This window comes from Pogona vitticeps, chromosome 4 (assembly GCF_051106095.1).
Source record: "Pogona vitticeps strain Pit_001003342236 chromosome 4, PviZW2.1, whole genome shotgun sequence".
Lineage (NCBI taxonomy): Eukaryota > Metazoa > Chordata > Lepidosauria > Squamata > Agamidae > Pogona > Pogona vitticeps.
In genome coordinates this window covers 14,681,999-14,957,956 of record NC_135786.1, presented here as the reverse complement: position 1 = coordinate 14,957,956, position 275,958 = coordinate 14,681,999, and the positions used below count along the sequence as shown (strand labels likewise).

General features: G+C 41.8%; 2 protein-coding genes and 2 long non-coding RNA genes across 4 annotated transcripts; 3 read left to right on the top strand and 1 right to left on the bottom strand.

Moving 5' to 3' along the window:
* Positions 1-7,713: 7,713 nt before the first annotated feature.
* Positions 7,714-14,609, top strand: LOC140707059 (uncharacterized). The gene is made up of 3 exons (XR_012087047.2): positions 7,714-7,795; positions 8,832-8,898; positions 14,519-14,609. It is a non-coding gene; the product is annotated as an uncharacterized LOC140707059 (long non-coding RNA).
* Positions 14,610-91,918: 77,309 nt separating this feature from the next.
* LOC144588685 (uncharacterized) lies at positions 91,919-98,644 on the top strand. Its single transcript, XR_013544341.1, has 3 exons — positions 91,919-92,009; positions 93,780-93,926; positions 94,691-98,644. It is a non-coding gene; the product is annotated as an uncharacterized LOC144588685 (long non-coding RNA).
* A 66,391-nt stretch (positions 98,645-165,035) lies between these two features.
* NPEPL1 (aminopeptidase like 1) lies at positions 165,036-195,111 on the top strand. The gene is made up of 12 exons (XM_072996811.2): positions 165,036-165,265; positions 169,803-169,988; positions 171,602-171,772; positions 171,959-172,048; positions 174,268-174,349; positions 177,263-177,405; positions 177,898-177,975; positions 180,340-180,440; positions 181,313-181,436; positions 184,769-184,945; positions 187,887-187,997; positions 189,500-195,111. The coding sequence occupies exons 1-12, from the start codon at positions 165,116-165,118 to the stop codon at positions 189,656-189,658; spliced, it is 1,572 nt and encodes a 523-aa protein (XP_072852912.2). The 5' UTR covers positions 165,036-165,115; the 3' UTR covers positions 189,659-195,111.
* Positions 194,280-275,641, bottom strand: LOC110084736 (piezo-type mechanosensitive ion channel component 2). The gene is made up of 42 exons (XM_078391744.1): positions 275,593-275,641; positions 273,559-273,695; positions 271,961-272,224; positions 271,065-271,176; positions 270,333-270,514; positions 269,742-269,890; positions 267,578-267,751; positions 264,102-264,193; positions 262,110-262,273; positions 260,764-260,940; positions 260,099-260,242; positions 259,664-259,864; positions 257,339-257,543; positions 257,004-257,105; positions 256,163-256,328; positions 255,035-255,278; positions 253,575-253,671; positions 252,031-252,193; positions 249,725-249,814; positions 248,305-248,408; positions 245,940-246,032; positions 245,414-245,526; positions 243,914-244,028; positions 243,582-243,683; positions 242,102-242,271; positions 240,402-240,568; positions 238,423-238,665; positions 237,324-237,582; positions 236,405-236,593; positions 233,610-233,793; positions 226,531-226,657; positions 225,039-225,186; positions 223,020-223,234; positions 220,003-220,161; positions 219,024-219,171; positions 217,094-217,282; positions 214,514-214,606; positions 212,915-213,084; positions 211,199-211,315; positions 208,350-208,429; positions 206,616-206,844; positions 194,280-197,336 (listed from the first exon to the last, which is right to left on the bottom strand). Exons 1-42 carry the CDS (start codon positions 275,639-275,641, stop codon positions 197,081-197,083), a joined length of 6,582 nt encoding a protein of 2,193 aa, XP_078247870.1. The 3' UTR covers positions 194,280-197,080.
* Between the last annotated feature and the right edge of the window lie 317 nt (positions 275,642-275,958).

Here is a 275,958-nt window from a genome sequence, read left to right as displayed (position 1 = left end):
AACATTTAGAATAATAGCAATAATGTGCCGTCGAGTCAGTTCTGACTAATGGCAACCCTTTCCAGGATTTTTGAGGTAGGAAATACAGTACACAAAATCGGTTTACCCTTTCCTTTCTTCGGGGGCACCCTGGGACTGGGCAGCTTGCCCAAGGCCACACAGGCTGGCTTTACTCACAGGAGGCACCATGGGGAATCGAACTCCCAACCACGGGCTTCGCAGCCCGATACCTCACTCACTTAGCTATCCTGTCAGCGAGATATAATATTGATTTAAAGGTGATAAAATTTAAACAATTAGGTCAGTAGTGCCCAAAGCAAAACAAATTATGTTATGGGGCATTCTTATCTATCTATCTATCTATCTATCTATCTATCTATCTATCTATCTATCTATCTATCTATCTATCTATCTATCTATCTGTCTGTCTGTCTGTCTGTCTGTCTGTCTGTCTGTCTGTCTGTCTGTCTGTCTGTCTGTCCACCCCACCCTGTTCGCCACCACTCTGGGCGGCTAACGAAACAAAATAGAATAGACATAAACACACCAATACAAATACAAATAAGGTACCACATATAATACAATAACTTTCAAAAAACAATAAAATTACAAAAGAATAGTAGGCGGCTGGCAGAGAGAAGTTCATGAATGCAAAACAGAAATAATCAAAATATAATATTAATTCATTATACCCCCTCCTTTCTTCCAGTGACCTGCAAGGGGCATACATGGCTGTCAAAGCCAGCCAGTGTGTGTTCCATGGGCAGGTGGGAGTTTTAAGGCAGGTCTCTTCCACCGCCCTGACCATTATACCACCCAAGGCATTTGAGATAAGATCTTTGCCATCTTTCTCTCTGGCAGAAAAATATTAGTAACAGTAACAAAACAAAATTAACAAGCAAAATCACTAACAATTCACTGCTGCCTGAGGCACATGCCTTACTCTGCCTTATGGTAAAGCTGGCTGAGCACATACATGTTAGATAAGATGGCCCTTGCTGAAAAATAACATCCTGTGGGCAAATATACATGCAAAAGAGCAGGTAAGGGATGGTGGGGGGAGTTGACAAAGATCAGTGACATGGGGTGACCTACACACAGCTCTAAATTCCCAGGAAAGTCCCCTTGTTATTTTGCAGCATCAAAAACGGTAGGTTTTGTTTTTGCTTTTTTTTTGTTCTTGTTTTGTAACCTCGCATGCTGTCTGTGGTTTGACAGTGGGGAACTTTTTCTGGTCTGGGGTGATGGTCTGTCTAACCCTAATCAATAATTCCTTCCAGACTTTGAATTCAAAGAGAGCCCCACCTCTCTGTCGAGTGCTCCTTTCCCTTTTTTCTTGGTTGGTGGCAGTTGTTCTGTTTGCTCTTGTTCAGTTGGTTGCCAAGCATGTGTGCAGTAAAGAAAGCAGCATACATAAGTGTGTCATTTTGAGCAATTGTAAGTAGAGATGGGGGTATGAAGGCAGAAGGTGGGATGATGAGCCTGTGCCAGGTGTGACATCATGAGCTCCAGAGCGATAGGAAGGGAGCCTGTGGCAGCAGCAGAAAGGTGAGTGGACGGTCTGGTCCCAAGGGGGCAGACCCTCATTATCTGCACTTGTGGGAGGATATTCGTATTTGTATACGAATACCCCCACCTCCAATTGTAAGTAAAGGCATGTTTTTATTCTTTCTCCTGCAAATGTCTCAGATGAGTTATTGAGACTTTAAATAATAATAAATAAACCACAGAACTGCAGAGCTGAAAGGGACCCTATCAAGTCCCTATCAAGGAGGCACAGCGGGGAATTGAACTCCCAGCTTTTGGCTCCACAGCCAGATACCTAAACTATTGAGCTATCCAACAGTTCTACCAGTTTTTTTAAAAAGAGGTGGACTTTAGCGAACTTGTAGCTATTCTCATCTGTGAGTCTCTGTATTTTCTACTGTGTAGCAAAGGGATTTTTTTAAAACCAGAAATTCAAAACTCTACAACAAAAACAACAGTATTTGGGCACCTGGAAGACTAGCATGTTTTCTTGGGCACAGGGTTTGTTGACTGCAGTCCACATCTTCAGCAAATTACCCTGTTCACAAAATATTATCAGCTTTCTCTGACCTGGTAGACCTCCAGATGTGCTGGCACTACAAGTCTGACAAATCTTTCGTATTGGGTTGTTTGTTAAAAGCCTTCAAATGAGAGCCAAATGAAAGCTTGGGCTTTCAAGCTAAGTGAAACATTTAAGTGGTTTTACCAGTTCCAAACATCCCAGTGAATTTTCATGGCCAGCTAAAGTTCAGACTAAACCCACGTCTCTTGAGTCTATCACTGTATCCAAGACAACATAGCTATAATGCAGCTAAAGTAATGTGGAAGGGATAGTATATATACATGTGTGTGTTAAAAAAGATCACCCTGTCTAGAAACACCTGCAGAGACCAATACCTGCAAAAAAGCAGAGGTGAGTGAATGAAGACACAAATCAGAGATCTGATATTCATTGGTTTGGGATTATGAGAGAGGTAGTTCAACACATTGGGAGGGTATTAGGCTGAAGAAAGCAAAGTTCTAGCAACTGCAGAAGAACAGGGGGGAGCTTAAATTCTCAGATTAGTGGGAGTTATAGACAAACCAGGACAACTCTTTTTATTATTTTACTGGGTTAATTTTTCAAATCTTGGCTCACAATAGTAAGCCACAGTCGGAGGTACCTTAGGAGAAATGTATTAAGCAGGCTTATGTGTTTATTATACTCAGCCATGCTTTGTTCAAGGCAGCATCTTTGGATCTCTGCACATACTTCTCAAAACACCCCAGCAAGGTAGGTGAGGCAGAGGGAAACATCTCCCAAAGGTGGATTTCATGGCTCGTGACAACATGGTAAAGGGCCCTTCCTGTGAGAGGCACACCACTTTGTGGCTCATGTGGGTCAGTCTGTATGGCACGGATGTAAGTGGTGTTGGGGACTTGCTGGAGAGCAGCCTTTTACATTGAGCATCACCTGGTCTAGTCTAGGACTTGGAAATGGACCAGCAAGGCAGCCAACATTCCTCTTCCTGCCTCTTGTCTCCCCTTCGCTTGCACAACATTCCCACCAAAGCTCCTTCAAGAGGTGATGCGGCTGTTGAAAAGTTCGGTGTCTCCCAGAAAGAGGGCCGGGGGAGATGCAGTACAGACAGTATATTTTTTAATAGATTCATTAGCATTTCAGAGGGTCTCTCTCTCTCTCTCTCTCTCTCTCTCTCTCTCTCTCTCTCTCTCTCTCTCTCTCTCTGTGTGTGTGTGTGTGTGTGTGTGTGTGTGTGTTTCCAGGGAATAAATGCATGGCAGAGTCTGGTCAGTGCCAATTCCATCTCCCCCCTCCTTTATTGAAAAGGCTACAGCTGGCTTCCCGAAAATATAGGACGCTGGAAGGCTTCTTGGCAAATGTGCCCAGCATTACTCAAACAGCATAACAACATCTTAAGCAAGAGGCTGTAGTTTTTCTAAAGCCAGGCAGAGGAGGAAGAAAAATTCTGATTTTCTTTTCCCTTTGTGCTTGAAGAGTGACTTAGCACAAAAAAGGCAGGGATTTGGCATTCATCCCTTTATTTCCAACAACTAATACATTTTTTAAAATATTCAGTCCTTCCATCGGGGCAGATTTTCACTCTTCCATGCCTAGTTGCATAATCTTGCAGTAATCGTTCCAGTAAAAAAAAAAAAAAAAAACACTCTATATTGAGCTCGGTTTGGCTCACTTTGATGGGAGTTTTTCGGATTTAATGCCATTCTGTTATCAGCTGGAAGGCTAAATGCCAAGAGAAGTTGTCATTGGTCAGTCTTTTACATCTTTATAAAAATATCTAAGGTGCATTGTCAGAACTAGTCCCTAGAGGGAACCAGAAAGTATTTTCCTATAATATTCTGACTAACGGGGAAAGGCATTTCAGCAACAAATCATCTGCACAAATGGAGCAAAGATAATAAGGACAATGGCAACCTAGCTGCTGAAAAATAATAAGTAAAGTTTTCAAAAGTCCTTGTAGAATATCACATTTCAAGTAGAGACTTTACAGTCCAGTGCACTAACCAGGTTCACTGCAGCTTTGGCAAGAACAAAGGCAGCCAAAATACCTTGATATCTAGTATATCTTCAGAATTTTCCAATTAAATATTCTAAACTTAGACCAATTGCAGCTGGATTTGAGCATTTCTATTCATCTTACCTCCGATATGCAGATTATACCACTCTGATGGCAGAAAGTGAGGAGGAATTAAAGAACCTCTTAATGAGGGTGAAAGAGGAGAGCACAAAAAAGAAGGTTCAAAGCTCAACATCAAAAAAACTAAGATCATGGCCTCTGGTCCCATCACCTCCTGGCAAATAGAAGGGGAAGATATGGAGGCAGTGACAGATTTTACTTTCCTGGGCTCCATGATCACTGCAGATGGTGACAGCAGCCATGAAATTAAAAGATGCCTTGACAATGACAAACCTAGACAGCATCATATAAAGCAGAGACATCACCTTGCTGACAAAGGTCCGCATATGGTTTTTCCAGTAGTGATGTATGGAAGGGAGAGCTGGACCATAAAGAAAGCTGACCGACGAAGAATTGATGCTTTTGAATTGTGGTGCTGGAGGAGACTCTTGAGAGTTCCTGGGACTGCAAGAAGAACAAACCTATCCATTTTGAAGGAAATCAATCCTGTGTGCTCACTGGAAGGACAAAACATGAAGCTGACACTTCAGTACTGTACTTTGGCCATCTCATGAGAAGAGAAGACTCTCTGGAAAAGACACTGATGTTGGGAAAGTGTGAAGGCAAGAGGAGAAGGGGACAACAGAGGATGAGATGGTTGGACAGTGTCATCAAAGCGACCAACGTGAATTTGACCCAACTCTGGGAGGCAGTGGAAGACAGGAGGACCTGGTGTGCTCTGGTCCATGGGGTCACAAAACAACAATTCATCCTATGGATCTTCTTCTTTGAATCTTAATTGCTTGCAGGTCTCAAATAATGATCAATAAATGCAGCAAGAGGCAGAGAACACTGTTGGTAAACCACACAAGGCTGGAAGGTTGAAAATACGCACAGCATTGAAAGAAGCCAATGCATTCCAGTGGCACTTGGCACTCTTCTTTTCCATGCCCGTCACCAAGACTCTTCCAGCTGGTTTGTTCTGAAGCTGGTAATAGCTTGGCAACATTTGTCTAACCTATTCTGCCAATAAATTGCTACAGAGCTGAACTGAGTCTGACGCTTGAATAAAGGAGATGTGGAAACTCCAAGATCCTTCATTAAGTTTCGTTCTGCCCGACACCACATTTGACGGGCTAGCCATTTCCTTTTCATTCTTCACTCCCCCCCCCCACAAATTAGCCCCATTTAAAAAGATAAATTATTGATAATTCCACTGTCACCAGTTGTAGACAGGACACTAAACGGGTCTTTTTTGCAACCTGGAAAAAAAATGAAATAAAATAAACCTAGGCAAAGCGAAATCAATGTGTGCCCTCATTTATATTGCATACCGGCAGTGAGCAAGAAATGAAATGTTGAGTAAAGGTACTCAACTCAATGTTGGGCAATTTCCCATGGTTCAAATAAAGAAAAACACCGAGCATCATAAGTCATGTCTTGAGTTTTCTGCTGGAGAGATGCGAGGCAGGAGCCAAGCTATAATGACTCTGATACTTTAATACTCATTCTATTCTCTCACTTAGGGCCTAAGGTTCAGAGTACCTCTGAAACTGAAAAAGAGACAAGACTCCTCTATGTGAAAAAATAGATGCAGACATGCTACAAAAGGAAGCATTTTGCGGGAAATTATCCCTCTCTTTATGGATGGCGCCAGACTGGCGGCCGTTCTCGGTACCCCTGTCTGAGTAGGGCCCTTGATAGTGGCGCCCTCTCCTTACCTGACTGAGATGGACACAGTAGCAGCAATAAGTAAATAAATAAATTTAATTTTTTCTAAAAAGGCCAGACTACACAGTCAACACTCCTGCTGGCACTAAGGATGGACAGATTTGTCAAGCTTTTTTCAAATTTTCATCACTCTTCTGTCCTAGGTCTACATCAGGCAATACATATTTCCCTTCTACTCGGATGTTATGCATATGTATGTGTACATGTCTTCGTAACATTTTTGTATGTGCCTTTTAAACTTCTGATTACAAATTACTTTCTGGTCTATATTTATTTCCAAGAGTTGCAACAGAGGTAACGAAAATGTGAATCCCAAAAATTCCCCCCACTGCCCTCCAATGGCATCCGCCATTTGAATTCATCCGCAGCATCGCTGGGATCTCAACACAGCCTCACTTGAGAGCAGCAATGGCTATACCAACTGGAATTCTGGGATCTGTAGTTCCAAAACAGTAACATTCCCCAGGGTTTATACTAACTACATGGAATTTACTCCCAGGAGTTCCCCCCAGTAAAATGGAAGGGTAAACCACTTTTGAATATTCTCTACCTGGAAAACCCTGAAAATGGTTGCCATAAGTCAGAATTGACTTGATGGTACATGATGATGATGATGATGATGATGATGATGATGATGATGATGATGATGATGATGATGATGATGATGGAGGAAAAGAATAGTAAACAGTGCATGGAAAAGTGAATGTGTACTTGGTCTTCAATGATGGGGCTCATCATATAGCAAGAACATTGTATGATAAACCCCACCAAACAGATCTATAGTAATGTCAGTGGAGCTCTATTGGATCAGGCCTAAAGTGTTATCTAGTCTACCACCCTGTTTCCCACAGAGACCCACTCTTTTCCTACAAAGGATCCTGAGAACTATAATTCACTGACGCTGCTGAGAATGACTGGCTGCAGATCCCTATTCTGAGAAACAAGGAAATTACAAGGAAACTCCTTGCCCTACTACTTTTTCAGGGAAATTGCTGAGGTTAAAAGAACAATATAACTGTATTACCCTGTTTTGCTTCAAAGAAGAAAAGCATTTGATGCTTATGAGGTTTTGTGGGTGAGATACTTTCCTTTTTAAATATAGAGTCCCCCCTTCGAAGGGAAAGTGGTCTTTGAGTTCAAGAAGAATGGCATCTGCTGGGATTCGTCCAAGTTTCTCAACCCATGATTTAGCTCAGCCACAATCTGGCTGGGCAATACTGAATAGTTCCCCTGTTCCCCTTCTCTACTGGAATAAGGAGGGGGAGGAGAATATGGTTTACCACCCAGCTATAAAATGGTCTCCTCCAACAAATTAGGGGTAGGGGAGAGTAATGGGTGAAAGTGGCAAAGCAGTGGGCAGGTAGCTTCAGGAATCCTGTTCCTTTTACCAGCATGGCTGCCTTCTCAGAGTATTACCAGTGGCGCAGTGGATGCTGGGAAGTGTTCTGCAACGTTCACACAGCCAGTAAGGATATTTGATAGTGTTTACTCGTTGCATGTAATGAGCTATTGTTGTGAGATGGGAGTGAGATCACTGGAAATCTGTATTTGGGTAAAACAGAAAGCTCCCATTTATTGCCTTGGGATATTTTTTTCAAAGGGAGGAAGGGGGATTAACTATAGTAGCTTCTACAGCTAGGTTTTATGGATATGGGTATGCTGATAGCCATCATGCAAAAGATCTCATGTATGACCACTATTGGAGTTTTTACAAGCTCGTATGCTGCCTGTTGTTTAAGTGTCTGGGAAGGACCTTTCTGGACTGTCAATCTATCCAGCACTAACCAATCGTTCCTTGACAACTCTGAATTCAAAGAAAGAAAGTAGGAGTGCTTCTTCCTTCTCTTTAGTCAGTTGGAAATTGGCCTGTTTGTTAATCTGCTGTTGATCTGCTCACAACTGTAAGTAATGAACTGTTTTTATTATTTCTCAGAGTGAGTTATTGAGACTTTAAGTGTCAGTTAATAAGGGGTGGACAATGTGGAGAACCTGTAGCTACAGTATTCTCCCCTGTGAGCCTCTGTACTCTGTACAGTGAAAGGAATTTTAACCAGAAATTCAAAATCTTGGAACATATCGAACCTCCTTCTAACAATGGGAAACAATTGCTAGCTGGCTTCCTTAAAGAAGTACAAAAAATTTGGCATAACAAGTTAGTCATGTAGAGCAGACAAGAATGAGAAGATAGCAAAACTGAGACTATCTGTCTGGCTATCCCCAACCCGTTTACTTGTTATATGTTTTGGCAGTATTTGCTTCCAATATGATTCACATTGCCAGATGACAACATTAGAGTTCTCAGGGTGCTGGTTGATATTTTCCCTGCACCCCTGGATAGAGAAACAAATATCAGCTCAAGCAGTGCTGGAGAAGGAGAACATTTTATTTTTATTGTGTAGCATTGCCCTCCTATGCAAACAAGGTAGAGGCAGCAAGGACAAGGCAGAGCCCCTCAAACCCATCATCAGTGAAGAAATTCTGCGGACTGGTGGCTTTCATAGATCCAGGGGAGGGGCAATCCTCAGATGACTGGGTCTCTGTGCCCAATCCAGGGCCCTTGGAAGGCCAGAAGCCTGAAACCCTAGAGGCAGGGGGCTCGAGGACCAAGCCAGAGGAGGCCCAATCTCACACATAAACTTTGAAGCTACCTAATAGAGGTTGCTAGACAAGGTGATTGGCTGCAGGGAGGGACTCCTCAGGAGGAAAGGCCCAGGTATGATATGTCTCCTTGAGAGAATTCCTTTGAGGGAAACCAGCAAAATCTTAGCAATGAGCTCCTCCAGCAGTCCAGCTAAATAAATATAAACCTCCATATTGAAATTTGCTTCTTACTGGTTTCATCGCTTGCCTTATCCTGATTCTTGTTGCTGGATTTTTAGCTTTGTATGACTCTTTGGATTGGACTGAGTATGCAGTTCAGATTCTTTCTGTTTGCAGTGACTGCTGACATGGCATGCCTTTGGACTGTTCCTGAGGAAGGACGGCACCCCATCTGACAAGAAATGTAGGCAAGATTCCACTGTTCAAAAATAAATTAATCATCATGAGCAAGAGTGCCTAAGTCAGAGCTAGACCTTAGCATTTGCCAGTATTAGGATCCCATCAAATCCTCTGAAGCAAAGCACCATTGAAACAGCAGCAGCTCACAAGATCTTGTTGATGGTGTCGTTTCCTCACTAACTCAGGCAGAGCAGCAGTTTGCCGTAGAGAATTAATGCAAATAATGCTCAGAAATCTAGTAGCTTCAGCCCTTCAGCTACATCCTGATTTTTAGCTACTTGTTCTGTGTCCCTAAAAACACCCGTTTTAAATAGTGATACAAAATGGAGTCATATTTAGAAGAGAACAAAACATGATCCTCTTGGAGCACTCCCAGGTTTTAATGGGATCCATGAAGCATAAAATTAGCCCAGCAGCTTTGAAACATTACAAAGTTAATGATTTTATAATAATGACAATCTTAAGTTCTGCATCTGATCGTTCCCATGCAATGCTTTCAATTTGATATGTGAGCTGACATTCATCAGCCTCATTGCATTCACATTTCTTTGGAATGCTTCTGCAGCTACTTCTCCCCTTTCACATTTTTTTATTAATAACCAATGCATTCAATTTAAAAATTGCTTTTCACATAGGGGTGTTTGAAAGATGGTCACAACCACATCCAAGATCATCTCTTTGTACGAAACCTGCCCATGGAGGAATATTTGCACGAGTCCATTTCACCTCATGGATTCTCCCAGAGGACTTGGCAAATGGAACAAAAAACTCCCCACAAATTATAGTGTGTGTGTGTCTGTGTATATACTATACATATTCTCCCAATAGTGATCAGTCCGGCTGGAGAATGGCAGCTGTTTTCACAAGAGCAGGGTGAGAAGAAGACCATGTCCAATTAAAACTGGAGCAAGGATTTAAGTGGGGGGAAATATAGTTTTCCCAAGTTGGACCTCTGCCAGGACCCAAAGCTGTGGGGTCCCTTCCGTGGAGATAGTCACTGGATCTATAATTGCTGTATACTGTGTCTTTTATAAGGCAGCACTGAGAGCTGAACACATGCAAATAATGGAGAAAAGCAGTCTTTCTTATTTGAGAAACCAAATTTAAAGGATACCAACAGACCAAACAAACAAACAAAAAAAAAAAACAACGAGCTAATTTGCAAACTCCAGGAGGTGAGACGAGTTCTTGTGGTGATATTCATACACAATCAGTCATTAAGGATTTCCTGTCCTAATGATGAGCAGTCTATGATTTCTGTTTCTCCTCCTAACAACAGTAGTATAGGAAACTGAGTGCCACCACCTGCACCCCAAGGATTTTGATCCTATCATAGTCACAACGCATGGAGGATTTCAAGTGGTGCCACTTCCACTTTGCTGGTACCCACATGGACCAATGTACACTATGAAATATTTCAAATCTGGCTTCCTATTTTGGGTGATTCCCCTAATTTGGACCCATACTCTGACAGACAAGGATTTTAATACATGTTCTTTTTCCAGTTTGGTCCACAAATTTGTATTGGGGCAAGCTGGAAATTTGCTTTCCATTTCTGCTAGGACAGGAGGGAGCAATGAGCTAATACTGATACCTTCCTGGAGCAAGAACTACAGGAAACCTGGATAACATGTGTACACCTAATATCAAAGGTACATCCCCACACAACTGCAAGAAGTTAGACAGTGAGGTTGAAGCACAGAGATAGCTTACTTGGGGGAAAAACACAATCTCATCTCATTTCTCATAAAAATATCTTGTGTTCACTACACCTTTCCTTCAAGTCTGGTTCATGTCCATTATATTTTTATGACACTACTGGGAGATAGACGAGGCTGAAAGAAGTCCTAGTGACCGGCCGAAGTCAAACCAATTATGCCTTGACTGTGCTCCTCAACAGCTGAATGGGCACAATTACTGGGCCAAATTTCCCCTGCAGAACTTTGTCCACCGTCCTCTTCAGTTCTGCCATAGAGTGCTGAGGACGGCTCTGGAAGAAACTGAAGACCATGTAGAAGTCTGTGGGTAGAAGGAGAAAGGAAAATCCAACTGTAGACACCCATATGCCTACCATCAAATATAGCCTCTATGAAACTTCACAGCTGAGTAAGGATTCAAACTTGTGTCACCCTAGGCCTACTCTAGCACTTGCACAGCACATTTTAGCAGCCCTGTCCAGGCATTAGAAAGCCTGTAGGCTTCTTACATGTATAAAGGAATGCTCTAAAAACTTGTCTTTCATCCCCGTTTCATCATTCTCCTAGACATGGAGGGTGGTAAATCTTTCAAGGTAGAAGTCCACTGTCGGGGGGGGAGGGATTCTCCCTGTGAATCCAGGTCCTGATTCTCCCAGTATCTCAACTCACATAGAGAGTTGCCAAGACAATGGAGGCTGACCCTGTCCTTCCATATGTAGATAAGAAAGGGAAGCCATGATAAAATGGGTGGGGCTGACAACTGAATAGATCAACAGGCTCCTTTGTAGATCCTTTCATGTGACTATTTATTGCTTTGCGCATGGGATGAAGGAACAGCATAAAACACAAAACCCAGTGAAAACTCAATCTCTTGATTTCCTATCCCATAGGTGTAGCCTTCAGGATGTTAGAGTGCCATTCATATAACACCATAGCCAACGGCAATGGGAGATGGCAGATGCAGCCCATCAACATCCAGAGAGCCAAACATTTCCCATCTTGTCCTTGTGGACTCCAAACAGGAAGGGTTCAGGAAGAAGCCACTTGGGGGCTAGGCAAGAACATTTAAACAGAACAAGGACAGGGAAGGATCCTGAGACAGTATTGTCTGTATTTCTTCTGTGAAAGCAGCCACCTATTTTTTTTAAAAGAACAACTCCCCCCAAAATACTTTGTGTTCTGAGCATGCATGCAAGTCCGCTACAGAACAACAGTCCTGAAATGCGCATGGGGCTTTAAGGACACCTGGCTTGTCGGATATGTGTTCATAAGGTTAAAAGGACCCAAAATCTTATTTACCAGCTTAGCTGGAGTGTACCCACCTTAGACAAGTCTGGACGGCTACCTGTTATCCTTGGCTCCTCGTGGTTTCAATAAGAATTTATAGACCTGGAGCCATCTGCAGAATGTCCCAGCTCTTCAAGGCCAATGTAAATGCAATGAGGGGGAACGAAACCACACAAAGGAAAGATTAACAACACTCCTCCCCCTCTCCCCTCATGCTGGCACATTTTATAATTACAAGGAAAAGGCCTCGCACCCAGTGGAGTTCATCACTCATGTGCATCTCCAGGGATAATGGCAAAGCTGACTTAGCACATAAAAAAGAGTGGCTTCCTCCCCACACTTTTCTTAGCATGCTTCTTTTGCTAAAAAAAAAAACTGCTGCACAAGTGGAGCTGCCTGTTTTGTTTGAAATCACAGCTTTCATCTGGAGGGTGCAGAAATTCTAAATATTTTGCTGGGGAAGGAGGGGAATCATGCTTAACAAAAGAACCGTAGCCTTGTACATTTTGTGAAAGGCAAAATGTAAATGCTCATGTTCCTGGTCTGGAACCATCCAGCAGAAATCCTCTCTCTCTCTCTCTCTCTCTCTCTCTCTCTCTCTCTCTCTCTCTCTCTCTCACACACACACACACACACACACACACACACACACACACACACACACAACACAGAGATTGAGAGAGTCCTATGGCAAGCAATGCACAAGGCTTTCTTTTGTTTCCAATCAATATTAAGAAAGCAATTTGAAATTAAAATAGATTTGGTAATCCTAGCCTGGCTTTTCTTCTGAATGACAGATCCTTCCTGCCCTTAGCTCACCACATCTCTCCAAGCCTGAAAACCGAGGCGTCCTTCTTTACAGCTGAGCGTGGAAAAGATATTTGTGGTCTGATGCTAGAGAAGTGGAGGGAACGTCAGTTCAGATGTTGGGCTAAGAGCCATGCTCACACTGGACGAAGTATCCTGCAAGGTGCTCAGGGTTTTTTTAGATACTGCTGTTAATCGTACATTATCAGCAGAATCAGGGCAAGGTAGAAGGGACCTTCCATAAACAATGGGCAGCAGGGCACCCTTATTTCCTTGACAGAAAACAAATATAAATAAACCAAAACACTCCTTTTGCTGAAAATACCTAACAAACTCAAATCATAGGACATTCTAAGTTAGTTTAGTTTCATGCTTTCTTTAGAACTGGAACTGTATCAGAATCCAACTTAATTAACACACTAAGGAAATGAATAACCAATCTTCCTTCAAAGGTTGGGTACTCTTAATTGTGTGCAGGAAGTGGCAGTGGCAAACCAAATAAAAGTACGGTGTGACTTACACACAAGCCTCTTCTTCACCTTCCAGGAGGCATAAAGCTCTTTCTTCTGTATGGTTTTCAAAATATGAAGTAGAACTTTCTAGTCCTTGCCTGGAAGGAAAAAACAGGCAGGGGCCCAGACTTTCTTCCCTGCTCCTAATGACCCAGTGATGTTGCCAATTCAGAATCCTGTGGTAATAATAGAAACCACAACTGGCAGAAAAACCTGTTCTGTACTCTTACTCATAATCTTCATCTGAGAACTTTAGAGCTGGAAGGGATCCTACGGATCATCGAGTCCAGCCTCCATCAGGGAGGAACAGCAGAGAATTGAACTTCCAACTTCTGTCTCAGATCTAAACCACTGAACTATCCAACAGTTTAGTTCTAACAAGGGCAGGCAAATGTAGACCCTTAAGATGTTGATGGACTGTGACTCTCATCAGCCTCAGCCAGTGTAGCCAATGGTGAGGAATGCTGGCAGCTTCAGTTCAACTGTATTTGGGCAGGTTACGTTGTGTGTACACCCAACTTTAAAGCTATCCTGTCAGGTCCTCAGAAGTCAGGAGCCATTTGTTATCGTTTTGGATTCATAGCAGGCCAATGTGTGGGCACTGAGCTTGTTAGCCCTGCCACCAACTAAAAATGAATGGAGATGAATATTCAGGCTCCTAAGCCATCTTACAATGAAACTCAAAACACTTCATCCTTCTTCTGGATGGCTTGTCCATCTCTGTGTTGCAGACTAAGGGCCTTGACTTCTTCTAGTTTCAAATCGGACAGCCCATTGTGACTTTGCCCTCTTGGTTCAGTTTTCAAGACTTGGCTCTCCCTGGCCTTTTGCTTTCATACTTCTTGAATCCCCTCCCTCAGCCTCATCCTGCCCCACAAAAAGTACTCCAGTCCTTAGGGTCCTATTTAAGGTTCAACCTCAGCCCCAGTGTGGCAGAAAGGAAATCCTTAAGTCACAGAACAGAGAGCTGGAATGTTGAACAAAATCAATCAACAAGAGTGCTACATTAAATGTGCTATATTAAAATAGAATGGCCAGAATCCTGTTGATGATTTACATGGGCATAAATTAAATCACATAACTTACCACAGCAAACTGACACTAACATGTTACGTTAGTTAACAGCAATTTACCACAACCGTACCAGATGCACCAGCGTAAACCAAGAAGTAGCTTCCAGCTTCCAAGCTTCTATGCGAATATAGAATCACTACTGAAAGTTATTTAAGTCTGCACGATGGATGCATCCTCTAAAAAATCAAGTTGCAGTAACAGATTTAATACAGTCTCTCTCCCTCCTGTTTCTAATTTCACCCTACAGTGCTGAAGCAGCCATGAGGAAAGTTGCCATCTGGATGGGCCTAAATAGACATGGTGGGAAGACATCTCGTCCCAGTACATTGAGAAACTGCACGGGTTATACAGTCCCCCTGTTTGGTCAATAAAGAAAGAGTGGGTCATGTTTTTGTTGTTGGCTTCTTTGGTTTCCCCTGTTCCCATCCAGTTAGTCAGCTACAGTATGTTCACAAATATTTTTTCAAGAACTACAATTATATATATATATACCCCAGTGCTTGAATGGAAATCAGAAGTACTTTGCTGTGTCTTATAAGAAACTGGGATATATATAAGACACAGCAAAGTAGTTCTGATTTCCATTCAAGCACTGGGCTGGGTTTTTGACATCAACAACAGCTTCATTTGTCTTTGGTTCCAGTCCACTCCCTGTTCTTGGAGAAGAATAACAATTGCCAGTTGGTTTATTTGAGAGGTACACCCAAGACCACCTCTATTTCCCACTAGTGGGAGCAGCAGGAAAAACTAGCTCCAAGTAATACATTTCTCATGAGCTACATTCCCACAGTTTAACAGGGATGTGGCCTTAAGAATTTGTGGAATTGGATTTGGAGGAATTGGCCAGGTCTTTGCTCACACAGCTTGACTGCTGCAAAATTGATTATCCTTGGAGATCACTGTTGGAGGCCACTTTAAGCGCATTAACTGGTTCATTCCAACTCCGCCGTTCTATGATGATGATCTGTTTATGGCCAGGGAAGTAGCCATGTCTCCCAGGGAAGTTTTTCTTGCCCTCTCTTGTTCCATTTGTTTCAGCTAGGGGTATAGTGCAAAGGAGTGAGCCGCAACTCCCCCCTCCCCAATAAGAGGGTTGATGTCGTCTGCAGAATCTGAGAATAAATGATGGGATCGCCTAGTTCTGGAAAGTGAAGGAAGCGAGAAGGACACTTGCCAGTTCTGTTGCTGCGTGGGCCAGGTGAGCATAGAGGAAGCTAGAGAATGAGTCTTGTAATTGAATTTTAATGGTTTTAGTCTTTTAATAGCGATGCTTGGATATTTTTTTCCAAGGAAAGGCAGAATATAAATCCTTTAGAGAAATAAAACTGCCATTAAGGTCTATACCCTACCAGTTCTTTGCTTGTTTCCTATAGCACCGGTTGCTTATTCTAGGAAATACTGTAGCATAGGAAGTGATGTGACAAGAAATAGTGACAAGATGCACCCCCAAAAAAGGGATTCACCAGCATGCACAATGGTGATGTCATAGCAAATAAGAAAACATTCCTAGTGAATTTTAATGATTTGATGTATATTTCATAAATGGTGTGGATGGCCATCCTTTGGCTACTCTACATCTTCTGGGTTCAAATTTTAATTGTGGAAACAAAAAGCCTCCAGGAGAGACATATTTTGAAGCAATTCTGCTAGCTACAGAATGGTCCAGGGCTGCAAAGTGTTCACAGGTATTGCTACGGCCAATCTGCCTAAAGAAAAGCATTCAATGGTAATCCAGTCATCGATAATGAAACAGTAAAATAACATTTCGTAGTTGTTCACTGGCCATGTTAACCATAAAGCAGCTGTCAAAACAGATCCAAAAGTATTAAAGAATCTAAAGTTTTCTGTGGTCCTGGATCTAAGGCTGTGCTGTTATTTGAAAGAAAAAGAATTGTTCCTCACCCTTGCTCAGGGGGTAAAAATGCAGTCTCTTGTCCTTCTGCATGTTATAGGAAAAATCTCAGTGCTATGATGTTAAGAATTGTGCACTGCAACATCAATTCAATTCTCCCTTATGATAACCCACCCAGGTTTTTCCAGTTATCAAGGACTCAGAAGTGGTTTACCAGTCTCTTCTTCTTGTGGCACCCTGAGAGGGGCCAGGGTGACAGGGCATGCCACCCCACGTTCCAGGCGATCTTGTCTGGTCCCTCTTCCAGAAGGCAGAGTGAGAATCTGAACTCCCAGCCTCTGGTTCCATGGCCTATTGGTCTCCATTAGATAAAAACACAGCATTTGCAAGCCGAGAAGATAGATATTAATTGTAAACACTTCATTAAGAGATAGCTGTTGCCTGTTCACAGTCAGGTGTCTGGTTTGCAAATTTGGCAGTGATATGAATTGGATTAGGATTTAGTGTTGTTCTCTACCAGGTTCCTTGTTTGGCCAGCAATAAAATATCTCAAAACTTTTTATATCAAATTAGATGTAGCTTTATATTTCAGATCAATTGCTAAGAATTGGCTGGGAAGGGTAGATGTTTAATCAATCAGAAGCTTCCTTATTACTGTGCCAAACATCTGTGCCATCTAGACCAGTGATTCCAAACCTTGGGTCCCCAGATGTTCTTAGACTAAAAATCCCAGAAGCCTTTGCCACTAACTGTGCTGGCCAGGATTTCTGGGAGTTCAAGAACATCTGGGGATCCATGATTGGGAACCACGGATCTAGCCCAGTATTGTCAGCATTGAGTCCCAGCAGAAGTCAAGATATTCAGGCAGAATTCTTTCCTATCTTTACCTGCTGGTATAAGTAGGACACGGCATATATTCAAGTGCAAATTTCCAAATGGTTTCTGTCCCTGGAACTCAGCATGTCTGACCTTGCTTAGTTTCCAAAATTGGATAGATTTAGGTGCATTTAGGGCAATGTTGTGACAGATGTTTTAACCATGTATAGCTTTTCTCCTTGACCATTTTCTGTCTCCCTGTCCAGCACTTTCTGATGCTAGAGATATCATCTTTTTCCTAACAACATAAGAAAAGCCTACAAATCTACCTAGTTCACTAACTTCCCTTGTTCCCATAGTGGTTAACCAGATATCTCCCAGCAATTGTATAATGGAGCTGGTTTATATTTACAAGTTGAGCTTATTGCTACCTTCAATTTTCATGTGTTTTTTCAAAGCTGAAGAATAAGGTTAATTGCCTTTTATATTTATTTAAGGTTTTCTGCTTGAAAATCTTGAATGAAAGCCTTGTACCTGTCTGGGTGGTATACAAATTGGATGGACACACACACACACACTTTATATCTTGTTATTTTACTTGTAAACTACCTTGAGGAGGGCTGCTGGACTTTGACTAGTACTTCAATAGGACTTGAATTTCTTCAAAAGGATACATAAACAGGAAGGAAGGAAGGAATCAGTAGCAATCAGGTCTGTTTCTAAAAAAAACATTTTTCACAAAATGCTGCCCACATTCAGGTTTACCTGCCAATACTGTAGCTGCAGTTCTCACAGAAGCTTGAAGAAATGGGGGGGGGGACAATTTCCAAGAAATAAAATATTTTGGATCTATTATCCCTTTTGCAAGAAAAAGAATTTAAGGTGGCTTGGTCTTGAATGAGAAATTAAGACCCATTAGTTTTACAAAAGGCCTCCTCCTGGTAGAGATGTAAAACTACTGTCACTGTTTTCTTGAGAGAAAACAATACAAAAGCCCTTTTGGACTATGGTGGCCACATAAAAAAGAAGATGGGTCTTCTGTAGCTTTAACAACTGCTGAAAGAATGAATTTCAGCAGGTAGTCGCACAAGCTACACATATGTACAATTGCTTTTTCCCATAAAACTGTCAAGGGTGTAGGAGTTCTGTCCTCTTTTTCCTGCAGCCACCCTATTTTGTACTTCTGTCGGTGGCACAGCTGTTAGATCTGCCATGATAAGTGCCTATATACCGAAATCTCTCATAACAGTCCTTGTGAAACCTTTAGCATAGGTTAGATGAATTCATGGAGCACACCTGGTCAAATTTTGGAGCATCTAAATCTTATTTTTCACACAAACTCTAGCCCAATGATGGATTCTGGGAATCCTGAAAGTCTGCAAGTTTTGTACATTTGGTGTCAATCCGACTACCTTGCCTTGCCTGTGGATTTTGGATTGTGTTTCATAGAAGACAGATAAATAAATCTTGATGAACCATGATCAACAATAGGAGGTTCAAGACTACTTCTGAATGCCATCTGGAGTATGTTTGGAGGGATGCTGGTGTCAACTGAGGGCCATTGCCTTCAAGGAACTTCCTGAAATATATCTCATTGGCCTAGATGGAACTTAGGATGGTCTCATGCAGTAAAGTTGTTCCTGTGTAATAAATACAACAGAACTGGACCTACATAGCATTTAATCATGGCACAGAACCTGAACTATTTGAGGCACCTCTTGTTTTGTTCTGTATTCCTTGCCGGTTTTCCTTCCATTAGCTGTTTGCTCCAAGTTGACTTGGTTAATACTGCAAAATTAATAATTTTCTAGTCTGGGGGTTACGAGTGTGTTTTTATTTTTCATTTGAGGATAGATGAAATCAGAGAAGTGATACCTTGCATCATCTATTTCCCTTCTCCTCCTCTCGGTTCATGCCACCAGTGGGATCTGAAATGTGATCATTTGTATAAACAGAATTGTGAATTGTTCACATCCTCTTCCGTTCAGCTTGGCTGCTTAGGGCTTTCAAAGGTCATCACTATAATTGAACAGACACTTGGAAGGAAAGGACTCTGCTCTTCCTATCCTTATTTATGGACACACTCGGTCCCACCTAATAGGTGTAACAGTAATGTCTGGTAATGATTAGCAATACATATTTGTAAACTGATTAATAGTGGCTGAAATCCAGTAGTAAGCCACAATTAGTGGCTGAAATCCAGTAGTAAGCCACAATTGAATCAATGGGGCTTACAGATGGGTTGATGTACTGGTTTAGTGAGCCTACTCTAATTGCAACTTACCACTGGGTTTCAGGCAATGCGATCTTGTTAATGTCTGCTAAGAAGCAAACCCCATCAAACCCAAGGGGCTTGTTCTCAGGTGGATGGGTACAGGATTGTAACCTAAAGTCAGTGAAATGACTAAGAATAGAATGTCTACACTGTTATTTCTTTTCTTATTTAAGAAGCACTACTCATCAGTCATAAGATCGAATCCATGCGACGGAGTGAGCTCCCGTCGCTTGCCCCAGCTCCTGCCAACCTAGCAGTTCGAAAGCATGTAAAAATGCAAGTATATAAATAGGTACCACCTCACTGGGAAGATAACGGCATTCTGTGTCTAGTCATGCTGGCCATATGACCACGGGAAACTGTTTTCAGACAAATGCTGGCTCTATGGCTTGGAAACGGGGATGAGCACCACCTGCTAGAGTCGGACACAACTGACTAAATGTCAAGGGGATTCTTTACCTTTACCTTACTCATATTAAGTCCAAAAACATGGATGGATTTGGATGGACCATATTTCTCAAAAAGATACAGCCTTCCGATTCAAAAACATCAAAAGAGCCATGCAGGATTAGACCTAAGGTCTCAACTACTTTTTGACTACAGCTTGGAAAAGTTACTTTTCGGACTACAACTGGTTAAAAAAAAGTTTCCAAGTTCCTTGTTAACCACTGCCACAAACACAGCTTTGCCATTAGATGCTATGGAGAGTCTTCCAGAGTGTAAACATGCCTCTTCTAGTCTCCTTCCAAGAAAACTGGGGCCATGTTCTTCTGGTTTCAAGGTAACACAAAGAATTCACAGGGGCCCTTTGTCTTGTCTAACTGAGAGAATTCAGCTGCATCATCTCCATCCATAACCTCTTTGTGCTGCTTTAGCTGAGGTTCATCGGAGGCCCATCATCTGAGAGTTGCAAATTAACTACCCACCTTTCTTAAGTCTTTAAAACACTCACCCACACACCCCACACAGGTAATTGATAGCTTCATGCACAGAGAAAAAGGAACAGCAACTTGTGGTAATTCCAAGGGCCAGTTTTCTTCCTCAAGGGGTCCGGAAGTTATGGCAGCTGGACTTCGTCAAGGGCTCTTTGGAGGCTGTGCAGCCAACAGAAATATGGGCAGGAGGGGAATCCCAAAGTGACTAGACATTCACTTGTTATGAAAACTGTGTATTTGGGTCATGAAGCAGTGCAAAGGGTTACTTAGGACATACCCAAAAGGTGAATTGCTAAGGCCTCTTTTGTCATGAAAATGAAAAAGGAAATGACTTTTAAAAGCTGATTACAGGTGACATTGGCTAATAGGAGCAATTTACAAAATTGTTGTTTTGTTTGTCATAAAATAATCCTGCAGACTAGGAAGGGGACCTTGTGGATCATCCAGTCCAGCCCAGCCCCTGCCAAGGAAGCACAAAGTATGGAAACAAACTCTGACCCATACCTAAACCACTAGCCAGCAGTTCATTGAAATGTCTGACTAAGGAGCGAATCAAACCTGAAGTGAAATGCTTATCTCCTGTCATTACATTTTCTGCCCGCACACAAAAATGCATATAACATTGAATCAGATTATCAAATTTGATTGAACTTGGTTTATTTCCAAAATTATGATGTTGAACCGCCAAACAAAGGCAAACACATCTGCAATGTGGGAAATGAGGCAAGCTTGAGTTCTGCTTTCAATGATGCACTAACTGCCCAGACTAATCTCTGAATGATGCGGTGGAGCTGAATTGCAGGTAAGAGACAGCAGTCTTTCCTATATGCAACTTTTTTGATCAAGTATGGCAGCACCAAATACAGTGGTGCCTCGCAAGATGAATTTGATTCGTTCCGCGGTTAATGTTGTCTTGCAAAAAATTCATCTCGCGAAACGCGTTTTTTCATAGGAATGCATTGAAATCTAATTAATGCATTCCTATGGGGAAAAAGTCAGAACAAAGTCAAATTTGGTTTACAAAGGTTTTATTAAATGCTCTTTAAAGCCATACATAGTATGCAGATGATTTAAAAAAATTCAATAAAAAAACTTAAACTTTTTAAACATTTAAAAATCAGCAAACGTGAGGCAGAAACAAAAAAACGGAAAATATTCGTCTTGCAAAGCATGGCCATAAGAGCATTTGTCTTGCGAGTCATCAACCTCATTGCCAAAACCATTTGTCTTGCGAGTTTTTTGTCCTGCGAGGCATTTGTCTTGTGAGGCACTACTGTAATGCATGTCAATGTTCTCTCTCTCTCTCTCTCTCTCCTCGAGGCACAATAATGTCTTCATCCACAAAGCATGCTTCCCAGCAGAGTGATACGCATCCCACTTGGGCTGGCATCTGCATTTTCCCGGCTCTCCTCACACAAACACCCACACAGGTATCAGCCCTCGCTGCAGAAGAGAAGCTGCTTTTTCTTCTGGCACTGGCAGGCCTCTTGAGCTCTCTCCTTTTCAACCCCCCCGCCCCGCTTTTGCTGAACTGACCCACAGAGCTGGGACTGAGCCAGAAGCAGTATGGAGCCAAATTAATAAGGCCTCCAGCAGGACAAATAGAAAAAAAGGGGGGGCACTCCCAAAGTCTCCACTAGAAATAAAAAAACATTGTGGTCAGTTACAGAGCATGAAAAGCTACTTGCAATTTATTCCTTTTTTGCTATAACCAATATATAGCTAAGTGGCATTATGGTTGCAATATAACAAAGAATAACTTTTGCAATGCAACAGTTAATGTTTTAACTTGTTTTGTAATTACAAGGGGGCACATGTGCTCCCTTTTTATGTGTTTTTTTAACCATAGGTCACCTGCTTGTTTTACTATGATGCTTGTTTTAAAAATGACTAATGTTGTGCATTTTAAAATGATGAGAAAGTAAAGAATTCTTTTTAATTCTGTAACCATGATTGTAGCTAACTACTGAGGGCTTGTAATTGTAACAAATTACTTTTCTAAAGTAACTTTTCAGATTTTCTGTTATTTCAGTCCTTGCCAGCTGTTTTACTTATGAATTCTTTTGTTTGAATTTACTGTTTCAAGATCCATTTGTCTATTCCAGAGAGACCCCTGCATCCCCTACCATTTTTTTTAAAAAGCCACATTATACAGAGGTAGGTTAGGCTGGCCCAGGTTTTGCATTGAGCTTAACAAATGGGAAGCTGAACCCAGTTCTCTAATTCTTCTAGTCTGGAACTGCAACCATTATATCGCATTGGTTTTTCCAGTGTGAAATCCCCAGGTTTTTTTTTTTTTTTGCTCCAGGAAATCACAGTAGCTTAACTTACTATAGCCATAAGACATGGGGAGCCTGACCTGAGTTTATGCTTTTGGGTGTGACAGAGAAAGGAGGGCCCCCAGTGTTTATAAAAATCACACCTCTTCGTCCAGTTTTGCTGGATACTTTACATCTCCTTATTCCTTTACAGAAAGACATTCTCATCATAAATACACCCTTGACAGGCAGGGAACATTGATTTTCAAGGAAGAGGCTCAAGATGACATTCAGCGAAGAGTGAATTATCTTGCCAAGAAATGAGCTGGGCAAGTTAATGTTAGATCTGCAGGCAACAACATGGAATTGATTTTTCCCACTCAGCAGCCATGACTGGTATGGCATTTCTTAAGCAGGGCCAGGGTGGTCCAGAAGCCCATGTCTGATTCTTGTGTGTTTCTCTTCTCCTTGCTTTTCTTTCTTTCTTTCTTTCTTTCTTTCTTTCTTTCTTTCTTTCTTTCTTTCTTTCTTTCTTTCTTTCTTTCTTTCTTTCTTTCTTTCTTTCTTTCTTTCTTTCTTTCTTTCTTTCTTTCTTTCTTTCTTTCTTTCTTAATATATAGGTGTCTCCCCTCCCCTCCCTTTCCTTTCCTTTCCAGCAACCTTCCAAACATTTGATTTTGTTGGAATCATTGTAAGAGGATGCAGGAGAGAGGGAGGGGGAGAAGAAACAATCAAGATGGTCAATGGATTTTGCAAAGATGGTTAATGGGCAAGATGAGAGTCCTAAGCAGCTTGTCATTGCCTCCTTTAGAAGATGGTGGAGTCACACGCTTCCCCTGAACACAGGCTGCTCATTTCTACTGACTGCCCTATAAGGGGTCTTCCTCAGCCTGGTACATTCCAAATATGTTGGATTATTACTCCCATGGTCCTTAGGCATTAAGCTGGTTGGGGACAATGGAAGCCATAGTCCAGGACATTCTTCATCACATGATTCAGTGGGTGCTTTTACACATCACAAGCCATGGCTTGTGTCAACCACAGTCTCTTGCTTAACCTACATTTGTACAATGGACAACCAAACCATAGCCTGCCTTCTGCATTTCTGGTTTGTTGCTTGTTCTTTTCTTCTCCCTGTTGTCAACACCTGTTTCTGTGTGGACAAGAAACAAGGCAGAGACAAGTCACAAAAGCCACAGTAATGGAATTGGAGATTAGGGCCTGTAAGTCAGAGCCTGTAAACTAAGAAAAAACATGGGTTCAGGTATTGGTTTCTAGTTAGTACCCAAAACATGGTTTGCTAATAAAGGCAGGTTCATATGTCACGATAAGCTGGAATTCAAAAGAAATCAACATGTGAATAAAAACAGTGTGAAAAAGGATTTCTGAAGGAAATTTTAAAAGCCACCTACCTCTGTGGAACATAAAATATTTTGCTCCTTCATTAGTTGCAAGAACATAAAGCATCTGTGTTTTTCATTAGTTCCTGTTATCTATACTATAATCAGATGCAGACTCTGATGAGCCAGGAGTTAATAAATGTAATTGCTGCAAACTGAATGGTTAAATATAAAGAAATGATTTTCATCTGAGTAGTCAGATGCTAAAAATATTTTTTAATGTCCTGCTGGGCTGGGGAAGTGGGTAGCGAGCAACGTTTAAACAAAACAATCTTTTATGGTATATGAAAATTTGAGGAAAATTAACAGTACATCCAGTTTTGAGGTTTCTTGCTCCGTTTTTATTTCAGTGGGAGGCTTTCCTGTGTAAAGACTAAGTAAAACCAATTGGATAATACTTGGGGATTTGAGCCAGTTGTGTGTATTAGATATGCTGCTGAGATTATGCTGATACATCTAGAAACTCTTTGCTTGTTCTTTTCCAGAGCACTGAATTTTTACGTTTTTATTGTGGAACTACATTGGAAGACTTGATGTTAGCTGCCTCATATGCTCTTGATGTTGCCCATTATTGGGCAAAAACTATCTGATCTGCAGAAGATTTACTTTTTCAGATGACAGCACTCAGAATATAGCTCACTACTGGGCACACTGGTTGCAGGAGTATTGAGTTTGAAGTCCAAAATGTAACTTTTTCAAGTTCTGTTTTATTCATACTGTTTTCCCATGTTCTTTCCTTGTATTTTCACAAGGGGAGCTTGCGGTTATTGAATTCAAATGAGCTTTCAGTGTCACCAGTGTTGAAATATGCTTTGACCACCTGTCTGCTCAGCATGTTAAGTGGGAAGGGGCCCCATCTTGCTCTTTACCTCAGACAGTAAATTGCCTTGTGTTGAGTCTAGTGTTTCTGAGTTAAGGTTTTCAACATATATGTTCCAAGTTAGTTGGTTAAGGCACTTAAAATCACTCAATCAAGGATAGAGCCCTACGACCAGTTAACTGGGATTAAAACTGAATGAATTTATAGAATTATAGAATAATTGATTGGGAAGGGGTCTATAAGGCCATTGTGTCCAACCCCCTGCTCAATGGAGAAATCCAAATCAAAGCAGATCTGACAGATGGTTGACTAATTTTCTCTCGAATGCCTCCAGCACTGGAGCATTCACCACCTCCTGAGGTAATTGGTTCCACTGTTGCACTGCTCTAATAGTTAAGAAGTTTTATTTGTGACATTAGTTAACTGATACCCCTTAATTTGATGACCCATTTTTTTTAGTTAGTAACTAGTTTAGTAATTAGTTAGCTGATACCCCTTAATTTGAAGACCTTTTTTGGGTAGAATTTATTTAATTTTTTTACTCTGCCCATCTAGTGACCAGGCCACTACTTTCCACAGCTATGACATGAGGTACCACATGAGGTTCTGTGTAGTTCTCTGCACCCTGTGGTAAAACAGAACTGCATAGATGACCCACCTCCATAATGTTCCTCTCATATTTAACAGTTTCCATTGGAGAAGTAATTACAGCTGACCTGTAGTGGAAACACCCTCAAAATGTTACTTTAGAGTTGACCGTCTGGAGAAGGCTTTTCACAAGCCAGTGATTATTTATGGACATGAGCAGTGCATCAAAACCTGGAAGATATTTTCTGTGTACCGGAAGGATGCAATTACAAGAACCATATTTATCACTGAAGTGGCAAAGGGCACAAAGTTAAGCACTTTAAGGCCTGGCCTCTGTGTACAGTCACAGAATGAAGAGATAAAATCTTGAGTGCATCAAACTAGAGGTTCTGAATCCTTTCCAACTCTGTGACTCTTAATCTTAAAACCCAAGACAGGCAATGCATTCATGTCATTAGAAATGGTCATTCCGTAAGTGCTGAAAAAGGTCAAGTTCTCACAGCACATGTCTGCTCAATTCCATGTTTTGGATTGCTTAGCAATTGGTTACTGGAAGGTAAAGACAGGATTTACTTGCAATTCTGACTGCCCAGGCACTTAAACATGGTCAGACTGTATGGATGGGGAAAGAATTTGCTAAATTAATGGAATCAGCATTTGGTTGATCCTAAGATTTCCAGTCCCTTCATGGATTGCTGCCTTGTCGTGGCGAAGGGGCTTGAGTAACTCAGAGAAACTATGGGCTATGCCGTGCAGGGACACCCAAGACGGACAGGACATAGTGGAGAGTTCCGACTAAACACAATCCACCTGGAGTAGGAAATGGCAAGCCACTCCAGTATCTTTGCCAAGAACGCCCCATGATCAGAAACAAAAGGCTAAAAGATATGACGCTGGAAGATGGGCCCCTCAGGTCGGAAGGCGTCCAACATGCTACTGAGGAAGAGCGGAGGACAAGTACAAGTAGCTCCAGAGCTAATGAAGTGGTTGGGCCAAAGCCGAAAGGACGCTCAGCTGTGGACGTGCCTGGAAGTGAAAGGAAAATCCAATGCTGCAAAGAAAAATACTGCATAGGAACCTGGAATGTAAGATCTATGAACATTGGGAAGCTGGAGGTGGTCAAACAGGAGATGGCAAGAATAAACATCGACATCCTGGGCATCAGTGAACTAAAATGGACAGGAATGGGCGAATTCAGCTCAGATGATTATCATATCTACTATTGTGGACAAGAATCCCGTAGAAGGAATGGAGTAGCCTTCATAGTCAACAAAAGAGTGGGAAAAGCTGTAATGGGATACAATCTCAAAAATGATAGAATGATGTCAATACGAATCCAAGGCAGACCATTCAACATCACAATAATCCAAGTTTATGCACCAACCAGCATTGCTGAGGAGACTGAAATTGAACAATTCTATGAAGATTTACAACACCTTCTAGAACTGACACCAAAGAAAGATGTTCTTCTCATTCTAGGGGACTGGAATGCTAAAGTAGGGAGCCAAGAGATAAAAGGAACAACAGGGAAGTTTGGCCTTGGAGTTCAGAACGAAGCAGGACAAAGGCTAATAGAGTTTTGTCAAGAGAATAAGCTGGTCATCACAAACACTCTTTTCCAACAACACAAGAGGCGACTCTATACATGGAAATCACCAGATGGGCAATATCGAAATCAGATTGATTATATTCTCTGCAGCCAAAGATGGAGAAGCTCTATACAGTCAGCAAAAACAAGACCTGGAGCTGACTGCGGTTCTGATCATCAGCTTCTCATAGCAAAATTCAAGCTTAGACTGAAGAGATTAGGAAAAACCACTGGGCCACTCAGGTATAATCTAAACCAAATCCCTTATGAATACACAGTGGAGGTAAAGAACAGATTTAAGGAACTAGATTTGGTGGACAGAGTGCCTGAAGAACTTTGGATAGAGGCTCGTAACATTGTCCAGGAGGCAGCAACGAAAACCATCCCAAAGAAAAGGAAATGCAAGAAAGCAAAGTGGCTGTCCAACGAGGCCTTAGAAATAGCAGAGAGGAGAAGGGAAGCAAAATGCAAGGGAGATAGGGAAAGTTACAGAAACTTGAACTCAGACTTCCAAAGAATAGCAAGGAGAGACAAGAGGGCCTTCTTAAATGAACAATGCAAAGAAATAGAGGAAGATAACAGAAAAGGAAAGACCAGAGATCTGTTCAGGAAAATTGGACATATTAGAGGAACATTTTGTGCAAAGATGAACATGATAAAAGACAAAAATGGGAGGGACCTAACAGAAGCAGAATATGTCAAGAAGAGGTGGCAAGAATACACAGAGGAATTATATCAGAAAGATTTGGATATCCCGGACAACCCAGACAATGTAGTTGCTGACCTTGAGCCAGACATCCTGGAGAGCGAAGTCAAGTGGGCCTTAGAAAGCCTGGCTAACAACAAGGCCAGTGGAGGTGATGGCATTCCAGTTGAACTATTTAAAATCTTGAAAGATGATGCTGTTAAGGTGCTACATTCAATATGCCAGCAAGTTTGGAAAACTCAACAGTGGCCAGAGGATTGGAAAAGATCAGTCTACATCCCAATCCCAAAGAAAGGCAGTGCCAAAGAATGCTCCAACTACCGTACAATTGCACTCATTTCGCACGCTAGCAAGGTTATGCTCAAAATCCTGCAAGGTAGGCTTCAGCAGTATGTGGACCGAGAACTCCCAGAAGTACAAGCTGGATTCCGAAGAGGCAGAGGAACTCGAGACCAAATTGCTAACTTGCGCTGGATTATGGAGAAAGCCAGAGAGTTCCAGAAAAATATCTACTTCTGCTTCATTGACTATGCGAAAGCCTTTGACTGTGTGGACCACAGCAAACTATGGCAAGTTCTTAAAGAAATGGGAGTGCCTGACCACTTTATCTGTCTCCTGAGAAACCTATATGTGGGACAGGAAGCAACAGTTAGAACTGGTCATGGAACAACTGAGTGGTTCAAAATTGGGAAAGGAGTACGGCAAGGCTGTATATTGTCCCCCAGCTTATTTAACTTATATGCAGAATACATCATGCGGAAGGCTGGACTGGAAGAAACCCAAGCCGGAATTAAGATTGCCGGAAGAAATATCAACAACCTCCGATATGCAGATGATACCACTCTGATGGCAGAAAGTGAGGAGGAATTAAAGAACCTTGTAATGAGAGTGAAAGAGGAGAGTGCAAAAAACGGTCTGAAACTCAACATCAAAAAAACTAAGATCATGGCCACTGGTCCCATCACCTCCTGGGAAATAGAAGGGGAAGATATGGAGGCAGTGTCAAATTTTATCTTCCTGGGCTCCATGATCACTGCAGATGGAGACAGCAGCCCTGAAATTAAAAGGCGCCTTCTTCTTGGGAGGAAAGCGATGACAAATCTGGACAGCATCTTGAAAAGCAGAGACATCACCTTGCCAACAAAAGTCCGAATAGTCAAAGCTATGGTTTTTCCTGTCGTGATGTATGGAAGTGAGAGCTGGACCATAAAGAAAGCAGACTGCCAAAGAATTGATGCCTTTGAATTGTGGTGCTGGAGGAGGCTCTTGAGAATCCCCTGGACTGCAAGGAGAACAAACCTATCAGTTCTAAAGGAAATCAACCCTGAGTGCTCACTGGAAGGACAGATCCTGAAGCTGAGGCTCCAGTACTTTGGCCATCTCATGAGAAGAAAAGACTCCCTGGAAAAGACCCTGATGTTGGGAAAGTGTGATGGCAAGAGGAGAAGGGGACGGCAGAGGATGAGATGGCTGGACAGTGTCTGCGAAGCAACCAACATGAACCTAACACAACTCCGGGAGGCAGTAGAAGACAGGAGGGCCTGGCGTGCTCTGGTCCATGGGGTCACGAAGAGTCGGACACGACTAAACGACTAAACACACACACAAGATTTCCAGAAGAGAGCTATCAGTGTATATACCTGAGTATAATACTTATGACAAAAGGTGATTGCTGGTAGCATTTTAATTGAGAGCCAGAATAGACCCCCCCCCAAAAAAAACCCACAGGTAATATGACTTGGCTTTTTGAAATGTGCTCATTGAATCTGGGTGTAAGAACAGAGGAATCAAGCTAGCCTTGTCATTTCAGGACAGGCTGTGCTAAAACTGGGTCTAAAAGAAATAGACAGTGGACTTGGTCTCTGCAGGAAAACCTTCAGGAATATAAGTAATAATATTTACAGGTTCTCAAGTTGATCCTGATTTATGGAGATCTTTCCAGGCTTTTTTTAGGTACAGAGTACTAAGATGTGGTTTACCATTCCCTTCTTCTGAAACAGTAGAATACATTTGTTCCACAAAATGTAGCTGATCAGTCCCCCAACTTCCTGTGTTTTCCCTCTGGCAGAGAGCAGATGTCTCAACATGAAGAGGAATTAAGGACCTGTTCAGATTGATATCTGGATCACTGTTAGTTTGGTTTGAACCAAATTATGGCATCCACACATGTTTCTCCTTAGATTGGTCCATCCTGCCCCTTTAACTGTCCTGCTCCCTTCTGCACATGACTAAGGCTTCTGGCTTGTTGTTGTTGTTGTTGTTGTTGTTGTTGTTGTTGTTGTTGTTGTTGTTGTTGTTGTTGTTGTTGTTGTTGTTGTTGTTGTTGTTGTTGTTGTTGTATGATTCAGCAGATGGTTGTATAACCTGTGCAGGAGGTTAGTTTGTACTCAGATGGAAGGGGGGTGGCTTTAACTGAAATGACAACCCTGTGACATATTAATATGTCTCTTCTATTTCCATCTTTTTAAAAAAATCGCCTAGTAAACCTCCACATGAGTAAACTGGGTTCAGTGTGGGCCCTCCTCACAGAAGAATAAACACCTCAAAGGATGCTCAAGTGACAGATAAAATAGATTGCGCAGCAGATGAGAACCTTTTAATCATGAAGTCCACTGCTTCAAATTATCCTGATGGATAGGCCATAAGCAGAGGTTTTGGCCATTTTCACACAACTTTTTGTCCCTTCTCAACTCCTGGTTTGTTGTTGTGGGGTGGTGGTGTTGTTATTTTTCCTTGTATTGTTCCATTTCGTTGGGCTTCCTTTCCCAGCCTGCAATTTACCTTCGTCATTTTTCTCCCTTCTAAAATGACCCAGCACCTATATGGCAATCTTGGGTGGCAGTGCTAGCGGTGGCAGGACTGATATTGTGAAATGGCATTTCTTCTAATTAAAAGACAAAGAAAATGTTGGAAGTGGCATGTCAAGAGGCAACAGCCGGGCAGAAAGGCCAGGAACATACAACATGGGCCTTGTAGTAGAAAGGAAAGCAGCAGACGGGGAAAGAAGGTGTTAGAAGTTCCAACATAAACCACCACCCTCCAGGGAAAAGTCCGAGGTATCAGTCTGGACAGGAGTGTCCTGCAGAGTGAGATGTTAAAATGCAGCAGTACAAGAAACACAGCATTCACTTCTCAGAAATTACTGGTATAAAGGAAGTAGAAATTGCCAGTAATTGTGAGAACCAATTGCACTTTCTGGAGGATCCTTACAAGGCTGGATTTCCTTTTATGAAGGTAGACCTTTCTCAGCCCTTCAGAAGGGAGGTAAAAAAAAATAATAATTTAACTCCTCGGGAGGATGACCAAAGGATTGCAGTCTAAACATTTAAGTCCCTCACTTGGGAGTGTCTACAAAATACATTTCTATACTATACTTTAAAATATCTCATGAGCTCCAGTGCAAATAGGTCCAGAGAGACAGCTGTAATAGCCAAAATAATTTGGCTAGGATCTTCTTACTTCAATAGGATCATTAAAAAAAGAGATGGGTCTGGCTAGAGCAGGAAAAAATAAAAAGAAACTGTATCTGTTCACATTAACAGGTGGAAAAAAAAATAGCAGCATCCTCTATATTTTGACACACATACAAAATGGGTGCTTTGGGGCCAAGCAGGTTTATTTGGGTTTGTTTAATATGAAAAGTTGCCAGTATTCTGTCTTGGAAAGGGACACCAATGGAAAACTGGAAGAACAAGCATTAAACATTAATTCACTTGTATGGAGGAGGCAGCTGAGCTTGTGGCAACCTCTGTAAATATTAATAAAAAGTATGCAATCCCCTATACAGCTCTACTCATTGACTTTTCCAGTGGTGTCTATCAGAAGCAGAACAGAGGATAACTCCAGTGGACAGATGCCCCTTTTCTACCATAAACCCAATTTACTCCAGAGAGTCTGAAGTACTCTTAACTTTCTTTGAATCACAAAAACATGGATAAATCTCTACTGTAGAAACCCCTGATACATCTGGCCTGCAAAATATATTTATTACATTTTTACTTCCACCCTACTTCTAAGAGTAATGTGTGTGTGTGTGTGTATTTGTCTACGCACTAACATCATTTTATCCCCAGAGTAACTCTGTAAGGTAGGTTTGGGAAACAAAGAATGACTGTCCCAAAGTCTCCTAGTGAGATTAAGTGCCTGAATGATCTTTCTTTCTTTATTCATATCAGAGCATCTCACTATTTAAAATTATGGACGTATATGAAATATAGGTAATAGTAAAAACTAATTAAAATGTAAAGATAATTATGTTTTTGAGCAGAAGTCATCCATTTGTTAGATTTTTTGTAGGGCATAAATTGCATGCACGCAAGTGATTGGATTTCTCCACAGTCACAGAAAATTTGTCCTATATCCAAGCTGTTCCATTTTACTTGATTGTTCTTTGATCTTCCTACTTTGCTTCAAAGTCTATCAAGTGACTTGCAGATGGTTCAGCCGGAGTCTTGTCCAGTGGGGAGACACTCCTCAGGAATCATCCATTCAGTTTAGCCTCTTCTGGTACAACATTTAGAGCTTGAAATGTGTGCAGAAAACCTTTCCTTGGTTTTAGCCATCGTCTAGGGCAGTGGTTCTCAAGCCCTACCCCAGATGTTTTGAACTGCAACTCCCAGTAATCCTGGTTAGCACAGCAAGTGGTGAAGGCTTCTGGGAATTGTAATTCAAAAATATCTGGGGACCCCAGTTTGAGAACCACTCGTCTAGGGTTTGCTGTCCACGAAATGGATGGGTTTGGGGTAGGGCTTGCTCAAAAGACCTGGCTGCCAGAGCCCAAACAAACAATTTCCCCCACCTATCATCCAATTTAAGGTGCATAGTACATATCACCAATCTAGTTATTTTGGCACAGCAATTCAACTACACCCCAACCCTATCACAAGCAGAGAGAATCATGACGAATGAACAAATAAATAGCCTATTTGCTGCCCTGTCATGTTATCCAAAAATTGCTACCAAAAACCATTTGCTTGCTTTGTCTTATGATAGGATTGACACAGCTTAGTGAAGATGCAAAGTTCAGATAATCCCAGTTGTGTTCTAACATGTCTATTTGTTTTAACCCACCAGCTCTCATACCCGTCATGCTTCAACGTGAGAATCCTAAAAGAATCATGTGTCATTTTTGAAGACATTTAGCACCGGTTCGACTTCTGTGCAAGAGCTGGATAAGCAGCCAGTGATTCCCTCTCTTACTTTGTCTTTTTGCGAGACAGAACACAGCCTATCATTCTGGACATTTTTATTGCAACCCATGGTAATGACTCATGGGTTGCTAGCACAGTTAACCGCTCTGAAGTGGCTGCAGCGCCAGACCTACAATCCGGTGCTTTGGAAGTTGAACGTTTTAAGATCTGATTCAGTTCCATTGCTTATTCCATCTCCACATCTCCACATTGGCAGCCACACGAATGACCTTCAGCACAACTTTAATAAAAAGCACACGTTTCTGGAAGAGCTGTGACTTCCTCCTAGGAGCATATAAACCAAGATTCAGCCATCAGCATGATCAGGCTATCTATAGGCTCGCCGTACCCCACGTTTCCTTGTTGTTTGCACTGATGAAAGCCAATTCAAGCTGGGCCTCCTTATGACTGGAACTGTGGGAAGCTCAGACAACTTCATTTACAGAGGACTCATGGAGGTACTTTGCAAGCTTTGTTTTCACTTGGCTTCTCTCTGAGTCCTCTAAAATTTTCTAACAGCCACTTCCTGCCCTCTTTTTATCCCCATTGAATTCATATAGTGCCTCTCAAAGTAGCTCACTTAATCCTCATGCATCGGGACAGGGCACGGAGAATCTCATAGAGGCAGGAAAGGAGAGTGTGTAGCATGCACAGAACACCATCTCTGCTTTGGACCAGTAAAAGCATGGGCATTCCTTTTCGATTGAAATTTCAAGAAATCCCAACTCAATGTATTCTTGAAGCACACAACTGGCAGGTGACAAGAGATCACAGGTGGCAATGTGGTAACTAATGGCAATTCGTCACTGCAATTTATGGCATAGCGCTTACACCAACTCATTTGGAACTGGAATCCCTAAGGAATAAAATTTCCAGGATCTAAGATGGGTCACTACTATCCACTCAGCTACTTCACAGAGAAATCGTGATGATAAAACAGAAAGAGGACTGAGTATATTAGCTTGAATTCCTTGAAGGAAAGATGGGATATACAGTAAATGTGGTAAATAAACATGAAAAAGATAGAGAGATGTAGTACAGAGTTATTTATATCAGAGGTCCCCAACCCCCAGTCCGTGGCCTGATCCAGACCGGGCCGTGGAGACAGACCTCTCCCCCACCCCCACATGCACTTCCCCCATACAGCCCGTTTGCACCTGTGTGTGCACCCCTGTGCCCACAGGAGCGCTTCCCCACCCATTTGTGCATGCACACAATTGCTTCCTGAGCGCTGCACTGCCCTTTGTGCATCCACACAAGTGTGTGCGCGCCTGCACGAGCGCTGTGCCACCCTTTGTGCATGCGCGCGAGCATGCACACGCCTGCACGAGCACCCCACTCCTATGTGCATGAGTGTGTGTGCACCTGCACTCTGGAAGGCACACTCTTTCATGCATGCGCACCAGTACAAGGGGGTGCCCCACCTTTCCCAGCCAGTCTACGGGGCTAAAAATGTTGGGGACCACTGCTTTATATGATATTCAAGGCCCGGGTGAAATCATAGGCCTGAAAACGTGGCATGATACACAGAGAGAGTATGCACACAGAACTTGTTCCATTTGAAACAGCCATCAGTTAGATTGCCATAAGCATATAGGGTGAGATGTTCTACCTCATCTGTATTGCTAAGCCCTACATGTCTGGCATTGGTGGCTCTTCCAATGGTCATGTCTAACATTTTATTTATGTATTAATTATTTATTTATTTCATTTTTATACCACTCATCTAGCCAAAAGGCACTCTGGGTGGCTGACAACATAGAGAACCACACGACTAAAATATAATCAACAGAACAAGAAACAAAAATAATAAAATGTGAATCAATAGTACCATTAAAACATTAAAAAATACATTAGCCTGAAACATTGCCACCTGGTGTCTCTTTTTGCACACCAACGCACACAACTGGCAGGTGACAAGAGATCACAGGTGGCAATGTGGTAACTAATGGCGATTAGTCACTTCAATTTATGGCATGGCACTTACACCAATGTAATTAGTCAATAGTATTCTAGCTAGTGTCAACCAGATTGTGCTCGGCTCATTTATGCTCAAATATTAAAGTGTTCCAAAGGGGTGGCTTGCTCCAAGCACGTTAATCTGGAGGGTCCACATCATTAAGTGCTTCCTGTGTAGCAGGCCGGAGAGGCATCCTCCATACAAAGAGCTGCACGTTGTATACATGACTGAGTGACTGCATCACAAGACCTGCACATGCCTCTGAATTTATACTGTTACCATTCTGATCCTACAGTAGCTTGGACTTCCAGTGACTGTTAAGTGCTGCAGTCCCACTGAAGGGAGGGGGAAACCCAACCAACCTGAAACTACTGCAACACAAAAACCAGACAAGATATTCTTAAAAGCCATTGGCATTAAGTGAGGAAATAAGAATGAATCCCATCTGGTATGAATACAACTAATCACACAATACATTAGAACCAGCTGGGGGTGATCTTGTTTTTTGGTTGTTGTTTTACTGCATCTTATAGGACAGATGAATTTAATGTTGAGCAGGGATGATTTCCCAAATCTTGACCAAAAACAGCTGGTTCAAAATTTCTGCATGCAAGGAAGCCAGCCTATAAAGAGTATGCCATCTGCGTCATTTGCTTTCCGTCCCAATCATGCACCCACCACATATGGATGTTTTCTTATAACGGTAGTTTTATACTACACAGTGTACCTTTCAATGCCTGTTCCCAGCATGGGCAAAAGTAAATGACTGCCATGTTGTTGTTGTTGTTGTTGTTGTTGTTGTTGTTGCTGCTGCTGCTGCTGCTGCTGCTGTTGTTTCAGTATATATACCACTCCACCAGTGCTAGAGCACTCTCTGGGTGGTTTGCAACACAATAATGCAAAGAACACTGTGCCCCCCACCAGCAATTTGGGTACTCATTTTACCAGTCTCGGAAGGATGGAAGGCTGAGTCAACCTTGAGCTGGCTACCTGACCCCTCAGGATCAAACCCAAGGTTGCCAGGTGAGACTTGACTGCAGTACTGCAGTTCAACTACTGCACTGCGGGGCTTCCATGTCATATCAAGATCCTAATACGGTCGCTCAAAAATAAAACTCCCTTTATCAATGAGTCTCACTTCTATCTATCCAATGTTGAAGGTTTTTTTTAGAAGAATAATTGAATGTGCAGTATCATGTACCAACGGACATAAAGAGAAGTTTCATGGGGGGAAAATACAGTCAGTTTTTAGCTAGATTTAAAAGCAACAACCGTAAGGGAGGGGTATTTGTTTATGTGCATGTATGTGCATGCATGCATGTGTAGACAGATTTAATGTATTTTATCTTGATTGCAATAATGTTTTATAGAATTGTTCGTACATTACAGGTGTTAGGCTGCAGAGTAGGAGGTGGCTAATGGTGATGCTGGTAACCTTAAACAAATCTTTTCTTTGGTTTGCATATGCCATGTGAGGGCACAGCCGTAAACAAAATGACTGCCAGTCCCTGAGAGATCCTGTATGCCGGGGTTCTGGATTCGTTAGTTTCATTTTTGTTACATTTGAATGTCTTTAAGCTCACATGCTTTCTACTGAATATATGAACAAATCTGGAAATTATGCAAAGGTCTTCTCAAAAATAAACCAAACTAAATGTTCAGCCTTCTGCACTGGTTCAAGTTCAGTTACTAGAGAAGTTCCCAGTATGTAAAGCAGACCTGGGCAAAGTGCCTACTCCCACCAAGGTCTACCCGGATTACCCACGCGAGCCAGGAGGTGAGGCTGAGGAGCCTGATGCCGAGAGAGGCCCAGATGGAGAAGACACGAAACTGGGCCTTCTCGGCGGTGGCTCCTCGCCTTTGGAACAATCTCCCTCCATAGATTCGCGGGACCCTTAGCTGGGCATTTTTAAAACCCAACTAAAAACATGGTTCCTTACTCAGGCCTTCCCTCCAGCCAACTCTTGATTTTCTTCTTCTTATTTTTCCTATTTTAATTTTTATTATAGCTGTTTTGTATTTTATGTATTTGCTGTGTTTATTGTTTACATTTTATGTTGGAAGCCGCCTAGAGTGGTCCATTGGTCCAGATAGGCGGGGTACAAATCAAATCAAATCAAATCAAATATCAAATCAAATCAAATCAAATCAAATCAAATCAAATCAAATCAAATCAAATCAAATCAAATCAAATCAATCAATCAATCAATCAATCAATCAATCAATCAATCAATCAATCAATCAATAAACCAAACTAAATGTTCAGCCTTCTGCATTGGTTCAAGTTCAGTTACTAGAGAAGTTTCGAGTATGTAAAGCAGACCTGGGAAAAGTGCAGTCTGGGGGTCACATACGGCCCGTGAGCCATTCCTGTCTGGCCCGCCGGACATCAAAACCATTTATCATTTTTTGTCTAAAGTTGATCTGTTGCTTATCTTTAACATACCGCAAAAAAACCCTTCAGTTTTTGTGAAGATTAACAAGTTTAAAATAAAAACAATCATAACATCACTGTTTCATTTTATTTAAAGTAAAGTTGGTCCAGCCCCCGTACACAGTTCAGATTTTTCATGTGGCCCCCCCTATAGAAATTAATTGCCCACCTCTGATGTAAAGAGAAAGCAAGCAGAACGTGTCTATTGTGTAGCTGTTAAAAATGAGAAGCCTATGAGGAAAAAAAAGAGGTGACAGTCCGAGGTGATGATATGGTTGAATATAGAGAAATTCAAAGCTAGATTATTGACACCCACGTTCATATGCCTGAATGAGTGAATTTGTCAGTTCCACTTTCTCTCACATTTAATTGTTTTGAATCTTAATATAGTTTATGATGTAATTTGTGAATTTTGGAAGGTTTGTATTAAAAAAACCCCCACTCCATCCCTAGTTAGAATCCGGGGGGGGGGGGCGGGGGAGAGTAACAAAAGTTCCTGCTCTGTTGTCTTCCTCCTGGATTGGAATCAGGCTAGGTTTTCTCTATGCAAACATTCCCTAATGGGTGCCTCTTTTCTTTGGATGGAAAATGGATTTTGCTGGGCCAATTGTATGTCTTTTTTTTCTACAATACAATTAGATCCATCCAGCGCTTCAGTTTTCAAACTCATAAGGCATGTATGCTCAAGAATAGCTAGGCATTCCATTTGAAAATCCAGAGATATAACATTAAAGCATGGCTTCTGTGTGCCTCTTAGAACTTGAAAAACAACATTAAGTTTTCTTGATGAGTTAAATGGTGGACAAAGGTGTTTTTTCTTTACCACACCTTAATTTGTAGTCGTGCTACCCTGGCTGGGCCAGATGAAACTGCTTCAGGGGCTGGATTCAGTCCATGGGCTTCTAGTTGGCCTCCTTGCCATAAACCACAGAATGTTTTCTTTTTCCTAATAAATCATAAACATTCAGAGGATCTCTCTATTTTAGAAGGGATTTTTTTTTCTGCCTCAGGGCAGGATGGTGTAACCTCAAGATAGCTGGCAATCCTTCAGACCAGGAAAACAAGCTTATAAAAGTCATCTTAAAAACGAAGTAAATATAAAGCTCATACAAATAAAACAAGAACCGATGAGAGAGCGTGCAGTGTTTTTCCAGGACCTCAGTGCATCAAAGTCCCAGTTGATCTGCCCTACTTAGGGCCCTTACTCTCGTAGGTTCTTCATCAGATTAAACATTTTTTTTCCCTAGGAGCCAAGAGGCAATAAAGTAATGTTTAGATTTGCAGGATCTCAAGCTAGCTGCTTTTAAAGCTTCAAATCTATTCATGCTTAACTCCTATGTAAATGATGTAAAATGCCAAGAAGCTTACTTCCAGGTGAATAGGCTATGAATATATATATGTGCTGTTTCCTATATTATTGTAGGAAATGATACAGAAGAATAAATGTATCACGATTTCACCAAGGCACTGGATATCCAGTATAGTGTAGTGGATACAGTGATGGACTAGGACTCAGGAGGCCTGGGTTAGAATCCCCACTCAGCCATGGAAGCTCATTGGGAGTGAAAGACTGATGAAACCACTCCTTAAATATCTCAAGTACCTTGAAAGCCCTATTAGGATTGCTGCAAGTCAGTTCTGATTTGACGGCACATAACATTGCCATTTCGCCAAGGCAATGTGGAGTCCAGGAAAATATGATTGAGGCAAAGATGTCCAGAGGAAAATAAATCAGCCGCTTAAGTCAACAAAATATAGCCAAGTTTCAATATTTGCAAGACAGCCAATGCCATGGAATATGAAGTTTAAATTAGAAGCTGGAAATATTTTTTTTTAAATGAAGTATTAAATAAATTATGTCTGCCCATACCTAGACACCCAGCTCGTTTCAAAATGAAAGCTGTTTCAACTGAGAGGCAAACAGCAAACATGGGTTTACATGGAGGTTAAAATAAGTAGAATTGAACAGGAATGGGTTCAGTACACTTGTCCTCAGCTGATGCAACCATTAATCCCAAACGATGCATCTTTGATGGTTCAATGTGGATCTCTTGCCTATTGACTATTTAAAAAATAAAATAAATTCCTGAAGCTAAGGTCTAGCTATATAACAAACACCACATTACATTGGCCCTAAAGATACATGATATTATTGGGCTAAAGCCAGTTATTAGTCCCAGCTGCAGCAGACCTATCAAATCAATGAGGTTTATGTAAGTCAACACCTACATAAATCCATTCATTCAATGATTCAAAAGTTTAATCTTTTGATTCTATTTCTTTTCTCTACCAGCGAAAAGTCCCCCAAATAGAGTTCCTACCATATCGTTTTGCATATAGGACATCAGCTTTTTCCAAAGTATCTCTGTCCTAGGTGTTTGCATAAAGGACGAACAAATAACAAGAAGTCACCTCGCTCCATCTGGCTTTAGTTGGCTGTGTTTCCAAGTGAGAAGAACAAAGTTTGGTAAACACTCCTTTTGCCTATTCCAAATGCTCTACCAGTAAATAAATATGTCCAGCTCCCCCCACTCCACTAGTTTGATAATGGCTTTCACATGAAGGACTGTATCAACAGAGTTGTTGAACCATGCCTGCATGTTATCGCTTTGGATAAGCTTTTCCTGTTTAAACACAATAAAATGATATGCTGCATGTATGACAAATAGATGCTCATTCAATTCTGCCTCCCCCAGACCTTAACACAAACGTTTGGAAGACCCACTAAAAATTTTGACTCTTCCTTGCCATTGATCATTTTAACAGGGTGCCTCCTAAATGTTTGCTTTTCAAGGAACACAGATTTTACTGGCATCCGCTAAGCCTTGTCAAAGATGAGGGAGCACTTTTCCTGGCATAATATATAATGTCTGGGCCAAGCTAGGTATTACAGATCATGCCTCATTAGAAATTGGAACCCACTAGTATTCCAGAGATGTGATTTAGGCAGATATTCATGTCTCAGTGAGGGATGTGGTTGGCGCTGTGGCTTAAACCGCGAAAGCCTCTTTGCTGCAAGGTCAGAAGAACAGGCGTAAGATCGAATCCACGTGACGGAGTGAGCTCCCGTTGCTTGTTCCAGCTCCTGCCAACCTAGCAGTTCAAAAGCATGTAAATGCAAGTAGATAAATAGGTACCACCATGGTGGGAAGGTAGCGGTGTTCCATGTCTAGTTGTGCTGGCCACATGACCTCTGAAATTGTCTACGGACAAAACACTGGCTCTACGGCTTGGAAACGGGGATGAGCACTGCGCCCTAGAGTCGGACACGACTGGACTAAATGTCAAGGGGAACCTTTACCTTTTACCTTCATGTATCAGTAATTATACTTGCAAATAAAGCCCTCCCAGTGTCCAATCACATAAAGCAGAGCAAGCTAATGTGCAAACCGCCTCAGGTGTGAGAAGCTCCTGCTGGAATCATGGTATGTTTTGCGCATTTAAGAAATTCCCTGTTCTAATGATGGGCACTCTCTGTAATGTGTAGTTTAAGCTATGGACCAATAAGTCATGGCCTCCTTGTATCTGGGAAAGTCATGTTTCCTAGAACCAAGGTTTAAAAAGGAGGTATGTGTGAGCATGACTTGGGAACAACCCATTTTGCTGTGTGCACCTTTAAAGGTGAGTTCACTGCCCAGCCACACTTTTTTTAAAAAAACAACAACCCTAAATAGAACTCTAACAAAAATAGCTGTTGACCAATTAACTCTCCATCTCCCTGCATGGACTAAGGCTGGTTCTAGTTTTAGCGTGGACACATTCCTATTTTACTGAGAATACCGTAGTGTTTTTTTTAATGTCTGCCAAGTCCAAATGTAGATAAAAGATGAAGATGTGCAAAAAAGGGAAAGCATGGGCTTTTAAGTTACCCATGTGCAGCTACCACATGGACAGCAGGCCACGGATTAGCTTTCCTCATGATCACGTACTATATTTAAAGGGTGACAATCATTCCTATATTTGCATTTGCACCAGTGAATTGACACTTGCAAATGTTCTTCTCTAAGAAGTATGAATAGCAACAGTAGGGCTAAGGTAACAGTCGGATGGATTTTTTAAAAAATGTGTCTTGATTGTAAAAATGTGATCTTGAGGAGTAGCTTCAAATAGCACCCATGTCTGTGCCTCCTGCAAGTAGAGCCAGCCTGTATGGCCTTGGGCAAGTTGCACAGTCCCCGGAGTGCTCCAGAAGAAGGGAATGGTAAACCACTTCCAAGTATTCTCTGTTTAGAAAACCCTGAAAAAGGTCACCATAAGCCAGAATTTCTGCCCCTTTCCTTTTCTCTATGAATTCCCTTTCATCCTAGCTCTCTCCACCTCTGGCTTATACATGCCTCCTCCAAAATGCTTCATTCTCATTTCTTTGGGGAGGCTTAGCTGCATTCATTGCATTGCCTTTTCCTCCACTAAAAGTCAAAAGTCGATGACCTTGGAGAACATTGATTTCTCGCCTGACACCTCCAACTCCTGCAAGCCGAGGCGAAATTAATTCCCACCAGAGGTCACAGTCGAGGCCTACAGTCCAGGGAGCTGCCTGAGATAAACATAACCATTTATCATCCAGATGACTTTGCCAGAAACTAAATTCACTTTCAGACCAATCGTCCCTCTTGATATAACCTAATGGCTGGCTAGCAGCTTCAGAAATCTCCTGTGTGTGCTCAGCTTATCTCTGGAGCTGTTCCTCCATACCCCTTTTCCCAACATCATCACATCGATGAGCTAACAAAGAAGAGGGCTCTGTGTACAACTAGAATGCGAGGTGTGTTGGATGAGTTTCTGTTCACTTCACCAAAGAGCTGTGATAACCTAGGTAGATAATCAAGGCTGACACCTTGTTTAGGTCTGCTTTGTTATCAGCTGTTGGGAGGGCAAGAAATTGATGGGAACAGAAGAACTGAGGGGAGGGGAACGGAGGGAAAACTGAGTCTTGTTGACTTTATCAATGAGGAGAGGCGAGTGCAAATTCTCTTGGGTGGCCTCATTAAATCATAGGACAGATCAAATTCTTTCTTTTTCTGGGGGTTCTTCAGATAAGGGAAACAACAGGCACAAACAAGGCTGGAGACCATGGGAAAACATTATAACTTATTATAACTTTATAATAGAGATAATACTACCTTGAATCTATATAGCACATTTCAAGTTATGAGTGCCATTTCAGCAGGCAAAAAAATGTGCACTCTCTGTAAAGTGTAGTTTAAGTCTCTTACCTCACATTTCATAACCCACATCACATTTTGCATGGAGAACCTATATGCTAGTGCTTACTTCATTGACAACGTAGTATTTATTTTATTTATTTTATTTTATTTACTATTGCATTTCTATCCCGCCCTTCTAGACAGAAATTTAGTAAGTTGCACTAGAGTAGGCCCACTGAATCACTGGGGATTTGGTGAGTAAATTCCTCCATAAGTTTCATGGATTGAAACTTACTCCATAAGTTTCATGGATTCACCCCTTCATGGATTGCTGCCTTGTCGTGGCGAAGGGGCTTGAGTAACTCAGAGAAGCTATGGGCTATGCCGTGCAGGGACACCCAAGACGGACAGGACATAGTGGAGAGTTCCGACTAAACGCAATCCACCTGGAGTAGGAAATGGCAAGCCACTCCAGTATCTTTGCCAAGAACGCCCCATGATCAGAAACAAAAGGCTAAAAGATATGACGCTGGAAGATGGGCCCCTCAGGTCGCAAGGCGTCCAACATGCTACTGGGGAAGAGCGGAGAACAAGTACAAGTAGCTCCAGAGCTAATGAAGTGGTTGGGCCAAAGCCGAAAGGACGCTCAGCTGTGGACGTGCCTGGAAGTGAAAGGAAAATCCAATGCTGCAAAGAAAAATACTGCATAGGAACCTGGAATGTAAGATCTATGAACATTGGGAACCTGGAGGTGGTCAAACAGGAGATGGCAAGAATAAACATCGACATCCTGGGCATCAGTGAACTAAAATGGACAGGAATGGGCGAATTCAGCTCAGATGATTATCATATCTACTATTGTGGACAAGAATCCCGTAGAAGGAATGGAGTAGCCGTCATAGTCAACAAAAGAGTGGGAAAAGCTGTAATGGGATACAATCTCAAAAATGATAGAATGATGTCAATACGAATCCAAGACAGACCATTCAACATCACAATAATCCAAGTTTATGCACCAACCAGCATTGCTGAGGAGACTGAAATTGAACAATTCTATGAAGATTTACAACACCTTCTAGAACTGACACCAAAGAAAGATGTTCTTCTCATTCTAGGGGACTGGAATGCTAAAGTAGGGAGCCAAGAGATAAAAGGAACAACAGGGAAGTTTGGCCTTGGAGTTCAGAACGAAGCAGGACAAAGGCTAATAGAGTTTTGTCAAGAGAATAAGCTGGTCATCACAAACACTCTTTTCCAACAACACAAGAGGCGACTCTATACATGGAAATCACCAGATGGGCAATATCGAAATCAGATTGATTATGATCTCTGCAGCCAAACATGGAGACGCTCTATACAGTCAGCAAAAACAAGACCTGGAGCTGACTGCGGTTCTGATCATCAGCTTCTCATAGCAAAATTCAAGCTTAGACTGAAGAGATTAGGAAAAACCACTGGGCCACTCAGGTATAATCTAAACCAAATCCCTTATGAATACACAGTGGAAGTAAAGAACAGATTTAAGGAACTAGATTTGGTGGACAGAGTGCCTGAAGAACTTTGGATAGAGGCTCGTAACATTGTCCAGGAGGCAGCAACGAAAACCATCCCAAAGAAAAGGAAATGCAAGAAAGCAAAGTGGCTGTCCAACGAGGCCTTAGAAACAGCAGAGAGGAGAAGGGAAGCAAAATGCAATGGAGATAGGGAAAGTTACAGAAAATTGAATGCAGACTTCCAAAGAATAGCAAGGAGAGACAAGAGGGCCTTCTTAAATGAACAATGCAACGAAATAGAGGAAGATAACAGAAAAGGAAAGACCAGAGATCTGTTCAGGAAAATTGGAGATATTAGAGGAACATTTTGCGCAAAGATGAACATGATAAAAGACAAAAATGGGAGGGACCTAACAGAAGCAGAAGACGTCAAGAAGAGGTGGCAAGAATACACAGAGGAATTATATCAGAAAGATTTGGATATCCCGGACAACCCAGACAATGTAGTTGCTGGCCTTGAGCCAGACATCCTGGAGAGCGAAGTCAAGTGGGCCTTAGAAAGCCTGGCTAACAACAAGGCCAGTGGAGGTGATGGCATTCCAATTGAACTATTTAAAATTTTGAAAGATGATGCTGTTAAGGTGCTACATTCAATATGCCAGCAAGTTTGGAAAACTCAACAGTGGCCAGAGGATTGGAAAAGATCAGTCTACATCCCAATCCCAAAGAAAGGCAGTGCCAAAGAATGCTCCAACTACCGCACAATTGCACTCATTTCACACACTAGCAAGGTTATGCTCAAAATCCTACAAGGTAGGCTTCAGCAGTATGTGGACCGAGAACTCCCAGAAGTACAAGCTGGATTCCGAAGAGGCAGAGGAACTCGAGACCAAATTGCTAACTTGCGCTGGATTATGGAGAAAGCCAGAGAGTTCCAGAAAAATATCTACTTCTGCTTCATTGACTATGCGAAAGCCTTTGACTGTGTGGACCACAGCAAACTATGGCAAGTTCTTAAAGAAATGGGAGTACCTGACCACTTTATCTGTCTCCTGAGAAACCTATATGTGGGACAGGAAGCAACAGTCAGAACTGGTCATGGAACAACTGAGTGGTTCAAAATTGGGAAAGGAGTACGGCAAGGCTGTATACTGTCCCCCAGCTTATTTAACTTATATGCAGAATACATCATGCGGAAGGCCGGACTGGAGGAATCCCAAGCCGGAATTAAGATTGCCGGAAGAAATATCAACAACCTCCGATATGCAGATGATACCACTCTGATGGCAGAAAGTGAGGAGGAATTGAAGAACCTTGTAATGAGAGTGAAAGAGGAGAGTGCAAAAAACGGTCTGAAACTCAACATCAAAAAAACTAAGATCATGGCCACTGGTCCCATCACCTCCTGGGAAATAGAAGGGGAAGATATGGAGGCAGTGTCAAATTTTATTTTCCTGGGCTCCATGCTCACTGCAGCTGGAGACAGCAGCCCCGAAATTAAAAGACGCCTTCTTCTTGGGAGGAAAGCGATGACAAATCTTGACAGCATCTTGAAAAGCAGAGACATCACCTTGCCAACAAAAGTCCGAATAGTCAAAGCTATGGTTTTTCCTGTTGTGATGTATGGAAGTGAGAGCTGGACCATAAAGAAAGCAGACCGCTGAAGAATTGATGCCTTTGAATTGTGGTGCTGGAGGAGGCTCTTGAGAATCCCCTGGACTGCAAGGAGAACAAACCTATCAGTTCTAAAGGAAATCAACCCTGAGTGCTCACTGGAAGGACAGATCCTGAAGCTGAGGCTCCAGTACTTTGGCCATCTCATGAGAAGAAAAGAGTCCTTGGAAAAAACCCTGATGTTAGGAAGGTGTGACGGCAAGAGGAGAAGGGGACGACCGAGGATGAGATGGCTGGACAGTGTCTGCGAAGCAACCAACATGAACCTGACACAACTCCGGGAGGCAGTAGAAGACAGGAGGACCTGGCGTGCTCTGGTCCATGGGGTCACGAAGAGTCGGACACGACTAAACGACTAAACACACACACACAAGTTTCATGATTCAAAACTTGTAACTTACTTTCACAGAATAATCGAATTGGAGGGGGACCATAAGGCCATCAAGTCCAACCCCTTGCTCAATGCAGAAATCCAAGTCAAAGCAGATCTGACAGATGGTTGTCCAATTTTCTCTTGAGTGCCTCCAGCATTGGAGCCCTCACCACCTCCCAAGGCCATTGGTTCCATTGTTATACTGCTCTAACAGCTAAGAAGTTTCTGCTGATATTCAGCTGAAATCTGGCTTCCTGTAGTTTGAGCCCATTATTATGTGTCCTGCACTCTGAGATGATTGATATCAAATCCTGCCTCGCCTCTGAATAACTACCTTTCAAGTATTTGAAAAGTGCTATCATCTCTCCCCTCAATCTTCTTTTCTCAAGGCTAAACATGTCCAGTTCCTTCAGTCTTTCCTCATAGGGCTTGGTTTCCAGTCCCTTGATCATCCTTGTTGCCCTCCTCTGAACCTGCCCCAGTTTGTTGGCATCCTTCTTAAAGTGCAATGTGCAGAACTGGACACTGTACTCTAGATGAGGCCTTGCAAGTGCTTAATAGAGAAGGACAAGTACCTCATGGAATTTGGAGACAATACTTCTGTCAATGCATCCTAAAATTGCATTTTTGAAGCCACAATGCACGGTTGGCTCATATTCAACTTTTGATCTACAACAATTCCTAGATCCTTCTCACACGGAGATTTACTGTGCCAAGTATCCCCTTTCTTGTAACTTTAATATAGTAATCCACAACTAGAGTAGGCCCATGTGAATAAATGAAACCTATGGAGGAGTTGACTCACCTAGTCCCCACATATTCAATAGTCAACTAAGACTTATTACCCTAAGTGACAGGATTTCAGCCTAACTCATTTCCTTTTTGGAACTGTATTTGCTTAAGCTGACCAATGTTTGGTCAAGTGACTTCGTATCCATCTTCCAGGACAACAAATTAATGGCGCTTACTGAGATGTCAGAACATCCCTTTCCAAATGTCATTAAGTGGCAACTTAACAGACTGAAATGTCTTGAGTATTGCTTGCTAATAAAATACTTAAAAAAACAACTCTGACACATTCTCTCTCTGTTACATTAGGCTTCATCAAATGTTTCCAGCTTCCTTTTGAAATTTCTTCCAACTTCACAGGCCACGCTGAACATGATTTAACAAACATGAAAAAAAGTGAAAAAAGTGCACTCTGGCTCACATACTCCCTTCTCTTCTTCTTCTCTACAGTGGAGAAATGATATTCAGACATTTTTGCTTCTTTTCTTAATCAGCCTCAGTTTGCATTTTCGATTGGGCACAGAATTGTGGTTAACCCTAACTATGTTTAAGTTTAATAAACCCGTTTCTTAATCCTGGTTTCGAAGCTTTACAGTGTCTAGGGAGGAGTCCAGTGCACCATCTAGTCAGGTTTTTGGGGATCCATTTCAGTTGTTGTGGCCTGAAACTGTAGACAAGACGCTTGAATTGGCCCATTGTACCATCTGTGCTTAACCGTTGCCCAGCAGGGTTGACAAGATCTAACAAGGGTGGGTCCAGGAGGTGATAAGTGCCTTGTTTAAGGGTGGGGATGGTGCCTTCTGCCTTGAAAGAGGCAATGGTGTACCTTCTCTTGAAGAGGACCTCTCTGGATTCAGAGGTATGGGACAACCAACTCCCCATTGCAAATCTTCCTTTTTTGGGCTTTAAAACTATTTTAGACGGTTTTGTAACCTACCCTGAAGGTTACAGGTTACAAACCCAAGAGCAAGCCTGTGTGGCCTTGGGTAAGCTGCACAGCGAGAAGAAAGGAATGGTATTCTGAGTATTCTCTACCTGGAAAACCCTGGAAAAGGTCACCATGAGTCAGAATTAATGTGATGACACACTATTATTATTATTATTATTATTATTATTATTATTATTATTATTATTATTATTATTATTATTATTATTATTATTATTATTATTATTATTATTATTATCCTCCCCTGAGATCCTATGACATAGGGCAGGTTATATAGGGTTATTTTTAAAAAACAAATTGTGGGAAGAAGAGGTGGAGGAAATACACTGTTCCCAGCCTAATTGTGCCTTTTTAAACTAGAATCCAGTCCATATGTTGTCTCTTCCATTTTTGCATATTATTATTATTATTATTATTATTATTATTATTATTATTATTATTATTATTATTATTATTATTATTATTATTGTTGTTGTTGTTGTTGTTGTTGTTGTTGTTGTTGTTGTTGTTGTTGTTCTTCTTCTTCTTCTTCTTCTTCTTCTTCTTCTTCTTCTTCTTCTTCATCATCATCATCATCATCATCATCATCATCATCATCATTATTATTATTATTATTGTTGTTGTTGTTGTTGTTGTTGTTCTTCTTCTTCTTCTTCTTCTTCTTCTTCTTCTTCATCATCATCATCATCATCATCATCATCATCATCATCATCATCATTATTATTATTATTATTATTATTATTATTATTATTATTATTATTATTATTCCACATTTCTCCCAACATTTCTCCCAATACTATCCTATAGCATGTGAATATGTAGAAAACACATATGTAGAAAATACAACAGAAAAACACAATTAAATGTGGGAAACAGAATTAAGCCATAACATATATAGTAGTCTAGAAGGTGTTTAAAGAACATCACTCTTCAGCTAACTCTTATAGAAGACTAAGGCAGTATATCACTTTTATATGTGTATACTGGAAAAAGTGGATAAAGAAAGGGAATAATGTAGTAGATAAAAGTATATTTGGCTTCAAGTATCAATATGCCTTGCTCATCTCAATACCAGTTGCCTGGGAAGGTGATGCGGAAGGTGCAGTTGCATTCCTGCCCTTCCGATGGGCTCCCCAAAGGGATGTGCTTGGACAGTGAGGGATGTTTGGTTCGATCCATCAGAGCCCTTACATTCTTAGTCTCCACAGCATACTTCAGCTATCTTGCACTTAACACCATTCAGATTGGGATGGCTGAAAAAGAACACCTGTCATAGAAATATATCAAATGGAGTGTGAGAAGCTGATATTGCCACCATCTCAAGTAGCCTAGGCAGCCCCATCCACCCCCCACAGCAGCCCCAGATGTAGACTTGATCTCTCTCGCACTTGCTTGCTCACTCTCGCTCTCTCTTTTTCCAAAAGACAGCAGATGTTCCACTGATGCTAGCAGCAGAAGCAAACCACAACGGAGCTGGTCTGTCCAACAGGACCCCAGCAGGATGGAGAAGACGGAGGCCAAAAATAACATTTCAGTGCAGCGTGGCGAGCTTGTTTTCCACAAGATTCCCCCAGCTTTAATGGGTTGGGTGTATGACTCAAAATTAATGGAATGCAGTAATTAATTTCACTTGTCAAGTTTGCGTTACCACATCTTCCGTGCTGGAAGTAGCATCGCATCATGCTGTGCCTTAGCCTGTAGAATAATCTTGAAATATGTTCAGCACGGAAAAGAAGATCTAAGTAATTCCAGGTTGCTGCCTTAGAACTGATGCATACAATGTGGCCGGCAAAGTTAAAATAAATAGAAGCTAATGCATTGTCTGAGAGGGGCCTCACAGTCTGTTGAGGCGGTGATGGCACTCAAAAAATTAAAACAATTTATTCAGAAGAAACAAACCCTGTATCAACAGCAGCACACAATCTGGAATCATAGTCATAACAAGCTGAAGTTCATTTATGCAAGTCATCGCAATAATTTATACAATTACAGGTGCAGTCCTATTCTTACTTGTTGTCAAGTGACTTTCAACTTACCACAACCCTAACATGGTTTTGGAGGCATGAGATATTCAAAGAGCAGCCTACTATTGGCCCTTCCCTTGTGAATTTCCATGGCTCAGTGAGGACTTGAACGCAGACCTCCTGAATCCTAGTTTGCCAGTGGATTTTATTTACTTATGTTTAAAATTTCACTGTGTAGGTCTCAAGTCAAGTCATTTAGCTTCAGAATGTCGGTTCAATTTGCTGCTGAATTCTGGAGCAGGAGGCATAGAGTTGTTTCCTAGGGAAAGTCTGAATCGAAATTTTGTCTCACCACGATCTTACTAAATGATTGTAGAACAGGGATTGAAAAGTTACTTTTCTGGACTGTATCCAATTATACAGATATGACAATAGTGAAGCACTTCACAGACTCCTTGAAAATATTACCAAAGTTATCTATTCGATATCAGCAATTTAAAACATTTACACTTTCTTTTTAAGAAGGAAGAAATGGGAACAAGCCATTGGAAGCAGAAGAATAGAACTAGTTGATTGACTGATTAATTAATTTTAAAACATGTATGCCTAAACAAATCTTCAGGAAGAATGCCTACAAGAAGCCAATTATTTCCCAGTAAGAAGCATCCTTGCAATTAGAAGTAACAATAGATTTATTTAAGTATTTGATTTATTTTAAATATTTTTGCTGCGCCTTTCTCCTTTAAAAGACCCAAGGCAGCTTATTAAAAGTACAACATTTAAAAGCTGAAAACAGTAAGCATACAAATATTTAAAAATAAATTTAAAACTATTATATTAAAAGCAGAAAATAAAAACAATACTATTTAGGATTATTTATTTTATTAATCACAATAAGATTTTTTATTATTTATTAAGCATTTTTATCTCACTCCTCAGACAAAAATCACTCTCACAGAGGCTTACAAAGTAATGAGATTTCCCTGCCCACAGATTTACTGTCTAAAAGATGAGACAAACAGTGGCCAATGTCCAGTAAATTGCATTAAAGTAGGCCCATTGACTCAATAGGGAATTAGTAAGTCAACTTCTCCATAAGTTCAATTAATTCAAATGTTCTGTTCTAGTACTATTTACTATGCTAAGTGCCAGGATTTGGGCCAGTGGAAGGCTTACCTTATTATTGTGTATAATAATTTACATTACATTACACTATAGGAAAAATATATAGTAATATGCATTACTTCTGTAACAGAGTACTGTTATGAGATGCTATCCCATAACAGAATTCATTCCAGAGCCTAAAAATTACTACGTGCAGCTCTGAATCTGATTTATTGACTGGAATTCTGTTTGATAAGGTATAATGTGATGTTACTCCATCTTCAATGTGCAAGGCATTCCACATCCTGCAACAATGTTTTGACCAACTATGCAATGTGCCAGTGGAAATGCTTCATGGGTAGCTCTTCTGCCTTAGTGTGATTGTACCTACCACAGGCATAATGTCAGGTTACACTCACATAGTTGCTCAACAGGATTTCAACTAGTATAAGCTAGTTCCTTGTGCAATCAGCTAGTTCAACGAAGCTATGCATCTTGAGCTCCAGATAAAAATGTACATCCAGATGTGTGTCTGCCAGAAGCTGGACTATTTTTCTTAAAAACGTATGGTTTTATTGCTAGTTATAACTATTATTAATAAATGTGTAGCCCATCAGCATTAATCATACTCATTGGCTGAAATCCTGCAGATCGGCTATGCGTAGAAGGGGATGTTATACTCAGGGTAGCTACAATTGTGTCAAGGCAGAGGTGCTATCCACAAAGCACTTCCTCTGGTGTGTTGCACAATCAGTCAAAACAGGAACAGCACCACCAGCTGCACAATTGACTTGCACAGTCCTTGTTGCCAGGATTGAACACCCAGCACATTTACAATATTATGTTAACTCAACAAATAGGAATCTGGCTTTTATTCATTAAAAGCACATTGAGAGAGAAAGAGAGATGTAAAGCAATAAATGGTTAGTCTTCTTGACATATATAGAAAAAGGAGTTTTTCTTAGAGAAGTTGATCCAAAAAAGTAACATTTTATCTGCACATTGTTAATAATAACTATGTGCCATCAAGTTGATTCCAACTTATGGTGAACCTTAAATTGGAAAAAGTTGTGGTATTTTAGGAAAAGAATACACAGAAGTAGTTTGCCAATCCCTTCTTCTGTGGAAGCTCTGATACTGTGCAGATTGCCCAGGGCCACCTAGGCTGGCTTTTCTCTCAAGAGGCACAGTGGGAAATTTAACTCTCAGCCTCTGGTTTCACAGTCAGATAAACCACTGAGCTATCCAGCCAGATCTGCACACTACTAGTGAATCAATAATTTACCAATAATTTACTATTTAAAATTCATTCTATTATTTTTAAACGTTAATTTTTTAAAAAAAATACACCAAGGTTAAAATCATGCCTCTGGAAAGTAAAATAGGAGCTACAACTAAACAAAAGCAATAAAACCATATACAATTATATAAAATAAAGATAAAATAAGATGAAATCACTGCTGTTTAGCCACGAGCGTGCTGCCTGGCTGAGCCGGAAGCGGAATCTTGGTCTACTAGCTACACCAAAGATGTCACCAAATGATGTTAAAATGACCTTAAATAATTATTTGTCAAACACACAAAAATATTTTGGATGAAATTCTTTCGGTGATTTATGCTTGTGTAAGGAAAATCACGTAAAACCACAGCAGCAAATTGCTGCTAACTAATGAAATGTTGGTTGCGTTCCTGACCGTGTGATTGGACACATGCCCAGGAATACAACCAGCAGCAATTTGCACACTTAGTTACTCAATCTTCCTCATGTAAGCATAAATGCCAACAGGATGCTGGCCATTAGCTTTAATGTTTAAATGTGTGGAAAAGATGTTACTGCCCTGTCTTTCAGTGTGTTTGTCTCTCTTCTGTCTGTCAGTCTCAAGTCTAATAGTTCACTGAAGCTTGTGACCTTGAATTTTTCATCTAGATACCGTACAACCCTTTCTCACACTAATGAGATGTAATACAGCTGTTCTGGATACGGGCTACATAATGTTTTTCCCTGAGCATTATCCTAGCTCTTCTACCCATTCAGCAACTTCTAGAGAAGCTGCAGGGTATTTTTTTTTCCTTAAGTTTTCTTCATCTCCCAGGAAAATTTTGGCAGAAAAATATTAGGAACTGAGCGTCCTGATGATCGAGGGCTGAAATAGCTTCCCCCTGCTTGGGGATCCCAGGACTGAAATTCCCATCATCCCCAGGTAGCATAGTATGCTGGTTAAGAAGCATGGGAATTGTAGTCCCACCCATCTGGAAAGCACCTGGTAGGGGGATATATGGGCTGAAGTGTTGGAGAGCTTTCAAGCCGTATCCTTTTATTTCCACATGTATTTCATTTCAAAAGGCAGAAACACCCGTAACGGCTGCTGTGCAGTCGCTGCTACAGGAGTTAACATTTCAGTGCAAAATGTCAAGAAATATATGTTGATGGCTGCTTCAATCCAGTCCTTTGATCACCAATAGATGGTTCCAGGCAACCCTTATTTCATTTGTGGGTAAACGTCTTTCTCTAAACTTTCCCCAGTGAGTTGCGCTAATGGGCCAAGCAGAGCATGTGAAATACAGCACACATTTTCTCTCATGCTCCTCTGTGCCCTAAAAATATCTCACCTGCCGCTTTCATGGCTCGTTATTAATGGATTTTAATACATTCCACTTTTATGTATCTCTGATTTCCTAATTCCTTTACCCTACAACATATCCCGAATCCATATCTGGTTTCCTGCTGTCTCCGTGAAGCACTTTGAAAAGCAGAAAATCAAATTCAACCATTTCCTCAAGCTGATGAAAGATTGCATTCAGGTGCTCTGGGGGGGTTTAGTCTCGTGGATGACTATAAATCAAGACATCATCCAATTGCATACTCCACATTTTTGCGCAGCAGTGAACTGGCCATATTTGCGAGAACATTAAAGAGCACCCTGTAATTCACACCAGCCACAGCCCACTAATAAATAAGCCCAGTCACTCGCAGATTGTGCTTAGATTTTGGGAGAGTCCGTGTTATGCATCTGCCAATACTTTCCAATAAATCTAGCGCATTAAAACACAGGCACAAAAACACATATGTATTACTGAGCCTTGACATCAGCTGGTACCTCATTAATTTACACAGCTTGTTGAAATAATTTGTTACCATGGGGATCTTTAGCTTGTAAAGCATGGAATGGGTTAGTCCCCAATCAACTGTTTGTCCATCTTGCTAGAAACCCCTTCTCTCTTTCTTTCACTCTCTGTTTGTATGTCTTATTATATCTGGGAAATTAATATTCATATTCTTTGTTACATTTATAGAGTTACGGAGAAGTTCCTGTTTTATATACATATATACGTATATAATTGAAAACATGGTGCCTTGTTAATTTCTGCTCTGAGTGCTTTTGTAGAGGCATAAGCTAAACAAAGCTGAAATATCAATGGCAAATCTCTAAAATATGTGTGTAGTCGGGTGGAATCACATACTGACTATATATATATGCACTAAGCCTCTAAATCTTAGTCTAGGAGCAACTCCTTGATGATATGAGAAATACATGGTCATATTTTTTTTTAGTCTTGTTTGTCAGCAATAAATACTAGGACTGGGACCTATTCCCTGACAGCACTCTCCTAATAAAATTAATTAAGTTTTGTATTACATATTAATTCAGGAAGTGTGAACTACGCTGGTTCATACTCAAGTGTGAACCAAATGATTTTCATGTTGTCTCATTAGTGTTTAGCACGATTTTTTTCTAGGAACCAAAAAATATTTCAGATGAACAACCATACCAAGAAGAAACAGCAACAAGTCTGGCTTTTCACTATTCATGTTGCCATCTCTTTTCTAAAAAAAATACAGAATATTTCTTTGCACCAGACATGTTTCCGCATGTTTAAAAATCGTAAGTGATACAGTGGGTATAACCTATGGACCCAAGTTTCCTGATGGTTTTCTGCAGTTCCTTTTAATATTATGTAAAGTCGAAATTTAACTACAGGCAAATGCCAAAAATATCTCTCTTTCCAGCTGTATTAATTTGCTGCCACCCAGGTGGTAGAGTCGCCCATTTTGGAGGAAAACACCTATAATTTTATTTGTATCCAAAAAAGAAAATGAAAAATTGGCTCCATGCCCCAGGTGAATGTAGGATATATTTATTTGTGGTTTATTGCCCTTAGGAAAACATACTTTACTTATGAAGTATTCCCCCTTTGAAAACTTATTTGACGTTTTGTTGAGAAAACAGTCATATTTTATAGTAGCTGGCCCAATTGCCATTACTACCGCTAAAAGGGGAATGTTTTAAAATGCGACTTTTAGATGAATATTTGATTGCCACTGCTTATCTCTTCAAATATCTGTTTATAGGACTCATCCAAAAGACAAAGAATTCTGTGGGTGATATAGTTTTATGTTGAATTGGAAATTAGATAAAACTAAATTGGCTTGACTCTCTTCAATAAGTATACATCCAGAGGGCTCCATGTTAGGCTTGCTGTGTCAATTCTTCAAGTCTCAGCAATTCAAATATGTAAGGCGATTCTGTGAGGATTGTGTGAAAAACATGTTGGGAGAATTATAGTTTACACTCTAAATTCCCGTGCCCAAAGAACTGCCTACATTTCCAGCTAAAATCCAACTAAACAGTTGAATTGTCACGAGTTTTCCAGGCTCTTTGGCCATGTTCTTAAGGTTTTTCTTCCTAACATTTTGCAGTCTCTGTGGCCGGCATCTTCAGAGGACAGGAGTCAGAACTCTGTCTGTGCTCTGGCCTTCGAGAATACATTTGAATTTTCCTTAATTCTATCAGCCTTTCTTGTCCTTCCCTGTTAATATTAACGAACAATCCTGTGTGTTTGAATGTACAGAAATTTGCATTCCATTTTTAGAGAAAAGGCAGTACTGTATACTAAATAAAATAAGCAAAAGTGCACTGTCAAATGGGTTTTGTTGTTTCTCCTGAGTTTATTCAGCTACTTCAACAATCCTCACCTAACAAAAATAACTTTTTTCAAAACCAAGCTTGTAAGATTATAATGAGCTTACTGAACAATTGTTGGTGGAAGCAAAAATATTGTTTTCAAAACACTGAAACTTCAAGAGAAGTTTTTGGAGAACTTCTAAATGACTCATTTATTGTGAAATATGCCTGTCATAGGGTTAAATTATATGTGAATAGAATATAAAGTAAAATCCAAAGAAACAAAACAAAAAGGAAAACATGTGGCACCTGAAAGACAATCATATTTTAATGTAAGCTTTCATAGACACACCCATTTCATCAGACATATGGAAACAGAGTGAAATGTTGAATGAAACACAAGTTTCACAAGTAGAACATTATAAATATTAATTGGCTCTTGGGTGTATGATACATATACATGCAGTAATTTGTTGTTTTAGGGTACTGTTGTAAACTTTTCCTCCGGGAGAGAGAAAACAATCACCAGGGCTGAGCAAAGATGAGAGAGAGAGAGAGAGAGAGAGAGAGAGAGAGAGACTGGGGATTCAGTTAAAACTTGAGAGGGGGGAAAAGAATATATAAAAGTAAATATAAAAGTGAAAGAAGATAGCGGGGGAATTACATGCTTTAATGTAGGGAATATTGTCAGTTTTTACCTTGGAGCCTTGTGATGAGAGAAGAGCTTGGTAGTTGTGAAGAAAAGAAGAGTGGCAGAAGGTAACAGCAGAAGTATTACGTTTGGTAATGACTTAAGAAACCTAGTCTTGTATTCAATCCGTTTATATGGGTGTCTATCATGCGTATACATTTTATCTCAGCTATTTCCCTTTGTATTCTTGATATGTAATGATTATGTTCTAAAGCAGTGACTTTCAAATCTTCTACAGAGTGTCCTGTTGGACTGAAATCACTCCAGACAGATTTCTCTGTGTTGTGGATTTTGATGTCAGTTTTGGGAACATTGACCCATTTCCGTAGAGATTGTCTTGTTTGTCATATATAGAGTGCGGAGGGGCATTGTTGGCAAAAAATGGTATAGATATCATTAGTTGAGGACCAAGTGAAGGTTCCTTTGATACTGCATATGGCATTGTTAGGTCCCATAATCCTGTTGCTAGAATAGATTTGTGGGCAGAGTTGGCATCTGGGTCCATGGCAGAGTGTAAAGAAATACGTATTTTTGTTATAATGTTGGTTTCTCTTATTGAAGTGAGTCAAAACTTCATGCTAGATCAATCATAGTTCCAAATGAAGCCTACATTCATCTCATTCTGACCAGTCAATATATAAAAGCAAGTTAATTTATAAAATGGAAAAGTTAGAATAGTTCATGCTAGGACAAAGAGCTCCATTCTTTTTATGTACTAATTTATACCATTTATCTCTTTTGAACCTCATTCACCTAATTTTCTACAGGGTCCCTCCGGAATACTATGATGATCTCATACTTTTCCCTGTGCTGCATCTACCTTTATCCTAAGCAGTGCAGGCCCTCCCTTACAGAGGACTGAGATAAGTGGCTCAGATGATAGATGCTTGAGGGTATGTGCCTGTGGGAGCGTCCGGGCTATTAGTCCTGGAATTCACAGCTGTTGAAGACCATATTTATGTCCAAAAGACCAATCAGAAAACAAAGCAGTTAGCAAACTCCTGGAGGTACGATGGCCCAGCAGTGAAAAATCAGGCATTTACAGCACTGGTTCTTAACTTTGGGTTACTCAGGAGTTTTGGACTGCAACTCCCAGAAGCCTTCACCACCAGCTGTCCTGACTGGGGTTTCTGGGAGTTGCAGTTCAAAAGCATCAGAGTAACAAAGGTTAAGAACCACCGATTTACAGCACTGAATAAATACTCTTTTCAAATGGTGTGTTCTCTTAATGTGTAGTTTGATCCATGATGCTGTAAAGAGAAGGGTGTTCTTTCAGATAACCTGGTCCCAGGTTGCTGAGAACTTTTATACATTAATGGTAAATCCTTGAAGATGATAGCTAACAGGTAGCCAGGACAGTTTTTTCTTGATGTAATTTGCATCCTGCACAGTGTCCCATTCAGCATGCTTTGCTGAAGCATTTAGCACTAGCTTCATGCAGCGTTTGGACCAATCTGAAAAGCAACCTCACATAAAATATACAGTATTTCAGTAACCCAAATTTGAGTTTCCCAATCTGTTGCCAATATTCTGTTGCCTACCTCTACCTGGATGACTGGAGTGACGTCACCAATCACAGCAGACTGCTACAAATTAAGCAGATCCTCCTCGCCCCCATTTTGGGGTGTATGTGACTCACATGCAATGACACAAATTCACATGCACCCCAAAATAAAAAGGGAACTCTCTCATTCACACCAATCTGCTGTAACTGGTGATGTCACTCCCATTGTTCAGGTGGTGCTATCCTAAAGGAGACCTGCCCATGACTGCCAAATTACAAATTAGAAGACATGAAATTTTTAAATTCATGGACTACACCCCCGAGAGGTCTGCAGGAATTCCCCCAGCTAGGCCTCTAGGTGCTTTGACAGGAAGAAAAGAAAACCCAGTCCTTTCAAGTGTCTGTAATTACTTTCTGCTGAGAAATAACCGCTTCTCAGGGACCTAATGAAGACAGAGGAAGTGGCTGATTGGGGCTAAGTTCTCTGAGTGCTGCAAGACCTTATGGGCCTGGTAGTCTCCCTGCATATTATGCTATACACAGCATACTTCTCAGGAAGCTATCCAATCGGACACATAATGCCTTGGAATTCCAAGAGACCTTAGCCCTGCCAAACCATTTTCTCTGTCTTCAGCAGATCTGAGGGAAGCCATTATATCTCAGCTGAAAGTGATTAGACACCTGAAAGAATTGGGTTGTTGTGAGTTTTTCTTTTTGTTTTTTGGTGGGGGCTAAAACCCACAGAAGTCTGACTGGGGGGAATTCCTGCTGCCTTCTGGGGACCATAATCTAAAAAATATGAAAATCATATGGCTACAAATTAAAGCACAGAGTTAAACCATATAAAGCATGGCAAGAGAAAAAGAAAATGAGTAACAACTTTGAAACTATGAGTTAGCAGCCAACACCTGTTTGAACAAAAAATACTTTCGTCTTCCAGTAGAAGGAGAACAGAGAGGGGGTAGGCTAACCCCTTGTTGAAAGGAATTCCATGGTCTTGATAACAGCTATCTAGATGACCCTCTTTCATGTTCCCACCAAAATGTGCTAAGAAACGTTGTGGGACCTCAAAATCTTGAGACCTAGGCATACTTATATCTCTTGAAACAAACCAAGTTACCAACAAACCAAACTACAGGAGGTGTGAAAATCTTCTGCTGTGATGATCAGAGACTTTGAGCAATTAAGGAATTCAGCCCTTTAATGATGATATCTGTCTTATATTACTTCACTGTCATTCACCATGGCCAAATTGCTCTGATCTAGGGAAGCATGTAATTGTTGTATCAATTGAAGATGCTCAGAAAGTTACTGGAACATATATTAGAAAAGATGGATCCAGGAGAAGCACTTCAAAACTATCATCTATGCGTAGGGAAGGCCCTAAAACCAACCTGGTGTAAACATATTCACAACAAATTCGCGAACTCTGATCTTGGGAATCTGTTTTGAGTACCAAAAATGAACTAAGCTCAAGGTTCTGTCCTTCAAGAATCTACTCTGAGTTGCTTTATCCAGGACCTCCTGCTTTCTTTATCCTGGCAGTGAGACTTTTGTTATCATATAAAATTAAGAGTGAAACATCCTTGACAGTCTGCTGGAAATTATTCAGTCTATACCACCGGGTCTTATTCTAGCTTCTCTTCACCTCTGCTCTGAGGTACGCTGCCCTATGCTTGTCTGGTTATCCTAGTGTCATGACCCGTCCTCTTTCAACAACTGCTACTTGAATGACTGCCAAAAGATAATTCTTTTTTTCCCCAAAAGTGTCTCCAAGTGAAGGGCTGTTTGGTCCCAGTTTGATTTAAAGATAAAGAAAAGTTGTTCTCCAATATCATCTGGTCACAGTGAGCCCCACTCAAGTGAGGGTAATGTAATTCCATTTGAACTATGAAAAGCATTTCTAATCCTTGCATCTGCAATTTTGCATACAGTGGTGCCTCACTTAACGATGTTAATTCATTCCAGCAAAATCGCTATAGAGCGAAAACGTTGTAAAGCGAAATAAAAAAGCCCATTGAAACGCATTGAAAACCGTTCAATGTGTTCCAATGGGCTGAAAAACTCACCGGCAAGCAAAGATCCTCCATAGGGGCGGCCATTTTTGGTGCCTGTAGAGCGAGGAATCCGTCCAAAAACACATCAGGGAGCCATTTTGAGCACCTGGTGGCCATTTTGAAAACCCGACGATTAGCTGTTTTGATCGTCGTAATGCAAAGAATCGGTTCCCGAAGCAGGGAACCGATCTTCGCAAAGCGAAAAAAACCCATTTAAAACATCATTTTGCGGTCGCAATTGCGATTGCAAAAACATCGTGAAGTAGATTCATCATTATACGGGGTAATCGTTAAGCAGGGCACGACTGTATTTAACACATGCAATTTTATGGACATGGGAGTCTTCTTTTGTACTGTCTCTTTGTGTGTGTGATTGTTTTGGTGATACATAGATGGACATCTTTGTTACCCTTGTTCTCAAAGCTGATGTTAGGTGTATCACTGAAAAAAACTGGGGCCTTCTCTATCAGGTAGGGTCCTTTCGACAAGGCAACATTCTGAGAACGGCTTCTCCTACTGAGAGGTTTGCAAGCTGTGGACTACATTTGACCCAGTCTTGTGCAACAATAGACGTTTACAGCTGGTTCTTGTCTTCAGGGTTTTGAACTCTTTAGACATTTGGCATCACACTGGGAGCTGAACTTCTTCTGGCTTCGCCCCATTGCTAAGTTCCCAGTAAACTATCTCAGAATCCAATATTGGATTTTAGGGCAACTTTGTAACAGGCCTGTAATGAGATATGATGTAATATGCAATAATAATAATAATACAGAGCAGCTGTCAAATAAACCTATTGCTGTGTTTATCCCCAAAGAATCCATTGACTCAGCTGCAGCTCCCTATTTTGAAAGAGGAGAGAATATTAAGTACATTGACATGGTTTTATAACACATGCTTTACAGTGGGCCAGGAAACTAGGCAGGGTGGATGTCAAGAGATCGCGCTGCTGTGCTATCGCTTAGCTTAGACTCCTCGTTGGGTTTTTCCACCCGCAAATGACTCAAGAGAATCCCAGATACTTACCAACTGTGAAAGGGACGGAAAGTGATGTCCTTCAAATACATGTGTGGTCTCACGACTAGGAAGTTATTCAAGCCAATATCCTGTAGTGTGTACATTTGGGATCTAAAAACTGTACTCAGGAATGGATTAAGTAAGACACTAGATTTGCTACTGGAAAGGGAGAGCCATTTTCCTTCCAAAGATGAAGTTCTTCAAAGCTGCAAATGAAGCCAATGCTTATTTTATTTTATTTATTTATATCAGAGGGTTGCACAATTTAAAATTATGAATGCATATGAAATTAAAATTTAAAATAATAAAAATGTTAGGATCATTAGACTGTTTTTGACCAGAAGGGGGCTACTTCAATAGCATTATCTATGCCCTTTGCTAGATCTTTTGTACATAGGGTGGGGCATAAATTGCCTGCATGTAAGTGCTGCATTGATTGAATTTCTCCACAGTCACAGAAAAGGTGTTCTGTATCCAACTAGTTATTATTATTTTTTTACTTGATTGTTTCTTTGACCTTCCTGCTTTGCTTCAAAGTCTATTAAGTAACTTCTAGATGGCCCAGCTAGAGTCTTGTCCTGGTGGGAGACACTCTTCAGCATTCATGCATTTGGCTAGGTGTTCTATTTTTTGTTCTCCATAGATTTAGTCCAGCTCTTATTTTCCAATGATCAGTCAGGAAACATAACTGGGATAATTTGCAATTTGTGGTGCTAAGAAACGTTACACTAAGATAAGGATGAAATTCCTTTTTGCTCTCCTAATGATAGATTCACTTTAATTGTTGTTTGTCAAACAAGGCAAAGGTAGGTTTGGTTGTATTCCATTGTTTTTGTTTGTTTATTTGCTAAGAAGGTACCAACATTTCAGGAGCTAGAAATATTAACTTTATGGCTGAAATCCTATTGCTTAGTGTAGTAAGTCACAACTACAGTAAATCCATTGAATCAGTGGGATTTGACATGTCAACTTTTCCATAAATTCCATTGATTCAAATAGGCCTACGCTAGTCGTGACTTAGTATGCTGTGCAACAGAAATTCAACCTTTGGATGACAACTTCCAGAAAACTCTGGAAGATTCTTGGAGTTGTAGGGAGGAAAAGAGACAGATTCTCTCCCAAGCTACACAAAATCCATACTTTTGTTGAAAAATATAAGAGAAAGGGATTGAGTTTTTTGAAAGTTTGTGTATGTATGTATGTATGTATGTATGTATGTATGTATGTATGTATGTATGTATGTATGTATGTATGTATGTATGTATGTATGTATTTATTTATTTATTTATTTATTTATTTATTTATTTATTTATTTATTTATTTATTTATTGAATTTTTACCCCACCCCTCTAGACCATGTCTACTTGGGGCGGCTTACATAGATAAAAACAGAACAATATAAAATATATAAAATCATAAAATTACAGTTGGCACAAGGAATCAAAAACAGGAGGTACAAAAAGGGGCTGCTTGGGTCAGGCACAGAGACTGGGCAACACCTTAATTTGATCACTGAGAAGTTATAAGTAAGATGAGCTTTTGAGTTCTGCAGAACTATTCAGCAAGTTAAGATGGCAGAAAAGTAGTTCAAAAATGGTGCTCATGCAACCAAACTACTTACAAAGCAAAATGGTAGATTCCCCACAAGACAGATGTGACAAAGGTAATGTTTGCTAGTCTCTCTCCCCGAAAACAAATTTCAGGTTCATTTACTCAAGCAGAGGACTTTGAACACTTAGCCAATAAACTGGAATACTCCTTGATTCTGGCCTATACAGTGGTGCCTCGCTTAACGAGCGCACCGTTTAACGAAGAATCCGTATAGCGATCCCTTTTTGGAGATCGCTATATGGATCTGCCCCAATCGCCGCACTCGCTTTGCGACGATTGAGGCGTCTGGCGGCCATTTTGGAGCCACCGAACAGCTGATCGGCGGCTCCAAAATGGCCACCGGATGACCCGAAATGGCCCCCTATCAGTGTTTTCGCGCCCTCCCCTTGCTTACCGAGGTCACGAAAACACTGCAGGGGGGCATTTCGGGTCATCCGCGGCCATTAAAATGGCCGCTGGACGCGAAAACATCGCTGGAGGGGTAAGTTTGGACGCTTATTGGAATGCATTAAACTAAGTTTAATGCATTCCAATAGGCTTTCCTTGCCCGTACAGCGATGTTTTCGCATAGCGAAGGTTAATCCGGAACGGATTAACCTCGCTATACGGGGCACCACTTGTACTTGTATTTCTAGGAGGCAGCAGTGTGAAAGTGTGCCTTTGCACATGTCTCCTCAATGTGCTTCATTTCCTAACTCAACAGTGGTCATCCATGCTTAGTTATCTTGTGTCTTGATTACTGCAATGCATTGTATGTGGGATTAACCCTCGGAGAGGACCCAAGACATTTAACTTGTACAATACGTGGCAGCTAGCCTGTTAATTGGTGCAAAGTGTCAAGAGAATTTTTGTTGTTGTTTAGTTGTTAAGCTGTGTCCGACTCTTCGCGACCCCATGGACCAGAGCATGCCAGGCCTCCTGTCTTCCACTGCCTCCTGGAGTTGGGTCAAATTCATGTTGGTTGCTTCGGTGACACTGTCCAACCCTCTTGTCTTCTGTCGTCCCCTTCTCCTTCTGCCTTCACACTTTCCTAACATCAGGGTCTTTTCCAGGGAGTGTTCTCTCCTCATGAGATGGCCAAAGTATTGGGGCCTCAGCTTCAGGATCTATCCTTCCAATGAGCACTCCAGTGAGCACTCGAAGTTGATTTCTTTCAAAATTGATAAGTTTGTTCTCTTTGCAGTCCAGGGGACTCTCCAGATGATATGGCCCCAAGACTGAAAGACCACTTGCTTATGAGGGGCATGGTTCAAAGTGTTGGTTTTAACCTTCAAAACTCTAAACAGCTTGGGGCCTGGCCATCTAAGGGGTCAGCTATGTCATGTTTGAACTTGTCTGGAGGCTAAAATCTTCAAGTGCAGCCCTCCTGGGCATACCAACAGCTGCAGAGTTCTGCGTGACAGGCATGCAGGAGAGGGCTTTCTTTAGTGTGAGTCTCAGACCGTGGAATGCATTCCCTTCAGAGTTGCAACCAGTTCCCACTCGTACTGCTTTCTCGAAGTGTGTGAGGATGCGTCTTTTTTAAATAGGCATATAATATTGTTTAATACAGTGAGATAATTTCTTAAATTTCAGATAAACAAGTTGAGATTTAAAAGGGGCCTTAATATGTCTTTCCATTTGGCCCATTATTTAGTTTTATGCTGCTGCAACAGGGGTCTTGTTTATCAGGTGTCATTCATCCAGAATATTCATTGTTGCAGTGATGAGGCACATCCAGACATGTAATTGGCAAACTCTACAAATGAAAGCCACATATCTACAATGTTGCCCTGCTTGATTCCTCCTTGCATAACTTGCTTGTCAGCTTTTCAGATACTGCTATGGACCAGATGCTGTCTCTCCATGCTCTTACAAAGAGGATTTTCAAATCCTTCCATTCCATTTGTGTGCTGTTTTCATAACGTGTTTCCTCAACAGTGAAATTAAATATTTATGCTGTAGGTTTGCGTTATCATTTTGAAATAACGATAAGAAAAACAGTCCATCATGGAATTTTATTGTAGATCCAGTGATCAGATTTAAAAGCGGTACCAATTTTCCCCAGAAGATTTTAATTGCTAGGCAATTTATCCATGTATGCTTTAACATCCCCCCGCTTTCCACATTATTATGCCATATTTCTTCTTAATGAGTTCCCTGTAAATACCTGGTGTATGTAAATATTCTTTGTAGCATACTAGTCAGGTAGACATTTATCTTCAGTTTTTTTTGTTAGCAAAATGTGATTTTGTTTTTGTTCTAATATTTTAATGAATGATTGTATTTGTGCAATTTGTAGCCATGTTGTCTGTATCCTGAAAGGTTTTGTTGTTTTTTTTTAAAAAAAATTATACCCTGTATTTGGCTGGATAACTCAGTGGTTTAGGTATCTGGCTGCACAGCTGGAATTTTTAGCATGTATACATTACTGAAACAGTGGCATCTATATTGTCTTGTGCATGTCGTGAGAAAGGCTGATGGTCAGATTCCAAAAGATCTCCTGTACGGAGAATTAGTGCAGGGAAAGCGCTCCAAAGGGAGACCATAGCTGCGATAAAAGGATATCTGCAAGCGGGATATGAAGGCCTTAGGAATGGACCTCGACAGATGGGGAAACTTGACATCTGAGTGTTCAGCCTGGAGGCAAGCGGTGCATCATGGCATCTCCCAATTTGAAGAGACCCTTGTCCAGCAGGCCGAGGCAAAGAGGCAGTCCCGAAACCAGCAAAATCAGGGAGTTGGACAGGGGCCAGACTGTATTTGTCTTCTGTGTGGAAGGAATGGTCACTCTCGTATTGGCCTTCTCAGACACACTAGATGCTGCTCCAAGACCTCTATTCAGAGCACGTTACCATAGCCTCTCGAGACTGAAGGATGCCTACAACAAGCTATATGCAGAGCCAGTAGTTGGGAATTTCTTTCCCCAGTGTGCCTCCAGGGAGAAAAGCCAGCCTGTGTGGCCTTGGGCAAGCTGCCCAGTCCCAGAATGCCCCCAGAAGAAGGGAATGGTCAACCACTGCTGAGCATTTTCTACCTAGAAAACCCAGAAAAGGATAACCAAAGGTCAGAATTGACAGCACGTGATTATTTTTTTCTCCTGGAAAGGCCCCAAGGTGGCTTGCCATTTATCCTGAATGTCTTCCAGAAAGCAAGGCACTGGGAGTAAATAATGTATTCTATACATTCCTTTCTCTATGAAATCTTTATACTGGGATGGTTTCTCTGCATCCTGGAAGAGTGGATTTTCAAAAACTGGGAATAGTATTGATGAACTTCAGTCTGACACTAATGCTCAGGGTTGCCAAACCTTTGTTGTGTCTCTTAGGAAAGATCTTCTATTTGCCTGTTATTCATCATTATTCATAGAATATTATTCATGATGGTGCTGGCGTAGCTCTGTCAGTTTAAATCTCAGTGTTGAATTGCCACAAGTTAAGAAGTCAATGCAGGCGTCTGCTGTTGATGCTGTGCTGACATGCAACAACAGATATCTACCTTGACTTACCTCCCACCAATTTTCAGCTGAAGTGGATTCCTGGTCAGTATGATTTAAAACAAGCAAGGAAATGCATCTTAATGCATTCCCCATCGGACAAGGTTATCTATGCACCGGCAGCAATGCCTTCGCAGCACCGTCTTTAATTACTGGAATTAATTGTTTCGGTTGAAAGGACAAATAGTATATATTAAGATCTGATATCTTTAGTCCCCCATTACATTTTGACCTTATCGCGACTTTTGATTTTCTTCTGTTTGCAATAATAATTTCCAGGGACTTCTGCCATTTCTAAAGTTTTATGCTATTTGGTTTAAGTTGAATGGCTTGAGATGCCAATAAAATTCCTGGCAGTATATGTCAACTATTGCTATATGACTCTTAGAATCGTAGAACTGCAGAACTGGAAGGGACCCTGTGGATCCTCATGCCCAACCCTTGTCAAAGAGACATAATGGGGAATCAAACTCCCAAGCTCTGGCTCTGCAGCCAGAGACGTAACCATTGAGCTAGCCAGTACATAATTTTAAAGAAAGGTATTATTGTACTTTTTTGTTTCCCCCAGTTGTTTGAGATTTGTAATTTCTATATGTCCATTGATTTGTGTCTTTTGTGATTAATACTCCTAGATTTGTAAAGAGGATCAGAGTGTTATTTTGTTGTGCTAAGTCAATGTTGTATGAGATACTGGGTCTGGGTGTTGCTGACAAAAATAGAAGAGGTAAATGTGATCTGTATTTCCTTTATCAGATCTTCTATGTAGTTTGTAAGAAAGACTGCCACATCTGCCCCTGTAGTGAGGTAGACATGCTGTTTCTCTCTGTAGAGTAGGGACATCTCCTCACATAAAGGATTATGGAAGACCTAATTAAAAAGTTATGGAGAAGGGTAAACAAGGAAGGGTATGCCAAAGCTGGCATGTGTTTCTTGAATTTGCAGAACTTGCTTCTTGTGGCGTTCCTTCCAACATCTCCTAAAGAAGCAACTGATCAGAACAAAACTGCTTGGCTGTGCCTCGTGAACATGCTTATAAATAATCAAAAATTACTGCAGAGTCTAAGAGGGTTCACATGTCCAATGTGCTGTGGCTTCTCATAAGGAGCCTATTTAATTTGTAAGGAGGTTATTGAATTTTTTTTCTTGAAAATCAAATTCTCTTTTTTTATTATTTGGGTATACGGCATAGATTGGAATTTTCTTTTGTAAACACATGTCCTAATTCTTAGAAAACCTTGTGATGAAATTATATGTGTGTGTCTCTAAGCAATGTCACATTATAACATGGCTTACTGAAAAATACCTATGTCTTGTAATAGCTGTTTGTATACTTATTTCAGATTTCCTTTCGGAAATGGCAGTTGTAACTGAAAAAGTTCAAAGCATATTCAAACAGTATTTTGTTGTGTATCCAATTGTTGTTGCCACTGTCCTTGTTGTTCAGTCTCTTGGCATTCTGTTAGAGGGGCTCATTTTGTCGAATTTCATCCTTCCCAGCCTTAATATTTAAACTGAATGGTGGAAGAGAATGGTTTGCTCTTCATTGTATTCTTTTTCATGATTTTTTGCTACAATCTGGAAGCCAGATTTAGGCTGAATATCAGGAGAAAGGTCTAAACTATTAGAACACTATGACAATGGAACCAGTGAGCTTGGGAGGTGATGAGCATTCCAACCCCGGAGGCATTCAAGAGAAAATGGGACAACCGTCTGTCAGACCTGCTTTGATTTGCATTCCTGCATTGAGCAGAGGGTTGGACTCAATGGCCTTATAGGCCCCTTCCAACTCAATAATTCTATGATTTTATGATTCTATGAATCAACAATCCATCCGACGCAGGACTGATTTCACTGTTTTCAGTAATTGTTAAGGTTTAGGAAATGCCACTTACTCCATCTAAACCCCTTCTAAACTAGTTGGCGAAGCACAACTCGTTTAATGTGTAACTGTTCACTGGATAATTAATTCTTTGCCTTTGTTCTGTTTTCAGCTTCTGTATGCTTTCTGGGAGGTGACTAAGAGTTTTGTGAGAGTTTGTGTGTGTAAGTGTTTAACTGCCATCAAAGGTATTAAGTCATTTTCTGTGTCATGTTATATTAGCCTTTTTGTGGGGGATAAAACAGGTATCATTAAGTGAGTGGGTGAATCCCAAAGGGTTTTTTTTACAATATCCTACCTCAAACAAAGAGGCCTAGATGTTTTAATGATGAGATTGCTATCTGGCAAGCCTACATATAAAACGCACATTTTACAATCCACTGGTCAAATCATTTTTAAAAAGGAGCACAAGCCTCCAAAGAGAAATTAAGGTTAATGGGTCAGAAATAAACCCAAGAATTTTTATGGTTCAGGAATTAGTAAAAAATTTATTTGCCTTCAGATGCCTAGGCAGGCAAAGCACTCAGAGGTCATGGCATCATGACTTGGCTTCCTTGTGATTTCTTTTCAACATTTAAAGGAGAGAGGGAGGGAAACATTTCTAGGAGTTCCTCTCCTGTAGCTGCGTAAAAAAATCGGCACCTGCAGCTTCTAAAGACAACTGATCACCAGCCTAGCAATGTAGATCCCACCAGCATCTGTCTGTCTTTCTGAATCTCTGTCTAGGATGCTTGTCAATTATGCAGTCCAGAAAAAAAAAACAGGAAGAGGTCTCATGGTCCCCAAGATTACACAAATGTAAGAGTGAGTGATACTTTTTATTGGACAACTAAAAATCAAACAAACTGCAAGCTTTTGTGGAGAAGATTTCACTTCATCAGGCTGAGCAGTTACCCCTTCATGAACAGTGCAGAAAAAAATTCAGACAAGAGTCCAAAAATAGATGGCACATTTCTGTGAGAGGCGATTTCCTCTCGAGACTTAAGCATCCTTGCAGCATGGTTTGGAATGTTTACATCCACTCTTAAGTCCAAAGGGTGCCAATTACTCTGTGATAGCCCCCCTCCCCATACACAAACTTAGATCAACACAAAGCTATGCAAAAGACTACAGAGGCTGGGTCTCAGAAGCAGCAGGGCTATAGCATCCCATGGGATGAGATACAGGTCCCTGATTCAGACAGCTTTGGTGTAGGGGAAAATGAGAAATACCAGGATACACATCAAGATCACAATGAGAATAATCATGGGTTTTAAGAAACAGATAGACAGACAGTGCAATTGAGGGTCTGCATCTAACATGTAATCTACTTCGGCAAAGGCTGAAAAAAGCACAGGAATGAGAGGGACTATAAGGAATTGTGAGCTGAAGAAAATTCACTTCTTCAAATAACCTCCGATTTATGAATGTGGGATACTGTGCTTCTGTACCCATGATTCAAAGAAAATCGCCCCATATTGCTGCACAGTGTCATGCCCGCATTGCCAGCAGGAAAGAAGATGCCCAACTTTACATAGCAAAGGGCAGCCTGAATGTGTGTGTATTCTGAGTTGTCAAGTTGGAACCGATTTACAGCAACCCTAATAGGAAGTGTCAAGGTAAGTGAGATATTTAAAGAGTGGTTTTTACCAGTTCCACACCCCCAGTGAGCTTCCGTGGCCAAGCAGAGATTCAAACCCTGCTCTCCAGAATCCTAGTCCATCATGCTATCCACTATACCACACTGGTAATCCAAAGTGCTCTTCCATGCAGCTATAACATTCTCTCAGTCAAGCTTGCCTGAGCATTGGCTTCTGTAAGAGGAGCTTTTCTGTCATTCCCACCACCTTCCAACATCTGTTCAGTGAGGACTTGAGATAGGGCTTTGGACCTCTCTGCTCAGGAAAGATGACTCTTCCCTTTTGTCCTTCTGCTGGCAGGCAAATACTTCTTCATTAACTCAGGCAGGCCTTCAGCAACTGACAGCCTGCTGAAGACAGGGGGCTTAGCTGGATGTGCCCCAAATCCTTAGTATCTCTAAGTATGTTGAGTGGCAGGGCTTTGAAATGTCTTCACTTGAGCTCTTAGAAATCTGCTGGCTGTCAGAAGGACAGTGTGATGTCTTAATTAAATGCTAGAATAGGACTTGGGCAAATTGCGTTCAAATTCTGACTAAATACAGGTGTTGCAGGGGGTGACCTGCAAGAATTCCAGGCACTAGTAAATTGGAGGGTAGGCATAGTGTCTGTAGGGTGTACTGAGAGAAGATTACCTATATAGGGCAGTATCTAGTATATTTTATTTTGGTAGGGAAAGGCCCATAGCTGAATGGCACACCACACACATTGCATGGAGAGAGTTTCACATTCTGTCTTGGCCAACCCCAAACAGGGCTTCTTTCAAAGCATGGAGAACTGCTGCCAGACAATGTATTTATTTTATTGGGTTATTTTCACCCCACTTTTCTCCTTAAAAAGGACTCAAGGCAGCTTACATCATTAAAAGACATTATTTAAAGTTTAAAACAGTAACTATTTTCTATAGGCATCCTTCAGTCTTGAGAGACTATGGTAATGTGCTCTGTATGGAAGACTTGGAACAGTGTCTATTCGATACAAATGCTAAAAAGGACCTAACAAATACCACACTAAAAATGATAAACAAAACCAACACCAAAAACACCTTCAAAGCAGTAAGGGCACAATTGTCCATTTAAAAAACCCCACTCAGGAAGTCCGTCACTGAGAGAAAGTTTGCCTGAAGAGAAAGATCTTTAACTGCTTGCGGAAGGACAGCAAAGATGGGCCAGCCTGGCCTCCTGTGGGAGGGAGTTCCAGAGCCTGGGAACAGTGACAGAGAAGGACCTGTGGTGGGGCTGAGAGAAAGGCCTTTCCTGATTAACTTAACACCCAAAAAAGATCATAACTTGGACCCAAGCCATTTAGAGTTTTATAGGTTAGAACCAGCACTTTGAATTGTGCCTAGAAATGGATGGGCAGTCAGTGGAGCTGCTGTAATGGTGGAGGAGGTGATATGTGATATTGTCATCAGCCCTAGTTAGCAATCTTACTGCTTCATTTTGGACTTGCTAACATTTCTGGACAGTTTCCAGAGGCAGCCCCACATAATGCATGTTACGCTAATCCATCAACTAAGGCAGGTGTCACCGTGGCCAATCAGACCAGGAACTTCAAGCAGTGCGATGGCAAAACTAGATGATAAGAAAGGTGGACCAAATGCTTTGACCCTGTACTAAGGCAGCACCCAATGTCCATAATAAACATTAATTTGGAGCACTAGAATAGGGGTGGATAATTTGTGGCCCCTAGCTTAAATTTATGTACCCCCTCTCCCACTTAACATCAAATGCCCGCTGCTAGTGATCAGTTCAGATTTCTCATTGCTGGAAAGAACCATCTATTACTTCCCCAGCAGCTGAAGCTTGGGACCTGCAAATGCTCTTTGTGACCTCAGTGCCAGGAGAAGGTCTATGAAGATTTCCTGTGGGTACATATGTATTGGGGGATTGACCCCATTACAGCTTGCAGTGTGGTTATTCCAAAAATCCTGGTTCTGTAGTGGTTAAAGAATTGGTTGAGGAATTGGGAGGGCCAGTTTTTCTGCTTCTTGAATGTGCCATGAAACTCATTGAATGATTTTGGTCTGGTCCTTCTCAGGCTGATTTCCCCAGGGTTTTTGGTTGTGAGGATAGCAGGTTGGAAAAAAAAAGGCATCCACTCTGCCTTTACCTCACTGGAAGAAAAGTTACTGTACAAGTGCAGTGAAATGAACAAACCTGAACGGTAAATCATATGAACACGACAGTTATCTATGCCCCTTCTTGGTCAAGCGCATTAAAACCTCGGATGCTGACAAGATTTTCCGTAGGTTTAGCCTCTAGCAAGAAACACTGTGATGTTTTTACAGTGTGCGCTTAGATCTTTTCTCATGGTTCCCTCTTTTCCTTTCACCATTGGAGCATTTCTGGAAAATGCTCCATTCCTGGTCCCCCAAACAAGGCTTCTGTTCTGAATGCTTTCCATGAAGTCATTTCTCCAATGGCATCACCAGAGAACTGCACACAATAATCCTAATGTGGCCTGAACGGGGGAAACTGAGTTGAAACCAGCTCTCATTCCCCTGTATTTCCCATTTCACCATTTTTTAATTTCTGCAGCCAGTGTTAACGGCAGGTCTGCTCTTTGGGTAGAATTCCATCCAAGTGTATTTTGCTATTTTTATTGTTTCTTCACAGATGTGTGACTTTTCATTTATTGGTGCTGAATCCATATGCCAATCTCATCAGCTTCTGAAGACTGCAAGCGCTGAATTTCTTCCCCGGCTTGCATGTTCTCATTCTGCATCCAGAGCGATCATGGCAAATGATATGGAGTACTTTAATTGTTAGAACAATTGTCCAAATTCAAACCTATCAGTCTATCACAGATAGTTTGGACAACCTCCAGGAGACAGTGGTGTAGACTAGCAGCCATGTAACCAGTAACTGATTCAAGAATTTAGTATCCTTCCTTGTTTGCTTATGAAATGTCTAGAATATAGACTGCTTTTTGCTCATGCTTCCCAAGCATTTAACATCGAACCACCACCCCCCCAAAAAAAACACAAAAGCCAGCATTATAAAGACAATGCCGTGGACAGAATGCAGGGCAAGGACAAAGGTAGAGGTTTGAGTTTGAGTTTAAGTCACTACACAGAAATATCACAGGTCAGACATGATTTCTTAGGATAATCTACCTTATAGGCTTTCTGTGAAGATAAAATGGGGGTAAAACTAGGGGAAAGAATGGTATATACTGCTTAGAGCTAGAAGGTTAGGTACCCACCCATGTGGTGTAGTGGATAGAGTGATGGACTAGGGTCAGGAGATCTAAGCTTGAATCCCTCTAATAAAAACTCACTGAGATGATGGAACTGGTCAAACCACTCTTTAAATATCTCACTTACCATGGAAGCCCTATTAGAGTCACCATAAGTTCATTCCAGCTTGACAGCACATCGTGCAACAAGTGGCCTAAGGGGGGGAAATAATTAATACAAAAATTCATTATATTATTCATTATATTATTATTCATCATATTACCTACAACAAAGGGAGGATACATGTGCACTTCAACAACACTCTTTGTTGTTGTTTAGTTGTTAAGTCGTGCCTGACTCTTCGTGACCCCATGGACCAGAGCACGCTAGGCCCTCCTGTCTTCCATTACCTCCTGGAGTGTGGTCAAATTCATGTTGGTTGCTTCAATGACACTGTCCAACCATCTCATCCTCTGTTGTCCCCTTCTCCTCTTGCCTTCATACTTTCCTAACATCAGGGTCTTTTCCAGGGAGTCTTCTCTTCTCATGAGATGGCCAAAGTATTGGATCCTCAGCTTCAGGATCTGTCCTTCCAGTGAGCATTCAGGGTTGATTTCCTTCAAAATGGATGGTTTTCTCTCTCTTTTTTATTTGCCAGTCCACTGGCAAATAAAAGAATTAAAGAATGGCTCAGAAATCCCCCTTGAGCTCTCTAGGTGGCATGGGGCAATAGTGGTATATTTTCAGGGGGCAGCACCCTGGAGCCATTCGTGAGAATGGCTGATGGTCAGATTCCAAAAGATCTCCTTTATGGAGAATTAGTGCAGGGAAATCACCTCAGAGGGAAACCACAGCTGTGATACAAAGATATCTGCAAGTGGGATCTGAAGGCCTTAGGAATGGACCTCAACAGATTGGAAACCTTGACATCTGAGCGTTCAGCCTGGAGGCAGGCGGTGCATCATAGCCTTTCCCAATTTGAAGAGACCCTTGTCCAGCAGGCCGAGGCAAAGAGGCAGACCCGAAAGCAGCAAAATCAGGGAGCTGGACAGGGGACAGGTCATATATGTCTTCAGTGTGGAAGGGATTGTCACTCTTGAATTGGCCTTCTCAGCCACACTAAATGCTGTTCCAAGTCCTCCATACAGAGCACATTACCATAGTCTCTTGAGACTGAAGGATGCCTAATCTAACCTAAAGCACCCTAGATGGCAGAAAGGGAGCTTTTGGAGGAAATTTTTTTTAAAAAAACCCAGTTTTAGTAGGGAAAAAAATTGGGGGGAGTGGATGCAGGAGTGGGTGCAACCTTCCAGGATTGAGTGTGTGCAGCCACCAGTCATCTGGTGACTGGCTACCACTGCCTTACATATTAAATTCCTATGACAGAACCAGGTGATAAGCAAAGGGAATGAGGTGAAGGAAGTCTTGCATCAGCACTTTTGACTGGGAGCCTCCTGAAAGGACCCACTGGTGCCAACAGATTTCCTGGTTGCTCCAGACAAAAGCTGTCGGATCTAGAATGGCACTGTTTTTAATTTCTCAACAACCAATGTGGATTCATTCCAGGGTATTTGGGGAAATGAAAATTAGTGGTTTTCCTAAAGAAAATCTAGCCACCCTCCCCAGTCTGTAGATATAGGGAGCTACCACTCCTCACTGGTGTTGCCCAAAATGCCAATGGCTGAGGGGTGGCATTTTTAAAAAAAAAATCCACACAGGCTCCTAAGCTGTGCTAGTTTTCTGCTTGTGAGAAAACTGTTGTTTTACAATAAAAGTACTCTATACTCTGAGGTAATACCACCGATTTATTACCTCAGAAGTCAACAATCTCATTCTCATTCATTCCGTGACATTTCTGTGCCTGATTTGAGACTGACCTGCAGCATCTAAACTGCAGAGTCAACTTATGGGGTCACCTTTTGTCAAACTAGAAGCGCCTCAGAAGACAAGAGTACAAAACGTATCAGAAAGTCTTCACTTCATTTCTGCCCCCACTTCTCTCTCCTCTTAAAAATCTTATCCAGCTGCTTGAATCAGTTTATTCAAGATGTCTTGAGGAATTGGAAGGATGAAGGCAGAAGTCTACTGGTGGCATTCTTCCCAATTCAAAACATATGGTGTAAAAGCAAAGACACACAACATCAGCCACATAAATAAAGCAAAGGCAGGGGTCAGCAGAGTGTCCCATTTATTAAACAGTAAATTTAATATGTTGTATTTAGAGAACAAGCTCTCTGCCAAGGGTTCTGAAAACACATGCCTTGAACACCAACACTTTCCATATTGGCTTAGGTTCTCTTGGGACGACAGTTTTTTCAGGGCATTTCTATGGAACCACTGGCAAGAAAAGGGAACCGAAGGGACTTTCCAGACAAGAGAAAGAACAACTCCCCCTGCCACCTCCCTTCTTTAAATTAAATGCAGAACAGACCTAATGCCATTCCCTTTCCACTGCCAGGGGTGCAGTATCATAGGAGAACAAGTAGACCTGTTACACGAAGTTTGTTTTTCTGGCCAGAATCCTGTTGGATTGAGGAGGGGGTTGAACTCAATGGTCTTATGGGCCCCTTCCAACTCCATCATTCTCTAATTCTGTGAAAAGGGATGACACACATCATCAAAGAGGAAAATGAACCAAGCAGCCTCAAGGTTCCTGATCTTCGATCTTTTGACTAGACTGAGACTATTGTAGTTTAGACAACAAAGAAATAATTTAATATTTATAAAAAAGGTTCAGGTGCAATCTAACATAAGATTTCTTGGTTCTCAGTAGCCATTAAAGCAAGACACATACTGAACCCAGTTTCTCTGACTGAGTAATCCACTTATTTTGTAGCAAAACCATAAGCTTTGAACACTGGTTCCTACTTTGCAGGTCCAGATCATGTATTAAGCAAATGTGTCTTTCCTCCTTTTGTAATGTTATCCCTTCAGACGTACAAATCTTTTGGCAGTACATGCTTGAGTTACTAGGCATACTATTAAAGCAATGCTATCTCCCAAATGACCGGAAGCGAACCAAAAACAGGCTAATTTGTCAAATGTGCATTCGGAGAAGCTTGTCTTAAAATGAATAGACAGCTTTTTCCTCTTAAGAGTGCACCATTTCTATCTGCGGAATGGGCTCCTTATTCAGTGAGCGCCTAAGCCATACAGTGTTCTGCCAGGTATTAGGAAGATTTTGGAAACAAGAGATTTCTGCATGATTTTCTTTCTTTTGTTTCAATGCATGAAAAAGAATATTCTTACAAGGAATTAGGCCTAATTTTCCTGTTCTTGATTACATGCCCAATCTCCCAGTTGTCCTCAAAGCCAATTGTAATGGTATATGTGCAAAGGTAAACTGGTCCCAGTGGGAGTGTACAGGTGAAACTGAGAACCTGGCTTGGCAGAGCGTTCTCTCATGAAGACTTGATGGTTTTCCTCTCACAATAGTTTTCCATGAACATGACAAGAAAGGCATAGAAGCAAGGTGCTGCTTGCCTTTGAAGAAACTAAGGAGACTATTACAGTTTCCTTCTGCCACAATATTTTCCTTCAGGGAGATGTACACCCCTTGGCGTACAGAATTACAAGTCTTGGATTCTGCTCTTCCTTCTATTTTTTACAATACATGGATTCCCTGCCACCTCATTTCAGGCCAACAGGGGAAGTGGGGGGGGGGGAGGCAAATACACGGAGTATTTTCAAACCGATGACACATTTATGCCAGAATTGCAACATTATAATGTTATTGTATCATTTAACTTACATGTATACTTTGGAATGTTTATAACTACTGTAAATCATGGGCAAGCTCTGCCAAACGCATGCCACGTCACATTCCGAAGTGTGACTTGTAAAAAAATACAACAGTTGCAGAGGGACAGCATTCCACGAAGCAAAAACAGAAAACCTTTGGATGCAGGAAAATGTCTTTACCAAAGGCTTAATGAAAATCTTGTGCATGCTCATGGATTCCTACCGTAAGTGCTCATATAGTTACTGATATGCATTCCCTTCTTTGCCATTTTTTGCAGTGCCTTTGACCTCTTTAAAAATAATATCTTTTAAAACTAATAAATATATTTTAAAATACAGTGTCTTTGAAAATCTTTTAAAACTGTATTCCTTATAGAAATCAGGAAAAATCCCCTAGTCCCCGAAAATCTGAGTCATGATTTGAATTCCACAGGTACGTATTGCTGTTACTACTTTCTCCGCAAGCAAGGGAGATTAAAATGGGGGTGTTCTGAAATCTAACCCTGCCCAAACAAATAACAGAGAAATCTCATTTTTAGAAGCCGTCTCTGTAATAATTCGATAGTAAACTAAAGACACATTTGCTAATCTTGGCTTAAAGATGTGTTTTACCTACTTATGGAAGTTGGTCTTTAATGGCTAGATGGGATGGGAGGAAAAAAAAAACCTCGTGACATTGCAAAGACACACAAGTGCTTTTTGAATTATTTTAATTCAACTGGCCAGTTTTATGACATGACCTAGAGCAGAGCTTTTCTAACTAAAATGGGATATTTAACCCTCTCATAGCTACCTGTTGGTTCTCCACAGTCATCCAGTTCCATGTCCATTTTCCTACCTGCCACTAGTATATTTATTTATATCCCACTTTATCTCTAGAGGAACCCAAGCTGACTTACAAAGAATTATAAAACATGTAATTATAAGCTCTCACTATCCCTAGGCTAGCTGTGAAATGATCACTAAGCAAAAGTGCAGTGAGGCTATTCAGCAGCAGAGTCAAACAACATTCTATGAGGCAATTCTAAAAATGGGGGGCAGGCCAAGCAAAAAACAATGACTTTGGGAGCTGGATTTTGGATCAGCATCCAAATTCACCACCAGTGTAGCAGACAGTCAGCTTTTGCTCTGCTCTGTTCCAAATCGGGAGAAGTTTGTGCAAAGGGCCTTTTAGTTATAATTTTTTTGTATATAAAAACAGAACTCGGTTGTTAAGTGAAGATTGCTTCTCTCTGTCTCTCTCTCTTATTGTGCTTCTGTATCCATGATTCAAGACACCAGGAAATGGCTCAATCCTGCTGCACAATACACAATATTGCACCTGTGCTGCTTGCCATAAAAAGAATGCCAAACTTTACACACTCTGAATGTTGACAATATCCATGGCAGCAGTCCGGATGGTCTATAGGTTACCCTCTTGTGTTCACTACTATTCACAAAGTGACACCAAGGAAGGGAAAAATCCCCGGAGCGGTCTCCTTTCTTCATTAGTTAACCATTTTTCACCCAAGCACAAAGCAATTGTCAGGGCTGTTTTTGAACAAGTGTGAATGGCAATGAGCACAATAGGGTATCCTGCAGGCCATCTTGACTGCTGCCATTGAATATATCAACATTCAGGAATAGATTGCCTGGACCCAAGTCATATGGGACTTTATAGGTGACAACCAGCACTTTGCACTGGGCCCAGAAATGGACAAGAAGCCAGAGAAGCTGTTGCAAGAAAGGAGTTTTGTGTTCTCTATAAAGGTTCTGTATCTGTTTCAGCAACAGGGTCTCTCCCCAGTCTTTTGCAAAATTCAGTTCCAGAGGAAAAAGATTTTGTGATGTGTTGGAAAGAATGTGGTTGAGGTTAGTGCTGGGGAGAGAATAATGGAATCCATTTAGGACCATATCTTGCAGTCCAGCATTCCTTGGGTGAGAAAGTATAATTTACATGGATTAAGTATTCCCTGTGCTCCCCTTGGAGGATCTCTCTCATCATTTGTCTCATCTCTGGCATTTGCACCACGGTGGTTTTTGCGGAAGAACTGCACTTTTTCTTTATTCTCCCATCAGCAACAAGTGGGGTCACAGATAGGAAATGCCAAAAGCAATCACTCATCAGCTTATTTTCTTAATATGAAAAATTGATTGTACTTTCTTTACACAAGTGGGGAGGACAAAGAAAAATGACCATGTCTGAAAGCGAAATTACATACAAGACTGAACTTTTATGGTGCGGGCATGGAAGCCATATGGAGTTTGGCTTTATAATGTCATGTATTTTTCTAAGATGATATAAACAGCACACCATGTGAGTATAATGTTTGAGACTAATTTTTCGGTAGTTTATATTAGCTTAACCTTGCATTTCTTTGTAACTCCCCCCCCCAACCCTGAATTTTGTTCTTTTGTTAAATTAGCCCTTTACGGAAAAAAGGTGGAGAAAGTTTGGTTCTTTCCTCTAATCATCCTGTTTGCCATGTTCACACTTTCTGGTTGGTTGGTTGGTTGGTTGGTTGGTTGGTTGGTTGGTAGGTAGGTAGGTAGGTAGGTAGGTAGGTAGGTAGGTAGGTAGGTAGGTAGGTAGGTAGGTAGGTAGGTAGGTAGGTAGGTAGGTAGGTAGGTAGGTAGGTAGGTAGGTAGGTGAATGGATGGACACTATTTATTCTGGTGTTCTTCCGAAATATTCAACAAACAGGAGTGTGGAGAGTAATGGCAAGTGCACTGGTCGGACTCATACATATTCCACGTACCTATCCTTGGCTTCACCAAGACAACTGGTCTCCAAGAAGAGTCAAAATGGGTATCAACAGTGTTAGTTTATTTCAGCATATATGGCCAAAATAAAAACAAAAGAACTGTGGCACCTTAAAGACTAGTGGATTTATTTCAGCTTGAGCTTTTGTGTATTAAAATCTACTACCATAGAATATTATGCAGAACATAATTGTCCACTCATAGGTTTATATACATATAGTACATTGTGGAAGGACAGGGAACATAAGGGATGGGGAAAAGAGGGTGACATAAAACAAGGCAATCTTTTTATTTCTCTCCCCCCCCCCCCATACATTGAAAATCTTTGGTACCATTCTTCTTTCGGCAACAAATTCATCACCTCTTTAATCCACCCCTGAGCCATAGGTAATTTCGGCCTGTCTCTTAAATATGGACAATACACGCCCCATCTCTGTGCTGTATAATATACAAATCACCCTGAAGCTTCCAGAAATACTGCTGGTCAGTTCTTATAATACTTAGATAGATTAATCTTTGGCCCAATTCCCTGTTGAGCAGGTCCCTAAATCCATACCACAGATCACACTGTCAGAATTAGGACAATATGTGGAAGCCTGTGAAACAGAGATAATAAGGCCCACATTTTCTCCATCTTTCCTATTTAGTCTTGAAGCAAAAAGTATACTCCCCCAGCCAGCTATTTGAGGGAAAGAGGGTCCAGACAACGGAAGGCATCATTCTTTCCTTAGCAAACGTGAGCGATTTGTTCAGTTGTGCACTCAAAGTTCTGCAACAAGGGGTCGGGATGAGAAGATGGAAAAAGTTACAAAAAAGTAAAATTGCTTCCCAGTTGTTATCTAAGCTACTGACAGCTTCTACATTAGCACACTGTGAAACTGTTGGAAGACTGATGGTGCAAAAGAAATATATCTCAAAGGATCACATAATGTGGGGGATTTCCCTGCCAGCTTGTAAACACAAGTTTCAAGCCTACATTACATTTACTGAAGCAGGAATATGTCTCACTGAACTCAGTTGGTCTGATTTATGGGTAGATGTGTAAAACTAAACTGTTAATGTTGTACAAGACAGGATGGTTATTTTCAAGGGTATCTTGAAGGAGATGTTCTGCAATAGGAAAAAAAATTCATTTTGATTCTAGTTACCTACATTATATTTTTAGGTAACTACATTGAATGTAGTTACCTGAAAGTACAATGTGTTACTTATTATTTTGTCCATTGTGTGTCAATTCAAACGTGACATATCTTTACATTTAGTAAATCTATTTTATCCGTCACTTGAGCCATCAACACCGATCAACATTTCTCCTCCTCCTCCAATTTCTCCTCCTCCTCCAATTTGTCGCCCTTCCATTTATGGCCCTCTTCTTCATATCCCTTCCTTCCCTTTTCCCACAGCCATCATTCAGAGACCATGGCAACTTTTCATTTTTCATTGTTATTCAATGAAGTAAGTGACACAGCGCAACAGCAACACATCTACCTAGCATGGTATACATACCACCAATGAGCCTCATTTAATCACCTTCTTTTTTAATGGGGGGGGGGAGGAGACAGAAAGGGATGCAATTCATCAAGACCCTGAGTTCAGGAAAAGAGAAGTAGGCAAACCCCACTCTTCTCTATCAGGCGACAAGGAGACCAACAATGGAGAGCTATGCCAGAAGAAATTCAAAACACATAAGAAAATAATTCATAGAGATACATAGATCTAATAGACCCACCAATTCCAGTTCCTAACCATGATGCAAAAGCAAGACACTATGCTGTGAATTCCTGAACTGAAAGATCTGGAACTGGACTTAAGCTAAAAAAAAAAAATCTATAATGCTAATAATTTGAAACCATGTGTGAGCAGAGATAAAGTGCATTACTTGAAAGTAAGGGAAAAGAGTAATGGATGGGGGGGTTGAATATGGTGATCTTCAAATGGAATCAATCTGATGTGTGAATTTATTTATTTATTTATTTATTTATTTGTTTGTTTGTTTGTTTGTTTGTTTGTTTGTTTATTTAACTTATATGGCGTCCACTTTACTCAAAGGTCTCTAGGAGGCTCACAATCAAAAACAATTAAAATACAATAAAGGATGTATTTTGCAGAATTACTGTTCAAATTCTTTATGTTCTGTACTCTTAGGCTGCTGGATTGCACTGTCTTCAACGAGTTTTCAAATGTGTTTTCATATGTGTTAGAGCCAGGGTAGCTTTCTTTATAACACAGAAAGGATTGGTTCTGGAACGTTTCACAATGGAGCATGAGAGGAAGGGGAGAGTGTTTAGGGCTTGTTCAGTTTTGCTGTAACACTAAACCATGAATTTGGCCAAACAGTATCACGGGAAATCTGGCTGGTTTTTTGGTAGTTTGTCAAAGACACTTGGATAATCTTCCACAATATATCTCAAAAGATCTATTCCCTCATGTAACCAACAGCCCGCAGATTGCGAAGCTGATATTTGTAACCATTACTAGAAGTAAAATTCTTCAGATAGCTCAAAGCTATGCCAGCAACTCAAATATATTTTTCCTCAAGATCTGATATTTATTCTACTGGAAACGTATGAAGTCTGAGAGGTTCTTTTTTGGGGGGGGGAATGAGAGAAGAGTAAGTGAATCTCATATATATTCATGGGGATGTCTGGGTATCCAGCAGGTATGTCTGCATCTTGACCTAAATACTAAGATACAGAATTTTAGAATTGGCTATATAAAGGTAAAGGTTCCCCTTGACATTTTGTCAAGTTGTGTCTGACTCTAGGGGGCGGTGCTCATCCCCGTTTCCAAGCCATAGAGCCGGCGTTTGTCCTTAGACATTTTCCATGGTCATGTGGCCAGCGCGACTAGACACAGAACGCTATGACTTTCCAACCGAGGTGGTACCTATTTATCTACTCACATTTTGCATGCTTTTGAACTGCTAGGTTGGCAGGAGCTGGGACAAGCGATGGGAGCTTACTCCGTCACGTGGATTCGATCTTAGACTGCTGGTCTTCCAACCTTGCAGCACAGAGGCTTCTCCGGTTTAACCCACAGCGCCACCACATCCCTTATTGGCTATATAAAGCTCTGTCAAAAGAACTTCAAAATTTCAACCAAGGTTCTTAGCTTTGCCCATCCTCTCAGTTATTGTGAATCACATGGAGTAAAATAAATAAGTAAAAAAAATGACTTCAGCAAAGACTAAGAATGGCTTTAGATCATTGATGACCTCAGACAGGCAGCTGTACCTACATGCTTGCCCAGCATTAATCTCTATACGTATTCAAGTTCTTTCACACCTTAATAACCTGTCTCCTACAACCAACTGCCTAAATGACTGCTCATGGACAGGGGTTAGGGACTGTGTTTTCAATGCTTCCTGGTCAGCATGGCCTTGCAGACTAGGAGATTCTAGGAATTGTTGTCCAAAACAAACAAATATCATCTACCAAGATGCAGAACGGGTTTTGTGAAAACTAGTACCTGGACCTCCCAGAGCCCAGAGGTCTTGGTTGTACAACTGGGCACATAACAAGGCACACAGCTGAGACATGCCCCTTGCCAATTATTTGCAATTAGACACAGCAAATTTTTGCAAACTTTGTATGAATGCTAATAGGATTCTGACCAATGAGAAAGGAAACTTAATGGGAATCCTAGTTCTGCTAATGCAGCTGGAGCCCTGGTTGCTCTCTCGCCTCTCAAGAACAAATGTAAGATGTCTCTTCTGTCTTCTCCCAGGGAGAGTCAATAAGGCAATAGGAGAAGGAATGAAGTACATCAGGAATGAAGGACTCACACAAATATTGCTCCAATTCTGGCTTGCCTGCATTGGTTGCCTGTTTCTTTCTGAGCCAGGTTCAAGGTTTTAGTTTTAACATATAAAGTGCCGGAGAGTTTGGGACTTCATTACTTATCAGAGCATCTCTCTTAAAGAGCTGCTGCCCATTTTCACCCTGTCTTCCATGGCCTTGTTATTGCGTGTGACTAAGGAGTACTTTTATTATTTATTTATTTTATTTATTTATTTAATTTATATGCCGCCCACTCTACCCAAAGGTCCCTGGGCGGCTCACAACAATTAAAATTCAATGCAATAAAATAAAATAATTAAAATACAGTTAAAATACAATTAAAATACAATTAAAAATACTAGGAATATTAGGAGCTGGGCCTTCTCAGCAGTGGCCCCGATATTTCGGCATGGTCTCCCTTCAGAGATATGGCAGGCCTCCTCCCTCCAGACCTTTAAGAAACTACTCACCAAACTTTTCAAAGAAGCCTTTAAGGACATCCTGCCATGTCCCAGGTAGCCACATGATCCATGTTCTTACCTTTGCTGCTGATGATTATTGCCACCATTTAGTTTCTTAATGTAACTTTGGGGAATTTTATTAGTTGGTTGGTTGGCTGGCTTTTTTCATTATGTGTTGATCTTTATGGTTTGAGAGTAGAGAGGGTTGAGAAGGATTTAGGTTGTATTGTACAACTTCCCAGAGTAGTAGATTTCCACTAAATGGAGTGCTATAAAAATGCCATGAATAAATGAATAATAAATAACAGTCTAGGTTGAAGAAAGATCAGCACAGAGCACAGCAGGTGAAAGACAGTCTAGGAAACCCAAGGAGGACTTTTCTCTGTCTCGTCCTCCTCCTTCTCCCCATACAAAGGCATGTATCTTTGTCAGTGTAAGTGGAGTGGAACCCAGCTGCCCCCAACAGAAGAAAAAAATTATTTTAAGGGGAAGGTCATATTTATTTATTTATTTATTTATTTATTTATTTATTTATTTATTTATTTATTTGTTTGTTTGTTTATTTATTTATTTATTTATTTATTTATTTATTTATATCCCGCCTATCTGGTCGGGTTAGGACCACTCTAGGTGGCTAGATTTCTTCTCATATCCAGGAAGGATAAATACCAGAAAGTGCAGGTTCAACATTAGACAAGGGAGCTTCATATTTGTATCATAGAGGATACGAATATGAAGCTCAGCACCACAGGTGCCACACCGGTCCATTCCCACCCCCCAGAACCAGCCTGGTCACTGGGCTCCTCACAGTGCGCATGTCTCTTGGTGGCAAGTGGGAGACTCGCCTTCTTGCCTCCTCGCTGGAGCAGTCAGATGTGGGGAGAGATTGGGAAGTATTGGTGGGATTACGTCCGTGATTGGCGCAATGTCGCCACCATCAGACACATGCACTGCGAGGAACCCAGTGAGTGGACCAGGCTGGTTCTGGGGGGGGGGGAATGGATCGTTGAAGCACCTGTGGTGCCAAGCTTTGTATTTATATCCCCTGAGATATGAATGCAAAGCTCCTATGACTACACAGCATTTTCCCTCATTTGACATAGTTGTCACTTCATTAGAAACGGAACTCTCTTAAGAGGCAAAGACATCTCTTTGTCCTAAAATGAACCTGCCTCAATCTGCATGTTGCAAATTAGCTTCTTTTTGTTTCATGATTGGTTATTGGGAGATAAACACATTTGCAAGTCTCATTACTTAGGGGGTCTTGAGAAAGAAGGGTGAGCTTACAGGATAAATGGTTTAATAACAGGGATAAAGGCATTTCCATTAGCATGTGATTTTGCCCTGAGAATCTGTCACACAGCAGTGAGTGCCTGAAAGCACAAAGCAATAGAGCTACACTGAATCAACCTGAGTTGGCTGACTCAGCAAGAATAATCCATGTTTTAGTTACATTGGGTCTTGACTACTGCAATGTACTGTACGGAGAGTTGGTATTGAGATCACACAACTTTAATACAGTACTAATATATTTGCAATTCCTAGCCAGGCCCAATTCAAGATGCTGGTTTTAATCTTCAGATCTGGAACAGCTTGGGGCTTGGCTACCTAACAGTCAGCTCACCTCATGAACTTGGCCAGATGTTAAGATCTTCAGGAGAGATCCTCTGGAGAATATGAATGGCTGCAGAGGCCCAGTTGACAATCATACTGGAAAGGGCTTGCTCCTGCATCACTCCCACTTCATGGAATGCATTCCCCTAAGAGTTGCAATCAGTATCCACTCTAATTGCTTTTAGGAAGGGTGGGAAGACACAGCTTTTAAAGCTGGCTTATTATATTGTTTAATGTGTTTTGATTGCTTTAAATAACTGTAGATTTTAAGGGGTGGTGGTGCTTATTTTTATTTTATAGATTGTACGTCGAAATGGGTATGAATTTAAAAAATGGCAATTCTTCGACAAATCACAAATTTACAATTTTTTTTGATGAATCCATTTGTTGATTCATCTTCACTTCAAAACCCTGTAAATGCCCCTCCAAGAAACCTAGAGACAGCAAAATCACAGAGGAAACTTCCCCCTGACTCTACGAACTCTACAAGTTTGGTGAAGATTGGGTTTTGGACATTTGAGTTATATACTGTACCCACAAAGTGGGTCTCCCCAGGAAAGTGCCCTTTAGCAGCTGGTTTGGGGAAAACCCAAGCTTCCCTCTGATTTTGCTGTCTCTAGGTCCCTGGGAAAAACTTTCCTGAGCTGGAATCTTTGTGGGTATATAACTCGGACATCTGAAACACAAAATTCACCAAACTTGCAAAGCTTGTAGAGGAGAGTCAAGGAAAACTTCTATGCAATATTGGTGTCTCTAAATTCCCATGGGAAGCATTTTATAGCCTGATGAATCAACAAATCAAAACTAGCAAAAATTTACCAAATTCCGGGAGGCAGTGGAAGACAGGAGGGCCTGACGTGCTCCAGTCGATGGGGTCACGAAGAGGCGGACATGACTTAATGACTAAACAACAAGAACAATTTATCAGGGGCATTGTTTCTGACAAATACAAATCCATTAATTAGTGATTTTTGATGAATTTTGCAATTCATTTTTAAATTCATGCCCATATCTGTTTGAGAGTCACATTTTCTTAACAGTCCTATGACTTTGAGAGATAGAGTTATTCCAAATAATTCATGGTGAGAAGAGGAAGACACCACACTGGGGCCCCGTGGGTGGTGCTGGACCATCGCCTCTTTCCCCTGAGCCCAGAGAATTTGAGACCACCCGTTCCCCAGTCAGGTTCCCACTGGGGTGAGACTGGGGTAGTGGGCTTTGGGCTAAGTGGATACCTGAGAAACCTAGAGAGAGTCCAAGGCCCAGGAATTTAGGACCACCACTGACATAGTTGGGGAGGTGACACCAGAAGAAGACCAAGGTGAAGGGAACTGCCCCTTAGAGAAGAAAGGAGCAGATAGTTTCTGGGACCTTAAGGATATGCTGGATAGCTCAGTGGCTTAGGTCTATGGCTGCAGAGCCTGAAGTTGGGAGTTCAATTCCTCACTGTGCCTCCTTGACAGGAGCTAGACTCAATGATCCACAGGGTCCCCTCCAGTTCTAATGCAGTTGTTTTTATAAAATACCAGGCAAAATCAATGAAAATCATAAAAACATTGACTGGTATTATTTTAACAGATAAAAGTTTTAACCAAAAACCTAAGTATCTGTTAAATATCAGTGCAATATGTATGCTGTTCTTAATATAGCTGTTTTTTTGTGTAGCTCTGATGGTATTATTTCTGAAATCCGCAACTGCTACTAATACTGTATGAAATTCCACGGGGGTCACTGAAGTGTGTTTCATCCACAAACAAGATGTTTCAACTGCCAGATCTCTGTATTTTGTTAATTTTTCTTCTTCTTTACTACTACTACCACCACCACCACCACCACCACCACCACCACCACCACCACCACCACCACCACCACCACTACTACTACTACTACTACTACTACTACTACTACTACTACTACTACTACTACTACTACTACTACTACTACTACTACTACTACTACACAGGCTCTGGAGGTGGGAAGGGGAAATCAGGAGAAGGAGGGGGACAGAGAGCAAGCCCGGGCACACAAGAGAGCACACTGCAGATGTGATAGTGGAGGAGGTTGAAGAAGAGAGAGACCTCAGGCAGAGAGAACGCAGAAGAACCAGATGCTCCAATTGACTGGGAGTATGTATACAAAGAAAGCCCCTGAACTAGGCTTTTTGTACAACTGCAAATGCCTCAGTATAAAGCTGAGAGGCAACAGAAGCCTAAGCCTCTTTCCAAGCCCAGTGACTGGAGGAAAGGGACCACCAGGATGGGAAATATTGGCATGGGAATCCTAGACCGGCGAATCATTTACAACACTGCCAGGATGCTGGGGGGGAAAGAAAAGAGCCATCAGGACTTGATCTATCAAGAAGAAAGGGGAAAGAGACTGAACTGATGTTGGTCACTAGATGGTCGAGGGGAGAGGGTTTTTTGTCTCTAATGGGAAGTGAAGGGAACTATCCTTGAAAGGAGTTCCTGCATATGTTTCTCTTGTTCCCAATAAATCCCATTGTTGAAAACTCTATGGTAACTTCCATGGAATCAGGCGTGGAGGAAGGACCTCCCACCGAAGCTGCCATGGCTGGTGGGACACAGACATGGCTGAGCAGAGATGTAACCCCAGGTCTCTGTTGTCCAAGTTTGACTGCCTAATTACTGTAACCTCCAAACTCCTAGGAATACAAATCTCAAACATGGCAACCAGCAACCATTACAAAGAATAGCCAAACAGGTATTATAGTATGATTTCTACATAGGCACAAAGAGGGAAAGGGGAACTGGCAGGGGGAGGGACTATAGCTGGGCACTGAACGTTGGTTTGGATGTTGTAATGAAAGCATCCGTTTGTTGCTTATCAAAACAACATTTGTTTTTGCTGTAAATGAATTCTCCCCACTCAGCCAGCAGCCAAAGACTTTTCTGTGGAAGCAACAAAACCTATCACCACAGTGCACATAATACACAAAGCTTCCAGATGGATTAAGTGTACCCCACAGTTGAAAAATAGGCTTTTCAAAGATATATATGCACATAAACATAGTAAGTTAATAGCATTCTCTTAATGAACTCCAAGTTTCCACCCTCTATCTAATCCTGCTGCCTCAGCTCATGATCTCTAGCTTTACCAAATGTTGTGATAAACACACATCATTTCTCTACTAAAATGGCATTCCGTCTTCATAGATTAAGGGGTGGAATGATTTTACATAACTGGGCTGAGAGAGCAATTCTATACATGTCTACTAAGATGTTAGCCCCCCCCCCCGAGTGCCATGCAGCTTACTCTTGGGGATAACACCACAACCTAAAACCAACCGGTCCATGTGGGAAGGAGCACAGACAAACCAAGCATTGTTATAACTGCACAGAAAAGAAGAAACTCAGAAAGCTGAAAAGCAAATAAGTCAGAGATACTTCCACCAAGTAGCTTAAGTTTCTGCAAGTTATTGCAATTCATGAAGTGAACTCATGCTCAGATTATAAACTTTGTCCCTTCTGTATGGACTCCATCAGAGTTTTGGCTCTGAAACAGCTATTTCATGGTGAGTCTTTAAAAAAAATTGCCATACCTGTGACAACCCAACATAAATTATGTACCAAGAAAGCCAAATTCTGTGAGCAAGATAAATTAGACAACTGAGCAGACTTGTTTATTTGCTTGTTTGTTTAGACGAATTTCTATACAATTCTTCAATAGATGTAAAATGCTAGAGTGGTATACAAGGCATTTAGTACAACAATATATCAGTTAAAGCCACCAGTTCTTTAAAACGCATGTAAAAATGTTGGGGGAAATAAGATAATTTATACCATACCAACTAGTAAGGTAAAGGTAAAGGTTCCCCTTGACAATTTTTGTCCAGTCATGTTCTACTCTAGGGGGCGGTGCTCATTCCCATTTTCAAGCCATAGAGCCAACGTTTTTGTCCGAAGACAATCTTCCGTGGTCACGTGGCCAGTGCAACTTAGACACGGAACGCTGTTACCTTCCCACCGAAGTGGTCCCTATTTATCTACTTGCATTTGCATGCTTTCAAACCGCTAGGTTGGCAGGAGCTGGGACAAGCGACGGGAGTTCACTCCGTCGCATGGATTCGATCTTACGACTGCTTGGTCTTCTGACCCTACAGCATAGGCTTCTGCGGTTTAGCCCGCAGCGCCACCACGTACCAGCTAGTACTGTACTGTAAATTGAACCAACTAGCCCTACTTCTCATAGACAGACCTTACTGAAAGCCAGATTGCCACGTTCTAGATATTATCAAGAGCAGTCCTATACACAATAAACATTTCTTACACAGAAAAAAAATAAGAATGATAATTGTCAAAGGAAGACATCATTCGCACCCTACCCAAATAATGTATTACAGGTAACATCTTTACTTCTAATGCAGTCCTTGAAAACCCCAGCAGCAAGATCTTTTAAATAAGAAAGCAATCTGAGGTCTTAAATCTTGATGTCTAGTGTGCCAGGTTAGATATTAGACTTGGATGTTCTACATTCACCGAAGAGAATTATCGTTGGATGGCAAGCTGCAAGTTAATTCTCGCTCTTTTTAATTCCTTCTGATAACGTGTGTTCTCTGGGAAGGGGGAGAGAAAAACATCAGTGAATCAGAAAGAGACAAAGGGAAGAGCCAAAGAGCTGTCATATCAAAAGGGCTTTTTTGAAAACACACCCCCAAAGTGTTTAATTTCTTTTAAATGGATGGGAGAAGATTGCCAAGTTTCAAGAGCAATTAAATCTATTGTAAGATAAGACCGCAAGGATGAAGTATAATTATATGCTTTAGAATGGCTTAGGCTCTTCTAAAACCGAGCGGCCGTAGGGAGATTTTTCCAGCAGAGTTTGGAATCAACCTTTCAGTGTGCAGACAGTTGCCAGCAGTTACTTTCCAGTGTGTGTACGCGAGACAAGCCTTTTGCAAAAATTCTCTGCCAATCCTGTGGAAAGAGGTCATCAAACATAGACAAATCATTAGGTTTTCATGTCACTGTTTTGAGATAGGTTTTACATAATCTCTTAATAGGGTGTGTGAGAGATGTTTAATAGAGTATGTACACTGATGGGGATGAAACAAAGAGGGGGCAGCTACACCGGGGGGGGGGGAGAGAATACTGTTTGCCGTGCTATGTATTTGCAGTTTATCAAGTTGGGTTTCTCCACACAAATCCCTGTGCCCATCCTGATGACAGTTTGCAGAAGTCAGGACAGAGAGCTCGGTTTGTATGGAGTTCCAACCGTTGAAGCTGCCTCAAGGTGCTAATTGGCAATTTCCACCTCTGTCTTCTTCTTTAAAAAAAAAAACAAAAAAAAAACACCTAATTCTCCTAAATGTGCCTTAGCGATAGGGTGTTCCAGCACTGATCTGCACACTTCCAAAGAAAAAACCCTGGAGACTATGACTGTTTGGATGAGGGAATTGACACCTCTGTGGTTGCCCCTTTGCCTCAGATCAGGCATTCACATTGGGTAGAATGTGGACAAAAGAGGAGTCAGCCTGATTGGGATATATTTAAACCACCCCTGCTGGCTGAACAACATCAACAAAAAGATTATTCTCCATTCATAACTTTTAGTCTGTTTCTAACTGGCAAATAAAAAGTTCTCATTGCAATGCTCAGGGGCAGGCAGGTGTACGTCAAGGAAACCCTCAGCTAGCAGTGGGGTAACTTCCTTTCTGCACAGGAAGTGAGGGCAGAGCTAAGCTTATGCCAGGTATCGAAGACTTCCCTTTTCTCCATGGGAGCCACCGTTAGGTGTCTGCAGGTAGATGTCTGTCAATGAAACTCCAAGAATTTTATTTATTTATTCTAGTGCTTATATACTGCTCCAATTAGTGCACAACATTATTCTGGAATGGAGAATTATGGGTTTTGTAGTCCCAAATACACACACACACACACACATACACACACACACATAAAGGTAAAGGTCCCCTTGACAATTTGTCCAGTCGTGTCCAACTCTAGGGCGCGGTGCTCATCTCTGTTTCCAACCCATAGAGCTAGCATTTGTCCAAAGACAATCTTCCGTGGTCACATGGCCAGCGCGACTAGACACAGAATGCCGTTACCTTCTCACCGTGGTGGTACCTATTTATCTACTTGCATTTTTGCATTTTGCATGCTTTTGAACCGCTAGGTTGGCAGGAGCTGGGACAAGCGACGGGGGCTCACTCCGTCGCATGGATTCAATCATACAACTGCAGGTCTTCTGACCTTGCAGCACAGAGGCTTCTGTGGTTTAACCCGCAGCACCACCACGTCCCTTACATACATACATACATACATACATACATACATACATACATACATACATACATACATACATACATACATACATACATACATACATACATACATACCATGCCTACCGCTCCTTTCCTTTGAGAATGTAGGCCGATGACTTCGTTGTCGGGTCTGTGAGCCACTCAGTTATTTGTGAAATGGGTAACTCTCTGACATGAAAGCTTGCTTCTAGCATTTAAAAAAAACATATAGGCAGATTCACGTTCCTTTTCTGAGCCTATAATTGCACCTGTGATTATGTCTGTTATAACAGTTTGTAATTATTGCATGTATTATATGCAATCAGTTTGTAGATATGACTAACGCCGATGCAGCAATAAAATCTTGTAAACACACCTTTAGAACTGAAATCACTTTGATCTCATGCCATCAAGTTAAAAATTGGGGGGGAAACCCAGCCTAATGATCGGTTCCAACTTAATTATCTCCATCCCACTCCCTCAATTGTATTCTGTAATTTCCTCACCAAGTTGATGCCGACATATTTACTCAATGCAAATATCTCTAATTAGTTATGCTTCTGCAGGGCTTTTAAGTTTCCTCCTTGCTGGGATTTAATTATTCTGTTTTCAGTCAAATGGGGTACAAAAATGACGAGAAGCCTGTTTGATCCTGAAAAAGCTTGTTCCTGCTCTAAAGCAAACGGCACAAAAAACTTGTTGTGATACGACTGCATTTTTAACAAGAGTTGTAATAATCGTTGCTTCTGGCTAGAAAAGGAGAGGATGCAATTTATGGATGATTGCAATGTTAATATCAGACAAACGTCTAAAGAGAGAGAGAGAGAGAGAGAGAGAGAAAGCTGCATTCTCTCAGCTTCATCCCATTCCAGCAATAGTGCTCATCATCACGACAACAGGTAAGGTTCTTACCTGTACTTTCTTACCCATGAACAGGTAACAGGAAAAAGCATAGGCCTGCGACATCATGATATCTGAAAGACTGGGAGCAGTTCAGTGGTTCGTGCTAGTTGGTCCTGTGGACGGACAGGTGTTCACCACTTCCCTGCTCCACTTCTCCCACAGGTACCCACTCAGAGACAGCGCATGGAGGAGGCAGAGCAGGAAAGCTAAGGCATTGCCTCTGAGTGGGTGCCAGATAGAGGAGAGGGGGCTGGGAAACAATGAACACTTGTTCACCTAAAGGACCACCACAATCCAGCAGTTCATGCCCACCTGTAAAATCGCCTAGAATAAGGTGATGGTTACTCTTTCCTCCTTTTGATGGGTCACTGAAAGATAAACATGGATGTCATGGCCCAGTCTGCTCCTTTCTCAGACACTGAGATTTGAAGGAATTCCATGTCTGGAGGAAAGACCGTAGCAGTAGGAAATATGCATCTTGAGACCTGTGTAATTTGACCCTCACTTCACAAAGAGTAGGTGAACAGGCAATGAGACCAAAGAATTAGCTGAGTCTAGGAGTTCCAGGGACTGGTGGTAGATCGCCTTCTTCAGCCATGGATTTTAGCAATGCCCTGGTGGTACCAACCCAGGATTTTACGGGGAGGCCCTTCACTTGGTCCTGCTACCTTCAGAGGCACATCTGTTGCAGATACGAGAGAGGTCAAGTTGTGAAATGTCCTTCAGGCAGCAAACAAAAACCTCCCTTTTAAGGCAGGCTTCGAACAACTAAACACAATCAAGTTTCACTGTTAGATGCTGTCTGTTTTTTTGCTTCCCGTGTGACTCTGTTTTCTCCAAGCAGTTTTAAATTCATTTTATTAGCAGTTTTAAAATATTGTTTTATGTTTAACTGTTCTTTAAAGTTACAACTGACTGTGTGATTAACTGTCGCTTTTAGCTATCTGTGAGCTGCCTTGAATCCTAATAGCAGGAGACAGGTGGTATAGAAATAATGTAATAAAAACAAAACAAAACAATTAAAATAGAGTAATTACACTTTGCAAAATTATGAGACAGCCACTCATAGTGATACTCAGCCTGTGGAATACCTACCCAGAATGTGATTATCATTACAGTGGTGCCTCGCTAGATGATGACAATCCGTTCCACTGAAATCGCTGTTTAGCGAAATCACTGTCTAGCGAAAACCATTTCCCCATTGGAATGCATTGAAACCTGTTTAATGTGTTCCAATGGGGAAGAATCGTTGTTGTCTAGTGAAGATCGGCCATAGGAAAGCCGCTTTGTGAACCACCAATCAGCTGTTTAGATCGCTGTCTTGAGAAGCTTAGGTCCCGAAAACACCCATTTTGCGAGCACGGAGGGAGCTGTCAGAATCGTTGTCTAGCAAAAATTGGTTTGTGAAGCAGAGACCAAATATTGTCCAGCAAAATTCCCCCATAGAAATCACTGTTTTGCAAATCGCTATAGCGATCGCAAAAAGTCAATGTCTAGCGAAAAACTGTCATGCGGGGTATCTGTCTAGCGAGGCACCACGTGTATATCATGTGCTTTGTGTGTGCACTGACATATCACAAATTACTTTCATACTATGCAAATCCAGATCAAACCATAGAAACTTTACTATTACTATTATTATTTTAGGAAATAGCCCACCTTGTAGCCATGCTGCCTGGAGGATTCTGGGGATTGTAGTCCAAAATTTTTTAAAATCCAATTCATGAGCCCAGACAGGCCTGAAAATAGCCTCTTTGTTCACACAGGGAAATGGATCTGCAAACAAATGGTGGAATATTGTGTAACGACCTCCTGGCGAATCCTGTCTGTGTTTTTGGAGCTATGAAAACAAACCCGGAGACTGCTCTCATTCCAACCTCAGTGGGAACCTGACAGGTGCCATTAGCAATAAGGTCAACTATGATAAAAAGCTATGGTTTGGATGCACTAGAAATAAAATTAATTTAAAAAAAACCCCCTACAACATTGTCCATACTGAACAAAATATAGGGACACTCAGCAGTCTGTTGCAGGGAAGTTATGAAATACCATAAAAGGACAGAACTGAAGGAGTTGGTGTGAAGCCTTGGGGAGAATTTCTGAGGCAAAAGCAGAATGAGTTTTCTCACACAGAGTTCAGGAACGTGGGCAGACATTTTAAGTACTCTGGGCAGACAAATGCTATTTTTTTGGTCTCTCATGCTGGCTGAGGGATTCTGGGAGAAGTCAACCAAAAAGAGTAATGTTTTCCAAGCTTTGCTTTAATCTAACCTACACCTGCCCCTTAATGAATTTAATTAACTGTGCAATCAAATATATATACATCTCAGATCAATAACATGTATTGCATCTGTCCATACAGGATAAAACCATCCAAGCACAATAGGATTAAAACTTTGAAGAGATGCAGAAAAGTTTTGTTGCAATTGCAACCCCTATAAAGTATTTGTTCAGCCTAAAGGGCTGGGACGAAGAAAGAGCAGGGCTGAGAGTAACAGAGTTTTGAATCAGAAAGAGCAGGATAACTGAAGCGGCCAGAGCTGCTGTTGCCTCTTGGACTGCAGAAGTCCTTGCCAACTTGGTTTTGGTATAATTCCTATATGTTTGTGTTGGAGGGGTGAATCCACATTGTGAATTCATGAATTGCCTATAATTGAATTGATATTTTATTTTGAAGATTCTCCTTTGTGATGGATACCCAACTCAGTTGAGGAAGATACCTTGTAGTTTCATCTGGCTTTGAAATCAAAGGGATCCTTGAACTTTAGAAATCCTACAAGCAACTCCTGTATTAGCGCTGTTGCCAACATTTTGGGTGCATGAATTGTAGCATATTGTTGTTGTTATAATTGCTCATGTTGTCTATTATACAAATGCAAATAAGGAGAGATTCATTTTGTGAGATTGTGTTTGCAAAATTCATCAATAGTAAGCAGAACATGAAAGTGTTACATAATCAGAACAGAGAGAGAGAAAGAGAAAGAGAAAGAGAGAGAGAGAGAGAGAGAAAGAGAGAGAGAGAGATCTATCATCTTACAAAAATTATTGTAGATTTCCTTGTGCAATAGATCTGCATTTCTGAAGACAGGCTAGAATTTGGCTGATGGCCTTAATAGGATTTGTCAGACAACAGTCACACTCTTATGCCTTCAAGTCTCCAATACTGTTTGCCAAATGGACTCTAAAAACAACCTTCTCTATGCATCTAGCAGCTTTTATTACAAGTCAAGCAAACTCCTGCTCATGTATCAGTTTGCCCCATAAAGCAGAAAATCCAGTTTCTTCTGTGCTTCCCAATGTTCCATTTTCTTTGACAGCACTTCTAGAAGATCTCTGGCATCAGTGTATACTCGTAGCAGGCATCTGAGAACGTTACGCATCAAATCTTCCACAAGTGAATATCCACAGACAAACAACATACCTTGGGTTGCTATACTAGAAAACCTTCCCCATTGCATTGTTTATTCCATTTCTATTGGTGTGAAGTTTCATGAACAAAAATCTACTTTCCCAGGTACAAGGATTTGATTCTGAGAAATGTTCTTATTACACAGAAAGTATAAACTAGTAAGAACTTTCTGATGTTTCATGGCTATGGGGTATGGCAGGCATTTTAAATATTGGTACTGGTATTTCTTGCCCATTCTGTACTTGAGGTTGTAAGGACAATTATATCATTGTATGCTCTGAACTTCTTTATCTGAATACCTTCTTCATATCATTATTCCATGGATTCAGTGATTTTACAGAGAATCCAAAGTTTGTGACTAGATTTGAAAAGAACTGTAATCAAAATTGTTCTTGGCTCCCCCCCCCAAACAAATCTTACTTAGCCTGTCTCCCTTCATGTGGGTTACTATGTACCAAAAATGGCCATCCTAATGCTTACTGAAATTGAAATCACTTCTGCGCTCTCCTCTAAGTAAGAGGTGTAGATAATGTAACTTAAAAACTTATGTGTAAAAGTGGGTTTGAACTCTTCCAATTTTGTTAGGAACAACAAAAACCCAAGTTTCTGCACTAAAAATTAGAACTGAACATAAGAACATAAGAAGAGCCCTGCTGGATCAGGCCAAGGGCCCATCTAGTCCAGCTTCCTGTATCTCACGGTGGCCCCACCAGATGCCTCTGGGAGCACACGAGAGACCTAGGAATCAGCTTTGCTTTAAAAAATACTTAAAGTTGGGTGTATTGGCCTGGGCAGGTAAAACCCAGCAGTCTTTCAAGGAGTGTATACAAGCAATTAGGTTCTGTTCACTCCTCTTTATGTATATATATATTTATAAAGCTCAGAATCTTGAAGTTATGAACGTTATGCTAAGATAGCAAAAGCATAAATAGCTATACCAAGACAGCAATAAGATTTTACCTTTCTGTCATTGTTGAATTTATGTGCCATCTATATGGCTTTTTCCTTGTGCCAAAGACTATAACTTTGGATTTAGTGTTGTTGATGACTAAATCATTTGCTCAGCTGTAAGAACTAAATTGTCTTAGTGATCTTTTCAGGCCCACTTGGATAAGTTCATACTTCGTAAGATCAATCATCTACACAAAGCAATGTGTACATATAAATCTATTTAAAATTTGGGGCATGTCATAATTTTGGTTATGCAAGGCTGCAACACTATCATTTATAAAGAAGTTAAAAAAGAAAAGAAAAACAGAATCACCTTGGCAAACACATTTACATGGTGGGGTCAGAAAGCATAACTTGAACCTGTTTTAATCTTCAAATCAGTTTCTGGATCAAGATCTTTCACTAGGAACAAAAGCCTCAATCCTATGTTTGCGTTCAGCTTTTTGTTCTATAGACATTGCCTATTTATAGGACCAAAAGCTGTGCTTAAATCTATAAAGGCAGGAAAAAGCAGTCCACCCTCTCTAATGTATTTACCTATCAGATGGAGTAAGGAACACACCTTTGTCCTAAGTATGTCCCCAAGACTATGTTAATTTGAACACAAGTCTAGGCAGCACATTGCTAATTCTTTCGTCCATAAGACACATAGCACTGTTTGCAGATGGTGCAGATAACTGTAGAAATTACTGCCTACGATGAGAGCTTGGAGAACAAAACAGGAGAACAAAATATAACACAATTAAATACACTATAATTTTAAAACATAATTGATATAAAAGCAATTAAAAACACAGCAACAAGTATAGCATCCATCTCTTAAAATGTAAAGTATCCTTGTAAAAGCTTCTTGAATAAACAGACCATTATTTAATGACCACAACACAACAAACTTGGGGCCAACTGCAGACAAAGAGAAAGCCCTGCTCTTCACCAAACATAACTCCAAGGGTAGCCAGGTCAAGAGAATATCTGGAACATTTCTGGCCATCCACTGTCTACTGCCAGATCTTCAAGAAATTTGCCCGCAGCTATGCCAGACACGGCGCATACCATGCATGCAGAACAGCCCAGATTTATTGCAAGAGTGGGTCTGGCATGGACTGTGTTTTTGCAACCCATTTTGCAGCAAAATAAATGACCTTAGGAGGGCTACAACCTGACCACCCTGATCTAGATTCAATGGGTCCATGACTGAATAAGCAGAATCCTTACAACCCAAGCTGAAAGTGTTCGTAAGGCTGACTCTCCAGCCTTGTCTGAGGCTGAAAGTTCCCTACTGCCACATCACTATCAGAACTGATTTTTATAGCTTTTCTGATGACAGGAAAGGAGCGAAGTCTTGGGAAGGTCACTACCTTTCTTTGAAGCCAACACCTCAGTAAATACTTAGGGTGAATAACCAGGAGCCAAGGGAACAATGGAAACATTATAGTTAGGAAACTTTAGAAGTTACAAGGTCACGATTTATGTTCTGTGGAGTAAATAAATATTCAGTTCCCATTAATGCAAACAGGAGTTAAGAGGCTAATTCTCTTGCCACACTGCTGAGGATTTACCTTCCTGTGTTTTATAGAATGAATTAATTTATAGCCTCCTTAGGCCACAGTCTAAGAGAGGGAAAGAACTCAGACCTAGACTATTTACTGCATTTTAAAAATGAGACCTTTAAAAATAATAAAAGACATTGTCCCTGAAAGGAAAGAAATCAGAGTTGAGCTTCAAACTGAATTAATATCTCTGAAATTTAGATTTCCCTCTTGTTGGGATCCTGAGTTGTGATCCTTTTATATAAAGGACAGATTATATGAGTCCTTACACATGTGACAGGAGGTGTTTTATTCTGTATTTTTAAAAGACAAGCCAAAGGAAAAATTCAAGATAGGGAAGGAGGTCTTTATCAGATGAAACAAAAGTTCCACCCTTTTTCTATTGTTTGTTTCTTGGTCATTGAAATAAAATGGGATTTACCAGGACTCATGTCCACGTTTCTTCAAAAGCTTCGTCTGTATAAGAAAGCCACTTTAGGAAATCTGCTTTTTAAAAATTCTGAAAAATGTTTAAGAAATTCACTTCCCTAATGCAGTTTCTCACTGCTAGAAGTTTGATTTTGTATGGTCCTAACAGAAAGATTCTCACTAGGAGGTTCTGACCATAAACTTCAAGGGAAAGTCAAGTACCACATCACAAGACTTGGGAACAATGAGAGGCTTAAAGCATTGTTCAGTAAACAGCCACAAGAGAGAGAAAAAATCATTGTAATTAGCAAAACAAGAGAATTGCTGCAGGGAAAATATTTATAAAATCAGTGTAAGGTTATTAAGGATAACAACTGTTCCATCTCAGAGCATGGAAACTTTATTTAAAAAAACCAAACACCCTGCAGTTCCCAGAACCCAATGGGCAGCTAGGGCTCACTGTTGATTTCTGGGAATTGTCATCCATAAAGTAATATGGCCAAGCTGTGTCCTACCTGGAAGGGCTCTAGCTGATATGGAACTAATGGCTTCATTTTGGGGGCAGAAATCTGAAATGAAAAGCTTACACCATCTCTTCAGAGATCACAGTAACCCTAGGCCACACTAACCCAGGGCAACTTTCTGTTAAATTATGCTTCTTTTATTCAAGCAGCAAAATCAAGGAGCTGGACAGGGGACAGTTTGTATTTGTCTTCAGTGTGGAAAGGATGGTCACTCTCGAATTGGCTTTCTCAGCCACACTAGATGCTGTTCCAAGTCCTCCATATGGAGCGTGTTACCATAGTCTTTCGAGACCGAAGGACGCCTAATGATATTCCCAAGTTTTCCAGCTCTGAGTTTTCCCAATGAGCTGCAATAACAAATACTCAAATTTTGGGAGAGGTCTGGTACATGAGGCTCTTCTCCCATGCACCCTATGGGGATCCCTGAACGCACTGGAAAAAAGATCCCATTAGCCATCACAGCCACAGATTCCAGCCAGTTGCCAAAGTTTAAGTGCTCATGACACTTTTTAAATGCATTCCCAAAAAGCAGCCTGGAAGAGGTGATGAAGGAAAAAGCCAATTGTGATCCTCTTTGGCAAAAGATTACACAAAGATTAAATTGAAACTTAGTCAGAACATGGAGACAGGAAATGGGCAACCCTCATATTTCCACTTATAGTCAAGAGGACTGGAGAACTGTCATTTATTTTTGTTTTATCAGAAGGGGATGACGTTTTTTATTGGACCTGATCTTAAATAACAGCTAGAACAGTAGGACTATAACAAATTAAAACCTTCCCCTCCTTTTTTAAAAACTAGCTGTCTACACCCACTCAGGTAGTAAAAATGCCTTTAGCTCAAAGGCTGCAGTTACACCTTTACAGGTGCACATTTCCCCCACCTTTTTAAACCATTCTATATTGGTTATTTCGAAGCATTATAATAAGAACAGCAAATTTAAACATTCAGAGTTTGGAATTGTAACATTTCCAAACTATTGAGCTATTCCAGTGGCTGTGTTGCCTGAAGGGATAGTCCATAAAACAGCCGTACCTTTTTCTTTTTAAAAAAGAGTCATTTTTTTCATGAGCTCTCATGCAATGACCATGAGCAGAATTGCATTGCAGGGAGGCTGGGAGAACCACCTGTCTAGAGCTATATAGAGAGCAGTCTTGGTAACTGGGAGGATCAGCTCTTTCTCCCACCTACCCCATCTTGGTGCATGGCGTGAGCCCCCTTCAAGAAAGAGGAAGAGGAGAATGTGGTGTCCCCAAAAGAAACTGTAAGCATTTTTTTAAAAGCCACAGAAATTAAACAGGACCAGAAGGTGTTGTTGTTCATTTGCCCAAGTAGCTCCACCTCTAGATTTCAGTGCCATTTAAATGTTGGTGCCCTGGGGCAAAGACAGAGGCATACCACCCTACAAATGGCCCATGTCTGCCTCATTCATGCTACTTGTGTAATTGTCGGTTTCCTGTTCTTGTGATGGTCTGCACACATACTAGATACAAGGAATGTTTTGCTGGCATATCGGTCTGATGTTATGTCCCCTATCCAACTCCTATGTGGCATGGGTGGGGGGCTTTTCTGTCACCACCTGCAGACCACAGGCATGGCTCCCCCCACCTGTATCGAGTGAAAGCATCAGATTTTCTTCACATGCCCTTCTTTGAAGAATTCCCCAATGCCCAGCATAGTGGTTGGCTACTATGGACAGGGCCTTTTCGATAATGGCCCCTCATAGTTACGGACTGCCCTTTCCAGAGTGGCTCATGTACTGCCTCATATGTTGCCAATTCAACACACTTTACTTTTATTTTCCTAGTGTTTTAAAATGTGTCAGGTTAGCAGAGGCCTGGATGCATCAAAAACGCCGCCATTAGATCTGTCAAATCTGCTCAGTCCATTTTTATTCATTGCTTTTTGGGTTTCATGCTGCTTTATAGTATATTGTTGAGTTGTTTTTACCATTATTTAATTTTTTTACCATGTTTTCTTTTGCATCCTCAGTCACTTTGGTAACTCTTTACCATAGGAAGACTCATAAATACTGTACATAAAATAAGTCAAAAATATAATAAAAATGTTAAAGGAATTATAATGATCGGTTCCTTCGTTATTAGGGGCAGCCTCATAACGTGGTGAAGTTATTTATCTTTTTAAATAGGAACGAGAGACTAGAATTTAAGGGAGTGGGGTTCTTACTGATCAAACTCTCACTAACATAAATAATATTTTATTGCACTGTAATACAAATGTGCCCCAGAGTACCTAGTAAAGGGATCTGGGATAATTCTGCTCTTATAATATTTTTTTATTGGATGATTACATTTTTATTTTACACACCAATGCTAAACTGAACAAAATAGCCAGTCTAATCACAAAGGGAAAAATGAATTTCTATAATTTTTATCTCTTTAAAACAATGAACACAGGCAACCCTGCATTTGTGAATCATCTCGGTCCTCTCCAGGTGCAGTTTCAAACATGCTTTATGCAGTCTAATTCTACGCTGTTTCACATACTTGAGGGTATGTTTTTGTAGGGCTATAGCCTTAGGCACCTTCAAGGAGGGAACTGGCCACTACGCCTGCTTCAGAGGATTGTTGCAGAATTGCTGGATATCTGGAGAGAGCCCGAAGGGGATTATACATTGGTAAGAGATGCACGTGGTGGCGCTGCAGGCTAAACCGCAGAAGCCTGTGCTGCAGGGTCAGAAGTTCAAGCAGTCGTAAGATCGAATCCACGCGACGGAGTGAGCGCCCGTCGCTTGTCCCAGCTCCTGCCAACCTAGCGGTTCGAAAGCATGCAAATGCAAGTAGATAAATAGGGACCACCTCGGTGGGAAGGTAACAGTGTTCCGTGTCTAAGTTGCACTGGCCATGTGACCACGGAAGATTGTCTTCGGACAAAAAACGCTGGCTCTATGGCTTGGAAACGGGGATGAGCACCGCCCCCTAGAGTCGAACACGACTGGACAAAAATTGTCAAGGGGAACCTTTACCTTTACCTTAAGAGATGCAGCCGGTACACTTGACACAAATGAGAAGGGTACCTCTAACATTAACCTGCATGTTACAGCTTGGATACTATACAGTATTGTCATTAGAAGCTGAAAGGGAGTTAGCATTCCATGGACAAGGCAGACTTTTTCTGGAAAATCATACCTACAGACAAAGCCTGTGTTTCCTTGCCCTGTGACCAATCAGGAAAAAATCCAATCAGGCAAATTTGCAAACTATGGAAGGTGTGAAAAGCCTCTGCTATGACAGTCAGAGATGATCAGCACTTAAGGAATTCACTTTTGTAACAACCTGTAACATGTGGTTTGACTCTCCTACTGGTTGCCCAATCCCCCCACCCCCACCTAAGAATCCGACAACATCTGAACCGTTACCACCCCAACTATGTTTTCATGAAAGCTGAAAGACTGCAGAGAGTCATTGAAAGATATAGTCACTTGCCCATACAATTTTTTCTACTTCCTTATGGAGGGTGCATGACAGAAATAGCTTTCAATAAAGTCCATCCTCATCTGAGTGGAAAGATAATCCAGTGACTCCAGTGTGTAGCCTAACAGGCAACAGCATAGTGAAGCCAGAGTTTACAGGGTTGAAACTGTAGGATTTTCTGAGTAGCTAGGGTTACTACTGGCATCATCTGCCAGCTGCCCCCCCCCGCACTTGCAGATGTCAGAAGGTGTGGATATGGAAACTCTCTCTCTAGTCTCTGGTTCCCTCTAGTGGCCAGCGCTCGTAATACACCACGGAAACACATATTTCTTTTATTTATTATTTTTAGGAAGCAGATAAGTGAAAAGACATGTACTGATCTCATGGATGCGGTGGTTCCTCTTTTTTATTTATTTATTTATTATTTATTTATTTATTTATTTATTTATTATTTATTATTACTATTACTATTACTATTACTATTACTATTACTATTACTATTATTATTACCACCATCATCATCATCATCTAGTGGTAGTAGTAGTAGTAGTGGTAGTAGTAGTCGTTGTCGTCATTGTCATCATCGTCGTCAGTGGATGGCTTTGTCTTAAATGGGCTTTTTAGTGTCATTAGCTTAAAAAAACCTTGCTCCTGATAGAAACCAGAGCTGCTAAACGTGCTGATACAGACTGATCTGGCTACCTGAGTCTTTAGACCCTCCTTGCAGGAAACTGACTATAGGCACTGTCACAATGAGCATACGGACTTCCAGACTTGCCAGTTCCCCATGGTGACCTTCATAGGTGCATGACAGAAGCATGTTTGGAAGAGGAATGCTCCTCGATTTCAGAATCCTACGTCTGTGTCCTGAATTTCTTTCTCATAGAAAGGCACCAAAGTCACTTTTGACCCTGGAGTTGGAACTTACATCAACGGAGGGTTCACGACACTAGCTCCACTCCTTGATTTGTTGAGTTTTGATTGGTGTAGAAGGAAGGTTTTCTTGGCAATAGGAGAAGGAAGAAAAAGAAAAGGGAACGTCTGAATATGCTCTCATTGCCTATCTGAGAAGTTATTTACTGTCTAGTAAACCCATTTTATAGCCATTTGACTTCGAAACACTCTGAGTGACACACATGCTGTATATCAGTCATTATCTGATACTGGAAACTGTTGCTGTGTTTCCCAGGCGCCTTTTGGGAGCTGCCAAGGATTTTAGTACAACATGGCTTGAAGCTTTACGGCTTTCTCCTGCCTTCCCCCGCTGTCTTTCCACAGCTTGTGCTTAAAATGAAGAGAGGAAAAATGTGTGTGTGGGGGGGGACTTGTCCCAACTGATAGGCCCCTAGCCATTAAAGAAATGTTTTTTAACCACACCTTTATTCCACATAAATAACCTGCGCTTTGAATAAAACAACACCTTTCTGGAGATACTGTTTTTTTATTAAACACTTGAAAGAAAATCACTTAGAGGGAAAAATATGGTTTACTGTATATGCCTGCTGGTTTCTCTAAAATGCAGCTCATTCCTGCTTCTGTTCCCCCTTCAAAGCCAGGAACTCAGAAGCATTTAGAATCCTAGTTCATCCTATGGCAGAAGTACTTATAGACTGCAGATGGGAAGAACAGTATGACTGAATGTTCCAGGAAGAAAGGGAGGGAGAGAGGTGGACACAGTGGACAAAATCCTATTAGTTGGGACAAGTCAAAAGGCTTATATCAACAGTGAATTGTCAAAGTGTAAGAAGTCAGTGTAGGCATTTGCTGTTGTGCACCGAGCAATGTGACAAAGCTCACAATCGCAAATGTGTCACTGACTTCTTAACTTGCAGCAGCTTGCTGCTACGATTTACACTCATTCTGACATCTACTGATAGGACTTTTCTCTCCAGACAGAAAAAGAAGTGAAGGGAGAAAGATTTTATCTGTCTATTTCCCTAACATGCTTGTGTATAATAATGGAATTTGTTGCTGCAGTTCCCCTTGGGGTTGGGGACACAATCAAGTGCACCATCTAGAGAGGGCCTTCTACACCAGTGGGTCCCAACTAGAGATGGGGGTTTTCGTATGCAAATATGAATACCCCCCCACACAGGTGGACATAATGAGGGTCCAGCTCCCTGGGGCCAGATGGTCCACTTACCGATCTGCCACTGCCACGGACATTGTGGAGCCTTTCAATGGCTCTGAAAATAGCGTTTGGCGAGCCACTCCTCGATGAAGCAGAGAGGTTTGTCATCCCGCCTCCTGTGAGCCCAACGTGATCTTCGGAGTCATTGGAAGGCTCCGCGGTGCCCACGGCAGCAGCAAATCGGTGAGTGGACATTGGTGGATGTCCACCTGTGTGGTGGTGTTTGTGTACAAATACCCCCCACCTCTACTCCCAACCTTTTTAACAACAGGGACCGGTTGAGTTGAAGACCATTCTCCCAAGGACCAGGGTGGTGGCAGCGTGCATCTGTGCATGTGTGCAGAGTGGGGCATTCAGGTGTGTGCATGCACATGCGTGTGGGCGGGAGTGTGCACACATGCATAGGTACATGTTCTTTCAACCCTCAAAGATCTGTCTTTGCAGCCCAGTCCTTCCAAGGCCACGGAACAAGACCGGTCTGTGGCCTGAGAGTTGGGGACCCCTGTTCTACACTACATACTTATAGCAGTGTGATTTCACATTATTCGTCATGGTTCCACGTGGGATTAGTCATTTGGTGAAGCATTTTGGATTTTTGTTTGTGTGTGTAGTTCAGCAGAATGCACTAGACCTCCCCAGCAAGGGAGTTAAGTATTTCACAAAACTGCCAGTCCCAGAATTCAGTAGAATAGAATGCCAGTTCAAGGGGTACCATTGTGCTATTACTATGTTGTGTAAGTACACTCCTACTGTTGATTAAAATTGCATGGAATTTAATGCAGTACACAGAACTGTTCTACGTGGCTGCAATATTGAGTGCATTTACATGGGAGTAAGCCAAACTGAAGTCACAGACTGGAGTTTGTTCCAAGGAAGCGTGTAGAAGATCAAACTGCAAGTTTGGCCATAGAAGTGCACTGCAAAATATATCTGCTCCACCGTGCACTGTGTATACAGAGAATTGTTCCCTTTTAAAAGCCTGGGCACACCTTAACATCATGTTGTTGTAGAGTGAGCTCAGCAGGACACAAAATAAATATTTGATCATGCTTAAAGTGGGTCCAAACCAGGCAAAAGTACGTGAGCATCCTATTGAGATGATGGACAGGCGACGAAAGAAATCGCTTAGCTTTAAAAGAGATAGCTGGCTGGACCAGTTTGTTTTTGCTGGCCTCCTGTGAATAGGATCACGCCTGCGTGGATGACTTTTACAATCTCTCCTTCTCCTTGGAGAGAATACCTTGTCTTTTAAAGTCATTTAGCTGTGCTGATAATTTTTGTTCTTTGTCCTAGGCAGCTAGCCAAGGCTAATGTTTGTGTTGTTTTAAAAACTTAAAGTATATCACTGTGGGAAACTTAAAATGTACAGATTACTACAGAAATCCTTTTTTGGCGGGAGGGGGCAAGCAAGTTGTGAAAATACACAATATTATTTTATCCCTCCACACTCAAAGCTTCAGTCTTTGTATATGTTAAAGAACTTAACAACCTCTTTCCATCTTTTTACATCAAAAGAGTGATATGATATAAACTGGCTCAGTCTGCTTTGTACTTTGCCAGCCGCGGATATTAAGAAGCTGAGCATCGACCCTTATCATCATTGCTGGAAAAACCATGTTGGAAGCACGGGTGTGGGGGATGATTATGAAAATATCATCCCATGCTTCTACTGTAAACATGACTGCCAAGACTGTAAGGAAGATTCCAAACCATTGTAGGGAAAGGAAACTGGTTAGCTGGCTGACTGGCTTTTTGCGGAAAGAAAAATGCTGGATGGGAGGGATATTTCTGGAGCAATCCAGTGAGGAAGGTCATATGTTCCTATGGAAAAAACACGATTGAATAAGACACAGACATTTGGCTAGAAATGGGCAATATTTTCTTTGCAGAGAGTCAAACACAGCTGGAAATAAGGATCACATCTTGCAAGACAAACATTTGCCATTGGTAACCTCACTGAAGGAATTTTTTTAAAAAAAATTGATTTTTTTATTTTTTTGGACTGCAAATCCCCCAAACCTGTCAATTCTTAGAATTGTTTTTAAAAAGTTTTGGAAGGAATCGTTGTTGAGAATTTTGAAGCGCTCAGTAAACCTGTTCTAAGCAAATGAACTATTACAGAGATAAATATAACACAACTCTAAAGGTTGGTTTTCCTACCCATTCCTACTTACCTTTTGAAGATAGATGGAGGGAGGGAGGGGGACACAGACAAAGGAAAAGCACAAGCTTGAACCAGTTTGTTGTTCTAAGTGGAGCTGACCTTAAAAAGGAGCTGTGTCATGCAGCTTTAATAAGCCCGTGCTTTCTATTTGTCAGCACTGAAAGGATACAGTTTTACACAGAGAAACATGCTAAAATCTACAGTGTTAACTACAGAAAAGGCATATACCCAGAAAATCATGAACATTTGTATTAAAAGTGATGTGTTACTTCTGAATTTTAAACACTCTCCAAAACCAGAGTCAGTTTGTGTGAGAAAGAAATCATTTTGATGAAATGAAAGAAAATATTTACCAAGATTTTGCTGTGAACTGATTAACTGGCTTTTTAAAACACTGAGCAATTACATATAAGTTTATGTAAATTAAATAAATTGCATTTCATTTCCCTGTTTACCCCCTGCCTCTGTGTCCCCATTTCCTCCCTTGTTTCCCTGCTGTTGGGATTTTAGATTATCAGTAGGGGAGAGAACTGTCTTTATAATTACTATAATAAAAAATGGAACAGGGAGTCCCAGTGTTTCTCTCATCTGAAAAGATGACATGACTATTAAATAACTGGCCACAGACAAATTTTTGTTTCCGACCAACAAAGTCTTGATTTCTATTATCAGATACTTCACTGCTTAATCACAAATGTATATGGTGGCTTGCAAATTTAATTGGTAATCCCATTGTTGATGATACTGATATAAGAATTTCTTTAGCTTCATCATGATCAAAGTTTTAAAAAGGGTGTGTTGTAAAAATAAGCTCTTTTCTTTTCTTTTTAACCAAGAATTCCCACAACTGGAAACAATGAATGAATGCAGTATTGTAGCTGTGAATTATTTTATGAAGAACCTGTCTAATCCCACTGAATCAAATCCTCCTGAACTCAATGGGATTTACTCCCATGTAAGACTAAGTATACATTAGAGCAGTGGTCCTCAACCTTGGGCCTCCAGATGTTCTTGGACTTCAACTCCCAGAAATCCTGGCCAGCAGAGGCGGTGGTGAAGGATTCTGGGAGTTCTAGTCCAAGCACATCTGGAGGCCCAAGGTTGGGGACCACTGCATTAGAGCACAAACTGCATACTGTATAGCTTCTGATGAGACCACTTAACATTGTTTACAGTGAACAAGTCCTCAGTTTTTTTCCATATGGGGTATGATATGTCAGCAGAGGAGAGTTTGCTCATGTGCATACGTTCTTTATACAATTAAGAATTGCTATTTCCCAGAGTTCTTGCTCACATGGTCTACAGACAAAACAGCAAGCACAACCTCTTCTTTGCTCTCCACACGGAGAAAGTGTTGCAGAATTTTAGATTTCTGCTAAAATTTCTTTGCTATGCAGTAGAAATAGAAGTACTGTACAGAGATCCACTGAGGAGAATAACTGCAAGTGCCTCAGAAGTAACCCCGTTCTTATTAACTGCCACTTAAAAGTTTCAATAATTTACTCTGAGACATTTGTAGATGAAAGAATACCAAAAAAAAATTACAGTCACGTTACGGACCTATGTATGCTGCTTTCTTTACTGCACAGGTACTCAGTAACCAACTGAAGATCAACAGCAAGCAACAATCGACACCAACCGAGTAGGAAAAGAAGACTTAACAGAGAGGTGGGGCTTTCTTTGAATTCAGAGACTGGCACCATTGGCTGATTCTGGATAGACAGACCATCACCCCAACCTGTAGGCAACAAGCGAGGGTGCAAATAAAATTCCAACAGAAAGTTACGATAGAGAAGGGAGCTTGCTTATGTGTTGGAAAAACAACAACTAACAAAGCAAAAAAGCAAAGTGTGCTGCTTATATACCACCTCAGTGGTGGCTTACAATTTATTTATGCAGACTACACATTCCTCCCCCCCCCCCGCACCACAAGGCCCCTTGTACCTCAAAAGGACTTATGCCTGATGTTAAAAACTTAGTAAAGAAAATATCAGTTGCACAGCTGTAGCGAAGGGGACTCCACACTTTTGCTTCTACTACAGTGGACTACCTTTTCAGGTACTCATTTATTTGCCTAATTTCAGAATACAGAGAAACTGATGGGCAAGTTCATATGGGAGAATGATTATCTTCAGGCATTTTTCCTCAAAAGAGGTTAAAACTAACTCACCACTTACATTCTCTTCCTTGGTTTTCTAAGTGTCTGGACCAAATTCTGGCAGTTTCTGCTTTTTGGCAGTGGCTGTTCAATAGCTCCAGCCAAATATGCTGTGTAAACACCAGCAACCTGAAACTTCAAATAAAGCAGTGCTGAAGTAACTACATAAATATCTTTTTCACAATAATCTGCTTGCTGTCTTTCATGGGCTTGCTAATGACTTCTACCTCCTGTGGAAATTCAGAAGGGCACTTGCTTCTTTACAGGTTTTCAGGGTTAGAAAAATGTCCCCTTTCCCTCCTTCAGTGAGTTATGATGTTTGTTTATTTAGTAATTGATTTTGTTTGCATTACTAAAATGTCAGCTTTGTAACATGAAATGAAATACCTGCTGCGGGGTAGAATCCTATGAAAAGCAGTTCAAAAATGTCAACTGATGTAAGCAGTAAATACAGTTAAAATATATTTACGATTTTTAACCCACTCTCATAAATATCAAAGTATTTGTCTGTGGAGTCTAACGTGGGCCAACCACTTCATTAGTTCTGCAGCTACTTGTCCTTGCCCTCTGCTCTTCCTCAGTAGCATGTTGGACGCCTTCCGACCTTCATCTTCCAGCGTCATATCAGTAAATGGTACTTTTCACCTAGTCATGTCATGGTATATAGTACTTCAAATTAAGTACCCAGGTATTTGTGGCACAAGATACCCAGCATGGCATAGTAGACAGAGTGATGGACTAGGACTCAGGAGACCTGAGTTCAAATCCCTACTCAACGATGGAAGGTCACTGGGAGTGTGGCACTGGTAAAACCATTCCTTAAACACCTCACTTGCCTTGAAAGCCCTATTAGGGTAACTATAAGTCAATTCTGACTTGATTGGAACATCATGTAAACTTCTGGTACACTGCAGAACAATAAAGAGATTAAGAAGAACTCATCATAGGCATCCTTCAGTCTCGAGATACTATGGTAACGTGCTCTGCATGGAGGACTTGGAACAACGTCTAGTGTTTTGATGCTGTACATGAAGCTGGAGTGTCCTCTCCAGGGCACGAAGCCTGGGTAAAATAATATGGAGAATAGGCTGTTACCCAAGCAGCAAATCCCCCCTCTCCACGTCACTGAAATAGTCCATTGGAAAGACAACAGCCAATACAACTGGTTTCACCGACGTCGCAGGAGTTGACAGAATGACACGAACTGCCTTCGGGACTCCGGCTATGGATTTTGCCTCGAGGTTAACTCCTGAAGCCTTTTCCATCAGTGGATACAGCCACAAGGCAGTGGAGGTTTGAAGTCAGAGTTTTTCTTCTCCTAGATGGGCTGCCTTCCAGGGCTGAATGAGTCCCACCTACCCCGGCTGTTCTCTCATGGCATGGACGGCGATAGCTTCAGAAGAATGCATTTAAATAATTTACCTTTAAGTGTCCTTTCATGCTGGTCAGAAAAGAGGAGCAGGCTGACAAGGGTTTCCAAATATCTGGAACTGGTGCTGCCTCTTCAGAGTTGCTTTTCTGTGAGAGCAGAAATTTCTTCGCAACGAAGAGAGGTTGAGTGCATATCCCCTCTCCTTTGCAAAGTAATTTCTGCTCTCACAGAAAAGCAATACTGAGCTGGCAGTGCATGGATCTTGATTGTATAAATGAGTATTCAGTGTAACATTACTTCATACACTTGGTTTTCTTGGCATCATTTTTGCTCCTTACCGAGATTCCCCAAAGATCTTTGAAGTAGCTAAAGAGGCAGATGTAAAATAGGGACTAATTAGGTTTGTCTTCAAATGCAGAGTCCCTGACAGATCTGACGCATGTGGTTTCAAATACATGGTTTGGACATATCTTGTTTAGACCATCTAGACCTAATACCTTTTCAAAGCCTTTGTAAGCAAAACTTCAAGGGGGCCATCCCAGAGCAAGTGGTTTATGAACGACAGCCAAAATAAATGCTAGGAACAGAGGCCAAGACACCATCTTGAGCTATTTTTATCTGAAATGTAATCAGGGCTCAGATTAAAAAGAACAGGGAATATTCCAAGTGTATGCTAATACAATATGGGATCAACATTTGGCACCCTGTTGTTATGTACTGTAATTTAATCTTAACATTAATTTAATTCATTAACATTTCTGTTAGTCCAGTTGCAAACACTGGCTCTGTGCAAAGTAGTAAGTGAAAGATGGTCCTCTACACCGATATCTTGCTAATTTAATTACTTTCGTATTAAGTTAGCCATTCTCAAGGAAGAGAAAGTGATGTACCCCAGCTGCCAAAGGCACAGGCAAAAAAACCCCACAACAACCCAACACTTGGACACCAAGGCATTGGGTCCTCACATACTCCAGATGACTGTAAAATATAAAGAGAGATTTTTGAACTGGACTGTCAAGGGATATGCCTGGTTTGGGTGAAAAGAGCATGACAGCAAAAAGCAGAAATGCTGCTAATGTTATGGGCGTTTTAAAATTTACTGAAAAATAAAGCACTGATTAAGCACTCGTGTAAGCCCTCTCTTGTGCGATAAATAATCATATAAAAGGAAACACAAAGACCCCGTTCCCACATCCCCTGCCCATCCCAACCTTTTGTGGGTCACATTTGTTTGCAGCTGGAAAGCATGGTAAGTAGATGTAGGCCAGCTCCTGCATCAAGGGAGGATGGAGAAAGGTAGCAGTTCAAAAAGTGGCTAGCAGTAATCTCTGTGGCCCCAGAAACCCTTCTGTACATTCATGGCTTAGGATGTGCCATGCATTTTTTTTGGGGGGGGGGCTCCAAGTCCCAGAATTCTCCAAGGGTTCTCCAGACAGAATTTCAAGAGTTCCACAAACACATACCTGCAGACACCTTCATTTCGCTTACCTGGACAAAGCCGAGGCTTCCTTTCCATTCTTCTTCTATACCTTCATTTCCTGCTACAAGGCTTTCAGAGTGGTGGTTCTTCAGAAGGCACCCTCTATAGACCATAAAAGGAAATTAAGTTGCAAACTACAGTGGTGCCCCCATAGCGAGGTTAATCCGTTCCAGATTAACCATCGCTATAAGAAAACATCGCTAAACGGGATGGAAGTTTAATGCGTTCCAATGGCTTCTGTACTCACCGTTAAGCGAAGTTTTCCCCATCCGCAGCCATTTTTGTGCCCTCGGCAAGCGAGGGCAGGGCGCGAAAACGCTGCGCGCGGCCATTTTGGGCGTCTGGTGGCCATTTTGAAACCACCGAACAGCTGATCCGCTGGTGTCGCAATGCGAGTTTTGCCCATTGCGGCGGTTGGGATGCCTTCGCATTAGCGATCCCAAAAAAGGGATTGCTATGCGAATTCATCGTTATACTGTGCGCTCGTTAAGTGAGGCACCACTGTACTACCACCCCCAGGAAGCCCTGGGGCAGGAAATACGGCCCGGAAGAAACCTCAAGCTTTCTCCAGGTGAGTGAAATGAAAGTCTCCACAGGTATGTGTTTGTGGACTGGAAATCTCAGAAATCTGCCGGGGAATTTTTTGAAGAATTCTAAAATTTGAGTTAAAAAAAGAGAGAAAGAAACTGAGTGAAAGAAATAATGGAACATCCTTATTCAGTGAGTTAGAAATAGAGAAAGGTGCAACTACCCTTGTACTAGTGACTGCCTACAGAGGGCAGTAAAGATAATGAGAAGTAATTAGTATTCCCTGAGGTACCCCCAACACCCATGTCTTATCGAAACGATTGTTTCCTTCTTTATGGATTTAGGCCAGATTGAAGGGACCTAAAGCACTACATGAAACATGCAGGAAGAGCACACCTTTGATCAGATCACACAGAATGCAGTTTGGAACGATAAAACACAGCCAGCTATACACATATATGTACAGTGGTGCCTCGCATAATGTTTTTAATTGGTTCCAAAAAAAAAAACCTTATGCGAAAAAAACTTTATGCGAAACACCATTTCCCATAGAGATGCATTGGAAACCGGTTAATCCGTTCCAATAGGCACAGATTGCCGTCCTTAAGCGAAAAAACCCATAGGAAACATCGTTAAACGATACAATGTATCCTCCATTGGAATGTATTGTAGCTGACTCAATAGGTTTCAATGGCTTTGCGAAGTCAATTTTTGCAAAATTAAGTGTGTCATAAAAGGGTCAAAAATGGTTTTAAATGCTTGGATTAGCTTCTGCACCCTCTAAAACGGATGCAAAAGTTAATTTGGCTTTGATCTGACTTTTCGTTAATTAATGGTGAATTTTTTTCCCCCAACTTTTGACAGCTGTCAAAATCTGACAACTCCATTATTTCCTATGGGGGAAGAAAAAATTCACAAAAAATTAATGAAGACTCAGCAACTGTTCTACATTCTTGGGTTCGTTAGAGGACCCCCTAAGTTCTGTGCAAACCTGATTTGGCTTTGATCTGAACTTTCGTTAATTTTTTGTAAATTGTTTTCTCCCCCATAGGAAAGCATGGAGCTGTCAGATTTTGACAGGTCCATTGGTTCCTATGGGCCAAAAAACAAAAATTCACAAAAAATTAACGAAACGTCAGATCAAAGCCAAATCAGGTTTGCACATGACTTAAGGGGTCCTCTAACGAATCCAAGCATTTAGAACCGTTTTGGACCCTTCTAAGACACTTTTTAAATTGAAAACAAAAAAAACGTTAAGCGAAGCAGGGGACCTAAAACCAAAAACGTTAAGCGAAGCATGGTCCCAAAAACGCTATGCGAAAATCGCTCATAGGGAAAAACGTTATACGAAGCACAATCTGCCTCTGAAAAAATAAACATTAAGCGAAAAAAACGTTAAACGAAGCAAACGTTAAGCGAGGCACCACTGTACATGTTTTTTGTTCCCTCAAAGAGTCTCTGTAAAGGAATAAGGCTGGCTGGGTTTTCTTCACCAGGTTATCTCGCTTTCCAATCTAAATTGGAGAAGCAAACAGACACAGCAGGGGTCGCTCCCTTCCACCAGCAGGATGGCTGGGTTTTGTCTCTCTTCCCCCAGGAGAATACCAGGACCAATCTTATGTAAATTGAACTCCGGAACCTGGACAGTCTCACTCCACAATACCTTTTTCCTATTACCTTGGAGGTCTTTTCAATCAACCTTGTAACCTCTTTGCAAGATAATAAATTGCTTTCCTGTCAGAACAATATAATAATGTAACCATGTATTTCCATAATTGCTATCTATAGACCCACCCTGTTGTAAAATTCTATCCCTTCTGTGATTCCTACTCGATAAAGTTTGGATTCCTTTATAATTCCATCTCTTCTGCTAATAGGTCATGAACCACCCATTTGCACCCATTTCTCCTCCCATTCCCTTGTGTAACCAATGTTATAAAAGCGACACGGTTGATTTTGCCTACACTTGGAGGCATGGACTCTGTTGTCTGCCTTTTATTTAGCTAAATAAAACAACAACCATTTGAACTCTCTCTCGTGTCAAGGTTATTGGTGTTAAAACTTTGACTCGCTATTCCAGGAGACTAGCTCCTGGTTTCAACAAGATAACTTTAACCTTCTTTTAGAAGAGGTGTCATAGTACATAATTTTCCTCAACTACCAACCCTACATTTTGCATGCTTTGTTTTGTAATTAATGACTGAAAGGTAAACGTGCACATAACTTGCAAGTCTGGTTGTTGAGAAATGCATTTTTGAGGGAACCGTGCTGTGGGAATGAAAACAAGTTAATCAGAATAAAAAAATATTCAAAGTCTATTTTCACCGTGACATGTTCAGGTCTGACTTCTCCAGCAATGTCTTCTTGAGTCAAATTAGGGGATCTCATCATTCTTTAGCAATCAGACATGCCCTATCCTCAAATAAATACTTTCTCATTACTTAAGAAAAGTTTTAGTGCTGATCATAAGCGGTTGGTTTGCATAAAATTAATTGTCATCCAATTAACACCTGGAGAAAGTTGCCGAATGACCCCTCATCTGGTCTGGATTTATTGTGGTCCTCTCCTTCTAAAGTAATTCCTAATTGAGATTTTTGGGGGGTGGAGAAGGGAACAAAACTAAAACAGGCTATGATTTTCTTAGAATAGCAAACAGGAATCAAGAATCTTATACAATAAGAAAAATAGTGAATCTCAAAATATATTTTAATTTTTATTTTTAAAGGCATCTTCATATTAAAGAGCTGTAAAGATCCTATAGCAGTTTAATTTTTCTTTCAAGGATTTCTGGAAAATAAAATTAATTGAGGATGCCACAAATTCTCTGTTAGACATACATTGGTACATCATGAAACTGAAGTTCCCATAATTCCATGGGGAAGGCAAATCCTGGTGGAAAAATACTATTAAAATAATTTATGCTTCTGGCATAGATATGCCCTTTGAGTTAAACAAAGATATGTGACAGGAAGGAATATTTTATGCCTGTGGGAAATATTTGCATTGACTCATGGTACTAAACTAGTCATGTCAACAACTTTTTCTAGATCTGTATTTTTAAATAGACACATACCTTTTAAATAATAATTAAATAGTATTATAAATATTTTAAGTCTAACAAACAATTCACTCTATTGCACTGGTATCTTTTTTTGTTAGATTGAGCACCCTCTTTTAATTGCAGAGTTTTGAATTTCTGATAAAATTCCATTTGATGATTGTTGTGGGTTTTTCGGGCTCTCAAAATTCCATTTGCTACCCAGCAGAGGTACAGAGATCCATAGAAGAAAATATCCAGAATCCACCCCTTTCTCATTAACTAACACTTAAAGTCTCAGTATTTTGAGACATTTCTAGGTGAAGGAATAAAAAAAACATTTATTTACTTGTAGTTGCTTAAAATTACAGACTCGTGCATGCTTGTTTTTTAACTAGACATACACTTAACAACCAACTGAAAAGGCCAACAGCAAAGAAACAACTGCCACGAAACACACACTCAAAGCTACAGTGAAGACTCTTGTGGAATCTTAGGGACTAACATATTTTGTATTCTCGAAGGCTTTCACGGCCGGGATCTGATGATTGTTGTGGGTTTTTCGGGCTCTTTGGCCGTGTTCTGAAGGTTGTTTTTCCTGACGTTTTGCCAGTCTCTGTGGCCGGCATCTTCAGAGGACCACAAAAACACACTGATCACCATCATCACCCTGTCTCCTGAAAAGGACAAAAGCTGTTCCCACAGTTATAAATACTCAACTATCCAACAAACAGCAACACAGCATGGACAGAGTTCCTGCTCCACTCCTCTGAAGATGCTGGCCACAGAGACTGGCGAAACGTCAGGAAGAACAACCTTCAGAACACGGCCAAAGAGCCCGAAAAAACCACAACAACCACTAACATATTTTCTTTGCCATAATCTGACACACTTCCTTAGTTGCAGACCTAGAAAGATTTTACACCAGTTTAGTTTTCATCAGGGGATCCTGGCAACTACCATTTGGTAAGAATGCCAGGAATTCTCCTTGAGACACAGTTTGCTGCCTTATGGAACTCTTCATTTGCAGAATTCCCCAGGGAGCTCATTTCCCTGGGGAAATTCCTGTTAAACCACACCTAAAGAGGTTATCTGCCGATGTGAGTTAAGAGGTGAAGATATTGATAATAAAAATTATGCACCACTTTTAAAGTTATAATGCCATTCTGTAAATTGTAGACTGATCATTCTTGGTAGAATATTTTCTATTACAAAGCTGGATGTCCACAAAACCTTTATTGTGAATAAAACTTGTGATCCCTCAAGATGCCACAAAACATTTATTATTTTTGATGCAACTGACTAACACGGCTACCCCTACACAGGTAATCTTAATAAATCCCTGTTTTTTCTGTTCCATTCCCAGCCTTGATGCCTCTTTCAAAAAGAAAAAAGAAAAAAAGAAAAGAAAAGAAAGTCTGACTCTTAAAAATAGGTCACAGCAAGAAGGGACTGGTTTGCTATTCAGCTTGTTAAAATAATTCAGTTGCAGGATAGAAAGATTAAGGAAAGGGTCAAACCTGATGTTTATAGTCTTAATGGTTTATTTTCTCCTCTCTCCAAATGTATATTCATAGCACTAGTACTCCTGTTATACTATTTCTGCTCTTCATCATTTAGCTCAGAGAAACTATTATTGTCACTAAACCATGGTTACCATTGTTCAGCATTTTAATTGGTTAATAAATAAAACGGTGTAATTAATTTAATCAAAAGCCTCAGTCGTTTGCATATTCTAATCTCTGCCTTTCAAGAATCACCCATCAGACGTTATATTATTTAGGCTTAAATATGAGTTTGGTTATACTGTATTAGAAAAGCTACCAGTCTCTATAGTCACAGTACATTAGAAAATATTCAGTGAAAAACCATTTATGTGCATTTATAGTATTTTCATGTACTAGCTGCTAAACTGGTATGTTTTTGCTCACACTGTTGCCAATGTTGCAACCTAAATCTGAATCAGTTCGTGTTGTGGTTAGACACACATTGGCCTATCTCATTTTCTTTTGGAAGTTACGTGATCCACAATAACCAAATGGCAACAAACAAGTGAAGAACGAGCCTTTAGTCAAAAATAAAATTATGAAGTGTTATATTGCTCCTCCAGCTACACACTCCTCCCATGCGGTTCTGCCTGGTTCTCAGTTACACATCTGTATTATTCTTTATATGGGAAATAAATTGCTCCCCCAGCACACAGTATTCTGCCATTTAGTCATTAATCTCAGAAATGTGATTTTCATCTGACATAATTTCCGCCATGTCAGAATAGCAGCCTTTCAGAACTGGAAGCCATTGACTTTGCTTCATGCCTACGATTGATCATCTTGTACACTCAAGGCAGTTGCAATCCATTCTTAAAGAAATGCAATCCATTTCTATATGTTTCCCAAGAGTGCAGAGAAAGCATACCTTCCTGTGTTCCTTTTTTTTCATTGTAGGATAATTCTGTTATTAAAATTGCATGTGCCCTCTCTGGGCCAAAGTATGTGTTACTGATATAACCTATTGGAAGAAGATGGAATTCCTTAAGTGCTGATTATATATGATTCCCATAGCAGGAACTTTTCTCATGCCTCAGATTTCACAAATTAGCTTGCCTTGTTTTGTAGTTGGACGTCAGGACATACATATATTCTTTCTTTATAAATAGGATGACTCAGACACCAAAGTCTTCCCAAATTATACAGCTGGAAAACTAAAATGATTTCAGCCCTACCCTGTTTCCCTAAAAATAAGCCCTAGTATGATTTTTCAGGATGCTAGTCATATAAGCCCTACCCCAAAAATAAGCCCCATTTAAGTGAAACCCTGCCCTCCATGACTGTGCATCAACCAGAAGAAGATGACACGACTGTATCTGAATAAATATAGATTGTTGTACATGAAAAAAAACATCCCCTGAAAATAAGCCCTTAGGCATTTTTGGAACAAAAATTAATATAGGACCCTTCTTATTTTCGGGAAAACATGGTAGTGACAGGTCATCTGTACCATATACATTGGCCTACTATCTCTCTTTCTCTCTTACTGATGAACATACTCTTCATCAGTTCAGAAATAGTTACTTTATGAAAGAAAATACTGCAACCATTTAGGAACGTCAGTGAACCCTGGCGTAGACATTTGAATTCCCTAAATTTTAGCAAATCTGCTTTTAGAGTGGCCCCATGTCCTGTTTTTCAGAGGAGAGGTATCTGGATGGAGGGTTGTCTTGTTCCAATGTGGTTTCAAGGTAAAGCACCATTAAGGAGGGAGAGCAAGGGTCTTAAAGTGGGCAGGAAATTGCACAACAATGAGCACCTGAATACAAGAGGGAGCAGGTATATAGATCATCTGCTCACACTTTCTCAACAATTTCTCAGAGCTTGGAAATGTTACCTTTTTAAAGACTACACGTCTCAGAATTCTCAAGCCACCATTGCCAGTGGTCATGTTGGCTGGCGGAGTGGGTGGGGCTGTGCTCCAGATGTTAGCATTTTCAAGAATTTCTACTGAAGTTTTAGCTTTTCTAGACAAAAATCTGCACGTATAAATTGTCGTATGCAAAATTTGCCTGCTCTTTGGTCATCTTTTTTTTTTGGCTATGTATACATAACCACCTTATGCTTGGCTTTTCCTTTGTAGATACATGTAGATTCCAGCCTTCTCTGGGAGGCTGAGGAATGACTACTCTTTTGGCTGGTTGTGCCCATCCTCACATTGCCAGTTCCTAGCCGATGTGGCAGCACAACCTCCATTGTGATTTCTCTTCCTTTTCCATATTTCAGATATCTAGCCACCAACCACTCTTTTTGGGGAGGTGGAAAATAAACAAGGCTTATGCCTGCTTCTGTTCCTTCCATGCAACTCTAGTCTCCTATGTCCAGATCAAAAGAGAACTTCTGACTTCTGGTAATCTCCAGAAGGTACTCTTATTAACAGCCCTACTTAATTCTTACAAATGCAAGGATATAAGTTCCTTTCTTGAGCCAATCTGTCTTGCATTTCTTCTTCTCTTCTTGGCTTCATCTTTGACCTCTACGGTGTTGAACACAGAAGCAATTTGCCTTATATTGAGTTCTACTATTGATATATCTAGCCTAATATTACTGGGTTGAGTGTTTCAAGAAGGATTCTTTCCTAGCCCTACCTGGGATGCCGTGATCATCTCCCATCCATATCTGATTCAGCTTAACTTCAGAAATCTTGCGAGATTGTATTGTTCAAGGTGGTATAGTGTCACTGTGTTATCTTCTGAGCAGGGCGGGCTGCTCAGAAACTCTTAGTTTAAGGAAGCAAAATGGGAGGAAAGCTTGGCCACAGATTGTCCCCAAAGCCATTTGCCAGGCAGAGATTTAGAGAAGTCTCCCTGGAGTACCTGTGCTCTGCTATATTTACCGCTGTAGAAATATCTGTTACTTTGTTCTGCCTTGGGCATAAGAATGTCTTCAACTATCTTAACCTAGGTCTCATGGAACTAGAAAGCTTATGTCTGGGGTATACTTTCAGAGTCACAGCTCAGAAAAGTTATTTTTCTGGACAACACTTTCCAGAATAGCACAGACAGCAAATATCTATATGACTGAATGTTGTCCATGAAATATTTCTACATAAAGAACACTAGACGCCAGAGAGAATTCTGATCAGCCTTTCTCCTCCCATTCTAGTTTTCTATAAACAGGGATATATATTTTCCTAGATATGTGATTGTACCCCACCTGACTGTACATCTCTGGCTTGAAGCCATATGGTCCAGCCACAGCTTTACTGCCTCACTAAGTATCAGACCTTAGTATCTGCTGGATAGCTCAGTGATTTAGGTGGAGCCAGAAGTTGGGAGTTCGATTCCCCATTGCGCTTCCTTGACATGGGGCTGGACTTAGTGCAGCCCCATGTCAAGGAGCTCTGCAGTTCTAAGATTATTATTATTATCTGTGGATTTGCGACTTACCCAATGCATTGTGTAAAAAATGTGTGATGGAATTTCCTCCCAATCCTGGAGCTGATTCATAAATGAGTTTTAAATAAAACAAAACATCCAGCTGCAAAGACTTGGCAAGCGGGCTGCCACACATACCACAAGCAGTAATTCAGTTGCCGCTTAGAAAACAGAGCTTTAACATAAGGTGGTGTTCCTCTGATTCATTATGTACTTAAACATGTCTGTGCAATAAAGACACAAAAATGAGTTAAGTGGAATCTACTCCCAAACAAAAAGCATGTCTAGGAGATTTAAAAAAAACTGTAAACTACCCAAGGAGGCAAAAAGTTCTAAGGAAAAACACCTTCCCTTGCAAATGACTTTCTGTGAAGATAGGAAATACACATTGGCTGAAATCCTGTTGCACAGGTACACAAGTAGTGCAACTTTTAGACATGAATGACCATACATTAAGAAATCTCATGCATTATCTGTTGAATACCATCACATGATTGTCATGTTAATCACTATAACCATGGTTCCCAAACTTGAGTCTTCAAGTGTTCTTGGACTAAAATTCCCAGAAGCCTTCACCACTAGCTGTTACTGGCCAGGACTCCTAGGAATCGTCGTCCAAGAACCTCTGGGGATCCAAAGTTGGGAACCACTGCACTATACAATAGATCATGTCTATGGAGATTTCTTCTCTTACAGCAAAAAGCTACACCATTTGCATAACTATGTAACAGGATTGCAACCATTGTACTATGTTCCCAATGTGTTACTAAATTCTGCCTTCTTTCTTCCCTGAAGTAAATGTACAGAGTTTCCAAATGCTTCACAATCTTGGTCACACTTCTCTGGTGCGCCATAATAGTGCAAAGAAATGTTGCAAGAAAGCAAGGAAATGCCTTGAACAATAAAATCACTCTAGTAGATGTACCCCCAACCCTGCTCCCTACCCTGAGGAGCAGACCCTCAGAAAGCATTCATCCCTTTCTCTTCACCAGTACAGTGGACCCTCTATTTACAGAATTAATCCATATTGGAATGGTGGCTGCAGGTCGAAAAGTCTGTAGGTCAAGACCTACAATGCATTGAAAACTGATTAATCCGTAACCGGCCATTCTTGTTCCATTTTTGTTCCATTTTGTTTTTTGTTTTTTTCTGGTCTGTAAGTCGATTCTCCGGCTGCAAGTCGAACCTAAATTTTGCAGCCAGAGAAGTCTGTAACTCGAAAAGTCTGTAAGTCAAGCCGTCTGTAAGTCGAGGGTCCACTGTACGTGGCACTGAACAGTAATGAGTGTGGGCAGGTAAGCATCATTTTTTCGCCCAGCTCAGCAGACAAATGCCTTGGGCCAACCCCAAACAAGCCCCTGTGCTCCTCACTGAGTCTAAAACATATTCCTCTCCCATAGAACACAAGTCTTGCCTAAGGAGAGGGGGTGCCAGCACAGAATGTACTGAGTTTAATTTCGGTATACAATAGCCAGCTCCTTCCCAATGCTCCATCTCTACATTTTAGTACGGTACTGCAGCACAAGGGACATGAGCTGGCTGAGACCTTAGTTTCTTTGGTGCTGGGCCACCAACAGAAGGGAGAAGATAATCTCAACAGTATCCTTTCTACATCCTTCCAACTAGGTGAACAATATATATTAGCTCTGACACAGAAGAGTAGTGCTACGTTTACAGTGAAGCATCCTGACCTCCCTGTAGCCAGAACTGTGTTGCTTTGTACCACATGCAGAGGGGAAATTGCAAAAGCAGCAAACTGACAAGGTGCCAGTCATGTGACTGGGTTCATAGCCATTGTTCAGTTCAATGCAGCTATGTATTGTTTGTTTGTTTGTTTTAATTCTGTGCTTCCTTTTTCCCAGGTGACTCACAAATGATTGAAACAAATTAGATTAAAAGCACAGAAAATTACAAAATAATAAAACCCAACCAAATAAATGTAGTAGGAATTAAAAATAGTTGTCTGAAACCTTTGGAAGCTTTAAAAACACATTTAAAGGGAACAACATCCAGGGGGGATTCAATCTCAGTTATTAAAAGCCTACTTGAAAAAGCAAGTCATTAACTGTTGCTAAAAAGGCAAAATGGAAGTTGCTAACTTGACCTCCTGAAAGGGAATTTTCCACAACTTGGGAGCATCCACGGAGAAAGCTTTCTCTTGCATCCTGTCAAACGTGACTGTGAGGACAATGGGGCTGAGAGAAGGGCCTCCTCTAAGGATCTTGGGAGCCAGGAAGACTCATATGGGGAGTTACTGTCCTTCCGATAGACTGGGCCCAAGCCATACGTAGCCCACTGTGGGTGATCACAGTGGGCTAATTGCCTTAGAGAGAGAACAAAGGAGTTGACAGCAAATGTCCAAGCCAGCAGAGCCTACTGGCAATGCCCTGAGGGCTCTTTTTATTGACTTAGCATGATTATTTATTTATTTATTTATTTATTTATTTATTTATTTATTTATTTATTTATTTATTTATTTATTTATTTATTTATTACACGGTATGTTATGAGAGAAACAGATAGGATACTAGTTACCTAATTATAACTAGGATTGGCTAAAATAACCCTTTGATCTTGTGCTCTACCTCTAAGCGAAAGGGCAGAAGATGGAGCCACCCCGCCTGCTGGCAGCTGCCGCATCCTGCCAGGAGTGTATGCATGTCACTGAAACAGAATGCAGCTACAACCTTTAGGCAGGAGTTTCCCACAGCCCACACTTTGAATTGGACCCAGAAATTGACTGTGGGAAGAGAGGATTTTCATGCTCCCTGTAGCTGTCCATAGTCAGCAGTCTGGCTGAAACATTTTGAATCAGCTGAAGTTTCTGAATCATCTTCAAAGGCAGGTAGTGAGCATTGCATCTAAGCATGCATCATTGTAATCAAATTGGAGAACTCAAAGAACAGGTGCAGCTGGTGTGCCAGTTTTAACTGTGAAAATGCATTCCTCGGAACTGCCAAAACGTGGGCATCCAGCATAGATGGAGTCCCTGTTCTCTCATTTTTCTTTCAGCTATTCTGGAGCTTCTTTATTTTGTCTGGATTAAGTTTCTTAACTTGTCTGTCCTCATCCAGTCCACTACTGACATCAGACATTGGTTTGGAACCAAGACCGCTTCCATGCAGTTGGACAGAAAGGAGAGATAGGGTTGGGTGTCAAGAAAGAAAGAAAGAAAGAAAGAAAGAAAGAAAGAAAGAAAGAAAGAAAGAAAGAAAGAAAGAAAGAAAGAAAGAAAGAAAGAAAGAAATGCAGGAGAATAGAAAGAGGCACCATTCTAGATAATCTCAGCAGCTGAATGACGGTGGGTCTTGGGTTATGAACTAGAACGACTCCTTGGTCTTGAAACCTAAACTTGCCTTCCTTTTTTCCTTTGCTGACTGCTCTTCTGTGTTTTCAATTACAAGCCATTCTTTTGACCTTGCCTGTTTAAAGCTACTTCCTTGTCCCAGATCCAACCTGGATCGGAGAATATGTGAGGTGGAAATCCTGCAAAGATGACATTCTATTAGAAACTGTTCCCAGCATATGGAGACTTAATTCTTGCTGCAAGCTAGGGCAGATCCCAACACCGGTGGAAAATGCACTTCAGCTCCCTGTGGTCTCCTTGTGGCTTGCTTCCCTTGCCATATTATTTTTAAATAGCATGCAAAAGGCTGCGCGTTCCTCCTTGCTCCATTTTGCAAATCCAGTAACTGAACCTGCCCAGCTTCTGGGTGGTCCCAGCCAGTGGGGAGTAGAAACGCTGTGTGCCCAGGTGATATAATAATCCCAATAAACACTGCAGCTGCTTTGACGGACCCTTCAAAGTCACTTCAGCAATGGGACATTTCCACCAAGCTGTCCTCTCCATTCACTATTTTACTTTCCTTGTTTTCTCTTTGCCCTTCCTCAGTATCAGATGCCCTTGAGAATCACACCATGTAGTTTTAAGGACAGCCACAATCCTACCTGAAATAATTTACTCTAGGGTAGAGAATATGCCGCTCTCCAGATGTTCTTGGACTACAACTCTCATCAACACAAGCAAGCAAAGTCAAAAATGAGGAAAGGTATGGGTAGCCATCCAATACCATGTGGAGAGTCAGCTATTCCCTATTCCTGGTTTATATCCTTGCCCTGCTTCAGAACTCAGTGCCATTCAGGCTCAACAAGTTGGGTTTAGCCTGATGAGCTGACTTAAAAAGCTCAAGTCCGAAAGTAAGATGGCTGAACTACTGAAAATTACTATTTTGCTCAGTATTCTATTGCAAAGGTTAGCACCTAAACTTTTGTTTGTTTGTTTGTTTGATTGATTGATTACTTAAATTTTAATATCATTCCCCATTAGTGCCAAAGCACTAATCTGGGCAGTTTGCAATTAACAAACCAAACCAAGAGAGAACTAAAATTATTTAAAACCAGTATAACAATGAGCCAGCAAAATCATATGGTGCTAACACAGTAGAACAAAAAAAAAAAGTGGGGGGAAAAGGCGGTCAGCTAGGATTGGCATAGGGACATGGTGGCACTGCAGGTTAAATGGCAGAAGCCTCTGTGCTGCGAGGTCAGAAGACCTGCAGTAGTAAGATCGAATCCACGTGACGGAGTGAGCCCCCGTCATTTGTCCCAGCTCCTGCCAACCTAGCAGTTCGAAAGCATGCAAAATGCAAAATGTGAGTAGATAAATAGGTACCACCACGTTGAAAAGGTAACGGTGTTCCATGTCTAGTTGCGCTGGCCACGTGACCACGGAAGATTGTCTTCGGACAAATGCTGGCTCTATGGGTTGGAAATGGAGATGAGCACCGCCCCCTAGAGTCGGACACGACTGGACAAATTGTCAAGGGGAAACTTTATCTTTACTTAGGGTTGGCATGGAAAGACTCCCTAAAATGCCACATCTTCAGTTGCCTCCTGAATGTCCACAGGGAGGGGCTAAGCGATTAGACAGCTAATCAAATCTGCTCAGAGCTGCTAAGGTAGCGAACTGATAAATACATTTATATTATAGTGCCACACACACACACATTGTTCTCCTGAAAGAAATTCACCACTGGAAAAACAACAAAAAAGGATCATACAGGTTTAAAATAAAATTTTCACATGCCAAGGTATAGCGGCACTTTTAGGAATAACTGCAGCAGTTTGTAAAGTAGAAATATAGTTCACCACATGTGAGTATGGATGATTGTGGCTTGCATGCCTCCACACTTTCCTCTCTGGATACTAAAAGAAGAAGGATAACGCCAAGATCTCTGCCTTCCCATTTGATGGAGGGAGAGACATTTAGAAAAGCACCATTGTTACCTCTAATGTTCACTCTAAACTGTCTATTTAGGTAAAAAGCCAAGACAAAGATTTCAGTCTTTCAAGAGGCGGTAGGCTGGAGAGGTAGAACTGCAGCATGAATGAATTAATAATAGTTGTAATAAAATGGGGGGGGGGGAACTATTACTCTCCCACATGAGTTTCTATGAGGAAAATGATGCTCTGCCTGCTAACGGGCTCTTCTGAGCTGGCCACAATGCTACTGTTCATGAACAGGTGGACGCCATCTGATGACTGGGAGGCCTACCTCAGAACTGTTCCAGGGAATCTAGCATGGTGGAATCCAGCATTAAAAAGCAGTAGACTTACAATATTCAAGAAGCACCACAAACTTCATGGTCACTCTTCCATTGGATAAACATGCTTCTTCCCTTCCTTGAGCAATGTTCTTTACTTACACTGCAGAAGATGGACAGCAGATGTACGTTTGGTGTTTGTATATGTGTGTTAAGATCCTCTCCAAATATTCAAGTGTGGAGACTGTTCCACACCTATCAGCTTCCTCTTTCAATTGTACAAATGCATAAATTCCTGCATTATGTTTAGGTTGCTGGTGTAAAATTGAATTTGTAATTAGTGCTGAATCTTGCGTCTGTGAAACTTAGTCTCTCCTTCAGTAGACCTCAGTGAGTTGCAAAACTTCCAACTGATCAAGCCAAATGCAGCTCACCAGTGACATACTGTGTGGCCTCTTTGCTGATTGTCAACTATTCTGCTTTGAAATCCAAACAAGTAGGAAAATTGAGATGTTTATAGAGTCCATCCACGATGAGCTATCAAATACACTTTTTCCTTGCACTGCATAGATCTGAACAGCATGGCTTTCATTATACAAAGATTTTAAAATATATATATATAAATAAATATTCAATAAATACTGTGTCCCTGGCCACCTAGAATCCCATGTGTTCAACAGTGATGGCATCAAAATGGTCTACTTGCCACCAAACACAACATCTTGATCAGTCATGTAGACTGCGATGGATTTTTCATCTGAAGTTATCTGGGATGTCCTCCTGCTTTCATTTGGCTAGAAATATGTCTATTTCAAACTGACTAACCTTTGTGAGGTTAATGGCTTTTCATTCCATATGGCTAAATGTGTGCAAAACATTTCTAAAATATTTTTATGCTTCAGAGAAGGCTGAACGTCTACACTGCAATACATAATTTTCTCTTACAAGTTGCTTATCCTTCCCCATCTGTCCCAAAAGGGCCCTTGTTTGTTTAGCATGCTCCAGAGACTTGGAGCAGATTTCATTTCTTACTGATGTCATATTGGGAGGGTTTAAATGGAACAGAAGGGGGACATGGGTTCTTGTATTGTTTTTGTTGGGTAATCATTCCAGGCTTGTCCTGACCGCTCAAGAGATAGCCTGTTTGGTCTTGCATGCATCAGAATGTAAACAGCAACTCTGAGTACACCAATTAACAAATGGCTTTATAGATGTTTCTTTCTGATGAAGTAGTTTGCAACTGCAGCAGGGAGCAAAGGGTGAGCCCAGCACAAAAATTAAAATATGGCAAAAGGTGGGCAGCTAATTTACACCAAAACAAAAAGAAGGAAAGAACCCTCTGGAGTTTTATAAACAGTTCAGGCTGTTCCCATTCCCTCTTGTGATGTCAACCGAAACCTTCTGCACAACTGTGGCATTGTTATCAATCTTTCGGCATCTGCTATTCCTCCCCTACTGTATAGCAGAAGGCGTTGGGGTAAAAAACAGTCTGCAAATGCAGCTGGAATCTCAGAGTTTGAACGAGCGCCAGTTGGGTTTTCAGATTGGTTGGAAAATCCGAGCAATTAATCTCCCCCTGAGTCTAAAGATAATGCTGTCCAACAGTTGTAGGTTGCGCTTTCTAAACAGCAAGATAACCTTCATCATCAAGTGAAGGTATAAATGCCATTAAGAGATAGATGATTTAAGCTCATCTAGACATTTACTTGAGAGTCTGAATTTATTGCATTGACTGTGATGAAATGAGTGTTTTCATAGCTAGATATGGGCGAGTAACACAACGCAGAATGTCATTTTTCAAAACCAGTGGGTCTGTGACCCCTGCAATTTCCCCCCTCCCCTGTCTACTTATTGTCTGTTTTTCTTATGCTTGCTAGTATGAATGGACAAATCTGCTTGTTCTTAAAAATTCAAACACTTTCCATTAAATGCAGGGAAAATTATGAATACTGAAAGGTTAACAGAATGAATAAAATTCTCATGCAATGTGATGCAATGCAATGTAACACAATGCAGTACAATGCAGTAAGGTTCCATTTAAAAATATAACTTTTCAAGGTTTGGCCATAGGCTCCTGGCTTGCAGTGAAAGGTCTGTAACTCTTTTGCAGCAAAGGATGCTTGTTGAAAAGTTTAAAAAGGAAAATAAAATACCTTCATCTCACCTTTTATACAGAACATTTAGACTCCCTAAATACTATAGCTTTGTTTCTCCTCATCCTCACCCCATCCACCCATAATGCACAGTGAAGATTATGGGGATAGTTAATGCACTCACTTTTCTGATGAAATATTCCTCCAGGACAGTACTAAGTTGAGCTCTCAGTCTTTTAATAGTTACTACAAGCACTGAAATAACCAAATTCAGGTGGAGAAAATCATTTTGTTATTGATGAAGTAAAATAATTGGAAATCAGGAATCCTTACCAAACTAACAGAAATTTCCCTGCGATCTACAGTATGTCAACAAACAGCACCAAGGATTCTCTCACAGGTTGGGGTCATGTGATGTTAAGCTATCGGGCTTATATATATGGAAGCTTTCTCTCCTTTCCAGTGATCTTGGATCAAATGGCATTTTTGTTACAATAACTGGTAGATTAGAAGGGCTGTGCTTTTCTGAAATATTTTCCAGATGGTGGTTCAAATCTTTCTGTCAAGACTGGAAAATTATTTATTTACTTACTGTTGTTGCTATTTAGTCATTTAGTCGTGTCCGACTCTTCGTGACTCCATGGACCAGAGCACGCCAGGCCCTCCTATCTTCCACTGCCTCCAGGAGTTGGGTCAAATTCATGTTGGTTGCTTTGCAGACACTGTCCAGACATCTCATCCTCTGTCATCCCCTTCTTCTCTTGCCGTCACACTTTCCTAACATCAAAGTCTTTTCCAAGGAGTCTTTCTTTCTTAAAACCTTTATTGGCATTAAAAGGGGATAAAACAGCAGTAACAATTTATATCATAGTGTTACAAACCAAGAAGGACGGGTGTGAAGGTAAGAACTGGGAGGGTGATGCGGCGGGAGGATGGGGCAGGGGTTTTGACTTGGAGACCACTAAAAGAAAATCCGCTACCACGCTAGTGATGGTCACCGAGTAATCGCTTAAAAGGGTGGGGAGGGGGTCAGTTAGGGAAACAAAAAGGGACGACAGAAGGGGTTCAAGGATGTTGTTTCTTAAATGTTGATGAGTCGGGCAGCGGAATAATATGTGGTCTAGAGTATCGGGCTCAGATGAGCAAGAGAGACAGAGTCTATTGATGCGTGGTATGTTTGCAAATCTTCCAAAGTGAACAGCTGATGGGAAAATGTTTAGTCTTGCTAGCATAAAAGCCCTCCTTTTACTTGGATTAATTAATTTACTAAAATAGTTTGAGGGTCTACCGAGTGAAGGGGAAAGGCCGAAGAAGTGAGGGGAACAAATAGGATTTAAATTGGGGAGTAATAAATTGAGTTCCTGTTGCCAGAGTTTAGATTTGATGATTTGATGGGCTCTGTGAAGGGTGGTGTCTGAAAGAGATTCGGGGGAGAGGTCCAAGGATGCGAGCTTAGCATCAAGAATATTGAACCACTTGGATGAAAAGGGATCTTTTAGTAGGTCATTGAGTATGGAATCTGGTTGGGTATTGAGGTGTAGTCTAAGCCAGAACTTGAAGGTTAGGGACCAAGCGATAGTAGAGGGAAGGTGCATGCCTAATTTGAGTATCAATGTGGACAATCTAATTAGGTTTGGGACTCCAAGAATCCTTCTGAGAAAGGAGGCAGCGACTTTATCAAGGTCTTGATTGGCAGCCTCGATCCAGATTGGGGCTCCATATAGCAGCTGGGAGAGGATTTTGATTTGAAATATATGGAGAGCAGCCGGAATGTACTGGTTGCCACTGTTGAAGTGGAAACGGGCGACTGCATTTAAATGTGGCATGGCAGACGAAATGGCAGCTTTACAATGGTGAGTCCAGCTGAGTCGGGAGTGGAAGGTGATCCCCAGATATTTGAAAGTCTGGACTTGCTGGAATGATAGATTACCAATCTTCCAGGCTGTCCTAACATCAAGGTCTTTTCCAAGGAGTCTTCTCTTCTCATGAGATGACCAAAGTACTGGAGCCTCAGCTTCAGGATCTGTCCTTCCAGTGAACACTCAGGGTTGATTTCCTTTAGAATTGATAGGTTTGTTCTTCTTGCAGTCTAGGGGACTCTCAAGAGCCTCCTCCAGCACCACAATTCAAAGGCATCAATTCTTCGGCGGTCTGCTTTCTTTATGGTCTAGCTCTCACTTCCATACATCACCACAGGAAAAACCATAGCTTCGACTATTCGGACTTTTGTTAGCAAGGTGATGTCTCTGCTATTTAAGAAGCTGTCAAGGTTTGTCATCACTTTCCTCCCAAGAAGCAGGCATCTTTTAATTTCGTGGCTGCTGTCTCCATCTGCAGTGATCATGGAGCCAAAGAAAGTAAAATCTGTCGCTGCCTCCATATCTTCCCCTTCTATTTGCCAGGAGGTGATGGGACCAGTGGCCATGATCTTAGTTTTTTTGATGTTGAGTTTCAGACCATTTTTTGCACTCTCTTCTTTCACCCTCATTACAAGGTTCTTTAATTCCTCCTCACTTTCTGCCATCAGAGTGGTGTCATCTGGATATCGGAGGTTGTTGATATTTCTTCCGGCAATCTTAATTCCAGTTTGGGATTCCTCCAGTCCAGCCTTCCACATGATGTATTCTACATATAAGTTAAATAAGCTGGGGGACAATATACAGCCTTGTCGTACTCCTTTCCCAATTTTGAACCAATCAGTTGTTCCATATCCAGTTCTAACTGTTGCTTCCTGTCCCACATATAGGTTTCTCAGGAGATAGATAAGGTGGTCAGGCACTCCCATTTCTTTAAGGACTTGTCATAGTTTGCTGTGGTCCACACAGTCAAAGGCTTTTACATAGTCAATGAAGCAGAAGTAGATATTTTTCTGGAACTCTCTGCCTTTCTCCATAATCCAGCACATGTTAGCAATTTGGTCTCTAGTTCCTCTGCCCCTTTGGAATCCAGCTTGTACTTCTGGGAGTTCTCGGTCCACATACTGCTGAAGCCTACCTTGTAGGATTTTGAGCATAACTTTGCTAGTGTGTGAAATGAGTGCAATTGTACAGTAGTTGGAGCATTCTTTGGCACTGCCTTTCTTTGGGATTGGGATGTAGACTGATCTTTTCCAATCTTCTGGCCACTGTTGAATTTTCCAAACTTGCTGGCATATTGAATGTAGCACCTTAACAGCATCATCTTTCAAGATTTTAAACAGTTCAACTGGAATGTCATCACCTCCACTGGCCTTGTTGTTAGCCAGGCTTTCTAAGGCCCACTTGACTTCACTCTCCAGGATGTCTGGCTCAAGGTCAGCAACTACATTGTCTGGGTTGTCCGGGATATCCAAATCTTTCTGATATAATTCCTCTGTGTATTCATGCCACCTCTTCTTGATGTCTTCTGCTTCTGTTAGGTCCCTCCCATTTTTGTCCTTTATCATGTCCATCTTTGCACAAAATGTTCCTCTAATATCTCCAATTTTCCTGAACAGATCTCTGGTTTTTCCTTTTCTGTTATTTTCCTCTATTTCTTTGCATTGTTCATTTAAGAAGGCCCTCTTGTCTCTCCTTGCTATTCTTTGGAAGTCTGCATTCAATTTTCTGTAACTTTCCCTATCTCCCTTGCATTTTGTTTCCCTTCTCCTCTCTGCTATTTCTACGGCCTCGTTGGATAGCCACTTGGCTTTCTTGCATTTCCTTTTCTTTGGGATGGTTTTTGTTGCTGCCTCCTGTACAATGTTACGAGCCTCTATCCAAAGTTCTTCAGGCATTCTGTCCACCAAATCTAGTTCCTTAAATCTGTTCTTTACTTCCACTGTGTATTCATAAGGGATTTGGTTTAGATTATACCTGAGTAGCCCAGTGGTTTTTCCTACTCTCTTCAGTTTAAGCTTGAATTTTGCTATGAGAAGCTGATGATCAGAGCTGCAGCCAGCTCCAGGTCTTGTTTTTGCTGACTTTTAAGTGGCTTTTAAGAAGCTCTTTAAAATCTGGCTATTCACCCTTAGTTACTTACTTCCCATTTAACCAAAGGTCACCCTGGGCGTTTCACAAGATAAATAATAAACAATAAGCGTACATCAGACTTTACACAAGCAACCAAAACTTCAATATTATTCTAAGAAAAAACTAACATAATAAAAAAATAATAAAATGCAAAAACATTTAAACAGGTGGCCTTGACTTGGTAGTGTCACTGGGTTCCATTGATGAATCAGGGTAAAAAGACTGTCAGAATAGCCAGATTTTTAAGAGCTTCTTAAAAGCCACTTAAAAGTTACAGTTTCGATTACAGATTTGTACAGTTGTTATTGTTTTACCTACATAGTAAATATAAAGTAATTTAAATATTAATATAAATTGTCAGAGGACAAGATGGTTGGACAGTGTCATCAAAGCGACCAACACGAATTTGACCCAACTCTGGGAGGCAGTGGAAGACGGGAGGGCCTGGCGTGCTCTGGTCCATGGGTTCACGAAGAGTCCAACACGGCTTAATGACTAAACAAAAACAAATAAATTGCAAGGAAATTATATTACATGATCTGCAGGCAATGTTCTTTTTAACATGTGTACTTATATGCAAGTGGATGTGGTTGCACATACAGTAGTGACATAAAAATTTAGTTTCCTATTCATGCCCTGCTCTTTGCCTCTGCAAAAGCACCTTGAATGGTTTACCTTTTCTGCACAATGTCCTAAACTGCTCTAGGCACCCCCTTTCGCTCTCTGCCATGTCCCTGTAGCGATAGCCCAGAGTCCCCCACACAACAGAAAAAGCCATGGAACAGACTAACCCTGACACATGCCAGGAGTCTAAGCAGCCCCTGTCGCAACTCAGCCACACAGGAGATACCAGCCTTTCTGTGCTGCTAACTGGAGACATGGTGAAACCTTATCATACGTTAAGGACTAATTAGGTGTACTGGGCCGTTAGCCATCGCTAAGCACTGAGCCTGACTGATTAAAAACATAATTAACAGCAGCTTTCATAAACAAAATCCAAAATGTGGCCTTAACGTAAAAGAAAAGCAGCTGCTGCTAAAGGAAATGGAGAGCCATTTCCTTTCTTAAATACTCCCCTATCTGCCTGGGGAATGCGACTACAGATTTTGAACTGTGGCAGGGGAGATGATAAAGAAAAATCTAGCAGCACAAGTCTGCCCTGGAAACAAAAGCTGTGGAGAAGTTATGTTGTTCTTTTCCGATTCAGACTAAAATGAAAGATACCAAAGCTGTCCTTGCTACTGGCAATTCAGAATAAAAGCTGTTTTAAACATCATTATTTCACAGAATTAGGTGACAGAATTCTGGACTCTACCATGAGGAGAATATACATTTTTAAAATGCTCTCTCAAGTGAATGTCTTTTTAAAACTTCTTGCGGTATCATCATAAGATAGTTCATCAGGGAAAAGGTTGTGCTAAATCAGGGGTTTTAAACTCAATTTACCTGGGGGCCGCTAGAGGCAGAGTCTGGGTGAGGCTGGGCCGCATCAGATTTTCCGCCAAGCGGAGCAAGAGCCCGAGGAAGCCACCCAGGAGTTTCCTTAGCCGGCAGAGAGGTGGGCTGGCTGGCAGGCTGCAGTCCTGGATGGAGGGTGCAAAAGGTGCTGTCTTGGGAGAGAGCCGGCGAGCGAGGCAAGGCTTTTTTTAAACTCTTGACAGCAGAGGATGTGTGGGCGCTTTGGGGGAGCAGGCAAGGCGAGGGCCACAAACTGTCATCTGGGGGGCCGCAAATGGCCCCTGGGCCGCATGTTTGAGACCCCTGTGCTAAATCCTCTGACATGCTAGTTCTCTACAGGCGAAAAGGACTATTGAGGGAGTGCTTTTCCCCCCTATCAGTTGAGGCCTTGCTTCAGGTACCAAAACCTAGGGGGTATCAGGTGTTGTGGCCAGGAGGTAGGTTGTGAAATGGCTGTACAAACATCCATGCCAAGCAGCCTGTATTTCTGTTTTTAGATAGCCAACTAGATGTTTATTTTGAATGCCATTGAAGGTCCTAACTGAATGCTTTTCTCAACAGTCTCTTTGTAAGTCTGCTTGGACCAGCGTTATCTATTTTCCTTTTTTAAAAGAATCTGGTTTTATACTGATTTATATATTTATAAGCCACCAAGAGAGTTCGTTCAGTGACACAAGGCAGAACATAAAAACTAATAAAAGTTAAATAAACATAGATAAGTAAACCTTCCCTGACATTTAAAGCAAGACTTTCAATCTTCTGAAAGAATATGGAGACGGAATGAAGGGTGGTAGTTAAATTGGGGGGGGGGGTTGTTTTAGGAAAGCCATTTCCAGAACCCATTGAAGAGATCTGAATGAGTTCACTGTTTTTTGTGCCAGTTACTGCGGTTGTTTCCAGAGTTGTTCTCTCTTTCCCCCCTCCCTCCCCCCCTCTCTTGCTCTCTGTGCATGAGTTCCCATCCTCCTCTCCACCCTCAGTGATTCATGGCTTATAGGCCTCTTGTCCTCCTGGCGTCTGCTGTTCCACCTGATTGGCAGCATCCCATTTCATGAGATTTCAAGGCCAAAGCTTGTGACTCAAGGGGTGGACCCTGGTGATGTCATAGGGAGTGAATCTGTGTGATGTCACGGGCACAGGGCCTTTTGCAACCATCGCAAAATGGTGTGTGTGACAGACAAACCTTGTAGAGGCTCTATGATTAACTGAAAGGGTGATCTATAAATTCCAGCACCAGCAAGTCTAGCGCATACAAAATGATGAAAAAGACAAGGGTACACCTGTGCATGTCTAAGTCACATGTCCTGAAGCCATGAGGATGAACCCCTAAATCTAGGTTTACCAGGTCAACACACAAGAGCAGGTCTACTATGAAATTAATGAAGCTTATAGTTCAGGGCGCTTAGTCCCAGAGGGGCCCCAGAAGCGATTTTAGTCCACATATAAAAAATAAGTTGTGGTGTTCTGTCATGGCAGCTTACAGGCCATGGTCAAAAACCACACAGTGAGACTCATCCAATGGTGTTTGTACCTCATTTTGATGCTTCTGGAGTGGAAGGACCAGCCAACGATTGTTGTGATTGTCCAGGGGATGCCCAGATGTTCATATTCTTTGAGGAGGTTCCTTCCATGTGCCTTGTTATGAAACTGAAGAAGTGGAATAGAGGTCATGCAACAAATCATCCAGTCTGGATGAACCCTTACTAAAGATGGTGACAAGGATTTTTTTTTAATTCCTAAAAAATGATGCAAAATAAAGCAATTGCAGGCTAGGAACAACACATGACATATAGGGCCAAGTGGAAAATTCAAGGATATGTAAGGGGTATCAACAGGACAAGCAAAACTATTCTCATTTCTCAAGATTCTCAGTCACTTGTTTTTGAGAACTATGAATATCACCTGATCATCTTCTTTCCTTTGTTTTCTACCAGAGAATAATTAGTCCTGAATGAAAAGTCCTCTCACATGTCAAGGGGTAATAATTTTTGTGATATTCATGTGTAGCTTCACATACAGTTATGTGTAGTTATGAAGAACCACAGAATTCACTTTAGCCTCTACAGGCCAGGCTTAGTGACATGACTCAAGAGGAGAAGGGATTGGGTTGCGAGAGGAGGCGTAATCACCAGGCCTTCACACATTAATTTCCATTTTACATTTAAAAAAAAAATTACTTTTATTGGAGGGAGCAAATTGGTACAATTCATTGCTTACATTGCTTTTCCTTGATATCCGATGCAATCAGCAATCTGCCCTGCAGTCTTTAGAATGACGCCAAATTTGTGTGGCAAAAGGTTCACATACTGCAGGATTTGACTGCAGTATTTGTGAATCTTAAGGTCAAACTAGATGATGATGTTTGGTATGTTTTAGAAAACATGGTCCCACAAAGGGCGTGCAGTGTAATTTTGTGATTGTTCACTGGAAATTTAACAGAGGCTTCAATTATACCTCTGGTCCCTGAGGCATATATTGCTGGGGATAGCCTGTTGTGTGAGAAAAAAACAGATTTAATGGGCATGAATATGTATTTCTTTTAATGTCTACTTTGACCCTCAGTTGAATGGGTGTTCCATTTCACTGACAACAAGGTTCCTTATTAAAACATCTCATCATTTCTCTGAAATAATTGTTGCCAATATCTATACTGGAGAAGTGTAGCAGGATGAGGAACCAGAGTCAAACTCTACACCACCTGGATTCTATGAAATCTATCAGGATAAAATGCAGAAATGCATCCCATAGCATCAAACATGAAATTTCAGAAAGAAGCAAAGATCGATGTCATGATCTAGCCCAGCTGAGAGTATTTTCTGCTTGACCTTTGATTCCAGCTAGGCTTTGATCGAGTCTTTCAACTTTCTCTGTGTAATTAATCCTAAGTACAGTATATCTTACTGGTGGCGCCAAAGGTTGCTAAATGAGTGTATTTGGATGGAGTGGCAAGATTAGGATTTCAGCTTTTAGTTGCACCTTACAAACCAATTTCAACGTGTCCCAGTACTCCTGTTTCTCAGTCTTCTCCCCACCCTTCCTTTCGTTCGGAAACCCACTAGGAAACCATTTTGAGTAAACAGAAATGCCCTTTATCTGCCTAATGGCACGAGCAATCCATTTCCATGTCATGAGTTTATCAGGACATCATTTCTTTAGCTTTGAGGGAACCTTGTTTTCCTGCCATGACTGAAATTCATCAGTTTCTCCTCTCTTCAAGATAGCTTGCAGAGATTAAAAGGCCCCATATTGAGAGAAGGATGGCCTATCGAACAAACAAACAATAATTAAAAATATAGTGGCAGCAAGAATGGAAAAGAAATACAAGATGTGATGATTGGCATAGGGACCTGCAACTGAAAACCTGTGCCCAGGGTAGATGATCCTTTTTTTCCCCTGTCCCTACCATTAGCTAAGTGGGTGTGGCCACCTTAAAAAGCCGGTCATCAAGGATTGAGAAGCAGCAATAAGATTCTGGGGAGCAGTTGTTCGGGTGCTAAATAGCCTTCATGATACCCTTCAGGTTACGTTTCCACCTTCAGGTGTGCTGGACAATTTTGTAACAGAGTCTACATTGAAAAGAGTGTACTGTACATGTAGGATGGGAGGGGGCTGTTGAGTGTGTATATCCCCCGGAGTCAGGGAATATAAGCAGGAGGGAACATTCAAAGAATGTAAACCCAAGTTCTTATCTTTGCTTATGAGATGGTTGGATTTTCTCTGTCAGTCTCAAGGAAAGTGTTCACATTTGTGGGGTTAGGTTTTGTGCAGATTGTGCAACTGCACAAAACTGCAATAGCTGCTGCTTTGTTATCTAGAATTTTTGAAGGAAAAGGCACTGAATGCGTTGCTTGTCTCTTTCTGATCCATTAGCCCATCCTTCTGAACTTAGCGTAGATTCACCAAGGGGAAAACACATGTGTGCAGAAACATTTTTTGCAAAGTGGAAACATTGTTAGGAGAGAAAAAAACCACTTGTCTTATTCTCATATTGGAAGCAAGAACACTGCAGGAGTTGAGACAGTCTGTTTTGGGCAAAAAAATTAGCAATTTAGCCAGAATTCTTCACATCTTTAATGCTTAGATGCTCTCTGAATACCTCCCCAATGATACCTTGGCCAAGTTAACAATCAAAACACAATGATTCCTTAGTAGTAGAGACCCAAGGCACCTACATATTTTCTCACAAGGCTTTTTGCGGTAACATCTCCAGACATGGCGTAGAATTATGTATGCACTATCTTTCTCTTTTGTTTTTAAAAAGCCAGCTACTAAATTTATTTAACTTGACTGGAGCTGTTTTCTTGAAGAATGTGTAATTTAGGGCACCACATGATCAGGGATCAGGTCTCTTGCCTTCGTACTACTCACACCAGGCACTGTTGAACATGACCCTCTAAATTTACCATCACAAAAAGCCAGCTCTTCCAGATGCTGTCATTTGTGGCACCTAACATTGCATGGACTCTTGGCATTTGCATACAACCCTTCATCATTCCCTACTGTGTTTCCCCCAAAATAAGACAGGGTCTTATATTAATTTTTGCTCCAAAAAAAAACCCCACATTAGGGCTTATTTTCAGGGGATGTTTTATTTTACAGTCATGTCATCTTCTGGTTGCTGCACAATGCTGCACAATGGTGGAGGGCGGGATTTCACTTAACTAGGGCTTATTGTGGGGTAGGGTTTATATTACAAGCATCCTTAAAAATCATAGTAAAGGTAAAGGTTCCCCTTGACATTTAGTCCTGCTGTGTCCGACTCTAGGGCACGGTGCTCATCCCCGTTTCCAAGTCATAGAGCCAGTGTTTTGTCCGTAGATAGTTTCCATGGTCATGTGGCCAGCGCGACTAGACACAGAACGCCATTACCTTCCCACCATGGTGGTACCTATTTATCTACTTGCATCTGCATGCTTTCGAACTGCTAAGTTGGCAGGAGCTGGGACAAGCGACGGGGGCTCACTCCGTTGCATGGATTCGATCTTACGACTGCTGGTTTTCTGACCTTGCAGTACAGAGGCTTCTGCAGTTTAATCCACAGTGGCACCACATCCCTTGAAAAATCATACTGGGGCTTATTTTCAGGTTAGGTCTTATTTTGGGGAAAACAGGGTATATCTCCTTCACAATCATATTCCTGAAAGCATATATCAAACAAGTTTGAGAAAGAATGAAAGCAAAGTCATTTGTGCTGGCCTTTCCCTGCAAAGGTATGAATTGCACATTAGAGATTATGTTTTCAATCTTCACAGAAAAGAGTTGGTATATACCTCTGATCTATATAGACATCGAAAATCCCTTTCTTTCTGTCTGTGCACACAGGAATGCTGCTGTCTGATCAGACATGCCAATTTTTCCAGTTTTTCTTATTTATTTAGCACCTGTGACATGACATGGTTGTGATTAGTTTGTTCTGGAGCTGTGACTTGTTGACATGTTTTCTCTGAGTACAATCTGCACTTATGTGTGGTCACTAATTTACGTTTCACCTGAGAGCTACAGGTTCTTGGAAAACTCAAAGCACTCAGAGATGATGGTAATTCTCTCTTAAAATCGTAGAATTAAAGGAATCACATTTCACATTCCAGTCACATTTCCAGGTTCTGGAACTTATTTACAAGTTTGTAATGGTTTGGAGTCAGTGTATCTGAAAGATCACCAGCTCTGTATGGACTTTTATTTTGCTTAAAATCTGCTTTAGGAACATTTCTGTGTGACTGCTGATCGAGAGCTTCTTAGGTAGAGTAGGGTTGTGAAATGGGTCTTCTCTGTAGGAATAGCTTGCCTGTATAACTCTGTGTGTGTTAAACTGGCTTCTTCTTTTTTCCTTTTTTCTTTTTGCTTAGCTTTAAATGTAAAATAGCTTGTAATTTATATGTGTTACTCTCTGTTTTTACCCTCCTTTCCCCTTCTTCTTATAACTGTCCCGTGTAAAATGAGCCAGACATGTTTCTATCAAAAAAATTCTCTATGAAAAGTGAAATTTACTCTTTGCATGGCATTTCCACTCCTGAAATAATAATGCAGCAGTCCAAATACAAGGCTGCCCCTTTCCCTAGGCAAAGTGAGATCACTGCCTTAGGCAGTAGATGGTGTGTTGTGTAAGTGGAAAGGGGCTGTGATGTTGGAGGACTCTACCCTGCATTGCATCCAGATGGTTCTGCACCCTTTAGCAAACCTGCTGTTCTACACTTGGCTTTTAATTTCAGGCCAAGAGTATAAAAATGCCATCATACACTCCATTTAATTGAAAGATCAGGTTGAAAATATTGTAGGTGCCCAGCTGAAGTGGGGAGGGAGTCCCCCCCCCCAAAGTGTTCTCTAAATGCAGTAAGAATGAAATTGGGGAAATACTGATTTAATGGTTGATTCAATGTTTTAATTTGGGTTTCAGTTGTATTTATAATGGTCTATGGCTGTACTAAATCCCAGAGCTTGGAAAATTACTTCTTTTTTTTTTATCACATCTCCCAAAACTACCCAGCCAGCATAGCAAATGGCCTTGACAGCTGCAGGATTCTGGAAGCTGAAATTCATGACAACCCTTACTTCTTGTTTCTCCCTATGATCTGATTTCCAACAGTTTTACCTAATGGATCTGTTAATTGTCGTTCAATGCAGCAACCAGAGTTAATTGTAGAATTTTGGAAAGTTCTCACTTTTTGGACTACAAATCCCAGAGAGTCCCAAGACACCATGGCCATTGGCTATTATCCAAAAAATAATTATTATTTTCAAGTTCTTATTAATACCAGTCAATATACCTTCAATTGTAGTTTTGCTCCCTGCCTTCTGCCTTGTATTGATACTGAATTACAGTCCTTAACATTTTACAGCTCTGAAGAAGAGCCTCTTATGTTGGCTTAGTAGGCTTCAGCTTTATCTGCTGCAGGAAAAATGTGGCTTCTACTACTTTTTCTAGCCACTAGGACCTGTTTGCCTGTATGGACCAGCTCGCTGGAAGGACAGATCCTGAAGCTGAGGTTCCAATACTTTGGCCATCTCATGAGAAGAGAAGACTCCCTGGAAAAGACCCTGATGTTGGGAAAGTGTGAAGGCAAGAGGAGAAGGGGATGACAGAGAACGAGATGGTTGGACAGTGTCATCTAAGCTGCCAACATGAATTTGACCCAACTCCGGAAGGCAGTGGAAGACAGGCGGGCCTGGTGTGCTCTGGTCCATGGGGTCACGAAGAGTCGGACATGACTTAACGACTAAACAAAAACAAGGCGGTGGCAGAAATATACCGACCTGTTTGCCTGTGTGGACCAGACTTGAACAGATCCATCTCACTTGACATTAACAACAAGCAGGCAGAGATTCTTGGGGTTTCACATCAGTCTTTCCTAACTACGGATGGGAACATATGTTACCTTTGCTATCAAATTCAAAAATTAAAAACCTTCAGTTCTTTTCATCATGTGTGAATATTAGAAAATTCTTTAAAACTAAATTGAAATGAAATTAACCCCCATGTGTTATTGTTTAGAGCTGTCAAGTCACTTTCTGGTTGTGGCAAACCTTTCCACCCATTAGCAGTGGCAAAAATATATAGCAAGTATAGCTATTTTCAGAACAAAAAGGATAATGTTATGTTTGCTTGTGTGAAAGATAACAGGTCTGTCAGAAGACAAAAGTGACAAGAAGAATTCAGCCTTAGTATGACTGAACACAGATGCAGACCTTTAGGCCTAAACCCAATTAGTACTTCCAACTAAAGTAGACCTATTTAATCAGTGAGATTTACACATGTGTTGACTCTGTAGGTCTACTTAGCTGAGACTAGCTAGAATCAGGCTTTCATAGGTAATCACTTCTTCAAAGCCTAGTGTATGTGGCCCCAGCGGCTCCTTCCACAATGCAACATATGCTTTGACTCTGTAGGTCTACTCTAGCTACTTGATGGAACATAACATTCAGTTGTTAATAAATAGAGAGTAATATAAACTATTGAACCACATATGTATTTGCCATGAATTCCTTTCCTCATTATTACTCAGAGACCCACCAATCATTGCCCCTCAGGCTATGGACAAGAAAGGATCATACTTTCCATTCTGTTCTTCGAGTGTCACCAGTACTGGCAAGCAAATCCTTCTTTAAAGTCACTCCATCACTGCTCACTTCATATGTTAAATGATGCAATAAAGTCCAATCAACAGTGACCACTTCGACTGGCCAAAGTCAATCATTTTTTCCCCTCTCCAGCTCTCAGCCAAATCATTAATGGTGAGATAATACTAGAATATGAAAAATTGCTTGTAGCACAGTACAGGCTATCTTCAGTCACAAAGAACTTCCAGCTGCTTTGGTTGAGAATAAATAAGAAAGAGAAACAGCAAAAGAGTGGCTTGCTCCATAGACTTTCCCATGTGTGGGATGATTCACACAATTAACCCATTTTGCAAAGACAAAACTGGGTTTGCTACTGAATCTGCTCTCAAAAGAGAAAAGCAACTCTCCCCAAAGACTGACATCCAGGTTAGTGAACACACATGTAGCAGAACCAGCTCCAGGTGGGATAATACCCACAGACTGCCATACTCTAGGCTAGTGGTTCTTAACCTTGGGTTACTCAGGTGTTTTTGAACTGCAACTCCCAGAAACCCCAGCCAGCACAGCTGATGGTGAAGGCTTCTGGGAGTTGCAGTCCAAAAAAACCTGAGTAACCCAAGGTTAAGAACCACTGCTCTAGGCTACAATAAATCAGCAAATTTTTGCTGCACCTCAGGTAAGTATCATCTAGTTAGCCTAACTCTTCTCTGGCTTACACATAAGTTTCTATTAAGCATCTTTTATCTTTGCCCAGTTCCTTCATTGCCCATGGGGGATGCTAGCCCACCATGGCTTTGAGTAGGGTTGAGGGCCCTCACCAGCCACTGAGTCATCTCTGATGCCTCATGTTTGTGTTTCTCTACTCTTCCCCATAGCCTAGGCAGAGTTGGCTGAGGACATTCCAATACTAGTGTTTTTAGCAAAGACCACAGAAGTGGGAGGACTATGGGCCTATATACCATGAGAGGCAAACCTCTTTCCAGATGGTCAGGTCAGTGGGTCATCACTGGGAAGAGGGATCCTCCATTAAAGATGGGCTGGGAAGTACTGGGCTTCTAAAACCCCATGAGATCTGCCACACTTCTTGGGTCCAGTGGTGCTAGCTCCCACCACCTCCTCCTGGACTATTTCCTACTCCTCTCCTCTCCCTATCTCCCCTATTTGCACCCATTTTAATCTCTCACTATTGCTTAAACTGCCAACCCTCTCCCTTCTTCTCCTTTCTGACATGGCCATATTGCTAAGCGACCAAGACCCCTCTAATGCACCATGTAGAGATCACTTCCAGGAATCCACAGCAGGATTCTAGGCTCTTCTACCCAGGTTCCTTTCATGCCTGTTTCCAAACTCAGTTTCACCTAAAAGCAGTTTTGCCCCACCCCCTCTGAGACCTTTTTGAGCAAAAGGATGTATAAGTCTTGAATTTGCTAAGAAATACTGGTGAAGTACCAGTACTTATACAGCTCCAGCTTTTCTACAGCTTTTCTACAGCTAAAAATATGCACAGCATGCAGGTTCTGTGGCATCATTAAGACACACCCTTGATCACATGTTTTGGTGCTGAAATCTGAGGGAATGGGATTGCTGCTGTTTTTGATATTCTCTTAAATGTTATAGTTCAAAGAAATTAACTGACTGGAACTTTTTAGCAGAGAATTCTATGGCCTCACCAGACTACAGAGCCCAGGATTCCATAGGTAGGAATTATGGCAGGGCCTTCTCTGTTGCTGCTCCTAAACTTTGGAACTCTGTCCCACAAGAGGGCAGACTTTCCCCCCCCATCCCCATCTTTCCTGTCTTCCCACAAGCAGCAAAGACCTTTCTCTTCAGGCAAGCTTTCCTTTAAATGACTTCTTGACCCGGGGAATTTTAAAGAGAGCATTTTATTCTATGTTTTACTTCTGTTTTTAATTTTTAATATTTATATTAAATTTTAATTTAATATAATTATATATTTTATAATATAAATATTATAAAATTATATTTTATAATATAAATATTTTAATTTAATATTCTGTTTTTAATATTGTCCTATTGTGAGTTTTACTATGATATTTGTTTAATTTTTTTAAAAAAAATGTTGTAATAATTTATTTGGCTTTTAATTTTGTTCTTTTAATACTGTAAGCGGTCTCACAGTATGATAGATAGAGGGATGAATAGATGGAAAGACGGACGGACGGACGGACGGACGGACGGACAGTCTGTCTGTCTGTCTGTCTGTCTGTCTGTCTGTCTGTCTGATAGATAGATAGATAGATAGATAGATAGATAGATAGATAGATAGATAGATAGATAGATAGATAGATAGATAGATAGATAGATAGATAGATAGATAGATAGATAGATAGATAGCAAACTGGTACAACTGGGGAGTGTAGGTATGGTCTATGTAAAGCAGAGCAACAGTCACTTACCATTGCTAAGAGAGCCTAAAACAAATTGGCAGTAAAGATTTCACATATTTAAAGTATCTAGGAGCATGCAGTCAACTTCATAAATAGCAGCTAGGGTTTAATTGATGTGAATGTTAATCAGATCTGGCAGCAGCAGAGAGATTAGCTTGAACAGAAGCAGATTGGGATTTGAAGACACACACCCCCTCCCCACTGCTGGGCATGCATTCAGAGGAAGACACACAATCCCTGCTCACACAGAACAGAATGTATCTGTTCTACTCTTTGTTGCCACATGAAGTCTTAGCATATTCATGCGAACAGTCATGCTGACTGAATATGAGAACAAGAATGAAAACTAATGAGGCAGCAGAATCCATTAAAATTGCACATGTGTCCTGCACCCTCTGGTTTTGCTTTTGGACTTCTGGTTTGTCTTTGAGTTCTTTGGAACTATTTTATTCAAAACAGGCATATTCTGTAGACGAAACAATATTGCACATTTTTGTTTCCTTCAGCCAGAACTCTCCATTGGCATTCTGGCTTTAATCAGACTTAACAAACATTACGGTATTTCTTTTTTAAAAAAAAAAAACCTAGGTTCCCTTTAATGTATATTGACATCATGCAATTCATGTATCCTTGATCTTTCTAGCCTGTCTAGGTTGTATTTGGTTTCTTGTGAGAGACCTCAGCTGTGCAGTTTTGCAAAGCTGCATCATGTTAGGAGTGCTTCATCTGCAAAGGAGTGCTTCAACCCTCTCTCTGTTGAGAGAAAAGTAAGTTTGCTTTTCATAGATGCCAAAGGGGCTCAGTAGCATTCCCTGTTCATACATTTCTTCTCCCAGTGAGCATCTGCAGGTGAACAGGTGACTAGAATGGCATGGTAGTAATTGGGGGGTTAATCAGATCTATCTCCCTTTCTTTCTCTCTTATTTGTAGACCTCTTCTATTGAGTGGCCATTGTTCCATCACCAGAAAGAGAACAAGAATCATCTCTTTCCTGGAAAAGATACTCACCATCAAAAAGGAATACATTAAATTTGCATCTGCTATTTTAAGTTGATGTGAATATTATCACACTTAGATATTACTGTTATAATTTAAACAGAAACCATGCTTTTGAGCTTTGTTTCTATGTGATTTTTGTTTGCTTTGTGTTTTGCCTTGGGGGTCTCGTGTCTGTCACTCTGTCCAGGTAGAAGGGTTGCAACACAGTTTGTTTATTGAATTGGGCATCAATTCCAAGATGGCTGTTGGCTGCTACAATACCAATGAGGTGGTTGTATCCATTATGGAACTGTAGTAATGCAATCACTTCAACTGAAAAATGATGTTGCACACCTGGCACAAAGACAGCTGCAATGCAGCCAAAATAATGGAGTAGATTCCTCACCCATAATAGCAAGATTAACTGGATCAAGTGTCTTTTGTCACAGTGGCAAAGCCAAGATTAAGTTACACAACTGAAGAGTGCTCCTATAATCCCAGATGTGAATGTATCAGAGTTTAGCCTTGTCCACAAATGGACTCATTGGAGAAGTGGGGAGCAGTTTTACCCAGGAGACTCCCTCTTTGACAAGGAACCTGAGGAGCAAATGAGGCCAGACCTCATATCTTAGAACCGTGGCTTTCATTCCCGCCCTGCACCCACATAAAACCCAATGCCAGATGACTAAACGGAGGAATTTAGCCCTGCTACCAGGAATGATGGCTAGCTCTCTTTATGTGGATCTGTTCACATGGAGAGGGAAACATGTGTAATCACCTGCCTGGATGGAGCCTCTGGCTCTTGTAAAAGCTTTGAATCTGCTGAGAAATACCACTGAAATATCAGCACATAGACAGCTCAAAGTTTTCCACAGCTGAAAAAATGGGTAGCAAGCAGGTGTATCTCTTTTTACATCAACTTGTAGTGGCTGGAAAATGTGGTCCTTTTGGGGAGAAAAGTGGGGTAAAAATATTTTAAATAAATAAGTAGTCCCTGGCTAGCTGTCTGTGAGTCTACTGGGAGGATGATGGAGCACATGTTTGCACTGCTGGACCACTCTTAACAACACACAACAATACTTCTGTCGCTGCAAGACTTCCTGAATGGAAGAAATAGACAATTGGTATGATAATGTCATACAGATTTGACATTAATGGATTACACTAAATGTAAAACGTCTTTCATACCAGGCTTCTCCCATTTCAGGCTGGGTGATTTAAACAATACATACATTTTGGTGATGTAGACTATGCAGTGATCTGAGAGTAAGCATTAGATGTTCATATTGGTATAGAAGTGGCAGGTGAAACTACAGCAGGATGTCCTTAGCTTATTTAGATTTCCCTCCTGCAAAGCTGCACTGCAGTGATGGGTTTATTGTGCAAAGGGATCAAAGGCAGAACAGATGTGGGCATCTCCCTCCATCCTCCTTATCCTTCAATGTTCTCACGTATACTCATTTCCATTTCCAGTGTAGTTTGATCTTCTGTCCTCCCTCCTCCCAAGATAGTACATTTCCTCCCTTGCAGCAGAAGAATGGCCGCTATTGCTAATAATCAAATAAACAGTGGATATATGTCTCCCCCTTGTTTATCCATGACATCATTTCCCTTCCTACTGCCTTTCCTCATTTAACTGTAGTATCTTCTCTTTCTTGTTTATTCATAAGAGAGAAAGAAAGGGACTTGGTGGCACTGCGGGTTAAACCGCAGAAGCCTCTGTGCTGTAAGTTCTGCAGATCTTCAGCTGTACGATCGAATGCACGTGACGGAGTGAGCGCCCGTCGCTTGTCCCAGCTCCAACCAACCTAGTGGTTCGAAAGCATGCAAATGCGAGTAGATAAATAGGGACCACCTTGGTGGGAAGGTAACAGCATTCTTTGTCTAAGTCGCACTGGCCATGTGACCACGGAAGATTGTCTTCGGATAAAAGCTGGCTCTATGGCTTGGAAAAGGGGATGAGCACCGCCCCCTAGAGTCGAACACGACAGGACAAAAATTGTCAAGGGGAACCTTTATCTTAACCTATTTCCTCTTTCTGCTAATGTAGGAGCTCAGGATTTCAGTCACAGCCTGGTATTACATAGAAGGGGGGGGGAGAGGAATGATTGGGACAAGTACCTAGTGAGATTCAGCCATTTTGGTTCCCAGAAGCTATCCATTCAGGATTTATTGCCTCATTTCCCACTTGTTAGGAAATCAAAGCACTCACACTTGCTTTGGCAACTGTTTTTCCATGAAACCAAAAGTGGGTGGTATGTAGGGGTGGGGGATGCTGCTGTCACATTGAAGTGGAGAAGACACAAGGAATCTTGGCACGGCATGTAGAGGAAAAGCCCACATGCTGCCTGGCATGGATAGGTGGTTGTGTGACATCATTCAAAAGGGAGAAAGAAAGAGAAGGAGTGAGAGAACAGAAGACAGCAGATAGCTAGCCACTGGAAGACAAAGCCAATAGCAATCACTATGAAACGTGATAATGAGGACACAAGTTATGCCGAAAGAAAATTGGAAAAATGCCAGTCTCTGGATTCCCCCGCTGTTTCTAAAAATAATCAGCCCTATAGATGTTTCTTTGCTGTCTTTATGGCAAAAGTGTGTGTTGAGATCATACTTGGACGCAGTGCTATGAAAAGTTGCCCAGATGAAATTTCCATGAATCTCTGGCCTATCACTTTTTAGCAAAGATGAAACAGATCTAAGTCTCTGTTGACATCAATGCTGATTGTCATTAAAGGTGTATGACCTTAGAGACAGCTACCATGCTGATGTACAGACGAAGAGACAACTTGTATTTCCAGATACCCCAGTCCTATCTGGACCAAGACGGAAGATCATTATGAGTTGAGATCATGCGTTCATTTGTCTGACCTGACAAGCTAGGGGTCTGCAGGGATTCTGGCTTCTCACTGACAAATAGTGTCCTGGCAGATATTGCTCAACTGCTTTCGCTAGCAGTAGGAGCAACTAAAAGACCCCTCTGAGTTGGTTTATCATGCCATCTAACAGAGTGAGTAGCAACCCTTCTCTAGAGCAACCCTCTCAACAAATCTGAGAAAGAAGCCAAGACAAACTCTGGATTCTCTCCGTGGTTTACCTCTTGAGGATAGTTTGAAAGGTTCTGCCACAGGGGTAGCTGACATTATGTATAAGTCATTTCCAAGACTGGCAATGGCAGCAATGAGGAATTGATGGGTATCGCTGACACCATTGCTGTTGTTGCTTCTGCTCCTGCCAGCTAATTAGATTAGCCTACAGATGATGAACACTCATTAGGAAGCACTGATGTTCATTTCTGAACAAATGTTAAGCTTGTGAAACACTGCCCATTATTTATGGCTTTTTTCTAATTAAGACACGCCAAATTACATCCGTATTTAAATTATTTGGCTTATTGACAAATATATTTCCATAGCTTTTTTTTGTTCATAACAGCCTTTTCCCCCTGTTATTTGCTCATTGCATCAATTAATTTAGTTAATACAGCATAGTGTATTTCTACAAATAGTACTTGAAGTTCCATATACACCCAGCATAGTTTTGGAAATCGGCAGCAAATGACAAACAGCTAGACTTCAAATTGCTAGGAAATAATCTGATTTATAATCACCACAGCCAGGTACTGAACAGTCCATGGTGGGGTGATGTCATCCAATAACCAGTAGGGTTGCCATTCTCTTAGATTTCAGGACCAAATCCTGAGACTGGGGACTGAGGACACAGGGGTGAAGATGGCAAGGACTGAGGGGAAGGCCAGAACTGCCTCGCAGGACAGCTTACTGTGGAAATGGGCATGAGGGGACTCAAGAAATGGAAGGTTAGAATCTGGGTACAACCTTATTAGGCAGATAATATGGGAACCCTGCACTGCGGGAAAGAACATTTCTTACTGGTTGGGTTCCTTCTAGGCTGTAAAATACGCCAAGCTGTTGATGTCATTCCTGACCTTCCCAGTGCTGAGCTCCCATATGGCCATACTCGCAACAAATATGATACTTGGGGAGTCTTTCAAGACCTTCCATTGCCATTCTGCTTTTTTCCTCTGCTAAAGAAGACCTGTGTTGCTGCTGTCAGGGACTGCGGCACAATAAGACTCGTGAGTTATGGTGCTGCAGCTCCACTCCTGCCTTGCTCCAGATTACTGCTGGTTCGGTGGTTTTGTGCCAGTTTGTTTAGTGTCTGAAGAGATATTTTGACACTTCAACGCTCTGCCTCCTCTGGCAGGCGCCCACTCAGAGGCAGCACCCAGAGGAGGCGGGACAGGGAAGCACAGAACACCTGTTCAGCTGCTAAATGAACTGTCACAAACTGATGAACTCGCATTTTGTGCCCATCTCTACTCCAGATGGCACAGTGAGCCTAATCACATGGACCCATTAACTCCATCCCCAACTGCTTCACCCTATACATGTGTTTTGTTTTTATAGGGTTTTGGTATATTGCACAAGCACAGTGCATCTTGAAAGCACCTTCACATTAAGGCATTAAGTACTGGTCCAAACTGGGGGTTTGGGGGATGGGATATCTTCACACATGGAAATCAGACTTTTGCCTCTTCTCAGGTCATTCTCCCTGAAATGTATGTATGTATGTATGTATGTATGTATGTATGTATGTATGTATGTATGTATGTATGTATGTATGTATGTATGTATGTATGTATGTATTTATTTATTTATTTATTTATTTATTTATTTATTTATTTATTTATTTATTTATTTAACTTATATGCTGCCCACACTACAGGACCGTAGTAATTCCCAGAGACTTCAAAACAGCCCCCTGAAATTTTTCAATAAAACATGTGGGTCGCCCAATGAAACTTATTGACAGGAGGTTCTGGAATGACAAAGGGAAGTACCTCACATTTGGCATATGGCAAACTGGGCTGTTTGTTATTTTTACATGACTGTTCTATATAGTCTGATTGAATTTTAATACGTTATTTTACTGTAAACCAACCAAAGAACTCTACTTCTGTGGCAGTATATAAGTATCACAAACAAATCAACAGCAACACTAGCCAACATTCCCCAATCCAGCAGAGCTTGACAAGTTGCCTTTTTGGCCTACAGGTCCCAGAATCCCCCATTGGCTATGCTGGCTGGGGATTCTGGGTGTTTTAATGCAAAGTGAAATTCCTATTTTTTGCATTCTGTAGAATACTTAATTTTGTCATCCTGGCTCCCACCCATGCCAAGTTACTGAATTTCCAAAGATGTGACAGCATCTTGATTAAACGCTATCATTGTGATAACTACATTGCAGCCAGTCACTAAGGCTGTTGATTCTGTTAGTATTTTATTTCTCTTGTTATCACTATTTCCCTCCTCTTGTTATAGCTAATTGTAGAAACACGTTGTGGCTTTTCATGCACCCACCCATTACACTATGCAAGTAATTCCTACTAAAAATCCATTTCAGAAATGAGAAAAATGGTGTTATGCCAGACAAATGATGCAGCTGGTTATTTAATCATAGGAGAAGCTACACAGCTTCCCTTGGTTGCCCTCTGCTGCCCACACAGGGAATCAGTGGCACGCTATTCTTCTGAACATGATTAATGATGAAATGATATTTAATATAAAACAGAGTCAGGCTATTTCCACTGAAGTTCCAAGAAGTTATACATTATGCAGTGTTTCTGAACTTTAAAAATATCTTTGTTAGTTCAAAGATATTTTTACATTTATATGAGCAACAGCTATTCATTTCCTTGGAAAGACATTTTTAAAACAGTTGTTGCTTAAATGCATGAAAGAGATCATTCCACGATTAGAACTGTTATTGCTGGAAGGCGTATCAGACCACATTCTAGCACATTCACTGCTTTATGAATCAACTTGTTTCATTTTGCTAACAGGGAGAAACATTCAGATGCAAGAGATAAACCTTTTAAGAGAAGGTGTACATCACGAATACTAATTACGACAGCAGGATTAAAGGAAGAAAATAGGGAAAGCACAGAAGACTTAAGACTATTCTTTCCACTGACACAAGAATAAAAGTTTTGTTCAGACACGGTTCCATGTTTCTTCCTTAAAACCCATAATAAGGCTCGGACCCAGGTTTCAGGCCTTCCTGTTTCATATCAGGACATGGCAGCTGACAGTCATTACCGTGTGACCTCATGGCTTGGCCACTGTCTGCATCCCGTATGGAGCTGCTGTAAATGATGTTTCAGCAAATATGGTGATCTGTCGCTTGGCAAAGGCAAACTACTGTTATGTTGGATCCCTTCAATCTCCCAGGTGCAATTCTGCGTGCTGGAGTTGCCTTGTAAAGCTCTAAGAGGCTTCGGCTAAGTTGGCGTAGCTCAGTGAGTTGGAGCATCCGGCTGCAGAGCCAAGGGTCAGGAGTTTAAATCCCAGTTCTGCTTCCTGGGACCCAAGCTCCTCTGCAGCTTGTGTAGCTCATAAGGTGAAGTGCACTGCCAGGGTTCGGGCAAACTGCATTGTCCCAGAGCTCTGGCCGAAGACGAGGAAACCACTTCTGAGCAGGGATGGGGACTTGTGACTCCAAGTCCGACTTGTTGCACCATTGACTGGACTTGCACTCAACTCACAGGTTTGGTGGGGACTCAGAACTCGACTTGTGACTTGGACCCATTTGTTTGAGGCACATTTTTGAGTCCCTATGGGCCTGCCCCTCACCCCTGCAGCTGTCTCTCTGTCTCTGGGCATGCACCACCCTATCAACTGGCCAGCACATGTGTGGGCAGAGGTAAAGGGCTGGCTCTCGGATGGAAATCAGCCCACTGCCTCTGGCCATGTGCGTACCAGTTTCTCTGGCCATGCACTGCCCTATCAGCTGGCTGGCACATGCATGGGCCAGTATATTTAAAGATGATGGCAGTGGTGGAAGTAGTGGCAGTGGGTGGCGGGGACAGCAAGGGTAGTGAGAGTCCTAAGCCTTTGGGTCCCAAGTCCCAAGCCTTTTGGGGGGGGGATGTGACTTGAGACTCAGACTTGACACTTGGGACTTGGACTTGGGATCCAAGTCCCAAGTTTTGCCAACATCCCTGCTTCTGAGTATCTTACACATAAGAAACTTTGAAAGGGACAAGTAAGTCAAAATCAACCTGACAGCACATTAAGGTTATGATTGCTACATTGCCTTCTCACTTGTTCAGGGAAATATTCTCAGCGACTCCTTTTAGATTTAGGCATGCCAAATGTTATCTGGCTTTATTATGCCGTCTGGAACTTCTTCCTTTCTTCCACCAAATAAAATTTAACTTACTTAGAGGTTTAACTACCAGTCTACTTGACATTCTGTGAGTCTGTCTATATTATGATCACTCCATCAAGGACTAAGCTGTCAGAACATTATCATGCACATACATATCCAGGTCACAATTCCACATTTTAGTATGAATAGCAGCTTTAACCACATAGCTCCTTTTAAAAGAGGAAAATACATGCAACATCTGCCTTCAAGATGTTCAGAGCAACATTCTATGGTACAAGAAGGAGTAGCTTAACCCACAAGGAGATTCTTATGCACATGTGTTTTCAAAATGTTAAAATTAATTAAATGTGTATTCTCTTATTTAGTCATTTATATAATTATCTCCTGCAAACTATTTTGAAAGCAGAACAATTTATTTATTTTTTTTGCATGACATTAAGTCATTAGATTCAATAAGCTTTATGTAGGACAAATATCAGTAGGCTCTTAAAATAACCTGTTTTCCTGAAAATAAGACCTAACCTGAAAATATGCCCTAGGATGATTTTTCAGGATGCTCACAATATAAGCCCTATCCCCAAAATAAGCCCCAGTTAAGTGAAACTCCGCCCTCCACCCTTGTGCAGCAACCTGAAGAAGATATGACTATAAAACAAAACATCCCTTGAAAATAAGCCCTAATGCTTTTTTGGAAGCAAAAATGAATATAAGATCTTGTCTTATTTTCGGGGAAGCACGGTATATATGCATGGGTAGTTCAGTGGTTTATGTCTCTGGCTGTGGAGCCAGAGGTTGGAAGTTCACTTTCCCACTGTGTCTCTTTGACAGGAGCTGGACTGGATGATGCACAGGGTCCCTTCTAGCTCTGCAGTTCTAAAATGATCAGCAGCAGCAGCTGAGATTATGGTTTTAGTTATCTCAAGAATAAGAGACCAATGGTCAATTATTTTAAGGAATACCACTGTTCCATAAAAGGATGGAGCAATACCACCATTTTTTGAAAGAGTAAAATTCTACTGACAAAGAGAAATTGACTGGATAGTGAGATTAAGAAGCATGGTTCCTCAAGGCCTGAATGAGGATTAGATTTTGTTCCCCCCTTTTTAGAGCTCTTATAATTAGTAAACATTTCCTTTGTTCTTCAAGTTATTGTAGCACAGGATGAGCAATCGTGGTTCTGTCTGTCTCTATTAAAATAAATAAAGAATGCCATAAGGGCCAAAATTGTGTTATGCCAATGGTAAAGAAATAGCTTGATGTGGTGAATTGCTCCTAATGAATAAGGTTCTGTTTGGATTTTATTTTTATTTATTTATTTATTTATTTATTTAATTTATATGCCGCCCACACTACCCAAAGGTCTCTGGGCGGCTTACAGCATTTAAAATACAATAAAGATATGTACAATTAAAATACAATTAAAATATATATAAAATTGCCATCAGACCCACAGTTAATATTATTTCAGTTAAAAGCCTTCTGGAACAGGAAGGTTTTGACCTGGCGCCGAAATGTCATCAGTGTCGGCGCCAGACGAATCTCAGTCGGGAGGGCATTCCATAGTCTGGTCATAGTCAAGTCATGCACCAAGCCATATATTTTTAACTCATTTTCTTCTGAATGTATTATCCTGGTAACAATTGCATTTCCAGTTTGCTTGCTTGCTTGCTTTATTTACTTATTCTTAAGCAGTTTGAAGGAAGTTTGGTTTGCTCACTGCAGTGCATTTCAAGTATGAACTCCAGCCCTACCCGCCACATTTCCAAGTCAGCTAGGGATTGAGCTTTATTAGTTTATGTACTTGCTTACTTCATGCATAGGCTTCCTTTGACCTTTCTTGGTGAGGCCACTCTCAAAACTGCAAACCCCGCTCCCTTGGAGAAGGGAGAAGAGGTAGGAGAGCATTTCCCGACTCCAGTCATCTTCACTCCACTTGGCTTTTCCAAATGGGATGGATGAAGCAAATATGTATGATGTGTGGGGAAACGATAATGAGATATACGCATGTGAAAGGTATTGGTGTGGGGGATGTGTGTGCATTTAAATAGTGTCCCAACATCTTTCTGGGGGTCAATTTGACTCCTGGGTTATTATTTATTTGTTTGTTTGCTTGCTTGTTTCTTAGATTTGTATACTGCATTATTCGTGCAAGGACAAAATTTTCACAAAAACTTTGGATGGAGTGTCATTGTCCTGCACTACTCATTTCAATAGCTAACAAAACAACTTTGTTCTGATTAACAAACAGAAGGAATAGTGTGAAGCAAACAAACAACAGAAAATACTGTACATATCAGGAAAATTATGTTCATGAAAAAGATAGAACTGGATTATAACAATAAATCAATCGCACAGGTTTAGGTCACCCCACAAGCAGCATAGGAGCAATGAACAATAAATACATGCAGTTTATTTCCTTGCTTAAAGAGTTTTCCAGCAACTGCATCTGAACTATGCTTCAGAAAAAATAAATGAATCAATAACAAGTACTTCATTCTTTTCCCGCTACCCGTTAGCACCATCTACAGTCATGTCAATGTTGCAGCCAAACTGCATGAAAAGAGAGTCTGGCATTAAAAGGCCAAAGAAGATACATATGCATTAATTCTGAAGAGAGTTTTGCTTACCTCCAGTCCCTACGAGCCGAAGTCAAAGCTATTAAGAACCAAACCAGCTTCTACTTCTAAACCTCTGTGCCTTTTTCTGCCTGGACTATATTTTTTGTCACCTGTACTGGTCTAATAAATAAACAGGAACTGGCAATCCCAAATCCTACATAGGTCTGCTACGATGTTTGATATTCTGGGTGTGCTTCAATAAGTTGTGTGGCCACTCCAGCTCCACAGCCTACTGTGCTAAAACAGCAGAAAGGATTCTTGCTTTTTCTTAAAGCGGTCTTTTAAGGAAATCGACGACACACTCTAAAATGGAAATGTATCAGTCCCAATATTGAGCTTCTACTTTTTTGTTATTTTTCCACTTCTTCATTCTTGGTATTACTGCTCATCTCGTGTCCCACTGTTGCAGCACAGACATTGGAAGATCCTTCCGGATACCAGAACCAAAAATTAGAGTAAAATTTTCAACTCCTGTTGAAAACCCAGGAGCAGTAAATGAATTAAGCAGCTGGAATCTAACCATTCCTGCCCTTTCTGTAATTTCTTTTTCTTTTCATAACAAGCAGTTCTGTCTATCCATTTCACTGCTGGTTTCATTAGTACTGTAGTGTTTAATTAGTAAGATTATTATATCACTCTTACAATATAACACTGAAGTGTTGCTACTTTCATTTTCCCAATGGCTTTGTCCTTTACGTAGTTGGGACAAAATAATGCATGGATGTCTGTTCCAAGGCCTTTACAAAGCATTGCAACTGGTACAATGACTGAATAGCTCAAATTGTTATTTCCTTAATGTTTTCCTTGAAACTGAATAAATGAAAATCAAGTACATCTTTGTGGTTTCATGTGACCGTTCGTTCTGTTTCAGAGTGCGTAGGGTTACTAGCCGCTTGAGGAGCTGCATGGTGAGTGTACAGCTGCATTCCTCCAGGACAAGAAAAAAATGACACTTTGTGTAAAATATAGGAAAGCGTTAATAACTGCATAATAAGTTAATGCTACAAACCACATTGAGTGGCAAATGATTTGTTCCCTTAAGACTAGAGAAAAAAAGTTCCTCAGCATTGTGGAGGCAGCTCTTACATAATCCACCCAGTCTGTATGAGTTTTATGCTGAAGAGACTATGTCACATTTTAAACATTTTTGTACATGAGAAATCATTGTGTAGGAATTATCATGATAACCGAGGACAGATCACCATACATGTCTATGATATAACCATCCTACTTGTATGTTTTTCAAAATAGTTCTGCATATGCAGTCAAGGCTCCTTGACGTATGTACATGCAATAGAATATGTCTGTGTGGTTGTGCTGTTATACATTATCTGCATACGAGATTCTATTTTTTAAAACAAAAATCATTTCCAGGTAGTTACAAAGTAACTATAAAGCATTACAATGAAAGAACAAAACACTACTGCATATAAGGGAATCTCTATGGTTTTGTTTCCTCTCTTCTGGGGATGCTGCTTTCAGAACCTTGAACTATAATATAAATTTCAAAAGATTTCTGTTGATTACAAAATTCCTCCTATGGTTTAATAAGTCCCATTAGTTCCAAGCAGTGCAATAGCCCATATAACTGAGAAGGTCCCATGAAAGATTCCCATATTTTAGAACTGTAATCCAATCCCTGGAACATTTCACATCCTGTTGCTGTTTGGAAATGTATGTGAAACTATCATGACATAAAACTGATGTATAACTTTTACAGTTTGATTAAAAACAGACACTATAAATAGGAATAAAATATATTTATTATTATTTAAAATATTATTATATTTTAAATAATAATAACTATTATTATTATTATTATTATTATTATTATTATTATTATTATTATTATTATTATTATTATTATTTAAAATATATAATAATTATTATTTAAAATATGTATACCTTACTTTTTTTCTCAAAAAGACCCAAGGCTGCTTACAATATGAAAAGCAAACTATAGGAAAGGCTTCCCCTGACGATTTTAAAATCCAAGCAGGCTCATAAAGGGAAATGCAGTCTTTCAAGTCTCCAAGAACTGAAACTTACACAGAAAAAGCAGGGACCAAAGTTGCATTCGCAGGACCTGTACCAACTACAGCATTTAAGTCAGAGCAAATCTGAACAAATTTGCCTGCAAAATGTCATGCAAAGTCTTCACAGCAGACGACAGTGTAGTCTGTATTCTCTTCCTGTGGAGCAGCATATAATCAGCTGACCACCTGAAAGAGCAGCAGGATAACTCTGCAGAAGCAGTAAAGGTAAAGGTTCCCCTTGACAATTTTTGTCCAGTCATGTTTGACTCTAGGGGGCGGTGCTCATCCCCATTTCCAAGCCATAGAGCCAGCGTTTTTGTCCAAAGACAATCTTCCGTGGTCACATGGCTAGTGTGATTTAGACACGGAACGCTGTTACCTTCCCACCGAGGTGGTCCCTATTTATCTACTCGCATATGCATGCTTTCGAACCGCTAGGTTGGCGGGAGGTGGGACAAGCGACGGGCATTCACTCCGTTGCGTGGATTCGATCTTACGACTGCTGGTCTTCTGACCCTGTAGCACAGGCTTCTGAGGTTTAGCCCACAGCGCCACCACGTCCCTTTGCAGAAGCAGTAGAGGCAGAGAATTAATTCTTTGACAATGCCAGTGCCGCAGTGTAATCCTTCCACTGGTCCCTAGCCATTGCTCAGATGCATTCATTTTGACTTTTCCATCATCATTGCTCTAGTCTGTTCCATTTGTTTCATCATCACCAGCTCCTTGGTAAACTAGGGGGGCTGTTTTGCCCCATTTCGTGGAAGGAAACACTTAGGAGCAATCATACAGGAAGCCAATACAACAGTGGAACCAATTACCTCGCGAGGTGGTGAGCACTCCTACGCTGGAGGCATTCAAGAGAAGATTGGACAACCGTCTGTCGGATCTGCTTTGATCTGGATTCCTGCATTGAGCAGAGGGTTGGACTCGATGGCCTTATAAGCCCCTCCCAACTCATTTATTCTATGATTCTATGATTCTAGGTCAATGACCCTGATCTTTTCCCCAGTCCCTGACATTTCCCACTCCTCATGATGAAAGATCCTTCATGTCAGGACTGGGGAAAAGATCAGGGTCATTGACATGAATTTCCTGCCCAGGCAACAGAAAACTCCTCAAGAGTTCTCTGGGAACCATTTGGATCCATCAGCCAATATCCCTTCCTGAACAATTCCTAAAATATTTTCAGATTATCAAGGCAGCTTACTTGACATTTCTCAACTCCTTACTATAAAACAAATGATTCCCCCCCCCTCAGCTGATAACCGGCAAGAACTGCATCAGTTATGTTCTGTGTTCATTTCTTCCTGAGCCCCATCTCTCATTTATCTTTTAAAGAGTCTGAAGTTAGTAGGTGTGTGCCTACACTTCCTTTCCACTTGTTTTACATTAATGCTTTGTCTATATGACTAGGCTCTTCTTCATACTTCAATTTCAGCTCATTGATCAACTGTGTAAATAGTTTGCTTTGTAACCAACGACTTATGAAGTTACATTTATACAATTATAAATAGCATTTTACAGAGGTAAAGGTCACATCTGGCAGTATATTTCCAAGATGCTTTATTTTGGCTCTGCATTGCTAGGTTTTAACAGTTGTTTGTCCTGATTATAACATGAAGTTTTTCGATCCCCTGAGTATCTTAGGAAATGACAGCTTTAAAACTTATTGGTAAAATCTCTACCTCACCCCATAAGTTATAAAGAAGAAAAGCACCTATTCAAACTCAAGTTGTTCCAAACAGATGATAAGATTATGGTTAGTATCTATAAAGGACTTCAATATTTTCAAAACCTGGTTTGAACAAAAATGTTTCTAGGCCTCAATTCAAGTAATATTAAAGCCAGCATGGCCTGAAACAGATTTTTCCCACCTCATGAATTAAAAAAAAATCTTCTCATAGATAAGGGCACAATTGTATAGGAGACTGTTAAATTTCCCTTTGTATTCAAAGGGGTGACTAGACAATGATTTGTCTCCAAGTTTGATCTGGTTTGGGGATGGGCTGGTTTGCTTCTTTTTCCAGTTACCACAAAACATATGGGACATCGCGGATGCGCATCCCTGATCCATGCTTTCCTGCACATTTTTGTCTCCCAACAAAAATGCAGGTGGGATTGCTCTGCTTTGGTTTGGTTCCAGCATATGTGATTGCTGGGATCAAACCAAAATGCCTGGGCTAAGTTGTCTGCTTAAGCTGCTTCACGGGTCTTGGAAAACCTCCAGCTCCCCATGGATGGGTAGAGAGAGGGGGAATGGATTTGTGATTGGGTTCTTTCGTAAGTGGGGGTAGGCCCGGGGTTTCGGCGGGAAGAATAGACAGAGAAGAAGCGATGGGTACAAATAACGGTTCTTTATTACATTTAACATTGGGTATTCCCAAACCAAACGGGTCCAACACTTACTTACTTACTTACTTACTTACTTACTTACTTACTTACTTACTTACTTACTTACTTACTTACTTACTTACTTACTTACTTACTTACTTACTTACTTATTTGATTTATACCGCGCTTATCTGGACTACCAGACCACTCTAGGCGGCTTCCAAAACAAAAATTTCTACCTCCAGCAACAGCTTATAACTCTTTACTTTAACAGTTTCAACATTCTTATTCTCTTTTAAATTCTCCTCGCTCCATGGGTATAAGGCATAACTTGGTTCTGCGCAGGAACACTCAACACCACGCATACTGTCCCGCAACACGAATGTTTCACGTGTGTTTCCCTCCAACCTGGGGAGATAACGGCTGAAACCAGAGGGGGTCTTTTTCATCCCCGAAGCTTGTGCAGGAGAGGCTGCTCCCCAGTTCCATCCCACTTTTAGTTCACACTTATCTTTCTTAAGAGAGTCTGATGGGGTAGGAAGCAATCCTCCTCCTGTCATCAAGTTGGGAAAGTCAACAATTTTGCAAATCTATCCCTATCTTCCCATCTCCTCTGTCTGTACGCCTCTGTCTTCTTGCTTTGTCTGAGGCTCCTCCTTCCTCTCATCCCACCTCAAGAGATTTAGCTCCTCCCCTAGTTGTTTTTGCCTTCCTTCCGCCAGAAATACCTCAACTGCTTTATTATTCCCTATTCCCCCGTCATAAATTTTGATTAGCTCTCCGACAGCGCAGCCCTCGCCCATTTCTGCTTGTTTCTTTGTGGAGGATGGCACACTTCTCATCTCTCGCTCACAGGATTAATAGCCCTTATTAAGCAGCGCTGATGTGCTATACTACTTGGAAAAAAAATTAATTGAAAGCTTCTCCCACTGCCCATGATGAAAGGGACAAAGATGTATCATTTTTTATACCCCCCCTTCGCCCTTTCCCTTTAAAAGAAGGAAGGGACAAATAAGTTCACTTGATGTGTGGTTTAGCTTCCTGATCAGAAACCAAATGCCGTACTGCACCTCTATGTGATCTTAAGCAATCCTAATTAGCCTGATCACCCCACTTCAATATGGCCTTTTAGTCTCTTCCTGGCTCATGAGGCACATATGTACTTTAGAGGAAATACTTGGTTATGTTATAACATAGTTATAAACACTGCATATATTTAGTTACCGTAAATGTCAAAAATTTGGTAACTACTGGCATGCACAGGTCGACAGGTTCCCATAAGGTTTGTGAAAGTCTGGATGCAAATGTGCATCCCCATTTGTTGGATATGTATCAGTGAATCAGTGTCTGCTGACATTCACATTTTGATGACTGCCTACATTTGGCAGCAAATTAATTTTTATTTATTTATTTATTTATTGTATTTATACCCTGCCTATCTGTTTTCAGAAGTTCGTGGGACTCGTTCAGTTATCTGTGTTCACCTAATTTAAGACATCCCTGTAACAATAAATACTAGTTGCACAGTTCTGCTTGGTACAAAGGACAGCTGACGGGAGTGCCCCGCACAGAGAGAGGAAGTCCAGCTTCTGGAAGGGAAGCCGGGTTACTGTCTGTGAAGGTGGCCATGGTGAAGAGGAAGAGATGGGGAAGTGGGAAGGGAGCAGGTGCATGGCGGCGGGGCTAGTTTCCCTTCTCCCAAGGCATGGTTTTTTTAAAAAACAGTCCACACTCACTAAAAAGATCCTTAGGATGCTGTAGTTAAACTGCAGTACTGCAGTCAAGCCTCTGTTCATGACCTGATTTTGATCTCAACAGTCTTCAGGTAGCCAGTTCAGGGTTAACTCAGCCACCCATCCTTCTGAGATTGGTAAAACCCAGTCCACTGGGGAGGAAGACCAATGTATACCCTGCAAAGTTAAACTGTAAATCAACCAGAGAGTGCTTTCAGCACTATGGGGTGGTATATAAGCAGCATACAGTAAAAGTGAATCCCCAATGGCATAATATAGCACCTTCTATGCAACATTGAATTGGTGATCTTTCTGGCTATCTAGGTTTCTTTTCGGAAGTGATATCAAAGACTTTATTTGGAGATTAAAATGGCTTGATTTCACTTTGTTTTCTTCCAAATTAGCTGTCTCATGTCATGTGCCTTTGCTGCTCCCCACCACCCTCATGCGCTTCTGGAGTAGGATTTTTCACCGTAAATATAATATGGAAACCCTAACAAACGAAATATACAGTTGAAAGTGTGTTATGAATGGAGCAGGATGGATGCGTCAGGAGGAGGGGAAGAAGGGCACTCTGGTGCTGAGAAGAAGCCACATAAATATTATTCCAGATATGGAAACTAACAAGTGATGGTAATTGTTTTTGTGGCAGATTCAGTGCAGTCATGTCATTGCAACTCAAGAATAGAATCCATTTTCTGACAACATTGCAGGAGAGTTTCACAAGACTGGAAAACGATTCCAAGTTTTTAATCTGTATATTGTACCTGATCCATTTTTTTTCTAGTGCACTGTGTTTTTTTGACATGAATTGACAATTGCTTTAGGAGTCATTAACTTGATCACAACAACCTTAATTTCTGGGAAATACATGCATCCCAAAGGCGTTGGCAGGCTTGAGATCCTTTTTGTTCATAAATCAGAGCTTTGGAGGAGACTCTTGTATTTTGGAAGGAACAGAGAAATGTATTTAAACTGATTTAGAAAGTGACCACTTTTTTTTGTTACTTTTGATGTTTTACATGGCAGCTGTGTTGTACGTGCTGTACATTTGCTCAACCAAATGATGTTAGAGGAGGCTGAGTGGAAAAGCCCAGTGAGGCAGCAATAAAGTCAAAGATTAACGAATGAATTGGCAGATATTTGACAGTTGCTTATGGACCTTTGTATAGTTAAGAGGTCATCATTCATTGTTATTATGACTTGCTTTCTTGAGACTTCAGAAATGTTCCATTTCAAGTTCTTGATTACTGTAACGTGACTTGAACAGACTAATAATAACTTAAAAACAGATGTTCACTCTAGTCCCAATTACTGGGTCCCCTGCATGTGGTTCCAGGACTCATCGTCTTTTCAGTCCACATTGAGAACAGACTTTTGCAGCAAGGAGGCTGGTATATTCATGCAGGTTTCAAGGTTCAAAAGATGTTTCGAGGTTCGAAAGCTTCAGAACTGCACAAAAAGTGTACCTGATCACACCTGCCATCAAGTGACCTCTGACTGATGGCTGTTCTATGATTGAATGACCTCCAAAATGTTCTGTTGTTAAGAGCCCTCTGCAGCTTTTGGAGTCCTGAGATGGTGACTTCCTTTATAGAATCTATCCATCTCATATTTAGTCTTCATCTTTTCCTGCTGCCTTCAACTTTTCCTAGCATTATTTGATCTACAGCTCCCCAAATCTAAATCTCCCAGCTTGTGCAGCTGCTGAAATCAGATCTCCCTGTAGTCAAGGAACACCATAAAAGGCAAGTCTATGTAACTTCTCTAGTACTACTGCATATGTCTTAGGGAGCAAATATATGATCTCATTAAGGAGGCTTCTAGCTCAGTTGTTTAGGTATCTAGATGCATAGCCAGAAGTTGGGAGTTTGATTCTCCACTGCGCTTCCTGCAAGTAGAGCCAGCCTGTGTGGCTTTGGGCAGGCTGTAGAAGAAGGGACTGGTCAACCACTTCTGAGTATTCTCTAAGTGGAAAACCCTGAAAAGTGTTGCCATAAGTTAGAATTGATTTGATGGCACATGGTTATTATTTAAGGGAGCCTTCTAGTGTATCGCTGTTTCATTTCAAAGCTTCCTTAATATGCTTTCATAATTTTAAGGGGGGGAAACATTATGACATATCTAGGCCATTTTCTCTTTTCCAGTCATATGTAATGATTTCCCTCTTGATCATGAAGCTCCAAAGACTCATACCCATGCAGGCTCTTGATAAGATGTTAAACGAAGCTATCACTCTGTCTGTCTCCCCCACCCCATTACAGGGAAAGGAGAAGTAGCATTTTTGAACTACACTGTCAGTAAAGAAGATTGCTCAGAATGTAGTAAAAGCATGAGGTGTTTAAATGAAGTCAGATGAGCCCCGATTACAAAATTAGCTGTGGAGCTCAACATTTAGAGTGATGAAGCAAAAGTATTTTATGCACAGCACTTCTAAAATCTTGTACAACAGTACAGAAGAAAAAGAACTGAACAATAAAGCAAAATCTGTAAAAAAAATTCATTAAAAAGCAGAGTAAAAAGCACCATTAACAAGCATCTGGATAAATAGGTCTTTAAACAGTAGCAGAAATACTCAACATTAGAGGCTAACTGAATTTCACTGTGAAAGTGATTTTTTGCACAATAGATGTGCAATGAAATGATGCAAGCTGCATTGGGTCCGTTTAAGGAAAAAGGCGAGGTAAAAATATTTTATATAAATAAATAATAGAGAGTTCCCTTCTGCATTGCAATCAAATGATCCTCACTAAGTCATGGTTATAGTGAGCAGAGCCCCTTAAACTCATAATATGACTTCAGTTTAAATTGGATTTATTTATTTATTTATTTATTTATTTATTTTTATTTAACTTATATGCCACCCACTCTACCCAAAGGTCTCTGGGTGGCTTGCAACAATTAAAATACAATTAAAATACAATAAAAAGATGAAACAATTAAAATACAATTAAAATACTCTAAAATCTTTTCTAAGTGTCTCAGCTGCTGCTAATTAGTCTAATACACTGAACCTCATGGGCCAGAATACTTGATTGTGGGATAAAAGCTTATTATAGGGGTTGCAGGGCTAGTAATGCCATTAGCCCAGGAACACCTGGGTTCAAATCCACCCCCATGGATGGAAGCACAAAGGTGAGATCTCCTAACATACATTTCAGGCTCAGAATCTGGAGGTGGGTGAACCATGAGATAACATTGTATAGTAACAATGGCTCTTTAGTAATCTGGTAAAATATTGCCTGCCTCTTTTCACCAACACAGCTTCATTAAATGCACAGAGGCTTTTAAAGTAAACAAAGAACAGCAGAAAAAAAAAATCCAGGCATGATGTGGCACAACTCCTGAAAACATCAGCCATAAGCAGGTAATGATTACATACTGTCTTTAGGTCCTGCTTGCAAAGGAAGCCCAAGGAAGTTTGCCACCTGGGGCAAAGGCCAAGACTGATACATAGAAATAGGGTGGGTGGGTGAGCAAAGTCTGTAAGACTGGCAATTGAATCTTCCTTCAGTAGGTGCCCTTCTCTGTGCCAAAGTGCAGAAGGAGGACTTATGCAGAGGAAAAGCTTTCCGGTGCATATAACTCATGTCTTCTCACAGAGTGAAACATCCAGGGCGTTGGCAGCCTCACTTGTCTAATATAATAGGGCCAGCCTGCTTGTGAGTTTTACGGAGCTTTCCAGCTGGATGAAAGAAAAGGGTGTTTTTTTTGTTTTTTTTTTAGGAGAGCATGGAGAAACAGGAACTTCAAAACTAGAGGTTGGAAATGTAATTTGGGGAGTTTCAGTTCTCTGAATCCTCACAGCAAGCAGGTTGGTCAGAGATTTGGGGCAGATGTTGTCTCCCCCCCCCCGCCCCTCAAATAATAGCCAGATTTCTCTCCTCTGTTGCACCTTAACCAGGGCACGTCTGCTGAGAATGAGTGCGTCTTGATGGAAATTTCCACAGGGGTTGCTGCGTGAACCTTGTGCCCCCTTAAAGCCTACCCTATTTTTATTGGCCATACGCATGGGGCTGCAGTCAATTATAGGTAGAGTAAGTCAAAGAACATGTGATGATCTTTAAGATCACAAGAACCTTGTGATCACATCCAAGATCCCATCTTACTCCAGCATCTCCTGTCCTCCGGTGACTCATGAGCTACCCTTAATTGTTCTAGAGGAACTTCACGGAGGCGAAAACGGGGGGGGGGGAGTCCTTTTTCTCTGTCTCTTCTACATATCCCCCCCTTTTTTTCCTGGGCAGGCACAGAGACTTCGTGTCTTAGCACAAAGGCGCGCAACACGCGGCGCTCTCCAGGTGTTATACTACAGCTCCCATCACGCCTTGATACCGGCTGGGAGTTGCAGTCCAACCGCAACTGGCAGGCCGCCTGCCTGCATCCTGCGGCGGGTCCCCGTTTCCGCGACCTCCCTTGTTCCCTGACACCAGTGGCGGCGGCGGCACTGCCTGTGCGGTTCCCCGACCCTCTCCGCCTCCTCCGTTCGCCCTGCGGGTCCTCGCCCAGCCGCAGGAGGCAGGCGCGGGGCCTTGCCGGGGAGGAGCCGAAGCCGCGCCAGCGCCCGCCTGCCTTCTGTCGCCGCCGCCGGGCAGGAAGATGGCGAACGTGCAGCTGGAGTTCCAGGCCAGCGCCGGCGAGGCGGATCCGCAAAGCCGCCCGGTGCTCGTCGTGGGCCGGCTGCAGAATCTCCACCGCGTGCCGTGGGCTCAGTTGCGGGGCAAGCTGCAGCCGAGGGTCACCGAGGAAGTAAGGCTAAGGGCTGGGCTGAGCGGGTCCCTGTCTCCGTCGGAGGGAGGGTCCGGGCTGCTGCCGGGGAAGGAGGGGCTGCAAGCGGTTTCCCCGGTGCCCCCCCCCGAAATCGGCTGCTGCCCCCTTTTTTTGTGCCCATTGATCTCCGGCCCCTTTGTGCGCTTTGGAGCACCGCGGCTGTTTTTTCCTTTTTCTCTGCCCCCCAGGCCTAGGTTGCAACCGGGCAGGCTCAGCTGAATGGCATGATTTGCTGCTGTCCTTACAGGGCTCTGCTCCGGGTTGGGGTTTGTTCTGCATGTGTGGGCAAATAAGCCACGCACGCGTCAGGTCTCTGCACATCTGAACCCGCCCGCACCCTAGATCGCGGGGCACTTCTCTCTTGTCTGGTAACTGGGGAACGGAAATATACCCCACCCCAGGTCGATCCAGAAGGGTTCGCAGACATACCCTTGTAGGGAGTGGGTGAATGTGTGTGTGAGAGAGAGAGATTTGCAAGCGAAGTGCATTTAGGCGACAAGGAGTGTGGTGTCGTGATTCTGAGGGCTGGGGTGGGATTTTTGGAAAGGCGGCTTTATTTCCGCCCTGAGCGGTATCACCCACTTGGTGATACTGAACCAGTCACCTTCTCAATCTAATTTACCTCAGAGGGTGGTTGTCAGGACAGAAGCAAGTAGCTTCATGCGGGGAGAGAGAGTATACGTGTATAAATAAATGTGTATATAAATGAGGTAAAACAGTTCTGAGTCGAAAGCTGTGGAGACTCATCTGGGCCTGTCTACTTAGATGTAAGTGTTGCTGAATTTAAGGAACTTGGTTCTGCATGAGAGGGCAGAGGATAGTTGCTATACCACACAGGGATAAATCCCAGAGTCTAATCCATTTTTAGCTGCAACTGGAGTTAGACCTCAAGTGCTGCAGTAGTTCTGTGGGTTGGAGTTAGTGGGTGCGGAGCGACGACTGCGTCCCAGGAGAGAGACCAGCGAAGATCATGCAGAATGTATTCTGTGTTTGGTGGGGCTACCTGTTTGGCCAGCTATATGGCCTTGAACAAGGTGTATGGTCCCAGTGCAGTGTCACAAGGAGGGACTGATAAACCCTCTGGAGGTCACTGTAAGTCGGAGTTGACTTGATGGCACCGTTTCAATGTTCAGGACTCAGTGGGAGCTTCTTTAAGTCAACACTGAACATAAGTTGCATTTGATTCAGTGAATTAGTCTAGTTGAGGCTGTAGGTGAAATCTATTAGACCTTCTGGCTTGTAAAGGTGCATAGAGTCCTGTGCGTTGAGTCATGTCTATGAAACCCAAGAATTGGAAGGTTCAAAAGAATATGGTAAAGATTGGGGCCATGTAGATCACTAGGAAGGTGAGACATCTTAGTGGTGCCCACAGTGTTGCTTCGTACCTCCCCAGTTGTGCCTACTGTTGCTGGACTTCCTCCAATAATGGAAGAGCTGTTTTGAAGAATCCAGCCAATGTTGGGGGACAATGATAGTACAGCGACCTGCAAAGTACTTGTTTTAACCATTGTGAGCTTCCTTGAGCCGCCTCACTGGAAGAGAGGCAACCTAGAAACGAAGCAAACATAACGAGGTCAACATTTCTCCGGTGAGAGGGAGGTGCAGCAGCCTTCCACGATTCGGGAGATAGCCTTTCCCCATCCTTTGTCTTGTGATTATTTAACAGTGATTGAATTATCTTGGGACCCTGTTAATGGATGTTGCTTGCTCTTGCTTTGCCATTGAGCTGCAGTCCCTCTGGAATGATGAAGATGGTTTAATCTCTGTGAGAGGTGTCACGGCTTTTTTGTTGACTACCACGTGAATGTGAAGCAGAAGTGTCTTGGTGTTGTCTAGGATAAGGATTGAAAGCTCATGGCCTTCTGGATGCTTTTGGATTGCAATTCCCATCCATCTTAGGCAGCACAGGACTGATGGGAGTTACATTCCACTACTATCTGGAGACCAATTGTTACCCAACATTGGTCTACCGTATATGTGAACATAGTCAACAGATAGCTTTGAGGGGCACTCCAAGGGTGAAAGGCCCTCAGATAGAGTGGATAAAAAAAATGATTTTTAAAAAAAAAACCAAATTGATTTAAATTACAATTTAAATAAAAACAATTGATCTTTTAAATTATCAAAAAAAAATCTGAATTAAAAAATAGATTGTGATTTAAATCATGATTTAAATCAATTAAATTTAAATCAAATCCACCCTGCCCTTAAGTAAGCCGTACTTAGTTATCAGCTAGCTGATTATTTACCTGGACACTCAAGAGAGAGCCATAACCAGTTCCAGATCTTCAACAAGCAAAGCTGACATGCTTTCAAACACTTGTTTATTACATATATACTTTTTAAAAAGATAAATATAGACAGCCATTTAATTGAGGGGTAATTAGCCATGACCTGAAAAATTACTTCGTAACTTGTCAGGGAACAAGGAAGGACTTGAATTCAACAGGTCTCTTTCAAAATGCCTCAAATGGGTCTTTGAGCTTAAAAGGTCCTTTAAGTTTGCATTGCCAGAGCAAGGCTGTTAATGATGGACTTTCCTGATGTCCATCATTAACAGACAAGAAATCGGGCCTTCTCGGCGGTGGCTCCTCGCCTCTGGAACAACCTACCTCCTGAGATTCGTGTGGCCCCCTCGCTGGGTATCTTTAAAAATCAACTAAAACATGGATGTTTCGGCAGGCCTTCCCTCCAGTCTATCCCTGATGCCTTTCTTTCTCCCTTTGTTTGCTCCCAGTTTTTGAAATATCTATCTTTATGTAAAATTGTTTTATATATATTTATTGTCCTATTTTTATGCTGTTAGACGCCTAGAGTGGTCTTAACCGACCAGATAGGCGGGATATTAAATAAATAAATAAACAAACAAACAAACAAACAAACAAACAAACGTATAAGGTTGGAAGGAACTTGGTGTAACATTGAGTTTTATGTTCCCCAAAGCAGAACACATGCTTTTCATATGAAAGTTCCCTGGTTCAGTACTGGCTTGGACAATGCCCTGCTTGAAACCTGTGGGAACAGTTGGTGCTCAAAGTGGACGCTGCTGAGCTGGATAAGGCAGCTGCTGTTATGTGCCATCATCAAATCATGCCTCGCTCTATGAATACGAAAAGATCCTATGATTGACAGCTCTGTCTTGATGATTGAGGGCCATGGCTTCCTTTACTGAGTCAATTCGATTTATTTTCTTTCTTTCTTTTCTGTTGCATTCTTCTTTTCTTAATACAGTGGTGCCTCGCTTAACGAGCGCACCGTTTAACGATGAATCCGCATAGCGACCCGTTTTTTGCGGTTGATAATGCGATTGCATTGTGATGTTTAGATAGGCTAAACATCGCATTGCGATCATTTCATTATTGTCTTTTCAGTATACCTGTTCAAAGAAGTTGAGCCCTTCTAGTTGATAGTGATCCCAAGCTTGGATCCCCAGATGTTCTTGGACTGAAACTCACAGAAGCCTTCACTACTAGTGAAGGATTTCCGACAGGATTTCCGACAGTTGTAGTCCAAGAACATCTGGGGACCCAAAGTTGGGAACCACTGGTCTAAATGACCTAAACTTTGGTTTCCAGTGACACACCTTCAGACTCCTTTTGATTTCTTGATTACAGTTCCCATGTATAGCACTAAAGTATAGCAGATCTCCAACAATTTTGATCCGTCTAGCCCTATCCAGTCATTACACAACCTAGCACATTGAACATGCTTAGTGGGGAATGTTGAGTCTTGCACCTTCCAACATGGCATTCTGCACAGTTTCAGCAGCAGGGTAAAAAAAATGAAAAGGGGTCCTGTTAATGCGGAAGCTCTACATGTCATGGTTCTCACGTGTGTGTAGAGCCTATATGTGAGAAGGATCCTTTCTTTATCAGACACGGTTCGATGAAACCTTGAAGAATGTGACAACGGCAGAGAAAGGTGGGTCTGGCCGCTCCCTTCTAAGCATGTTCACAGCACCAGATTGTCTAACGACAGAATAGGATTTCTGACTTGGCCATGCTGCTTCCAGGTTTCCCGTAGAGTAACTGGGAGAATCTTCTTTACTTTCCCAGATGACTTAATGGGTATGCAAGTGGACTAACATACCCTTCTGATGTGGAAATGTGTCACATGTCCGTTTGGCTATATGTCCAATGTTTTTATTCAGGTGTGCATGGGGCAAATCATTCTATGTATTCAAGTATATACATTCAGGTGTACACCAAAAATACCTGGGGACTAACCAGTACACTGGAGCTGCCCCAGTTGTTCCCATGTTCTTGGAGTACCAAGCTAGAGGAAACAGGCAAGGAGATTATGCTGAAGCATTTCTCAATACTTGCCTTAGCCAAGTTGTTGAAGTCTTGACAGGGAAGGCCTACACCACAGACTCGGCTCATATTGTCCATGTTTTTTCCTGTTACCCCAGCACTGCTGCTACAGTAAGGCGAATACTGTCTCAATATATACAAGAGGTGCTGTGTTTTCTATAGAATGTTTTTAATCTTCTGTGTTCTATTTTTTTCGCCCTTAGATATGGCAAGCTGCCTTAAGCACCCTGAACCCAAACCCAACTGATAGCTGCCCTCTCTACTTGAACTATGCCACAGTTGCAGCATTACCTTCCCGGGTCACAAGGCACAACAGTCCATCGGCGGCCCAGTTTCTCACACGCCTCATTCGAAACTGTCTCCCAGGCGGGACCAACAGATGCATCCTTGTAAGTGAAGGTGTGGGAGGTGTTTAAAATATCCATTGACGCTTAAAGGAAACGGAAGTTGCTATGCATGTTGACTTTGGTGGGTAGGGGTCTGTCATTACCTGCTGTGACTCGGATAACATAGCACTTGTCTGACCCTGTCAATCCTGCCACTACTGCTTTTAGAAGCATCTGGTACACGTGTTCATTTGGTTCCCACACCCCTATCTTCCCTCCGCACCCTGCGCCAGTGTAATTTCTTCTCTCACCTGGAGTGTACTGGCTATCAGTGTTCATGTAGCGCCCTCTGCGTTTCAGGCAATAGATGCAGTTTTGCTTGCACCTCAGAGCCTGCCTTCATGTGCGTGGACCTGTTGCCCACTTTTGAGGTTGCAAACGAACAAAATGTGGCACTAATTACTCCAGGCCATATGCAGGTCACAAGCGTGTAATTTTGTGCATGCTTGTTTAGACGTGGGCAACATCACAGTATTTCTCTGGCCAGTGCTAAAACACCGAACTTCAACAGAGTAGCATTCTTTTGGCTGGGGAGAAGAGTGAGAGCCCCATCAGGTCAGTCTGCTTGGTGTCAGTTATTAAGAAGTGAGTGTTTTGACAGAGCTCTCCAACCACAGCTAAGTTTAATCATCACCAGAGATAGTATAGGTGGAAAATAATTGATCCTTTTCCCCCCATCTGTGGCTATCTTAAACATTTTCCATTTTTTTGTTACTTATGTTCTCCTGTGTCATCCATGAACAGAAAGGCCTCCAACTCTTTTGAAACATCTTCACAGGTTTTCCCTTAGTTTAGCCCACCTTGTATTGACTTGTTCTTCATTAGAGCCCAAACACCAGAGATGGAAAACTGTTTTGTAGAGTCTGTTCCAAAAGATTTTGCTGATTGAGGTAGTAGAACAGAGGTTCCCAATCTTGGGCAGCCCAGGTGTTCTTGGACTGCAACGCCCAGAAGCCTTTACCACTAGCTATGCTGGCTGGGGTCTCTGGGGGTTGCATTCCGAGAACACCTGGATGACTCAGCTTGGGGACCACTGTCGTAGAGGATTCCACCTACAGAAGTCAATTAAAAAAATAGTCGAATCTTGCTTTTACAGAGGTGATGAGCCAGCATTTATTTGTTTATATATTTATTTCAATGTTTAGCCCACCCTTCTAGTGGCCAGGTCACTTCTCTGGGCAGCTAACAGTTAAGAAATCAGCATAAACATAGAGTAAAATTTTCTGCTTCACCTAAGGGGCAGCAAGCTAGCTCAGAGCACATGGGATATTTTTTCCAAAGCGATGGATCTCAGCTTTTGACCTTTTAGATGGTTCGGACCTCCCATCCCAGAATCCTTTCCTTCGGACAGTTGTGGCTCAGATCTGGAAGCTGAAGTCCAGCAGTTCTGAATGTCCAAAAATTGAGAACTACTGGTCCAGAACACACTGCGCCACCATCAAGGAACAGCTGATGAGCTGCTGCTCTTAACCCGTCCACATTTCATAGCATCTGCTGGCTAAGGTGAACACCTCACTGGGTCTAATGGCTGCCCATGCTTCCCTCCAGGCTTATTCTTTCTTAAACCAGGAAGCTGCATTTTTGAGAACATCCTTGTTTTCCTCTCTCTGTTTCAGATGGTCTGTGACCGTTCAGAGGTCTTCGCCTCAGCCTGTGCCATAGCCAGGGCTTTCCCACTGTTTACACGGCGGTCTAGCGCATCTAGACGCACAGAGAAGAAAACGGTAATCGTGGAGTTTTTCCTGGTTGGACAGAGCAATGGACCAGTGGAGGTGGACATGCTTAAAGTAAGCTACTGTTTTCTCTTGGTCAATTGTTGTGAGATGTTTTTGATTGAAAAAGCATGGAATTGGATATGAATGTCTCTTCCTTTGAGTTAATTTTAACAGCTTTTCTAACCACAAGACTGACCTTTCTTTATCTCTTATACAGTGGCAAACACATCTCTCTCCTTTTTTATATATTTTATTTAGTGTCTGGAAAGTGCTACAGAAGGAGTAAGGTTGGCTGCTCGTATTGTAGACACCCCGTGCAATGAAATGAACACCGACAGCTTCCTGGAGGTTGGTGATACTTTTTGACAGGGTATTTTGTAGAGAGTCAATTGGTCTGTTGAGTTTGGAAATCACTACCCAGGTTTTACTTTCGGGCATCCTGTATTTTGTCAAGAGTGCTCAGAAAGTTGGTTTAGGTCTTGTTGGTCATTAAATCCTGCACTGTTGCCCCATTCAAGGCAGAAGTTTTTTAATGAATTTCATTAATTATAAGGAATAAACCAAAAAGGCTGTATTTTTTTTCCTTTCATTATCTAGCCAGATATGTGTACATGACAGAGGATGGCCATGTGATTAGTCCCAAATTAGTAACTGACCCAACTCCGGGAGGCAGTGGAAGATAGGAGGGCCTGGCGTGCTCTGGTCCATGGGGTCATGAAGAGTCGGACATGACTAAACAACTAAATGAACGAACGAGTAACTGAGCAGCTTGGAAGGAGTTTTCTTGTAGACAAGAGAAAGTTCTTGTCACCCTATTCAGGCATTCTGTCTGATATTGGGTATCATAGAATCATAGAAAAATGAAGTTGGAAGGGGTGTACAAGGCCATCAGGTCAAACCCCTTGTTCAGTGCAGGAATACAATCAAAGCATATCTGCCAGGTGATTATCTAAGTTTTTCTTGATAATCCAGTGTTAGAGCACTCACCAACTCCTGAGGTACCTGGTTCCACTGTTATACTGCTCTAACATTTAGGAAGTTTTCCCTGATATTCAACCGAAATCTGGCTTCCTTTAACTTGAGCCCATTGTTGCATGTCCTGCAACAATGGATAGAAGACTAAAAGGATAGTGGGATGGGGGTGTACATGTAAGACTGATTTTTGCATCCCCTTTTCCTCAAATGTCACTCAGAATTCGGCACGAGGAAGCAACATCCTAAAATGAACACTGTGAAGCTGTTCAGCTCAAATTGCTTCCAGTACTTGCATGGTTATTGCAAGGACTGTTAACTGCCTTCCTTAAGCTCAACACACAGTCTGTGCTTCCAATGCTCATGTTCCTCATGCGATGGTCTCAGCAACTTCGGAATGAGGAGGGTAAATGTGGCTGCATCACCCACCCATGTCAAGGGCCTTACCCAGATTCAAGCCGTAATACCTGTGACTTAACAAACATCAAGAGGTTGTTTTTGTATTAACTGGTTCACTGAAGAATCTCTTTGGAATCCTTTTGCAGTGGATTTTGAAACATAGCTTAATATGTGAACAGTGAGCACATTGTACCTTTCCCCAAAATCCTCTAGACAGCAAGCCTTTATTAGCTGGGGCTTGAAGGAATCATAGACTAAAAAAGTGATTGTTTTCACGCTGTGAACAGAGTTCATCTGTGCCACTGTCCAAATCTCACAGGCCACATCAGTTTGTTGTTGTGGTGTGCCATCAGGTTCTCCCCAACTTACGACAACTCTTGTTAATGACCACTCTCCAAAATGTCCTGTCCTCTGTCACCCTGCTTGTAGACTCAAGCCTGTGGCTTCTTTTAGGGAGTCGATCCATCTCACCTTTGATTTCTTGTCCTACTGCCTTCTCTCTTTCCCAGCATTATTGTCTTTCCCAAAGAAGCTTGCCTTCTCATGATGTGCCTAGAGTAGGACAGCCTCAGTTTCAACATTTTTGTCTCCAGAGGTAGTTCAGGCTTGACTTGACCAGTTACAAGAAATGAGAGTAAGTCCAGTGTGGGCCAGCCTACAAGAGTTGCCCATTCCCCCCCCCCCTAAAAAGTGCATAGTTACCCAGGGATAATGGCAGGGTTAGTTTTAAAGGTGAGAAAACTCTGCAGAGGCCTTTTTGGCAATGAAGCTGTAATAATGAGAGCAACAAAAGCAATAATTATACAGAAATAACAAATAAGGGCAACTTACCATGATTTAAAATTTGATAAAAGCTTAAATAATGAAAAGTGTTTTTTTCCGTACCCAACTGACATCAAAGCAAAACCTAATCGGGGTTTCCTATCATTCATAAATGGAGGCGTGTGTATGAAAAAGCCCTCTCTCCTGGTTGCTGTCTCCTTCACGTTGGATAAGGAAAGAACTGAGAGAAGAACTTTTAAGCATGAGCTCAGTATCCAGGCAGGCTGATGGTGCAACAAGATGGCTCTACTGCCTGATTACTGAATGTTCTCATGGGTTCTAGGCTTGGGTTGTAGCTTTTGCATTTTAATTGAGATACAAATGTCTTGTCCTTTGACACTGGTGTCTCCCTGCCATCTTTTTTTTTCTTGAAGGAAATAAAAAAAGTTGGAAAAGATTTGGGAATCGTTCCGACCATTTTTCGAAATGCAGAGCTGAAGGAGAAGGGATTTGGAGGTGCGTCAAGCCAAAATGATTTTCTTGTGTTTGTGAAAAGATTGCTGATCCATTCCAATTTTAATCCGACCCTTTTCTCGAGGCCTTGAGCCCAATGGTCTCCAATAACACTGAGGCTTCCTGGGCATATTTTCCAACCATGGCTGCTTGGATTGCTATCAAATGGGGCTGCTGATACTCTACAGAACAATTGCTGGGCAGTGTAAGAAAATGCCTTTGGAAATCTAGAAGCAGACTAGCGTACTCTCTAATTTTTAGCCCTGCTAGGCGGGTCTCTGCCTTTCTCTCTCACGATTCTGCTCCCCCCCCGGGTGCTGGGTTCTGTCGCAAGTAGAACCTAATGCAATCACTGTGTGGAGGAGGAAGACAGCTGCGCGGAGGGAAGTGGAGTCGTGTGCATGCACGCCCAGCTTAGTGGGAACCTTGAAGCAGACCCTAAGGGATCCTCTGATCATGTAGAGGGTCTTTGCAGAACACTCGGAGGCATGGCTGTGTACCTCCATTTGCAACTCAGAAATGGTGTATTTCCAAAAAATTGAAGCTCCAAATTATTTGGAAAGTAGTATTGCGGGAAATTCTTGGTTAACTTTGGAGAAGACATAGAACTTCTTGGTAGAGAAGGTGCTTTGTATGGAGAGAGTCTAAGGTTGAAGTCTTGCTGTCTCCAGATAGGATGGAGAAAAGCATGTTTCTAGAACCTTGGAGAGGCCCTGCCAGTCTGTAGATCAGAAATATGGGGAATTTATGGCCTTCCAGATGTTTTCGACCTATAGGTCTCATCAACCCAACCATCATAGATAGTGGTAAGGGAAAGGAGTAGCCTTGCTCCTGGTTGAGCAGGATATTAAAAAAATATAAACTAACAAATAAATAAATAAATAGAGAGTTACAGGCCCTAGTCACACAGATGTAGTCCGTTGTGAGTTAAAGCAACCGGTAGCCCAGCATGTTGTAAGGAAGCTTTCTGATGTTGGCAGACCAGTGCAAAAGCATATATAGGAAAAGAGAAGGGCTGCAATGATGAATTATTCAGGAGATCACAGTGCACACTGGGCCATCCTGCTATAGGAAAAGTGTAGGTTTTAATGTGAGGACAGCCACATAGAGATGGTGGCATGCCTTTCCTCGAGTTATATTCCGTCTCTGAGCATTGTCATTACAGTGGTGCCTCGCTTAGCGACGTTAATCCGTTCCAGGAAAAACATTGCTAAGCGATTTAATCACTAAGTGATTTTTAAAAGCCCATAGAAACGCATTAAAATGTGTTTAATGCGTTCCTATGGGCTTAAAAACTGGCCTTATGCGAAGATCCTCCATAGGGGTGGCCATTTTCGGTGCCTCTAAAGCAAGGCAAAACAGCGGGCGGCCATTTTGTTTTTACGGCGGCCATTTTGGAACCGCCGAACAGCTGTGCAAAAAGGGTCGCTTTGCCATGATCGCTTCCCCGTGATCATCGCAAAGCAATTTTTTCCCATAGGGGCCATCGCTAAGCGTTTGCTCTGGTGATGGCCCAAACCCCATCGCTAAGTGATTTCATCGCTCAACGGAGCGATCGCTAAGCGAGGCACTACTGTATTTATTTTATTTATTTATTAGATTTCTATTATGACAGATCTCCTGCAGCTCGGCTTCATTCCCATGGTCACAGTAGGGTCTTGAGCCATTCTGTGCTTGGGAAAGTTGCATTTTTAGATTATAACATAGTCGTGTTTTTTTGGGGGGGCTCTGGGAACCACAGGCAAAGAAGTCTTGTCCAGATTCTGTCCATGTCCAACAAAAAGCTGCCCATCAACCAAAGGGGAGAGCCAGGATTATTTGTGAGTACAGATTATAGCTGGCTATCAATGTTAGTCACATTCTGTAACACTCCTGGTTCTCAAAGAGATGTACATGGACCTCAGCCACACTATTTAGGGGCTCAGCCTGGCGAGGCAGGCTTATTCTATGGTGAGTGAGGAATATCCTGTTCACCTCCCTAACTCACCATTCTAGTAACATTTTTTTTAAAAGCTGGGTGTGCACCAGCACTTGAGAAGGGGATCCAGGACATTCAGTCTTGGTTCTCATCGACAGATGTGGGTACTTTGGTGATCCCGTTGTTAACATGAGTGACCTAGTCTAAGAGATAGGACAAAGCACAAAAATTTGGGAGCAGTGGTAGCCAGTGGACCTAAATGAAACCCCTGTGTAGAAGCAGGGTATACACCAGAATCTGAGATGTTGCAAACATGTCTTATTTGGGAGCATTGCTGATGCATCCATTAGCAATGGGCTGTTGCTGGTACACCATCCTGCATTAAATGGATTGCATCGAAAAAGGTGACTCTTAAGTACTTGACTGGCTATCTGGTAGTCAAAATGTCTTCATCATTGTGGACAGACCTGAGAAATTTAACTGTCTTCACACCATGCATGGTCAAAACTTTGGAATTTGCTGCATAGGAAGTGATTGCTACAGGACGTATTGTAGTGAAGCTGCCAGCTTGGATGGCCTTAAATGCAAATGAGAAAGCTGCCAACAACTGCAAACCATAATGGTTATATATTGCCTCAAGAATTAGAGGCAGCAGGGCCTCTCCATACCAGCTCCTGCTCTTCTGACAATAGGAGAGGGAGCTGTTGTGCTCGTATCCCTTTCTGCAGGGGTTCTTCGTTAAGCCTCTTAATTTGCCACTGTGAGAACAGAAAGCTGGACTAGGCAGCCCTTTGATCTGATCCATCATGGCCTTCTTTCCTTGTGATCTGCCTGTGAAAAAGACTCACCATGATCATAGAGTTTGGGAGCCCATGTTTTCTACAAATTTTAGACACAGCTACGAAATCACGTGAGAGTTCCCAGGCAGGTTTGATCTTTTTCCCCCAACTTCCTTGACCAAATGAAGTTCTCAATCCTTCCCCCTCCTCTCTTTGCAGGTATCTATGGTGTTGGCAAAGCAGCCGTGCATCCACCTGCCCTAGCTGTGCTCAGTCATGCCCCAGAAGGTGCCACACAGACCATTGCCTGGGTTGGGAAGGGCATTGTCTATGATACTGGAGGGCTCAGCATCAAAGGAAAGGTGTGTATCTCTAGGACTGGACTCTGGAGGACCTGGCAGGGCACTTGATTATCCCGAACTCAGACTCTTCAAAAATGCACACACTCAAAGAAATACAAACAAAGGCACACACACAGACAGGTATGTACACTGAAATTCAGTGCATGGTCAGTGTGCATCATGTTTTGCAAAGACTACATTAAACAAAAGCATAAAACAGGCTCCCATTCCATGAAGCATATGGTCAGTCAGAATTTAGAGAAGGAAGGATTGGTGAAGATAAACAAAAGAATATAAGCAAATGCAATTGTACAGTGCAGTGTGTAGGTACAAATCCAGTTGTAGGACTAAGCTTTCACAAAGCCAGGCTGCAATCTAGTATAGTGCACTCTTACCTAGGAAGACGTCCAACTCTACTCAGTGGGGTAACTGCAGGCTTACAGATAAGCCTTTTAACAAATTGTGTTATAGTTTTCTGCATACATTTACATGATTCTGTTTCCATTTGACTAGACAACAATGCCTGGGATGAAACGAGATTGTGGTGGAGCTGCTGCTATTTTGGGAGCCTTCAAAGCTACTGTAAAGCAAGTGAGTGGATTTCAGTCAATGGCTAAAGCTGGACCAAATATCTGCCTGTTTTACTACTGGAATATAAATTAAATGTACAGTGGACTAGCAATAATGGTGTGTCACTGTGGCTCCTTATTTTGGATGTGAGCAGATTCAGTCCACATTAAGATTTCAGCTATATTTTCTGTAAAATATATATGATAATCTTATTATGTGTATATATATCTCGTGTGTGTGTGTGTGTGTGTGTGTGTGTGTGTGTGTGTGTGTGTGTGTGATCCTATTTTAATAGAATATTTTATTATTCTATTTTAATAAAAGTCATCTTTTTATTACGGAAACCCACATTTGATCCTGTGCTGCTGCTGTTATACAGCTGCTTCTTTTTCCTGCTTCATTGTATATAACTTGCTTTTGATGAAACCGATGGAGGTCTTGAAGTTCATGCCTACATATAAGCATTATAAAAAGTCAGCTGGTCAAGCTGCTGATGTCCACCCTTGATTTGACATAGCAAGGAGCTGCGAGCCTAAAACATTTGCTTTAGGGATGCAGGAAGTAGCTCTGTACCAAGGTGGACTATCAGTTTTAATGACTCAATCTTGTTAATACACTAACTATCAGTATCTCTCCATGGCTTGAGCCAGGAGTTTTAGCTGGCCCCGTTTGGAGATTTCAGGGTTTGAAACTGGGACGTTCTGCATGCAAAGCATATATTGCATTATCGAACTGAGTGACAAGTCCTTCTTTCATTTCACTAGTCTGGATAGGAGTAAAGACAGAATATTCTGCACCCATTCTCCAAGTTTGGGGCTCCTACAAATAATCCACAAATGTTGTCTTTAGAAATAAGTACCAAACGTCTAAACCCCAATGTAGATGTTTGGTGCAAAAAAAAAAAACACACACACAAAAAAGTGTGTTTTTTATGCAAGCAAATTTAGGAGAAGAGTGCCAAGAGTGAAGAGACAGTGAAAAAATACCAAGGGTGGGAGAACTCTGTGTTTTGATGGGTGTTCTTTAGCATCAAAAACAAAAGCCAAAGAAATTCCACTCTCACAATAAATCCTGTCCAGTAAAATGGTGTTGGCAATCCCACTGAAACTGTGTTCTTCCCCTCACCCCCACCCCGCCTCACAGCATGAGTATCCAAGACTCTGAAAGAATTTCTGTCATGATTTAATGAGCAGTTGGTCAGCCAGGAGATCTGGTCCTGAAGGGCTCAAAGGCTCAATTCACATTTCCTAAGACTTTTGTCTTAGGAAGAGCATTATTTCTTGCAGTGAGCTATATCACGTGCTTATTATTTGCAATCCGAGTGAACCTTCTCAAGTGGAGGGAAGGGGTGGGTTTCCCAAGTTTATCATAACATAAAAGGCAAGGTTTGTAATTGTATGGATGTGAGACGAAGACAGATTTTGTTCTGTGAAGCAACTAATGGAAGGCAGGCCACCATAACTTGTGACCCGTCAGGTCAAAAGGAGATCACTCACCAGCCACATGTTGTAGCTTCTTCATTTTCGCTGATGACTAGAGAGGTGTCAAGCCAACTGACAGACCACAACATAGGGCAGGTGATTCACTGGAGCAAGTCACACACGTCACCTGGCCTATTGTAGTGATGGTATGTATGGCGGGGGTGCCTTTTTAGTCCAAAAAGCAGGGCTAAAAAGCAAAATGGGTGCAGAACACACACGTACAGTACTTCCCATCAGTTTGGATATTTTCCCACCCAGAGATCTGATCACTCATCAGAAATAAAGCCAGAAGTTAACTGTGGGGCATAAAAGAAGCCCCTGAGGCCACGGCTGCATTTTGGGCTAGTGGTTTCCTAGTCTTGATGAAAGCTGCTGATTTTGCCTTGATAAGTTGGACCCACATTGTGTTAAATACAGTAGACGTCTTTAAAAACATCTTTCTGGAAGGGTGAAAAACGAGTTTCGGAAATAATGTTTTGGTTTTATTTGAAAGGAAGGAAGACCGATGGCATAAGATTATTTTCTGGTTCTGAGGCTCAGATAGCGAAGGGTTATTGCTCTTTTTGTGTGTTGTCATGTTTACTAATATCCCCCGCTTCCTCACAAGATGCACAGGAAACTATGTGATAATCCTGTCACTTCTTGCCATTCATAGAAGCCCTGCAGCAATTATCTAATGAAATCAATCAACCTCTAACCCTTTGATGACCTCTTTTGCCAATTCTCCAAACATTCAAGAAATTGTGTTTATTTCTGGGTGGGCAACCCTTGGCATGGATTTCTTGAGCAGAATGAATTAAAACAGGACAGTTTGCCTCCTGTTAGCTTATATTTGAAATGTTGACCCAAACTTCTTGTATCTTTTGTTGAGATATGCTTGCTCTTTTTCTCTGTTTTGCTACAGGGCTTTAAAGACAATCTTCACGCAGTGTTTTGCTTGGCCGAGAATTCTGTTGGACCAAATGCAACAAGACCTGATGATATCCATGTTCTTTACTCGGGAAAGTAAGATAAGAGCCTCTTTCATCATCATCATTCAGTGCTTGTATCTTACAGAATTTTGCACCCGCTCCCAGCTTGCAAAAGTGAATCTGAGGTAGCACACGTGGTCCCCGGTGTGCTTAATTGGTTCGAGGGGCATGGATAAGCCAGGATTCGAGATGGGTGCAGGAAGAAAAGAAGATGATGCAATAACTAGGCTCAGCTTTCATTTGCAAGAAAACACAGGTTGCTAGCCATTCCCTTGGACCAGCTGTGCTTTAAAGGGGGTTCCCAAAAGTGCAAGTGTTAGATGGGTTGCTGAATAAGCTTTCCTTCATGACTAGGAGCAGAATGGCATTCCCACTTCCCCACAGCTCTGTGTCCTGCCTGCGAGTAGCAGAAACAGAGGCATTTTCCATCAGAATTTGAAGGAGGGGATATAAAGGTGTGTGGCGTTCTTTTAGGCCAAGATAAATTACTGGGTTTTCCCTCCATCTCTACAATTAATGTAATATTCTATAGCTGCTGTTTCAGAAGCATTATTGCCACATTTTTCCGTGTATGAGACACTTCCATGTATAAGACGCCCCCCCACTTTTCTAACCCAAAATTAAGAAATCTAGGTGGGGCTTAGCAAGTGGAGGTGAAAGCAGGAATCAAAGCCCTGCAGAATGATTTTGATTCCTGCTTTCCCCTCCACTTATTTTTGTTATTTCCTCAGCTTAACTTCTGTGTATAAGATGAGCCTCAATTTTTAGTCCAAAGATTTTAGTCAAAAGTATAGTCTTATATGGTAATCTCCAGGTAGTTTCACAGGGCTATTTTGGACAGACATTGCTAAAAATGTATGCTGAAATGGTGGCTGATTTGAAAAACATTTCCCATCCTTTCCCCAGAACTGTGGAAATCAACAACACCGATGCCGAAGGCAGGTTGGTGCTTGCTGATGGAGTTGCGTACGCCCGCAAAGACCTTGGTGCTGACATCATTCTTGACATGGCTACTCTCACTGGGGCTCAGGTAACTTTTAGGGATAAGCATAAATCTTTTTCCTCATTTTGCTTAGAGTGATTTCTGTTTCAGGGCAGGAATGCTTTTCTAACATTCTGTCCTAGGTTTGATGCATGAGTATGAGATCAGCTAGGAAGCCATGCCCAGATTGGGTTCTTGAAATATCTCTATTGGAAGCTCACCAGAGTTTGAGCCTAATACATTTTCCTGGAATGCCAGGAGATAGCAATTGTAGTGAAAAGCTATGAATTAGTTCAAACTAAGATGGAGTCATCTGCTCTATCTGGTGCACTCCATAGGAGAGCAAGGAGCTAAGTTTGTTCCCCATGTCCGGTTCCTGCTTTACAGGGCACAAATGCCTCTGCGGTTTGGGACTAGTCTACAGTTGCGTGGACCAGGATGAGTCTTGCTGTCTATTTTTAAGATCCCATTCTCTGGTCCTTTAGCAAGTGCTGTTATGCTGATGAATACCAAAGGCCGAGCCTTTCCTGTAGTGGGTCCTACCATGATGTCGCTGGGTGACCTTGTCATTTTCTTTGCAAAGAAACTGCTAATTCTTACTAGTTTTTAGAAAAGCACTAACCTTTTTGGATGCTCATGCAGTTTTGTTTTTATATCTACTTAATATCATACAGAATTGATGTTGCTGATTCGATAGATAGATACAGACAGATGGTATCACAATAATTGTTGTTACATGCCTTCAAGTCATACCTGACTTGGAGGCATGTAACATGTTTTCATGTTTTAATCATGTTTTCATGTTTTAATCTCTTAACTTTATTTTGAATCATATATGGTTTACTTTGTCTTTTAATATTCATAGATTCATAGAAAAGTGAACTTGGAAGGGGCCTACAAGGCCATCAAGTCCAACCCCCTGTTCAGTGCAGGAATACATTTAACTTATGTTTTTAATTGTGTGAATTTTAATGTTGTGAGCCACTTTGGGTTCCTTGTTGGGCATATAAATGTTTGGCATATAAATAAAATTACTGATGATGATGATGACCTCTATAGGTAAGTGAGATATTTAAGGATTGGTTTAACTAGTTCCACACCCCCAGTGAGTTTCCATGGCCAAGCAGGGATTTGAACTCAGGTCTACTTAGTCCATTACTTTACCTACTACACTATTCTGAGTATCCCTGCTCTAGCAATTACTAATCACAGTCATGCCCCACTTAACGATTACCCCGTATAACGACGAATCCTCTTCACGATGATGTTTTTGCGATCGCAAAATGATGTTTTAATGGGGTTTTTTCGCTTTGCGACGATTGGTTCCCTGCTTCGGGAACCGATTCTTCGCATTACGCCGATCAAAACAGCTGATCTTCGGGTTTTCAAAATGGCCGCCTGCTGCTCAAAATGGCTCCCCGCTGTTTTTAGGAGCCATTTTTCACAAGATGTATGGAGGATCATCGCTGGACGAGCAGGTATTCAGCCCATTTGAACACATTGAATGGTTTTCAGTGCATTTCAATGGGCTTTTTTATTTCGCTTTATGACGTTTTCGCTCTACAGCGATTTTGCTGGAACGAATTAATGTCGTCAAGTGAGGCACCACTGTACATTAATATCCCAATTTCCTCTAATAAGCTCAGAGCAGCATAGTTGATTCCCCTTGCCATTTATCCTCACAACTCCATATGGTAGGTGAGGCTTAGCTAGAGTGACTGGCCCAAGGTCAGCCAATTGTGTTCACAGCTCATTATGTCACACACATTGTAAATCACCTTTTGAGAGCACATATCCTAGGGATGGGTTATTAAATCTCTTTATTAAACAGATAAGTGCCTTGTAAATCTGTGATTTTGTGAGCATGGGGGGGATGTCCCTCAGCTGGTGCAGAGCTATTCTGCATTGTTGCCATGTCCATCCTTGTTAATCTTCTCATCCCTCTCCTACTAAAGGTTGGAAGTCATCATGGGTACCTGAACTTCATAGGCGGCAGTTCTGATCACCATTACGGTGAACAGGCCAACCTTCTGATGCAACCCTATCTTGTATTTAGCTTTCCTAATCCTCACGCATGCATTCCAGGCGTGATTCATACTCAAAGCTTTGTCTTCTTAGTATAGAGGGTATGCAATCTAGTCATGCTCTGGTCAAATTTTTCCATTCTAAAGATGGTAAACTAGTAACCCCAGCTTTACAAGTCTATTCAGGGAGGGTCGCCTCTCAAATGCTTTACGGAATTGAGATCTGGGGTATGAATCAGAACAACCTACACCATCTTGAAGTAGGACATAATAAATTTCTGAGACACATCCTCGCGGCACCCCGGGTGACTCCAGCAGCTTTTCTTAGAACCGAGACAGGCATGATGTCCATTAAAGCCAGAACAACTCTAGCTATAGCTATAAGAGGGTGATGGATATGTCCGACCACCGTCTACCTAAACGTTGTATGGTAGGGCAATGGAAGAGTGGTGGCTGGGCAACTTCAGTTCAAACCCTACTAAAATCTAAAACCCCTCTCCACAGATATTTTTGTTTTTTCTGGGGTTAAAAGAATGTTGAGGAACTGGTTCTACAAACTGCATAATGACCAGGACTCAGTCTTAATTCACTCTTAAAATTTCTCTCATCTGCTGAAAACAAACCACTCAATGGCGCAAGACTTACATACACTTATTTTTGCCTCCTTGAGAACTGCATTCATAGAACTCCGTTTCCAAACCTTGCCAACCGCTGTCTTAGGCAGCAGCTACATGAATGTCCCTAAACATCTAAGGCTATATATTTGTGGATCAGGTGAGATAGAGGATGTTGTCCACTATTTCCTGTCAGTTCTATCAAAGCCCTAGAGAAAAGTTCCTGGGAAACGTTTTGGCTGCTCTGCAGGCGGAAAGCCCTCAGATAAAGGTGGTCAGGTTGCTTTTGGACTGTGAACCATATGTTACATACAGAACAGCACTGTTTGCAAAGGCGGCCAGAAATATACAAGCTAATTTCCTGAAAGCCATTGCGATCGATTGTGCGGTAGACTCCCAGATATGAAGGGTCTCTTATTATGTCTTGTTGAGTAATGTGAGAGAGAGGAATATTATTTTGAGAGATTCCAGGGAACACAGGCAAATGGAAAGTGTTCTCTTCATGCTGCCTTCCTTATTTCCTTTTCCTACCCCCCCCTCCGTTGGCTTCTGATGGGTAGAGGGGTAAATGGAGATAAAAGATACCATGTCATACCCTATGCTTGTCACTTGGCAGCAGTAATCTAATCTTGTGTGGCCCAGAATCTAGGATTCAACCCAGATTATAGCTGTTACTTAATGTATGGTAAATATTCCATCATCTTGGATTTCATGTGTTTTCCCCCCATTTATTTCCAAATAGGGAATTGCCACAGGGAAGTACCACGCTGCCGTCCTCACCAACAATGAAGAATGGGAAACTGCTTGCGTTAAGGCAGGCAGAAATTGTGGAGATCTAGTTCATCCCCTTGTCTATTGCCCTGAGCTGCATTTTACCGAATTTACCTCAGCTGTAGCTGACATGAAGAACTCTGTGGCAGTAAGTTTAACAGCTTCATTACCATTTCTTTGCAAATTATGATTTCTGGAGTGTCTTATTTCAAGTGGTCATAACAACCAGATAGGCGGGATATAAATAGAATGAATGAATGAATGAATGAATGAATGAATGAATGAATGAATGAATGAATGAATGAATGAATAAATAAATAAATAAATAAATAAATAAATAAATAAATAAATAAATAAATAAATAAATAAATAAAATCCATGACAAAACAGCACACAATTTTATCTGCCACTAATTTGTGGCATTAATGCAGTAATCTTTAGTTTATCTTTTTGTAACGTTCAGTGCAATTCCAAAAATAGTATGGCAGGAGAGTCTGCATGCTGTTCATTACACCAGTTATTTACATCTGGTTAGACATACTTATACGGTGCTTCTCCATCTTGGGTCTCCCGAAACCAGCATGACCAATGATAGGAGGTCTGGAAGTTGGAGCCCAGCGTACCTGAAGGGCTTAATACTGAGATCCGCCGCTTTAGAGATGTTTCTTTCTATTGCTTTGTTGTGGTTCAGAGTCTCCTACACGGGCCCAAATCCTGCTGCATAGCTCTGGCAGTGCAGAGGGAACAAGGTCACTGGTGGTGGCAAATTTCAGCTAATTGGAGAGTCTCTGTGTTGATTTTAAGTGGTATACAAATTTGCCTTGTTGCATACAATATACATTTCACGTGGCGCCTTATTGAAGCAAAGGTTCTTTAATTGGCAGCAAACTGCAGTGCTAGTGATGCCATTACTATTATGACGGGATACATTTTGAATATCTTGGTTTTCCGTAACTGTCGCCTTTGTGTATGTGGAAGTTGATTCATGGCAACTGGACTTCTTTCTTGTTCGGTTGAAACGTTTCACTACTCATCCAAGTAGCTTCTTCAGTCTGAGGAGAGTTGGTAGGAGATCCCTGATATATCCTCTACCTTGGTTTCACTTCTCCCTGTTCTGAATAGGCTCCTTGGAAGGAGGGATGAGGGATAATCTCACTTCTGCAGTCCTTCTCCACCCATTGTCATGGGTCATTAAGGGTTGTTAATGGTGGTCTTTCTGTTGTGTGTGGTCCTAATCTTTCTGGGGCTGCATGAAAGGGCAGCATGATAAATAGGTGACAGATTGTATTTAAGGCCTCCACCCCCGCTGAGTGAGAGATTTTCTATGAGCACATGTATGGTCTCCCTGACCAGAGAAGATAGGTAGTTTGAGAGAGGGGTCAGGAAGGCCATACATGTGCTCATAGAAAATCCCTCACTCAATAGGGGTGGAGGCCTTAGATTAAATTAAATCTGTCTCCTATTTATCATGCTGCCCTTTCATCCCCAGAAAGATCATGACCACACACAGCAGAAAGACCACTGTTAACAATTTATGACAGTGGGTGGAGAAGGATTGCAGAAGTGGGATTATCCCTCACTCCCAGTCCTTTGACCATATAAGAAGCCTGTTCAGACCCGGGGGAAGTGAAACCAATGTGGAGGATATATCAGGGATCTCCTACCAACTCTCCTCAGACTGAAGAAGCTATTGGGATGAGTAGTGAAACGATTCAACCTAACAAGAAAGAAGTCCAGTTGCCCTGACTCGGCTTCCAGATAACCTCACCTGGATGACTGAGAATCTTCACAGATATGTTGCCTTTGTGCTTTTACCAAAATAGTTTTAACTTAACTTTTATTTGGCAGAATCTGCCCAAGGTGTTTTATTTCCTGAAACTGAAATGCAAATAATGCTAGGATTATTTAATTTAATTTATTTATTAGATTTCTATACTGCCCATCTAGAACGTATCTACTCTGGGTGGTTTACATAAATCATAAAAGTAAACTAAAGTAAAACCCAGATTAATCACAGAGTCCAAGATGGGAAAAGAAGAAAAGAATAGAAAAAAAGAAAGAGGGGGGGGGAAGGGGGAGATAGGCTAAGTAATGTTATACTTTTACCAGTAGGCTAGGTAATGTTATACTTTTCCCAAGTCAGGGGTACAGTACAGCCTGAGCCAGCCAAGTTATTTTAGTATTGGGGCAGAAAACCCCACAAATAGTTCTCCCCAGCTCTGGCAATCAAAATGAAAGAATAAGAATAATAAAGTAAATTACTAACAACATGTGCTCTTTCTGGTAACCCCAAATCTGGTGCCTGAATTTATTGCCTGTCCCTGCCCAGCGTCAGGGCCAGCACTGGTACTACAAAAACAGTGGATAGACAGCCAAGGCATGTAACCAGTGATGGCCTTTGCAGGTCACATCGAAAGAGCAGGCTGACTGCTCCACGAGTCCAGTAGTGTTTTACCGATAAAGCCCGAGTCTGAGCTCTCTCAAGGACTTTGTCTCTCTTTATGAGTGTGCTCAGGTGTCAAGAGGTCTTCCTCTTTGTCCCACCACCATCAAAGACATATTTGGTGGGGACAAGAGAGAGGGCCTTCTTTGTCAGTGCTCCGAGACTCTGGAACTCCCTCCCACAGGAGTTTAGACTGGCCCCATCGTCACTGTCTTTCTGCAAGCAGGCAAAGACCTTTCTCTTCAGGCAAGCTTTCCCTCAAAGATTGGCTGCGCGAGGAGGGTTAATGCATTATTGTGCCTTGTTGCTTTGAATGTCTTTGGTCTTACTTTTTAAAACCATTTTTTACAGTGGTACTTGTTTGGTCCTTTGTAACATTTATATACTTAATTGTTTTTAGCTTTACATATCGTCTTTTAATGATGTAAGACACCTTGGATCCCACCTTTGAAGGAGAAAGGTGGGATGAAAAATATTGGGAATGAATGAATGGCTTGGCATACACTCGTGCTGCTTAACACGAGGTTGCTTCTACACATCTTCTTTAGAAACCCAATGAAGTATCCTATCTAGACAAGACCTTTTCACATGCTTTATAAGGGAATGCTTCTTAGTAAAGCAAACCTGACTCTGCTGTTTTCTCCAGGACCGGGATAACTCTCCAAGCTCTTGTGCTGGACTTTTTATTGCTTCACATATTGGGTTTGACTGGCCTGGTGTCTGGGTCCATATAGACATCGCAGCCCCTGTCCACGCGGTGAGTTAATACGGTTTCCATGTGTTCTTTCCTGTCCTTTTATTTAATGGAATATTTCTTTTCCTTTGTCCAGTGGATTGTATTTAGCCCTTCCTTTTAACTGTTGTTAATCATTATTGGTTTATTCTGCTTTATGGCCTTCTACATAACACTATGGAAAATTTTAACTGAAGAGTGGTATAGGAATGGTTCAGATCAATAAAAATAAAACACAGATACCGATTCTTTTTGGAGGAGAATCTCTCCCCCCCCCCAATTTGGTCCTTGGTACTCTTACAATAATAATCAAGTATGATATTTATACTTTGATTATATGTGAGCAAAAGAAATCACAATTCAGTATTATGTAAACCTAAGGTTTCATTTGCTTTAAAAACACTGATAACTGCTGAGAAGTTAGGCTTTGAAGCATGTGAGGGTATGCCTAATCATATCAAAGGCTGCAAATCAGACGATATAAATCCATGAAGTTCAATGGGGTTTATTCCCATGTAAATCCCAAGGATGTACACTGCATAGGAATACAGCTATAGTGAGATTTCTAGAGGTCGGGAGGAGAGGCCATGGCTCTTTGTATAGTCTGTTGCCCATTTCTGAGAAGCAGAATAAATCTGATGGGCTTGTCCTGCATGCTGAAGATGGGAGGAGATTTGTTCTGTGTTGCTGAACAACAGAGGGCTAGAATGAATGACTAGAAATCAGAGAGAAGGCAGATCAGGATAAATATCCTAACAGGAAGAGATGATCAGTAGGTGCAGCAGGCTGTAAGTGGTGCTTCACTGGAGATGCATTGAACGGAAGGCCGGGGGGGACGGGACTGATTTCAGTAACCTCCAAGTTTCTTTCTAGCTCTGAAATTCTAAGATGCAAAGAACAAGAAGTGGGTAATCTTGTATAGTCTTAATTGGCTGCAGAATTCTGCTTTTCCTGAGACAGCATTCAACCTACTAGATGTACAATGGTGTATTTTCCTTTATTTTTCAGATTATTTGGGGGTGGGAGGTTGACCAGATTACACATAGACGTGACTAGACCGTCCACTCATGTCCTGCTGTGGCGCCAGTCCTGCTTGTCCTTCAAATAGTGTCCAGCACTCCACTTTGCTCTTGTTCAGCTGACAACTCCAGGCAGGGGATAGGATAATGAGTCTCTTTACAAGGCTTCTGAGTGGCCAGCTGAGCAGGAACCATTCGAAGGATAAGTGGGACCAGCACCACAGCAGGATACATGCGTGGATGAGCCGGTGCCTGGGGCCAGACCCTCATTAGGTCCAGCTGTGTGGGGGTATTTGTATAGAAATATCCCTATCGCTAGTAAGAGAACAGCAGTCTTTTGATTTTTGGTACAATCATTTGTGTGCCTCATTTTATTCAGCCTTAAAATGGAGGGCCTAATACAGGCACTCCTAGTCATTGTTGGAAATCTTTTGCTTCGTGTTTGCCCCATGTTTACTTTAGGATTTAGCAAGGCTGAAACGAAGCTCCCGCTTTCTTTGTTCCTAGGGTGAGCGAGCCACTGGCTACGGTGTAGCATTGCTGCTATCTCTGTTTGGTCGTGCCTCTGAAGACCCTCTGCTGAACATGGTGTCTCCACTGGGCTGCAATGAAGACGCTCCAGATGATGACGTGGAGAGAGATTCCAAGAGACGGCGCTTGGTTTAGGCCCCACCACCACCTTTTGGGGTGGCACGGTTGTGTTACCTCACTTTGCACTGAAGAGTTTCCCATCCCATGAAAGTAGCCTGTGTCAAAAACATCCATTTTAAATCCAAAATGAAACGAAAGAAAAAAGAAAATTGTTATTGCTTGCATTTCTCCATCTCATTCTGCTGAATTGGCCCTGTTCTTCTTCGTGGTCTCTGTGAATTCACACTAATGGGTTAATCTGTGGCTGCGCAGAGCAGCCTTGGAATCTTCTATAGCTCAGGCACATGGTGCCGGGGCCTCCCACACGCTGGCTATAACCCTACCCTGGCACCAAGTGCCTCAGTTCCGTTTCTGCTGCAGCTACTCAGATTGGAGCTTCGTGTTTGTTTTTTTCCCTTCGACCTTGTTCAAATGATATTCTTTGACCTCCCAGCTTTTTCGACTCAGCTTGTTTCACCATTCTTCTGGTTTTGTGAGTCTAACGTTAAGAGTGTTTGTTTTTCTGCGAGTTTATGGCCACTTCAGGGCCCTTCAAACGCTGCGCATCCTGCTGTAACAAGGTCCCGCTCTCTGATGGCCATTCTCAGGGCTTATTCTGTCTCAGGGAGGAGCACCAGCCTGCTTTGTGTACCGTTTGCAAGGCTTTTATTAAGCCCGCCCAGAGACTCTAACGACTTCGCTCCTACTTGTGCAGTGGTCAGGGAACGGGTAAATTACCCCAAATGGGGTAAAACTGAAAATCCTGGGTGAGCAGAGCGCTACCCCCTCACTCCCACCCCCACCCCTGCAGCCAAACCTCAGATTGTAAATCACATCTCCCTGTTACTTCCTTGGTTGCAGCAGGGCACTTGTAAATCTGTTCTTTCAGAGATCAGAGATAAGCCTGCTTGATTGGTTACAGTTGTGGAATAGCGCCAGAAATGACTGCAAGCAGGAGGAGGGAAAGGATCAAGTTAACGAGAGAAGGAAGGTATGAGAGACGGAGGGCTTCATCAAGCTTATTTAAATGGATGGAGAAAATGTATGGATGGAGGGTGGGTGGGTGGATGTGTGTGTGAGTGAGTGAGTGAGAGAGAGACTGATTCAAAACTATGAAAAGAACAGGCAAGGCTTGAATTAAGGCAGGAAAAAGGGTGGCTTCATCAAATACTGTATCGTTTCCTTTCAAATCAAAGGTGTAATGTTGGCTTATATAAATTTGGGGGGGGGGGGGCGGTAAAAGGTAAAAAAGTTCCCTGACCCTTGTACTTGTGGGAAAAGTCGCTTTGCCCAGCCTGAGCCTCGGCTGTAGAACTGCCACAAGCTCCATCTTCTGAGACCTCTTCAACTGCCACTCGTTCGCCTAAACATGGTCACAAAGCAACTAAACCGCTGTCCTCTGGCTCGAGGTCGACTGCTTCAGTGTCGATATAAAAAACCCCTTTGGCCTCGATGCCGAAGTATAAAAGAAATGATCTTCTAAGACCTCTAGGCTCCCGACTGAGCCTTCGCCATCAACTCCTGTGACCCATGCCCAGCATGAGACAGTGTGTCTGAGCATACTGTCGGGAGATGATGGTATTCCTCCCTCGAGGCCGGAGGCAGCGTCTTCTCTGCGCATAAGTCTGGATTGGGCAGATGCCTTGGTGGAGATACAGCTGTCGAGGCTGATGTCGTGCTCTACCTGCTTCTCTAGTCGTGGATGCGACTCGAAAAAAGAAGCAAAAGACCCGACTCCTGGAGCCTGAGCCCAAGCAGGCCCAGCATCCACTACTGCCCGAGGAATACCCTCCTTGTGGAGAGTTTCGATCCCATGGGCTACGACCTTGATGTGCGACAGCCCCCCAACACCCTATGATCTGGGCTTGTATTTTTGGGCTCGCCACTGGCCACCATATTACGAGGAATATCCTTCAACGCCTCGGTATCAATGGCATCCCAATGACTATTTTTACTTTGACGATGATCGTCGATTTCAACCTCCGCCTTGTAGAGCAGCTTACCAGCCAAGGCCTCAAGAGCCTCTGACATCTTTGGGCTCTGGGACCCGCAGACCAGGCCCAACCCCAGTCCCTCGACCCCATTCGGGACTGGTGACCCCACCACTGGTGTCGCAAAGCAGGGTTTCACAGGAGCCAGAGGAGGAAGCAGTTGAGGCCTCAGCTATCCACCCCGACTGATATGGGTCGGCTCAAGACCGACCAACTTTCTCCTAGTCTCCTGAACATAACTATGACTTCTACACCGATTCGGGTGACACCAACGAGGAAGTTGAAAAGGACTCTCCTTAGAACATTCCAACTCTGGGTTCTGATGTTGCAGGGAGTCATCCACTGTCCCCCTCCAAGGAGTATTTTGTATATTTCCACCTGATGAAGAAAATTGCTGAAGTCATGCACCTTGCAGTGATACAGCCTACTGCTGAACAAGAGGACAAGGTTCATGAAGATATCACAAAGGATTGGGTCCCCCCTCTTTGTTTAGGCTTTATATCCTCCCTCCTCCTCCGGGTTAAAGAACCTTGGGACAAACCATCAACGTCCCATCAAATTCCCAGAAGGGTTGAGAACCTTTATAAAACTCATGGCAAGGATACTGACTTCCTTTCCAAGCATCCAAAGCCCAATTCCTTCATCGTGGATGCCACGCAAAATAAAGTTGGGAATAGATCTGTGTCCATATAAAGAGGGGAGGAAACTGGATGTGCTAGGATGTAGGGTTTATTCCCTAGCGTCCTTCATACTTCAAGTGGCAAATTACATGGCAGCAATGGGTGCTTATCATTGCCATTTATGGAATATTGTCTTGCCAGCACTGCAGGCTGCTCCTGAGGATCTTGGGTCGCCAAGCCTCACCTGCCATCAGCAGTCCATGACCCTGGCGAGACAGGAAAGAATTGCCACCAGGCATGTTCTGGACACTGCTGCCAAGCAAATCACTGTGCCTATCACCTTTTGTCAACATGCCTGGTTGCATTTAGCTGGCATCTCTGATGACGCCAGGACCAGAATCGAAGACCTGCCCTTTGATGGGGTTAATCTTTTCAATGGCAAAACAAACAAAAGTCTTGATAACCTCTTGAAGCTCCGCAAGACAGCCAGATCCTACAATGCTCAGTCCTGTCCAAGGAATTCCTGGCACAGACATTACGCATATTGGCCTTTCCCTGATCGCCAGAGGACGCAAACATCTGGTTTTGCAGGTCAGTCCCGGCAACAATCTGTTAGACAGCGGCCTCGTCAACAAGCCCACCACCAATACTGCAAGCCTAGGCAGAACCTTTAAAGCTGTTGGCCCACCAGCAACATCTCTCAACTCAATCCAGTTAACACCATTCCTTCACGTTTGGGAGTCTATCACGTCCAACTCATGGGTTCTCATGATCATAGCCACAGGATATGCAATTTAATTTGACTCTACACCTTGCACGGGGCTGCTTAGAGACACTGCTCCCTCCCTCATACTGCAACAGGAGTTTGATGCACTTCTTTTGAAACATGCCATTACCCTGGTTCACATCCCAGATATTGCGCATAGTTTTTTCTCCCAATACTTTATCATTCCTAAGAAAGACAGAGGACTTTGCCCCATACTCAAAAATTTGTTTCCAGCCTACAAGTTGCCCACACCTCAGTGGTCTTTGCAGCTCATATTAAACAAGCTCATGGGTCCACTGTTTGAGCCTATGGCTACCACTTCTTTCAGGCTCCTTACGCTAAAGACAGCCTTCCTCCTCGCTGTTACTTCGGCATGGCGTGCTGGTGAACTGACGGCTCTTCGAGTTGACCCGCCCTTCCTGCAATTCCACCCTGATAAGGTGACCCTATTCCCAGACCTCTCATTTGTTACGAAGGTGGCTACGGCCTTCCACCTTAATCAACCTATAGTATTGCCTACCTTTTTCCCGGCTCCAATGTCGAAGCTGGAAAGGGCTCTCCACTCCTTGAAAGTCAAGAGACCACTTTCCTATTATGTCTCCTGGTCTGCGTCCTTTTGTTCCCCACTAAGACTGCTTGTGTCCTTCCAAGGACAGTCAAAGGGTCCCCAATGTCGGCACAATTTCCCGGTGGATATTTACTACAATCGGCGTAGCATACGAACTGGCTCATGCACCTTTGCCTACAGTTCGGGCCCATTCCACTGGAGCAACCATCTCCTCCTCAGCCTGCCTTAGAGGGGTAGACCTGGCAGATATCTGCAAGGCTGCTACGTGGTTCACGCTGCTCACCTTTACGACTCACTACTGCTTATGTTTGAGTCAAAAGCAGAGGCTGCCGTTGGACAGGCTGTCTTGGCATCTGTTTTTTCGTGATACCCCTCCTCTGGGTAAGTCTGCTTGCTAGTCACCCATTAGTGTGCATTCAGAGACACCACGAACCTGTGAATCTGGTTCTTCAAGTGGTCATCTGTGAATTCACACTCCCCGCCCTTCCTCCCCGCTGTACATCACGTGTGCCATATGGCATGCTGTGCAGCGGCGGACAGTTCCATGGAACTGAGGTACTCTGTGCCAGGGGTGGGGTTATAGCCAGCGTGTGGGGAGTCCCGGCACCAGGTGTCTGAGCTCTAGAAGATTCTGAGGCTGCTCTGCATAGGCGCAAATTAACCCATTAGTGTGAATTCACAGATGACCACTTGAAGAACCAGAGTTACAGGTAGGTAACCTCTTTTTATGTTGGTTTCTAAGAACACTTTGTGCTTGGGATTTATACTGAACAAATGATGCCTTTGCTGCTTCCAGTCTTCATTGTGAAGGAGCCAGGAATATTTTACTCTTCTGCCCCTTTCAGAGAGTATCTGAGCCTATCAATACAACAGCTTAACCTCTTGCTGCCCATAGAGCCTTCTGAGTTAGATTCCTGGGATTTCATTCACCCAGGAGTTTCTGAACCCCTCTGCCTTTTGAAAAGACAACAGTAGAGCTAAAAATCAGGTTATGGTGTTGTAACCTGCACATGAGCTGGGTATCTTGTAAATACCCTGAAGGTATGGGAGATGAAACGGTCTTTTTCTTTGCCTGTCTCCGAGCTGTTCCCTCTCTCCTTGCTCGGAGAAAGGGTGAAGCCCCAGCAGGTGAAGGATAAGGCAATTGATGTGATTGTAGAGGGAACAGCTGGGCTGAACTACAACTGCTCTGTGATGCATGGTGCAATGAGACTTAAGGGATGGTGCAGTTTGCAAGGTGGGAAGCCTGGGGGGAAAACCACTGTAGGTTCTGCTTTGTCCTGTAGCAGTGTTTCAGCATGGCACTAAGGGAGGCCTTATTTTCTATAAAGGCTTTTTGGAAACAAAACAAAAAGACTCTCCCAAAGATGCTGTTCTTGCATGTTAAAACTTTTGCTGATCGTTATTAATATGGCTTGAAGAATGAGACGGCGCATTTCTCCATGGCAGTGTTGCACTCCTCTGCTGATGAACTGCATTAATGTTTAGAGTGAACGTGTTTATGGGAGGTAACCACGATAAAATAAAACCTTTCTCTTCTTTCACCTGCCGTGTGCTTATTAAATCAAATCTCCAGTCCTTCTCTTTCTGCAGATACCTTCAGGTGACAGTAACAAATAGTACTAGATGAAGTTGTGGAAGAAAGTTCCATTCACATCTGTGAGGCATCACAACTAAGAGCAGAGGCTGCAGAACTCCCTTTACCAGCTGTCAGGGGCAACTAATGGGTGTCTGCCCTCTTGCTCTTACTCTGGCTTTCCACATTTCCCCTTCTTTACACCTGCCATAACTCATTTGTTGTGTATGCAGACAATCACCTGGTCAGTATAGGAAGCAAAGGAGGAGAAATCCCCAAGATCCACCATTTCATTGTATGTATATGGCTGTGTAATATTTTGCTTTCCTATTCCTTCTACAGATCTATAGGAGGAAGGTTGCCAAGATTAAAGGAGCAGTTTCAAACTTCCTATAAATGTTACAGTTGCTTTGAAGGTGGATCTGAGTATTAAAAAAAATCAACCTTTGTAGTATAAATCAGCTGTTTTCATTGGGGAGTGTGAAGGAATATGCCTTCTCTGGGAGAATAGGGTCATCCTGGATCATCCCTGGAGGCAAAAATGTTGAGACTGAGGCTATGCTGCTTTGGACACCTCATGTGAAAGCAGGATTCTCTAGAAAAGACAATAATGCTGGGAAAGGTTAAGGGCAGCAGAAAAGAGGAAGACCAAATAAAAGATGGATTTACTCCCTAAAGGAACCCACAGGTTTGCATTTGCAAAAGCTGAGCAGGTCTGTTGAGGACGGGACATGTTGGATATTGCGCATTCATAAGGTCACCGTAAGTTGGAGATGACTTGATGGCATGTAAGAACATTGTCCATTCCTAGACAGAATGCTCAGTGTCCAAACACTAAACACATTTTTAATGAACTATATACAGTGTAGAATGGGGAATCAGCTAATGTCTGAAGCCCAACTGCATTCAAGCTTACATACTCTCACCCCCTCTTCTGTGAAGTCCCATGTCAGCTGAACCAACTGCTGAAACCCTCATATCCTGCACAGACAGTAATGCTGATTTCGGGGGGGTCGAGTTCTGCCAACAGCCCTGTCCCTCCTTTAGCGCTTGTCTGGCAATTGCAATTCAGTCTTGGGGGGGGGGAATTCTTCTGGCTGAGCTCCTTCAGACAGAGACTGAATCAGCCAATGGAAAATTGGATCTGAAGCTATGAAACCAGCACTTACCTGTCCATCATGCTCTTCACTTCCCCACTCAGAGGCATCCACCCGGTCTTCTTGACTGTTTTCCTCCTCGTCTTGTCTTCCAACAGCCCCAACTCCTCTGGGTTTCCATATAACCCCTGCTTGGTGGGCTCCTTCCCTCCTACCTCCTCTTCCTGCCATGAAGCCCTGGGAGGGCCAGTAGGTCGTGGAGGCGGGGGAAAGGTGGAATCTCTGGCTATCTATTGGTCAAGGAGTTTCCATATTTAGTTGGCCACCAGTTCAGTGGTTCATAGTGGTTCGATTAACAGCTGCATCATTTTTTTTTAGTGCTTCAAAGCCCCACCTCCTCTGGCAGGCATCCACTCAAGAGATAGTCAGTGCCCACAGGAGGTGGGGCAGACAAACCAGGCCTCCGAGTGGGCACCTGCCAGGGGAGGCAGAGCTTTGAAGTGCCAAACACCTGTTCAGCCACTAAATGAACTGCTATGAACCACCAAGCCAGTTAAGATCAATCACTTCCTTTGATGGGGGAGGGGACATGTGTCATAGTTACATATGACATGAAATAATTTCATAATTAAATTCCCTCTTTTATTTAGGTCGATAAATTGCACATATTGTTTGTACTGATTAAAATAGATCAATAAGCTAAAATATAATTGTGCATGATACATTCATTCATTCAGTCCTGATTTAGATGCCTTTAACTATGTGCCTCAAAGCGTCATGCTGCTTTTCACCGCGAAGATCAGTGCCGTGTAGTGCTGACCAGGGACGAGTGTTCTGGCTCTATTTTTCCTTGGCTTCCCTCGTCCATTTAATCATTGTTTCAGGAGATCTGTACAGGAAGATGAGTTTGGCAAAGAGGCGCTCTTCCAACTCCAGTTCCCCAGCCTCTCTCGCCACAAAGATATCAGTGCATAGCTTCAGGACACGATCCACGTTGGGCAGCTCTTCAAACATGATGGACCGTGAAATTCCATTGAAAAACTCTCGGACGAACTTGCCGACAACCAGAACGACAGACATGTAGAGACCCACAATCCTGCCCCGGGCGGGCGGGAGAAGAGAAAAACGAGATTATTGTTTTCAGAATGGGTCTTTTGAGACGGACAGTACATTTGTGCAAGATGTGCAGTTTTGTTCACCTTAACAATGTTGAATCTTGTGCCTCTTTAGGGACACGGCAGGTTTAATTAGCCATAAGCTTTCGTGGACTGTAGCCCATTTCTTCAAATATGTAAAAGATCATTTCTTCAGACAGACATTAAAGGCAATATCTAGGCCTCTGAAAAAGTGGGCTACAGTTTGTGAAAGCTTTTTTAAAAAGTTCTTTTAAAGTTCTCAAGGAACCACATGACGCTTGGAGATATTTTTTTCCTGCAAAGGATTAATATAGTTACTCTCCTGTATTTTTTTTTTTAAATCTGGGTTCCTGTCCCTTTTTCAAGGCAGCTAATTAGCACAATAAAAACATTTTCCTGTGTGGTATGGCTTTCTAGATGTTGAACCATAATTCTCATCTTGGAATTGTGTGAAGCTCCTGTTTTCTGAACGGCCAAAGAGGGTTAGTCCAAATCTGCAGTGCAGAGAGAATGTTCCCCTAAGATTGAATATCCCACAGTCAGCGCATTATGGAAGTGCTCGAATAGGCCTATCCTCCTCCTGCTGGTAGCACGGGGGGGGGGGAGGGAGAGATGGTGTTGTTATGAGCTACACTGCCCAAGACTGATGGAGGTAGCAGATCAGCATCATCACATAGTATGCATTCCTATCAAAAATTATTAAATGGCAGGAGCCTTTTGAATGTGCTTGTATTAGAGTAAGAACATTCCAGATAACATGTCTGACGAAAGACGGAGGAACTAATGCTAAATTTCAAGAGGTCACAAGGAGACTGAATTACAATATCTGTCCATGCTATTATATGTGGAGCATATGGACATCAGTGTTAGCAGGATGTCTGTTATTACAGAATAACCTAAGAGAAGAGGTTTTAAAAGCTGCTGTATCAATCAAAGCAAACAGTCAGCAGCAGCAAACCACCTTAGAATCATCAATTTCTCACAACCAACTCTTTAAGGAAACCACACCAATTCACAACCGAGAAGGACTTGCCATTTAGGCCTTTCCCATAAAAGAGACAGGTCGCATATAACACAAATTATTGCTTACAAGTTTCGCCCCTATTCCCACAATAGTTGCTGTTGTGTAGCCTGCATAATTAACTTGTAAACCGCCCAGAGAATGCTTTCAGCGCTATGAGGCAGTATATAAGCCGCATGCTTGGCTTTGCTTTGTTGTACTCCAGACCTGGGCAAAGTGAGGCCTGAGGGCCACATACGGCCCGCGAGCCGCTCCTGTCAGGCTCCCTAGACATCAAAACCATTTATAGCTTTTTGTCTAAAGTTGATCAGTTGCTTATCTTTAACACGCCACCAAAAAACCTCTTTAGTATTTGTGGAGATTAACAAGCATAAAATAAAAACAATCATAACATCACTGTTTCATTTTAATTTTAAGTAAAGTTGGTTCGGCCCCCAAACACAGTTCAGATTTCTCATGTGGCCCCCTATAGAAATTAACTGCCCACCCCCGTTGTAGTCGATGGTTCCTCCAGCAAACACATTCAAGGCTCAAATACGTTCCAGCAAAAGGGAGACCTACCTGGCAGGAAGTGGTAAACTGTCCCACACATGGTTTTTACCTCACAGTTGCCACTGTACATTGCTTCAATAAAATATACAAACAAGGGTGTGAAAGCTGACAGGAAAATATTTGTTTGAAATGTGATGCTAGAGAAGAGCTTTGCAGATACCCTGGCCTAGAAAGACAAACAAGTGGGTCCTACAGCCTATCAAGCCTGAACACTCTCTGGAGGTAAAAAAAAAAAAATATGTTGAAACTGAGGCTGTCCTATTTGGGGCACATCATGAGGAGGCAAGATTCTCTGGAAAAGACAATAATGCTGGGAAAGGTTGAAGGCAGCAGGAAAAGAGGGAGACCAAATACAAGATGGATTGACTCCCCAAAGGAAGCCACAGGCTTGAGTTTGCAAGAGTTTAGCAGGGCAGCGGAGGAGGACATTTTGGAGATGGCTCATTCATGGCACTGCCATGCGTCGGAGGCAACTTGTGGTAAGAAATGGCGAAACTGCAGTACTGTATAATTAGAAGTTTGGCTGGGGGCCAGGGGGCGGAGAGCACTGTGACAAACCCAGACCTACTGGGATATGCCACACGTTAACTAAGCTGCCACCAACCATTCCCTGTAAGAAGTCACACAGACCAGGGATGGATTTTTAAACAAATAAAAAGAATAAGGTTTATTTAAATACAACACACAGGAAAATAAAATGATCAGGTGAATAAGATAAAGTAACGTGGCTTATTCTCATTCATACATGCATACAGTTTGGTTCACACAGAACCCTTAACTTGAAGCACAGACCCTGAACCTATCAGTTCTGGCTGACCAACAGACACCTGAACCTATCAGGTTGGTACTCTGACACACAGTAGTACCCTGTCTGACACACAGACTCCCACACCAGCTTCTTCTTCCCAGCTGCTGCTTCTTCACATCCCAGCGTCTCCTGAACTTCACCACACAGGCTTCACATATATATACAGTACAGCCCCTCCTCCTGATGTCCCGCCTTCCACTCCCCATAGGATGGAACTTTCCCTCCAAACCCATGACAGACAGGTAACATCAGTGCTGTATGTAACACCTCCCCTCTTTATAAGTTGTTTTGTAGGGGGAAAGCTAAGGTGCTTTTTCCCAAAAAACAACCTGGATAAAACACACAACAACAGTTATACATACCATATCATACTTACTTATACTTACATTCTAAGTTAACCATATCAATTAGGCATTTAAACATTTACCATATACATTACATCAATTTACCTTTATTCATACAAACCAAGTTCAAAAAACAGGTACATTTAACTTTGTGTCATCAATACATATACATAGTCCATGTTTCTTTCGCCGTCTTCATTCTTCAGGTCTTCTTGACAAGGCGTCAGCAACACAGTTCACTGACCCTCTGACCACCTTCACTTCAAAGTCATAGTCCTGTAGGTTTAAAGCCCACCTCATAAGTTTACTATTGTGGGTTTTCATTGTCTTTAACCATTGCAGTGGTGAATGGTCAGTGCACAGAACAAAATGTCTTCCCCAGATGTAAGGCTTGGCCTTCTGGATCGCGTAGACTATGGCCAAACACTCCTTCTCCACGGTTGCCAAATGTCTCTCACCTTTTTGAAGTTTCCTACTCAGGTAGGACACTGGATGCTGGTCACCATTCTCATCCTCCTGGCACAGAACTGCTCCTACCCCGCTGTTAGACGCATCGGTGTAGATGATGAACTCCCGGTCGAAGTCTGGAGCCCGCAGCACAGGATAGTTGATTAACGCCTCCTTCAACCTCTGGAACGCCTCCTCACAGTCGCTGGTCCACGGGATGCGGTCATCAGCCTTCTTCCTCGTCAGATCGGTCAGCGGAGCCGCAATCTCGCTAAACCTCGGGATAAACTTTCTGTAGTAGCCCACCAACCCAAGAAATGATTTGACCTTTTTCTTGGTGTTGGGTCTAGGCCAATCACGAACAGCTTCTATTTTGGCCTCCAGGGGTTTTATCATTCCTCCCCCTACCATGTGACCCAAGTATTTTATTTCTGGGCTACCCAGCTGACACTTGCTGGCCTTTACTGTTAGCCCTGCTGCACTTAACCTCTGCAGCACTAACTCCAGGTGTATCAGGTGATCTTCCCAGGTATTACTGAAGATCCCTATGTCATCAATGTAGGCCACTGTAAAGTCACTGAGCCCTGCCAAGGTCTGGTCCATCAGCCTTTGGAATGTGGCTGGTGCATTTCTGAGACCAAAGCTCAGGACTCGAAACTCATAGAGACCAAAAGGGCTGCAAAAGGCAGTCTTTTCTTGATCCCTGGGATCAATTCTTAATTGCCAATATCCCTTTACCAGGTCCAATGATGAGATGAACCGACAACCCCCTATGGTTTCAATCAGGTTGTCTAGCCTGGGCATTGGGTAGGCATCAGGAGTGGTTACACGGTTTAATTTCCTGTAATCGACACAAAACCTAATGCTCCCATCAGGCTTGTCCACAAGGACTATCGGAGAGGACCAAGGACTAGAAGAGGGGACGATTATGTTCTCCCTAAGCATCTCGTCCAACTCCTTCCGCACCTTGTCCCTATAGGGTCCCGTTACTCGGTATGGGGATACTGCCTGCGGGGGTGCATCCCCTGTGTGGATCCGATGCATCACTCCCTTCACTATCCCCGGCTTGTTGGAAAACACCTGTTGATATTTACTAAGCAGCATTTTTAGTTCTTGCTGCTGGTCTTGGGTGAGTGCAGGACTGATCTTTACCTCCTCTGGGTTGTATTTTACTTCCCCTCTACCCTCCCAGAAGGGTAATTCAGCTTCCTCACTCTCAGCTGCTTTTATCGCAAATAGAACCCTCTGTTCCCCTCTGTAGTAGGGTTTTAGGGCATTCACATGAACCACCCTCCTTGCTTGGTTCTCCTCCTGCTCTATAAGGTAGTTCAGGTCTGACATCTTGGAAATGACCCTATATGGTCCTGCCCATTTGAGCTGCAGTTTATTCTCTCTGCAGGGCCTAAGCCAAAGCACTTCCTCCCCTGGGTCAAAGTGCCTCTCTCTAGCTTTGTGGTCATACCATGTTTTCTGTCTGACCTTCTGAGCTTGCAGGTTTTCTGCTGCCAGCTCTAGATTTCTCTGTAGGTCATTCATCAAGGTGTCTATGTATGTCACAACGTCTTGTGGGTCATCCTGGGTGATCTGCTCCCAATTTTGTTTGATCAAATCAAGGGGCCCTTTCACCCTTCTCCCAAATAAAAGTTCAAATGGACTGAACCCGGTACTGGCTTGTGGCACTGATCGATAAGCAAACAAAAGGGATTGCAGCTTCTGGTCCCAATTGTTTGGATTCTCTGCCAAGTAAGCCCTAATCATGCGCATTAGAGTCCCATTGAACTTTTCAGTTAACCCATTACTTTCAGGATGATAGGCAGTAGTTTCCTTGTGCTTAATTCCACAGATTTGCCATAAGCGTTTCATGAGCTTCGATGTAAATGATGCTCCCAAATCTGTGATTATTTCTGAGGCAAATCCCATCCTGGACATATACCCCACCAAGGCATCTGCCACTGTGTTAGTTTCAATGTTAGTCAAGGGTATGGCTTCAGGGTACCTCGTGGCATGGTCCACAATTGTGAGAATGAACCTGTTCCCCCTCTTTGTGGCCCTGGGCAAAGGTCCCACAATATCCACCCCTATGCATTTGAACGGAGTGTCAATCACAGGCAAAGGGCACAACTTTGCTTTGGTCCTGTCGCGGCTATTCCCCTGCCTTTGACACACATCACATTGTTTACAGAACTCCCTGATCTGCTTCCCTATGTCAGGCCAGTAAAAATTCTGTGTGATTCTCTGCTGTGTTTTGTTCACCCCTAAGTGTGCAGCAAACATGTCAGAGTGCCCCCTTTGTAAGATCATGGGGCGATACTTTTCAGGTACCACTAGCTGACTCCTGATCCCATCTCCCCCTTTTGAGGTATTCCTCAGGGTTTCTCTATATAAAATCCCCTTTTTCTCCAGAAATCTCACTGGGGTTTCAGGTGTTAGCTGGGCGTCAGTCACCTGTTCAAAACACTTCTGGAGAGTGGCGTCTGCCTTTTGCTCCTGTCCAAATCTGCTGTCTGTGGTTAAGGTTTCCACCACAGCTTCTGAACTCCCCCCACCTGCTTCCGTCTCTGGCTCATCATTACCCCCCTGAACTGTCCCCGTGGTGGCTTGTGAACGTGTAATCACTAGCACCCGTTTCACATGTTCAGCCAGGTCATTTCCCACGAGCACGGCTGCTGGCAGAGTCGATGAAATTGCTAGCCGCCAAACTCCCCTCCAGCCTTGAAAGTTCACAGGTACCTCTGCTATTGGCAGTGAGATTATCTGCCTCTCAATCCCTGCCACCTTCATGCTCTCATTTGGGATTACATACTCCCTAGGAATAATATCTGGATGGCACAGGGTCACCTGGGAACAAGTGTCCCGCAGCCCCCGATACTGACGGTCAAGTATTCCTACGTCCACCCCTGCTGTCTCAAACAACTGGGAATCTGTCCTCACCAACAGGCAGCGCCTGACTTCTACAAGAGGACCATTTTCCTCAGCCTGATCAGCAGATGTAGCTGTTCCAGATTGAGTCGCCATGGCAACAGGCTCCCTCAGTGACAATGAGCCTTGCTCTTTCTGGACACAGAACACAGCTTTTGGCTTGGTTCCACTAGAATCCTGAGGCACAATTCCTTTTAGCTGCTTTAATTTCTCACACTCTGAGATTAGATGGCCCTTTCCCTGACAGAAATAACATTTTCTGGCGTATTTTGAGTCTTTCTCATCTTGTTTTGGTTTTCCCTCCAAAATCTGAGGTCTTGGTTTCATGTCTGAGGGCTTCCCTTCACCATGGGCCCCTCCCCCTTGCTGGCTTTTCCCTGGTCCCTGAGAGTACTTGCTGTAGGTTTCTTTGGGTTTACCTACAGATTTCTCCTCACCTAAGGGCTTTCTTATCTGGTGAATAAAATCTGCAATCTCGGCGGCTTCTGCCACAGATTTTGGTTTCCTTTCCCTCACCTGGAATTTCAATTCCCCATGCAGGACTGAATAGAACTGCTCCAGCGCTATCACATCTTTAAGCTGTTGAAAGGTCTCTGTCCCCTCCTGAGATAGCCATTTCTCAAGCAGCCTCACCAATTGGGCCCCCACTTGGGTAAAAGTCTGCTCTGGCTTTTTGGTGATTGACCTAAATCTTTGTCTCAGCTGTTCCGCATTTATCCCATGTCTTGCAAACACCAGTTTTTTAAACTCTGCAAAATCTTTCATCAGTTCCTCAGGCATCTCGGCATAGACCTCAGCCAGGCTACCACTGATTAAAGATCGCATGATGGTCATCTTCTCAGTTTCCCTCACTGAGAAGTCCACAAACGCTCTTTCCACTAAGGACAAGAACACCTCAGGACAATCTCCCTTGTGGTACACAGGGAATTTCTTCAGGTCAGCCTTAGACAATTGGCCTCCCTCAGAATCCCTATTGTTATTATTATTCTGGTTCATCATTTCCAATTTCCTTAATTCAAACGCCATCCTTTCTTTTTCCAGAGCAATTTTCTCTCTCTCCATTCTTTCTTCCCTCTCCATTCTCTCTCTCTCTCTCTCTAATTCAAATTGCCGCTGTTTCTCTCTTTCCCTTTCCTCCATTTCCCTCACCCTCAGTTCATGCTGTTGGGCTATGAGTATTTTTCTGAGTTCTGGGTTTTGTTCTCCCGTGCTGTCACCTTGCACTGAGCCAAATTCATCCTCAGAACCTTGGTCTACCTGGGGGTCTTTCACTTCACCCATTTCTGCCATCTGGCTTCGAGTCAAGGGCATAATCCCCCCTCAGAACAGGCTGCTTTAAAAAGTCAAGCCTCAAAATAAAACGACCACTTTTTTTCTCTTTTGCCTCAGAACCAGCTTTCTATAGATTGCTGCTGTTCTTCAGCACTACTTGCAACTGTAGCGAGTTTGAGTCTACCCCCCTCTGCTGGGCCTCTCAGCAGGCAGGCTAGATCACTGCTGTTTCACAGTTTTGCCTCAGCTTTTTCCCGCCAAAACAGGCTGCCTCAGAGCACTCTAATCTAGTCTCCCCAGTTGGCACGTTCTTCCACTAGCGCACCTCCCCGTGAGGTACACCTAGAAGATTACCTACGCGCCTCAGATTGTCCCTGACTAGACCCCCCTTGCTCTGGGCACACTTGCCAAGGCTTTGCTGGACCGCTGGACAACTGGACCAGTCGTATCCCACACGCTGGACACCAATCAATGTGACAAACCCAGACCTACTGGGATATGCCACACGTTAACTAAGCTGCCACCAACCATTCCCTGTAAGAAGTCACACAGACCAGGGATGGATTTTTAAACAAATAAAAAGAATAAGGTTTATTTAAATACAACACACAGGAAAATAAAATGATCAGGTGAATAAGATAAAGTAACGTGGCTTATTCTCATTCATACATGCATACAGTTTGGTTCACACAGAACCCTTAACTTGAAGCACAGACCCTGAACCTATCAGTTCTGGCTGACCAACAGACACCTGAACCTATCAGGTTGGTACTCTGACACACAGTAGTACCCTGTCTGACACACAGACTCCCACACCAGCTTCTTCTTCCCAGCTGCTGCTTCTTCACATCCCAGCGTCTCCTGAACTTCACCACACAGGCTTCACATATATATACAGTACAGCCCCTCCTCCTGATGTCCCGCCTTCCACTCCCCATAGGATGGAACTTTCCCTCCAAACCCATGACAGACAGGTAACATCAGTGCTGTATGTAACAAGCACAACTTACATCATTACTTTTTCTGACTGGGAAAACATGGAACTCTCACCAGCCATAACTATTTTGGTATTTAGAACCAATGCAGGGAATTCGGGCCCAATCCAAAGTGCTTATTTTGACATATAAAGCCCTAAATGGCTTAGGACCTGGTTACCTAAAAGGGGAGCGCCTTCTTCCATACGAGCCTGCCCGTCCTCTAAGATCCGGCCAGGAGGCCCTTCTGAAGATGCCATCCCTGAAAGAGGCGAGGGGGATGGCATGCCAAAATAGGGCCTTCTCGGCTGTTGCCCCACAACTTTGGAATGCCCTCCCTATAGAGATCTGCCTGGCTCCGACACTTTTGGCTTTTCAGCGCTAGGCAAAGAACTTTCTGTTTAGCCAGCATTTTAATTAAATAGTATCCTTTAGCTGGCCATATGAGCAGTAGGATTTATTAATATTAATGTTTTAATGATTGTTTTAAATATAGGATATTATTTTAATATTGCCTATTTTTAATGGTTTTAATGGTTTTAAAGTTTTAATATTGTTGTACGCCACTCGGAGACCACTGACAATGGTGCAGCTAAAAAAAATATCTTGTAAATAAATAAATAAATAAAATCCGAAAGAGTTGGGGCAAGGGGCGTTCGTCCCTGCATCTTTGAACAGGCTACATTATACACCTTAAAAAAAACCTCTAAAAGAGTGGTTCTCAACCTTGGGTCCCCAGATGTTTTTGGATTAAAACTCCCAGAAATCCTGGCCAGCAAAGCTTGTGGTGAAGGCTTCTGGGAGTTTCGTCCAAGAACGTCTGAGAACCCAAGGTTGGGAGCCATTGCTTAATAAATTTAGTGAAGATGTGGTTAGTATCATTTTCAATGTGGTGTTCTTACCCATGAGCTGCCAGGAATCCCAGACTGGAAGGGCTGACTTTATCATTATAGATGACAAGCTCCATATTCTTGCTGCATCCGTCACCCAGACAGCCAGGTCTGTGCTCTTTAACAATCCACCATTCGGGCACATGACTTAAAAATTCCTTGGTAGGCAGCTGCTGCAATGTAATGGTTATATTTCGGAAGAACGCCATCTTGTCTATGTCCTTCGGCGTGCTGGAATGAGCTGTGCAAATCATAATGATGAGTCAATGAGCTGATGGGCACCCCGTGGTAAGTCAGCTACCCAACCCATCCAATTTTGTCCATAGGAGGCGCTGGGATCTCACCTAGAATACTGGAGGAGCTCCTGTTTCCATAATAGAGGACCATGGGAGGGAGGGTAGAAGGATTGTCTAAATCCTAAATGCATTTATTTATTGCAATGTTCATAGCCAGAGGCACATCAATCCAGCCAGCAAAAGGTTTAGCATGACCACTGCTGCTGAAAGCTTGTTTGCTGGTCTCAGCAGGCAGCTCTGATGAAGGCTGCTTTATCTGATGTAATGATGCTGCTTCTGCAAATTTTACAAAGTCTGGGAAAACTAGAAATTCATCAACAATATGCACCTAGTGGGTTAGACAAATGTCTATCCTGCAGACATCAGCTGATAGTTATGCTATGAATTCTATCCTTATTTACTATGGGAGGCAAGGTTGTGGTTGTGGGACTGGGAGTTACTGACAAGATTTCAAGGTAGCACAGTTTTGTTGTAGGACGGTAGAGTGTTTTGTAGCCATCTTGCAGTCCACTCCAGTGTTGCCCAGGTGTGTTGGCACGTGGACATTTTGTAGGAAGATGCATGAGAAGGGTTGTGAGGTTGACTGAGGTAGTAATATAGTTTATTAAAGAAGAGACAGCCTTTATATGGGATGTCAGCAAAAACAGAGGAGGAGAGGGGTGGAGAGATAAAACATTGCGGCATTTTTAAAGTTTGAGAAGGTTGGCAGAGACGCCGGCTGTGGGCCATATTCTTCTGTAAGTTCTGCTAGCAAATTTAAAGAGAAGAAAAGGATCACACAGAGAGAGGAAGGCAAAATGTTGTGGCACTTCAACAGATATATATTTCAGTGTCAGCTGACACAAGGAAAAAAACGGATTCTGATCCACAGAAGATCATCCTGAAATAAATGTGTTACTCTTTGAAGTGCCACAATATTTTGCCTCTCTCTATATATATTCTTTTCTTCATTTTGACTTCCATGTTGGGGGAGCTCATTATGCTTCTTTGCTTTCTGTACTAGTACAATTTCTGAGGATTTTCCGCACACTGTTTGAAGGCTTCTCAATGTCTGTTATGCTAAGCATGGAAGCACCCAGACTAGGAAAACGCACAGGGGTTTTCTAGAGGCACACACTGCATGTGTGGATCACACGCTCGTACTATTGTGCAACTTTGCCTGCCACCTCCTTGGAAAATCAGTCATCTGTTATAATGAGACTGGGTGTAAGGACTGGATTCATGTTGCTTATCCCCACTACTTATGTCAATGGTCAGCACAGTAAAATCTGAGCAAAATCCCAAATTTTGTGCCAAGTATCAGTTCTGAGTTTATGTGTTGCAATCCTGCAGTTAATAAGGATTTTGTTTTGCATCCCTGCAGCATATTTGTGATGCCCGGCCTTTATTTGCATCCTATCTCAGTGCAAATTTGAATATTATTCACTAGTATGCACATTGCTTCACTTACCAACTTGCAACCGATGTGCCATTTTAGCTTCTGCTCCACCTGTAGCTCTTACATATCTTGGTAGAACACCAGGAAGTAGCCTGGGGACAGGAAAAGGATAATCTTGGTGAAGCTTAAGTTCTTCCTACAATATTTACAGGCATCAAGACCAATACAAAGGCTATGTTTATAATTCACATCTATATCCCAACTACGTTCCAGTAGCTCAGGGGTTATTTCACTTGACCCTTGAAATAGTCTTAAGAGACTGGGGTTGACTTACCTACAACCATCTTGTAAGCTTACAACGCTGATGTAAGACCACTGTGCTGGCTCTTCACACCTCACTTGCATATCACAAAAGGCCACGTCCAAGACTGGCAACAGTGGATTGAGTAACACAACCATCCCACTGGAGGGCAGCAGCAGCGAACACCTAGATGTTCCTCCTAAGCTCTCTAACCATTCCCCTCTGTTCAAGGACAGTGCTGAGAGTGTCATGTGATCTGTTCTGCTAAATTGGTCACCTGAGCTGCCCTCAGTTGGGACAGTAGGATGTTATCATTATCACTATTGAAGTGAAACTGAACTGGCTTCCCAGTCAGCTTCTTTATGCAGAATGTGCTTCAGGCAGAAAAATATCCTGGGCCAACCCTGGATGCATTAACTTAGGTTGCAAAGTTTTATATCTCTTATCTGGAAGCAAGCCCCACTGACTTTGACAAATCTTAGTTGTTGTTATGTTCTGTCAAATCGGAACTGACTTAATAAGACCCTAAACAGGTTTTCAATGTAAGTGAGATATTTAAGGAGTGGTTTTACCCGTTCCACTTTCTCAGTGAGCTTCCATGGCTGAGCAGGGATTTGAACTCTGGTCTCCGGAGTCCTAGACCATCATTTAAGCAGAAGTAAGAAGACTTACTTCTGCTTAAATATGTATAAGACTGCACATCTAGGGGTCAGGTACAGGAAAGTTGAGCTAAAAATGGTCAAAACCTAAAAAGCTGCAGAGTACAGCTGTACTAAGGCAATATAAAATAGCTTTTCAGCGAACTGATTGATAGTCTGTAAGAATAACAACTTTACTTGTTAATGGTGCAACACTAAAAAGATTTACAAGGAGAAAAACACAAATGAGTGCAGTGAAAATTAATTCTGAGTAAGCGTGTAGGGTTGCCTTATATGTCTTCTAGGCCAGATACGCTACAACTAAAAAAGAATAGGGAAGTGTGTGATATAAAAGAAGGCATGCAAATAACAGTTTTAAACGAGACACAAACTCAACAAGTCTAAGGGCTCAGTTACACAGGCAATTTGATTTGATATGATTTTGAACGTTATTTACTTCTATGTAGAGTTATGTGGTATAAAAGGTGGAGTGCTTATCCATGCTGAGAATTACTGCCAACTAGAAACAAAAGAGGGAAAAAGGCCACAATTAAGTAAGTGAGGTGTAAAACTTAAAAAAAAATTAATGGGGGGAGGAGCATGGTGCCCATTCTGCCCCAAATCCACACAGGCACTTATTAAATTGACCAGAGCATTCAGATGCACAAAACCAAATTGGATTGAAGCGATTTAGGGATCAAGGTATTTTATAAAGGCCCTGCTTGCTGAGTGAAAAAAGAAACTCACAAAAAAAATCAATTTTGTGCATGCATCAATTGCCTGGGAACTTTTAAATCAATAATGCTCAAATGTGGCTCTTGTGGCCAGTGTGACCACAGCCTAAATCAGGCTTGTCCAACCTGCGGCCCGAGGGCCGCATGCAGCCCAGGTCAGCTCATAATGCGGCCCAGCGCAACTTTTTATTTTTAAAGAAATTCCAAAGTTTCAAGTTACACTGCTGGTGCTTGGGGTCGGAATGTGTCCGGGGCATGTCACAACAGTAGAGGGGGCGAGAGGGAAGGAAGGAAGGAGTGGGAGGGGAGGGGACAGGGGGCTGCATGACTGCATTGCGCTGTCCCCATCAATAGGTGGACCCCCTCCCAGCCCCATAAAGCCACCGGAGTCAAAGCTGGCAGCCTCTGCTGTCTGAGATCGCAGCTGCCGGTAAGCGCGCTTGGAGCGGGGCTGCGGAGGATGGCTAGGGCTGCACCCCCCATGCGGCCCAAACCAAATTTATGTGCGGCCCAAACCAAATTTTCATCTTCTAATGTGGCCCAGGGAAGGTGAAAGGTTGGACACCCCTGGCCTAAATTGAGTTTTCAGTCATGACTACCAACTCGCAGTCCAGATTTGGCACTCAGTCCAGCTGAACATTTCACATGTGTCATTTCCCAAGACATACTCCAAAACAAGTAGTCTGTCACCAGAATCCTGTTTGGTATTTGCATGACATTTGCATAACTCGCTGCAGTTAATTAATGAGGTGGCAAGACACATCTTTGCCATGTGCCTGGTCACATGCACAATTGTGCAACTATAATGTTCCCCCAGCACCTGATCAATTAGCTATGATTGACCAAAGTAAATTAAGCAAACGTAACACCAAAGCTAACAGCAATATGGTCTCAGCCTGTATTTTTAATTTCCTTGTTGCTTCTCTGGAAAAGTGATTTATTTGGACCACAAAGTGGCTACACTGGCTGGGAAGTTATGGTCCAAATAAATGATGTTTCCAAGTGATGCAAGATTGAGCAGGAGCTCAGATGGATTTGCAAAACAGTTACAGGAATTTGCAGAAGAGGATAAAAGTCCTAATCAGCAACGATCAGTTGTGATAGTTAAATGAATATCTATGTGCTGGGATGTTGTATTTCTTAATATTATATGCTACAAACATACACAATAAGAGGGGGTTATTACAGGCCTAGAGGATAATGACCACTGAAAGTAGCAATAACACAATAATAAAACAAAATACTGACACTGGTTCTGTCTTGGTTCCCAAAAGCATTTGAATTATTTGCTCCCGTATTTCCTTCTCTTCATACTGCACGGTGTGTACACCAGATGCTTCAGCATTCTTCACCAGAGAGGCATTCCTGATTTAATAAAGACATGAGAATCCGCAGATGCCATTGGAGGTGAGCAGTAGGAAAAAGCAACTCTCTGTGTATCCTCTGTTAAGTGCATTCCATGTCTCTATGGCCAGCAGAGGTTTATTGTGATGGCTTGTATTTGGCTGGTATTTGACAAATTGTCCTAAAAATGTCAACATCCGGGCCAATACATTTTATGAGGCCATCTTAAAGGCCACCAATACTGGGCAAGTGTTGAGTTCTCCAGAACTCTTTACCAAGCAAGGTAGTAAACAAACCAAAATTTTGTGGGAAGGAGAAAGAAGTGGGTATGAGTGGAATGGCTTGAGTTCAAATCACAGAATCTGTACTTGTTTGCAGATGTCATAGTTGGAACATCAGAGCTTGCAACATTATCCTGGAAATTTAGCTTGTCTTGCTTGTCGGCTGAAATCCTGTTGCGCAGTTACACAGAAGGTGCAGCTTTCCTCTGGTAATTGCCTTAAGTTGAGAAATCTCGTGTGTTGCATGCTGACTTGTGTGACTTGGCATGCAGCTGATAAGGCCTTCATTTATGGAAGTTCACTGCTAAAAGCAATGCTTTTGTATAACCGCACAACAAGTTTGAGGCCCTTGTTTGACTGGTATCCAAATCATTATCATTGTTGGTTCTACACACATAACTTATTTCATGATGCATTATAACATGCCACTGTTAACCTGTTCCCCCTTTTGAACACCAAGTTCAAAAGGTTCCCCTTTCCCAAGCCTGGTGGAGACACTGCCAATTACCTTTTCTCTCCTAAAAACTGACCTTGGGTTGTCTTTTGAACTGCAGAACTAGAGCACTAAGGCTTTCTGGGTAATATAGAGAGTATTCGCGAAGGTTTTCACGGCCGGGATCTGATGGTTGTTGTGGGTTTTTCAGGCTCTTTGGCCGTGTTCTGAAGGTGGTTCTTCCTAACGTTTCGCCTGTCTCTGTGGCCGGCATCTTCAGAGGACAGCACTCTGTGCTCTGGTCCTCTGAAGATGCCGGCCACACAGACAGGTGAAACGTTAGGAAGATCAACCTTCAGAACACGGCCAAAGAGCCCAAAAAAATCCACAACAACCACTATACAGAGTGCTCCAGAAATTACAGCAAGAGGCATTTCAGATACAGTGGACCCTTGACTTACAGATGGCTCGACTTACAGACTTTTCGAGTTACAGACTTCTCTGGCCGCAAAATTTAGATTCGACTTGCAGACGGAGAATCGACTTACAGACCAGAAAAAAACCCAAAATGGAACAAAAATAGAATAAAAACTGCCAGTTATGGGATTAATCGGTTTTCAATGCATTGTAGGTCAATGGAGACTCGACCTACAGACTTTTCGACTTGCAGCCACCATTCCAATATAGATTAATTCCGTAAGTAGAGGGTCCACTGAAATAGCCATAGTCATCCAGTTATTAAAATAATTAGATTTAAAACTATTGTAGAATGATCAAGAAAGAGGGATAATCAATTAATATTTAACTGATTACTGTATCTTCAATCTCTGGAAAGAAAAAAATGTGCCTAGTAAACAGAACCACAAAACTGAGGAACTCAATTGGGTTGAACATAGTACAGTATACCTGAGAAGAGTCCAATGGAAGCTGATATAGATTACAGAGGAGTTGGACAGTTCAGCTATCATAGCCTTCCGACTTGCGGGACTGATATTCCACAGCAGGCTTGCGTGGCCTTTTATTTTAGCAACAACAATGTCATCTGGGCTGTAGTTGACTATAAATTGCATGGCAGACTAGAGATAAATAAATGCAGAGGGAGGTTTAAAGTATCAAGTTAGAAAGAACCAGGAAAAAACTGTGTGGTCCCCAAAGATTATGCAATGTAAGTGTGAGCGACGCCTTTGATTGGACCACTAAAAATCAAACAATCTGCAAGCTTTTATGGAGAAAATTCCACATCTACAGGCTTAGCACATCCCCTTTATGGAGAGCACAGAAAAAATGTACATGAGATTCCAGACATTGGTAGTACGTGGCTGTGAGAGTTAACGTCAGTTCTCTCAAGGCGAGATATCAAGCTAAATTTGGAATTTCAGCATCCCTCTCCTAGGACCAAAAGGCAGCCAATTACTCTGTGATTGCCCCTCCAAAACACACACACACACACACACACACACACACACACACACACACACACACACACACACACACACACACACACACACACACACACACACACACACACACACACACACACACATGTTGCCTGCTTTGAAACCCCAGTTTCTTATTTGCCAAAGGAGTGAACACAGAGATTATATAAATCTTTAGCACAAACCAGGGTTATAATTTGCTTTAGTAGCAAAGACAGAAAGAACTGCTTTTGCTTCTAGCCAGATTCAGCTTTACCCTGCTTTTAGAACCATTTGCATTAAATTGCATTTAAATTAGATCTCATGTTACTATGGCAAAAACAAATGGAAATGGTTTCAAAAGAGTCTGAAGACAGTTACGGATCTTCTTATATCAGTCTTCAGGCGTCATCATGAAAACCAAACAGCATAGGAGACACAGGGGGTGTTAACTGATGAGATTATCCAGCCTTCCAGCAACAACTAAACTCTATCAGTAGTAAGTGGAAAGCAGAGAAATATTTCAAGTACAAATATCTACGCTGTTTCATTAGCTAAGTAGCCAGCCTAGGACTACCAGAAAAACTTGGTTAGATAACTAATCCCAAGTAGGAATTGCACATCTAAGCCTCTGATATGTTTATGCTAATAAGTAAACTGGGCCTGTTAGCATATTAGCATAAACATATCAGAGTCTTAGATGTGCAACTCCTACTTGGGATTAGTTATGAAACAAGGGGTGTTTGAAGTGACAAGCACAGGACCAGTTATGAGTCATCCTGTTTTGTCTAGACACTTTGGTCTACCCTCATTTGAACCAGAAATGATCAAATCAGGGACCTATTCAGGAACCTGCTCAGAGTGTCAGAGTTCAGCCTTGGGATGAAATAAAATTAGTATATGTGGGATACTTATTTCTTCCCACCAGTGCTGAATAATCACAAGTAGCTTTCCCCAATGGACTGCATTATTTTCTTAAGTCCTGCATCTTGCATCCAGAACCGATGACTGCTAGCAGGTCTGATAGTATCAATAGAAGGAATTCCTAGCAATACATGCTATATGAGCCTCTTTAATTTAAAATACTTACAGGATGAAGAGCATACTGGCTGGTGAGTTCATTATAGGCTACATGAGAGAAAGGGACCAGATTGTGCTGCTGAGCACTCATGGTAAATAAGGACTAAGAAGAAGAAGAAGAAAAGAGAGAGAAAGAGAGAGAGAGACGATCTGTATTATAAACAGTGCCTCAATTCCTTCAAACATTCTTCATAGCACTGGGTTTCTAGACATTTTATCATCTTGGTTGCCCTCTTCTGGACACATTCCAGCTTGTTAATAGCATTCTTAAACAGTGGTACCCAGAATGGGACACAATATTTGAGGTGGGGTCTGACCAAAACAGAAGAGACTGGTACTATTACTTCCCTTGATCTGGACACAATACTTCTGTTGATGGAGTCTAGTCTTGTATGCCATTGTTTTGCTGATGCGTCACCCTGTCGACTCATGTTTAAATTGTAGTCTGCTAAGAACTCCCCTGATCCTTTTTCACAGGTACTACTGTGGAGCCAGCTATTACTTGTTGTATAGTTGTGTTTCAGAAGAGGTAGTTGTGTTAGTCTGGGCAAGCATATTAGGCAAAAACCAAAGAAAAATAAAAGAGACAAAAACATTGTAGAACATTAAAGACTATGTAGTAATTAGTCTTTAAGGTGCCACAATGTTTTTATCTTTTTTTTAATGCTATGTATATTTGTGTATCTATTTTTTCCTGCTTAAATGCAGAGTGCTACATTTTTGTCTGCTAAAATTCATTTAGTTTTGGTCCAGTTTTCCAATTTGTTAATACTATGGAATCATAGAATAATGGAGTTGAAAGAGACCTATAGGGCCATTGAGTCCAACCCCTGCTCAATAAAGGAATAGAAATCAAAGCAGATCTGACAGGTGGTTATCTAAATTTCTCTTGAAAGTCTCCAGTGTAGCAGCACTCACTACATTCTGAGGTAACTGGTTTAATTGTCGTATTGCTCTAACAGGAAGTTTTTTCTGACATTCAACCAATGTTGTTTAATTCTTTTAAATGTTGTACTAATTTATTATTTTTGCTTTTAATGTTGTTTCTTTTACTACAGTAAGCTGCCTTGAATCCTTTTGGAGAATGGCAGCATATAAATATTTTAAATAAACAAACAAATCGAAATCTAGCTTCCTTAACTTTTACCCATTATTACATGTCCTGTCCCCTGACAGGACTGAGGATAGATCCTGCCTCTCCTCCGTATGACAACCTTTAAAATATTTGAAAATATATATTTCTGCTTAGTCTTCTTTTCTCAAGGCTAAACATGCTGAGTTCTTTCATTCTTTCCCCAAAAGCCTTAGTTTCCACTCCCCTGATCATCCTTGTTGCCCTCCTATGAATTTGGTCCAATTCGTAAGCATCCTTCTTAAAGTATGGCATCCAGAACTGGACAACGTACTCAGGATGAGGCCTTGTTGTTGGTTTTTAGTTGTTAAGTTTGTGACCCCATGGACCCAAGCACGCCAGTCCCTTCTGTCTGTATGAGACCTAACCAGTGTCAAATAGAGAGCAACTAGTACTTCACAGGATTTGGAGACTATACGCCTATTAATGCAGTCTAGAATAGCACTCTTTTGCAGTTGTATCACACTGTTGACTCACATTCAGCTTGTGCTCTACAATATTTCCAAGATCCTTCTTGCATGTAGTACTAATGAGCCATGTATCCTCCCTCTTATAATTATGCATTTGGTTTCTCTCTGTTTCTGCCTTCCAGGATATTAGCTATTCCACCCATTTTTGTGTAATCTGCAACTCTGATAACCATTTCCTGCATTTCCTCATCCAAGTCATTAATGGAAATGTTGAAGAGCCCCAGGCCCTGCGGAACCCTATGTCATCTTGAATCTTAATTCTTTCTAAAGAAATATTAGTTACCTTTGTCTGTTCAATGTTATCTGAAAAATTGATGGACATCTCATCCACACCCTCATTCAAGTTGTTTATAAGAAATTTTAAACAATGCTGGCACATTTAAGCTCCAATGTAATGAGAAATGATAGGTAAGGGCTCTTTGGGTATGACCTAGGAAGCAGGTACAAATCCAGCTAACATGAGCATTGCTTACCCTACAGCACTGGTTCTTAACCTTGGGTTACTGAGGAGTTTTGGACTGCAACTCCCAGAATCCTTCACCACCAGCTGTCCTGACTGGGGTTTCTGGGAGTTGCAGTTCAAAAGCATCCGAGTAACAAAGGTTAAGAACCACTGCCCTACAGTTTACCTGCTTGATTAAAAGAATATACTGTAATGAAACACCTATTCAAATCCCTTGCTGAAATCAAGATATACTACATCTCTAGCATCCCTCCCATTTATCAATCTTGTGATTGCATCAAAAGAAGAGGCAACATCTGTTTAGCACAACTGGTTTGTTGTTCAAACCCAACTGAACAAGCTGTAATATTAAAACTCTATTGGAATAGAAAGCCATTTGTGGCATTATAGACAAGAGAAGTGAAATTTCTGGGTAAGCAGGATAGAAACGCAGCTATATTGTGAAATGTTTCAATATTCATTAAAAAAAATCTGCCTCAGTTTTCAATGTCAACAGTGCATTCTCTCCCCTGCCCCTCATCTTACCTCATAACCACTTATAGTAATTTTGACAGATACATCCAGAGGCTGATTTGTTACTCCGGCCACTGATTTGACCAGTGACATAAGAAGCAGTGGGAACCACACAATGCAGATGAGTACAAATATAATGAAACCTCCCATCCCATACTTCACAATCATTTTCTTCTTCTGCCCAGGAGGCTTGGGATATTTCTGCAAAACATGAAAAGCTAGATGGCAAAGCAGGGCAGATACACAAATCTACGCTCAGGAAACTTAAGCTGAGAAATAGCTGTGTGAGTCTGTTTGAGTATTTCAGACCAAAAACAGCAGCAGCAACAACAAAATAAAAATTACAAATAAAATCGTTGTGACACCTTAAAAACTGTTATATTTTAATGTGAGCTTTCATGGATCAAGTCCACTTCCTCAGACTTTAGGTGAGACTATATGACTATCATATTTATACATAGCTCCGTGACCAGGTAAGGAAGCAGATTATGGCTAAAGTGTCAATGGCTCTCTGGCAGAGCAGTAGGACTTCCTGCCCAGAGAGTTTCTGGGAGTTGTAGTCCAGAAACACAAATCAGTGCAGAATGTGGTCTGCCTGTTTAGCACACAAAATACAGCAGCAAATCCAGGACTGTCCTCAAGTGAATATCCCCAAGGGAGCTCAAGATCTCTCAGAAGGGAATGAATGTTTCAGCTCCCTGAGTCTCCCTTGGCCAGTGGACACACAAGCTAAGGGATTGTAGCACTCCAAAAAAGGTACTTTCTCAAGTTCTGGCATGAGCAACTGAGCAAAGAACGATGAGTGACCTATCTCACATTTACACGTTGACTGGAATCCTGGTGCTTCGTAGATAGCAAGTTGCAATCAAAATAGGCCCACATGAAGGAGTTAAAACCCCCAATCCTCACTGGTTCAATTGGTTTAGTGTAGTGCATCTTATGGGACGTGGTGGCGCTGCGGGCTAAACCGCAGAAGCCCGTGCTGCAGGGCCAGAAGACCAAGCAGTCATAAGATCGAATCCACGCTACGGAGTGAGCGCCCATTGCTTGTCCCAGCTCCCGCCAACCTAGCGGTTCGAAAGCATTGCAAATGCGAGTAGATAAATAGGGACCACCTCGGTGGGAAGGTAACAGCGTTCTGTGTCTAAGTTGCATTGGCCATGTGACCACGGAAGATTGTCTTCGGACAAACGCTGGCTCTATGGCTTGGAAACGGGGATGAGCACCGCCCCCTAGAGTCGAACACGACTGGACAAAAAAATTTGTCAAGGGGAACCTTTACCTTTACCTAGTGCATCTTATAATGCTAAGCAACAGGACTTCAGCCATTATATTTTATGGCTATATACCTAAAAATATAAAAGCTGAATAAACCGTACTCAAAATGCTTTGAGTTATAGCAAGCCATGGTGTTCATGGGGCAGTAAGAAAAGGCACAGTTAGCTCACATCCCTGCTGGAGGATTACTTAGAGACTAAGCAAAGCTTCGGGACATATTCTATCATTCAGTTACATAGATGTAGCCCTTTCTGTCCAATGCACAGAGGTTCATGCCAAATGAAGCTTGCTGGTCTTAAAGATACCACAATATTGTTTTGTTGCACCAGGCTAACACAGTTGCCTTCTCTGTAACTGTTTTATACAAAAATGACTGGTCCTCTGCCCCTGATTCCATACATAGCCACCCAAGGTATTTTGGACTTCCATCCTGCCCCACTTCACCATTTCATGGTGATGTCTCTAACTTCAAATCTTGCATTAGCCAAGCATTGGAAAATTCCATGTTGTGGGACTGCAGAGAAGGCACCTTCTGACACAGAGCTAAGCCACACTCAAACCCAATAGTTTCTGCACTGGACTGGCATGGGCTCACTACACACAGCGCCAATCTATAGCATCTGCACTAATGTGCTGAAAATAGCCGAAAAGGAAAAACACTAACTTTTTCAGATTCTCTCCAGCATTTCATGATGAAAATATTAGCATAGATATCCTCCACACAAATCCAGCTTGAAAGGCTCAGAGTGGTGTCAGTCCAAACCCAATCCATGACCGCCCTCAGCTCTTTCAAGAAGGGTACCAAGCGAAATCTAGCATAGGAGAGAAAGAAGGCTTGTCAGAATTGCCAACCAATGTTCTGTAAAAAGGACCCAAAGCAGGGAATCGGGCAAAAGTAGTTTCCACTATTTCCTAAGTCAGAGGTGGTGAACATTTGGCACTCTAGATATTTTGGACTACAACTCCCAGAATCCCCAGTCTGTACTGCCAATGATGAAGGACTGTGAAATCATGTAGTCCAAAACATGTGGCATGCCAAAGGTTTACCGCCCCTGCCCTCAGGGCAGGAAATGGCCAATATGCTAATTTAAATCCACTCCGTAGACCTAAGTCTGTTTGCTATCTTAACCTTGCTTAACCGTAACACTTTCTCATGGGTAAAAGATGGAATGAAATGGCATGAAATGGCCTTTCTGGTCTCTGCATGAATCATGGGGGAATCTTTCAAATTTTATGTAAAACAGGAACGATTAAGGGGGCTTCACAAGTCAGATCCAATGCCCTGGAAAAACAACTTTATATCAATTTAAATTTCAAAATTATTACATAATAGAAAAAATGCTCAGAGTATCACAGAAAAAAGCATTAAAGTTGTTAGAATTAGAAATACTTCACACTTGCTACAAATGTGAATAGGGAAGGTGCAGTACGTTCTAAGATTTTGAAGTGTTTTTGAATCTATTTTCCTTGTACGACAACAGTGTTCTCCCGTTAGGTTTACTTCAGCAAAGGGCCACTGGAATATGTCAGAACTGTGCTGATCTCACAATGCTTGTTTGTCCTGGATGGCTTACAATAATAGTGTCTCTCTCATCAGGGTATGATTCGGTTTTTGTGTCCTTCCATTTAAAAGTGCTGCTTACCCTTGGAATAAGAAGAGGTTTATGCAGTTATAACGTTTAGTCAGAAAGTTGCCCAAGACTCGTTTGGGATATCCACACTTGATCTGATATGCCGACAAACCAAAATAAACACACTTGACTAAGTACCACAGCTGAGCCACTGAATTCCTGTTAAACCTCCTGCAAGTGAACAGAAGAACTATGTCAGTCTCCCTCTGTAAGGTCAACTGCAACCTAGTTAAAGGATTTCTTAGCTTATGACTTTCATTCAGCTATGCATGCATGTTCAGTATATGCAATCTAGATTGGGCAGGCCGAAATGCCTTCAAACAACTGTACCCATCCGTTGCAGGTGTGAAAGAGAGCAATGAAATGCTAGCCTTTTACTACCTCTAAACAAAAGCTGACACAATGGTGAAATTATGAATTTTTGTAAACAGTCCCACCACAGAAGTGTGGGGAGCTGGGCAAGAGGTATGAATCAGAAGTGCAATATCTGATATCCACTCATGTTATTAGTTGTAGTTAGGAAGTTTTGCATTCTTCTGAATTCCAACTTTATTTTGGATTAGAAGCCAATGGCTAGAAGCACGGCCTTTACTGCTGTAGCCCCTTAACTCTAGAATGCTTGCTTAATGAAGTGATGAAATGTCCTGCTTTCCCCATTTCTGAAAGTTTGTGGAAGACTATCACTAAAATTTTAGTTGTACTTGACTTAATTCTTCAGTATGTTTATTAGAGACAGGGGTATTTCTATACGAATACCCCTGCACAGCTGAACTTAATGAGCGTCCAGCCCTGGGGCTGGACCACCCACTCACCTGTCTGCCAGCAGCCTCACTTTTCCTTCCAATCATTCCCAGACCCGGCAATGAGTGGGAGGAATATGCTCCCTGCAAAGCTGCTGAGTTGCTATCCGAGCAGAAAGACAGCAGTGCTCCAGGAGTGATTGGAAAGATGAGTGAGGCCACTGCCAATGCAAGACATGGGAGTGGACGGTCCAGGGATCCTCATTAAGCCCACCTGTTCAGGGGTATTCGTATTCGTATACAAATATGGATACCCCCATCTCTAACATTTATTAAACTGTTTTACTTTTGCAATGTCATGTATTTGCTATTCGTTCACTATTTTAATCTGGGTTTTGTTCTTCCTGTTGCTGTTTTCGAGTTTTTGTAAAACACCAAAACCTCTAAAAGTAGCCTGGAAATATTTTCGATAACTAATGATGCATAACAGTTTTCATTCAGCTTGGGATATACGTACATGGTCTCTGATTTTGAGTGACAAATTTGCACATCCTTAGCTAAACGGGGAAAATGTCTAGTTTCACAGTCAATAGGGCACGGTTTGTATCTGACAAGAGGAAGCTTGTCCAGTCCATGCCTCAGAACGCATCTTATTTCTGATTACGTTGCTGAGCATGAAAGCAAGTGTACATTGATGATTTCTATGAATGCTGTTTAATATCTATATGAGACCGCTGGGAGGGGTCAACAGGGATGACACCCAGCTCTACATCTCCTTTTCACCAGCTGCAGGTGATGCCATCCTTTCCCTTCAGCGCTGCCTGGGGACCGTACTGCAATGGATGCAGGAAAATGGGCTGAGGCTGAACCCGGACAAGACGGAGGTTCAGAGGGTGGGTTCCCCTGTGGTTGGTGGCTTGGGTAACTCTTGGGTGACCCCGTGGTTTGGAGGGGTGACCTTGGCCACTAAGAGTGGGGTTCGCACCTTGGGGATCCATCTGGAGATGGCGCTCACCATGGAAACGCAGGTGGCGTCAGTAGTCCGTACCGCCTTTTTCTATCTTTGGCGGATTGCCTGGCTGCGACCCTACCTTGATACGGGCGCGCTCACTATCTTGGTGCATGCGCTCGTAATCTCAAGATTAGACCACTGTAATGCGCTCTACGTGGGGCTACCTTTGAGGTACGGAAACTCCAGATGGTGCAGAATGCGGTGGCCAGACTCCTTAGTGGAGTGAGAAAATACCCGCATATTTCTCCTACTCTAGCCGCACTGCATTGGCTGCCCATTCGGTTCCGCATCGACTTCAAAGTTTTAATGCTTACTTATAAGGCCCTGAACAGTTTAGGACCTCAATATTTGGCAGTTTTGAGTCAAGTCTCTCTCTCTCTCTCTCTCTCTCTCTCTCTCTCTCTCTCTCTCTCTCACACACACACACACACACACACACACACACACACACACACACACACACACCATCCATCCATCCATCCTCCCTCCATTTTGTACATTTAAATAAGCTTGATGAAGTCCTGTCTCTCGCATCTTTCTTCCCTCCTTTCCCTTGCTTGCTCCTTGATCCTCTCTATCCTCCTGCTTGTTTGCAGTCATTTCCGGAGGAAGCAGTCATTCAGAAGCCCCGGACTGATTGACTGCTAATCCCCAGCTGTAACCAATTAGGGAGGCTTATCTCCTGATCTACTGAAAGACCAGAGCATTTAGAAGTGCCCTGCTGCAACGAAGGAAGTAGGCTTACAATTTGAGCTTTGGCTGCAGAGGGTGGGGGTGGGAGGGAGGGAGGGAGGGAGGTAGCAGTCTGCTCATTACCCCAGAATTTTCACTTTTACCCAATTTGGGGTAATTTACTCCTGTTCCACGACCTATGATCTATACTCCTTCCTCATTATCAAGTCCTTAATAATTTACCAAACTAAATCTACAGCACTTACAAATTAGGAAAAAAACATTATATCAACTGAGTTGTTTGCCTCACAAAGTTAATTTATTTATTTATTGCATTTATACCCCACTCATCTAGTCAACTGACTAGATTTCTGGTGTCTATGTGACTGATACCAAATTCTAGGCTCTGTTGTTCTTATATCTCCATGCTGCTCCCCTAGTCATTTTCAAACAATCAGCATGGAGACCTACCAAATTATGGGAACTTTTTGGGGTGCTGGAATGGCTGACTTCAAGAACCATCCATGTGGGACTTCGTTCACTGCTAGGTGATGAGCAAAATATTTTTTCCCTTCCTCTCCATTCAACATCACATGCTGTCATACCTTTCTGTTACTCCAGGCAAGATGAAGAACATCCAAAAATGAATGCCAAAGACAAGAACCACCTGAAAGACACACTTTCCAAACAAGTTCTTTCTCAGGTAGATTGCCCGATCCACGATCATTGTCCCGAATTGTATCAAGAGCATCACAAGGAAGGCTTGGGGTACCTGGTCTTCTGAAAGGGATTCTGTGATGTCAGCAGCTGCCGAGTGTTTCTGGTTAGGAGAAGCATTCATCAATCAACATTGGGCATAAAGAACAGAAGCACCCCTAAGGTTTTGATTGGAGTCCATGTCCATGTCAATACTGCAAAGCTACTTCTATTTTTTCCATGGGGTACCTAAGGATTGTGACCTAGCATAGCCAAGAGATTCCACCTTCAGAGATGGCTGTTTTGTCACAGCTCTGATTGTCTTTACATCACACATTTGCTTTGCTTTGTGATTTGTCACTGAAAGGTAAACATAGGCATGTACAGTATCTCCAAGAATATATTGTCCCGGAAGAAGCCATAAATTTGGACATTTTAGTACTTCAAAATAATTCAGAGCAAGTTCCAAAAACCTATGGGATATTTATGTACATGCAAGAACAACTGCAGAAATTACCGCAGCAAATTGATGAGGTGCCAGCCCAACTGCATGTCAATCGCATGCCTGATCGTTCACCTGATCCTACAGCCAAGCACCTGACACCTTGTCAATTAGCTGTAATTAGCCATGACAACTTTGAAATTAAAACTCACCCTAAGAGTAACAACTGAACACTCCCTAAGCTAGGAAGCAACACACTCCCCACTAAGGCCAGAACTTAAGAATTACCTGAATCCCAGTAGATACCCTTGCCCCTCTCTCCCAATAAGGGCACCAAAACACAAAAGCCACAGACAGATGAATTGTCTCTTCTCTCATGATCACATTCAAATATCATAAAGGCTATTGTGTAAAAGATGAAGCAAACTCTTTCTTTTGACCAGAGAGGAAAACTAGAACCGTATAAATCATAAGTAGATTTTGTAGAACATTGCTATGGTTACATAATTCCTGCATTAAGCAAATTACAGTGGTGCCTCGACTTACGAACGTCCCGACATATGACCATTTCGAGTTACGACCAGCTCCGGCTGTAAAATTTTGCTTCGACTTGCGGCCAGAGCTTCGGGTTACAACCAGAAAAAAGGCAGGGGAAAAAGGCAGGGAATTCAAATTGCTAACCATTGGTGGCGAAGAGACTGCTTCTTTGTAGCTCTTTCACCCCAACGTTAGAGTGAGTGTGATCAGAGGAGGCTTTGGACTGCCTGGTAAGGTGAGGTGTTGTTTTCTGCTTTTTAAAAACTGTTCTGGGTGGGTTTTGCAGCGTGATTTTGGGTGGGGGGGTTAAGTTTTTGTGCTGTGATGGGTCTTGCAGTTTTTGTTTGTTTTTTGGGTTTTTCCTCCCCCATTTCCAATGGGTCTTGCACAGTTTGTTGCTTTTTGGTCCCCCCCCCCATTTCCGATGGGTATTGTGGGGTTTGTTTGCTTTTTGCTTTGCTTTTTTTGCATTTCTGATGGGTCTTGCATGGTTTGTTTTCTTTTCCTTCGGCCGGAACAGATTAATCATGTTTCTGATGGGTCTTGCAGGGTTTTCTTTTCTCTTTTTTGGTGTTTTTTTTTAATTTGGCTGGAATGGATTAATTGCATTTCAATGCATTCCTAGGGGAAATGGTGCTTCAATTTAAAACCATTTCAAGTTACGACTGGAGTTCCGGAACCAATTAAGTTCGTAAGTCGAGGCATCACTGTATTGGAATAGAGGACCATCAAAATCCGTCCCTCTCTAACATCCTGTAATTGAATTATCATTGAGTCTAGAACTTTAAAAGTCCAGTCATGTACTTTTGAGCCTGTGACAAGTCTTTTCCCCTAGCCATGAGGGAATGACAGTCATCTATTGTAATTCTGGAATTATGGAACAGACAAAACGGAAAATGTTCTAGATCTCTTTTGTATCAGATACCATGTGCTGCATGCTATTACTTACACCAAAGGCCCAGTAGCCAAAAATGACAATAATAAAATTAATGGCATCAACTAGGAACATGAGAGCATAAACATCACAGACCGGGCTGCATTCTGGATGAATAATGTCATAGAAGAATTGCTTGATGGGCTGGTAAATCTGAAGAACACTGCAGATAAGAACATAAGAACATAAGAAGAGCCCTGCTGGATCAGGCCAAGTGCCCATCAAGTCTAGCTTTTGTATCTCACAGCAGCCCCACCAGATGCCTCTGGGAGCACACAGGACAACTAGATACTTGTCTCCTGATCCCCCTCCATCTGGCATTTTGAGGTACCTTCCTTTTAATCCTGGAGATTATACACACACACCCCATCATGGCTTGTAACCTGCAATGGACTTTTCCTCCAGGAATCTGTCCAATCCCCCTTTCAAGACATCTAGGCCAGATGCCATCACCACATCCTGTGCCAAGGAGTTCCACACACTAACAACACGCTGGGTAAAGAAAAATTTTCTTTTGTCTGTTCTCACTCTCCCAACACTCAATTGGAGTGGATGTCCCCTGGTTCTAGTATTGCGTGAGAGGGGAAAGAGCTTCCCTCTATCCATCCCCTGCATGGTTTTATACATCTCAGTCATGTCCCCCCTCAGGCACCTTTTCTCTAGACTAAAGAACCCCAAATGCTGTAGCCTTTCCTCATAAGATACAAATGAATCTAGATCAGTCAAGTTGCAAAGAATAGTCAAGACTCTACGACTCTTTTTTTATTCCTGACTCCCGGCAGAGCACAGCTGACCAATAAAGCTCAAGGCAGACCCAGGGAGTTCGCTACCAGAGCTTGCAAACAGGAGAGCAAACAGGGAATTTGTCATGGGAGTTCATTTGGGGAGGCCAAGGGGGAGGCCCCAAACTATTTTTGTTTGTTCCTTGGGTATATGTACAACTACATTTAAACTAACAAAACAAGAGGGACAAGTATCCTAAAAAAAACAATTTTTTAATGACTAAACAACAACAATATGTACTTTTTTCTCATTTTGTGAACAAAATGTTTTAGTTTTTGAGATGCCTAACATCGTGCAACAAACCCACATTTCAAAAATAGTAGCCTTTATTTTTTGAAAAACAGTTGTCCATGATTTCATGCCATACAGTAGACCTGAGACTATATAGCGACATACAGCGCACATTCTCAGAGTCTACGACACTGTGTCCTTGCTAGCTGAATAAGAGCTGTAAGCTAACACACTAGGAAAGTAACAAGTTACTTAAATGATGGCAGGATGAGGTGCTCCCCATACTTGCACTATGGATCCCTCTGTATGTATATATGGGCACATAGACAGGGAATGGAAGCTCTGTCCATGCCATCCATAGTTCCCCCACAGTGCTTCTCTCTGCTCCCTGACTCTCAAGCATATGGTTCAACTTGTTCCAAGTTGCAATATCTCACTTTCTTTACTGAAGTTTAAAAAAAAAACACATAAAAATACTGTACACTCTATTTACATTTTAATCAGCATTTTCTTTGCCTTTAGTATCTTCTGGTTTATTGTTTCCTTGGTAAATCTCTTCCTGCCAGTGGGTTTTTTTCTGAACCAGCTCTGTTTCTTCTTGGCTTCTGCCAGAGGTTTGTCTGCCAAAAAAAGAAAGACTCGCAGCTCTATCATTTTGTAAGAGCAATACCTCATTTTAAACTCTCACCATCTCATGTGGGGTCCATTCGCTAAACATATGACATTCCATCCACCACCCACTCAGACATATGATCCACAGCCAGCTCTCCATGCCTCGTTTCTGTTGACCTTGGTATGATATTAAAATAGACTTTCTTGTGCCAATGCCTGCCCTGGAGGCTCTCTTAAAATCCTGGCACCAGAATGATGTAATTGACACAGGGTGGTCCAGTCTCCACTTTTTATTGTAAACAAAGTTTTAACAAAGAAGGCAGGTCACAACAATGCAAGCTATTCAGGCAGCAAGAAAGAAGACAAGGCACAAAAGGTGGGACGACGACGACGACGACGACGACGACAACGACGACGACAACAACAACAACAACAACAACAACAACAACAACAACAACACTATATACACAGGTCACCTGTGAGCACTTTCTTCTAACACCTCTAGAAAACCAAGAACACCTAGATTTTTTATATACATGAGGTTTTTTAGGGATGATCATTTGTACACACTCCTGTTGATGTTTTCAGTGCTTTTGTGTTCCTTACTGTACTATATATCATCATCACAACAGAGCCAGGCCAGGTTCTAACAGCCCTCTTGTGCAACTTTCCTGTATCACAACAGGCTGTGCAGTTCATGCTCCAGTCATCACTAGCTGGCTTCCAGAAGTGCCAGTGGACAGCTCATTTTAAATTGTCATAGTGTCTCCAGCTTCAGGGACTGAATCTATCAAATTCCTAACAAGAACACACTAACAAACATGGAAAAAGAGACTTGGCCCACAGAGTTGAAGTACTCTACCTATATTCCAGTTCCCAAGAAAGGAGACACCAAAGAGTGCAGTTACTGTGGGGCTGTGCATTAATTTGCCTTGCAAGTAAAGTAGTGCTCAAGAGTTTGTTCCAAAGAATTTCACCATACATGGAGCAAGAAATGTCAAATGTGCAAGCTGGATTCAGAAAAGAAAAATATCATACTGGAAACATTTTTGCTATTGGAATGTACCAAAGAATTTCAAAAGAAAAGTCTGTGCTTTATGTTGTTGTCACCTCTGACTTATGGTGACCCCACACATGAGCGAACTCCAAAATGTCCTGTCCTCAACTGCCTTGTTCAGCTCTTGTAAACTCAAGATTAGAGATGGGGGCGTTCGTATACAAATACCCCCGCACAGGTGGACATAAAGAGAGTCCAGCATCCTGGGGCCGGACTGTCCACTCACCCATCCCACTGCTGCCACAGGCTCCGTGCTCCCTCCAATCGCTCCAGAGCTCATGGTCGACTAGCCACTCATCAGCCTGGCAGGGAGGCTCATCTTCCCTCCTTCTGCCACGAGTGGCTAGTCAACCACGAGCTCTAGATTGGAGGGAGTGCGGAGTCCACAGCAGCAGCAGATGGGTGAGTGGACAGTCCAGCCCCAGGGGGCCAGACCTCATTATTCAAATACGAATACCCCCATCTCTACTCAAGTAGAGTAGAGATGGGCACAAAGCACTTTATGCCATGTTATTGGAAGCTGCCTAGAGTGGTCTTATAGGCCAGATGGGCGGGGTATAAATCAAATAAATAAAAATAAAATAAAATAAATGTTCTCTAAGTTGTTGGCACAGTTCACTCCCTCCAGCCGGCTGGATCCCCCAATGACCTGCCAGAGTGCACTGCTCCTTCCCTCCCTGTTGTGCAATCTTCCATTCCAGGAGCAGCAAAGAGTTTACTTCTTCGCCTCCTCCAGCAGCTGCCCACACACAGGCCACACTGCAGGAAATCCTGCCCCACCTCCTCGTCTTAGTGGGCAGCTGCTGGAGAAGGTGGAGAAGGGAAGTCGGTGCTCCTTCCAGAATGGAAGGCTGTGCAATGGGGAGGGAAGGAACAGCATGTGCTGGCAGGTCAGTGGGGGAGTCAGCCAGAGTGAGAGTGGGGCAAGTGAACAGGTGGCATCTGTGATGCTGCACCAACGATTTAGACAACACAGCAGGAAGTGCTTCATGCCATCTCTACTGTGGAGTCAGTCCATCTCATATTTGGTCTTCCTGTTTTCCTGCTGTTTTTCTCATAATTAATGTCTTTTTCCAAAGAATCCTGCCTTCTTGTGATGTGCCCAAAGTAGGACAAAGCCAATGATTGTTTGCAACATTAAAAACCATGGATTGTTTTGAAAGAAACTGATGTGCCAAACATCTGATTGTCCTGATGCATAACCTATATTCTGGACAAGACGCTACTGTTAGGGGGAAATACAGAGAAAGAAATGCTTTGCCTTTCTATGCAAAGATGTCAGATAAGGATGTAGTTTATGTCCTTTTTTCATCAATTTATGTGCAGAACAGAACAGATCTTACACAAAGCTGGATCAGATTACGAGGAAAGAGAACTGAAAACTAGTGGAAGAAACAACAATAATTTAAGATACGCAGATGATAGTATATTACCGGCAGAAATGACATCAAAACAACTCCTACAGAGGTGAAAGAAAAAGTGCAAAAGCAAGCCTATATTTGAACATTAAGAGGTCAACATCACGAGTACAGGAGAACTACACAACTTTAATGCTGACAGTGAACATATTGAAATGGTTAAAGATTTTGTATACCTTGACTGAATCATCAATCCAAATGGAGACTGCAGTCAAGAAATCAGAAGAAAACGTAGACTTGGAAGGACTGGTATAAAGGAACTAGAAGATATTCTTAAGTGCAAGAAGACCGGACATTGGAGATCAAGGCCAAGATCAACCACACTATGGTAATCCCAATTGCTGGGTACTAGGATGATCATTGCTGCATCCCCAGAAAGGAGAGGCATCACCAAAAAAGAGGACTTTGGTGGACAAGAATTGCCAAAAAGCAGGACATGCATCACCATAAAGGGTGGAATTTTCCATTATATTTGCATGTACTAATTTAACTTAATATCCAACCATCCATCTGTCCATTTATAGTATTTATATCTCACCCATCTAGTGCTGGGGCGCTACTCTGGGTGGCTAAAAAGGTAAAGGTAAAGGTTCCCCTTGACAATTTTTGCCCAGTCGTGTTTGACTCTAGGGGGCGGTGCTCATCCCCGTTTCCAAGCCATAGAGCCAGAGTTTGTCCGAAGACAATCTTCCGTGGTCACATGGCCAGTGCGACTTAGACACGGAACGCTTTTACCTTCCCACCGAAGTGGTCCCTATTTATCTACTTGCATTTGCATGCTTTCAAACTGCTAGGTTGGCGGGGGCTGGGAAAAGCGACAGGTGCTCACTCCATCATGTGGATTCTATCTTACGACTGCTTGGTCTTCTGACCCTGCAGCACAGGCTTCTGCAGTTTAGCCCGCAGCGCCACCATGTCCCTACTCTGGGTGGCTAACAACAATTAAAATATCACATCCCAATATCATCCAGAAAGACATAAACAGTGAACCAAGAAACATTAAAAACCCAGAATAAAAAAAAATCTGAACGGCAAATCAAAATCAATACAAACAAACAGAGACATAATTACCATATTACCCTGGTGCAGAGATAGGGAAGAGGTGACCACCTTGTGCAGTAGCACCCACATTTGGAAAAATGGTTGGGTATAATTTAATTAAATTAATGAATCCTAATGCTTAAAATCTCTCCGATTTCACCAGTGCCTTCCATTTTATACAGTTTACTAAATACAAAAAATGTGAAAAATAACTATTTCTGTTGTTGATAACGACACCGTACATTTTTATAAAAAACAGCACTATAATTAATAAACAATGTGAAACAAATTTAAAACCATGCTAAGCTGCTGCTTATCACATTCTTCTTCCTCTGTGACTGCTCATTTCTCACTTCTTTAAATATTTACATGATTTTAAACCATAAATAGAATCAGTTTTTCACTTTACATTATAGTACAAATTTAAAATTAAAGATGTTAAGAAATTTGATAATATTTACAGAAATGATCACTCACTTTGTATATTATATATAAAAATACAAAAATGTGCTAATCAATAAACTACTACGTCACATTTTCCATGCCATCTGAGCCACCCAGGCCTGTCCCTATGGTATGGGGGTTATTCCAAGAGATGCAAAGCAGGTGTCCATGAAGAACCGAGTCTTCTCATCTCTGGAACAGCCGTCCTATAGAGATCCATCAGGCCGCCGTCCTCCTAGACTTCAAGAAGCTTTTAAAGACTAATCTCTTCAGGCGAGCTTCAAAGATCTCTCTTCAGAGAGATCCTCCTCCTGCATTAATTAGGAGTACAGTTTCTCTGTCAGCCAACAATGTACTTATTTAGGAGATGTTGGATTATGTTAAATTTGACCAGGATGGTGGGAATGTAGATGGAGTTAGCAGTTAGGTATGATGGTTATTTAAGGGACGTGGTGGTGCTGCTGCGGGTTAAACCGCAGAAGCCTCTGTGCTGCAGGGTCAGAAGACCAGCAGTCGTAAGATTGAATCCATGCAACAAAGTGAGCTCCTGTCGCTTGTTCCAGCTCCTGCCAACCTAGCAGTTCGAAAGCATTTAAATGTGAGTAGATAAATAGGCACCACCACGATGGGAAGGTCATGGCGTTCCGTGTCTAGTCACGCTGGCCACGTGACCACGGAAACTGTATTCGGACAAATGCTGGCTCTACGGCTTGGAGACGGGGATGAGCACCGCCCCCTAGAGTCCAACACGACTGGACTAAATGTCAAGGGGAAACTTTACCTTTTATGATGGTTATTTACATTATGGTCAACCACCCAAGAATAACGTTTCACACTACATTGAGCTGTATACAAATTTTAAAATAAATGTCGAAGTCTTGCATTCTGTCCTTCCTGCCCTTTTATTCTGCTTGCCATCCACCATTGTCTAGACCCTGCAGCTCCTGACAGCACACTAGAATGCTTACAAGAGAAAGGATGACAGGGGAAAGGAGGAAAACCATGCTGGCTGCGGAAGTGGTTTCTCTGGTGGCTTGTTTTGAATTGCAGCAGCTCCATCTTCAGTGCTAAGCCAGTGTGAGCAACCACTCCTTCCACAATGCCTTACCATGGAACACCAACCCGCAAAACACAAATGTCCAGGCAGCTGGTGTTGACTCAAATCAACAGACACCCCTGTAAGGTTGGCAAAATGTCAGAAGGTAACAGTAATGTTTGTTGGAAGGGTAAAAAAAAATCCAGGGATTTATTATCATATGTGGTGGTAAGGCAAAAAAAAGCAAAAAAAATGGATACAGTAAAAGAGATTGTTCAACAAAAATTAAATTTTAAACCTGAAATGTTATTATTGAATATAATGCCAGAAATTAGTGACAAGAAAATAAAATATAGTCTACTGTATATATTCACAGCAGCTAGGTTACTCTGGGCCCCAAAATGGAAGAATGTAGAGATACCAACAGTGGATGAGTTATTAAAGACGCTATTGGACATTGCAGAACTAGACACACGTTCAGAGGCACTGCGGGATCAACCAAGAGACTTTGCGAAGCGAAGTTGGAAGCTGATACTGTACATAATTGGGCCCAGAAAAGGAAAGGAACTTAGGGGTGAAATTAGTTTATAATGAACTAAAGCTCACCGGAATCCACTTGTGCATATGTTGATGACCAGACAACAGTGAAATCTCCGATCCATAAGGGAACGAAGGATGCTTAGATGTGTTTTTTATTGTTGTTGTTTGTTCTCTGTCTGTTTGTTCTGTTAATTATTGGTTAGATTGTTAATGTTTTTAAGTTTGTATTCTTTAGATATGAATAAAATGATTTAAAAAAACAAGCAAACAAAAAACAAACTGACATTGACACCACTCTCATCACCTCCAACATCATCCACTACCATCACGGTCCTTTATTGCCTCCCCTCTGTAAATGTTCCTACTGGCAGGGTACCCAATGCCGGCAAATGGTGTATTTTTATTTCTGTGGTCAGGCTTCTCAGCCCTATCTATGTGTGGTCCCAATGGGCATAGCACTGAACCCATGCGAGGACAAAGACTGAAATTGAGGATGGCCTGGCTGAAAGCCATGTCGGTAGGCACAAATGCACAATCTACACAGCAAAGAAAAGTGACAGTAGAGAATTCAAATACGATGTTGGAGGAAAACTTTGTGGATACCATGGACCGTCAGAAAGGAAGCGGGTCCTAGACTGGATCAAGCCTAAGCACCTTATGAGTAGACAAAAGACTTGGAAAAGCTGAAGGCAGCACTAAAAGAGGAAAATTAAAGTGGATGGACTTTGACTCTGCAAAACCCGAACAGGACTGATAAGGATAGAATCTTTCGGACGCCACTGGATCATAGTGTTGCCATCAGTCAGAAGCAACAATAGCAGATAACAATGTCTCAAGACAACACCGGGTGACCTGGTGAGAAATTAAAAATTATGGCTCCCAGACCTGCATTTTACTCTCCTATATTTCCCTGGAGCCACAATATGTTCAGGGCATTGGGGAATAATTCAACCTCAAGCTAGAAGAGGTGCACAAGTTGCTTGAAGGAGGGGAAGAATCAAGGAAGGGTCCTGATGCGATGCCAAAGCTCAAGAAAATGAAGATACTTTGTGCTGATGTTGTCTGCCTCACAGACTGTTCCCACTTCAAATTATCGTATAGACTAGATCTTATGAGTCTCCTTACAATTCCTCTGTCCCCTTCAATAGCGATTCCCCAAAAATCTCAGTCTTATCTATGGCATGGCAATCTCTTCAGCAGACGTCCACATGTCCAGCTTTTCTCGTACTTCAGCCACCACAGCCAGCTCCCTGAATCCACCCTTTCTCCTTCTTTTAGTGGTCAGGACACACTTCATGTCTGGACACCACGTCTCCTTTCATACACTGCAAAAATGCATGCTTGCCTCTCTTCCCTTCACTCAAGAGCAGGACAATCACCCACTCACCCACACCCACTCACCCACACACCCACTCTCTCTCTACCTTCATTAACTCTTTTGAAAATATTCCCCCTCTGACGGTGAGATCTAAAAAGATGCCACATTCCTGATTCCAGCTGACGTTCTTTGAAGTGGCTTCTGCATCTTGTCTTCTTTGGTCTCTCTGTAATGTTCTTCTCCTCGGAGTCCAGAATGTTGATGTTTTTGGAATCCCAGAGCCCATAGCACTGTGGAACACAACACAGTGAAAGTCATTTGACATTCCAGTCAACCATGAGGGCCATAAACTGATTTCAAATGCCAGAGAGAATGAAAGACAGAGAAACAGAACGGTTATGCTTAGATTGAGGTCCAGCTCCTCAAAGACCATCAGTTGAATTCTCCATGCAGGCATCTATGACCAACTAGGTAGACCATCATGGTTGTAACAGCCACAACTTTGCACACTTACTGTTCTTAGCTTTAATATTGTCTTTTAATGATGTTAACCACCCTTGTATCCTCATTGTTTTCAACTTTAAATATTCTCTTTCAATATGGTGAGCCACCTTGCGTCCTTTTCAAGGAGAAAAGTGGGACAGAATATTTTAAATAAATAAATAAAATATGCACACTGATTCTGAAAACAAAAACAAAACAATAAAAACAGCGAGACAGCCTCCTTAACACGAAAAACACAAAACCATAATTTTGCCAGAGGTTCAAAACGTATCTTGGGTTTAAGTCTTTAAAAGCACCACAAACGTTAAAGAAACAGAAGTAGAAATAAAAAAGTGATACATAAAATGTTACTTAAAACAACAGCAAAGTCATCTTACACATTCAGACCATGAAACTACATCACTACTATTCACGTTATTTGTCTCAATAAAGTTTCTCCTCAGCTTTTGGGCAGTGCTGCAAATCTTGTAACTCCGGGTGTCACAAATATGTTGATATATACAGCAGCTTCAGGTGCCTTGTCCTAAAATATCACAGCCAGACAGCAAATAATCAGCTCTTGATCTAACACTCCAGGTTGTTCAGGAGAGGACCCTATATTTGCTGTTCACCTTTAGTTGCCCAGGTAACCAATGATATTTTATTTGTCAACAAACATTGTTTTTAAAGCTTTCATATTCGAAAGTCTAAAACAATACACAAAAAGAGCTGCAAAGACATAAAACTGTACTAAAATAGTCTCAGCCATAATACAAGTTGCTAGAGTAGAGTGTGGTAAACTAAGTAATACTATGGCAACTTTATTCTGGATGGCTTCCAGATACAGTAGGATTCCTGTATTCATGGGGGTCCAGTTCCAAGTCCCCTCCATGGATGCAAAAACCATGGATAATAGCAAAACCTATACATAGCATGGTATCTGGCTCTTTCTAGTGGACAGTTCTGATAAATACATCACAGAAATACATATTTCTGTCTCTTTTTTTCTTTTGATATTTTTAGATCACAGGTAAGTGAAACAGCAGATACAGGGGTCCCACTGTAGTTTGTTTTTTCAAACCCTGAATTCTCCTGGCTAAGTGAGAACTTTATCTGAATATACAATCAGGGCAAAAATTATATTAGCATTGTTAGTTTTGAGAATGTTCATGAGAATGGCTGATGGTCGGATTCCAAAAGATCTCCTGTATGGAGAATTAGTGCAGGGAAATTGCCCCAGAGGGAGACCACAACTGCGATACAAGGATATCTGCAAGCGGGATCTGAGGGCCTTAGGAATAGACCTCAACAGATGGGAAACCTTGACGTCTGAGCGTTCAGCCTGGAAGCAGGTGGTGCAGCATGGCCTCTGCCATTTTGAAGAGACCCTTGGCCAGCAGGCCGAGGCAGAAAGGCAGTCCCGAAACCAGCAAAATCAGGGAGCTGGGCAGGGGACAGATTGTATTTGTCTTCAATGTGGAAGGGATTGTCACTTGCGAATTGGCCTCTTCAGCCACACTAGATGCTGTTTCAAGTCCTCTATTCAGAGCACATTACCATAGTCTCTCGAGATTGAAGGTTACCTAATCTAATTGTTAGTTTTAGTAAACACAGGAATTGTTTGTGAAGAGCTTGAGTACTTCAAAACCTCAAAGGCAGCTTCAATTGCCTCGATCAATGAGCTATATCTCACTAGTTCAAATGCCTGTCTATATAAGGACCACTTTTACTTATAAGCACCTGTTTCAAACACAATAAATTCTGTCTTTTAGTATAGCTTACATTCAGACGTTATATACAAGAAACTGTCCCAAAATATTTAAACATCTCATCCTAAATGGAATATATGATAACAGAACCATGTAATGGAATTTGCTCCTGCATGTAGCCTATCCAGTCTGGATGGGTTAGCAAGGGGATTACGCAGATTCATGGAAGATAAAGGATGTCCAATGCCTCTAAGACCTGTTAGCTATATTTTACTTCCAGTTGCTTGGGAACAATAATGATGTGTTTTTATTGGAGTCGCTTCTGATTTATGCAATGGTACTGGAGTATTTGAGGCATACCAGATGTTCAAGCAGTGGTTTGCCCTTTCCACCCTCCAATGGATTACCATGCCCAAGCAGAGATTTGAATCCAAATCTCCTGAGTTCTAATTTGACACTCTGTGCACTGCACCACACTGGAACTTATTACTGGGTAAAATAACAGTTGAGTGCTGTTGTAATTCTGTCCCATTTGTGGGCTTGGCATAGATGACTGGATGACTGTAGTGTCCCCCCTTGATCTGATTCAGCACAGCTCCACTGATACTCTTTCGTACCCGCTCTATAATAACCATGAGCACATCCACACACTAAAATAGCACTTTAGCTTTCCTTTTCTTTCCAGTTTCTGTAGAATGGACTGCGTTACCTTCAATGTATACCGATGGAAGAACAAGGCCAGCAGCTGTACCAGATCATAATGCACATAGCCATCCTTCTTCTCAACCCCAGCCATATTTGGCAAAACAAACGGTTCTTCTGCATTGATACCACGGTATATTTCGGTAGTCCAAGGAAAGAATCCAAATTGAAAAAAGGATTTGATCACAACTGTTATCTGCCAAGGGAGAAAAAAAAACCCATAAACAGATTGTCTTACTGAATCAAGGAAGAATTCCCAGACATCCTAGATATCACATGCATAACTCTAGGAATGCTCAAGCTCAGCACACTTCTTATCTCATGAAATTTCCCTCTTGCTTTTCTGCTGTCGACTTAATGATTTTCTTCTCAAAAGAAGAAAACCTACGAAAATTGTATGAGGTTTTGATAACATGCTCAGCATTTTCCTTTGCAAGATTCTGTTGTGATACATATTTTCCTACTGATTATACCCAGTGCATGCATGATGACCAGAAAGTAAACTTATTCCCTGGCATCATTAGCATGCTCCTCTGAATTACAGCAGAGAATCCTTAACTTTTCATCAAACTACAAATCTCAGGATCTATAGGATAGAGTCACAGCAGGTTAAGGGGTATCAAACTATTATTACTGTGTAGATACATGCACAATCATCATTTATCCCAAGGTCTGTGTTGCAGATGAGGAGTGGAGTGAGATTTATTTGTCTCCTTCGTGTGCTAGACCTTACTGGCATCTTCTCCTAATATTCCCATTCCCAGTCATTGCCAGCAGTTGCTCACTAGAGGAAGACCTTCAAGTTAGAGGCTCAGTACCTCTCTATTCTGTGCTACTCTACTGCATGGGAGAAAGACTAGAGAGAGAACAGCATGCTTCAAGAAAAGGATGACTCGGCTTTTAAAATAGCATCTGTGAACTCCCACCTCAGTGTAAATGATAGCTGACATCCAGAAGAACTTTGTAGGTCTTGGAATGGACAACATGGCCCACAGAAATATCAGGATAGGAAAAACCAAAGAGAGAATGGAAGCAGAAGCCATGTGATTTAGAATGATGACAAAATAACACAGCATTTCTGATTTAGACTCCATAACATTGTACAAAGCAATTCCCAGCTTCAGAAGGCGAGGAAGGCGCTGGTAAAATTTAGCTGACTGCTCCAGCTCATTATCATGAAAAGTCCTGGACCACAGTTTTAAAAAAAAAAGAAAAAAAAAAGAAATGTAGATTAGGTATGATCAGTTTATCCACCAGCTTGTGTGTTCTAGAAGCATATTTAGAAAGCATATTGATTGGAACAAAATGCAGTCTATGGTTATGTAAATAAAAGTAAATTGAAACCACCACCCCCAAAATGTTTACTTAGCTATTTAAAAAACCATGTGATTTCAGAAGCACAAATTCAAAACAAATTTAAAAGCATGCAACAGAGCGAGTCAAATGTTCTGGCATGGGATTAGAGGAATGAAAGTAAAGTCCTCCTGGGTCATATGAAGGGTTTATAAGAGCAGAATATGCCTCACAGCCTAGTGGATATTTACTCCTTGCCTAGTCAACAGCCATCATAAACTAGCTAGAATAATATCGTAAGGAAAGCTATGCTGCATCAGATCAAGGACCTATTTTAATCCACATTCTGTTCACAAAGGGCCAACCAAAACCTTTTGACTGACACACAAGCAAGGGATGAGTCAAAGAACATTCTCCCTTGTGTCCCAAAAACACTTTATTTAGGGACATAAATCATCTCATGTCATTTCTAGGCGGCTTGATGAGTTTGTGAATTCAGAGGATTCAGCACTTTCACCAAAAAACACTTCCTTTTGATTTGTTTTTACTTGGCCATGCTTATCTGGTAACAATCGATTTAAGAGAGTGTTCCTAGCAGATTTTTCTACCATGCATCTTGGAACACATGGTCGGAGGCAGTCTTGAACCTTCTCAGTCATGACGAGCAGCTTACAAGACAAGAGCCATGCACAAGGCAAAATGCAGTATTAACAGATGCTTAATAAATCTTGCCTGTTCAGAAGAAGCTCACTGGCTGTCATCGAAGCGGGAACTTTGCTCAGTGGCCTGTCTATTTGTTTAGTCCTAGCAAACAAGGAATCCACAGATTCTTCCATTTCTAAAGAAAAGTTTCCCAGGCTGGCAAATTCGACATGAGAAGAGCTTGGTATGAACTCTTGGGAACCGGCATCTGTATGGTTTCCTTCTTCTTCTTTCTCACATCCCGCTGCATCCTTAGCCGGTCCCCTGGATCTCCTGTTCCTCAGGACACAAAAATAAGACATTTGTGAAACCTTTAAGTCACTGTCAAAATAGAGAACTCATTTAGCCCATTTTTAGAAGAGGAACTCCCTCAAGGACACATTTGTCATATGTGATATTCCGTATCTGGGTATCTTGCATTTTAATGCTTTCTTCCATGATTTGTCACTAGAATTGTAAACACAGGCTTAACTTACAAATCTGATTGCAATACCCTGTTTCCCTGAAAATAAGACAGGGTCTTATATTAATTTTTGCTCCAAAAACGCATTAGGGCTTATTTTCAAGGGATTTTTTTTTCATGTATAACAATCTACGTTTATTCAAATACAGTCATGTCATTTTATTCTGGTTGCTGCACAAGGGTGGAGGGCGAGGTTACACTTAACTAGGGCTTATTTTTGGGGTAGAGCTTATATTACGAGCATCCTGAACAATCATACTAGGTCTTACTTTCAGGTTAGATCTTATTTTCAGGGAAACAGGGTGTATATGCAAACCCACTGCAGAAGGGAAAATGGATTAATTGGATGAAATATGCATTCTTCTTAAAACAAGTTTGACCCTCCATAGCAAAAGGAGGGTCAGATTGGACCCTAAACAGCAATTCCACAGGGTATGCCTGAGCAATCATACTTGCAGAAGGAAAAACCCCATATTTACCTCCTGATGACAAACCACCGAACAAAGTTAGTTAATTTACAAAATAGGGAAATAAGAAAGCCCATACTATGACAAACAAGCCCTCTGTCAAGCATGTTTTAGATGTGCTGTTGTCTACTTCTAAGAATATTCTAGCTGCACTGGCTTTTTCACCAAAAATGTTCTGCAACACAGCTCCTTAGCTGCTTGTATCAAAGGTCTTTCCTCCACAGATTGTTGAAACCAGTGGCAGGAAAGCTTTAGCCTTTTCATTATTGTAGGACTACAGTTCCCATGATCCTTGACCACTGATCATGATAGCTAGGGTTGATAGAAGTGGAATCCAGTCTGATAGGAGGGACAGAGGCTTCTCATCTCAGTTTAATCAGTCGCTTTGTAACTGGGACTATCATGCTTCAACAATCTCTTCTCATTCATTGATCCAGAGACATGCACGGGATACAAACCTTTAGCCCTTCAGTTAAACTAAAATTCTCACCGTTCCTTACCAAAGGCCACGGTGGGTTGGGACTTCTGCCAGATGACACTTAAACATCTGGAGAGCCTAGCCCTGGTCCAAAGGTTTGTGCAATGCTGCTGTCGTTGGAAAGTGAAAGAAAGAGCCCCTGGTTTTGTTCTTGTTTAAAAAATATAAGAAAATTGGCTATATCAGTGGTAGATGATAGGAGTCCAACATGTTTTGAGGGTTCCAAATCAGGGAAGGCTGGCTTACACATTGATGCAAATATTGTTGTTGTTTAGTCGTTTAGTTGTGTCTGGCTCTTCGTGACCCCATGGACCAGAGCACGCCAGAACCTCCTGTCTTCCACTGACTCTCAGGGTTGGGTCAAATTCATGTTGGTAGCTTTGATGACACTGTCCAACCATCTCATCCTCTGTCATCCCCTTCTCCTCTTGCCTTCACACTTTCCTAACATCAGCGTCTTTCCCAGGGAGTCTTCTGTTCTTCACTTCACTTCACTGGCTGGAAAGAACACCATGGTGCTCTTGATGCAAGGGAAGATCTCTGCAAGAACTGGTATATGATAATGTGTGTTTCTAACTTGCTGTAGGCAGTTACTATTCACCTGAGGCACATAATTGATGACTTCATCTTCTCCATGGATGGGCATTCAGGTACATCATCTTTAATTTCCTTGACCTCTATTGTTTCAGCCTCACTTTCTCCAAAATGTAGCTGACTTTTCTCAAGATCGTAATACTGAAGGACAACATCTGTTGAGACCTCTTTTCCCTTAGGAGAAAATCCAGAAGAAAATTAGTTGGGATGTAACAGTTTTAAAAAAAAAACAAATGGTGCTGTATTTCTGAAGATTCCCTGATCCTTTTAAAATTAAAAGCCTAGCTGCATGCTTTCACAAGCGAGAAGAAACCCTTTGTTCATCTTGATCCTGATCAGGATTGGGTTCCTACATGCTTAATGGGGAGCAGGAAAGACAGGCATTCTAAAAACTGAGGGGAATGGGCTAAATCCAATTATCAGTCCCAGCTAGAGTAGACTTGTTGAATCAACTCACTTATTTACATGCATGTTGACATACATTACATGCATGTTCATTCTTTCAATGGGATTCTACCCTAGTTGAGACTGATGACTAATTATAGTCCTATATGTAGAAGTAGCATACTGTTTACTCCTTAATCTTGTATTCAGCAGTGCAGGAACTGAAAACAAAAACTTTCAGGATGCTCTGTTCCAAATCTGTACACAACAGATGCTGTATTTGAGTGCAGAATTAGGTAATTCATCCAAACCACTTATCCATAGGCTGCGATTTCCAAAGAAAATAAACTGTCCATAATTTTTAAGACCAATCATAATATGAAGGCTATGAATTAAGAGGTGTGACAACCCCAGACCTACTGGGATATGCCACAGTTTCACAAAGCTGCCACCAACCATTCCCTGTAAGGAGTCACACAGACCAGGGATGGATTTTTAACAAATAAAGGAATAAGGTTTATTTAAATAACACACAGGGAAAATAAAATGATCAAGTGAATAAGATACAGTAACGTGGCTTAGTCTCAATCATACATACACCAGTTTGGTTCACACAGAACACCTTTAAATAAAGCACAGACCCTGAACCTATCAGTTCTGGCTAACCATACAGACACCTGAACCTATCAGGTTGGTACTGACTGACACACAGTAGTACCCTGTCTGACACACAGACTCCCACACCAGCTTCTTCTCTCAGCTTTTCCTCCAGCTTCTCCAGCTTCTAAACTTCTCCACACAGGATCCACATATATATACAGTACAGCCCCTCCTCCTGATGTCCCGCCTTCCACTCCCCATAGGATGGAACTTTCCCTCCAAACCCATGACAGACAGGTAACATCAGTGCTGTATGTAACAAGAGGTTCCTGCTCTCATGCTTGTCTCTAAATGAAACCATAGGATGGCCTTCACAAATGCTTCCTGTTACCCTCCCACAGTCATATGGAGTTAGTAACACAGACTGATTGCCTTTACTCACAGCTTTCAGTGTCACAACAATGTATCTGAAGTACTTTTAATCCCTGAACAACCCATAGGAACCCTATTGTTATGTTCCGAATCATCTGCCTTGAACATGTGGTTTGTTTTAGAAGATAGACCACCACAAAGCAGGTAAGCAGGATACTAATTTGGTAGACAGTCCTGAATACTGGAACTTTTAAGAAAGGGATCCAGAACTGCCTCCATGTTATTCCTTGAACTCTGATCCCATTTTGCTGTCCTACAGTATGAAATGCAGTCAAACACAGAGATAATTACCTTCTTAATCTCTCTCCAAAGCAGACATTTTTCCATTCTCAGTACTTCTGCTACACCCAGATTGTCCTTACACAGGGAGTTCAATGCTTCTGTAGTATCATCCAACAGTGCTTGGATAAATACCCAAGTGAATTTGAAAATGTTGACTATCCTTTGCGTAGCAGTTTCTTCTAGCCAAAGAAAGCATGTGTTAGGTGTGTATACAACTAGCCAACAGTGATCCAAATAACTTCTTTAGGAATTTACAAGGCATTGTGCCTGCACATTAGGGATGTCACATTCCCTGTCCCTTGTGGTCAGCATTACAGGTAGCTTCAGATGTTCTCTCAAAATTAAAGACAGCTTATCTAGCATTGCAAGTGTCATTTTACCTTTGTCCTTGACAAAAATGTACTTCACAACATTTCACGGATGGAAATGAGAGACGAGCTTGTTCTTTTATCAGTGATTGTTACCTGAGACACATTCATCTATTACTGAGCTTCTATTCCACAGCAGTCTGCCTGCACTTTTAAAAAATGCACAGGGAATATGCTGTCTTTAAGTTCAGAGATATACTAGAAAAGACAATCATAATTAATTGACTTTAGGGCTTGTTGAACCCTAAAGTTGTTGGGGTGCTATAAGTCACTGGTTCTTAACCTTTTTGAAAGAAATGCCCCCTTGAGCCATTGAGGAAGTTATCATTGCCCCTCTCCCCATGGTGATATTTATTTATTTATTTATTTATTTATTTATTTATTTATTTATTTATTTATTTATTTATTTATTTATTTATTTATTTATTTATTTAGACACTTAAATCCAATGATCCCTGAAAATAAAACTGAATGCCGAAAAAAAAAACCAGTAACACTTAATTATTTAATTACAAGTCCGACATCCCTCAAAGCCATTTAAAGTCAGCCAGGTGAACTTTCTTCCCCCCTGACAGCCAGCCAGCCACAGCAGAACAACAAGAAAAGCCAGAAAAGCTGCCGAATCCCCACCCACCCAGGATGGACCCGAGCCAGCCCATCTCGAGAAATCCTGCCACGCCACCCCAAACCAACCCGTTTCTCTCCACGCTTCCCTTGCAACGGGCGGGAAGGTGGGCAGAAAGGCAGGACGGACAAATGGGTCTCGTCTCTCCCTGCTCACCCTGGTTGAGGCAGCACTTCACCGGGCAAGGACAGGGACCCGAGAGACCCTTTCCTTCCACCCAATCCATACTTGGTGCTCCCCTAAGGGAGAAAGGCGAGACATAGCAGGAACAAAAAGCTGGATCGTCTGGCGGCGACAGCACCGGATCCACTGCCAGCACTGTGGCTGCAGCTGCCTTCACAGGTTTGGCTTGTTCCAATGCCCCCCTACCGCCCCCTTTTGTTCCTTTGCCCCCACACTGCCCCTTTTTGTTCTACTGCCCCTCTGAAAAATGAAATCGCCCTCTGGGGGGCGTTATTGCCCACGTTAAGAACCACTGCTATAAGTGATGCTGTACCTCTGTCAGCGATTCCTGGGAATGAATCACCTGAATCATCAAAGTCCTTTCCAGGGGCTGACATCTTCAGGTTTTCTTCAGAGAGGTTTACTTGTACATTGGCTGAAACACAGAACAAAACATGAGAACAAGAGCAGTAGAGCCTTAAGCTCAGTCTTATATTTTGGGTTGACCCCAGCTTTGCTTTTGGGAATTTATTAGGGAAGATGCAATGTTGTGCTTGGAAATAAAAAGTATTGTAGCTTTCCATATGCAGAGAATGTATTCGTTTGTTTTCATGCTGGAAAGCAGTGATTACTAGGTCAAAGTGGGAGGCATTTGCTTACCACTACCTGTCATTTGGCATGGCCTCCACTCTGCTTCTTTCTTCATTCTGTCCCTGGTTTCATCTCGCTCTCTCATCTTTAGAGCTGATTTTGAACTTGTTATCCAGGCTTCGTAGGCAAGCTGCACGAAGCACAGACGGTTTATTCAGCAACGATATTATATATAAAAAGAGGAAACAGCAACCAAAGTATTTTTGACTTCAGTTCTGCTAGCTTTTAAGTAGAAAACTGCATGTAAAATATAGGACAAAACTGCAGGCAGCTGTAACGGCTGGATCGCTCAGGGGTTCAAGCCTATGGCTGGGGAGTCAGATCTCAGGAGCTTGATTCCCCACTGGGCCCCCTTCACAGGGGCTGGAATTGATGATCCATAGGACCGCTTCCAGCTCTGCAGTTCTAAAATGGTAGTGGATTTGTGGGTCCTTTAGACTTAAGAACTTCCAACGATGCTCCCCCCACCTCTCCGCCCGCATTCCAACTTCTGTTCCTTCTTAGGTCACATTTCCAATATCATTTATTTCAAAATATAATACCAGCCTTAAAATGAGATGTTGTCATTGTAATGCTGTCCCAGTCACCTCCAACATATAGCAACCTTATGAGTGAGGGATCTGCAAAATAACGGGTCCTTAAGAGCCCAGCCCAGCTCTTGCAAACTCAAACCCATAGTTCTTTTATGGAGTCAATCCCTCTTTTGCTTGGTCTTCTTTTTTTCCTGCTGCCTCTCATGAGGTGCCCAAAGTGACAGATAATCTCTCCCTTCCCCCCCCTTATCACAACAAAAACATGCTGATCACCCTATCTCCTGAAAAAAAGACAAAAACTGTTTCCCACAGCTATAAATACTCAGCTATCCAACAAACAGCAACAGAGCATGAACAGAGTTCCTACTCCAGTCCTATGAAGATGCCGGCCACAGAGACTGGAAGGTCAGGAAGAACAACCTTCAGAACACGGGGCCAAAGAGCCCGAAAAACCCACAACAACCAGATCTTTTCTTTGCATTTTTTAAATTGTCTAGCTTTCACACCCACACACAGAGACCCAAAACACAAGAGTGTGGATGATCTTGGTCTCCCGTGACACATTCTTACACTTGATGATCTTTTCTAGTTCCTTCACTGCTATCCTCTGAGTTTCAGTCTTCTATTTATAGGACTTAGTTTTCATCTTACAGATATATTATCCTTAAGCTACAATCTATTATACCACCTGCTTCCAAATTGATCACTCCCAGAGCTTTTGGAATACAACTCCCATCCACCTTACCAGCATGGCTAATCATTAGTGTCAGAGATGATGGGTAGAGTAGTTGAAATATTTGAAGAGCAGCAGGTTGGAAAAATCTGAGTTAGGGCTAAAATCCTAAGTACATAAAAGGGTTTTGCTTGGTGCCTTAAACATAACATACACATAGCCCTGCACTTCACCCCTGTTGTGCTCCTTCCCTTAGCCCTTTTCATAGAAGAAATATGGTGCAGCTTATTTTGCCCCTCTGGACCACACCTGGAATGCTGTTTTTTTCTTTGTGGACTCCTCCTCACTCTTTTGTGTGAGCACTTCTTCCTCTTCATCCTCACTGTCTGTCTCAAAAAGGGAATAGTTTCCACTTCGAATCACTGAAAATCAATTGAGGAAGCAAAAATGGCTGAGAAATCAAAAGGTCTTGTGGAACTCTGAGCCACATGCACAAAACCCATATTCTAAAGTAGTTCTACACCAATAAGTAAAAAATCAATATCTCTTGGTTTTCTACACATACGTCACACTGATGAAAACTTCCCTTCCCACCCTAAAGCTTTCTCCAGAACAATGGAGAAAATCAATGCCTTACTCACCCACAAGTGCATTAAAAACAATACTTTTGAGTAACCTGTTGCCCAGTTAGTCAGAGGAGTCCATTTGATGACAAAAAGTGTAATAAGTCAATCTATAGAAGTAATGGATTTTCCCCCCAAATTTTTACAGTAATTAAACAACAACCAAAGATTAACCCAAGAATGAGTGATCAATATAAATGTAGGAAATGTACTTGAAGTGTGAGTCACCGATGGTTGCCACCAAGTTTTCTTGCCTTCATTTCCCTTCACGCTAGCATCATCTTCTGCAAGAGACAGCATAGAACCTGCTTGGCAAAAAAAATAAAGATTATTCAGACTTGGCAGTGAAAATATATAGTGATCATATGTGACTCAGGAAGAGAAGGCTAAACAAGGGGTCTGCCACCCATTTGTTCTTCACGAAAAGACATTGAAATGTAGGAACAGATATTCTACCCAAAGCTAAAGAGAAGATGCCAGCAGCCGGTTCCCACACAGGGCTTTAAGAAATATATTCTCTCCCAGACAACTGCAGAAAAGCCAGATCATGTTTTATTGTGCAGAGCATTCAACATCCTGACAGCTTCTGCATTCATGCATTTCTTAAAAATAGTTATAAAGGCAGGCTTTAAAGTATGTGGGTTATAACAGAAGCGAACAGAGATGCTGTAGAATTTCCAGTAGCCAGCAGGCAAGCCTTCAGTTCACTGAAACTCCTCAGGACTAGTCAAGAGATATATATTACACAAGATGAGAACATGTAATAATCTGCCTAAGCTGGAACATTTATACAGTGTGCAGGACTCAGCTTTTCTTGGTGGAGAATTTACAATGATACTGTGCACCCTCCCATAATTAATCAGTCTTCAAGCCTTGATTATCTAGGGAATCCTGGCATCCATGTCACTCTGACTAATGGATTAAAGGCTGCTGATATGATGTGTGTGAAAGAAGGTTTGGGGTGTGTTGGTTTGTTTATAACTACAACGTGTTCTAAGCAGCCTTAAGAAGCATGTAATTGAAAATTGGGTATAAACCTTCAAAATAAATGAGCAGTGTCTTTGTCTGCCTTATATCAACTGCAAAATGACTTGTACTCCAGACTTTGAGCCATCTGAAGTCAGAAGATGTGGTGTGGAGGGAAGAGGGAAATCCATAAATAATGTGAACATCTTGGGTGTCACCCGCAGGAGCTTCCCTGACCTCCAGGATCAGCAAATTGACTTGTATTATTTGTATTTTCAGGATTTAATCACAAATTTTCCTTTTACAAACAGGAAAAGGCTGCCTCAGGCTGCAAGTACACTGGCAAGTGGAATAGGAGTGATTGCACTTTGCTGTTGATTGATTTGCAGGCTATTTGACACTTCTGTTTGGTCACATGGAGACTGTAGATTGTTTCAGTGCCTGTGTCCATATTGGCCCCTCAGTCTGATGCACTGTCCTTTTATGGTTCATTGTAAAGGCAGGAAGCTGTTTAAAGTGTTGTAATGTGCTAGGGAAAAGGGCGAGTTTTCCAAAGTCCTCCATAACATACAAACATATAAACATATAGTGCAGAAATATAGTAGTCTGCTATATTCATCAGAGTTGTTTCTATTTCATACCAAATTTTTTTTACCTTTTTTAAATTTTCGCCCATGCAGTGGTGATCTAGCACTACACTAGTATATCAATGTAGTAATAAGGTGATCTAGCACTAAACTCAATAGTTTGTCTTCTAAACAACGTGTACTTTGGAGTGACTAGGGAGAAAGACTGTGAGGCTGGGTTTTCCCACCGTCTGAAATATCACATTCAGGTTCGTACATCACCAGAATGCCACTTACAGTCACACACAAACACCACCACATCCTTTTGAAGAATGAAACCAGTGAGGACACAGGGAAAAGGTCCATTCAAGTTATTCTGGCTTGAAATAACTAGAAGCCCCCAGTAGCAGAAGAAAAAAAATTCCATGTCAAGAGCAAAAGGGGCTGAACTAGTTTGAATTGGCCTTTGCATCATATGATCAGTTTAAAAATGCATAAATTCATCTATTTTACATCTGAAGCAAATCTCGCACTATCTGACTGCATAGTTGCAGCCCGAGCCTCCTCTTGGCAATATCAATGTGATTTCAGATCTAATTATGGACTGTCTCAAACATCTGTTTCTGACATGAGTTACAGAACAAGGTTCTTTTCATATCTTCCCTCTGCGGGCCAAATTATGTATTATGAGCATGTATGTATACTTAAAAGCCTAAGGAAAAGCAGTATCAAGAGAAAGGTGTGGGGGTTTGTTGTTGTTATTTTGTTTGTTTGTAGACATCATTTTGGGGGGAGAAATGACTTAAGACCTACCCTCTGCTGCTAAAATTGCTAATTCTCCACTCTTCTTTTTTGCAAGGGTGAATAAGCTTTAAACAACAGTTGTGTCCAAACTGGCAGCAGTTCATGTCACCTGTACAGATATCTGTGCAACCTAACTTCACGTTGTGTCTAAATTTCTACTCTCCTGAATTCATATATTTTTTTTAAAAAAAATATGGTTGCCATGTATAGGCCATTTAAAAATAAGAACTCCGATTCTCACCTCGATCCTCCCCATTTCGTTTAGATTTCTGCACACTCTCTGCTTTTAAAATGCCTTTCTCCAAGCCGTCAAGACTTTTTGTCTTCGGTTTGATCAGATCCATTCTACAGATTCACAAGAGAACAACAGAAACTGTATTCAATCCAAAGAAACTTGCAAAGATTTTAGAATCCTCATTACAACAGCCTGTTTACAGTTAATGTTCACGGGGAGCGTCCGGTGAAACCCACGCTCAATGTAGAATTAGACTTGTCAACTCAAGCTGCTTCTTCCCTCTGATCAGAAAACTACCGAAGCCAGATATGACCTTTTTGTGTTTCTGATGATATAACTGAGAGCATGCTGAGGTCTTGGCATCTTCTCCTAAGCCCCTGCGGGACCTCCAAGAGCTCTGATGAGGCCCGGGCCATTTCACATTGTAAAAACAATTGTTTAGGGGTAGAAATATTTTAGCATGAAGAATGGTGTGTATTTTTTGTTTGTTTGTTTGTAGAATGCATGACAGTATAATTGTATTTAGCTTTATCTTTAGGCATTTCGGCTCAATTAGCTAACACTTCCAATACAGTCATACACCCTTGGCTGAGGTGTGTCCCTTCACAAGATGAGGTCCTGGCTGAATAACTTTGTTGACTGTCCCCACAGGACCTCAGCCTCAGCAACCAGTCCCACTGATACCTTCCTTTATACTTGCCTTGGGAGCGGCAGCAGAAGCAACAGAGATGTTTTATTGTCAGCCTGCCTCCATACCTAATACCTGCTGGAACACTACACCCCATGTGCCAAGGACCTGGAGAATACAGCTCTTCCAGGTTTCACACATCTTTTGTATGGATTAGAGTCCCCTAGACTGCAAAGAGAACAAACCTATCCATTTTTAAGGAAATCAACCCTGAGTGCTCACTGGAAGGACAGATCCTGAAGCTGAGGCGCCAGTACTTTGGCCATCTCATGAGAAGAGAAAACTCCCTGGAAAAGACCCTGATGTTGGGAAAGTGTGAAGGCAAGAGGAGAAGGGGACGACAGAGGACGAGATGGTTGGACAGTGTCATCAAAGCAACCAACATGAATTTGACCCAACTCCGGGAGGCAGTGGAAGACAGGAGGGCCTGGCGTGCTCTGGACTCTTACGAAGAGTCGGACATGACTAAACGACTCAACAATAACAAATACTCAGGAAGCTACAGTATGTGAGGGCATCTGGGAGGAGAATTAACTGGGTCATAATGCTTATCTCCGATCAAAGATATGCATCAAAGCTGCTAAATTTCATATTTACGAACTTCAGCAGATTTATCTGTTACAGCCCAGTCCTACCCATCTTCACCCAGTTGCTCTATTGAGTACAACAGGAAATATTTCGCCTTCCCAACCACTCCTTTGTAAATAGTTCCACAGTCCTCAGGATGAGATAACTTACTGCCTCTTCATGGCTTCCATTGATTTTCTCTCTTCTTCTAGCCTCAAAGCCACCATTTTCTTCAGTTTTACTTCAAACAGCTCAGCTCCTCTGTGTGTGCAAGGCAGATGAGAACAGCCTTTCAGAAGTTTCGCAATACCTCATTCTCACCAAGGACCATCTAGACCAGAATCCCAGAATTATTAGCAACCACAGAGCCTTCTTAGCTCTGGCACCACACCTATGGAACTGTATCTCTGGGAAAATCCAAAAAAGAGAGAGAGCTTTCTTCTTTTTCTTTCTTAAGTGCAAGTTGGAAACGTTTCCCTTCCAGAAGACATTTCATAATTGACTTTGATGACTGAATAACACCTCTGCTTTAAACTAGGCCTGATGCCCCTGTGTTCCTACTTCATAGGTTTTAGAACCATCCATTGTATACTGTGTTGATAAGCACTTTCAAACATGGAATATAAATGCTTTAAAAGAATCAAACACACAAAATTCTATGTACATTTACTTCACACAAAGCTCTGCTGAGTTCAACTGGGCTTATACATAGATTATTTGCAGCCTTCAGTCAGGAAGGAAATGCACACCATGCATGTTTGCCCCCACACCTTCATTGCATTATCCCCTCTTTCTACATTTTCAGTCCTGAGCATGCCTGACTATAGGTCACTGTGGGCAATCTGTGCCCTCTCTGCCTCTTCCTACAACTCCACAGCTACCCCCTTTGCTTCGGTCCTGTCAGCAAAACTTTAAGCACTTCCCTCTCAAAGAAAGGTATGCCATTCCCACACACTTAACTTTAAAGGGCTATTGCTTGGGGTTTCAACATTGCTGCTAGATCACCAAAATTCAACAGCACCCCGGGAGATCTAGGGATATAGCAATGAAGGTTTGCCGCTTAGGGTCTCTTGTTGGGAGAAATGCGGCATATAAATAAAACTAATGAATAAATAAATAAATAAAACTAACAAAGATAGCATATGTCCCCAAGTGGGTTTAGGGAGGATAATGCAGCCCGAACACCAGTCCAGAAGTTGCCTCTCCCCTCAATGGCAAGCAAAAAGATTTCAGTCGGAACAGATTGTAGAAATCAAGCCATTCCAGTAAATATGTAATAGTAAACAGTTCAAGATGTGAATCCATTTGCAGTCAGCATTGAACCAATTGATCAGTTGCTCCAGAGGAAAACATGCTCTCAGGCTTGGAAAGGAAGCAGGCATTTTATTTTATGAGTTACCCATCTGGCTTTAATAGATTAATTTTAAATTATTAGAAGGAAATTCAAAATGTTAACATAGTTGTAAACATGAAAATTATGTATTATAATAACATGTCAGGATCCAAACATCTACAAAAACAAACACACTGGAGGGTTATAGACAATGGAGAAGATTTAGCCTTAAAATATTTGTGCTGAAACAGAGTGATGTGCTCTTATGGTCACAGCAATTTACTATGAAAGGACCATTATTTATTTGCACAGCTTCCCAGTGTGTATACAGATTTGCCTTAAAATCTAATGTTACTATGAAAATCATGTCCCAGTTTGTATCCAGACCTACCATGAATAAAACTGAGGTAGCTGCTTCAGACAGCAAATTTTGAGCATCATGTAAGGCAGTGGTCCCCAACCTTGGGCCTCCAGATGTTCTTGGACTTCAGCTCCCAGAAATCTTGGCCAGCAGAGGTGGTAGTAAAGGCTTCTGGGAGTTGTAGTCCAAGAACATCTGGAGGCCCAAGGTTGGAGACCACTGATGTAAGGGCACCAGGAAGCAACTCACATATTTTATTGCATTTTTTTCTACTAAGAGAGTTGCTCAAAAAATTTTTTTTTACCTCAGCTGTCAAAATAGTTTCATGGTTTGGGGCAGTATTCATCTCCCATTCTGGATGGAGGAGAATGCTATTTGCATAATGCTGCAAAATATTTTGGGCCAGCTGGGCTAATGTGGGACCTATTATGTGGGACCTATTCTGCACCAAAAGGAAAGAAACCACACAGCTCTAGGTACCTCTACTTCAAATGAAGAAAGTGTGCAGATTGAGTGACTAGTGGAATAGAAGGGTCATCCCTCTCATAATGCTTCCTCACAGATGTCATGGTAAGTAAATAGCTTGAGATATAGTTACAAGGACCCAGCAGCCACATTGTCCCAGTAACTTCAAGGCAACAGTCTACAGACTAGCCCATCACAACCCAGGTTGCCTATTGCCTCAGTCAATCTGGTTACATAGACTTTGGCCCATGGCCTTTGTCTCCTTCCACAGCAGCCGAGAACAAAGTTGTTTGAACTACATGAATTCACGGCACATACCTGGAGGCTAAAATCTCAGCAGCCTTGAGATCTGCTACAATATAAAGGTAATAATAGCTTGTAAACACTCTGCGTTGGATCAGCAGAAAAGTAAAACATATCGCGTCCCAGATGATCCCTGCTTCATTTTCAGGCAGTTCACATATCTCATCCTCAGCTGGATCTACACAGGAGGAAAAACATACACATGTATTTTCCTGGGGGACAAAATATACAATGGTTCATCTAGTTTTCTTACTTCTATACTTATTTTAAAATGTAACACTAGTGGTGATGAGACTATAAATGAAATCTGCTCCTGTAGATCAGGGGTCTCCAACCCCCGGTCTGTGGCCCGGTACGGAGCCGTGGCCTTAGCAGGGCTGGGCTGGACAGATCTCTCCTCCCCCCCCCCCGCATGCACTCTCCCCCATGCCCATATGCATGCATGGCACACACACACACACACACACACACACACACACACACACACACGGGTGCCCACACAACACATGCATGCAAGTGCAACCCGTCCACCTGTGAGCATGCTCCCTCCACCCATGCATGCACGAGCAAGTGCCCCACCTATCCGTGAGTGCAGGGGTGTTAAAATGTTCACAGGAAGAGGAGAGAGTAGCCCCATCTGCTCACTCATCACCCCTGTTCACATCCTACATGTGAAGGCTAATCAGGGATCTTGGAAAAAATCAAGGTTTCGGTTTTTGCAGAGAGTGGGCATAGATAGACGAAACTGTCCAGAATTGTTGCCCCTCTTGAAGAGAAGGGCAACGCAACCTAGGAATGGGAAGAAAGGGCTAAAGTGTGTTTCTCTTCACATGAGCTTTCCACATGGTTAAGAATGCCTGAACAGGTTTGGAGGTTCACTGGAAATGTGGCAAATAAGCAGCATAGCTCTTTCTTAAGCAAGCTTCAACAACAACAAAATCACTTTCGGTTGGAAATGTCTGGGACTACAATTACAGATATGTACGTTTATATAATCATAAGTCTCCCAATCTTAGATCAAAATTTTTGTTTTCTGGCTACATTTCCCAAATCTACAGAGTATAACCCAAAACATAATAACAGAACCTGTAGATTCACAAGTTTGCTTTCAAGAGGAGAAGGAAGAAGTCATGCTTCCTCATTCTGCCCTTCCAACTCATGTGGCACATCACCCCGACTGGCAAACTGAATCAGACTAATTTCTTTATTTCAATAGGACTTACTTTAATGCTTTTCCCCCATTCCAAAAGAGAAAAAATTAGCAGATTTGGGTAAGCTCTGATTTTTAGAAAAACTATTAGGAACTAAATCTTACCCAATCCTACACACAGCTCTCTGCTATGGCTACAACAAAGGAGCAAGTAGCATGTCATGGAGCTTCACCTGATTTTTTTTCCTGATATATGAAAGACATTGTACTAGGAAAATAGTATGTAGTTTTGAGTAAACAGAGTGTTTGCATCATATGAAAGTTAGAAAGCATTTGCGATTCTTAATAAAAACATTTGCAGTATGGGTCATTGTATGGACCCTCTCTGTCAATACGGTTTCCTACTTACCCACATCATATCCTGGTATTGTGCAGAACATACCAAACGTCTGAATCAGCCAACAATGGTTTCTTTGTAATTGACTAAGGTAAGCACATGGTCCAATCTGTGGACAAAGTTGGGAGAGGAGGAAACCGTTCAGCAGAATCAAATGTTTCTCTCTTAAGCTCTAGTGTGGTATTTTGAAAGCAATACAGTGAGCTGGCAGTGATGTCCCAGATGAAACTGGGCATGATCCTTGCACATGACTCCACAGCTAAAGAAACATGCAAATGTATTGCCTGAAATGGTGCTACGAACAGGCTCCTAAACTTTTCAGAAGGCCACTTCTGGAGTTCTGTCATTTGCTGAACATACTGTTCATCCAAACGACGCACGTGTGAAGATTTATTTATTTATTTATTTATTTGTTTGTTTGTTTGTTTGTTTGTTTATTTATTTAATTTATACCCCGCCCCTCTAGACCATGTCTACTTGGGGCGGCTTACAACATAAAATATATCAATATAAAATATATATAATTATTAAAAAATACAATTACTATATTAGTTAAAAACAATTAATTTAAGAAAGGATTACCAAGATGAGGTAGGATAAGGAAAGAAGAAATAAAAAAAAAAAAGACTTAGCTGACTGGAGGGAAGGCCTGCCTAAATAGCCAGGTTTTTAACTGTCTTTTAAAAACACCCAGCGAGGGTGCCAGAGTAACCCAAGCACTGTGTGTTACCAGCTAGAAAAGAGAGTGTATTGTATATATGCACAATGCCAAAGGATTAACTAACTAGACAGTGCAAGGATTGACTGCTTTGATGGCACCACCTGCTACATGTTGCATAAGGCCTGAGAATGGCCAAAAACAGACATGGTGATTGCCCATTCTGACAGTTTCCAGTGCCTGGGGAAATAAGGTGAGGAGACTAATATGGCAGGATACTGACTGTATGCAGGAATCTGCCTTATCTTGAGCCGAACTAGTGATCTACCAAGATCAGTACTATTTACACAGAGTATCAGGGGCCTCCAGGGTTGTAGATAGTAGTTTTTCACAGCTATTCCTAGAGATGGCAGAAATGCATCTTGGAACCTTCTATGCTATATCACTAAGATCAGAGCGCTAAAAAGTTACTTTCTTTGATTGTTAGAATGCCCAGAATCCTTTCATGAGCTTTATTGCTGAGGTTCAGAACTTGGAATCCTTACTGTTTTCAGATTACAGCTCTCAGAATTCCCACTCCACAAGCCAGTGGCCATGTTAATGGAAGGATTCAAAGAGTAGCCTACATAACAGTAGCTTTCAGAATTGGTGGGTGTCAAGTTTAACAGGATTCTGCATTTCTCATATCACTGCTGAAAGTATAGCTAGGTGCTCCAGTTGCCTAGCTTATTATATCCACACTAGTTCTAGCTATTGAGGGGGATATTTTTGCCCAGCCTTTACAACCTGGATTAACATACAGTCCAATACATACAGCAAGGAGATTCTTCATGGCTATAACCAAAGCTGTGTATGCAATCAAACAATCCCACAGTCTGAGGATATCTTTGACAGGCTTCAGCTGAAGGCTTCCTCCAAAAAGCATGAAGTAGAAGCAAGCCACAAGGTAGCCCACACAGAAGATGCTGATCCTAGAGGTTCCGGTCATAAATATCAGACAAAGGGCAAACCAGAAGTGGTATCTAAACATAATCACTTTTGCCATGTCCAGATAAGATCTGTACAGAGAGGAAACAATGGGAAAATCATTGGAAAAGCCTATGGCCACAGAGGAACACAATTAAAAACAAATGGAGTATGTGACTCATTAATCTGAAATAGTGGCCTACCATAAGTCCTATTCAAATGTGATGTGGTCTAGTTTGGGGGTGGGCAAAGTCCCTCCCCTCCAAGATGGAGCTGGACTGCAACCCCAAGCAACCCTAGCCAGCACAGTGAATTGCAGAAAGCTATAGTCCAAGAACATCTGCAGGGCAAAATTCTGGTTATCTTGATACAATAATTGCCTCTGTGAGCAGCAGACATCGCAGGGACGTCCCCAGGAGGGCACATTGCTGCACTGTGGATGATTCTCAGAAGCATCGGGAAGAGTAGAATGATAGCCACAAGGTTGACATAAGCCTTGGAAAGTTCCACGGGGACCGTGGACTCTAGATTTCTCTTCTGCACCAGATGTTGACAGATAGTGAAATTCAACATTACAGGAAACATTTTAACCTTCATTTTCCAAAATCACTTTAAGTTTTAAAATGGGATGGAGGTGCATATAAGGAGAGAACAGGTGCCCCTCCAGATTGTGTTGGGTTCCAGCTCTCATGGCCAACGGTCAGGAAAGATGGAAATAATGATCTAAATATATCTTTCCACCCATGCCCTGAAAGTCCAAAAATGGAAAATTAAAAAAAAATGAAATAAAATATGAAATGTTAAATTACTGGCTTATAAGTTTTCCTATTATGGTGGATCTCAATGCCTTCAGTAGATGTGTCCTCAGAACTAAATACCTGTGCTCTGAGGAGCGCGCACGCACGCACACACACACACACACACACACACACACACACACACACACACACACACATCTCCTACATTTGGGTTTTACCTGCAGTGGATAAAGTTTGGCACTGGACTGTACTCATTGAGGCCCACTGGGTCTAAGCTTCGACTGATCTCTACATTATCTCCAGCTTTCATTCTCACAACAGGCTTATTCTCATCCTCAAATACTTGCCACTGGAGGGAAGCAAGAAGCAGAAGCAGGAAATCATCTGCCATAAGAAAGGAGATAGATGAAAAGGTTATTTGCTTATCTCTCTCTTCTGGATTTGGGCCGATGTGCTGTAAATTAAATTCTTAAAAAATACATACATACATACATACATACATACATACATACATACATACATACATACATACATACATACATACATACATACATACATACATACATACATACATACATACATACATACATACATATGAATTTAACTTACAGCACATCGGCCCAAATCCTGGTGCTTAGCATAATAAATTACACTAGAGTAGGCCCACTGAACCAATGGGGATTTAGAGAGTCAACTCCATTGATTTGGATTTAAAATGGGATGGAGGGCTGCAGTTACTCTGCAACTTACTATGCTAAAGTAAGTTGCAGATTAAGCAGGCCAACTTGAATCAATGGCGGCAAAAATGTATTAATTACATCCTTAAAACTGCAGCTTTCTTCATCAAATACAAATGGTGAACTAGACTGTAGTCCATGAGAGTTTATGGCAAATAAAACTTGTCCGTTTTTAAGATGCTTGCAAGATTCTGGTGTTTTTGCTGCTACAGACTAACACCTTGGTATAAATTTCAATAATTTTGGCACCTCTTCCTCTAAAAGTAAGAAACCGCTACTTACATATGTTAAGCAGATGCCATACTATACAGATTATACTTACACAAGAGGAAATTAGCATCAGGCCTCTTGGAAAAATCAGGGAGATAAAGCCATTTAATCAGATTTGAATGGAGTGGCCAATGAGACGTTCTCCATGGATAATCTGTCAGCAAAGAGATTATCTGCATTACACAAATCACCTTAAACTAATTTTTGAGCTTTCTGTCTGGACTTATTTGATTCAAAGGGACTAGTCAGGAAGCCAAATTTTGGAAACCTACTGTTTGGCACACTCAGGCTTTTGCTTAGCCTGCTTTCTGTGGGTCCTTTATTGCCTGGTGATCCACCCCACATGAACTTGTCCCCACTTTACACAGAACATAGGGCTGCATTTACCTTGGCACAGGGCAGGTGGGAGACCAAGGCAAAGCAGATACTGAAAAGCCATCAAGCTGGCAAGGAAACAGCAGTATTTAGGCCAAACTTCAGCTATTGCTTTCCGCCGATGGCAGCTCAACAGGTACATCAGCCAGGTGGCATGGATAAGGGCATAGAAATCCATGCGTTGCTTAATCACATTAACAGCAGCTACGAAACATATCTAAAGGAGCAGAAGATGTAACTGAGTCAATTTTACTGTAATTGATTTTTTTTACCTATTTAAGAGATGTTTACCCACCTGTCAAGGTGCACTCAAAATTGCACCCTGATTACAAACATTTTTAAGCACCAAATGCAGACAGGAATAAATGTGCCTTCAGAAAATGCAAATATAGCTGCGCAGAATAGTGCTTTGTACTAATGGGTATGGTATTAAAAAAACAGTACCATACCTTTTCCAGCCATCATTGATGTAGCCACATGTAAACCTTGGGATGGTGTTTCTAAAGGTATGCAGCCGCAACTGTGAAAGCTATGAGTAATCTAATATGTTTTAATTAAAACACAACTTGGAAACAAAATGTTATTGTTAACTGTCCCATCTACTTTTTTTTGACTGAAAGTTTGGGATTTACATTAAATATTTTTAAACATCCACTAATTCATTCAGTCTACCAACTCCATTTTGAAACAGTGGCTGACATACAGTTGTGTAGTTAAGCAGGTGTAACTCAGTGTAATGCCTGCAGTAGTTATAATGGCACCAAGTCCAAAGTGCTATCCATGAAGAACTTCCACCAGCACATTGTGTAAACAGTCAAATGGGAATCACATAACTGATTGCGCAATCACCTTGCACAGTCTTTGTTGCCAATGTGCAATGCCTGGCATATTTACAATGCCACAACCTTTCCTTATGCCTTGATGAACAGGATTCTGAAAAGCACATTGAATTGTGCCAAAACAGGGTTTTTGAAATGCAAAATATTCAGAAGTGGTTTATCATTGCCTTCTTTTGCACAGTATTAGCAACAAATAAGAGTTAGTTTGAGTTTCACAGCTGATGTCTATGAAAATGTAAGTTTCAACTAACCAGTAGATGTCCTTGAGGAATTTCCTTCCCCATCACCACTATAACTATCAATTATTTTCTGCTGACTTAACCTCTCACTAAAAATTAAAATAAGTAAGTGAATAAACAAGCAAATATACAAACTGAACTGATGTTATCATATTTTGGACATATTATGAGAAAACAATATTCACTAGGAAAGACAACGATGCCATCTGGGAAAAGATGACGGCAGTGGGGAAAAAAGATAGATAGAGTCAATAAAGGAAGCCACAGCCTTGAGTTTTCAAGACCTCAGCAGTTCTGTTGATGATAGAACCTTTTGGAAGTCATTAATTTGCAGTGTCACCATACATTAGAAGAAACCTGGTGGTAGGCAGCAAAGAAATATATTGCCTTATTGAAGAGTCTGCATGCCCATGTTGACCCTAGATTTTGGGACATTTACAAACTGATAATGGCAGAGGGCCAGAAGACAATGAAAGACTCTGTAGGGTTCCACAGAATCTCAAATTGCATTCAAAACGGTGGCTTCAGCTCTCATGAGGCAATAGCACTTAGTTTATGACAGCCGAGAAGACTTTGGCCCAACTTAAAGCACAGTGTTGGTTTCCTTTAAATCATGGAGGCTGGAACTTTCAAAATAGAGAGCACAACATCTTGAAAGGAACATTGACTGCATTCTCAAGAATAAAGTTTGTTTCTTTGTAATTCTGAAGAACTTGGTAAAAAATGTAAGACAAGTTTCCTTTGATTTGCAGCGTGGGGGTGAGATGATTAGAATGTTCAACTGAGATTTGAGCAATCGAACGTTTTTGTCCCTACTGAGCCATGAAACTCCCTGGGTAGCTTTGGACCAGTTGCTTTCTCTCTCCCTAACCAAATACAGGATAAACAACAAAGAGCATCCTAGCCTCTTGCGTGTGAACAAATATTTATTTGGCATAAGCTTTTATGGACTGCAACAAAAGCCTCTATCATGTTTTTGCTATAATAAATCAACACAGCTCTTTGCTTCAAAATTATTCACAAGGCTGTTCTGAGGATAAAGAGAATAGCCATGTCACTTCATAACAGAACAGGTAGGATATAGACGTAAATAGCCAATAAACAAACAATGCAAGCATAAACAAGTGAGCTCATGACAGTTGCATCCAAAAAACAGAATTGCCAGGGCTATGCCCAGGACAACTGTTTATGAACCAGTTCACATTGCCGGATTTTCCATGCAAATACAGAATACAGTTCTCTTCCTAACAGTGGCTCACCTCTAGTCCAAACTTGTAAAAACTGTAGTTAACAAAGTATTTGATGCAACTGGGTAATCCATCATCCAGATTATCCCGGCAGATGTTATGAAAAAGGCTCCCAGTGGCAGGGGGCAGCCGCTGATTCTGCATTCGGTAGAAATGTTGGTGCCGATGCACGGTTGCCTCAAGAGCCATTAAAATTAGGATTGTGAGGTGATTCTACAAAACACCATGGGGGGAAAGGTTGAGTAAAAGAGCACAATGCTTTGGAATCCACAGCTTCCATGTCCACCGATCTAAAGCTGGGTCTTGTCTGGTGCTCCTCAGACTGCTTTCTCTCCTTAGTGATGCTAATATGCCTTATTACCTCAGGAAATATGCAACTGTTTCTGGAATGACTATAATGTCTAACTCTTGCTTGCTGTAGCCTTAACACTCAAATAAGAATTGTACCTTTAGGCAAGGAAGAACATTGTCATTACATTTCAAGAAGCCTCCAATCCAGTGCGCTGGGTCAACAGGCGCAACGTACAACAGCGATTTCTCCAGAAACTCATCCACAGTGGTATGGTGATAAGTTGTATTTAGATGTAGGACCTAATGAGACATAGTATTTTATTTCTTGCAAAATTGTACTTTTCAGTTGCTAGCCTTGATGTACTGCAATGAAGCTTTATTTGAGAAGGTATATAAGTTCAACTGAATAACTATCTCAATTTGCTCTCATTTCTTCCTTCTTCAGCTAACCGCTGGTATCCCCTAGCTATGACTTTTGTGCTGTGTTTAAGGAGGATACTCTTCCTTAGCAGTCTCTTATGCCCTCCACTGCCATCAGAAGAACAATAATGGTTAAAAACAAAAGAACTTCTTTAAAATACTCTACTCGCTGCTCAGAAATCAATTAAAAGCACTGTAAAATGGAAAAAAAAGTTTTGTGGCATCTTATTGAGTATGCTTTACTTGTCAAAAACTTTCAATGATCATAGCTTACTTCATCTACATTGTAGACTTCAATGCTGAAGAAACAAGCAAATAGGACACAAGTTTCTTAAACAGACACCTTGCAACTGAAGCCTTTGCAAGTGTTTGAGAAGTTCCTGGGGTGTGAGCATGCTGACCTGTGTGCAATTTGAAGAATAATTCAAGGGGTTGACAATCTTCAGCTGATAGATCATTTTGCAGACAACCATTACACATGACCAAAATGTACAGATTCTTGATGCGTGTGGGCGAAGTTTTGAAAAGGGAAGTGCAAATGTCCACAGGATGAAGAAAGGATAATTCATCAAAGATACCTAAAAAGCAAAAGAAGCAAATCTCAGAAAGCACAATGGGACCCAGTTTGCAATACGTTTTCTTTTGATACTGTGCTTGGAGCTTCAGTTTACGCCCTTTGCAGGATCCATTTTGGACATTCTAGTTTTAGAATGAAAAAACAAGCTGTGTAAAACAAAAAAGATTCTACTCCTGTGACCTCTTCAATCATTCTGAAGAATGGTAATGTTGAGTGAGAGGATAAATCTGCAACTGCAATATTGTATATCCTTAAGCCTCACCCTCAACATAATAAAGGTATACCTGTAAACTTACATATCTCTTTCTCTGAAAAACTGATTTTTTTTTTTGCGTCTCTCATGGGAGGGTCAGCAATTTTTGAAAAAGCAAATGATAGAAAATAACACAAATGACTGAAAACCAGTGTTTTGAAACATTACTCAACTGCTCACTTTGTAGTGAGTTTGCAACGTTAGTATAGAATATCATGAATGAAATGTGACTGATACCATCATCATAATATTTTCCTATTTTGTTCTGCTGATGGAACACAACACCCAATGCACATAATATCTTGTTTACAGTAGCATGATTCAGGAATGGCCCTGTTCAAAGCAATGGAGCTTCCAGTTGTGCAAAGGAGCAGTGAATACTGCCTTGTGCAAATGTTGCAGACAAGAACAACCATATGTGCAATAGACCACCCTACATTCACTAGAGTTGTGTAGATTTGTGATTTGGAACTCTCAGAATTTCCCAGGCATGTAGGAAATGTAGTTCAAAACCAGAACAGAATAGGACTCTGCCCATACGTCAAGATACACATGGCAGCTCAACCATGAACAGTTCCCATTTTTCAAACAGAAGGACTTCTGCCCATGGCTGGCAGGACACCCATATTAAGCAAATTTTGTGCAAGCTTCACAACAGATATTTCAGTTTCCCCAGCACCACAAAGCTTAAAGACAAAATTTTGTACTGGCTCTGTTAACGATTCTTGCCTATGTTCAACTCAAGATACCGGTTTGATACTTAAAAGCTAAACTACCTATGATGGCTGTATTTCCTCTAGTTGCTAAAGCTCTTGTTGGGTAAAACTTTGCTGTGTAACTTTGTGCCCGCATAACTTTTGCCTCATTTCCTGAATCTTTTTTTACAGATGTGGCCTCAGATGGGCTAGTTTACAGACCTCCTGAAGAGTGATCCAGATGATGCCAGTAGATACGAATTTCAGGATATGTAGCTCCAGAAACCTCCATGCAAAGGCTTGGGCATCTTGGATTGTTGCAAAGAACTTCAGGACACGAGGTACCAAACGGTCTACCATTTCTGTCCATTTACTCATCTTTTCCACTATGGAAACAAAAGTGGTTGAGTTTTGTTGTTTGTTTGTTTGTTCTAATGCAAAACAACAGATGAAGGAACAGGGATTGGAATTTGCTAAAGAGTTTGTACTTTGAAATTTGCCGGACAGGGATACAGGAAGGGCCACAGGGCAAGTCTCCTGTTGTGACTTTCCACAAAGCATTTTGGTTTGCTGAAGAGGATGAGAATTCATTTTTAATTATGTTTTGTTATCTCTACCTCATCTCACATAGACTACAAAGTGGGTTTGTATTGGTTTGTAGCCGCCTAGCAGTTATGCACTAAGCGACACTATACATTTAGTCTAAGTTAACATCTATTTACGTTGTGATATTTGATGATGGGAAAACAAAGGAAGATGGTAGCCGTTTGGGAATCTGAATTAATCTGTTCTTCATTATCATTCAGGGGTCAAAATCCTCTTGCATAGCTCTAGTGGTGCAGTGGGAATGATGTTGCCAGCACCAACAGATTGCTGATAATTAAAGAGTCCCTCCTGGAATTTCAGGTTGTGTGTGAGTTCATCTCATTGCACATCACTTGTGTGAAATGCTAAACTGAAGCAGGAATTGTGGCAGCCTGCCACTGCGGGTCATGCTGTTCCCACTAAGCTGATAAAACACCACCACAGGATAGAGGGCAGTCGCTGGCAATGAGCACTAACTTACACAGTCAAAACATAACTCTACTCATATGTCATGGTAAAAAGAAGAGATATTTATAGATCCCATCTGCAATTGACTTAATCTGGGCTATATAGGCCTAGGGTTGATGACCCAGGAAGAAATGAAGCACAATGCGGGTGACAGCTGATACATGTAATATAAGGTACTTAGAATCATAGAATGATGAAGTTGGAATGGCCTATAAGGCCATTGAGTCCAACCCTGTGCTCTGTGCAGGAATACGAATCAAGGGATATCTGCCAGGTGGCTGTCTTAATTTCTCCTGAATGCCTCCAGTGTTGGAGCACTCACCACCGCCTCTCGAGGTCATAGGTTCTATTTAAATCAGAAATGACATCAACATCACCATCAAAACCCAGTTGTCAATACTATAACAGTAGAGAGGAAAGCCGAAAAGCAAAATGCTGTGTAAAATATAGTCCTTCCCTTACACTGTATTAATCTCATACACATACGGCTGATTCAAATTACTTACCCACTCAGAGGCATATCATAAATAAGATGCCCACAATGAACCAGAAACCTGCAAATGCTAACAAACCCAACAGAACCTATGTCATTAAAGCAAACAGCAAACAAAGCCACATCTACAGCAGAGTGTACAGTTTTGGGTAGACATTTTACACTCCTAGTAAAATACGAGCATTCAAAGAGTTCCATCTTCCTAGACTAGACTGGCATCAACACTTGGCAGCCTTTGGCACTTTTCATGATCCTGGCCGAATCCACTCCCACTATGTCTCTCAGGCCACTCCAGGCTTTCCCACCTTCTCCTCTAAGCAGCACTGCATGATGGATCAAGCTGCCATTTCAGTTTCCTAAAATATCCTTGTCCTTGACTTAATCTCATTTCATGGCATTGTGGCTAAGTCAAGGGGCAGTTCTGAGCCCGGCTGGTTACTGCCTACCACCACTGTCAGGTAAACTGATCAGGGCCCAGCCAATGGAGGAAAGGACAGGGCGCTGTTCCCAGAGCCCCACAAACCTAAAGCTAACCCTCTTCATATAGCTTAGTTTTACTACGGCTGGCGAGAGCTGATTTCCAGGAAAAGCTGGGCACACATGCGCGCGCACCAGGATCCTTTGCATGCTCGGTTATAGTCCCTAAAGAAGAGCAGATGTTTGATTACCCAGTTTCTCATCAGGACCCCTTCCCAAGGTATTCGCAGACTTGTCCAATCCATCTTGAATGGTGTTTTCTTGTCGCTTCTCAGCAGCTAGCCTGTTGCAAACCCAGGAATTTGTTAGGATTATCTCTACACATCAGAAGACTTCAAAGAGTGAGCAAATTCAGGTAACCTATTTAGATCTGATGGGTCTCTCTGTTTTCAAGCTCACCTGTTTTGCAGTCTCAGTATGCTTTTCTTAAGCCTGAAAAGGACGAGGACAAAATACAAAGCATCAGTAGTTCCACTGGAAACACGGAAGGTCTTAAAACATATTTGAGCCTCAGGCAGAGAACATTCCTATTACTTGCTCCCTGAGTCCATTAACTGGAGATGGCAAGGATTAAGCATGGGGCCATTGGCATGTGCTCTTCCCCTCTAATAAAGTCTCTCCTGGAGGGCCAATGCTTTTCCTAGTGGGATCTACAATCCTGTGTATGTGGCTTCCCAAATGTAAGCCCCACTGAGTTCAATGTACCATAACCTCAAGTTGAGATGCCTTGATCCCAGGACCACAGTGCCATCCTAACTGACCAAGATGACCAAGGGCCTGCCAAGCTGACCCTGGATCAGCTGAAGCTGTGCCAGATCCACACACCACTTCTCCTTGGCTTAGCAATGCTGGAAATGACTCAGGGTTACCTTTGCCTAGGCTTAAATTTGGGGTGACATGGTGACTTATGTTCCTTGATTGACAGGGGTATTTGTTTGTTTCACTTGCATATTGCGTCAATTAGTGCTCTGCCATCTCTTGGTTTCTCCTTCACCCTAAATTTCTTTACTCTTGAAAATTTACATAAGTGTATCCCTGTCTGTTGAACAGGACTTCCCATGATCTACAGTTGCTGAACAGCTGCTATACAAAATCAAATTTTATAATAAATCTATGGCCAGTATCCTGTTGGGCAGGGTCTGCCTGTGGAAGGAGAACTGCATCATCAGCAGTGGTAAATTGCTGCTGGTTAGATGGTTTCTTTTGCGACTTTGTGATGTATGCAACTTCATTGCACTATGCATATATAGAATCACTGAATCATAGAATCACAGAGTTGGAAGAGACCACAGGGGCCATCGAGTCCAACCCCCTGCCATGCAGGAACTCCGTCAAAGCACTCCCGACAGATGGCCATCCAGCCTCTGCTTAAAAACCTCCAAAGAAGGAGACCCCACCACACTCTGAGGCAGCCTCTTCCACTCCCAACCATCTCTGACTGTCAGGAAGTTCTTCCTGAGGTTCAGGTGGAATCTCTTTTCCTGTAGTCTGAAACCATTGCTCCTTGTCCTAGTGTCTGCAGCCATGGAAAACAAACCTGTCCCTTCCTTGACATGACATGAGCCGTGCAGACTCTGTAATAACAAAAGCAAGCCTTTAATTAGGAGCAAGGTGCCACCGCTGCTGATGCCATTCCCCCTGTGCAATGCAGAAGCTGTGCAACAGGATTTTAGCTTATATTTCCTGAATTTTGTATGCCTGCAATTTTTAATCCAAACTCATTTTTTAAATGTATGTGGCTTCACTACAAAAAGCACCCAAATGGGACTGCAGCTCAGAACAGCCTTGGCCTTACTGTGGGGGTTAGCAAAGTGGAGCCCTCCAGTTTCTTTTGCATTGACTGTGATTAGAAACAAACTAAGTTTCGGTCCAGAAACATCTGGAGGGCTTCGCTTTGCTCAGCCCTGCCTGACAAAATAGTGGATATCTGTCAGGGCCTGTGGACTTAAAATCATCCACACTGCACTTCTCAGATAAGCAAAGGAGAATTAATTCAAGCAGGAAATAAAGCGAATTTAAGCAAAGCTGGCCAAATTATTATGACACTGAAGCAGAAGATTCCACAAGCAATTCTTCACAGGCCTGACAGCAAATATACAATAACAATATTGTCTATATGTATACTATAACTGACATGTCTGAGTACTATGTTGTATTTGTTGGAGTAAATATCTTGTAACCCCGGAAAACTAATCAGTCAGTTAGTCTCAAGAGTAGCACAAAACATTGTCTGTTTGGGATGTAGAGGCTGAATAACACTTTGAAAGTTGTTTGACGTCGCTGAACGCATTCAGCTTCACTTTCCTTAATTATACTGGATATGTGATGCAATCAATTTGACAAGAAAAGGCTACAATTTAAAAAAAAAAGATACAGCAAACTCACAGGTCAGCCAGAGAATACACCCGGGTTTCAGTTTTCATATCACTAAAAGGGAACAGAATATAAAGCCTTGGTGCCTATTCTACTTCAGTGACTACAGATTGACAGATTTACATAAATGCTTTCCTTTAAAAAAAGAATCATTTCTTTTAAATAAAAACACCTCATCTACCGCCTATGTATTAATTAAAAAATAAGAATCATAACAATTAAAGTAACCTTTAGGCAGAGTAAAAAGAGTGACCCATGTAACAGATTTGCAGTACCATAAAGGATAGCATCATTTGATTTGTTATTGTTCTATCAGAGGAACCACCATACTGGATATTAGCCATTTCCAACTACATCTGCTTTGAAAAACATGCCGTCCCCCCCCAAATTATCCTTGTATAACCAGCGATATAGTAGAGCCATCGAAATCCTGCAACCTTTTTGAGTGGCAGGGGTTTGACATCATTCACAATCTTCCTCAGGTTTCTACATTCTCTATTAGCTTGGCTGGAATGCTCACAGTAGCTGGAAGAACACTGTTTCCCAAGAACACTGTATTAGTGCAAGCAATTCTTGTTGCAATACAAAATAGTCTGGGGCAGTCTGCTTTTGATTGGCTATTGAAAGACATAAGCTTCATAAAAGACCTGCCTCTCTCTTTTTTTGACATGCACCAATCCAGCTGCCTGCATTTTTAGACCTTCCGCAGGAATTGGAGGGCTACGAGCATCATCATGATGAGCACCTGCACCCGTGTATTTAGTAACACCATATTTTTCCGTGTATAAGACCCTCCAATGTATAAACAACCCCCTAATTTTGTTCCTTGCCGGAGGTGGAGGAGCAGTCAATGGGCAGTGGTGAAGGACAGCCCAACACAGCTGCTCCTCTGCCTCCATCTCCTGATGCTGTTGCCTCCACCACCCGATCACCTCCTCCATTGCGATGGCCAGGGCTCACCTCGCCACCTTGTCCCCTGCCTGAAGCGAGCCTGTGAATAGCGCTGGAGGTGGCGATCTGGCAGCAGTGTCAGCAGTCAATGGGCAGCCACGAGAGGCGGCCGAGCCGCAGCTCCTCCTCCGCCTCCTCCTCCTTCCATGTACGAAACAACCTTCAATTTTTCCTCTAATGATTTTTGGGGAAAGTTGTCATTTTATACACAGAAAAAAAATACGGTATATGTTCACGTTTCAAATTAAAATAAAATTTACTACTGCAACACTGAGCATGACTGCGTCCACACAGGCATGAATAGCTATTCCAGGTGACCAACCCATTAGACTGTGTATCATACCTGCCAAATGAAGCAACTGGCTTGATGGAAATATTGGCCAGATCTGTGATCATCAGGAAACCTTCGTGAAAGTAATGCAGCTGAAGGATGCAAGCCAAAAGAAAGGCACCAGGAAGTAATATCCTTGCAAACAATTCCATAGTGCTGAATCTCTCAAGACCCAAATCCTTTAATCTGAGCATGGGGGAAAAATATGCAATTTTCCAGCAACGCTGGGGTTAGGGGTGCCAGACTCCCATGTAATTCAAAATAAATCTTATGCCCCCCAAAAATGTAACTACAAAGCATAAACAGTTGATTAACACAAACACACGTACACACACACACACACACACACACACACACAGAGAATGAGAGCAGTTCTCTCTATTGAGTTTCTCTTCCATAGTGTTGACAACCCTTTCAACACAGTACCATGTGAAATGAGCCTTAAAGGTATTCTCGAAGGCTTTCACGGCCAGGATCTGATAGTTGTTGTGGATTTTTCGGGTTCTTTGGCCATGTTCTGAAGGTTGTTCTTCCTTAAAGGAAGCCTTAAAGGTCCTTATGATCTCATGATCCAGAGGCTGAGTCGGAGATGTTGTGTTTGGAGGCAAGCAGATCACTTTGATGGATTTTTGGTGGATTTTAATTGCTGAGAGAAAACGGAGTATCTATATTTGGATGGTGAAAGTTGTGTATATTTTAACTTTTTTTTGTAGTGTTGTCCAGTTTTACCTTGGGGAAGAGCACCTCATTTCGTTGCACCCACTTGTGAGCGCAATGACAAATAAATTTCTTATGTCTTATGTCTTATGTCTTATGTCTTCAGCATTGAACTCATGGGTTCTGGTTGGCCATGGGGACAGTATTGATTGAATATTTACCTATTTATTGGAACATAAATTTATTTATTTATGGGGGTGGGGTGGGAATCCTTGTATAACCCAAACCATGCTGTTCAGACTCACACAATTCAAGGGAGAAACATACATCAGCCTAGTGGAGGGGGGGGGGAAAGGGGGTCAATTCACCTTGTGGGTCTTCAAATATAAGCATAAGAAAGTACAAGTATAGTGCTTCATTAAAGCAAAAGAGTAAGGTAGCCAATGATTCAAAAAGGAAGGAAAGGGGCATCTAGCTTGTCCTTCAGCTCCTTCCATTCAGACATGTTCATCATATTAGGATGACACCCCCATCACTGCTCACTGGTCTGGGGATCTTTTAAACATCCTTAAATATTCAGCCATCAGTGTGGGCTACAGAACAAAGTGGTAACAAGGACTCAGGGGACCTGGGTTCAAATCGCCACTTGTCTGTGGGTGGCAGTGATGAAACCACTGCTCATAGATGTCACATAGCTTGAAAATACTATTAGGACCATCATAAATCGGATGCACCTTGACAAACGGACATTCACAATGCAGTCAGCATATAAACAATGTTTGATATAGAAAGTAGATTCCTATCAATCTCATTTTCGGTGCACAATCCTGGATCGACATAGGTAAAATCCTTGCGTATGTCCTGGGGTTCTAAGCCACTGTCCACTCTCCTACTTTAAAAAAAAAAAAAGAGTACTGTATCTATATTTTAAATTGTTACAAAAAACTGATACCATTTCAGCTATCATAGTGCTATCCGATGGAATCCTGGAAATTCAAGTATGGTGAGGTATTTACAACCTGTAACACATGCTCTGCAATTACATCATAGAATCCTAAGTATCTCGCTGAACTACAAATCCCAGGATGGCATTTCATAGGTTCACAAAGGAAAGTGTAGAACCAGAAGGACAGGTCAGAAGCCCCTTGCTGTCTAGCTTGCCCGGGCTGAAGCAGAAAGATGTCACAGGTTAGCTCAACCAAGTCACTGTCTTATTAAGAGTTAGGGAAAGGTAGCAATGTTTGGGAAAAAAAACTTTTGGACCACAGATCCCAGAATCCCCTGTTGTAATCCAAACAAGGAAATAAATAAACAGAAGCTCTCCTGCCCAGGCTAACAATGTCAGGGGAAAATACTGGAATTATTAATAAGCTTACACAATACTGATACTGTGTCTGCATTTGAATATGAACAGCAAAATCCTTACTTGCTGTTATCCAATGAACTTCAGAAATACTGCATTGAAGCCCAAGGTAAAACTCAAATGTTGACTATTTTGAACAAAATGGAAACCTCTCACCTCTCCTCTGATATTTCCAGGGTGTTTAGGAAAAACGCAGAAACCATCTCAAACTGGTAGGCATAGATTGTTATAAGTACCACCATTGAGTAAGATACCACTGTCAGCCAAAACCCCTTGAGGACTAGTCTCCACATCTCGTAATGAACCTGAAATCAAAGGATTTCAATGCATGCTTTAGTGCTGGAATCCATCAGATAGATTTGTGTATGAGATGTAGGCTGAGCGAGGCTGCTTCAGCTGCAAAAACATAAACAGCTGCTCTCCCTTTATTTATACATTCAAAGAACTGTAGAGCTGTCAAGCACATCTAGGGTCACCTTGCCCAACCCCATGCCAATGCAGGAGATCCAGAATGTAGAACTGGAGAAGTGGGAGGGACCACATGGAGTATATCTCATGAGGCTCTCACAACAAAGTTGAATCTCCTGCTCTCTAAACAGCCCTTGCTGATTATTGAAGCACCAGACTTCTACCCATATCTCTGAAAATCAACTAAAAAAAATAAACATAGTGAAAACAAAGAGTTCAAAACTGTTGTCATAGTTTTAGGAGAAAGCAGCAGAACCTCAGACTCTCGGCTTTGCTTACCTGGTACAAAGCTACACAGAGCAGGAAAAGCAAAATGTAGAGGATTTTGTACAGAGCCACTTTGCCATTGAAGCTGACAATAAAGAACATGACAAAGCAGAAGTAAATCCAGTATTTTACTAGCATCCCCTTAAGCACAGAACCAAGGATATCCAAAAGTAGATTGTCTTGCATGTCCATTTCTGAAACAGGAATTTAAAATCTATCAGAATCATCCACAGGTTTACACTTGCCACAAATATCTTTTAAGACAAGATCACCCTACTAAAACCATTTATTTTTGTTCTCACTTATCATGGGGCACCTTGCTACTTACAATTTAAGGCTCTGATCCCATGTATTCTTATTTAGGGATAGGTCCAGTTAATACAGTGGTATTTCATTTTGAGTAGAATTATAAAAAGAACAGTAATATAAGGTTGCCACTGTATGCAGACTAGCTTCAAAGTAAAGATTACTTAACTCAGTGAGACTTTGTGCTAAGGAAGCATATACAGGATTGATGGAGCAGCTCAAAGCTATTTGGAAGGAGACACAGAATAAACACATATCTCTCCCCTCTGCCCAATCTTTGACATTGCCATAGTAGATAAATAACTAGTAAGAATACAGTATTATTAAGAGGTTTCAAGCATTTCTGAAAATGGCATTATCTGCTTTCCTGTGTTTCGGGAAAGTCTTTCAACTCCAACTATTCAAATACAGAAACTATTTAGTATTAAATATTCTTACCGGCCTTGTCTATCATCACCTCCTTCAGAGATTCCTCCTCCTCTTGCCTATCCTTTTGTTTTTGAATCATACGCTGTTTCAGCAAGAGCCAGAAAGTAAACAGATAGGAGATCTGCAATAAAATCATATTATTATTTTGAAGAGGAATAAAAATAATCCACAATACTCATATCTGGTGCAACCTGAGGACGTAGCAATCTGGTGGCCAACGCACGGCAACAAGAGAGAAAGAATTGTTCACTATGCAAGTCACTTATATGCATTTGATTATACAGAATGCATTCTTCTTCAAGATAAGTTTTTAAAATCAAGGGCTGGGGGATAAAATGAGAACAGTGAACTGAGACTTGAGGGTTCAAATGAAAGATGTAGCTTTCAAGAGAAACATATGCTTGGCATGTGGAGCGGCTCTCATCATCTCCTGGTGCTCTCCTCTAACATATCAAAGATCTGTTACCAGTCAGAATTGATCAAATGTAGCTCTATAAACCAATATGTCCAATTCAATATAGGGCAATTTCTTGAGTTCAGTCTAAGATATTGTTCAAAGGATCCCACATATTCATGAACAACATGAACAACAGAATCATCTATTTATTTATGTTCTTTATTTTCAGTGGTGTATATTATTCAAGGTCTTACATATGCAGTCAAATCTGAACACAATGATTTTGACCCTCCAGATGTTTGGATTCAGTCTCAGAATCCTTGGCCATTGGTCATACTAGCTAGGCTTCTGGGAACTGAAGTTCAAAAAATCAGTCGAAGGTTGAGAACCACCATCCTAAAGCGCACTTACTTGGAAATAAACCTAAATGAGTTTACTTCCTAGTAAGTGTACTTAAGCTTGGACTACCTTTAGTTATAGCTCAGAACTGAATATAAAAGATTGTCACCTTGGCTGCCAGATGAACACAGGGCAGAGAATAAGGTTTCAAATCCAAGTCAATGAGGAGTGAGGTTGGCACTCCAGGAAATAGTTCCTCCTGTGTGATATTCAGTCCAACAAAGAAGTTAAGGATCACCAGGATATTTCCATAGATAACAAGGAACGGTGAGCTCCGCAAGGCACAGAGGCAACGGTCACGCACCATCCAAATAATGCAAGACCAAATCAACAAAACAAAGGCCAACCAGCTGTTATGAGTGATACTCCAAACCTGAAAATATCAAAACAAAAACACTAGACATGTAGGTGTCATGCAAGAATTTGCAAACTGATGGAGAGAAGAGAATACAATATTAGAAAAATGATAAGCTTGGCAGAATAAAAAATTGAACATAGGCAAAATGATGAAACTAAGGCTGTCTTACTTTGGACACATTATAAGAAGGCAGGATTGGCTGGAGAAGACAATAATGCCGGGAAAAGTTGAGAGCAGCAGGAAAAGAGGAAGACCGAATATGAGATGGATTGACTCCATCAAGAAACCCACAGGCTTGAGTTCCCAAGTGCTGAGCAAAATTGTTAAGTATAGGACATTGTGGAGATCATTCATTCATAGGGTTGCCATAAGTTGGAGGTGACTTGACTGCATGTAACGACAAGAATTAAAATCTAGCTCATTCTCTGCTGGCAGCCAGGCTTGGCCACTCAGCAAATCTGCTTCATTGTTGAGTTTTCAGTATTACTATAGAGGAATGCATTTAATCTTGTAAAAAAAATTTAATATAGTTTCTGTACTTGTAAATTTTGCATTCCTTTTCCTGTTGGTCTTTCTGAACAATCTTGCATGAACTGTATATATCTGTACACTCAACAGTTACCTTTGAACAACCTTCAAGTGTTATCATGAATGTTTCCATGTAACTTCGTAAAGGCTCCTTTAACATAACATGCTGGTAATGTTTGTATATCTAGAAACTTTTACATTCCTGCAGTTCATGGACATTCATGCCAAATAAAACATGTTAATAGGGACGTGGTGGCGCTGCAGGTTAAACCGCAGAAGCCTCTGTGCTCCAAGGTCGGAAGACCAGCAGTTGTAAGATTGAATCCACACAATGGAGTGAGCTCCCGTCGCTTTGTCCCAGCTCCCGCCAACCTAGCAGTTCTAAAGCATGCAAATGCGAGTAGATAAATAGGGACCATCTCGGAGGGAAGGTAACAGCGTTCCGTGTCTAAGTCGCACTGGCCATGTGACCACGGGAGATTGTCTTCGGACAAAACGCTGGCTCTGTGGCTTGGAAACGGGGATGAGCACCGCCCCCTAGAGTTGAACACGACTGGACAGAAATTGTCAAGGGGAACCTTTACCTTTACCTAATCTTTTAAAGATGGAACAAAGTTCGTTGATTGTCTTCTATACCCCTTGATCCTGTAAATTATGATCTAATCCTAATACCGCTGCCCATTTTCAATTTCTACTCTAGGCTATGGCTATTAAAATATTGTACTCTATGGGATCTAGATCCAGCTGTAACAGATGATGGTATCAGGTAGAACTTGAAGCACACTGATGGAGTTTAAAGAACAACCATAACTAAATCTTACCATCATGGCAATCAATGCAGTGATGTAGCTCTGACGCATAATGAATTGTGCCAGTGCTGAAAAAGTACTAGAACTATCCCCATTATCACAATGGGCTTCCTCAGTTTCAGCCAAATTTTCAGGGGTTGTTGAATCCTCTGAAAGAAATACAAATGGATTAATTGCCACTTTCAGGATAACAGGTACAACAGCATCATCAGCCTACAGTGTATGACTTGAAATACTCAAAGACATCAATGTCAAAGGCAGTCTGTTTAAAGATGGATGAAAATGTATTTAAAAATTAATGTGTAAAAAGAATTATTAATCTGAATCTGTGCTCTGTGGACCTCCAGAGCAAGGTACTCAGCCCTGCATGCAATCAGATCCATGAAGGAACAACAGTCTTTTGGAATACCAGATGGATCCGATAGAGCCACTATAGGATCAGGAAATAAGCTTGCTTTTGCTGTTGGAAATTACACATTCTCTTCCATTAGAGTTGATTGCTGAGATGCTGGTTGGCCCAAAGATGTACCTTCACTATTGGAACTGAAGAGACAAATTGAGCTAATACTGAGGCAGATCTTGAACAGATATTTGTAGTCACTTGAGGGCAAGATAGCTGTGGAGCAACAGACAAAACCAATGGAACAGATGAACTCCAAGGAGTTTCACAGTTAGATGGTGTAGTGATTGAAATTGATGGTTTATGACATGGTCAGTTCTAAAGAAGGAAGTCAATAGGAGTGATAGGAAAAGTAGGTATCTTGACATTCATGGCAGCTATAATGAATTCCTTCTCAAATTCAGAAGCTTTTAGGTCCACAATATGATCGTGAGCATGACAGGGACCAACAAGGCAGATATAAAAGTGTCCAAACCAGCTGAAAGGAATAAAGGGAGTGGATCAATTCATGAGAACCTTGCAAGGAGAGCAAAGAGAATTTGTGTGTCACCTGTTATAATGGTACTATCAGGCAAAAAGATGGTACCATTCTAACAGTTGACACATGAAGGCTCTCAGCACTGAGATGTTGCAGTCAAAGATGTCCAACAGGAGGGTCTGTTATATCAAGTGATTGCTTGTGGATTTTTCCATCTGAAACAGATACTACATAAAATCACAGAATTGTAGAGCTGGAAGGGACTTAAAGGATCACTGAGTCCAATCCCATAACTGTCACTTCATACAGGAATCTCACCCACCTCTAACAACAGAGAATCAGATAGGTGGTAATACTGGAAGGTGAAACTTGGAAGCTTTACTGAAGATTATAGCTGTCTATGTTTGATCGTGCAGTTTCTTCCCAAAAGTTGATGACTGAGTGATGTAGAGTTTGATCCTATTGATGAACTGGGTTAGAATCTTAGACTAATCCCCACCAGTGTTGACAGTGAACAGGTGAGCAACCGGACCTTGCACAACCAGCATGTTGTGAAACATACCTGGCAAAGAAATGGTGTGTCCTTCAGAGTGACTGTGACTTCGACACTGCAAGAGGGGAATGTCCTGCAAGCTTCCATTTGAAGCATAAGCCATCTGGACAAAATGGGGGGGGGGAGAGAAACACAGGATTTCAAGTCATTGTTCAGCTTCAGTAAAGACTATAGCTAGTTAGTGGTTTATTTTTATTTATTTATTTATTTATTTATTTATTTATTTATTTATTTATTTATTTATTTATTTATTTATTTATTTATTTATTTTTTTATTTTATATCCCGCCTATCTGGTCGGGTCAGGACCACTCTAGGCGGCTAACAACATAGATTAATACAATAAATACATATCAAACAATTTTTACGTAACTAAAACATTAACCAAGAAAGAGGAAATAATAGGAGGGGGAAGAGAAGGACGTGAGGAATTATCTGATGGGAAGGCCTGCCAAAACATCCAAGTTTTTAATTGATTCTTAAAAATACCCAGCGAGGGAGCCACGCGAATCTCAGGACGTAGGTTGTTCCAAAGGCGAGGAGCCACCGCCGAGAAGGCCCGATTTCTTGTCTTTTCCTTCCGGGCCTCTCTCGGTGTTAGGCTCCTCAGCCTCACCTCCTGGCTCGTGCAAGTGACACGAGTAGATCTCGGTGGGTGTAGGCATTCCGCCAAGTATTGAGGCCCTAAAGTTTTGGACTACACAAGAGATATGAGCAGCAACAGAGAAGGCCCCCTCCCATATCCCCACTAAACATGCCTGCGAGGTTGGTAGGACCCAGAGAAAAGCCTCTCCTGATGATCTTGAATCCAGGGCAGACTCATAAAGGGAGAGGGGATTTTTTGACACGGCTTGGACCCAAGTTGTTTAGGACTTTGTAGGTTAAAATCAGGACTCTGAATTGTCTCTGGAAATGGAATGGCAGCAAGTAGAAGTACTGTAATAGGGGCATTATGTGATCCCTGTGTACCGAGTTCCAGTTA

Bases quoted from the DNA above. Each gene is read 5' to 3' on its own strand.
- NPEPL1 (XM_072996811.2), top strand. From the start codon at position 165,116: ATGGCGAACGTGCAGCTGGAGTTCCAGGCCAGCGCCGGCGAGGCGGAT. The intron at 165,266-169,802 runs GTAAGGCTAAGG...TTTCGCCCTTAG, and splicing joins AGCCGAGGGTCACCGAGGAA to ATATGGCAAGCTGCCTTAAG. The intron at 181,437-184,768 runs GTAACTTTTAGG...ATTTCCAAATAG, and splicing joins CTACTCTCACTGGGGCTCAG to GGAATTGCCACAGGGAAGTA.
- LOC110084736 (XM_078391744.1), bottom strand. From the start codon at position 275,641: ATGCCTACACCCACCGAGATCTACTCGTGTCACTTGCACGAGCCAGGA. The intron at 244,029-245,413 runs GTGTGGTCCAGA...TGCTTCGTGCAG, and splicing joins AGAAAAAAACAGCATTCCAG to CTTGCCTACGAAGCCTGGAT. The intron at 233,794-236,404 runs GTAACGCAGTCC...TGTGTTCCACAG, and splicing joins TCCATCGGTATACATTGAAG to TGCTATGGGCTCTGGGATTC.